Source organism: Bos indicus, chromosome 18 (genome assembly GCF_029378745.1).
Source record: "Bos indicus isolate NIAB-ARS_2022 breed Sahiwal x Tharparkar chromosome 18, NIAB-ARS_B.indTharparkar_mat_pri_1.0, whole genome shotgun sequence".
Taxonomy (NCBI): Eukaryota; Metazoa; Chordata; class Mammalia; order Artiodactyla; family Bovidae; genus Bos; species Bos indicus.
Window position 1 is genome coordinate 53748035 of NC_091777.1, and position 275539 is coordinate 54023573.

At 52.4% G+C, this 275539-nt stretch overlaps 16 protein-coding genes and 1 long non-coding RNA gene across 53 annotated transcripts; 5 read left to right on the plus strand and 12 right to left on the minus strand.

The window, feature by feature from the left end:
* Positions 1-1580: 1580 nt before the first annotated feature.
* Positions 1581-26474, minus strand: EML2 (EMAP like 2). 6 transcript variants are annotated; one of them, XM_070771276.1, is made up of 22 exons: positions 26217-26474; positions 23370-23588; positions 23154-23277; positions 22865-22969; positions 20740-20768; positions 20391-20520; positions 16234-16383; positions 15422-15491; positions 15196-15306; positions 13850-13945; positions 12825-12959; positions 11950-12049; positions 11029-11183; positions 10581-10706; positions 8056-8187; positions 5620-5687; positions 5262-5350; positions 4931-5028; positions 4311-4398; positions 3775-3870; positions 2297-2427; positions 1581-1995 (listed from the first exon to the last, which is right to left on the minus strand). In XM_070771276.1, exons 1-22 carry the CDS (start codon positions 26386-26388, stop codon positions 1870-1872), a joined length of 2550 nt encoding a protein of 849 aa, XP_070627377.1. In that variant the 5' UTR covers positions 26389-26474; the 3' UTR covers positions 1581-1869. The 6 variants fall into 6 exon arrangements, with proteins under 6 accessions (XP_070627377.1, XP_070627376.1, XP_070627375.1 ...); XM_070771275.1 differs by having other exon boundaries at positions 22865-22972; XM_070771274.1 differs by lacking the exon at positions 26217-26474 and adding an exon at positions 25940-25958 and having other exon boundaries at positions 20391-20523; positions 22865-22972.
* An 8245-nt stretch (positions 26475-34719) lies between these two features.
* GIPR (gastric inhibitory polypeptide receptor) lies at positions 34720-45674 on the plus strand. Of its 3 annotated transcripts, none has more exons than XM_070771286.1 (13): positions 34720-35864; positions 36302-36401; positions 36901-37008; positions 37682-37785; positions 38626-38729; positions 38917-39061; positions 40512-40671; positions 40883-40943; positions 41278-41347; positions 41482-41570; positions 41650-41788; positions 43723-43764; positions 43858-45674. In XM_070771286.1, exons 1-13 carry the CDS (start codon positions 35793-35795, stop codon positions 44062-44064), a joined length of 1401 nt encoding a protein of 466 aa, XP_070627387.1. In that variant the 5' UTR covers positions 34720-35792; the 3' UTR covers positions 44065-45674. The 3 variants fall into 3 exon arrangements, with proteins under 3 accessions (XP_070627387.1, XP_070627388.1, XP_019835853.2); XM_070771287.1 differs by having other exon boundaries at positions 41530-41570; XM_019980294.2 differs by having other exon boundaries at positions 43723-45674.
* Positions 45675-47882: 2208 nt separating this feature from the next.
* SNRPD2 (small nuclear ribonucleoprotein D2 polypeptide) lies at positions 47883-50800 on the minus strand. Of its 3 annotated transcripts, none has more exons than XM_070771289.1 (4): positions 50650-50800; positions 49096-49275; positions 48600-48694; positions 47883-48147 (listed from the first exon to the last, which is right to left on the minus strand). In XM_070771289.1, coding segments are annotated over exons 1-4 (306 nt in total). In that variant the 5' UTR covers positions 50652-50800; the 3' UTR covers positions 47883-48118. The 3 variants fall into 3 exon arrangements, with proteins under 3 accessions (XP_070627390.1, XP_019835698.1, XP_070627391.1); XM_070771290.1 differs by having other exon boundaries at positions 48052-48147; positions 48600-48720; XM_019980139.2 differs by lacking the exon at positions 48600-48694 and having other exon boundaries at positions 50650-50799.
* An 896-nt stretch (positions 50801-51696) lies between these two features.
* Positions 51697-57456, plus strand: QPCTL (glutaminyl-peptide cyclotransferase like). 2 transcript variants are annotated; one of them, XM_019980058.2, is made up of 7 exons: positions 51731-51952; positions 52424-52567; positions 53299-53580; positions 55214-55366; positions 55467-55566; positions 56134-56250; positions 56684-57456. In XM_019980058.2, the coding sequence occupies exons 1-7, from the start codon at positions 51743-51745 to the stop codon at positions 56827-56829; spliced, it is 1152 nt and encodes a 383-aa protein (XP_019835617.2). In that variant the 5' UTR covers positions 51731-51742; the 3' UTR covers positions 56830-57456. The 2 variants fall into 2 exon arrangements, with proteins under 2 accessions (XP_070627389.1, XP_019835617.2); XM_070771288.1 differs by lacking the exon at positions 56684-57456 and having other exon boundaries at positions 51697-51952; positions 56077-56201.
* An 833-nt stretch (positions 57457-58289) lies between these two features.
* On the minus strand, positions 58290-76482 carry FBXO46 (F-box protein 46). 8 transcript variants are annotated; one of them, XM_070771283.1, is made up of 3 exons: positions 76411-76482; positions 75575-75670; positions 58290-63889 (listed from the first exon to the last, which is right to left on the minus strand). In XM_070771283.1, exon 3 carries the CDS (start codon positions 63810-63812, stop codon positions 61995-61997), a length of 1818 nt encoding a protein of 605 aa, XP_070627384.1. In that variant the 5' UTR covers positions 63813-63889; positions 75575-75670; positions 76411-76482; the 3' UTR covers positions 58290-61994. The 8 variants fall into 8 exon arrangements, 5 of the variants coding, with proteins under 5 accessions (XP_070627384.1, XP_070627381.1, XP_070627382.1 ...); XM_070771280.1 differs by having other exon boundaries at positions 58290-63970; XM_070771281.1 differs by having other exon boundaries at positions 58290-63970; positions 75575-75755; positions 76411-76451.
* Positions 76483-77938: 1456 nt separating this feature from the next.
* On the plus strand, positions 77939-99842 carry MEIOSIN (meiosis initiator). Its single transcript, XM_019978282.2, has 13 exons — positions 77939-79821; positions 84932-85022; positions 89284-89395; positions 90631-90765; positions 91789-92034; positions 93684-93792; positions 94651-94751; positions 95458-95613; positions 96023-96096; positions 97025-97189; positions 97282-97523; positions 98369-98458; positions 99063-99842. Exons 1-13 carry the CDS (start codon positions 79751-79753, stop codon positions 99226-99228), a joined length of 1758 nt encoding a protein of 585 aa, XP_019833841.2. The 5' UTR covers positions 77939-79750; the 3' UTR covers positions 99229-99842.
* A 6-nt stretch (positions 99843-99848) lies between these two features.
* SIX5 (SIX homeobox 5) lies at positions 99849-103971 on the minus strand. Its single transcript, XM_019979246.2, has 3 exons — positions 103131-103971; positions 101373-102169; positions 99849-101114 (listed from the first exon to the last, which is right to left on the minus strand). The coding sequence occupies exons 1-3, from the start codon at positions 103931-103933 to the stop codon at positions 100498-100500; spliced, it is 2217 nt and encodes a 738-aa protein (XP_019834805.2). The 5' UTR covers positions 103934-103971; the 3' UTR covers positions 99849-100497.
* Positions 103739-104907, plus strand: LOC109572464 (uncharacterized). Its single transcript, XR_002182801.2, has 2 exons — positions 103739-103925; positions 104191-104907. It is a non-coding gene; the product is annotated as an uncharacterized lncRNA (long non-coding RNA).
* Positions 104823-114559, minus strand: DMPK (DM1 protein kinase). 11 transcript variants are annotated; one of them, XM_019979248.2, is made up of 15 exons: positions 114246-114559; positions 112018-112142; positions 111681-111764; positions 111496-111591; positions 111054-111202; positions 110833-110926; positions 110329-110535; positions 109999-110247; positions 109206-109291; positions 107778-107886; positions 106878-107035; positions 106680-106777; positions 106473-106519; positions 106065-106150; positions 104823-105727 (listed from the first exon to the last, which is right to left on the minus strand). In XM_019979248.2, the coding sequence occupies exons 1-15, from the start codon at positions 114403-114405 to the stop codon at positions 105568-105570; spliced, it is 1908 nt and encodes a 635-aa protein (XP_019834807.2). In that variant the 5' UTR covers positions 114406-114559; the 3' UTR covers positions 104823-105567. The 11 variants fall into 11 exon arrangements, with proteins under 11 accessions (XP_019834807.2, XP_019834811.2, XP_019834806.2 ...); XM_019979252.2 differs by having other exon boundaries at positions 112018-112109; positions 114246-114558; XM_019979247.2 differs by having other exon boundaries at positions 109984-110247; positions 114246-114558.
* A 1174-nt stretch (positions 114560-115733) lies between these two features.
* DMWD (DM1 locus, WD repeat containing) lies at positions 115734-122854 on the minus strand. Of its 2 annotated transcripts, XM_070771292.1 has the most exons (5): positions 122237-122854; positions 120806-120988; positions 117521-118789; positions 116659-116733; positions 115734-116297 (listed from the first exon to the last, which is right to left on the minus strand). In XM_070771292.1, the coding sequence occupies exons 1-5, from the start codon at positions 122675-122677 to the stop codon at positions 116250-116252; spliced, it is 2016 nt and encodes a 671-aa protein (XP_070627393.1). In that variant the 5' UTR covers positions 122678-122854; the 3' UTR covers positions 115734-116249. The 2 variants fall into 2 exon arrangements, with proteins under 2 accessions (XP_070627393.1, XP_070627394.1); XM_070771293.1 differs by lacking the exon at positions 116659-116733 and having other exon boundaries at positions 122237-122851.
* A 457-nt stretch (positions 122855-123311) lies between these two features.
* RSPH6A (radial spoke head 6 homolog A) lies at positions 123312-145152 on the minus strand. 3 transcript variants are annotated; one of them, XM_070771302.1, is made up of 6 exons: positions 144275-145152; positions 137130-137364; positions 131074-131838; positions 129484-129628; positions 128598-128715; positions 123315-124929 (listed from the first exon to the last, which is right to left on the minus strand). In XM_070771302.1, exons 1-6 carry the CDS (start codon positions 144919-144921, stop codon positions 124785-124787), a joined length of 2055 nt encoding a protein of 684 aa, XP_070627403.1. In that variant the 5' UTR covers positions 144922-145152; the 3' UTR covers positions 123315-124784. The 3 variants fall into 3 exon arrangements, with proteins under 3 accessions (XP_070627404.1, XP_070627403.1, XP_019834195.2); XM_019978636.2 differs by having other exon boundaries at positions 123321-125000; XM_070771303.1 differs by lacking the exon at positions 128598-128715 and having other exon boundaries at positions 123312-125000.
* Positions 145153-145247: 95 nt separating this feature from the next.
* On the minus strand, positions 145248-178512 carry SYMPK (symplekin scaffold protein). Of its 7 annotated transcripts, none has more exons than XM_019979494.2 (28): positions 178358-178512; positions 174603-174759; positions 174344-174464; positions 174154-174219; positions 172834-172887; positions 172666-172739; positions 170676-170802; positions 169820-170069; positions 168330-168500; positions 166900-167139; positions 165012-165166; positions 162537-162687; positions 161163-161367; positions 160173-160323; positions 159007-159242; positions 157868-157949; positions 157604-157717; positions 156248-156395; positions 155023-155183; positions 153432-153540; positions 153004-153104; positions 152299-152389; positions 151148-151249; positions 147561-147748; positions 146471-146647; positions 146171-146266; positions 145659-145985; positions 145248-145491 (listed from the first exon to the last, which is right to left on the minus strand). In XM_019979494.2, the coding sequence occupies exons 3-28, from the start codon at positions 174446-174448 to the stop codon at positions 145354-145356; spliced, it is 3819 nt and encodes a 1272-aa protein (XP_019835053.1). In that variant the 5' UTR covers positions 174449-174464; positions 174603-174759; positions 178358-178512; the 3' UTR covers positions 145248-145353. The 7 variants fall into 7 exon arrangements, with proteins under 7 accessions (XP_019835053.1, XP_019835050.1, XP_070627399.1 ...); XM_019979491.2 differs by having other exon boundaries at positions 174344-174467; XM_070771298.1 differs by having other exon boundaries at positions 174344-174467; positions 174603-174859; positions 178358-178509.
* A 773-nt stretch (positions 178513-179285) lies between these two features.
* FOXA3 (forkhead box A3) lies at positions 179286-185941 on the plus strand. Its single transcript, XM_019980194.2, has 2 exons — positions 179286-179476; positions 184249-185941. Exons 1-2 carry the CDS (start codon positions 179408-179410, stop codon positions 185233-185235), a joined length of 1056 nt encoding a protein of 351 aa, XP_019835753.2. The 5' UTR covers positions 179286-179407; the 3' UTR covers positions 185236-185941.
* Positions 185942-193391: 7450 nt separating this feature from the next.
* IRF2BP1 (interferon regulatory factor 2 binding protein 1) lies at positions 193392-195860 on the minus strand. The gene has a single exon (XM_019979816.2). The coding sequence runs from the start codon at positions 195534-195536 to the stop codon at positions 193782-193784; it is 1755 nt and encodes a 584-aa protein (XP_019835375.2). The 5' UTR covers positions 195537-195860; the 3' UTR covers positions 193392-193781.
* A 2689-nt stretch (positions 195861-198549) lies between these two features.
* On the minus strand, positions 198550-206679 carry MYPOP (Myb related transcription factor, partner of profilin). The gene is made up of 3 exons (XM_070771305.1): positions 206582-206679; positions 205273-205823; positions 198550-199866 (listed from the first exon to the last, which is right to left on the minus strand). The coding sequence occupies exons 2-3, from the start codon at positions 205769-205771 to the stop codon at positions 199157-199159; spliced, it is 1209 nt and encodes a 402-aa protein (XP_070627406.1). The 5' UTR covers positions 205772-205823; positions 206582-206679; the 3' UTR covers positions 198550-199156.
* A 7596-nt stretch (positions 206680-214275) lies between these two features.
* NANOS2 (nanos C2HC-type zinc finger 2) lies at positions 214276-214960 on the minus strand. The gene has a single exon (XM_070772452.1). The coding sequence runs from the start codon at positions 214792-214794 to the stop codon at positions 214378-214380; it is 417 nt and encodes a 138-aa protein (XP_070628553.1). The 5' UTR covers positions 214795-214960; the 3' UTR covers positions 214276-214377.
* Positions 214961-237084: 22124 nt separating this feature from the next.
* Positions 237085-263512, minus strand: NOVA2 (NOVA alternative splicing regulator 2). The gene is made up of 4 exons (XM_019980216.2): positions 263336-263512; positions 252679-252822; positions 247408-247574; positions 237085-238519 (listed from the first exon to the last, which is right to left on the minus strand). Exons 1-4 carry the CDS (start codon positions 263418-263420, stop codon positions 237437-237439), a joined length of 1479 nt encoding a protein of 492 aa, XP_019835775.2. The 5' UTR covers positions 263421-263512; the 3' UTR covers positions 237085-237436.
* Positions 263513-275539: the final 12027 nt, after the last annotated feature.

Sequence of the window (275539 nt, forward strand, 5' to 3'; positions counted from 1 at the left end):
AAGGCTTTTTATGTGTCAGGCCCTGTCCTAAGCTTTCTGTGGGTATTTAAGTCATTTTCACAGCACCCCTATGGGGCAGGTGCTAATATTAACTTCTATTTTATACACCAGGAGACTGAGGCCTTGAGAGGTTAAGAACCCGGCTCCAGGGGAGAAGCCAGATCCAAAAAGAGTTCATACTCTATGATTTAAAGCAAAAGTGGGCAAACTATCAGTACCACTGTGGACCAAATCTTATCTACTGCCCATCTTTGTATGGCCCATGAGCTAAGATGGTTTCACACTTCTAAATACAATGAGACTAAAACAATAGTATCTCATGACACAGCAAAAATGTTGCCAAACTCAAGTTTCGGTATCCATAAATAGCTTTATTTGAACACTGCCAAGCTCATTCATTCACGCGTCATCTGTGGTCACTTTCACACAGACAAGGTCAGAGTTACTTGGGACAGAGACTGAGTGGCTTCTAAAGTCTAAAATATTTACTAACTGGCTCTTTCTGGGAAGTTTGCTGACCTCTGATTTAAAGTTCAAAAATGGGTAAAACTGTTCTACGGTGTGAGAAGTAGGGTAGCGATTATTGAGGGGAGAGGGGAGCAATGACCAGGAAGGGACTCAAGGGGGCTTTCTGGGGGCTGGGGATGTTCTATGTCATCACCTGGGAGATGGCTGCACGGATGGGATCCGTTTATTTTTGTACATTTATGTTGAGTGTACTTTTCTGAATGTAATGTATCAACACACCAATAAAAGGTTAAAGTTCAAAATTTGCTCAAGATTACAATAAAAAATTGAGAAATCCCCAATGGGACAAACCCAATCACCACAGTCCAGCTAGACCCCTCCTGGACTACTCAGATCCATGACCTGGCAATTGCTTCTTACTGTTTCTGCTGGATGAAATTAGGTTTCTGTCTCTTGTAATGCAGAACGCTCACACCTCATCCACCAGATATCTATAGTGTCATCAGTCCACTTCTCTAAAAACTTTCCTTGCCTTATTTCAACCCTATGGTTCAAGTGAGGCTTCCATGTTTTTAATGATTCCATCTTCTGGCCACAATCATTGGTCCAGGACTGGTCAGCACCTAAGTGGAACTAACCAATCACAGTAGACCAACCAACAGTCCAAGTTGATTGATTTGCAGATGGCCCAATCATAGCCCTTCTCTGGGATTTCTGGGCTTGGGGTTCAAGCTGTTGGGTGCCATCCTTCTGTTGCGTGGAGACTGCTGTTCCCAGAGAAAAATGCTGACTTGCAGAAGATCAGAGAAGGTATGGAATACCTTGATTGCCCTCAAACCCTTGTTTCATGGGCCCTGAAAGCCAGAGGGGACAACTGCCTTTCCTTGTTTGGGTATGTTGGCCAACTGAGTACTCCTTTGGCCTAAGTTAGAGCTAGCTTGGTTTCTGTCAAGCTTAAAGACCAATTAAAAAAAAAAAAAAAAAAAAAAGACCAATTAAGACCCAATAATGGTCTCTCATCACAAACACTGTAATACATGCACACATACACATATACTTATAGACACACTCAATCTATGGATACTCCCATACACAGACCCTGACACTCCACCTCAGTGCACATGTTTTTATTTCTGGATGATATAAAATAATAAACTTAAAAAACACTCTGAACCAAACACTCTAATGGCTCCCCCAAATCAATGTGACCCCTCTTCCCACCCCGATAAATAGAGACTTCTGTCAGTCCACCCACCCACCCCCATAACCCCCTTTGCTATAGACATACTCTGGGTATATATTACTCTACTCGGCAATAGACATCTCCCGAAAATAGAATTGCACCCTCACCACCTGACTCTACCTGGGCCCCATGTTCCTGGGAACCCCACCCTCCTCAGTTCAGACCACCCGCCACTGCAGCACGCTGGTGTCCTTGCCCCCCGTGGTCAGGGCCATACTGTCATCCCACAAGAAGGCCACATTTGTCACATGGCTGCTGTGTCCACCATATTTGTGGCTGAGGGCCTGTGATAGGGAAAGAAGGAAAGAAAAGGAGGTCACCTGTCTTGTTCACTGCTGTATTCCCTGTGCCCAGGCATATAGTAGGTACTCAATGAATATTTCTTGAGTTAACAGGATAAAAGAACCAAAGATTTCATAATGCAGGTGCTCAGAGCTTTAGCACGACAGACTCAGAAATTTATCAAGTTTCAAGTTAAGAAAGGCCCTTGGGATCAAGTCACTGCCCTCTTTGTATAGATGGGAAACTGAGATCCGCAAAGGGTTGCTTGGTACCTCCACCCTGCCAGCCCCCACAGGGACTCACTCGAGGCTGACAGCAGGGGTAGCTGAACAGGTGGACTTTGCCAAAGTCATCAGCTGAAGCCAGCAACTTCCCATCATGGGAGCGGGCCACAGCATTGATGTCAGTACCATCCGCTCCCTCGGACCAGATCCCTGTGGACAAGATTGGGGGTGGGTGGTGATGGTAAGATGTCAGTTGGGGCCAGGAAACCCCAAGGCAAGCAGGCCCCAGCTGCAGCCTCCCTGCCTTCCTCTCATCTAGCCTGTCTCTAGCCAGGGATGAGAGTTGGAATAATCTTTTGGAAATATGTATCTGACCCTATCTTCCATCATTCAAAACCTTCTCATGGGGAATTCCCTGGTGATCCAGTGGTTAGGACTCCATGCTGTCACTGCCAAGGGCCTGAGTTCAAGCCCTGGTTGGGGAACAAAGATTCCATAAGCCACACAACGTGGCCAAAACAAAACAAAAACCCTTCTGTGGTCCAGGCTTCTCACCATGACCCCTGTGCTCTGCCAGGCCCCTTACACTGCTCCCCTCACCAGTGCTTCCCTTGAACTCTGAAATGATTTAGCCATCCTGCCTTCTTGCATTTCTCCAAATAGCAAGCTTTGTCACCTCTGCGCTTTTCCACATGGCTATTGGAGACGGCAATGGCAACCCACTCCAGTACTCTTGCCTGGAAAATCCCATGGACAGAGGAGCCTGGTAGGCTGCAGTCCATGGGGTCTCGAAGAGTCGGACACGACTGAGCAACTTCACTTTCACTTTTCACTTTCATGCACTGGAGAAGGAAATGTCAACCCACTCCAGTATTCTTGCCTGGAGAATCCCAGGGACGGTGGAGCCTGGTGCGCTGCCGTCTGTGGGGTCGCACAGAGTCGGACACGACTGAAGCGACTTAGTAGTAATAGTATTATTCCCTTTGCCTAGAGACTGCTTTCCTTCTTCACCACACTGGAATGTAACTCCTCATCCTGCAGGGCCCAGTTTGGATGTCTCTTCCTCCAGGAAGTCCTCCCTGACTCCCTCCTAGACTGGGGCCAGATGTCCTCTCTGGAGTTCCTTGCCTCCACCTGATCTATTCTGGGTTGTCTGGGGACAGGTTTGTCTTGTCCACTGGATTGTGAGACCCACGATGGCAAGGCCAGGGCTGTTGTGGTCACCACTGGGTCTCGGCACTGCCCAGCTGTGCAGACAGGTGCTCAGGGAGTATGTGTTGAGTACATTAATGCCTGAATGAACTCATGACTGGGACACAGGCCGTCCAAATCTCTCTGGGCCAGGCGCCATCCCTCATTTGTTCTCATTTCGTTACAGCTCCAAGGGACCTGAGCAGTCATCTCACCCTCCTCTTTCCTCTGACACAAACATGGCTGCTCACATGGGTAAAGGAATGAGTTTCCCAGCCTGGTAATAAGAGGCCGCAAAAACCACCAGTCAGGGATATTTCTCAGAACTCCTGTCCTCAGCAAGACTCTGTCCATTCAACAACTTACCAAACACCCCAAACCCTAAGACACAAGTAGCCGTGGCCCATTCCACGTTCCTCACAGTTTCGGCAGTAGTGATCTGCTTACAGGTAGATGAATCCCCTGGGGCAGAAAATGGAGGCGAGATGTTCAGAGCATAAAGAACTAGTGACAACACACCCATTTCACAGACAGTGGACACTGAGGTCCGAGACAGGAGGTTAAGGTCCCAGGGCTTATTCTAAGTCTTCAGACTGGCTGAGGGGACTAGATCCTGGATGGTGATGCTCTACCCCAAGGCCAGAGCAAGGGTATCTGCATAGAAACCTGTACCTAACCCATCCAACCAGGGAGGGGAGGAATTGGTTAAAAGCTGGGTCCACCAAGGAGGAAACCAGAAGTCAGGAGACCAGCCCAACAGATCAGCCCCTGAATACACCAGCCAGAGGTGAGGGACTTGAATGCCCTGGCTTTTCTGCCAGAACCTGGGGAAGGCTATGCAAATCACACATGCGCTGTAGAGAGGCTGAGGGAGGCGTGCCTTTGGGTTTCAGCGAACTCACAGTACAGAATCTCGTAGTCCCCAGAGTTGGTGACAAAGCAGCTGCTGTCCTGGGCCCAATCCAGGTGGGTGATAAAACTGGAATGGCCCTGCGGGGGAGGGAAGAGGTGGGGTTAGAGCTGGAGAGGGCAGGATCCGCCCAGGATGGGGGGAAGGCTAAATACAGAGGTAGGGTGAAAACACAAGGGGTCTAGAGGAAGGATACACAAGCCTTTGGAGTGTGGGGCCAGACTACCACGGGCAGGGGCAGACCGTGATGGGCAGGGCTAGACAAAGAGGGCTTCGAACACAGGAGAGTTTAGAACAAGTGGGCCGAGCTAGACACAGAGGGGGCGGGCTTTGAATGCAAGGAGCTGGGCTATAACACAGAGGGTGTGTTTAGAATGTGAGGGGCGGGGCTACACGAAGGGGCGGGCTTAGAATGTGAGGGGCGGGGCTACACAAAGGGCGGGCTTAAAACACAGGAGAGGGTAAATGCGTGTGTGCCCGGCTAAGACTCCTAGACGTAATCAGGGCAGTCAGTTGAGTGTTGAAGCTGTGCTCCCTTGAGGTAGAAAACTGGTTAATCCTGCACCCCCCGAACGGGGTGGCGGCGCGGGCTGGGGGCCACGGCCCACTCACCGAGCACTTGCCCAGGCGGCTGACCTTGCGGCCGCCTTGGTCCACCGTGTACACGTACACCAAGTTGTCGTGGGAGCCCACGGCCAGGTACGCCCCGTCTGGGGGAGGGGGAGGGGGCTATGAGGAAGCACCCAGGTTCTACCCCTCCTCTCTCAGATTCAGCCCCCCCACTATCCCAGACAACTCAGTAGTCCCGAGCTCCATCCCTACCACAGTCCTGGCCCCACCCCTAGGCCAGCGCCACACAGGCTCCAACCCTTCCTCCTGCCTGTAAATCAGCTTTTCTGTTCCCAGGCCCTGCCTCTCCAGCGTCCCCAGTCGCGTTCCTTACCCGGAGAGAAGCTGACCACTGAGATCTGTTCATTCCCATCGGTATGGATGGCCACCAGGTCATGGGTCTCCGTGTCCAGCAGCAGCCATCTTTAAGGAGAAGGCGTGGTGGGGGGAGGAGGGGTGAGCTGATCTGGTAGAGAGGGGTGGCAATCTGGGGCTTTGAGGGAGGGACCGCATTAAGATGTGGGAGAAAGCGGACTCTCAAAGAAGAATGATGGGAGATCAAGTCCTGGCAACCACTTGGGACCTAATTATCGTTCTCTGTAGGCTTTGGGGCAGTAGGGAAGGAGGGGGGGATCAAGGGATAGTTCCTGGGGGGAGCACAGAAGCCCACCCCAAATGCCCGTCAGTGTTACCTGCCAGTCACTGTGCCGATGGCCAGGACAGAGCCACTGGGGTGGAAGCCGGCAGAGCGGGCAGGATCCTGAGGAGGGAGAGAAGAACCGGGGCTGGAAGCTGGGGTCCCCATCCATCTGGCCCACCTTCCCGGCCTCGGAGCCTGCCTAAGGGCTCTCATTTCCCTCTGCTGCCCTCTGGTAACCCCCTGCCGCAGACACTCAGAAAACACTCTCCTGCCCTTTAACATGTTGGCTCGAACAGAAAACATTCCTCCTCACTGTGGACTCTGGATCCTTTATCACTCCTGTTCTAAATTCCCACACTTTTATTCACCCAAGATGATCTCCTTAGGGACTTTTCTAGACATGAGATTGCTGGGATCAAGACTGTCCACGTTTCTAAGACTTTTGATACATCGTGTCAATCTGCTTGCTATAAAATTTATCAGCGTATCACCAGGTGTGTCTGAGTGCCTGTTTCCCCGCATCTTTATCTAATCTCCAGCAAAAAAATATTTAATTGGGGTGTGGGTATGGGGGGGATTTGGTTGATTTACAGGCAACAGAAGAATCAGACCTGGGTTCAAACAGTGGCTCTGATACTTCCTAGTGATGTGACATCAAATAGGTTTCTCCACCTTGGCCTTGGTTGTCTCAAATGGAGAACATAAGCACACACACTTCCCAGGACTGTTATAGGCAAGGTGTAAAGCCCTGAGAATGGTAAGCAAGATGGCCCACAGGAAGCACTCAATAAAGGTCAGCTATGATCGTAATTACACTTGTTGATGGGCAAGTGATTTTACCTTTCTGGGCCTGTTTCCAAGTGAGGATCCATCATTCCTACTGCCTTGTGGAGGTTGGGGGCGGAAGCAGTTAAAAAGATGATGTTATCTGCCAGCCTGGATGGGAGCTAGGTTTGGGGGAGATTGGATACATGGATACGTATGGCTGAGTCCCTTCACTGTTCACCTGAATCTACCACAACATTGTTAACTGGCTATACCCCAATACAAAGTTAAACATTTTAAGTTAGGAAAAAAAAAAGATGATGTGGGTAAAGTGCTAAGGCAGTTTCAAGAATGGTAGGAAGACTGCCTGAATCAGAGTAACCTAAGGGAGCTTGTTACAATCGGCAGAATCTGGGACCAAACTCAGACTTCTTGAATCAGACTTCCTGTGCTTGGAGCTCACGATTCGATTCTGTGTTTCTGACATCGCAGGTGGTTCTGATGCCCTGGCTACAGAACTGCTGTGCTGAACATGGAACCTGGCATATAGTAGGCGTTCAGTTAGCAGCCAAGGTGAGGATTATTACATATGGCCCCAGTAATTTCTAGGACACACCATCCCTGACTCCCAGAAGTTGAAAGGCCATCAGGTGTTCCAGGATCACAGGTAACCCTGGATGCCTAGAACAAAACCTCAAAAGGTGGTGTGAAGACTATGACAACTGACTTTCTACTCTCCCATACTGCACAGGCAGGGGAGCTTAGAAACTACATTGCCCAGAAGCCCATGCGGCTAGGGTCAGCTGTGATGTGTCCAACAATCAGTTACACTACCGGGGGCTCTGGAAGACACAAAGTAGAGGCCCCACTCTGCCACTTCCGCTGATCAGTTAGGTTGTGAAAACATTTGCTGTGCAGGTGAGCAGTCACTAGCCTTGAAAGGCAAGGGCACCGAGGATCTGATTTGGTCAGTGCAAATATAGCCAGAATTGAGTCACTCTAGATCTAGCAAGACAGTGCAACAGAACTTTCTACAATGATGGAGATGTTCTGTATCTGCACTTGCCAATTTGGTAGCAACTAGCCACATGTTTTGGCTCAGCAGGTAAAGAATCTGCCTGCAATGCAGGAGACACAGGAGATGCAGGTTCGATCCCTAGGTCGAGAAGATACCCTGGAGAAGGAAATGGCAACCCACTCCAGTATTCTTGGCTGAAGAATTCCATGGACAGGGGAGTTGGACACGACTGAGCAACTGAGCCTGTACACACGCATGCAGTCACATATTTGGAATGTAGTTAGTGCAAAGGAGAAACTGAACCTTTCACTCTTAAATTTAAAGTTGATTTAAGTTTGAATAGCCACATGTACTAGACAGTGTAGCTCTAGAGCCAACACTTGAGTGACCACAGCATCCTGATTTCTGGATCACAGTTATGAGGACAGCATTTTCTTGAACCCAGTGGTTCCTGACTCCCCACCTTCCTGACTATGGAAGAGGCAGCAGCTCCTCAGGCACGTCAGGTCTGGGGTGTTGTTCTAGGCTTCCTTCCAGTCAAGAATTCACTCCCCCCAGCCCTCCCAAGCGAGTTTGTAAGCACCCAATTCCCTGCATTAAATCTCCTTCTGCTGAAAGACACTGGGTGTGGTTCCTGATTGATCCCTGACACATTGAGACAGGTGGTCCTGTTAGAACGGTATATCAAGTCCCCCAGCCCCTTACCTCGATGGTCCTACTCCACAGGGGCTGGTGGGACTCCACACTCCACAGGTGCACCAGCTTATCCTGCCCGCATGTCACGAACTGTGCCCGGCTAGGGTGCGTGGCCAGGCCCCACAGCTCTTCCATGTGGCCCTGGCAGGAAGGACAGATTACAGCATGGAGACCACCGATCCAGATCTTTCCTCCGCATCCCCCACCTCTGATGCCAGAAAGAAGTGCTGGACTAGCCTCAGCAACACACTCTCCCCACAGGTGACCCAGGGACGACGCTTTGCCCAGGGTATCTGAAGGAGGCAATGATTGGGCAGATCCCTGCCCCAGTGGGGGGGCTCCAGGCAAATGTGCCCCCTCCCCTCAGACCTCTGCTTTCCAGTTTGCACAATGAGAAGCAAGAGACGTGGTGCGTAGGAGCTAGATCTTAGGAGTCAGATGGTGCCCAGAAGGCTGCGAGAAACCATGGAGGGTACTCAGCCTGGTAAGTCTGACCACATCTCACTTATTGACTACGGCAGTCACCTGTGCAGGTGACTTCTCCTTGAAGGCTTGGTTTCATCTTCTGTAAAATGGGTCCAATCACTGTATGTGTCTCGTGGCATTCTGCTTACTCAAATTGTGGATGGAAAGTGCAAATACATGGAAGATATATGAGGCTGGTACAAAGTGCTCATCAAATGAAAGTGGCTGACTATTATTAGTAATAATAACATATCCTATTAATATATTATTAAAATAATTAACTATGATAATCAACAGAACTATAATTATTGATAGCAGCATAATGATTAATGCTAAATAATACAATTCTAGTAATACACTAATCATATATAACTTGGGAATTCCCTGGTGGTCCAGTGGTTAGGACTCTGCTTTCACTGCTCAAGGGCACAGGTTCAATCCCTGGTTGGGGAATTAAGATCCCACAAGTGGCCCAGTGTGGCCAAAAGAATAAAAAAATTAAAAATATGTATAATTAATATTGTAGAACAGTGATGCTATTATTAGGGGTCTACCCCACTCCAGTACTCTTGCCTGGAAAATCCCATGGACGGAGGAGCCTGGTGGGCTGCAGTCCATGGGGTTGCTAAGAGTCGGACACGACTGAACGACTTCACTCTCACTTTTCACTTTCATGCATTGGAGAAGGAAATGGCAACCCACTCCAGTGTTCTTGCCTGGAGAATCCCAGGGACAGGGGAGCCTGGTGGGCTGCCGTCTATGGGGTCGCACAGAGTCGGACACGACTGAAGTGACTTAGCGGCAGCAAGGTCCATTCTGGCCTTGGGACACCTAAGAAATCCCTCTAGCCCTTGTTTTTCTTCATCTTCTTCACACACATGTGTGTGTGTTCAGTCACTCAGTCATGTCCAGCTCTTTTTGACCCCATGGACTCTAGACTGCCAGGCTCCTCTGTCCATGGGATTTCCGAGGCAAGAATACTGGAGTGGGTTGTCATTTCCTTCTCCAGAGGATCTATCTTCCTGAACCAGGAATTGAACCCATGTCTCCTGTGATGCAGGCAGATTCTTTACTACTGGGCCACTGGGAAAGCCCCTAAGAGCCAGAAGGGGGAATCTAAACTCAGTTGCATGGATCTCAGCCACCTTGTAAGAGGGAAAATGCATGTTGGGAATGAAGGAAGGGGAAAACCACTGAATAAGGAACAATTTTTGTTTTTCTCTTTTTGGCCATGCCATGCAGCATGGGGGATCTTAGTTCCCAGACCAGGGATCGAACCTGTCCATGCCCTCTACAATGGAAGGTGAGAGTCTTAACCACTGGACCACTAGGGCAGTCCCAGCAAGGAGCAGTTTTGGCCAAGATTCTTTGAGCACTTACTCTGTGCCAGGCATCATTCAAAATGCTGTATATGAATGGACTCACGGAATCCTTATAAAACCCTGTGAGATCAGTTGTGTTACTCTCTCATTGCATAAAGGCACAGAGAAGTTACTCATTGGCCTCATATCACACAGCGAGTGAGCGACAGGGTTCTTTCACTCCCAGGCAGTCACTCCCCAGAATTCATATGCTAAGCCATCCTTCTAGACCACCACTTGGTAGGTGGGCTCTTTAAACTGGATGTGGGGTAGGGTTGTGGCCTACCAGGAGGGAGGTGTGGGCGTCTGAGCAGACTCCAGAGGACATTCCTAGAGCCCTGGAGCCCGAGACATGCAAGGTGTGTGGCAGGTGGGACAACCTGCCAGGGTACTTACAGAAACAGTACACCGCCCTGACCAGCAGGGGGCAGTATAGCTGGAGCAAGGTCCTGGGAAGCCCCTGCCGTGCAACCAGTTAACCCACTGCTGGGCCATGGGGTGTTCTGGGGCAGGAATTCTAGGGCAGGGGTGGGGTTATAGGTCACAAGCAGGTAAAAGGAAGGTAAGAGGTGTTAACTAGGCCAGAGGATAAGGAATGGGGCAGAGAGGTGAGGAGAAATGGGAGTAGTAAGAGAGAAGTGAATGGTGCAGAGGAGAGAAGAGAGGCGTGTAGAGACGGAGCGGGGCAGGTGCAGAAGAGATGCTCACCTGGACCAGCAGCGAGAAGCCGGTGTGGACAGAGCCCTGCAGGATGGAGTTGCGGGTGGTCCCCACGTACAGCGTGTCTCCCCGGCCCTCTGCCACGGTGCGCACGGGGCCGAAGTCCTCAGGGACCTGGGTGTGGGGGGAGGGGTGGGCAGATGAGTTTAGGACACATGTAGAGGTGGGGGGTGAGATGGCTGGATAGCACCAACGATTCAATGGACATGAACTTGGGTAACTCCAGGAGATAGTGACGGACAGAGAGGCCTGGCATGCTGCAGTCCATGGGGTCACAAAGAGTCGGACGCAACTTAGGGACTGAACAGCAACAACAGACGTGAGGGCAGGGTGGGGATGGGGGAGACAGGCTGGGAGAACAGGGTCTAGTGTTAGGAGCCCTGGGGGGGTGATGGGAGATCCCCTCACCCTTGTATGAGCCTCTCCCCCTCCTCACCTCCACCTCCTGCAGCTTGCTGTAGTCAGAACCCCAGAGGACAACCCGCCGATCGCGGCCCCCTCCGGACACCAGCGTCCCGTCCCGCAGGGCGCAGAGCCCAAACACGCCGCCATCGTGGGCACCCAGCACTGCCTGTGTGATTCGGTTCCCTCCTGCAGGGTGGCCAGGGGCAGGGGTCAGCATGCAGAAGCTGCCCCACACTGACCCCAGAAAACACCTCAAACTCTCACTCCCACATCCAGCCATTCACTCACCTCTTCTTCTACCTACCTTCCCATCTACCCAACCACCCTACCATCCATTAATAAGCCATCTGGAAAGATAGTGTATTCATTTACTCATTCTTCTATTCACTGAGTAGGACATCCCCTACATTCATTCACTGCCTTATTCATTCATTCCTTTGGAACAAACCATCTTTCCATCCATCTAACCTGGGTTAATCCATTCATTTACAGTTCAAACTTGATCACTACCATGGGGTTTGCAGAGGACCAGGGAAGGGAATACGTGAAGATTTCATGCAGGTGGGGATAGAGCTGAACCTTGATGGAGGCATTAGACTTGGTCAAGTAAGGATTTAACCTGTTGTATCATACCCAGGGCTTCCCAGGTGGTGCTAGAACCTTGCCTGCCAGTGCAGGAGACGTAGGATAAGTGGATTGGATCCCTGGGTTGGGAAGATTCCTTGGAGGAGGGCATGGCAACCCACTCTAGTATTCTTGCCTGGAGAATCCCATGGACAGAGGAGCCTGGCAGGCTACAGCCTATTGGGTCGCACAGAGTTGGACACGACTGAAGCGACTTAGCACGCACGCACGCACATCATACATTCCAGCAGGGTCTGAGGAAGGAAGGCACAGCCAAAGGGAGTCAGGGAGGACTGGGTTGGGGACCAAACGGTGGGGTAACACTGACCTTTGCCCCAGACATAGAGGTTCCCCCCAGAGTCTCCGGTGACCACATCGCCACCCTCCAAAAAGGTCACACACAGCAAGTACTTCGGTTTCTCGTATTTCTAAGGTGGGGGAGAAGGGGATGGTGTCAGAGGGTCACTGAAGCCGGGTGGCCTCCCCGAGCTCACCCACCAGCCAGGACCACGGTCCAGGGGATGTCCTCCCTGCTTCTAGGTGCGGCCCTGTGAGGAGCATCCTTGTCTCCAGTGCACACCCGCGGAGTGTCGTGTCGCCTAGAGTTTCTGACCCCACTGCCTCCCTTCTCCACCCCAGATTCCCTTCCTCCCTCCTCTCTCTCATCTTGACTTCTGTCCCAGTCTCTGTCCTCAGTTTCCCCTGCTGTCTTCCCCTCTCTGCCCCACCCCTCTCCCTCTCCTTCCCTCCCCCACAACCCCTGTCTGCCCCTAGGTCCCTTTCCCTGCCCTGCCCCACCTTCTTCTCAATATCTCCATTTCACCTCCATCTGAGTCTGGTATTCTCAGGGCCTCCTCTGTTGGGGTGGAAGACCCAACTCTCACCAAAGGTGGGCCTCTGGTTCCTGCTGTTTTTCTCTCTCTCCCGGTCACCAGGCTCCGACCTCTCTATTTATCCAGAGTATCAACAACCACAGCAACCCATTTACCCAGCATCCACTATCTGCTAGGAGCTGCTGTACTCGTCATCCCATTGAATCCTCACAACTTGAAAGAGTTGAGGAGGACCATCCCCTGGTATGAATAAGGGAACTGAGGCCCCAGCAGGGCAATATCTCAGCATCCCTACACATTCCAGCCTCTTCTGGGGTGTCCCTGCCAGCCTCCCTCAGGGCCAGCCAGTCCCGGGACCCCTGGCACTCACCTCAAAGAGGCCCTGCCGCTTGCTCAGGCTGCCCCCCTCCAGGTTCCAAAAGTAAATGTGGGATTTCCCACAGGTGATGAGCACGGTGGGATCCGTGGGGTGGAAGGTAGCCACGAGCACGGCCTCATTGGAGCACTTTAAGGGGTGGAGGAGATTCAGAATGAGGACCTCAAAGCCACCAGGACCACCACATCCATCTCAGGAAGGACTGCCCTGAATACAGCCATGTGGGTTGTGTACTGCACAACTGACTCTCCTATACAGGCAAGCTAAAGCACAGGAAGCAGGGCCAGTCAGTGAAGCTTTATTGCCTTCTTCACCAATCTAATGGCAGACACGTGGAGAGCCTTTACTTTGCACCAAGCTCCGTGCCAAGCCCTTTACATCCATCAACTCATTTAACCCCACAGCACCCTGTGAGGTAAAGCTCATTAGTACCTCCCATTACAGATGACAAAGTGAAGCTCAGAGAGGGGAAGTCACTTGCCTAAGGACACACAGCCAGACTCCGTCTGGAATCAAGTCACTGGGAGCCCAGCCTCTCAACTACTTCTCCTTCCCCAAACCATGGGCCCTCCATTCCAGGTCTCTTGCCCCCAGCCCAGAATGAGCATGTGACCTTGGGCAAGTAGCTCTCCCCTCTGCCCTCTGCCTCAGGTTCCTCATCTGTAAAACAGGCCACCAGCCAGAGATGCAAGTCAAGGTCTATCTTAGACATCGCAGGGCAACTGAAACAGCAGCCACCTTGTACTGATCCTCCTGTTTGGCCTGGTCTGCCCACCCCATATCCCAACATCAAAGCCAAATTTTCCCTACAGGGGAGATGCTACCATAACTCCCATTTTACAGATGAGGGAACTGAAGCACCGAGAAGGCAAGCCACTTGCCTGAAGTCACACTGCTAACAAATGGAAAAGCCAGGACTTGGAGGTGAGTCTGACTCTGGACTCATGAACACTGAGATCTGGCCACCAGAGAGGGACCCCAAGGAATGAGGATTGAAAAAAAAAAGGGGGTTACTTCACCTTGACATCCACCACCTTGGTCTCCTTGGCCCAGTCCCACACGGAGAGCACGTGATCGTTGGATTCATCTACCGCACACAGGAGGTTGCCCCCATTCTAGGAAGAGGAGAGAGGATGGGGAAGGGGCAGACAGCTCTGGGTCTACCCTCCCTCCCCGCCCCCAACACCAATACCTTGCCCACTGGTGCATTAGCCACTCAGGCCTGTTTAAAGATTTTCGAAGGCCCTGGCCCAAGGCATATGGAACACATTAAAATACACTCTCCATCCAGGGCCACACACATTTTAAAGGCTGTTTATAGTTTTCCTTTTGAAATGACTAGTCCCTAAGAAATTCATCTAATTTCCCCTCAGCTATAATTTCTCTGCAACCAGCACGCCCTCAGGAATTCTTACTAAGAACATCTAACCTGCCTCTTTATCTGTAATGACTTGTATGACTATGAAGTTAAACAACTATAAAGTTGGGACAATGTTGCTGTTTTATATCTTTAGTTAGGCATAGGTTAGTTTTGATTTTGCAGAGTTTTTCTTTCTCCCAGACGCTGGCAAAAAAATTGCTTTATTTCTCCAAAGGTCTCAGAAAACCTGTAGGTAGGTGGGAGGACCAGTTGTTTTTTATTTCCTGATTCGCTGCAGCCACTGCTTTGGTGAAATGCGATAAAAATGTAAAATATGATTTTAGGAAAAAACCACCAATCACGCACTTGGATGCTGTGGGAATGTCAAATTGCTCTACAAATCCCTAAAGCCTTACTCTTTGATTTCTGTGCTTACCGCCCCCATACATATCTGCCGACACCCATGTTCCGGATGGTACTAGGAGCAGGGCTGCGCTAGACACAGGGCTTTAAATGTCTACAGATAAGGATCCTTCCAGAATGAAAGGTGGTGTGAAAAACAATGCAAAAAGCATTACCTGATCTACAAAGGATCATTGAGAAGTCTGTCTGGGGGCAGACATGTTGTTTTACTGTTGTTAGTTGCTAAGCTGCGTCTGACTCTTGCGACCCCATAGACTGTAGCCTGCAGGCCCCTCGGCCCATGGGCTTTTGCAGGCAAGAATAGTGGGGCAGGTTGACCATCTCCCCCTCCAGGGGACCTTCCTGACTCAGGGATCAAACCCACGTCTACCCACATAGGCCAGCGAATTCTTTACAGTTGAGCCACCAGAGCAGGCCGGTGAGGCTGCAACTGTGGGCACCCAGCCTGGAAGGTCAGAAGGGCCGGGAGTTTGGCCGGGGGCGTGTCCAGCACCTGTGATGTCACGATGAAGGCGTGGCCTCCAACTCAAAGGGGAACAAGGGGCAGGAGAGGGCCCAGGGCCAGGCTTGCACAGGACTTACAGATTTGGAAAAGCCCACACAGCACACAGCTCTGTCAAACACCCCCAGGCCCAGCACGTGTAAGGTGGAGAGGGAAACCGAGTCCCAGATGCGCACGTGGGGCGGCAGCGGCTGCAGGAAGGAGAGAGGCCAGTTACCTGGGGGGCCTGACTCCCTCACCCCCACCCCCACCCCGCACCCACAACTCCATCCCAGCCTCCAGGTCCTGCCCCCTCCACTCTGTTACCTTCCCCTCCTTAGTGGTGCCCGCCACCTGTCCAGTGGCGATGGTGACCATATCAGGGTGGACAGCCAGGCTGAGGAGAGAAGCGCAGGTGGAGGGGACTCAGGGAGTGAGGCGGGGGGGCAGGGATGACAGCAGCCCAGAACCCCTCCAGCAGCAGCCACAGTTATGATGCCTGATTATTCATTCCACAGGTTGGCTCAATGAGTTATTTTTAATCCAACAGTCCCCAATGTTTTTGGCCCCAGAGACCAGTTTCGTGGAAGAAAATGATTCTTCAGATGGGGAAGAGGGAGATGGTTTGGGGATAATTCAAGCGCACTACAGGTGTTGTGCACTTTATTTCTATTATTATTACATCAGATCCATCTCAGATCATCAGGGATTAGATCCTGGAGGTTGGGGACCCCTGAGTTAGTCAATGAACATTGATTTAATTCTTCAGTAACAATTAGGGAACACTCTCTGGGTACCCTGGCTCAGAAGCAAGACTCAGACCTCTGGTCTCTAACTCAGGGGCCCACAGGGCTCAAGCGTGAACCACAAATGGCCAAGAGAACACACCCATTGAAAGGGTGGCTGCCACCACGGGATTCCAACACACTGTGTCTGGTGTGCCTGCTTGAAGTTTTCAAAAGAAGTGAAAAATCCAGGTATCGGAGTGAATTCACCGACATCTGAAGTACTGATAGTTAATCCACGATGTTTTTCCCCCTGAATTCTGCCTGAATTCAGGCCAAGTGAAGACCTGGCCCCCCGCCTCCCCCTTGATGCCCTGTGCGGGAGATATTTGGCATCCTCCGCCCTGGCCTCACCACTTGATGTCATCGTTGTGTCCCAGGTAATGCCGCTGCCTCTGCTCCTCCACACTGTACAGAACGGCCACGGAGGCCACGAAGTACACTATCTCCCCCGTGGGCAGCAGGTAAAGGTTGGCTCTGCAGTCTCGGCCACGGTAACCATAGCTAGAGATGCCCCGCGGCCGGTTAAGGAGTGTCTTCTGCATCGTAGCTGTTGGTTGACTCCCAGATGAAGGTCATGGGAGATAGGTTTTCCTGTTTCCACTCTTACTGTGTAGGAGGTTGAATAACAGCCCCCGCAAATATGTCTACTGTAGGACTTCCTTGGAAGTCCAGTGGTTAAGACTCTGACCTTCCGATGCAGGGGACGCGGGTTCAATCCCTGGTGAGGGAACTAACGTCCCACATGCCGCCCAGCCAAATAATGAAGGGAAAAAAAAGTGTCCACCAAAATATTACCACCTGGAAACTGAGAATGTGACCTTACTTGGAGAAGGAGTCTTTGCAGATGTAATTAAGGATCTCGAGATGAGATCATCCTGGATTATCTGGCTGGGCCGTCTAATTCCAGTAACAAATGTCCTTGTAAGAGCCAGAGAACAAAGAGACACTGACACTGGGTGGGATAAGGCAGTGTAAGACTGGAGTGATGGAAGAACCGAAAGGCTTGTTAGCAGCCACCAAAAGCTAGCAGCCAGGGAAGAAGTCCCCCAGAACCTCCAGAGGGACCATGGCCCTGCTGACACCTTGATTGGGGATTTCTGGTCTCCAGAATTGTGAGATTTTTCTGTTGTTTTAAGCCACTAAGTTTGTGGGCATTTGTTAAGAGCAGCCACAGGAAAGTAATCTGTCTACTCTTCTTCCCCAGAGGGATCCTGTTAAAACCTATTATCACTAAGTCACTTTACATGTGTCCCCTGCTCAGGCTCTCTACTCAGCTCCTTAGAGAGGCCTTCTCAGCCTCTCCCAAATAGTTCTGAGATATTTAAAACTGCAAACCGGAATTCCCTGACGGGTTAGTGGTTAGGAGTCAGCACTTTTGCTTCCGGGGCCCAGGTTCAATCCCTGTTTGGGGAACTAAGATCCTACAAGTCTCGTAGCATGACCAAAAAAACGCTGCAAACTCAAGACTTCTTGGCAAGTTAGTGGTTAAGACTTCCCCTTCCAATGCAGGGGGTTCAGGTTTGATCCCTGGTCAGGGAGCTAAGATCCCACATGCCTGAGGTCCAAATAACCAAAATATAAAACAAAAGTAATATTGTAACAAATTCAATAAAGACTTAAAAAAAAAAATGGTCCACGTCAAAAAAAAAACTTAAAAAATAAAGAAAACCTATGCACCTCAATGCCCCCATCCGCCTTCCCTATTAATTTTCCTGCAGTACATTCATCAGCATCCCACATGTTCCATTTGTGTTCTTGTTTTTGCCACATCCCACGGCAATTCCCCAACCAGGGATGTAACTTGAGCCCCTTGCATTAGAAGCACAGAGTCTTAACCAGTGGACCACCAGGGAAGTCCATCTGTTTGAATTATTCTGTCTCCCCAACTAGAGTGCCTGCTCCAGGAGGGCATGACCTCTGTCTTTTCTGTTTACTGATATACCCCCTGTGCCCAGATGAGGTCCTGGTACACAGTGGACATATGAGTTCAATATTTGTTGAAGGAGTGTGACCCCTCTTCTGTTCAGAACTTTCTGTAGCTCCCCTGTTCCCCTAAGAGAAAGTCCAAGCTCCTCTTGCTGGCCTCGTTTGCCCTCCCCTAGTCTCAGCTTCTGCCCTCTGACACTGGATTTCTCCAAAACACCACAATCATGACCATCACCCAGGTCTTGGCACTAACTGTTCCCTTTGCCTACTACACGCTACCTGCCACCTTTCTCAGCTGTCACATCCTCAGAGCAGGCCTCAGTCTCACTTCATCTGCTGGACTCATCCTACTCATCTGATCAATGTGGTAACTGCACCCAGTCCTTGATGAGACTGTCAACTGCACGGCAGCCAAAACTGGGCTGTTTTGTTCTCTTCTGTAACTCCTCCTCCAGGAAGCCTTCCCTGATGCCCAGGCTGGGTCGGCTGCCCTCTCTGGGTTCCCCCATCCCAGCCTTGCCCGCTCTAAGTTGTCATTTTCATGGATTCTGTCCCCACACTGGATTATAAGCCCAGGAATGCAGGTTGTACTAATTTGGGGACTGCTGGACTCCAGTCCTTAGTCCCAGAATGTTTGCGAAACATCTGAATGGATGTCAATATGCCTATCCCAACCCCATAGAAACTGCTTCACCCTGCAGCCATTTTAGGGCTGGGGAATGAGGCCCACATGGACTTTTGTTGTCTCAGCTGCTTTTCTCCTGATGCTCACTTATCAAGCCAAGCCTGGCATGACAGCATGGTATTCTTCAATTCCTGTGAATATTTCCAGCTGCCTTAAAGAGGTTCCGGGCTCCAACTATTCCTGCCTCTTCCAGAGAAAACAGCAAGGCCAAGAGAGGACAGGGAATGGATCCCCAGGATGCTAACCCCAAACCTCAGTTTGTGTTTTGGAAAAAGCTTAGGGCTCAGAGTCAGAGTTCTGGCCTCAGTTCTGCTCTGACTCCCTAGGACAGGGCTGGGACCCCTCTCGTGGCCTCAGTTTTCTCATCTGGAAAGTAAGGGTAATCATTCCCAATCTGCAGGCCTTAGAGGGCTCTTGTAGAACACTGGCTGTAAAAATATATTCTGAACCCTACAAAAGAGAAGGATCATATTATTCGATGTATTTATATTGAAACAACTGAACAGTGCCTGCTGCTGCTGCTAAGTCACTTCAGTCGTGTTCGACTGTGCGACCCCATAGATGGCAGCCCGCTAGGCTCCCCCGTCCCTGGGATTCTCCAGGCAAGAACATTGGAGTGGGTTGCCATTTCCTTCTCCAATGCGTGAAAGTGAAGTCGCGCAGTCGTGTCCAACTCTTCGCGACCCCATGGACTGCAGCCTACCAGGCTTCTCCGTCCATGGGATTTTCCAGGCAAGAGTACTAGAGTGGGGTGCCATTGCCTTCTCCGAACAGTGCCTGGCATACAATAAGCGCTCAATAGGGACTTCCCTGGCAGTCAAGTGGTTAAGACTCCACATGTCCAATGCAGGGAATGTGTGTTCAATCCCTGGTCAGGGAACGAAGATCCCACGTGCCATGTGGCATGGTCAGTACGTGCTCAACAGTGATTAGTCATTATTTTGATCAATCTCTGTTTATCTGGCACATATTATAAGCACATTGTTTCACAGTCTTATGAATCCGAGATCATGACACCCACTTTTCAGAGGAGGCTAATCAGGCACAGAATGGCAAGGTGATTCATCCAGGGTCACAAAGCCAGCCAGAGGCTGGGCTGGCATTTCACCCTATTTCTGCCAGGCTCCAAAGACAGAGTTCTTAACCAATGCCAACTTCTTTCATTTCTCACATTCACCAAACTCACTCTGGCCACAGAGCCCTTGGACCTGCCGTGCCTTCTGTTCTTCCTATGAAAGTGAAGTGAAACTGTTACTCACTTAGTTGTGTCTGACTCTGTGACCCCATGGACTACAGCCCACACGGCTCCTCTGTCCATGGAATTCTCCAGGCAAGAATACTTGAGTGGGTAACCATTCCTGGGGATCTTCCCGACCCAGGGATCAAACTCAGGTCTCCTGCGCTGCAGGCAGATTCTTTACCATCTGAGCCACCAGAGATGGCTGGCCCCTAAATGTTCAATTCTCAGCTCAAATGCCCCCTCCTCAGAGAAACCCAGTTACTCCTCTTACTTGAGCTTAGGTTACTGTATGACCAGCATTTATTACTTAGCTGAAATTATCTTATTTGTTGACTCACTGGCCTCAGTCTCCCCCACTTTAGAAGGGAGCTCAGGGAACCTAGCCTGTGTGTAGAAGAGAATCTGATAGATGGAGGGCACTCAGCAAATGTTTGCTGCTCTAATGAATCATAAAAGTCACGTGAGCTAATCTGCCTCCCTCTGCTCCCTGCAGACTCCAAGCTCTTCCTGATCCCTTAAGTCACAGATGCCTGAGAAGTCCCACTTTCGGTACAAAGACCCTCCCTCTAGCTGCAGTCCCACGGAAGGGCTTCCCTTCCGGACTGGGGAGGTGGGGGGTGGGGGGAGCGGGAGGAAGGGATTAAAGTAAAAGGATACACCCAGTCCAACTTGAATCGGTGCGAAGGCAGCTCAGAGCGTGTGTCCAGGCTGTAGGTGGGGACCAGCTCCTCCGGGATCAGCATGGGTACAGGGCGGCCCCTCAGGAACATTTTCACCGAGCCCTCCTCTGCTAGGATGCATATCCCCAGAGGTCAGGTGCTGACACCAGTCCGCAACCCCGTAACCTCTCCCCTTCTGACTTCACTTTTTATTTTTTTTTCACTTTTTAAATGTTTTTTAAGTAAAAAAGGGAAGGGGTGTGGGGTGGGGATGAGGTCAAAGAGGTTTCCTGACCTCCAGCACTGGCCTCTCACCCCAGCGAGGCCCTCCCATTCTCCCTACTTACCCATGCTGAAGATAACTTCTTTGGTTTTGCTGTCAGGAAAGGATAAAGAAGGAGGGGAAAAAAAGAAAGAAAAGAAAGCCCTAATTAGCAGGCAAGTCAGAAACTGGAAGAAACCACTTCCCCCACCCCACGGCTCTCCCGAGGTCTTTGGTAAGTAATGGGGCGGGGGGTGGGGGGGGGGGGTGGGGTTGGGGGCGAGTAAGGAGCTGAGCGCTGCCTCTCTGCAGGCCGTGTGCTTTGCTCGGTTGATCTTGCAGAGCCTAAGACACAGGCCCAGAGAGGCAGTGATCGCCGAAGATCACACAGCACGAAGTGGCAGGGACGCGATCCTGGAAGCGGGGAGTCACAAGGTACCCCTCCCTCCTAAGTCAGCACAGTTCTCCCAACGCTCTCCACCCCCAGTCCCACAGCGCCCCAAACTTCTAACTGAAAGGGAAGAGGTGAGGGTTTAAGGGAAGGGGCGTGTCTCTACACTCCTTTTTGCTGACGGAAAGAGGTGATGCCCGCGGGTCTGGGTCCCCGGAGAAAGGGGAGACCTGGGTCCTGCTAGTGCAATAAGGAGGGGGGTATGTGCAAAAGGGTCTCACCCAGGTCCAAAGCTACTCATGGCGGCGGCTGGCGGCGCTTCGGGGCCGGGGGTGGAGCCGGGCCCAGCTCCGCCGCTTCCGGCCCTGGGAGGCGCCCGCGCCGCCGCGCCCTGCCCCGCCCTCCACGGAAGACCCCGCAGCCGGAGGTTCGTGTTCCGGGGCTGTGAGGTCCTGACACCAGGCTCTTTTGTCGGGGGAGGGAGAGTGTTTTTTGAGAACACAGACTAGAGGACGTGTCTGCCTGAGTTCCAACCCAAGCTCTGCCAGTTCCCAGTGTTGTGAACAATTTGCCAAACCTCTGCCTCGGTTTCTTCACTTTTCACTTGGGGATAATAAACCTCTCAGGCGATTGTGAAGCTTCAGTTGGTTAATTCATGTAAAGTGCCTTGTGTAGTACCTGGCACATAGCTCTGTGTACGTGTTTGCTATTATTTCAGTGGGGTGAAATGTGTGGGGTTTTGACTCCGGTCCAGCCTTAGTCCACCCCACCCCCCAGCCTTGACCTCGCCCGCCGCATGGGACTCCACACGCAGGTTTTTTCACCGCCCAGACATTCAGTCTGGCCCGGCCTCTGGGAACTTGACCTCGCCCAACATTCTGATAGTCTCACCTCTCCTTCTGAACCTATCCCTGAATCGACAGCTCCCCATGGAAACTCCTATCGTCTTCAGGTCTGGTCAAGCAAGCAGACCAAGATAACATTCACCCTCAGTCCCTGCAGACCTACTGGGGTCTGTCCACGTCCACCTATGACCACAGTTCAATTCAGTCGCACAGTCGTTTCCGACTCTTTGCGACCCGTGGGCTGCAGCACGCCAGGCTTCCCTGTCCATCACAATTCCCGGAGCTTGCTCAAACTTATGTTCATTGAGTCAGTGATGCCATCTAACCATCTCATCTGTCGTCCCCTTCTCCTCCTATGACCACACCTAACCTTCAAATTCAAACCGCGCCCATTTCCACCTGGCAGCGCCCAGGCTCCCCTCCTCCCAGTTTCTTGCACCGGACACTACTGCACATGATCTCAGCCCATTGCCCTCACCCCAGGTTCTGATTCTGCCCAGTTTACCCTCTGGCCAAGCCCTCAAATTCCTTTCACGCCGGTTCCTCTGACTACCCCATTTCCTGCAGAAACTCCTCTTAGAGCCCTGACCTGGCTGCCTCCCCGAGACTAAATGCGGACTCTGCCTTTACCTTAATAGCCACGCCCACAATCCTGGATCCTCCCTAACTTCTACTCGGGCTCTTCCGAGAGACTCTGACCATCCACGCCTCCTACGCGCTAGTCCAGCCTCTAAAGCTTTGACCACGCCCCTCAATGTTGGCTCCGCCTTCTCGTGCCTTTCACTATTACCACTCTGTCTCAAGATTGGTCCCTCCGATCCTCCTGCACCGTTTCCGCTTTCTGAACTAGATGATCATGCTTTAGGTTACTACCTCGTGGCCTGGGGCATCACCCTAATCTCCCCATCGTTTTCCAAGCCTAACTGAGGTTTTGGTCCCACCCTTTGCGGTACGACCCCGCTTTGGACACTTACCCTTCCTTTTTGGCGCTGCAGTTGCTGCTAGAGGATGTGGTGCGGCTGCGGGGATCCTCGCGGCGCACCGAGGCGAGGCGCTCTGGTGACAAGTAGCGCCGGGCACTGCTAATAGAGAGCACACAGTTAGGGTCAGAACCTGCGAAGCCAGCAGGCGAGTGCCGGAGGCGGGCGAGAACTTTACAGGACCTTCCCCTGCTGATGTTCAGACACCCGAGTCCATCCCTTTTCATATAAACAGCCTCCGAGGTCTTGGAAGAGGCTGGGGATCCCGACTTCCGCGCCTCACCTGCGCCCAGAGGTCGCCTCCTTTTTGGGGGAGGATGGAGACGTGGCATAGCCGCCCACGCGCCGCGGAGGTCCCGAGCCATTGAGGGGCGTCCTGGTGGGAAGACCTTTCAGGAGCTGACACACTAGATAGATGGAGTTAGAGGACAGAAGAGGATGAGTTTGAAGTACAGGCCCCAGCCCCTACCACCTCACCCCTCTAGTCTAGTGAAGATACCGGAGGCAGTGGTGCCTAGGCGAGGAGGAGCCCGGCCCTTGGGGGTGCCCCGCGCGCGCAGCGCTGCGCCTTGCTCTTCGCATGCCCGCAGGCGACGCAGCGCGTCAGCCAGCGCCGCCTTTAAGACCGCCAGCTCATCTTCTTGCAGCTGAAGCCGCTGCTCCAGCGCCGACACGCGGTCGTCCACCTCCATCCCGCTCGTGCCCGACAAATTGTCATCTGGAAGGCAAGAGATCGCTGGCTGCGAGGGCCACCCAGGAGCTCCAACGCCCAAGGGGAAGTGTCCCTCCCACCTGCCCGGGGCTAAGTCCCGGGCCAGCCACGCCCCTTCATCTCCCGCGACCTGGGGCTGGAACGCCTGGATGTGGGCCAAGAAGAGGGGAAGGAAATCCCCACGGCTCTCAACCCTTGCCCGCACACTCCTCTCTGCCTCAGCGCCCTGGAGGCGTGACCTTAGGGAAGTCCCTTCCTCGCTAACCTTCTAAGAAAGAGTCTACAAATCAAGAGCCTCTCGACTCTGGTTTTAAGATTCTATGACTAAGATGCTAAATACCTATAAGTGATATCAACATCTTAAGGATGACATCAACTTTTTCCGAACGACACCAACATTCTAGAATTGATCCCCAATATCCTCTGACGAATACCGAGATTTTTTATCGCGGGTACTAACATTCCCTGTCTGTTTCTAAGACTTTCCAAGCCAAAAAGGTCTGTGCCTGGTCCCTCTCCGCTTTCTCTCGTCACCGAGGGGTTCGACCCCAGAGCCTGCTGCAAGGACAGACTTTCTGCGGCCCCTGGCGGCAAGTTTGGGAGTTGCAGGCAGCTCCTCGAAGACCCGAGATTCGCGCAAGGGATCTGACACCCAAACTAACTTCCCCGACCCAAGCGTCTCTCCTCTGATCCTCTTTTAAAATGTAGCTTCTTTACTCCCATGCCCCTGACTCGGCTCTCCCTCTCCTCTCTAGATGCAGCCAAATAATTCCTCCTGCATCTCCCGCGGTCCTCATTTTCCCAAAGTGGGAGGGGCAGAGTACCAAAGTGGTCCCCCCTCCCCCTTTCGTCCCAGACCACTCATACCCAGACTCATTGCTGGCAAGAACCAAGGAGGCCCTGGCTCCCAGTTCGGTGGAAGTCAAGGTGGTAGCCTTAACAGGAACGGGGCTTGGAAGTAGCACCTGCTATCCCCCTTCCATAGGATGCCCCGCCCGTCCGCTGGGCTCCGCAGTGCAGCCATCGGTCCCTCCCCTCCCTCCCCCACCCCTTGCGGCCCAATCGCTTGCCTGGCCTCGCCTGCCCTGCCCCCCACCCAGCGCCACTCTGGTCGGGTGCCTGGACCTGCATTGGAAGGTGGGGGTTAGGTTTGAGGGAGAGAGCTGTCAGGACTCGGAACTCATAAGAAAGGGAATCTCAGGGGCCTGTTGGCATTGCGTTTTGCAAAAGAGGAAACTAAAAACGGAGGATGGGGGAGAGTACAGAGATCACCGAAGGTCAAACAGCCAATAGAGGAGGTGTAGGAGGGCCTGATCACCTCCTTGTGCCAAGACCCCTCTTACTTACCATTAATAATACTACCCCCAAAAATGAGATTTGTCATAGAGAGCTTACACGTGCAAAACACTTAGCATCTCACCTGGCTCTGGTATGTGCTCAATAAATCCAGAATATAATTAAATGTTATTATGGTACCCACACTGGAGGAGGGCATGGCAACCCACTCCAGTATTCTTGCTGGGAAAATCCCATGGACAGAGGAGCGTGGTGGGCTATGGTCCACGGGGTCGCAAAGAGTTGGACATGACTGAAGTGACTGAGTACATGGTACCCAATGTCCCAGCAACTTTAGTAGCTCTAGTATTGTACCCATTTTAGGAGGCAAGGAGATAGATGGGGATTGAAGCCCAGAGAGATGAAGTTACTTGTACACAGACACACAACCTTTCAGCCCCGGAACAGGTATTTGACCCAGGCTTAGGCACCCTGTCAGCCTGCCTCTCAGAGGGGCTGAGAAGGACAAAAATGAGCATTCTGGTCCCTGACACTGGGGTGTATGCCCAGAGGTAAGCCTCCAAAAGGGAGTTCCTTCTCAGGGCCTCAGAGTGAAGTGGAGGAACTGTTACCTTGCCCCTGCAACCCCCATCCAGGGAGCCAGCTTATTCTGAGGCCTTGACCTGCCCACCCACCCCTCACCTACCATGACTCAAGTCCTCTGTCCCCTCCTGCCGGTTCATCCCCCACCTTCAGCTCTTTTGCCAAGAGGCCAGCCCCCATTTCCCACTTCTCCCCTCTGCCTCCAGCTCCCCTCATCTGGGTCTGACACCCACAGTGGCCTTTCTTTTTCATACCCATTTGTCTAGGGAGAAGGGATGAATCCTAATGGGCGGGAGGGGTGGGGCCTGAGGACTTGGGGGGTAGAGTGGAGGCAAAGTCCTCTGGTCATCCTGCCTGGTCCCACACCCAGCCCACAAGCCAACACCCAATTCCACTCTCCCTCAATCGGTCCCTCTGCTGAGGAGAAGGGAGAGGGTCCCGGAGGATTGAGAGGGGATGGAGAGAGCAGAGTTCCACACCTCCAGGCCTTCCCTCCTTCAACCCCAAGCTCCTAAAGGCTCTGCTCTCTTCTCTCGGTTCAGCCACCTGGGGAAAAAGGGGAGGGTCGAAGAAGGTAGGGGACTGGGATCAGGGCTTTGGGGATCAGGCACCTTGCTCTGGGGTCAGGGTCCTGCTAGGGGAGAAAGAAGAATCTTCAGCTAGGGGCGAGGATGGGGACTTGGAAGGAGGTTGGGGTAGAAGGAGATAGGTCCTGCCCTGGGCGGGGCCAGGGTCGGAACTGAGGAGGGGTCTCACCATTGCAATATTGAAGCAGCGAGGACGTGTCGTAGAGGCCGCAGAAGGCCGGGCCGCGCTCCGCCATCGCCCCGCCACATCCACCGCCGGCCCCCCCGGTCCCAGCTCGGGCCCGGTCTCCCCCCCCAGGCCCTGCCTCCCGTTGCCATAGCAACGCCCTTCGTTCCAGCATCCCCGGCTCGGCCCGCCCGGCATCAGGCGGCCGACGCCGGGCCTGGCACCGGGGTCATCCCCCAGGATGCCCAGAAAGGGGGAGGGAGTCGGGACACCCCCTGCCAGGCCCCCCAACACAATCCTCGGGCCGGGATTGGTTGAGCCGAGATCCCTCTCGGTACTGTCTGGTACCGCCCACAACAGGCGCATATTCTCTCTAGACCCCCTCCTCGCCTGTTCAGGACCAATGAGAGCCTGTCGCGCAGGCCCCCTCCACCAATAGGGATGCAAAAGGATTGGAAGGGGCAGGGCCTTCTCTGCTTTTCAGCCCGAAGCATAGCCCCCGGCTCTTAGAGAAAGGTAGGGTAGAAGAAGACACTCCCACATCCCCCAGATCTTCCTAATCTTTTCCTGGGTTTTCGAGAAGCCTCCTTGCAAGACCAAATCCTGGAGCCTCAAATCCGCCCAGATACCCACAAGCTCCGCCCTGGAACTCTTATTCTAGCTCATTTCTTCGAGCTCTTGTTTATTCTATCTACACCAGCCCTCAAGGCTCTTAGCTCCACCCACCCCCCCCCGAACCCCGTGGGGGGAGCTAAAGTTCTATTCCCGCCCCCAGAGCTTTTGGCACCGCCTCCTGAGCATCTAGACCCAGCCAACCGATAGGATTGGCTCCGCCCTTGAAGTTTAGAGCCCCCTCTACCCTAAGTCTGTTAGTCCCTCCCTCACCTTTCCTTCCACTTTCCTATTGGCCAGCCCCGGCCCTTAGCTCCTCCCCCACAGGCTTCACCTCCCACCTTATTATCCAGTCCAGGTTTTGACAAAGGCCTAGTTGTGATGCTTGGACGACTGGCGGTGTCAGTCGGAGCTGGCTCCGAAGTTGTGGGGAGAGAAAAGGGAAGAAAACCTGACAATGGATTTAAAGAATACTGAACCACTTTCTCCGAGTCCTTATTGAAAGTCAGCCCCTAGAAATGACCCAGACCATGCTATATATCTGGGGGCCAGATATATAGAGACATATGTATGTCAGCCAGCCAGTGCGTGCTCAGTCGTGTCAGATTCTCTGCGACCCCATGGACTGTAGTCCCCACCAATTTCCTCTGTCCATGGAATTTTCCAGGCAAGAATACTGGAATAGGTTGCCATTTCCTTCTCCAAGGGATCTTCATGACCCGGGGATCGAACCCGGGTCTCTTGTGCCTTCTGCATTGGCAGTCTGATTCTTTACCAACTGCCCCACCTGGGAAGTGACCGTAAATCAGAAGAGATTTGCTTCTGGACACAGCCAGGCCTTGAAGCTCAGGGCTTTAGAACCAAATTGACCTGGGTTTGAGTCCTGACTCCACCAGGGTCTGATTGTGACCCTGAGCCTCGGTTTCCACATCTGGAAACAGCAGGGAGGAGGGGAGTGAAGGTTAAATATCGAACCGACTTCTTTTATTCATTAAAAAATGTTTACTGAGTGCCTATCATGTGCCAAGCTCTAAGTGCCAGAGTTTCAGTGATAAGCAAGTCAGCCCCCAGAATTTGCTCTCATGGACCCTGCAGTTTCTGGAGGAGGTAAACCACAAGACACAAAACAAATAAAGAGTGTTAATAATAACTAACATTTACCGAGCACTTCCTATGTGCCAAGCACTCAGTTATCTTCACCACAAGCCCTAGTTTCATCACCATTTGATAGATGAAGAAACAGGCACAGAGCTTGTAAGATCATTTCAGGTCCTGGCATTAGAGAGATAAGACAGAGTGATATTGTCAAGGATGGGAGGCTGAGGCTAATTTAGAGAGTGTGGCCAGAGAAAGTCTTTCTGAGAAAGTGACATTTGAGCTGAGATGTGAACGACATGCAGGAAGCAATCACACAGGGGCAGGGGGAAGGGGGGTGACTTTCCAGGCAGCGGGAACATGAAGTACAAAGGTCCCGAGGTAGGCATGAGTTTGGCAACAAGAAGGCTGTTGATGATGGAACTGTGGAGAGCTTCCATGTGAAGAGGAGAGCAGGAGGTAGATGGCATCGGGAGATAATGGGAGCACCAAATCTTGTGGCAGATGTTGGCGGTTTGTCACTGTATCCTCCATGAGGCCCAGGGAGGCCACATTGGTAAATCACACAGGAGGACAGTGTCCGGCACCCAGTAGGCACAAGTAAAAGGCAGCAACCCCTGTTCGTGTGCCAGTGAACAACTACTATGTGAGGTCAATAGGGACTTACTTCCCTAAGACTCCACGCTCCAAATGCAGAGGGCCTGGGTTCGATCCCTGGTCAGGGGAGTAGGTCCCACATGCTGCAATTAAGACCCGACACAGCTAGATAAAAATAAATTTTAAAAGATCAATAATAAGTTCCAAGTGATGACTAAAATAGACGTGGGCCATTATCATTCTATGATCACAGCTAATTTTCTTACTGAAGAAACAAAGCAGGAACTCAGATTTCTTGCCTTCCCAACTCCCATTTCTCCCAGCCTCCACCTCCCTAAGCTCAGATTCTAGGAAAGGGGAAATCAGACTCCTACATACAGAATGATATGCAAGGGGTGAAATGTGCAATGTGCTAAAGGCTGTTACTGGAGTGTCCCCAGAGGACGGAGGGAGCCCAAGGGACTTCAAAGCCTGCAGTTGGGGAAGGGGAGGGGAGCCAGGGTGTGAATGAAGGAACCACAGGCAGAGGAGTTTAGGCTGCTGGGCTGTTAGGGGTGGGGTGGGGCGGTGAGGATGACATGCCAAGATGTCAGGATTTCCCTGGTGGTCCAATAGTTAAGACTCTGAACTTCCACTGCAGGGCACATGGGTTTGATCCTTGGTCGGGGAACTAAGATCCCATATGCCTTGCAGTTTAGGGGGAAAAAAAGCCTCTGCTGAAGGTCTGTTATGAGGATCAAGTGAGATACGTGCATGTAAAATGCCCAATATGGTACTTATTAATAAATATGGTACCTATTATTATTATTTGTTAATTAGTAGTAGTAGTTCTGTGGTGCTGGAGAAGACTCTTGAGAATCCCTTGGACAGCAAAGAGATCAAAGCAGTCAATATTAAAGGAAATCAACCCTGAATATTCATTGGAAGGACTGATGCAGAAGCTGAAGCTCCAATACTGTGGCCACCTGATGGGAAGATCTGATTCATTGGAAAAGACTTTGATGCTGGGAAAGATTGAAGGCAGGAGGAGAAGAGGGAGACCGAGGATGAGATGGTTGGATGGCATTACTGACGAATGAACATGAGTCTGAGCAAACTCTGGGTTATAGTGAAGGACAAAGAAGCCTGGCGTGCTGCAGTCCATGGGGCTGCAGAGTGGGCCACATCTGAGCGACTCGACAGCAGTAGGGGTAGCAGTACTTCTATTTCTGATTTGGGACTGTGTTTTTTTTTCCTCTCTCAGCGTCTTTTTTTTTCCCTCTGTCTTTCCAACTCTTTCTTTCTTCCTGTTTTTCTTTCTACCTCTCCTTCTGTTTGTTTGGGTCTATGCCTGGGCTGGGAGCTCCATGAGGGCAGGGCAAGAACTATCTTGGCCATTGGGGTCCCCAGCATTGTCAAGCCCAGGGCCTGATATATAATAAGTACCCAGTGAAGGAACCTCTTTATGCTGGTAAAGTAGTTAAGACTCTGAACTTCAGTTTTGACCCCTGGTCACGGAATAAAGATCCCACACGCTTCATACCATGGCCAAAAAAAGAAAAGAAAACAAAAAACAAGTACCCAATAAAGTAAACCGAACCCAGCTCTGTACCGAACCCAGCTCTGTGCCGAACCAGTGTTGGGAGATGCTGGGGACCCAGCAGTGACTGAGACAGCCCCAGCCCTACCTTCTCAGAGCTCACGATCCAGGAGAGGAAATCATTATGTGTTGAATGAATGAGCTAATTTTGAGGTGAGCTTGGAAGACTCGACCGAAATTGGGTGGAGATATTTAAGGCAGAGAAAACTGCTGGGACTGAGGTAAGAGGGGGTGGGAAAGAGTCTGAAGAGTTGGGAAGTGATGGAGAGAGGGCTGGAGAGCTCAGCAAAGGCCTGGAAGGCTGTGGAGAGGAACGTGAGCTTTCTTCTCTTGTGTGCACTGGGGAGCCATGGCAGGTTCTGAGCAGGGGAGGGACCACGGCAGGTTTGTGCTTTAGCAGGACCACTCTTACAGCCTGGCTGCCCTGGGGAGGTCAAGGCGGGAGGTGATGGATGGAAGGAAGAAGGACATGACTGGGGCAGGAGAACGGGGGGGTGGCGGGGGGCGGGGGCCAGAAGCGAACTGGATCAGAGTAGGGGCTGGGGGGAGAGGGAGGAAGAGCCAGATTCTAAAAACCAGGACGGGAAATTCCCTCCGCGCTTTCACTGCCGAGAGCCCAGGTTCAATCCCTGGTCGGAAAAACTAGATCCCAGAAGCCCCGTGCGGCCAGAATAAAATAAAAAATAAATAAATAACCAGGAGGAAAGTGCCTCGGTCAGCCTGCTTTCCGTGATGCCAGAAAATGGGCTTGACGGCTCACGCACCACCACCAGGGGGCAGCCGGGAATTCAGGTTTGAAACTCCCAGCGGCTTCTCCCCCAGGGCGGCGAAAACTTCACCTTGATACCGAGGTGTGGAGAGGTTGAAGTTGTCTTCCGGGCCCCAGCTGAGAGCCCCTCTGCTTTCCTGCTCCACCCCCCAACACACACACCGATCCTGGCCTCTTGGTTCCCTGGAGCCCCTACCCCACCAGCAAGAGATTATGTCAACACAGTCCGGCTGATTCTGTCCAGGACAATATTTGCCCTCAGGATCTGGGAAGGTTGCTATGGAGACTGGGGACGTGCTGCGGGGCGGGGGGCAAGGGGGGAGGGAAGAGAGGCAGGGTCAGGGGGAGCACCCTCCCTCCTGGAAGAGGGTGAGGGGAGCCAGGCGTCATCTCTGCCTCACCTCTACCTGATTGAGTCTTGGGGAGTTTATCCCATCCCCATTTATCTGCGTTCCAAGTCTTTTCCCCCGACCCTCTGCGCTCTCTCTGGACCATCTCTTCGTCTCTGTCCCTGATTATCTCTCTGGATACCTCTGCTCCCATCTCTCTGAGTCTCTCTCTCTGTCCTTTGCTTTCTCTCTTTGGGTCTCCACCTCTATGTCTCTCCACGTCTCTGTGTCTCTCTAGGTATTTATCCTGTCTCTATGTCTCCATCTCTCTTTGGGTCTTTGTCTCTCTCTCCGGTCCCGTGTTTTTGGTGTTGGTCTCTCTAGGCCCTCCTCTCTGGATCTGTGTCTCTGGGTTCCTATCTTTCTCTAGGTCATCTGTTAATCTTTCTCTCCGTGTACCCCCATCTCTGGAGCGCTGTCGGCTTGTGTCTCACCGGATCCTGTGTCACCCCTAGGTCCCTCTCTGAATCTCTGTCCCTCCTTCTCTCTAAGGGTCCCTATATTTTCAGCTGTGTCTTTCTCAGTCTCAGTCTCTGACATTCTGAATCTCTTTCTGTTTGTGTGTGTGTGTGCATGTGTGTGTCTCTCTCTGGGTTTCTGTCTTTGAGGCCTTGTCTCTCCGCAGTCCTGAATCTCAGGGGGCCATCTCAGCCTCCCATTTCTGGCCTCAGTCCCTATGGGGCCCCCCTTCTCCCCATCTCTCTCTGCCTCATTTCTCCTGCACCATCTGCCGGCACTCCAGGCCCCCGCCTGCTCCCCGCAGGCTCTTCTTAGCCAGGCAGCCCCATGGGGGGAGGCACAACCCACCCCAGATTCCTCCCCACCATGGCATCCTGAGGTGGGGGGGAACACTGCCTGGTCGTGGCTAGGGTGGAGGGAACAACAGCCTGGAGACCCGGGACCAGGGGACATGGAGAAAGGGAAACAGACAGAAAGACACCCTGAGAGGCGATGGGAAAAGAGGGATGAGAAAGAAGAAAGCTTCAAGATAGGCAAGAAGAAATTGAGCTGGAGAGTGGAGCGAGCAAGAGAAATGAGGAGGGGGCAGAAGGAAATCCGGAGGGAAGAGAAGAGAAAATACAGCCCAGCCAACAAGGAAGGAAGATGGAAAAACTGCACTCAGGCTTGGAGGAAAGGAGAAAGAAGAGATTCTTGGATCAAGGGGACTGAAGGGGGCATGGAGAGAGAAGAAGGGCAAGGGGAGAGGGCATGACCGCTTCTCTGCCTGCAGCTTCCAAAGCCCTGAGCATGGGGACTGGAGAGGGCCCGTGTGGCTACCCCTGAGGCCCTCTTACCTCCTCCCCAGGCCCTGGGAGAATGTAAAAGCCCCCAGGAGGGCTAAGATGAGCAGGGGGCCAGTTGGGGACCCAGACACCCCTCCTCCTGTCCTCCACACCCACCCCCGGACACAGTGCTCTATTCTGCCCAGAGGGATTCATGAGGGAGGGGCCAGCCTGCTCATCCCCAGGCTCCTGTCCTGGTTGTCTCTCCTCAGGGCCCATCTCTCAGGCTCTCCCTCCCTCCACCCACCTCATCTCCATCTCTCAGAGTCTCATCTCTCAGTTTGTATCTCTTCTTTCTCTCTCCCTTTCTTGGTCCGTTTTGTCTTCCCTGATTTTTTCTCTCTGTCTCTCTCTTTTTGTATATTTCTCTCTACTTCTCTGTCTCTCTTGATTCTTTCTCTCTATCTCTTTTTCCTGGTCTCCCTCATCTCTGCCTCTTCCTGTCTCTGTCTGTCTTGCTCTTTCTTGGTCCTTGATTTCTTTTCCTGTCTTTCTCATCACCTCAGTTCCTCTCCCCTGCTTCCCCCTCTCACACCCAGTCCCTCTCCTGCCCCTTTCCAGCCTCCCCCCACTTCCCATCCTCAGCAAGTGACCCCAGACCCTCTTGGGACCAAGGAGAGGCTCCCTCCCAACCCCAGCCTCTTCCCGAGGTGTCTGGCATTCTCAGACTCCTCTCCTCTCCACTCCATGAACCGAGCCTTTCCCAGGACCCAGAGGGCGCCAGGAATGTGGGGCAGAGAGCAGGAGGCCAGCTGGAGGTCAGGAAGCCAGGAGCCCCCCGTGTCACTCCCCCTCCCCGAGACTGTTTCTTTCCAGCCTCTAGTGCTGGATCTCACACCACTCCTTACTCTCTGCCCCTCCTGGCGCCTCTGGGCCTCAGTTTCTCCTCTGCAAAATGGGCAGACTCACCTCTGTCCCATTTATCTTCCAGCTCCCCAGGGAGTGTGTGCTCATGAATGTTACTAGTATTATTAATGTGCAGGAATTGGTGGTTTGCATTCAAGGGGGAAGTGAGTGCTGAGAGCCGGGATTCAGTTTCTAAGCCAAATATTTTCCATATTTTAGGGCAAAGGAAGAGACTGGAAGTGGAGACTCTGAGGAGGTGTGTGATTCAGTGGTGACTGTGACCGGGAGACCACACGAGGCTGTGGGTTCGTGCATGGTGGTAGGAGGATAGTGTGCAATCCTGTGCACAACTGTGCGACTGCGGGTGGCTGTATACGACTTGTGAGTGCAAGTGAGGCTGTGATGGCCCGTTGTATGTCTTAGCACTGGGCGTGACTGAGGATGACAATGTAACATCCAGAGCTCATGGGAGTGTGTGCCTTAGAGACACTTGAAGAACATGTGTTGTTGGAATGTGACTGTGGACTCTGTTGGTAATTATGTGAAGTGTGTGAGACGTTGTGTGAGCACATTAATGAGTGGAATTGTGTAACATTGTATATATAATTTTCAGACTGTCATTAAAGGATTGTATGACAATCACCTATAACTGTTTGCCTTTATGTCATCAACAGCCTCCGCTCTGTGCCCCAACTTGTGCTGAGTGACCCTGGGGACCCAGTGGTGACAGATGCCTTCCCTGTCCTCATGGGGGCACTCAGGCCAGTTGGGGGAGACAGTATTTGTGATGTGATTTAATGATGGTGTGAACGTATGCATGGTGGACACAGTATCATGGGAACTGTAGGAAGCTGTGATTGTGTTGCTGTGTGAGTGCAAGAGTCCATGCCCAGAGTGCGTGGCTGTGTGTCACTGTATCACAAATGACTGTCAACCTGTGGGGGAGAACCTTTGGCTCACAGGGTGTGATGCTGGACTGTGGGACTATGAATGAATATGAAGAACAGGTTCAGTGAGGTGCAGTATATAAGACTCTGTGCCTCCCGGCGGCTCAGTGTATGGGATCGTGTGTGACATTGTGTGCATGGCCTCGCGTGTGGTGGCTGGATGGGACAAGTGGGACAACGTGAGAGGCTGTGTGCGCTGGAAGAGGGGCTCCTCAGGATGCTGACTCTGTGACTGTGCTCCCCCACGCGACCCTGAGTGGCTGTGATACTCACAGATGACTGGCCCCCTGCGCCAGGTCTCGGCCCCAGCTCCCCGCTCCTGTTCCTTGGCCCGCCCTGGCCCCGCCCCCTACCCCTACCCCAGGCTGTCACCTCCCGCGGAGCCCAGGCGAGGCCGTGGAGGCGACAGCGTCAGAAGCAAGTGATTGAGAGGAGAGCTGGGAACAGGTGAGCGCTCCCCCATCTCAGCCACTCCCCTGCCCTGTGTCCCCTCACGTCTCTGGAGCCCTCTTGCTCCGTGCCTTTGTCTCAGCTTCTCTGTGCCCACGGTCTATGTCCTATCTATCTCTCAGTATCTCTGTCGCCACGTCGCAAATCCCTGTTTAGCCGCTAGTTCTATATCTCCGTCTCTGACCCCTATTCTCTGTGTCTCTCCATGTCTCTACCTTCTCTCTGTCTCCGAGCCCACATTTTTGTCTCTGTCTTCCTCTCCCTTTTGGTCTCTAGTCTCTTGCAGTGTGTCTCATTCTGTCTGTCTCTGTGTCTCTCAGTTTCTATGTTTGTCTCAAGCATTTCTGATTCGTGTGTTTCTGGAGCTCCAACCGACATCCTCCTGTTTCCTCCTTTCCCTGCATGGTGCCAGATGTGGTGTGTTGGGGGGTAGACTGATTTCCAAGCATCTGGGCCCCTCACCTTTCTAGTCCCTAAGGAGAACCATTGTCCCATTAACTCTGGGTTTTATCCGCAGCCGGAAATGTTTGATAAGGTCGGGTTCCTATTCGTGATTTGAAAACCCTTTGAGCTGGGAGAGTGGGAAGTCCAAGAGTCACTTCGAGCTACATGCCCTCCTCTCCAAGGTGGTCCCCAGGTTCCCTCGAGTCTCTAGGTCTAGACTGTGGGTGACCCTGGAGCTTCCCGTCCAGCGCAACTCTAAGGCAACCGCACCCTCTGCAAACACTCCCCTTCCATCACCGCTGCCCCAGCAACAGCCGGGGGCGGGCCGGGGAATCAGGTGTTGGAGATCGGTCTCCGCCCACTCCTCAAGACTCACCACCCCCACCCCCGGCCCCAAATCATCCCTCGTAGTTGTGGGGGGCGCTGTCTCCGGGGTACGTGATTCCCTGAGCAGAGGGCGCTGGGGCTGGGAGAGGAGGCAGAGGCTCCTGATTCTGCCTCGGACCCCCAGACCCGGCTGCCCTTGCTTGACCGGACCCTTCGTTCCCCATGCCCTGCTGCCCACACGATGCCCACCTGTCCACCCTGGTGGCTGCTGCTTCTGCTCTCGCTGTGGGAGCCGCTGCTCCGGAGCGCGGAGGTGAGAACCAGAGGAGCCAAGGATCTCAAGGCTTGGAGGGATGTTGGGGCCGGTTTTAAGTCGTATCCCACAGGGAAGATTGTTTCAAGGCTCCCCACCTGCCCAGATTCAAGTTTTGATGGTTGTTTCTAGTCCTTCTTCTTCCCCCACCCGCCACTCCCCTCAAATCCTCCTGATAATATCCAGCCACCTCCGTCTCCTCATTTTCCTGAAGGTTTTTAGTTCCCCACAGCAACTCCCCTGGTGGTTTCTAGGCACCCCTCAAGACTTAAAAGAGGTTTCTAAGCCACCCAAGACGCCTGAGCAAAACAGGACAGCCGCTTCAAGTTCCTTCAGGGTATCTCTGGCCCTCAGGGATCTTGCTGCCTGGGAGCTCGGGTCGAGGCGCGGGCCGAGGTGGGGGGGTGGGTGTGGTCCTTCCTTCTCTCTTTTTGTAGGCAGGCTCTGAGGGGCAGACAGCGGGAGAGCTGTACCAGCGCTGGGAGCGGTACCGCAGGGAGTGCCAGGAGACCCTGGAGGCCTCGGAGCCCCCAGCAGGTGTGACAGGGGTGGAGGACTGGGGGTAAGGAAAGGGTTGGGGCTGAGAGGGATGGGCTTGAGGCCGGCCTGGGACTGACATGCCGCCAAGGCCTGAAAGGGAAGTCTGAGTGTCTGGGGTAAAAGTGGGCCTCGTGGGAGAAACCAGAGATGAAGCTTGAAAGGGGAGGGGTCTTGGGAGGGGCTTACACTCGGTGGGTGGGACCTAAAGTGGACGGCGACGGGGGCGGGGTTTGGGGTGGAGTCTAGGAAGGGCCTTACTGACTGGGAAGCATCTGTAGCGGGAACTCGCTTGGTGGGAGGAGCCCAGAGTAAGGCTCGAAAGATGGGCGGGGCCTCGGGTCTGGTGGGAGGGGCTACGAAGGAGCAGGGACGCGACCACTCCAGGTGGGCGGGGCTTGGGCGGGGCTTGGGCGGGGCTTGTGTGTGCGGGGCAGAGACTCCTTGGGCTCGAGTTACAGCAGGTCTGTCCGAACTCTGGCCCCCACGCCCACCCCAGGCCTCGCCTGTAACGGGTCCTTCGATATGTACGTCTGCTGGGACTACACTGCACCCAACGCCACTGCCCGTGCTTCCTGCCCTTGGTATCTGCCCTGGCACGGTCACGGTGAGCTGCCGGGTGGACCCCAGGCCCACCTCTGACACAAAGATCTCCCTCCTAACCCTGGTCCCAGACTCCACTCCCCCGCAGCTCCCCTGGTCCTCTTGGGCTGGGTGTCTCCGTCTGTGTGTCCCTCCACATAACGTCCCTTATCTGTCTCTGTATCTTTCTGACGGCCACCAGGTTATTTTCTCTCCTTTTCATGAGTCTGTCTCTGCACATCTTGGTCTTCCTTGCCTAACTAGCAGTGTGACCTGGGGTTGTTGTTCAGCTGCTCAGTTGTGTCGACTCTTTGTGACCCCATGGACCGCAGCACCCCAGGCTCCCTTATCCTTCACTGTCTCCCAGAGTTTGCTCACACTCATGTCCCTGGAGTCAGTGATGCCATCCAATCATCTCAATCCTCTGTCGTCCCCTTCTCCTGCCTTCAATCTTTCCCAGCATCAGAGTTTTTTCCAGTGAAATTTCTTTATGCCTCAACTCCTCATTTGTGAATTGATGGTTATGATAGTACCAAATTCATAGGCTTGTTATGAATATTAAATTATTACATGTAAAATGCTATATTATGGTTTATCATCATCATCACTGGGTATCTCTCTCTGCCTTTGCCTCAGTTTGTCTTTCTGTCTCCATCTCTTTCTGTGCGCTTCTGATTCCCTCCCTTGTTTCCCCTCAGTGGCTAAAGGCTTTGTCCTCCGCCAATGTGGCAGTGATGGCCAATGGGGACCTTGGAGAGACCATTCTCAGTGTGAAAACCCAGAGAAAAATGGGGTTTTTCAGGTAAGAAGAGGAGAGATTTCAGGGTATGATTTCCAGGCAGCAGTAGAAAAGCAGCAGCCTCAGACAGAGCCTGAAACCCCTTGTACCATTCAGGACTCTGGGTTCCAAGTGATAGAAATTCAACTCCTTTCTTGAAGGAGAAAGAAAAAGATATTGGCTTTTGTGATTGAAAATTATAAGATTGCAGCTTCAGGTACAGCTGGATCTGGTGCTAAAATGATGTAGTTGGGAATCTCTCTCACCATATTGTACTTATGTTTTTCTCTATGATGGTGTCCTCTTTTTTTTTTCTGTGGGGTGGAAAAGGTGGCCCCCATCGGTACCAGGCTCACATTCCACCTGCAAGCAATGCTATAGGCAGACTGAGCTTTTTTCTCAATAGCTCCAACTTAATGTTCCAGGAATGACTGTCATTGGCCTGATTTGAGTAGCATACCTGCCCTTGAGTAGTCATTCTGTGTGTGTGTGTGTGTGTGTGTGGTGTTAGATAGCATGCTTTGATTCGTTGGTCACATGCCCAGCCCTGGGGTTGAGGGGTGGAATGCCCCACTCAAAAAAAGGTTGATAGATCCCCCCCAAAAAGTTGGGGTGCGAGTATGAACAAAGAGCAGCTCCTTTATGGCCTGAGGGCAGGAGTTGAGCTTTATTTCTTTTTAAAATTTATTCATTAATTTTTGGCTGCACCGGGTCTTCATTGCTTTGTGCAGGCTTTCCCTAGTTGCGGTGAGCGGGGTCTAGTCTTAGTTGCGGCATGCAGGCTTTTCGGTCCGGGCTCAGCAGTTGTGGCTTGCGGTATCTGAGCTCTATTTCTGTGTCCTCTCCCCCCACCTCCACCCCCAGGACCAAAGGCTGACCTTGGAACGGCTGCAGGTTGTGTACACCGTGGGCTACTCCCTGTCTCTTGCCACACTGCTGTTTGCCTTGCTCATCTTGAGTACCTTCAGGTGGGACCCCCCAACCTTGAACAGAAGCAGCAGAGACTGGGCTTCAGTTTTCCCAGAAAGATGGGGGTAGTCAGGCTCCACCGGCAACAAGTATCCAATGGTGGTTCTATGGGGAGGGCTGGGACATGGTTTAAGGGACTCTGTGTGGCCATGGACAGGCCCCCAGACTGCCTCCCAAATCTCCCAGGCGGCTGCGCTGCACTCGCAACTACATCCACATCAACCTGTTCACGTCTTTCATGCTGCGGGCAGCTGCCATCCTCACCCGGGACCGTCTGCTTCCTCCCCCTGGTCCCTACCCTGGGGATCAGGTCCTTACCCTGTGGAACCAGGTGAGCAACATCCTTCTCTTTCTCAAATTGAGATTCTGCCTCCTCTGGTAGGGCCAGAGGGTTCCCATTCCATTTACTACCTCCCTACCCTATCAACGGGCTTCCCTTGTGGGTCAGAACGTAAAGAATCAGCCCGCAATGCAGGAGACCTGGGTTCGATCCCTGGGTTGGGAAGATCCCCTGGAGAAAAGAAAGGCCACCCACTCCAGTATTCTGGCCTGGAGAATTCCATGGACTGTAGAGTCTACGGGGCTGCAAAGAGTCAGACATGACTGAGCAATTTTCACCTTATCAACCAGGCTTCCCTGGTGGTTCAATGGTGAAGAATCTGTCTACTAATGCAGGAGACATGGGTTCGATCCCTGGGTCGGGAATATCCCCTGGAGAAGAAAATGGCAACGCACTGCACTGCTCTTCCCTGGGAAATCCCATGGACAGACAGAAGGGACTGATGGGCTACAGTCCACGGGGTCACAAAAAACTCAGACACGACTTAGCAAGGAAACAACAAAAAGAACAATAATGTTATTGTTAATCTCTGTTAATCTCTCTAGATCCTTCTGACACAACTAGAGAGGGACCCTCCCTACTCAGCCTCCCTCATCATTGAACTCTCTCATCCCGTTATCTCCTCTACTGGAACTTTTCCATTCCCTTTCTCTCGGTATCTCACCCGTCATTGGAGTTTTGCACCAATAAGAGAGGCCCCTTCTAGAGGCGAGACAGAAGTTGGGAGGATGGGAGAAACTAACCGATGGGGGGATTTGGCAGATACCAATTTGTTCCAGGGAGACAAGGTGGGAGAGACTAGAGACTAGGGGCGGGTGGGGAGAGAACCTGTCTGGCAGCAAGTTGGGCCATACCAATTGTTGAAAGCGAAGGGGGTGGGAGAGTCCATGTGCTGGTGGGTGATGAGAAAAACCTTTTGAAAGGTGGAGTAGTTGAATTCTTAGGAGATGGCGTGGGAGAGTCCATATTCAGGGGAATCTGGGGGGAACTCATGAAATTCTCCAGGCCGGAATATTGGAGTGGGTAACCGATCCCTTCTCCAGCGGATCTTCCCGACCCAGGAATCGAACCAGGGCCTCCTGCATTGCAGGCGGATTCCTTAGAGCTGAGCTTCCAGGGAAGATAGATAGATAGTGAAGTCGCTCAGTCGTGTCCGACTCTTTGCGACCCCATGGACAGTAGCCAACCAGGCTCCTCCGTCCATGGGATTTTCCAGGCAAGAATACTGGAGTGGGTTGCCATTTCCTTCTCCAGGGAAGATACCAATCGTTAAAGAGGTTAGAGTGGGAGAGTTCACGTAGGGAAAGAGAACAGAATGAGTGAGGAGAGGATAGCTACTTCATCCTTTGGTGATACAGAATGGGAAGAGAATATTTGATGATAAGAGATGGGCTTGGAGGGGACCCTGACTGCCCCCTCCCCCTGTCTGGTCACCCCCTAGGCCCTAGTTGCCTGTCGCACGGCCCAGATCGTGACCCAGTACTGCGTGGGCGCCAACTACACGTGGCTGCTGGTGGAAGGCATCTACCTGCACAGTCTCCTCGTGCTTGTGGGAGGCTCCGAGAAGGGCCACTTCCGCTGCTACATGCTCCTCGGCTGGGGTGAGCCCCGACCCTGTCCCCTGCCCTGCCCAGCGCGCTTCCCCTCCCGCAAACTACCCAGCTGGTCTGCCTGAGGGGGTCTCCTCCTCTCTCTAGGATTCTCTGCCTCCCCTTCCCGGCGGGGGAATTCCGCGGGTCTTGGGCCTGGCAGGGCCCGTGCGCGCTCTGACAGCTGCGGCGGGGTGGGGGGCGGGGGTTGGGGTCTGCACAGGGGCCCCCACGCTTTTCGTCATTCCTTGGGTGATCGTCAGGTACCTGTTCGAGAACACGCAGTGAGTCGCGGGGTCTGGGGGGCGGGTCTGGGGAGGTGGGAGGGGGTTTGAGGGACGTGGGCGGTCCTTGGAGGGACGTGGGCGGGGTGAGACGGAATCGTGGGGAGGTTCTAATTGTCTCTAGGAGCCTGGGAGGGTGTCTAAAGGAACCAGTCGCTTAGGAAGATGGGTTCCAGGACTACTGCAAGGGGCGGGATGAGGGCTGGGCCTAAATAGTAGCAGGGACTTTAGGGGAATGTGGGTGTGGCCTTAAGGAAGGTGGGGAGGTTAAGTGCTCAATTCTGTGAGTCTTCAGGTATTCTGGTCTATCTCAGCTCTACGCCCCCTCCCCCAGGTGCTGGGAGCGGAACGATATCAAAGCCATTTGGTGGATCATACGAACCCCTATTCTCCTAACAATCTTGGTACGACCGGTCCCATCTCCTCCAGGCTGGTCTCAAGAATTTCCCATTCTGGGAAGCCAAGGTGGCGGGGAACTGGCTCAGTCTCTCTCTCTCCCCTACCACCCCCCACCCCCCCGACCCCCCACCCGCCACAGATTAATTTTCTCATCTTTGTCCGCATCCTTGGCATCCTCGTGTCAAAGCTGAGGACGCGACAGATGCGCTGCCCGGACTACCGACTGAGGTGGGGACGGAGGGGAGGGTGACTGGGGGCAAGGTGGGGGACTCAGGACCCCGGCATCACTGCCACCCTCTACCCGCAGGCTGGCTCGCTCCACGCTGACGCTGGTGCCCCTGCTGGGCGTCCACGAGGTGGTGTTTGCTCCCGTGACTGAAGAACAGGCCCGGGGTGCCCTGCGCTTGGCCAAGCTCGGCTTTGAAATCTTCCTCAGTTCTTTCCAGGTGCCTAAGCGAGGTGCAGGAGCTATGCCCTTTGAGTTCGGGCCCTCCTACTCAGAGAGGAACGAGGGTTAGAGACATCCTCTGGTGCAGCCCAGAATGGGCTGCGAAGATGGGATTTTTTTCATTCATTCTACACTTCTGTCCTGACTGGGGAAGCAGGGAGAAGGCAGGAGACCCGGCAGCCCCAGCAGTACTGCCTCCTGGTTAAGATCGAGGGCTTTGAGATCAGCCAGGGCTGGGACCAAATCTGGGTCCTCACTTCCCAGCTTTTTGACCTTCACCTCAGGGCCAGGGAAAAGGCGAAGCATATGAAGTCCCTAACATGCCAAATGGAAGGAGATGTCCACTGATATTTAAGGTCAACCCTGCCTGTGCTTGTCCTACCCTAGTCTCCATCCTGCTTTACCTTGTTGGGCCTCAGTTTTCCCATCTCTAAAGTGGGGACACTACTAGTTTCACTTTAAAAGGCTGTTCATTTATCAATTCAGCAAAAATTTATTGAACACTTACTATATACCAAGCACTTTTCCAGGCTTACTATGGGGATATGACCAACCCAATGGTCCCTATCCTTTAGTGGGAGAGACAGATGCTAAAGATGCTATATAAGTAAAATACACAGAATGTCAGATGGTGAGATGTGCCTTAAGGAGGGAGGGATGAGAAGGCAAGAAAATAGAGATGACAAAGAAGAATGGGATTATGGACAGGGGTCAGGGAAGACCTTGCTGAAAAGACACTAGAGCAGACACCCAAAGAAGATGAGGGAATGCGCTAGGAAGATATTTGGGGGAAATGTTCCAGGAAGAGAAATGCCAAGTGCAAGATCCCTGAGGTGAGAGAGAGTACTGATCATGATGGCACTATCATGGCCAGCATGCCTGAAGCAGGGGGTGGGTGGATAGGACAGAGGTGAGGTACCCAGGTAGATCCTTGGGCCTAGAGAGGACCCTTTGCTTTTCCTGAGTCATTTGGGAGCCACGGGAGCACAGGAACGTGATCAGAGTTGGATTTTAATGGGATTGTGGAAAGTGATAATAAGTAATATCTTACTGTATGCTTAGTCAGTCATGTCCGACTTTGCCAGGCTTCTCTGTCCTTGGAATTATCCAGGCAAGAATACTGGAGTGGGTTGCCATTCCCTTCTCCAGGGGATCTTCCCGACCCAGGGATTGAACCTGGGTCTCCTGCATTGCAGGCAGATTCTTTAACATCTGAGCCACTAGGGAAGCCCTTGTCTTGCATTAATGTATCAATTACTTTATTAATTATAAATACATTTTATATGTATTTAAATTTCTAAATTATAAATATAAAACTAATTTTTCAAAATTAATTTTTTGGATGTGCCTATTTAAGTTTATTATTATGGAATTTCTTGACTGTACAGTGGTTAGGACTCAGCACTTTCATTGTCTAGGGCCCAGGTTCCATCCCTGGTCTGGGAACTAAGATCCCGCAAGCCCTGCAGCACGGCCAAATAAATAAATCCAATATGTCATGTAGTAAGTTATGATAAGATTTAGAAAAAGGTTTAACTATGTGCCGTGCACTAGAGCTTCTTGTGTATTAATAATACCTTAAATCTCAGCACCACCACTGTATTATTGTTCCATTTTCCAGATGAAGAAACTGAGGCACAGAGGGGTTAAGCAGCTTGCCTAAGTGGGGAAGAAAGTGAGAAGCAGTGATCACATCCAAGCAGTCAGCCTCTGGGGTTACATGTTCTTAATCTCCAGCCCTTATGGCTCTGCAAATTGACGAGGACAAGGGGAGGGGGAAAGTCAGGAGCCAGGGAAAGGGTGACTGCAATAATCTGGGACCGATGTGGCGACGGGCGAGGTGGTTTGGGCCTGTAAAGGGTCAGAGCTCACTGAGGGGTGTTTATAACCCTGCCCCTGTTCCCAGTTTAACCCCCGCTCCCCCCACGGCAGGGCTTCCTGGTCAGCGTCCTCTACTGCTTCATCAACAAGGAGGTAGGGAGAGCCGCGGCCCGCCGCCCCCGCCCTCTGCCGGCCGCGCAGGGAATGGCACGCGCGCCGCCGCCTCTGAGCGCCGTCCGGTTTCAGGTGCAGTCGGAGATCCGCCGGGGTTGGCACCGCTGCCGCCTGCGCCACAGCCTCAGCGAGGAGCCGCGCCAGCGCCCCGAGCCCGTCTTCCGGACCCTGCCCTCTGGCTCCGGCCCGGGCCAGGTCGCCTCCGGCCGCGCTCTGTGCTCGAGGACCCTCCCAGGTCCTGGGGGTGAGGCCAACCACGTCTTAGAAAGTTACTGCTAGGCAGCGGGATTCTTGGGTCCATTCAGTTAGCATGTATTTATTGAGCGCCTGCTGTGTACCAGGTTTGGCTTGGAGGGCGCTGGGGAAATGGCGGGGGTTTGGGACTGGGGGCAGGGAAGGAAACAGAAAAGCCCCTGTTTTCCTAGAGATCACAACTGAGTGGGGGGAACAGGCGGTGAGGCCAAATTAAATTATACTATGTACACTGTGGGATGGCTTAGGAAGAAAGGTTAGAAGGGGACCTAGTGTGATCCAGGGCATCTCTGATGAAGCGACTTTGAAGTCATGCCCAAAAGAGGTGAAGGAGACAGCTTTGCAAAGAATTGGCAGACGAGGTTTTAAGGCAGAAGGAAGAATACCTGCGAAGACCCTGGGGCAAGGAGCTTGGCTGTGTCTGAGGAAGAGAGAGGTGACCTACGAGGCTGCAGCGGGATGAGTCACAGCCCACAGATGGGGAGAGAGAAGTAGGTGGGGACAGAAGAGTGGGCATTTTATTCCAAGTTCATGGAAGATTCTTTGGAGTGTCTCCTAATGGAATGGGCTAAGGTGTTAAACAGACCGCTCCATCTGCCCTGTCGGGGGATGGATTATTAGGGGCTATTGGAGCAGCTGGGAGCCCAGTCAGGAGTCTGAGAATGGTGGGAGGTGATGTTAGCAGGACCGGGGTGGCAGCCACATAGGGTGTGAAATGGTTGGATTCTAGAGCTAGTTTAAAGGTAGAACTGAGAGGATTTGCTGAAGAAGGAGAGACTCCAGGGATGATTTCTCAGTTTGGGATGGAGAGAGGAAAGAGGGAGGGAGATGGGGTTTGAGGTGGGGAGTACCAGGAGTGCTCTCTGGACTTGTTAAGCTGGAAATAAGGGTCTGGAGCTCATAGCAAATATTAGAGATAGAAATGTGAGTGGGCACTGGGGTCCAGAGAGGATTCTGAGTGTGGATAGAAACAAGCAATTTCACGGCAGGCACCAGAGCTGAAATCGACATCTGGAGGCCAGGCCCACTGCCACCTGGAGACATACCTACCCTTTTTGGTGGCCCCTGGGAACTATGAGATTTAGGGGGGAAGCCAGCAGCCTCAATGTGGCTGGGCCACGTATATATATACACACACACGCAAGACTCTCACTCCTAAATTGCTCCCCATCACAGACACACACTTAGATTCAGTTAGCACCTGGGTGTTGTTGATTCGCTTCCTTGGGGTCCCCAGCTCTCTGGACAGATATGGCTCACGGCCGCTGAATTCAATGTCCTTTGAAGCATGCGGCCCTCCTGGGCCCCTCTTGTGGGTTCTGGGAAGGTGGGGGCCTGAGAGCTGGGTCCTTGTAAATAAAGCATGAGAAAAACAGTTGCTTTCGGGGTGGGGAAATCTTGGCCAGGCCATAAGGGAGATGACAGTAGGGAGGGCAGGCTGTGTGGCCAGGTGCTGGTGGTGGCCCTGCACCCTCTGGAGAGCAGTGCTGCCTAACTTCAAGAGATTCGAGTCGCCAAGAGATCATGGACACCATGCCGCTACCATTCTCCATGCTTAAGCCCCAACTGGGAACGTTCCTGTGATCGCCTGCTATTTAAACTATTTGCAGTGTGTATGATTAAAATTGTGCGTGTGACGATCATGTTCTTTTTTTAAAAAAATTAATTTGTGACTGTGCTGGGTCTTCGTTGCTGCACACGGGCTTTCTTTAGTTGCGGCAACTGCGGGCTACTCTCTAGTTGCTGTATGTGGCGTCCTCACTGCGCTGGTTTCGCTTGCTGCGAAGCTTGGGCTCTAGGCACACAGGCTTCTCAGCAGCGGTGGACTTCAGTAGTTTCAGAATCTTCCCAGAGCAGGGATTGAACCCATGTTAGGTTCAGACACAATGCAAGTGTCCCCTGCGTTGACAGGCAGACTCTTAACCACTGGACCCATCAGGGAAGTCCACAGACCCAACATTTTCTGAAAGCTGCTTCTCTAGAAAGATGGTGGAGGAATACTAATGCTGCAGGAACCAGCCTGGCTCAAATCTTAGATTGGCTACTGTTTAGCTATGTGACTTGGGGGAAATGCCTCAGGTTCACTTCGGGAAAATAGAAATGATCACACTGACATCCCAGGATGGCCTCAAGTTCCTAAGAGGATCTCACCGGTGCATGGAACACACTTGGCCGGTTTGCCTAGTGCTTTTCCTGCAACCTGTTTTCACTTTCACACACTTGAATTGGAAGAGGGGATTAGAAACTATTTGGGCAGATGGCTGGATAGAGACGATGGATGACAGGCAGGGTCATCAGTTCTAGCCCTAGGCTAGAATCTTTGCTCTCAGCCTGGCAAAGCAGGAAAAGGACCTGCTACTTCCTGGGGAAGACAGGAGGGACGTGCGACCGGGACTCAAACCCAGGAGTGTGACCCCAGGGCTTGTGCTATCCCAGGCTCCAAACAATCATCAAATCCAGGGGGAAGATTTCTGCAGCAGCACCGTCCCCTCCCCGCCATGCTTTAAAGATTAGGATATCATGGCTCCATCCTGCCCCGCTCCCAGTCACAGGGTCTGGCTCCCTGGGTTTGAATTCGGCTTGTTTCCTGAGTGATCCTGGGCAAGTCGCTTACCCTCTCTGGGCCTCAGCTGTCTCATCGATAAAATGGGATGGCTCTGGTATCTATCCCTCAGATGGGTGTTTCAATTAGACATGAATATGCACCCTTATAACCTCACAGCCATCTCCCTGCATGTGTGAGGCCTTCTTCTACTGCAGGGTCCTCAGCCCTGTTGCTGATGGGCTCTTGGGATAACTCAGGCTGTGCCTTCCAGAGCTCAGCGTGTCAGACATCTCCTTGGATCCTGACCTCGTGCCTAGGAACTGCACCAGCCTGGCACCTGGCCCTCTCTGGAGAATACAGAGAGAGATGCAGAGACAGAACTCGGAGAGAGATGCGGGTGGGAGGAGCATAATGGATATGCTTCAGAGAAAGACTAAAGGGATTTCCCTTAATCTACCCACAATAAGCCAGGACCTCCTTTCCCACCTCCTGCTGCTGCTACTGCTAAGTCGCTTCAGTCATGTCTGACTCTATGCAACCCCAGAGACGACAGCCCACCAGGCTCCCCCGTCCTTGGGATTCTCCAGGCAAGAACACTGGAGTGGGTTGCTATTTTCTTCCCACCTCCACCTCTCTACAATTGTCAGAGAATTTCTCTCAGGGCTCATGAAGCTGTGATCTGAGGGCAGAGTTCAGGGGTTAAGCCACTGGCTCAGGAGCAACAGGGATTTGAATCACGGCATTACCACTTTTGGGCTGGATTCCCCTGGGGAGGCACCATCACCACTCTGCCTCAGCCCCTGCCCCTGGAATTGGAGGTGATGGATCACAGTGCCTGCTCAGAGGTGTAGAGACGTAGCAACAGACAGAGCCTAGGGCCTGGTGCTCTCACAGCTCAGCAGGTGTCAGCTACAAATGCTGTCAGTATTAATTGCTCTAACCTCTGCTCAGTGAGGGCAGGTTGGGGGCTTTTCTGGGCTCTGCTGTGTCCCCAGCATGGCAACACAGGGCTGGGCACAGACTGTTCAAACAAATGGGGGAAAAAAAAAAGAGTGAAAAAAAATTTTGAGAGAGAGTGACTTACTGAGAGGTGGGGAGGAGGAGGAGAAAGTGATGAGAAGGTAGAAAAAAGTTTAAAACACAAAAGACCGCAAGATGGGAAAATTAAGGCCTGGAAGGGGCAGAGACTGGGCCTCTTAACCTGTTCAGAGAGGCCTGAGCCCATGCTTGGCCCCACACCCTGCCACCCCTCCCTGGGGTCTGTTCCGCTCTCTAGGCCCTGGGAACAGGCAGAGGCCGCTAGAAAAAACGCACGGTTTTATTATTTCAAGTATAGAGGGCACGTCTTCGCAAAACCGGGGGGCAAGTTCTGACAGCAGGGAGGAGGCCCCTACTTGCCAGCGATGAGCGGGTTCCTCAGGACCACGATGACAGAGTCCCCGCGCAGGAACATCTTGGAGATGTAGCGGTCCTTGTTGACGGGCTTGGACTTCTTCTTGCCCTTGCCGCTCTTGGGGACCTCCGTCCACATTTCCTTCACGTTCTCCAGCACCATGTTGCAGTGCCTGGTGGGGACGAGGAGGCAGCAGGAGTGAGTGAGGGGTGCGTCCTGACCCTTCCTCTGGGCGGCACTGCCTCCAGGAAGGGGGACAGCCAGGGCTCCAAGGCTCAGGCAAAGGACTTCACCTTCTGTGCCTCAGTTTCCTCTTCTCTAAAATGGAGACATTCATGGTGCCTGCCTCCTAGGGCTGTTGTGAAAATTAAGTGAATCAACACAGTATTCTTGTTATGGGCATGTGTGATGACAGTGTGGAATGGCTCAGTCAACAAACTTTTGCGATGATTAGAGCAATGAAAAAAAAACAGATAAGAGCCCTGTCTTCATGAACTCTGCAGGCTAGTGAAGGGAGCAGAACACGAAGCAGGTAAACAGTGGTAGTCAGTGCTATGAAGAAAAATTAAAGCAAGGTAAAGGGATAGGGGGCTTCCCAGGTGGCTCTAGCGGTAAAGAACTTGCCTGCTAATGCAGGAGACGTAAGAGATGCGAGTTCGATCCCTGGGTCAGGAGGATCCCCTGGAGGACGGCATGGCAACCCATTCCAGTATTCTTGTCTGGAGAATCCCATAGACAGAGAAGCCTGGTGGGCCACAGTCCATAGGGTTGCACAGATTCAGACACAACTAAAGCGACTTAGCCCTCATGCACGCACATAAAGGGATAGATGGATATAGGGAACTTTGACTGAGTGAAAGAAAGAAAAGAAAAAAATTGGGAAAGCTCTGTATCTTGCTGTCTAGTAATCTATGGTGAGGAAAGCACTTCCCAAATGCTAACTAAAGGCTGCATATGTTTACTGAGCATTTATCATGTGTTAGGTACTTAGCCAAGTGCTTTTCATACACAGTATTACTGAAGCCTCATGACTCTTCTGGAGGATATTATTATGACGCATATTTCACAGGTAAGGAAACTGAGGCCCGGACAGCATACCTCCCCAGACCCTGGTGCTCACCTGTCAAAGGCCTTCACGCGGCCCAGGAGCTTCTTGTTGTTACGGCAGTTGATGAGCACTTGAGTGTTGTTTTTGACTGACTGCGTGAGCACGGAGAGTGGCCCCGTGTTAAACTCCTCCTCCTCCCGCTTCTGCAGCTCCTCTGGGGTCATCTCACTCTTGGGCTTGTTGAGGAGACTCCTGAGAAGACAAGTATGGAACCCAGAGGTGAGAAGGCCCACAGCCTGGGTGCTCATGGCCTCTCCCTCGGTGTCTCCCCGACACATATCCCTCTCCTCCTACTCAGTCCTCTCTCTGGTATCACCACTTGGATGCCTAATGGATATTTCCAATCCTCGCATGTCCTAGACTGAACTCCAGACCGCCCATAACCCCAACTTATACTATCCACAGCCTTCCTCATCTCTGTCAATGGTGACTCCATCCCTCTGGTTCTTTGAGCAAAAGCCCTGCTGTCAACTTGACTCTTCTCTCACATCCTACATTCAGTCTGTCAGAAAATCCAGTCATCTGCCACTAAAACCTATCAGAATCTGAATTTCTTACCTTGGCTTAAACCTCCATCATCTCTTTCCTAGAGGTCTCCTTGCCTTCACCCACGCTCCCCAACAGTTTGCCCTCCACAGAGCAGTCTCAGGGGTTGTGTCAAGAATCATCTCACTCTTCAGTACCTTCTCATGGCTCTCCTCTCAGTGTAAAAAGTAAAACCCAGGTTTTACCCTCACTCTGTTCCAGGCACAATGGCCTCTTCAGCGGTTCTTGAAGATATTAGGCAAACCTTCTTGGGCCCCTCTATTCACTTTTCCCTCTGCCTAGGTACCTCCCCAGGTATCTTTGTGGTTTGCTTTTTCACTTTCTTCAGGTTTTTGCTCAAGTGTTCCCTCCTTTATGTGTTCTGTCTCTCAAAAGTGACATTCCACACTGTTTTACCCTGCTCTGTTATTTCTTTATTCACAACCCTATTCCCTAACACATTCTAGAATTTACATATTTATTACCAGCACGTTTCCTGCCTGCCTCTTCCCATCCCGTAAGATGTAGAAGAGGATTTTTTTTCCTTGGGGAAAGTGGAGTAATTCAGTGATAATCTATGTGTCTAAAGCAGCCTAATACCCACTCAATAAATAACTGTTGAGTGAATATATAAGTAAAATCACCCCCATAACTCGTTATCCGTACAAATGGCGGATGTGATCGAAAAGCCAATTGTCTCCAGCTAAGCCTCTTACCTTAAGACCACTTTTCCTACAAGTCCGTACTCCTCATCTCCCAGGTTTTTAATTCGTAAAAACGCTTCCTCTTAAAATTCAGTTCAATAAGATTGCTTATTTGGGAAAGCCCACCCTGTTATCTGATAAAGCTGTCCCCTCTCCCGAGTCAGGATCCGTCAAAGGCCCCAATGAGTCCCTTCGCAACTAATCAGTAGAAAGATACGCCACTTTATCCCCAAATGTTTGCTTCCGCTCCCATTTCTGCCTACCCCCTCCAACCGGTAAGAAGCCAAATTTACACCCTCAACCCCACTGTCGCCACCCAAACCCAGCCCGGCCTCACATGATGATGGTGACCGCGTTTTCAAGTCACTACCGTCTCCTCCGTGGTGTGCCTCCGGAACAGAGAGCCAGAGGCGGGACTTCCTCTTCCTACGGCCCACTTCCGCGCGCGCCTGCGCAAACCTAGCCAGCGAGTGGGGCGTGGCCCGTTGCTATAGCGACCTCCGCCTTCGGCGGAGGCTACAGAATAGAAGCCTTACTTAGTAAGTAGCTCCAGGCCACCATTCAAGACAGTACTGGGCAGATATTCACGACCATGGAGAGGAAAAGAAGGCGGGACTGATTCAAACCATTTTGTTGTAGAACCGCATAGGTTGAAGGAGGGAAATACTGCTGCTAAGTCGCTTCAGTCGTATCCAACTCTGTGCGATCCCATAGACGGCAGCCCACCAGGCTCCGTTGTCCCTGGGATTCTCCAGGCGAGAATACTGGAGTGGGTTGCCATTTCCTTCTCCAGTGCATGAAAGTGAAAAGTGAAAGTGAAGTCGCTCGGTCGTGTCTGACTTTTCACGACCCCATGGACTGCAGCCCTCCAGGCTCCCCTGTCCACGGGATTTTCCAGGCAAGAGTACTGGAGTGGGTTGCCATTGCCTTCTCCGAGGGAAATACTAGCCATTTCCAAATGCCCTCCAGCTCTGCCTTTGGGGGCGCGGCCTTCGAGAAGCCAATCCGCTCCTCGCTTCAGGGATGGGCACCTCCCCCTTTCCTTCGGGAACTGTTGATTTACGTGTATATTGGATTTTCTGGACCACGGAGAGGGTCCATCCGGGAGCGGCGTGGATTTGCGCCCAGTAAGACTAATGTTTTCGGTGATCAAACGCTTCTCATTGGCTTCCCCTCCTGCGCTGGGGCGGCGCCTACTTCTTACGCTCTCCCTTTGGGGTTGTGCAACCCGGGGGAACCAACCCCCAAAGCTCCCTGAAGGAAAGGAGCCCAGTCCTCAGGCCGAAAGTCCCATTGGCTTTACTGCTCGCGGGAGGGCGGATGGTGCAGCCGCTCTTGTTGCTCATTGGTCCGGCTTATTTCATGGGGCGGGACTTGGCTGGGCCTTAACTCTATCCGCCGTCTCCGACCCGTTTCAGGGCCAAGCTGCCATGCCTTCCGGGGGCCGCGGGCGGCCCCGGCTCCAGGTCGGGGAACGCAGCCTTTTGGAGCGACCCTCACCGCCCAAGCGCCGCCTGATACCGCGGGCACAGCTGTTGCCCCAGCTGCTGCTGGCTCTGACGGTAGCCTCGGTGTTCTATACCATTTGGAGGATCTGGCATAGCCAGACTGAAGAGCTACCGCTGGGGCGGGAGCTGCGGGTGAGGACAGGCGGGGACACGGGCACTGCGGAACCCTTTACTCCTTGCCTCCCCTTCCCCAAGGTCTCACGGGAAGACCCTAGGTTGGGTTGACCTGGCTTTGTCTGTACCATATGGCCCTAGCTGCAGGTGCCGCCGTCTCCGTTCTTAGAGCGCATACCCCTTTCCAACGCAATGAGGCTTCGGGCTTGTTTTGTAATAGCGGTTACCCCGTAAGAGAGTCTGGAGTAGTAAGACTTGGAGTTCTGGGTTCTAATCCTAAAGTCAGATATTTGGAAGAGTCCCTTCTCGCTGGGCCTAGACTTCCCCCATCAGGATTGCCGTGGGCTGGGCAGGATGGGTTTGGAGGGACTTCTAGAAACCTCTGATGCTGGAGGCTGCGACTAGGAAGAGGAGGGCAGCCTCCAGGATATGGTTGGAACGAGGGTCGTTTTCATGCTCTGCTCTTCTCTTCCCTACCTGCTTCCTCAGGGCCCTTTGATCGGAAGCCTCCCCGAAGCTCGGGTGCGGAGGGTAGTGGGGCAACTGGACCCTCACCGTCTCTGGAACACTTTCCTGCGCCCTCTGCTGGTTGTACGGACTCCGGGCAGCCCGGGCAATCTCCAAGTGAGAAAGGTAAAAGGACCCCACCTCTAACTCCTGACCCCACAGCCCATCAATGAATAGGAAATAGGTATCCTGCCCAAGTGGCAGAGCTGGGGGTCTGCCTGGAGCTAATAGGAGCTCTATTCTGCTAACCACCAGACCACTGCCCTCTATACTGCGCCTCCCCCAATCTTATTATATGCATCAGCAACAGCCCTATGAGCCTAACGAGGTGGGTACCAATCTGATCTTCATTGTGTAGATGAGGAAACTGACACCCAGAATAGTTAGGCATTTTGCCCAAATCCCACAGCCAATAAATGGTATGCTTTCAACCCAAATGGTTTGGCTCCAGAGCTCTATATTGCTCCCCAGAAGGCATTGAGAGTCATTTGAACATTGCCTGACTTCAAATCCACCTCAGCCACTTGGTATGACCTTAAACTAATTTCATCTTCTCTGTGCCTCGGTTTCCTCATCTGCAAAATGGAACCATTGTCAGTCCCCATTCCATAGGGGTTCCTAGAACAAGGACTGGGCACAGAGTGAGTGCTATGGAAGGGTGAGCTGTGATTAGTTTGGGCTTCAAGAAATAGGGGCACTCCATGCCTGACACTTAGTAGGTACTCAGAAGTGTCTCAAGGGAATGATTCAACCAAAGTGGTATTGGTGAGCCAACCTGACTGCTCAGCATGGTTCACATGGCCCTTCTGACCTTCTCCCCAGTCCCACCCACCCTCCCTCTTCTCTATTGCCACTAGTTCCTGGAGGCTACGCTGCGGACACTTTCAGCAGGCTGGCATATAGAACTCGACTCCTTCACTGCCTCCACACCCGTGGGGCCATTGGACTTCAGCAATGTGGTGGCCACGCTGGACCCAGGGGCTGCCCGCCACCTTACCCTTGCCTGCCATTATGACTCCAAGCTCTTCCCATCTGACTCAGCCCCCTTTGTGGGGGCCACGGATTCGGCAGTGCCTTGCTCCCTGCTACTGGAGCTGGCCCAAGCCCTTGACCAGGAGCTGGGCAAAGCCAAGGAGAGGGTAAGGAGAGCAGGGGTTAGGGTAGGGGTGGGTGAATGAGGGATGTCTCTTCTTTGGTCCATACTGCCACTCTCCCTTCCCTGGTTTTATCTTCCTCCACTCCACACCAGAGTCCAGGGGGTCTTTCCATTTCCCGAATGTCAGAATCTGTCCCTTCTCTACCTAAAACCCTCCCATGGCTCCCATGTCATTCCATGAATAAGCCAGAGTCCTTCTCTTAGCCCATGAGGTGTGCCCTCTCATCTCTCTGGTCTCCTCTCCCACCCCTCATCCCTCACTCACTCCATGCTAGCCTCCCACCTCCTCTGTGGACCTCACTCTCAACCTCAGGGCATTTGCGCTTGCTGTTTGCTCTGCCTACAATGTGCTTTTCTCAGATACCTTCCTGACTGGCTCCCACCCTTCATTCAGGGGTCCGCTCTGATGTCAAAGAGAGCTCCTAAAGAGACCTTCCCAGCCACCATAAAATAGCTCCTTGTCGCTATCCCATGCCTCATGGGGCTTTAGGTTGATTTGTTTGTCTGTCTCCCAAGCTCGAATAAGCTTCAGATAGGTGGGCCCTTGGCTGTGTTTATTTCCTGTGTATTCCCTGAACACTGCCCAGAATACTGCCTGGCATAAAGTAGGATGTCAGTAATAATGTATGGAATGAATGGAAGCACCTCATGCCTCTATCCTGCTCACATCCCTTCCATGGCTGAAACCCCAGTGCCCTTGTAACAGAGCCCAAGCTCCCTGGCCCTTGCTGGGCCCTAGGGCCTCTTCTCAAACCTCTCTGGCCCCTTCTCTGTCCCCAGTCCTGGTCCATGCTGCTTCCTCACCAGGGAACACGCTTCCCTTTGCTCCATTTTGCCAGGCCAGGTCCTCCTCAGCTTCAGTGCAAACATCCCTTCCCAGCAGACCCAACATGTTCCCCAGGCCAGGTTATTCCCCACCCCCTTGGAGGATGTTTCGGGACCCTGTTATTCTTAGAAGCATTTGCCCGACTTCATTTCATTGTTTGTACAATTATTTATTTGTGGATCTGTCTCTTTTGCCAAATGAACTTGAGGAATAGCTCTTACAATCAGAGCTAATCCTTATTTAGTTACTATGCATTAGGCACTGTCCTAGGCTGCTTTATTATTCTTGTTGTTCAGAGGCTACGTTGTGTCCTACTCCTCCCAACCCCATGGACTGTAGCCGGCCAGGCTTCCTTGTCCATGGGGTTTTTCAGGCAAGAATACTAGAGTGGGTTGTCATTTCCTTCTCCAGGGGATCTTCCCAGCCCAGGGATTGAACCTGCGTTTCCCACGTCTCCTGCATTAGCAAGTGGATTCTTTAGCACTGAGCCACCAGGGAAACCCGTGCTGTCTTAGGACCCGGGTTCAAATCCTACCCTATGAGAAGTGGTATTAACTCTATTTCTACATAAGGAAGTCGATGCTTTGAGAACTTAGTAACTGACCCACTACTGCTTGGCTAGTGAGCAATCCAGCCAGGATTTAAATCCAGGCAGACTGTACTCTTGGCTATCAGGTTCTACAAGTGAGGAGACTGTTTGCCCTAGTCAGCTGTGCAAACAGGCAGGAAATGTGGGTGCGTTGAGGTGGCAGGCTAGCACTGAGCTGGCCCTGACCACTGGCCCCCACAGGCAGCGCCAATGACCTTGCAGCTGATCTTCCTGGATGGTGAAGAGGCACTGAAGCAGTGGGGACCCAAGGACTCGCTTTATGGCTCCCGGCACCTGGCCCAGCTCATGGAGTCTACACCCCACGGCCTGGGCTCCACCAGGATCCAGGCTATTGTAAGACTAGGGCCCTGCTGGGTGCCGGTGAGGTGGGAGGAGGGGGGCATGAGGTTGGCAGCATCCCGCAGGGCTGCTCAGTCCTGACTTCTCTCCCTAGGAGCTCTTTATGCTTCTTGATCTCCTGGGAGCCCCCAACCCGACCTTCTACAGTCACTTCCCTCGCACGGCCCGCTGGTTCCATCGGCTCAGGAGCATTGGTAAGGGTGAAGGTATAGGCAGACACCTGCCTGGGATGCTGGAGAGAGGACCAGGCACCTGGCCTCTGAGGGGCCATCCAGCTTTCCTTCCACCTCTCTAGCCTCTCCCTAAAGCACTGGGGCAGAAACACAAAAGATCCCATAGCAGTCAAATGAAGTGATTACAGACAGGGGTTCTAGGGTCAGAGAGCCCTGGGTTCAGATTCTGGCTTTCCTTCTTACCAGCTGTGTGAGCTTGGGCAAGTGGCCTCCTTTCCCTGAGCTTCAGTTTCCCACCTATAAAATGGGCATGATGCTAATAATGGGGGTGTCTGCTTCCTTAGACTCAATGCTAATAATGGGGGTGTCTGCTTCCTTAGACTCGAAGGGATTAAATGAGATCAGGAACATAGTCAGCCTGCAGTCGGGGGTATCTGACATTATCCCAGAATGATGAAGTAACATTCATCCTTATTGGCATGATCAGTGCTTTACCCCCAGGCCTCCCACCCTCCTCTGATCTGTGAGCAGGGGAACCTTTGACCCTGGAGGGGCTGACCTTCTGCTTCTAATCCCCACCACATCCAGAGAAGCGCCTGCACCGTCTGAACCTCCTGCAGTCTCATCCTTGGGAAGTGATGTACTTCCAGACCGGGGAGCCCCCCGGCTCCGTGGAAGACGACCACATCCCGTTCCTCCGCCGAGGTACCTGCTATGGGAACTGGGGGGCAGGGGGGCCACAGGTAGGACCTGGCCCCTTCCTAGATTTGGGGACTGGTGGCAAATTGCTTAACCTCTTTGTGTCTCAATTTCCTCATCTATAAAATGGGGATAATTAACAGCCCCCCCCATCTCAAGAGTTGCTGAGGGGACTGAACGTAAAGACCTTGACCAGTGCCCGGCACTAGCGAGTGTTCAGATCTTCTAGTCTTTTCATAAGCCATGAAGTTTTGAGCTTTTCTGATTTGTGTTATGAATGTATTGGATGTGTTTTTTTTTTAATCAACACGTACCCTCACACACTTAAAATAATTGTTCAGAGTTCTTCAAGTGGCACAATGTGGGGGGCGCGGGGAGGCAGACTTCCCCAGGCATGGGCCTGCCACACATGGGCCTGTGCTTCCTCTTTGCCCTGCAGGAGTTCCCGTGCTCCACCTCATCGCCACACCCTTCCCCTCTGTCTGGCACACGTCCGATGACTCCGAGGCCAACCTGCACCCACCCACGGTACACAACCTGAGCCGCATCCTGGCCGTGTTCCTGGCTGAGTACCTGGGGCTCTAGCCTGCCCAGGGAACACTGTGAGGGAGAAACGCCCAGCAGGAGACAGGCCAAGGCCCTTCTGGGATGTGCTGGCTTGCCCTTTCTAACCCCTTCGGCTCTGTTTGTGCTCCGACTGGAAGATGCTCTTTCTTGATCTCAAGCTGCCACTCTTCAAAGACATGGAAGAGAGAGAGAGATCACCATGGGGTGAGAGCCAAAGGAACGAGCCAGGCTCCTGTCCTGAGGAAACGCTCGGGTTGCACATCTATAGGGGACTGAGTGCCGTTTGCAGTTTTAATCAGCAGAACGTGGACTGGCATCCGGACCAGCAATACCCTCGACCAAATGAATTCTGTGGCTTCTGTTTTCATGGCAGTTCGTTCTCCAGAATGGCAGCCTTGCTACTGCACCGGTCCAAACCTAACTCCCACACGGACGTGGCATGTGGGGCCCACCGAGGCTCTGCTTGTAAGCAGGGACAGAGGAGGGAGAAGCCAATCCTTGGGAACTCCAGATTCTGCCACCTCCAATGGCTGATAGACCAGTGTTTCTGCAAAACATATTCTGCACAACTAGCGTACATAGGTGTTGCATGAAAAAGGGGACCAAAGCAGGGTGAGACAATATTAAATGAATTTCTTCATTTCATGGTGTGCGATTTTCATCCAGAGTAGGAATGCAATGTTTCCCCCAAGTATTTCACCACGGAAACCCTTTATTGGGAAGCACCTCACAGAATCTGGGTACCTCAGGAGATATGTTGGGAAACATTGGGTTTTGATAGTTCAAAAGTGCTTATGGTAGAAATGGGTCTGATCTAAAACTCACTATAAAATAGTTACACCAAACCATCCTTTCCCTTTTGGCTGTGAGCACAGGAACGAGAGATGTCATGTGTAACTGCAAACTCTAGTGATGGCCCAAGGAATTATTTCCCAGCCCTATCTAATTTTCAGATGCAAGTGGGGTGCTTTTTGAAAAATGAGGGGAATTCCGTGGCAGTCCAGTGGTTAGGCCTTGGCGTGTCACTGCTGGGGCCTGGGTTTGACCCCTGGTCAGGGAACTAAGGTCCCACAAGCTGCGCAGCAAAGCCAACAACAACAAAAAGCAGATTCAGAGGCTGGAACTCTATAAGCACCTGGGGAATCTTCACTTTGATCAGCACTTTGGGACATGTTGTCCTTAAGGATATAAGTTTGGTGCATTCTAGCTGCTTAGCAAACCTGCTCCAAAGAAAGCCTAGGAGAGTATTTAGGCAGGGAGTGTGGTGCTCAGCTCTGTGCCTGCTGACTTTGTGACTTTGATGGAGACTTGGTAGGCCGCAGGGAGGCCAGGCCAGGGTAGAGGGTTAGAGAGTGAAGGTGGGGACCTCCCTGGTTGTCCAGTGGTTGAGACTTAACCTTCCAATGCAGGGGGCGGTTTCAATCCCTAGTTGAAGATCCCACATGCTTCATGACCAACAAACCAAAACAGAAACAGTATTGTGAGAAATTCAATAAAGACTTTAAGAATGGTCCACATCAAAAAAACCTTAAAAGTGTGAAGGTGAACATTGGCTTTCCCAGACAACTCAAGGCTGACTCAAGAGGACCTGTGGGCTGAGGGACAATTTCAGTTCTCATTTTGCAAAAGAAGTGGCCGGGGCTGAGAATTACAAACTGTTTGTAGTTTACAGAGTTCAGATCCTCACCCACAGCTGTGCTCCTAAGCCCGTGTCCTACCTCTTTCTAAAAATCACCTGTGCTGATCCAACAGATGGTTGACCAAAAAAGTAGTTCCTCCTGAGGCTTTTATTTGGCTGCAAGTTACAATGAAGTTTAGAAGGGGGGACTAACAGCCTCTTAGAAGTGTAATTGCCAGAAGTCAGAAAGGAAATTGACAGATATCAACAACTAGGGTAGTAAGAGGGTCTCAAATCAGAGAGTTCCTGTTTGTTCATTTCATGATGCCAAGCACTTAAAACTACAATGTATCTCCTTATCATCACAGCCATCTCAGAGGTAGGTGAAACCATCACCTCAGCGTTAGAAGAAACTGTTCAGTTCTATCCTGGGCCTCCAGGCCTCCCTGTAAGTCTTCTTGCTGAGTGGACCACACCCAGGCACTGGGCAGGGCTTTCCACTTGAATCTGGGGTCAGTATCATGAGCCCATTTTACAGATGAGGCTGCCGATGCTTGACAAGGTAATGCTTTCCCCACCTCCCATCTGTCCCTGAAAGGCAGCCTCCCCCAGCTTCACACTATGAAGGGCCCAAGAGGGGTCTTTGATGGGCACAACCAGTGAGCACTCTAGTGTATCAGCCTTCTGAGGAACTGTCCAACATTCTCATTTTTCAGATTAAGAAACTGAGCTTCAGAGAAGTCAATTGCTGAAGAGCACAGCTGGACATGTTCATTGCATGTGTCTAGGTATTTGTTTCTATTTATCCTGCCTATGATTCATTGCGTGTACCCACCTTTTTATCAGTCTGGAATTTGCAATCATTGTGTCTTGACATACTATCATCGCACCATTTCATTTTCTCTTCTGATTCTAGGATGCCAGTTAAATGTGTTAGACTTCCTCTATCCTCCATAACCGTTTACATTTTTTTCTTTTTGGTCTCTGTGCCACTTTTTCAGACCTTGCTCTAGCTGAATAACTCTTTCATTGTGTCTAATTTGTTTAGCCTAGTCACTGGTTTTTTACTTTTGGCTACTATATACCTTTGTGGGTTTTTTCCTTTCATTTTGGCTAGGCCATTATTCAGGTCTGGGTTCCCTGCATGTATTTCCAAGCTCTTTTTTTTCTTCTAATCTTGACTGATGGTTCCACCACCTGCAGCCTTTGTGGGTCTGTTTTTGCTCTGTGGCCACTGCAGCTGCTTTATTTCCATGTGTGTTTGGTTATTTGACTCTTACTGCTCATTGGTGGGGATTCTAGGTGTCAGCTCCTCCCACCAGAGGATTTTTTTGTTTCTGCTAGACATCTCAGTACCCTGGATCACAACAGGTGATGCAAAACTGGGTTGCAAACCCAAGCCAAGGGCCAGCCTGTGACCACAGATTCTCAGGGTTCATTTCCTCCTCCCCCCTCTTTCCTTACCTTCTCTGCAGTGTTCTGGGTCAGTCTTACCTGAGCTTGTAGTTTGGTGGGATCCCAGCTCCTATTAGATTCTTCACCTTGGGCAGGCTTTGACTTCTGCTGGCCTGTCCCAATAAGGCTACAAATTGGAAACCCAGGGTTGTTAACATCGGCAAATGCCCTCAGAGCAAAAGTGGCTTTAGGACCCCTATGGACCTTTTCCTTAAATTTTTGGCTTAGTATATCCATAACTGTGTTTTGTTGGCTATTTGAGGCTTTTCAGATTTTATTTTCTGTTTTCAGCAGGAGAGTCCAAATAACCTGGCCCTCTCTTTACAGGAATCCAAAATTCCACAAAACCAAGCCAAGTTATAAATCCAGGTGTCTTTGATTCTAAAATCTAAGTATTAAATAACTACTCTGACATATCCTCATCTCTGGAAATTTTGATTCCTTGGTAAGAATGTCAGAGACTGTTAGCCACTGCTCAATATCCATTTTCCCCTCTTCTGTTAGTTAATAATTAGCTGAATATCTTAAAACTTTTATTACAGGGATCTTTATGAGTTTCCGGTTGGGCATAATGCATCTGGCTAAGCGTCTGCATTCCCGTCTCCCGTGCAGTCCTTCCACGTGGCTAAAGTTGCGATCCATGAGCTGTGCACAGAAGCAGGGTGTAGTATTTCTGAGAGGAAGGAGACTCCCTTCCCCACAAAACAGTAATGGGTGGAGTTTCAGCAGCCATCTTGCACCATGAGGCTGAGGGCCAAAGGCAAAGAATAATGGAACAGTGGGCTTGAAGGAGTCTGGGCTCCCAGTGACTTCAGGGCCACCATACCTGCCCAACACTGAGTTTCTAAAGGAATAAAAGCTACCCTGTTTGAGTTCCTATTAATACTCTTTTGAGATTTTTGAATCCAAACTGACACAGATGAAGAGTCAAAAGTCATCTCAGTCCAAGGGAATTGGCTAAGGATTCTTTCAGCTTTTTCCATCTCACCATGAACTGGCCCATGACTTCCTTCTCTTCCAAACAGCTTCCCTTAACAACACACAAACCAGTCTGGGCCCAGCCTTATAAATATTGATTTTATAGAAAGGACCAATTCAAAATTGGTCAGATGCCACACGTTAGAAGCTTTCCAGAACCACAAGGATGAAAAAACAAAACCAAATTAAAAAAAAAAAAAAAAAAAAAAACCCAAACAACAAACAAAAGTACTCCAGATCAAACTGCCTGAAAGTCAAGGTCTTGGTTCACTAAAGGATTCTTTAAAAAAATATGTGGCTGGGGGATGGAGAGACCTCTAACACCTGAACAAGTACCCAGAGTGGAAGGAAAAAAAACAGATATTGAAACCCTTAGTCCCTGCCCACCGGCCCCCCTATGCTGTCCAGAGTTAGGCAAAGGGTTTCACAGCTTTTTTTGTGGGGTGGGGTGGGGGTGGGATGGGGTCATGGCAATAGCTTAAATATTGGAAGATAAGTTTTACACTTCAACTTTTGTTTTCCTCTTGGGGACCTAGAGAGACTGATAGCTTGAGGTTACGGAGAAAACTGATTTTTATTGTTTTAATGGGGAAAATGTCTAGAAATGGCAGGTGGCCATGAAAAGTGTCAAAATGTGATCTGTGATCTGATGGCCCCCAACTCCTAAAGAGGAGGTGAGCCCTGGTGTAGCAGGTTAGGAAGGGTACAAACGCTGGGTGCTGCGGCCTCTTGGGGGAAAAGAATAACTCCAGAAAGAACTGGGGGAGGGAATGCAAGGGGGCCAGAATGGGGGAACCCTTAAGTAGTACCAAAATTAGCTGCCGTCTGCTCCCTGCTAGTGGGTCCCTGGGGTACGGAGAGTGGCAGGGAGGGCATCGGGGCTGAATGGAGAGGAAATTGAGATGCTGATTAAAAAAAACACCCAACTTGAGGATCTGAAGAGTAGAAAACCAGTAGGGGTCAATTGGAGTGCTTTCTTGGTCACCCCCATGAACCCCATCTTAGTTCTGGAGGGGGATCCATGCTGCCTGGGTTGGGGGTATGGGCTGGTGACCCAGTCCTGACCCTCGGCTCCCAGGGGGAGGGGGTGGGGGTGGGCGTGGTGGGCTCTTCCCCACCCCCTCCCCCGGCTTCACCTCCCCTCCTCGCGGCCAGCCCGGCCCCCACCAGCGCCCGGCCCGTTGCAGGGCAGCACCCAGTTGTTATCATGCAGACCCAGGCGGCAGCCGGGGGTCTCACGATCGGCTCGGCGGCAGCACATCCAGTAGGAACGTCCGTAAGGCAGGTCGTGGTGGTAGGGCTTGGGGTGCCAGCGGCAGAGCGACACGTCGCCCTTCTCGTATCTCTTGCGGCACTGCTTGCAAGGGTCATCGCGGTAGAGTGGGTCGCGGCTCCAGCGCGAGTCTGTGGCCCGCACGCCGAATGCCTCAATGATGCCCTTGAAGTGGTGGCAGGTGCACTTGAGAGCCGCCAGGGCCCGCGTGGGCAGGAAGCTGAAGATCTTGACCAGCACGTGCTCTGGGAGCACCAGCATGTACTGCCGCGGCTCCAACAACCGCTGGATCTTGAAACGGATCTCCAGGAAGTCGTGGGACACGTGCCGGTACAGGCGGCACAGGGAGGTGTCGGCCGTCCCCTCGGCATCGTCCGGGCCTGGCGCTGTGGCCGGTGAGTCGGCTGGCGGGGGCTCGGGGGGCCCGTCCTGCCCCCGGGACTGGAGGAAAAAGAGCTGGCCTGGTGGGGGTGGCTCCTCGGGGCTGACAGTCAGGCACACCGTCTCCTCTTTCACGTTTTTGGTGCTGTCTTTGCCAAAGAAGATGCACTCGTCCACCACTCCTGTGACCACCACATCCACGTGGAAGCCTGACGCTCCGCAGTCCCGGGCAGGGGGTGGCGGGGGTGCCGGGGGAGTGTCCTCGGGCCTGGCGGGGGCGGGGGTCTCACCCTCACTGGCTTCGTCTGCCCTAGCCAGCAGGAACTCCACGTTGCTGGGGAGGGCGTCCCGAGAGGGGCTGATGAGCTGGTACAGGTCGCAGGTGATCTTGTCCTTGGCCCGGGCTCCGGGACCTGGGCTGCCAGGGTAGGCGCAACCTGGCCGGCCCCCGCTCCCGTTGGGTAAGCTGCCATCCGGTGCTCGGGACTCTCTGCCGTTGGAGATCCGGAAGGCGATGCGCACCTCCCCGGGGCCTGGCCCAGGCCGCTCCTCCTTGCGGAGACCCTTGGCCGGAGGGTTGTCCCGCTGGGCCTCAAAGTGGGCCACTGCCTCGGCTACACGGCTGCAGTCCCCGCCGCCAGACCTTCGTTCGGATCCCAGCCCCTTGCCAGGCCCACCCTGCTCAGCCGACACGAAGACCACAGGCGCTGGGGTGCTGGGGCGCGGGTAGCTCTGCAGGGCCAGGGCGGCCCGCTGTTCCACCAGGGCCACCATCTCGGCCACAGAGAGCAGGTCCACATCCTCCCCGGCGGAGGTTGGGGCCCCCTCTGCGGCAGGGGGCCCGTCCTGTCCCCCTGGGTCGGGCGGAGCCTTCGTAGACTCAAGACAGCGCCTCCTCCGCTTGGCCTTGGAGCTGTCACTGCCCCAGTGCCCCTTGACCTTCATGGAGCTGGCCCGACTGCCCCCACCACACTGGTGGGCCACAAAGAAGGCTACCTTCTCCTTTGTATTCCCCGGCTTGATCACATACCATGTGTCCAGCAGGACTCGACCCTCGTCGCCAGCAGCCGCTGCGGAAAGGAGCGGGGCAGGCTGGGAGGCGGGAGCATCGGAGGCCAAGACCGGGGGCGTGTTCTCAGAGTGGGCAGGGCCATGTTCTGGCTCCGCCCCACCGCCCGGCTCGGAGCAGGCTGAGGGCTTGAGGGTGGCAGAAGGGGGGCGTGGCTGGTTCTGGGAGTAGGTGCCAAAGGGCCGAGGGCACCAGAGCTGGAAGGGCAGAAGGCCACCTCGGTCCATTCTGGGGATGGTGGCAGACAGGCGGGGGTTCACCACATCGCAGGGCCTGGATGGTGGTGGGGGGCTCCACAGGTCACCTGGAGACACGGAAGAGGGGGTGGGGGAGCTGGGGAACAGCCAGCCCTGTCAGCTCCTCTCTGACCTCAACTTCTTCGGACCTGAGGAGACAGACCAGGCTATACCACTCAGATCCTGTTCCCGCCCCGCCCTGACCCAGATGAGCAAATGGAGGGCTGCAGAGAGGTTGGGACCTGCTTCTGTAATACCCAGAGTGTGACAGGAGCTGGCAGTTTGCTCCAACCCTCCACTGCCTGACTGGTTTTACTCACGATCTACAGGCCTTCCGCTGCCAGAACTTTAAACAGAATTTAAAGTACCAACTGATGGAAAGCTCCTCCTTCTTCTATTTGCTCACCCAGTAACAAGTTCCTGAAAAGACAATTCCCAGCCCTGCCCACAGCTATGGGAGCCTGAACCCATGGAGGAAGGAACAAGGTGGGCTGGGCAGGGGAAGATTGGAGGCAGGAGGCAGAGAGGTCCTTAAGAGTGGAGCTCTTCACTCGGTTCCGGTTGTGAGGCTCTTTGGGGATCTATTATGGCTGTGGATCCTCACCCAGGAAAATGCACCACACTTGCCCCAAGACTGCAGGTAATTCCTTTAAGCAGAAACGTAGACCCCTGGCATGAGAAGGGCTTTCTAGTCTAGCTTCTTCAAGTTGCTCCCAACTTGCTGAATTTGAGGCTTAGAGTGGGGAAGGTTTATATATTGCAAAACCAGGCCCTCAAACTTGGCTTCCAGATTTCTCAATTTAGGGCTTGTAATAGTGACCATTTTATTTTGCAATGACTTTGTGTGCATGACCTAATCTGGAGGCAGTCTTGCTAATGAGCCTGACCCAACTATGTTCTACTGCAGAACTAACAGTCTCAAATCCTCAGTCTTTCCCTGGGCCATCTCCCTCCAGATATCTTGAAACCAAGACACTCTTCAAATGTCAAAACTTCCACATGCTTACAGACCAGTGAAAGTAGTTTGTTGACTCCTGGTTGTACTATTTTGAGCCACGGGCCAAATCCAGCCCATTGCCTGTCTCTGCAAATAAAATTTTATCGAAACATGTTCCTTTGTTCATGACTACTTTTATGCTACCACAGCAGAGTTGAGTAGAGGTGACAGAGAACATATGGCCTGCAAAGCCTAAAATACTCATTATCTGGCCCTTTATGGAAAAAGTTTGCTGACCTCTGCAGTATATATGGTTCCTCTAAATTCAGGCAATACCACAGACACCACTAAATCACCATTTATTTCATGGCCCTATAGCTTTAAGATCTAGACAGCCTGCAAGCACCTCCAAGCACTCACAGACACCAGTCTTAATCCTAAGAATCCTTGCCCCCCATAATTCCCAATCCCACCTACTACTCCTAACACAGCCCCTGCTGAAATCTCTTTCTTGCTTAAAACAAAAACAAAAACAAAAAAACAAAAAAACCACACAGCCCCTAAAACCTACAGATGGCTAAGTTTACCAACAACCAACACATCTAAAATGTCCAGGAACAGGGTTTCCTTGGTGGCTTGATGGTAAAGAATGTAGAATCTACCTGCCAATGCAGGAGACACGGGTTTGATTTCTGATCTGAGACGATCCCCCATGTCTCGGAACAAGGAAGCCTATGCACCACAACTTTGAGCCTGTGCTCCAGAGCCAGAGAGCCACAACTACTGAGTCCATGTGCCCTGGAGCCTGTGCACCGCAGCAAGAGTGGCCCCTGCTTGCTGCAACCGGAGAAGGGCCTGCACAGTGATGATGACCCAGCACAGCCAAAAGTAAATAAACAAAATTATAAATAAATAAAATGTCCAGGAATAGAAACTACCACAGCAAAAGCCACTCATTCTCTACAGATGCAAATATATCCTAACCCAAAACATCCAGACCCTCTCAAAATCTTCAACTTCCAAACCTAAAAATATCCCCTCCAGCTCAGAAAGCCTCAATCTCAATGTAGACCCACACAAATCCCATGCCTACCAAGAACTCCAACACACACAGCAATTTCCCAACCTCACAGATGACCCAAAAGACCAGTTTCCTGAAACTCTATTCTTAGCTCAAACTCTCTCTAAACCTCCTAATCCCACAAAAGGCCCCCCGACCGCAAAACTTAACTAAAACATCAATGCTCCCTCACACATAAAACTAATACCAAACCATTTATTTCTCAAAGTCAAAAGAACCTCCAAAATACTCCCAAAGAAACCTCACAAAATGTTAATATGCAGACATGAGCTTACTGGGTACTGTTTTAACAACTCCTGCTAATCCTCACTCCTCCCTAGGAAGCAGGGAGTGTTATTTGTCCGAGTCCAGATGAGGGGCAGAAAGGTTAAGTCCCTGTCCGGACCCAGACAGGGAGGAAGTCGGGAGAGCCGAAAGCGCATGCATTCTGGGTCCAGACATGGGACTCTCTGCTTCTAAGTCTCTCCGTGGCTCCCCAAATCCTCTATCCATCAAACACCCAAACCACATGGGCGATTCCCTACAATACATTCGAATCTTCCACAGTACACAGTACATGGGAACCCAAACTCAAATCCCAAGGCGCCACCTAAACTCAAGAGAATCCCAAAGTATCCCCATACCCACGAAAAATGTCCCCACTCCCTCCTATTACAGCTTCCCTGGAATTCACCAACCTCTAAGGCTACTCTCGAAACCTAGACACGCCCCCTCAAAGCGCCCCACCGGCGCGCCGCACCCACTGTGGGGAGAAGGCGGCACCCACGCATGCGCAAGAGAAGAGGGCCCCGCCCCCTCGCTCCTTCCCTCCAGCTGTCTTGCCTGCCCGGCACCCATCTGGTTTCCCTCCGCCCCTTTGTTGACAGACGTGCGCGTGATGGCCCCAGCCAATGAGCGGCGGCCATTCGGAGCCATGCCCATATAAGGCAGGCCTTGGCGAAGGGGCCCAACTTCGAAAGAGGGTGGAGTAGGCGAGAGGTGATGAACGGGGTGTGGAAACAGTCAAGTGCAAGAGAGTGTGGAACAATTCCTAATTTCCTGCTAAACGGAAGAACGAGGCCAGGACCCAAGCCATGACAATCAAGGAAAGGTTTATTACGACGTTTCCTCTAAACAGGAGCCCTGATTGACAGCTGAGATTTAAAGGGCCAAGCAGTTCAGGGATTGAGACTCCAGGTCCGGAGGAAAGGAAGGGCGCAGAAAGATCTGAAAAGTGCCTAGCTTTGGTAGGGAAACCTGGAGGGAGAGATTTCCCGCGGGGGAAACGGAGCAGCAGGATCACCTCACCCTGAAAAACAAATGGGCAGAACCCTCGTCGTCGGCATCAAGTCCAAGCCTCTGGGCCTGGCATTCGAGGCTCAGGCCGTGTGGCCAAAAGGACCTCTCAGGCCAGCCCTTCTAAACAGGCGCCGCAAATAGCACAAGAAAATAATATGAAATACTTTAATAATTTTTTTTTAATATTGGCTACCTGTTAAAATGAGACTATTTAGGATATAAATGAGTTAAAATGTTTAAAATTGACTTCATCTCTTTTGATTTAAATGTGGCTACTAGAAGATTTTAAATTACATGTAAGGTTCACCTTGTTTCTATTGAACAGCACTTTCAGTGCCAGGCTGGCTCAAGAGACACTCCACTGCAGGCATCTGTCCATTCCCACCACCCTGTCTTGCTACCAGCCATCCTGCACATCAGAGCCAGAAGGGTATTCTCGAAATATAAACCTGACCTTGTCCCTACCCTGCTCAGAACCTACCATGACTCCCCAGTGCCCCTGGGGAAAAGCCCAGATACTCTACAACTCTAGCCTCATCCTTCCCCACTTTCCCATGCCCCCAGTGGACCCAGGTAAGCACCAGCTCTGGCCTAACTATAGAATAGTTAGAATACTGAGGCCTTCTCTGATCCTCAGGAGTGGTTATCTCCATTGTATAGATGAAGAAACTGAGGCAGGTCAGGTTGCCTAACTAGCTCAAGGTCACACATAACTGGTGGGACTTAGAGCAGGGATGGGAACCCAGGGAATCTGATTTTAGATTGCTGTGCTCTATTTAATTATATATTCTCTGGGGTTTCAGCTCAGCCATCCTCTCCTCCAGGAAGCTAACCCCCTAAGGGTGGGTCAGACTCCACCTCTGGGGTCCGACACTGGCCTCCTTGCTGGATATTCCTCAGAGTCACCAGGCCCTTTCCTCCTATGTTACCTCTGATTGGCATGCTTTCCCCCCAGAAAAGAAAGAGCGAGCCCACATGGCTCTATCCCTTCTACCATTTGGGTCTTAGCTCAAATGTAACTTTCATGGGCCTGTATCTTTAACCAGGAGGCCTTCCCTGAGCTCCCTTTCTAGAAACCTTCCACCTGCCCAGAGAGGTCCTCTGGGTTCCCCAAACCTAGCTCTGTCCATTGTCACTATCAAGGGATGGATCATCTGCTCCACTGAATAGTGAACCCATGGGAGGAAAGGTCAGAGTTATCATGGTCATCATGGTGACCCCAGCAACGCTGCCCAGCACAGCCGGAATGGATCAAAGTTCCCTGCCCTAAGGCTCCATGTCTCAAAAGCCTGGAGGCCTGGCAGTGTAAACTCTCTTTTACACCCAAATATTCTATTTGTGTCAGAGGTTACTAGGGCAGAATTCTCTAACTTCCCAAACACTGGGCTCCGAACAAGGCCATACCCTAAGGCAATGCTCCGTGAAGATCCTCTTATTGAAAAACATCTGGAGCCAAACAGACTGAAAATCAAAAGATGGAAAAAGACTGACCAGGCAAATAAGAACCAAGAGTCAAGTAGAGAGGCTTCCCTGGTGGCTCAGTGGTAAAGAATCGGCTTGCCAATTCAGGAGACACGGGTTCGATCCCTGATCTGGGAAGACCCCACATGCTGTGGAGCAACTAAGCCCGCGTGGGCCACAAGTATAGAGCCTGTGCTCTAGAGCCGGGAAGCCGGCACTACTGAGCCCATGTGCCTTACAGGGCTGCGCTCTGCAACAAGAGAAGCCACTGCAATGAGAAGCCCGTGCACCACAACCAGAGAGTAGCTCCCGCTTGCTGAAATTAGGGAAAAGCCCATGCAGCAACAAAGACCCAGCACAGCCAAAGAAAAAAAGTCAAGTAGAGAAGTGACAGTGCTGATTTAAAAAAAACAGTTAACAACGGACAAAAGAAAAAAGGGATGATTAGGGACAAAGAATGTGACAAAACAGACTGACCCATCATACACAAAAGTTTGCAACATACATGCTCCTAATACTATGGCCTCAAAACAGACAAGGCACAAAGCAACAAAATGCCAGCTTGACAAGTCCACCACTGTAGTGGGAAACCTTAATGTATCTCTTCATAAGACAGTGGTTGAAAAGAGAAAAATCAGTAAGGACCTGAACCACACAATCAGCACTCTTGCTGGAATACCCCCAATTAGAGAATCCAGCTTTATGTCCCTCATCTGACATTCTGAGGTCCTCCTGTGTGCTGGCCCTGGGTTGGGTGCTGGAGATACAGAGATGACACTGAGATCACCAGAAAGAGCTCATGGGAAAGGGGGCAGGCATCCAAAGAAACAGTCATGGCCAAATGAATGTATTACAGAGGAAATGATGATCACAACAGCAGTTAACACTGGAGCCCTCAGGGTGAGCCAGGCTTTGTTCTGAGTGCTTTATAAATATTAACTCATTTAATTCTCACATCATTTTACTACTTTTAAATCTCATTTCAGATGTTAGAAAGTGGGGGCATGGAATGGCTAAGTAATTGCTGTCGGACACAGCTTTGTGGCCAAGCTTTGAATCAGAGTCTGGCTGACTCCAGAGTGCAAGCAGCTCCTTCATGGAGTATACGGAGCGATTTTCCTGGATCATCTTGTTCTGTCTGCAAAGCCTTTGCACTCTCTGTTCCTTCTGCCTGGAATACTCTTCCCCAGGTATCCAGAGGGCTCACCCCGCTCCTCAGATCACCTTCATGAGACCTTTCTTTTTAAATTTATTTTATTGAAGTAGTGTCAACTGGGGCTCCCCAGGTGGTGCTAGTGGTAAAGGACCCGCCTGCCAATGCAGGAGACGTAGGAGATTCTGGAGACTCCAGTTCAATCCCTGGGTCGGGAAGATCCCCTGCAGGAGGGCATGGCATCCCACTCCAGTATTCTTGCCTGGAGAATCTCATGGACAGAGGAGCCTGGCAGGGTATAGTCCATAGGGTCGCCAAGAGTAGGACATGACTGAAGTGACTTAGCACGCATAGTTGATATACAATGTCATGTTAATTTCTACTATACAACAAGGTGATCCAGTGATATATATATGTATATATACATTCTTTTCCATAATAGTTTATCATAGGATATTGAATATAGTTCCCTGTGCTATACAGTAGGATCCTGTTGTTCCTGAGAACATCTTGATTGAAAACTGCAGTCCCCGCCACAGATAGACATACACACTCTCCCTGATTTATTTTTCTCTTTAGCATGCATTACTATCTACTATACTATAAACTTTATTATTGTCAGCTCCCCTCACTAAAATGAAGACTCCCCCAGACTGGTATTTTTTGCCTAGTTTTTTCTTCCCCACCTCTGCATCCCCAGCTTTTAGAATAGCACCAAGTGGTTGGCTACTATGAGTGTGGTCCTCAGAGCAGCAGCTGCAGCTGGAAGTGTATTAGAAATGTAATCTTGGGCTCTCCCCTACACCTGCTGAATCAGAAAGTACATGTCAACAAGATCTCTGGGGGATCACACGATTAAGTTGGAGAATCTACGCCCAGGCACATTGCAGGTGTACAGCACTTATTGGTTGGAACAAACCCCTAACACTGCCTTACTGTCCGCCTTCTGCACAGATGCTCCTGGGGGCCTCTTGTGAAACATGAGCTGGTCCAGCCAAGTCCAGTGGTGGCAATCCTGCTCCCAGGACCAAGGCAGGAGGCCACCTCCTCCAGGAGCCGTGGTGGTGCCCTCCTGAGACCTCCTCTGGCCACATCTGTCATCTGTCCCGGCTGAGTGACAATGACCTGGCTTCGGGCCTCTCTCTCTCCCCTCCATCCTCTGGGTTTCTGGAAGGCTGGATTCTCTCCCCAAAGGCACAGCTGCTCCAGCCTCCGCACTCGGCTCCCTGGCCTGGTTTAGTTCTTCTGGCTCCATCCTTCTCATGGTAGCCAGAAAGATCTTCCTAAACACCAATCAGACCACAGAACTCCCCTGTTTAAAAATCCTTCCGTGAGAGGTGCAAGTTGGCAAAACAAAATGAAAGAACCAACAGGACAGGCACAGGAACCCTTTCTCGGGAAGCTGCCAAAGGATTTGCTTCACAGAAGTAAAGGAGAAAACCAAGAAAAAGGAACCTATGAGATCAAGGAGATAAGATCTAGCTCAGAAGAAAGACAAAAGGAAGGACTCCACAGATGACGATAAAGGGAGCTCCGGGGACAGCTGTGTAGCAGGTTAAGGGAGAACCTGCTTCCATAAATGCACAGAGAAAGGAAAAAGGCTGCTAATTAACAAGCTAAGCCTTGGACTTAAGAAGCTGGAAACAGGAATCCCTGGCAGTCCAGTGGTTAGGACTCTGTGCTTTCACTGCCAAGGACTTGGGTTCAATCTCCGGTCAGGGAACGAAGATCTTGCAAGTTGGAGAGGTCAGGGTCATGCCAGGACAGGGCTGGGCACAGAGTGGTGCCCAGGGAGCGTACCTGCCCATTACTACAACAGGCATGGGTGGCAGGACCCTCATGGCACTGCTCCTGGTCTTATTCCTTCAATTCTCCACTCTCTCCACCCTGTCACCCCCGCTACAACTGTGTCCACAATCCTGATCCATCCATGCCCCTTTATTGGTTTTTTTGGACTCTGGGTCTGCTGGTCTCTCTTCTCCTCTTAAGCTTTTCTTTCTAATAGCTGGTCAGAATCATACAAATCCTCAGCATCTAGAGATCCAGGCCACAGACAGAATCCAGGCAGGGCTTCAGAGTACCCCAGCTTTCTCACTTTTAGGGCTGTGACTACAGGCAGGGTCCTTATCCCTCTATGCCTCAGTTTCCCCCATCGTAAAATACAGATAGTAACAGTACCCACCCATGGGTTGGCTGCTGATTCATTGAGATCAAATCAGTAGAGCGCTCAATGCCAGTGAGGCACCAAGGACAGCTTCAATATGAAGGGACCAGGATTATTAAGAAAAGGTGAGACATGGACTTCCCCGGCGGCTAGTAGTTAAAGACTTCTCCTTACAGTGCAGGGGGTGAGGATTATATCCCTGATTGGGGAGCTAAGATTCCATATGCCTGGGGGCCAAAAAATCAAAACATAAAGCAGAAACAATACTGTAATAAAATCAATAAAGTCTTTAAAAATGGTTCACATAAAAACAAGGTTTTAAAAAAATAAAAGGAAAGTAAGAAAAGGTAAGACAGGGAATTCCCTGGTGGTCCAGTGGTTAGGACTCTGAGCTTCCACTGCAGAAGGCAGGGGTTTGATCCCTGGTCGGGGAACTAAGATCCCATCAGCATGGCAAAAAAAAAATAGGGACCACTCAAGAGTCTGACAACCACTTGATGGTTATACTTGATAAACCACTTCCCTGTTTATTTTACATTCTGAAATTAAACCGGTCCTATTCCCCCCCAATAATCAAAACATGGCCATTACTTTGTTACTGTCTGGTACTGGGTCTCACCTAGTAATTAAACAGCATTTGCAGAGCAGTTACTATGTGTCAGACACTGTTCTGGGCATCAGGGACATGCGGGACACAGGAGACAGAAATCCTTGTCCTCATGGATTGGAGACAGGGTAAATCTCACAGTGCTACAGGAAAACAAATATAGTAAGTGAAAGGACTCAAGAGTGTAAGGTGGGGATTATAATGTTAACCGAGGGGTCAGGAGCAGGTGACAAGCCAAGTCTTTTAGAAAACCTGGGGACTTCCCTGGTAGTCCAGTGGTTAAAAATCCCCCCTCTTACGCAGGGGGACTCAGGTTCGATCTTTGGTCAGGAAACTAAGATCCTACATGTCACAGGGCAACTAAGCCCGAGTGCCTCAAACACTGAGCCTGTGTGCTCTGGAGCCCATGTGCCACCACTAAGACCTGACACCACCAAATACATACATAAATATCAAAAAAAAGAAAAGAAAACTTGTGCTTTTAGGAATAATGCAGCTTTACCAGAGTTGCTAGCAATAGTAAAGAAAAAAAAACCTATATATATATACATATATAATATATCATTCTGCATGAGTAAGCAGTTCATGTGGTCACAAAGAGTCAAACACGACTAAACGATTGAATAACAACAAAGCTTCAGATAAACCCAGGTTGGAAACACATTTAAGATTTGAGGAAAAGGCAAAGTAACTTGGAAAGCAAACACATTTTTTAAGACAAACAAATAAAGGAAGGAGGCAGGGGAAGCACTGCATCACCAGGGGGCGCCCAGATGTGACAATTGGGTACAAGGAGGAGAGGCTGGCAACTTTTCCCTAAACCAACGGGGTTCCAGATCATTCATTGCGACCTGGAAACAAAATGTTAAAAATCCAAGAAAGCTGGGAAAGATTGAAGGCAGGAGGAGAAAGGGATGACAGAGGATGAGATGGTTGGATGGCATCACCGACTTGATGGGCATGAGTTTGAGCAAGCTCCGGGAGTTGGTGATGGACAGGGAAGCCTGGGGTGCTGCAGTCCGTGGGGTCGCAAAGAGCCGGACACCAATGAGCAGTGACTGAACTGAACTGAACTGAAGGACAAACAGGCAAAACTGGCATGAGGGGCTGAAAATGAATCAGGAGAAGAGTAACCCACACCAGAAAAAGGAGCACAGACGCCACCAGAGATGCAAAACTGCCCCAGTGTTGTGACAGCCACAAGCGCCCCAAGGGGAGGGTGGCAACCTGTACCTGGGACAGGTGCCGGCAAATAGTAGGTGCTCTGTCAACACGGTGGATGATTCAAGGGATGAACCTCCATTTTCCAGAAGAGGAAACTGAGGTCCTGGGGGGTTAAATGCCTTGCCCAAAGTCACAGAGCAGGGGGGTGATGGAACCAGGATTCAAATCTTGGTGTTATGGTTCTGGAGCACATGCTCAATAAATTTTTCTGGAAAGAATAAAATTAATAAAAATGCATCACACTTACAAAGAACTTAATATGCACTAGGCATATGATACATGAGATCTCATGAACTGCTGACAAGAGTTTCATGGTTGGAATGTGGCCCATTTTACATATGAGAAAACGGAGGCCCAGAGTAGGCAAGCAACTTGGCCAAGGACACACAGCAGCAGAGGTGGGGATGGGAACGTGGGCCTACGGGACGGGACGCTGATGCTTTTAACCATAAGCTTTCCTATTAGAGCCAATTTAGGGGATAAACTCCGGAAGCCTGTAACAAATGAACCAAACTGTTTTAAAATTACTTACAAGTTGCGAGGTCCCAATGACTAAAAAGTCGGGAGAGAAAAAAAACACAGTTGTTAGAAATATCTCCTATTCACTGAAATACCTGGAGTTGGGCCAGGCTGGGCATTGGTGAGTGAATTATTTATATTTGGCTGGGGCTAGGAATGGGAATGGGAACAGATTGAGTTTCTGAGCACCCCCTCAGGGAGTCAGGCCTGGGCTTAGGTGCCAGGGACAGAGGGTGGGGAACTAGAAGAGTCAGGACACAGGAGCAACCTGGGAGAGAAAGGAAAAGGCAGTCTGGCTGGTGTCTCCCTCACCAGTCTTTCTCTACCGCCCTCTCTCAGGTCTGCGTTTCCCGTTCAAAAAAATGACAACTCACATGCATCAAGCACTTATTCAAGCACTTTCTATGCTTACCTCCCTGAAATCTCTAACCTTCCTAGGGTTACTGACCCCATTTTATGATTGAGGAGAGGCCGAAAGACTTGCCCAAGGGCACAGAGAAGGTAAGTGGCAGAACTGAAGACTGGTTCAGACTTCCCTGGTGGTCTGCTTGTTAAGACTCTGGTCTTCTGATGCAAGGGCACAGGTTCGATCCCTGCTCCAGGAAGATCCCACACGTGGTGGAACAACTAAGCCTGTGTGCCACAACTACTGAAGGTGGTGCACCTTACAGCCCATGCTCTGCAACGAGAGAAGCCACTGCAATGAGAAGCCCAGGCACTGCAACTAGAAAGGAGCCTTTGCTCACCGAAACTAGAGAAAGCCCGTGGGCAGCAATGAAGACCCAGCACAGTCAGAAGTAAATAAATAAACAAATCTTAAAAAAAAAAACAACAACAAAAAAAACCTGAAGATGGCTTCAGTTCTCACTCTGCCCTACTCATGACATTGAACCTCAGTACAGGAGCACAGATGCTAAGTCAGGATGCCTAGGTTGGAATCCCACGTCTACCATTTAATGCTGGATGACCTTGGGAAAGTTGCTGAACCTCTCTGTGCCTCTGGTTCCTTACTGTAGAACAGAGCTAATAACAGCACCTACAACTTTGGGGTGTCGTCAGAATTAAAGGAGTTAGCACATACAAATAGCTAAGAACAAGGCCAGGCACTTCCTAAAAAATAAGTGTTAACTGGAATTGGAATGGCTGTGGGGAAACCCTCTCCCTGCCCCCGCATGTTTCTGACCTGGGATGTGCCCAGATCAGTGCCACGTTTTGAGAAAACACCCCTGGGGCTCCACTGAAAAGGAGGGAATCCATTAGCACCTGTGACCAAGTCACATTCCTGGGGTGGGGAACTTCCCACCAACTGCTCTGAGACTAAGGACTTACCCTGAGCCAGGAGGACGATCTTATGAAGACTCCTCTCTTCTCAGTGGCATGTTGTTCCCACAATAGATAAGGGCACTGAGTTTCAGAGACAGGACACTTGCCCAGATCATAAAGGAGTGAAGAAAAGATCTGAATGCCGGACTGCCCATACACATAAACCACCACACTTTTCTAAATCCCACTGGAGAAATAAGAGTGCAGGAGTCGTCTCTATGGCCTCTTCTGGCCATATTACCCTATGTGGCTGTCCGGTTTATCGGGAGTTTCTGGCTGGACTAAGCAAACTATCGCTACAGGCAGGCCCCTAATCTCTTGCTCCCCACCGTACCCACAGTCCTGGATCCTAACCTAAACACCACTCTACCACTGATTTCTTTCTTTCACCATCTCAGCTTGCCCTCCTGCCCACAATCCGATCCAGAGGCTCCAACCCACCGCTTTCAGAACTGGCCTCTCCCTCGGAGCCTCCAGACCCTCTCATTCATCTAGCACTGACTCCCATGCCTTTCCACATCCTCCCGGCTAAAACCCTCGAAATTGCCCCCTTCTGGGCCTCTGCCTGGACGCCAACTCCCTTCTCCAACTCGGGACTCCTTTCCCCAACTCTGAGCTTCCTTACAATCAATCCCAAAGCTCGAGTCTCTCCCCACCTTCAAGACCCATCCCCAGCCCCCATTCTACAATTCCCTCCGGCTCCCGTCTCCCAATCCCCTCCCCCAAGCGATCTCCCCCTCATCCAGCCCCTTCTTTAGCCCCTGCCTCTTCCCTCTCGCTACCGGGTCCCGAATTCCCGCACGGGTTCTCAAGCGCCCCCGGCCCCGGTTCGAGGTTCTCACCATCACCCCGCGCTGCAGCTCCCTCGGCTACGCGGGTTTCCCCCACTCGCTCCTCTCTAGCCTCCCCTTCCGGGTTCCCGCCCCGAAGCCCGCTGGGAATTGGAGTCCGGGAGGCCCAGGACTACATCTCCCAATAGGCAGCACGGTTAGGCGCGGAGGCGGGGAAGGTAGCAAACTGGGCGGGCTGAGGAAAAGACTGACTCCAACTCCCAGGAGGCAGAGAGGGCGCCTGACAGCGCAGGCGCACAGAGCGCCCCCTCCCGGCGCGCTGGGAGATGCAGTCCAGCCTCCTCCATTTTGGCCCGGGGCCCTTGGAAAAGAAATTGAGAAAATTGTAAAGGGGCGTTTGTGAGGGGTGGAAAGAGCAAGTTTACCGATTCCCTTAAACTGATTAACATAATAATTAACAGTGCCTCGTATTTTCTCAAACACTTTCCCATCTATTTTTACCGCTGGTTTTCTTACCACTAATTTACAAATAAGGAAGTTAGCCTTAAACCTTAGGAGGGAGGAAAGCTCCATATACTAGAAATTTGTACATATTATAGTTATAATAGAGGATTCAAGAAGACAAGCACCTTTGTGTATCTTGTTCAAACACCCAGAACAGTGTAAATAAGTGTTGAGTAAATATTTATTGCATGCTAATTATATGCCTATTGAATTTGCCTACAATGCAGGAGACTCCTGTTCGATTCCTGGGTCAGGAAAATTCCCTGGAGAAGGGATAGTCTACCCACTCCAGTATTCTTGGGCTTCCCTGGCGGCTCAGACAGTAAGGAATCTGCCTGCAATGCAGGAGACCTGGGTCATTCCAGGGTTGGGAAGATCCCTTGGAGAAGGGCATGGCAACCCATTCCAGTGTTCTTGCCTGGAGAATCCCCATGGACAGAGGAGCCTGGCAGGTTACAGTCCATGGGATTGCAGAGTCGGAGACAACTGAGCAACTAAGCACAGATATGTGCCAGACACTCTGCAGAGAATCCAGGCATTATCCCAAATTTATAAAAGCTAAGGCAGAACTAGATTGAGAATTTTCTCCATGGCAACACAGCCAGAAAGTGATTTAAACTGAAATGTGCTGGACACCAGGGCCTCTACTCTCCTTTAGGTTGCTAGATTGCCTCCCTTTAAGCAGTATTTTCCTGTCCATCCTTCTCATAGGTTGTGAGAGTGAACCTTCTAAAATGCATAGTTCGCTATACTAAGAAACATAACTTCATGAGAGGAACTGCTATTAAGGCCTGATTCCTGTGGCCCTCTTCTTTGAATCTTTTCGCAATTTATCTCTCTTTAACGCAGCCTCTACCTCACTAGATTCTCACAGTTTGTGAGCCTTCCCAACTGCACTAGGAAGACTGTGGCTAAATCCTCAACTTCTAGCATGGGGCTTGGCACACATAAGTCCACATTAACCCTGTGCTAAAAGGAAAAGTTGGAAACCGGACACCAGAGGGCGGGAAGGAAGATTAGTCCGATCTCCCTTGCTTCCTTATAGTTGGCAGTTGAGGAAACCCCGCCTCCTCGCTCGGCTCCTTTGGCCTCGGACCTCTGAAATGGACTAGGGGCGTGGCCAGGAGGGGCGGTGTCTGCCGAAAAGGCGGGAAATGGGAGAGCCCTGATTGGTCGGCCTTTTGGCGCGCACGGGCAAAGACTGACAGGAGGCGCGAAGCCAGGCTCGCGCTGTGTTGGAAGACTGGGACCTTCCCCAGGCGCGCGTGCGCACGGCCATTTGTACCCTGCCGTTTCCTCTCCAGTCTCGTGCCTAGCACACCTTGGCAGGAACTGGTGGGGGCGTAGCCTAGCCTCAAGCGCTCACTTTTGCTCTTCTCTTCAGGCCTCAAGCAGAAACCTCACGCCAAAGGGGACTGCGCCCACCTCACGCTTGGGCTCGGAACGTGGTGGCCAAGGCTAGCGTGAGGCTCCCGCACGCGACCAGCCTCCGGGGGCCAGCGCGAGACACTGTTCAATCGGGCTTCCAAGTTTGGGGCTGGCGCAAAACCAGAAGGGGGGTCTCTTGAGGCGGATGCTGGAGGCCAAGGGGAATAGTTCGGGGGCTTGCCGGTCAGCCCAGAGCCTGGGGTCCACTCAGGAACGGCACTTCCTGGCCGTGGCCACTCTGGGAGTTTCGGGGGGAAGGAGGGCGGGTGTGCCTTGGGTGCCCAGGCTGTATGCGAGGTGGGACCTGGGCAGCAGAGCCAGAGTTTGGATTTGAGGCAGGGCCTAGGTTTCCGGGTCCAGGCTCAAGTTTGACGTATGAAGTCTCTGAATAATGCTGGGGACTTGGGGGTCACCGGTTAGGACCTGTAGTCTTGGGATTTGTGTCTGGATAGAACTAGTTTTGGGAAATCTGAAATTTTGGGGTTTTGTCACTGAAAACTTTCCTGTTGGAATCAGAGATACTAATGTGGGAATCTATAAGCCTAGAGTATAATTTGGGGGCCTGAGGTCTAATTTTGGAGAATTGAAGTCTCAATATAGATTTAGGGTTTAGAATCTTAATATAGAGTATGAGGTGTGAGATTTAGGGTTTGGAGTCCCATTTTGGAACTTTGAGAACTGTTAAGGCCTGGAGTCCCCCACATTGAGTATGGGGCTGCAGTTTTAGCGTTTGGGTTTTAGATAGAATTCACATGTGAGATCTCAGTTTAGGCTTGGGGGCACAGTTTGGGGGTTTGAAGTGACAGTTTGAGGGTCTAGAGGTCTTCGTTTTCAGATCTGAGGTAAATTTGGGGGGGTTGAGGTTTGCTTTTGGGAGCTTGGGTTTCTTTGTTTAGGGTTTGGGTTCTTAGTATTAAGGTTTCTGGTCTGTGTTCTTAATATTAGTATCGGGCTTATATTTGGAGATCAGAAGTTGACAGTTTAGGGGTCTAGAATACCTTAGTATTAGAGTTTAAGGCTTTTAGGTTTGGGAAAGTCTCCTTTTTAGGCTCTAGGTCCTCATTTTAGATGTTTAAAATCATATGGTTGCTGTCTTAATATCATAGTTTAAATATCTTAAGCCACAGTTTTCAGGTCTGCTCTCCACTGCAGAGTCTGACATCTCATTATTAAGATTAAAGCTCTGAATCAAAGTTTGGAAATCTGCTGCTTTTAGTTTTAGGTCTGGATCATTATTTACAAGCCCAAATTTGCAATTTGAGATTCATGGACTTCAGTTTAGACTTTGGACATTTTCATTTGTTCTATTGGCCTATGTTTATGGGGACTCAGGAATTTTGGGGATCTCTTGAGTGCTCAAAGGAGCACCATAGGGGGAAATGAGGCTGCCTATCATACTGTGCATTCTTCTTGGAATCCCAGAGGTCACTAATAATTCTTTATTTTCCCCTCTTTGCAGATGTGGGATTCCAGCAAATGTGTGTGTTCTCCTGAACAGCCCAGAACCAATTCCCTGAGTCCCAGTGACAGGTAAGGGCTCCCCCTGGCCCACCTCCCTTGAAGCTCCAGCCACTCTGGTAGAATGATAATAACAATAGTGTTTACTGAGCATTTACTAGTTTGCCAGGCATTTTGCTAAGCTTTTTGTTTGTATACCCGTTAATCCTGACAACAACTCCAGGAGGAAGTAGGTGCAAATATTACTGCCATTTCAAGATGAGAGAACTGAGGTAGTTGGCAAAGATCATCTGTAAGCCCTTGCAGGTTTTGACATTCTGATTTTTTTTAATGCCCTTCCTTCCTTTCTTTTATTTATGTATTTATTTTGCCATCAAGCCCCTACCAAGTGTCAGGAATCTAATAGAGAGGTTTTCCCAGCAGATGAGGGTTGGATCAGATGTCTCCCTTCCTCCAACATCTGGATAAAGAAGAGAGCCAAAGTTCATCTTATCCCTTATTTTCTTCCCCAGTGACTTTTCATCTACCTGTCTCTTCATTTATTAACTCCAAAAATCAGCATCCGCTTTATTTAGGTTCTCTACTTAGGAACTGTGCTCAGAAGGAGCACATGAAGACAATGAAGAATTTCTCTCCTGCTTGCCTATTCTTCCTGGAATTCCAGAGGTCACCAACAGTGCATTCTCTTTCCTCCCTTTTTAGACGTGGAGTCATTGTATTAATAAAGACCCAATTGCAATTAACAGAAACTTAGCTAAAACTGGCTAAGGCATAAATGGGGATTTACTGGATCCTTTAAACAAAAAATTCTGGGGCATCAGGCGAGGCTGGTTCCAAGTGAGGGGTTAAATGATATGGCCAGAAATCTGCCTGTCTTGGCTCTGTCTGGGTTGGCTCTCCATTTGTGAGGGCAAGATGGCTCCTAAGCCCCTCCAGGTCCATGTTCTGCCAACCTGACAAGCCTGGCAGAGATTTTCTCCCCAGGATCCATTGACTCCGATTGGTCAAGCCTGTGTTACTACCCAAATCCTCAACCAATCCCTTGACTTCTTGATTAGACTTTGCTTCAGTGCTCCCTAATGGAAGGGAGAAGTCAAGTAATTGGTTCAGAATTTGGGTAGTAACCCAGACTTAGCTAATCAGAGTCAATGGATCCTGGAAAGAGAATCTATGCCAGACTTGTCAGGTTGGCAGGATGTGTACCTGGAGTGACTGAAAGGTCTCTTGCCCTCACAAATGGTGAGCCAACCCAGACAACATCAGAGCCAAGAGTGGAAGGGGAGGTTGGGTTCAGACTCTGTGAACGACATGGACTGAGAGTGGGGGAGGGATCGTAAACCAAAGGAAAGTATTACCAGAAAATGGGGATTGGATGTTGGTCAACCAAAAATGACAGTTTTATCAACCATAGTCATCCAATACAATACCTCCACCCTACTCTCCAACATCCCTTATACCTAAATCGTTCCAACAAATGACTGTCTACCTTCTATCTTGAACAAACCTTTCATGAGCACGCCCTTGGTGCTAAACACCTGGACAAGATCACACTTTCCAGCCAGCTCCGTTTTATAAATAAATTATAAACAGGTTTGGAGAGATGAAAGCACTTGTCCAAAGTCACACAGCAAGTGGCAGAGCTGGCATTTCAACCAGATCTATTTGCTTCAAAAGCTGAAGTTTATAACCAACTGTTATACTGCTTCTTGGGACTGCCCCTTGCTTTCCCTCATTTTGGGGTGGCTCTTAAATTCTTGCACATGTTAAGCAAATTAGGGTCTGGGTCTTGGATTTCACATAGCTGATATGAGAAATTTGGACTGGCTTTTTTAAAGATTTTTTTGATGTGGATCACTTTTAAAGTCTTTATTGAATTTGTTACAATATTGTTTCTGTTTTACCTTTGGTTTTTTGGCCACAAGACATGTGGGATCTTAGCTCCCTGACTAGGGATTGAACCCGCATCTCCTGCACTGGAAGTTAAAGTCTTTACCACCAGGGAAGTCCCTTGGACTGGCTCTTGATTAAAGCTCCTTCCAGCTCCTGTAAAATAAAGGAATAGTGAGTGTTTAGGCTGATTAGCTCAGGGAAAAGGAAACCCAAGAATTAGAGTGATTTGCCACTTCAAAGACTGAAAGGCAATCATAAGACAGAATAGCATTCTTTAATTCAACAATTTTTTGTTGAGCACCTACTAAGAGCCAGGTATTATTCCAGGAGCTAGGAATATAGCCAAGGCCATATATGACTTTTGTGGGCCGTAGGCAATTTTGCTTTCTTGAGCTCATTCCTTCATTAAAAACACATTAAAAACTGTCATTTATGACAGCATTGGTATAAAGATGAATGTAATCCAAGTTGAATTATATTAATTTTTTTCTCTTCTGATTTCAAAAGAAAACACTTTATGAGCCCCTAAAATTATCACCAGCCTTAGGCACTGTGCTTACCTGTGCCTAATGGAGAAGTCAGTCCAGGATATAGCAATAAATAAAAGGGACAAAAATCCCTGCTCTTGTGTTTATATTTATAAGGGAGAAAGAAGGAAATGAAAGAAGAAAGGAAAAAAGAGAGAAAGAAAGATTTTGGATGCCAAAAAATGATGTGGGGATGTGACAAAGAATGTGCCTGTTTATCAGGTAGTCAGGAAAGGCCTTTCCAGGGTTGTTACATTTAAGCTAAAGGCTGAATGGCAAGAAATCAGCCATGTGAAACATCAGGGCAAAGGAACATTCCAGGTGGTGGGAATGGGAAAGGCCCTCAAGGCAGAAATAAACTTGGCAGTTGAGAGAAACAGAAAAAGAAAAAAGCTCCAGCCACACAGAAAAAGACCTGTGTGGCTGGAGCTGACCTGTTCCCCACAGAATCAGAGGGCAGAGCTGGGATTAGTGAGTGAAAATCATAGAGACTGTGAGGAAGACTTGTCTGAAACCAGAACCATCCAGCAAGGAAAGAAGCCCCTTTGGGAGGGAGTGCCCGATTCCCAGAGGCCCCTGTGAGCACAGCCCTGGGTCACACTTATTCGGGACTGTTGCCCAGGAGAGACCAAAATTTTGCAATTCCTAGTTACCTTTTTCCTCCCTCCAAATAAAAAATATATATTTATATGTGTTATTCATATATAAATATAGACATTTATATGTATTATTCATATAAATACAGACATTTATATGTATTATTTATATATTTATATATAATTTGGCTGTGCCGGGTCTTAGTTGCAGCGTGCGGGATCTTTGATCTTTGTTGCAGCACCCAGGATCTTTTTAACTGGGGCATGTGGAATCTGGGTTCCCTGACAAGGGATGGAAACGGAGCCCTCTGCATTGGAAGCTTGGAATCTTAGCCACTAGACCACGAGGAAAATCTTATCCTCAGCAAATTATATAGCTGGTTCTGCTCCTAGTTGCCATTTTATGTTGTTTGTGGAACAATTAGATAAATGGATCCCTGGATGTACTGTGGGCTCTAGAAAGAGTTATTGTTTTATAGACTTTTATCCGTGTCACCAACCACACTTCCTGGCACACAGTAAGGGCTCAATAAGCAATTGCTGAATGAATGAGTGAGAATGATTCTTTCAACTTCAGAGTTTGGTTGGGGAGATAAGAGTGCCTCCCACACTGGTCCCTCATGTCCTTGAGGACAGTGAATCGATTTGTCTCCCTTTCCACAGTGTCCAGCATAGGACCTGGCAAAGAGGAGGGATCGAGGGACTTCCCTGGCAGTCCAGTGGTTAAGACTCTTCGCTCCCAATGCAGGGGTAAGGGTTTGATCCCTGGTCAGGGAACTAAGATCCTGCATGCCACACAGCACAGCCAAAAATAAAAGAGTGGGTATCAGTTCGTGAGTCTGAGTAGGAATCAGAGATACAAGTGTAATCAATGGAGTATGTTTGGCTTGATCCTGCTTTCAGTCAGGGAGAAAGACAGGGGAAGCTTCCTGGGGTGGATGGCAATTGAACCAGGCCCTGAAGGAAGATGAGATAAGGATTGGTGGAGACGAGGTGTTCCGGCTTTCCCAAATGAGTAGCAGGAGCAGTGCCAGAAGTGTGTAATTTGGGAGAGAGACGCCAACATCTTTGTGTCTCCATCTGTCAGGAGAAAGAGGTACAGGTGTGTGTACATGGATATATTATGAATTATGGATTCAGGGATTATATCCTGAAAGTTCTGCATCTGCTCAGGAGTTAACTTCTTTCACGCCCTTATTTATCTGTTCATTTAGCAAATAGGCAGTGAGTTCCCACAATGTGCCAGACCCTGTTCTAGGTGCCCCCAACTCAGCTCTCAGCCTAGTGCAGGGATCAGAGAAATGCATGAGCTCATGGTCAGGGGCCCCTTAGCAGAGGTATCTCACCTGTCCTGTGGAGTTGGGGGCTGTTGATGGGAGAGAATGGAAGGAAGTAAGAGATGAGACCAGAATGATCAGGTGGGCCAAGCTGTGGGGGGAGGGGTGGGCATTATAAGCCATGTCAAGGGTTTGATTTTTAATAAAATCAAGGACTTGATTCTTAATAATGGGATGGCATTGAGAGGTTTGAAGTACTTCTTAGGTAACTAAGGTATTCAGTCCTACGGATAACCCTCTGCGCCTGAAAGAATATCCTCATTCATTTTGCACAGATGAGAAAACCATAGACATTTTTGTGTTTCAGAAAGATCACTCCAGGGACTTCCCTGGTGGTCCAGTAGCTAAAATTCTGTGCACCCAATGCCAGGGGCCCGGGTTCCATCCTTGGTTAGGGAACTAGATCCCAAGTGCCTCAATGAGAGATTAAAGATCCCACGTGCTGCCACTAAGACCCGGTGTTGTGAAATAAATATTACAAAGAAGAAGAAAGAATGATCACCCTGACGTATAAAGAGTATGGTTTGGAGGAGGCCAGATGGGAGGCTGGGAGAACTATGAGGATGTCAACACATGGACTAGGGTAGGGGTGAGGAGATGGAGAGAAGGGATTGGAGGAGGAATGGGCAAAATTTGGTGACTGGGAGTTCCCTGGGGGTCCACTGGCTAAGACTGTATGCTTCTACTGCAAGAGGCAAGGGTTCAGTCCCTGGTTGGGGAGCTAAGCTTCTCTGAGATGGGGAACACTGAGACAGGTGGATTGAGGGGTGGTGTCAGATACCAAATTCCATTTTGGATGTCCTAACCAAAACCGGCTCTTGTCCCGAAACAGGAAGCAGAGGAAAAACCACACCAGCAAACTGCAAGAGCTGGCAATGATGCTGCCAGTGACCCTGAAGACTGGTACCAAGAAGCTCACCAAGGTAAAGGGGCTGAAGGAGACGAGGTGAATTTGGGAGGCAGCTCTGAACATATCAGCAATTGGGCTGACCTCCCTTGTCCTGGGAAACCTAGACCGACACACAGACCCAGTGACAGCACTGAGATTGCAAGGGTCCTGCTCTGAGTGGGAATTTCTGGGAGTCTGTGATCCCATGACCAGAAGTCTGAGGAATTCTTTCCTGCAGAGGAGGCAGGGGAAGGGACCTCCCTGGTGGTCCAGTGGTTGAGACACTGCATTCCCAATGCAGGGGGCACAGGTTTGATCCCTGGTTAGGGAAGATCCCACATGCCACGTGGCATGGTGACAAAAAAAAAAAAAGGAGGCAGGAGGAATTGACAGAGGAAAAAAATAGGCAAGGCACCAGGTCAAGGTCATCTCCCTGGGAGTCAAGACAGTCTGGATCTGAGCCCTCCAGCTCCACACCTGCAGAACTCTGGGCAGCTCACTCAGATTATCAGCCTTTCACGTCTCAGATTTCTCAGCTATAAATCAAGGAAAAATAACTGCTCCTACTCAGAGATATTGTGAGACCAAAACAACATGATAGCCATTACAGGGCCTGAATAAATGTCGGTTCCCTTTCTGACAGCCTTCTTTTGTGACTTCATTGGGATGATTTCCGAATTTGGTTCTTCTCAGAGGTTCCAGGAGAGCATCTGTTTCCTCCCCCTTTGCCAATTTCTGCACATGTGCCAGCTCAGTCACTTCAGTCGTATCCGACTCTTTACAACCCCATGGACTGTAACCCGCCAGGTTCCTCTGTCCATGGGATTCTCCAGGCAAGAATATGGGAGTGGGTTGCCATGCCCTCCTCCAGGGGATCTTCCTGACCCAGGGATCGAACCCAAGTCTCCTGAGTCTCTTGCATTGCAGGCAAGTTCTTTACCCCTGAGACACTGGGGAAGCCTTGCCAGTTTCTAGAGGCCACTTATGGTCCTTGGTTCATGACCTTTTCAAAGCCAGAAGCATAACAGCTTCTGGTCTCTCCTCTATCTCTGCTTTGGTCAACAGTTTACCCTCTCTGCCTTTGGCCCTCCTGCCTCCCGCTTATAAGGATGCTTGTGATTGCATTGGGCACACTCAGATAAGCTAGAATCAAGAATCATCTCCCTATCTCAAGATCCTTAATCACGTCTGCAAAGGCTCCTTTGTCATATAAGGCAACACATGCACAGGTTCCGGGGACCAGGCCATGGACACCTTTTGGGGAGGCATTATACAGGCCACCACAGTGCTCAAAAATAGCTGAGAAATTTTGCCCTCTTGCCCACTGGAGAATTTGGTGTGCATGGGCTCTTATAGCTCTTGGCAGGGAGGGTGGAGATGGCTGAGACACAGTCCCTGCGCTGGAGGAATGACAGTCAAGTCAGGGTACAGGCAGCAGCATTTCATCATGAGCAGAGGACCACATTCCCTTGGTAGAATCCTCCCCAGGTCTCAGCCCACTGTCCCCCCTCTTCTTGTGGCTGCACTGTGCAGCTTTCCAGATCTTAGTTCTCTATCCAGGGACTGAACCTGGGCCCTCAGCAGTGAAAGCACAAAGTCCTAACCACGGGACTGCCAGGGAATTCCCTCAGCTGTCTTAAGGATCCCACTCCTTTCCCATTTTCATCCTCCCTTAAATTAAGTCCTGGGCCTCCTGCTCTACATAAGGCCTTCATCCCAGTCAGTCCTCAGTCTTAATCATCAACTAAGCATTTATTAGTCAACGAATGTATCAGGCTCTATGCTGGGCACTTTCACACACTCAAATTTATTTCGTCCTAATGATACTTCTCTGAGCCTGAATGAATATCCTTGTGCCCATTGCACAGATGAGAAAACTGAGGCTCTAAGGAGATAAAATGACCTGCTCCCAGTGCACAGCCAGTAAGTGGCAGGTTGGAGCCAGGTCTAAGCTAATAGTCTTTGGGCTGTGTTACATTGTGTGGTGTGCGTGCTCGGTTGCTAAGCAGTGTCTGATTCTTTTCGATCCCATGTACTATAGGCTGCCAAGCTCCTCTGTCCCTGGGATTTCCTTCAGGCAAGAATACTGGAGTGGGTTGCCATTTCCTTCTCCAGGGAATCTTCCTGATCCAGGGATTGAACCCGCATTGGCAGGTGGATTCTTTACCACTGAGCCACCTGGGAAGCCAAGCATCAATAGCCATTAATCCTTAAGTAAATTATAACTCCCTCTGCGTATCAGGTTCCCTGGTGGCTCAGATGGTAAAGAATCCACCTGCAGTGCAAGAGACCTGTGTTCAATCCCTCGGTCAGGAAGATTCCCTAGAGAAGGAAATGGCTACCCACTCCAATATTCTTGCCTGGAGAAATCCATGGGCAAAGGAGCCTGGTGGGCTACAATCCATGGACTTGAAAAGAGTCAGACACTACTGAGTGACTGTTTTTTTCCCATGAATCAGATTAAATATGTTTAGTGACTATCTGTATTATATTTTATGGAAAAGTTTCACGTATGTCCCTCTTGAGACCATGCTTCCTCTTTTTAAATTAATTTTTATTGGAGTATAGTTGATTTACAGTGTTATGTTGGTTTCTGCTGTGTAGCAAAGTGAATCAGTCATACATATACATATATCCACTCTTTTTTAGATTCTTTTCCCATATAGGTCATTACAGAGTATTAAGCAGAGTTCCTGGTGCTAAGTTCCCTTGTTAGTTATCTATTTTATATATAGCAGTGTGTATATGTCAGTCCCAGTCTCTCAATTAATTCCCCACTCCCGAGACCATGTTTCCTGATTTGGGGTTTGGAACATTACTGCTGACAGTTTTGTTGTTATTCTACGGATCTATTTCAATCCAAAAAAAAAAATAGTTATAGGTATTCTTTCCTCACCTCCTTACCAGGCTAACTCTTTACACTCTTCGGTTTATTTTTTTTAATTTCAATATTTTTAATTTTTTGGCCACACCGCATGGCATATAGCATCTTAATTCCCCAACCAGGGATTGAACTTGAGCCCCCTGCAATGGAAGCACAAAGTGTTAACCACTGGACCGCCAGGGAAGTCCCCACTATTCAGTTTCAATGCTGCCACTTCAGACAGACCTTTTTGGATACCCAAGTCTAATTGTATCATGCTCTTTTATTCCTAATGCTTATCACACAGTCAATAATTTTATATGAATTATGAGTTTATTAAGGTCTGTTGCCCTCCCTGTATTGTAAGTTCTGTGAAGGCAAAAAAAAGTTTGTGTAGCTCACCCTTTTTGTGGCTTAGTGGCTGGTATCTTTTTTAGCTTAGTATCTCCAGTGTCAAATCAGCTTCGACTTAGTGGCTGGATGGGGGATGCCTGCTGGTGCTATGGGGGAAGAGTCATTCCTTCAGTGATAACTGGCTTCGTCACCTCTCCGTTCTATGTGCTTAGGATCCAGAAATCCATCAGCTACATTCTCGTACTCTCAACGGGTTCAAGGTCAATGGGAGAGAATGACATATCAACGGATAATTATAAAACAGTGTGGCAAGTGCCTTGGTGGAAACAGGCCCAGGGTGTCACAGGAGTGCTGAGGAGGGACATCTGAGCAGCCTAGGTGCGGGGTCAGGAGGTCAGGAAAGCTTCTGGATGGCGGGGAACGCTGTGCTGAGGCTCAAAGAAAGAAGCCAGGGAGGAGAGGGGGACTGTGCACATGCCTAAGGGCCAGGGACAAGAAGCCCAGCAGCTGCTGATGCTGAGTCGCTTCAGTCGTGTCCAACTCTGTGTGACCCCATAGACGGCAGCCCACCAGGCTCCCCCATCCCTGGGATTCTCCAGGCAAGACCACTGGAGTGGGTTGCCATTTCCTTCTCCAATGCATGAAAGTGAAAAGTGGAAATGAAGTCGCGCGGTCGTGTACGACTCTTCGCAACCCCATGGACTGCAGCCTACCAGGCTCCTCTGTCCTTGGGATTTTCCAAGCAAGAGTACTGGAGTGGGGTGCCATTGCCTTCTCCAGTATGTGCCCCCAAAACCGCACTGGGAGGCAGGCAGGCCTAGCTTCACACCCCTGCTCGGCCACGCCCTCTCTGTAACCCAGCGATCCCTTCAGCGCTCTGGGCTTGTCTTCAGAGCTGTAACCGTTGGCTCCCTGGGCCACGGTGAGGACTGAAGAGCACAACAGGAACCTCTCTGCCCATGGTGGGTGGATTGCTGGGGTGGGGCCGCAGGGGTCCTGGAGCCTGACTGTCCCTGGTCCCCAGCAGCCTCATGTGATCTTGAGTGCCTGCTCAACCCTGTCTTTCTTTTGGGAGCAGAAGGAGGTTCTCTTGCACATCCTGCAGTACATTCACTACCTACAGAGCAGCATCAATGTGACCAAGGCCTTGCTCCAACTCCACGCCAACCATGGGCATGGCGAACTCGAGGGTAAGTAAGCTCAGCCGATGTTCCCAGTGCCTGCTATGTCCAGGCTGTAGGGGACACTGAAGTGACCTAAATGGTTCCCATCCTCCTGGATCTCATAGCCTGGCGTGGGTCCAAGATGCTGTGACCCCAGAGGAGTGCGTCTTGGGAAGCCTGTCAGGGGAGGGCCCTTGGAGCAGGCCTTCAAGGACAGCGGGGACCATGCCAGGCAAACAAGAAACAATGTGAGCAGGAGCCCGCAGGCACAAGAAGACACAAATGGAAGGCGTGGGGACAGGCAGGTCATCAGGTGTGACTGGAGGGGCTGTGCAGCACCCAGATGACGTGCACAGACTCCAGAGCCAGGTCCTGACTCAGACACATCCGTCTCATGACCTAAACTGCTCTGTGCCTCAGTTCCCTCATCTGCAAAATGGACCAGTAAGAGTACTTCCTTTATGTTTGTTGTGAGAATTAAATGAGTTAATACACTCAAGGAGTGTTGTCACACAGTGCCCGGAACATGCCAGTCGTCCCACATTGTGTGCGCTGGGTGGTGTTGTTACTGGTGTGAGAAATACCCTGGCAAGAAGGGTAGGAGATGAGGCAGAGATGAGATTCTGAAGGGCCTCGAGAGCCTGGCTCGGGAGGGAGATAGAGAGGATGAAAACGACTGAAGGACTGTAAGCCAGAGGAAAACCACAGTCAGAGTGGCTGTTTAGGAAGAGGTCCCTGACATCTAGTGTGGGGGTCATTAAGTAAGAAACTGGAGTCAGGGAGACCAGCGGGGACACTTCTAGGAGGGACCTGGGCAGGAGACCGCAAGCAGATGCAGCACCATGGCTGAGAGTGTGGGCTGAAGAGGGTCAATTTGGGAGATGTTCACAAGGAAGAATTGTGAGGCCTCGGGAAGAGGCTGCGGGCCACCCACCATCTTGAGGAGGTAGGAAGAGGAATTGGTTTGGGAGGGGAAGACGGGTAAGCATTTGGGAAGCACTGAGTCAGTCTTCTGTCTGGGCCAAGGCCCAGAATGGACCTGCAGATACCTGAGTTTTCACCTGTACTTCTGCCACCTGGCTGTGGAACTTCAGACAAGTCCCATCTCCTCCCAGGACCTCAGTTTCCACTTTTACAAAGTTTATCTGGGGACTGCAGCAGCCTCCCTCCCCACCGTCCAGTGGGAAGCATTGTCCACAGGCAGGACTCAGGCTGGACGAGGGTGAAGCCATCTGACCTGCCTCCTTCTCCATCCTCTGCAGGGTTGGATTGGAACCCTGCTGCAGGCCCCCCAAAGCAGAGACTCTCCACCCCATCCAGCTCCCCACACTCTCAGAAGTCCCGTCTTTGGGGAGCATGCCAGAAACCTCGGAAGAAAAAGCCTACCCGAGCGTCAGGTACAAGCCTGCAGTAAAACAGGAAGCAGGAGTCCCACAGGAATTCTGGCTCCTTCTCCAGGCTCGTCACCACTCCAGGGAGGGCGAGTCAGCAGTCCTGAGCCTGGACCAGGCTCTAGATTCAGATATGCCTCGGTTCAACTCCTGGTGCCCTCCTCTTCCTAGCTCTGAGGCCTGGGGTCGGGGTGGGGGGTGTCACTCTCATCCTCTGAGCCTCCGTTTCCTGGTCTGGATATTGGAGTGCCTGCCACAGGGTGGGCCTCAGGATTAGGAGCCCACATGCACACCTCTCAGCAGTGCTTAAGTGGCGGGGCATGTGGCCAGTGCCCAGCAAATGGAATCACTGTCAGCATTTATCATCCCTCTGTCCTGTCATCCATCCCTGGGCTGGGGCAGCAGGGCGCATGGGTGATGGAAGGACCCCTGTGTGGGAGGCGAGGGTCCCAAGTCCCACCTCAGCCATGCTACTGACTCACTACCTGTCTCTTCCCCTTTTTGAGCCCCATTTTCCATGTCTTTAAAAAGGGAGTTGGGGGACTTCCCTGGTGTTCCAGAGGTTAAGATTCCACTTTCAATTCAGAGGGAACTGGTTCAATCCCTGGTTGAGGAACTAATATCCTGCATGCCACATGACCTAGCTTTAAAAAAAAGTGGAGGGGGAGTCGGACCTAATCAATGATTTCCAGCACTGGCTGCACATCTGAATCACTGGGATGCTTTCCCTGCCTGTGCCTCACACCCAGAACGCTGGGCTTCAGTGATCTGGGTGGAACCTGGGCATCAGTATTTTTCAGAGTTCTCAAAGTGATTCTAACATGGGCAAAGGAAGGGGGTATCCGACTAGATCTTTAATTGAGGATCTGGGCTTACCTGAGAAGGACTGAGTGACCCAGCCAGGCAAAGCTTTGAAGCAGGTCACTGGGGCCAGAACAGAATGTCTCCACCCCAACCCCAACCACCTTCTGGAGACAGTCCCCCCTGCCCCCACCAGCCCTGTCTGATGCCATCTCTCTCCTCTCCCAGAACGCCAGACCCGGGCCCAGAACCCTCGTCGTTGTCTGGCCTTGGAGAAGCCTGAGAAGCTGGAAACCCCATCTCCAGACCAGAAAGGAGGAAATGTGGTGGGGACCACCACCCCTCCAAGATGCTGGGACTCCTGCAGTCTCCCCAGGGCTGAGGCATCCTCATCTCAAGGTGACAGGAAGGGAGGAAGATGCCAGCTGACATTGCTGGATGTGGCTGAGAACAGCATCCACTGTGACATCTCAAGTTGGTCTCTTTCCTCTCCACTAACTTGGCCAGTCATTTACACACCACTGATCAGGCGCCTCCCAGCGTCCTGGACACAGTCCTAGGAGCCGGGGATTGGACCATGGACAAGAGAGGTGCCGTCTCTTGGCCTCTTTCCCAGTTTGCTCTTCCCTTTAGTCTCGGCTGTGGGTGTAAGGCAGGGGACAGAATCAGTTCGGCCCTCACGCGAGGGCTGCAGTTCACAGAACTGGGGGCAAGAGCCAGGCCTCCTCCTGAGCCTCCCTTCCTTGAAGCAGCCAGCCAAATGCTCCTGTGAGCCAGCTTCAAAGGTGTGACACCCCCAGAAGACACAGGCAGGACTGGAAGGCGAGGCCTCGGGGCATCCTCTTCCTCTGCCCATTCATTCAGCCCTTCCTCCCAGAGCCTATCCTCTGGGCCAGGCCACGGGCATGGTGCTAGTGACACTCCGGTGATCCCATACGCTCACTTCCTGGGGTCACCCATGAGTGGTGGGTGTTCCAGATCGTCTGTTAATCTTGTGACCTTGGGCAAGTTTCTTTAGAGCTCAGTGCCTCCATTTACTGAACTATAAATGGGCATTGGACTTCTGGTGGCTCAGACAGTAAAGCGTCTGCCTACAATGCGGGAGACCCGGTTTCAATCCCTGGGTGGGGAAGATCCCCTGGAGAAGGAAATGGCAACCCACTCCAGTATTCTTGCCTGGAAAATCCCATGGACAGAGGAGCCTGGTAGGCTACAGTCTGTGGGGTCGCAGAGTCGGATACGACTGAGCGACTTCACTTTCACTTTCAAATGGCTATTATAATAACCATATCCTTTGGCAAAGGGGTGCTGAGTAGTATGTAAAATGATTAAAACTGTGCTGGCATGGTAAGTACTATACACTTGTTTGCTACCATCATCTTCATCATCATTATTGCACTTAAATATTTTATCTTCTTTAGAGCTTCTAATCGGAGAAGGCAATGGCACCCCACTCCAGTACTCTTGCCTGGAAAATCCTATGGATGGAGGAGTCTGGTGGGCTGCAGTCCATGGGTCGCTAAGAGTCGGACGCGACTGAGCGACTTCACTTTCACTTTTCCCTTTCATGCATTGGAGAAGGAAATGGCGACCCACTCCAGTATTCTTGCCTGGAGAATCCCAGGGACGGGGGAGCCTGGTGGGCTGCCGTCTATGGGGTCGCACAGAGTTGGACACGACTGAAGTGACTTAGCAGCAGCAGCAGCAGCAGAGCTTCTAATAGAGATGTAGGATTCCAGAAACCTGGGAGTGATTCAGGGTACCCTGTGGCTCAGATGGTAAAGAATCTACCTGCAATGCAGGAGAGTTTGATCCCTAGATTGGGAAGATCCTCTGGAGGAGGGAATGGCAACCCACTCCAGTATTCCTGCCTGGAGAATTCCATAGACAGAGAAGCCTTGTGGGCTACAGTCCATGGGGTCACAAAGAGTTGGACACGACTGAGCTACTAACACCTTCACTTTCAAACCACATTCGGAGTCCCCGCCCCTAGCCTGAGGTTTTGGCTGGAGTGGGAGGAGGCAGAAGGCTGTGGGAGACCCCAGCACCTCTCCATCTGTGTCCCTGTGAGCCCTGGCATCTGGCCCAGTCACAGGACTGACCATCCCAACTTGCCCCCGTAGGCTGCTGTGTCAAAGATGATACTCAGGATTTGGGGTCTTATCCTGCTTTTGAGGCCCAGCAAGGGGTCGAGATGATCCATTTTCTCAACAAGACCCAGCCCGGTCCCAGGTAAGGGAAGCCCAGGGGATATGAGTTGGGGAGCTGACATGTTCCAGGGGAATGGCTAAGACCTGGGGAGAAATGGGGTCAATTTCCACCCTCTGCTGGTATCCGGGGTGACCACCTCTGAGGGCCTAGCTTTGCACCAGGCATTGGGAGCCCAAGGGAAAGCCCTGCTTCCTGTGTGCTGACCAGGGCTGCAGCCCCTCCCTGGCCTCCTGTCCTATCCTTCTAGCCTGTCAACACCAGTCACCCGTGTGGCTTTTTTAACAGAGTCCTTGATCATGTCGGGTTTTGGCTTTAGGCTGCTCCCTCTTATTGGGTAGAGCCCAGATATCTTAATTTGCATTTGAGACCCTCTCTTGCCCCAACTTATCTTGCCAGGCCCTCCCCCGTGACTCTTAATCCTTATCACTAAATATTCACCATTTTGGAAGGAGCCCCACCTGTGTCCCCCCGGGGCTTCTCATCCTTGGTTCCCTCTTCGTGGAAGCCTGTTCCCCTCGTCTACCTGGAAGGAACTACCCATCCTTCTACCTATCCTTCTAGCTCAGCATGGTTCTCTGTCTTGCCCTGCCCGCCTTCTCTCTTCCTCCTCAAACCCCCCTCACAGATCTGCACCCTGTGTCATCAGCTCTGATGACAGCTGGCCTCTCCTCACAAGCCCTGAAGCTCCCTAAGGGCAGGCACCTCAGCTGACTAAGGTTTCTGCCCCCAGCACCCCCCCAGCGGCGGACACAGAGCCATCCGCGTCTTAACTCCACAGTGGGCAACACTGGGACACCCAGAGGGGAAGGGCTCGCTCTGTGTGCCACAGCATTTCCAGCCAGGGCTCCAGGTCTGCCTTGTGAATTCCACCTCTTGCAGGCAGAAGCTGGTGTTCTATGATTCTGGCGAGGAGGTGGGCAAGGAGTCCCCAAATGCTGACCCTTGGATTCCCGCCTGGACTGCAGAGGGCAGCCCCCAAGGTGACTGAAGCTCTGTCTCTCCCCCTTGTAGGCGGGTGTGGGGCCTTCTTGGTACCTTCTTTCTGAGGATGGCCAGGGAAGCGGGAGAGGGACGGGTGTCCACTAGGCATGGACACAGTGCACTCGCTGTCCCCAGCCATCGGTTGCCACGGCGGACGTTGCTAATCAATCCTAACTTTCTCTTGATCCCAGAAACTGCTTCCGAATCTTTCTTAACGCAGAGCTCCAGCTAGCTCATATCAGTCTATTGGATCTAGCACAACATCATATACATACATATATATGTATATATATGCCATCCCTAACATAATTCTGGGCTTCCCTGGTGGCTCAGTGGGAAAGAACATGCCTGCCAAGCAGGAGAGGTGGGTTTGATCCCTGTGTTGGGAAGATTCCCCTTGAGAAGGAAATGGGCAACCTGTTCCAGTATTCTTGCCTGGAAAATCCCATGGACAGAGGAGCCTGGCAGGCTACAGTCCATGGGGTCGCAAAGAGCCGGACACGACTTAGGGACTAAACCACCACCACCACCACCACCATGAATCCAGGCACCTCGCCTCTTAACTTCCTCTTCTAAGCACTCACATTGAGGAACTGACAGAGTCACCTTTCCCCAGTATGGGGCACCATCTCCTCAAAGCCAGCCGCTGTATTCTGGGAGAGGGCAACACCTGACACACCCTCAAGCCTGACATTTCCTTTTCAGAGAGCCCACTGGCCTTGGGGCCTTCCCAGATTACCAACGGGATAGAGACAGACCCCCTGCAGGAGATCCTAGGGCTCAGCCCCTCCCTCTTCAGCTCCCCAGGGAAACTGCTGTCCGAACAGATCTTGGAGGACGGCAATGAATACCTGACCCAAGGTGAGCACCCAGGGCTGGACCTGAGGTTTGGTTCACTGAGAAGGAAAAAACCCACAGTGATGCCCACTAAGTATGTAGCCTTTTGCTGGGCAGTACTGGATACCCAGGGGTGAATCCTCCCAGGACAAATCCCATCCCATCCCTGGAGCCCACAGCCTGGTGAGGAGTTGTTCCAGGCTAGCCTGGTGTGGGGAAGGAAGGCTCCAGGACCATATAGTAGGGACCTACTCTGGAGGTCCCCCACAGGAGCTGGACTGTGAGCTGGACTTGGACTTGGGCAGAAGATCCCAAAGCTCAAAGCCAGCGAAGGGCACTCCAGCTATGGGGATGGCAGGACAGCAGCCCGGTGCCCCAGGAGAGGCGTTTCTGTCCCAGCCACCCTTCTGGTCTCCCTCTATGTCCCCGACAGCTCTCTTTGAGGAAATACTGTTAGATTCTGCACCCTCACCTTCTGCCTGCATCCTCAAGGAACCACAGAAGAAGGTAGGTGTCTGCCCACACACCTGTCCACACACCCGTCCGTCCTTCTTCCCACCCGCCGATTCACTCATCCGTCCTCTTGACCCTTCTGTCACCCCTACCCCTCAACTCAGCTGTCTGTCCATCATGCTTCTCCTGGTCCTTCCAGAGACTCACCCTTCTATCTTTGCCCTAACCTATCTGCTGGCCACCAGACGCCCTGCTCTGTGCTGGGCCCTTGGAGTAAACCACCTGTAAAGAATAAAAGCTAAAAGCTGCCAGGTGCCCAGAAAAACCCCACATAATCTTAGGGCTGCTCTGTGAGGCAGGCTCTCTTGCGCCCCATTTAACCAGTGAGGAAACTGAAAACAGCAGGTGACCTCTGGGATCCTTGGTTCAAAAGAGCCTCCCTCTCAGGCCCCAGAGCTGACCTCCACAGCACCGTTTGCTCCAGCAGTTCAGCCTCCAACTGACAAGAGGTGCAGCCTGGCTCTAGTCCCCAAATGATTCTCCCTCCATGTGTGGGAAGGTGGCCCTGCCTCAACGAGTAGCTGATTTCACAGTAGAAACAAAGATAGACACCCTTAGTGGAGCTCTTATAAACACTGGCCTGGCCTGGCAGGGGATGTGTGGTGGCACCATCGTGGATGAAACTGACGCTTAGAGGAGTTAAAACTTGCCTAGGGTGTGCCAGCTCCCTCACAGGGGAATTGAGAGGGAGTGCCCTGGAATAGGAGGCAGAAGCCCCCAGTCCACCTCTTCCCTGACCCGCTGTGGGAACTGGGGAACCTTTGCTTGAACTTGTGAGGTGGTGTCCAGATGAGGCTGTTTTGAACCTGAGCTGTTTCCGATGCTCATGTGACATCCCAGGAAAGCCACGGGTGGGGGCCATGAAGGGACACCACTGCCCACCTCTGTCCCTCTCCTCCCATCTTTCTCCTTCATGCCCCAGGACACGCCCCCTGAGATCCCCAAAGACCCCCCTGACTCCCACGACCTGGGCCAGTCCTCGGTCTCACTGGACCACTGCTACCTCTCGCTGAGTGAAAACAGCAAGGTGCCGTCCAGCCCCGGCTCGGAGGACATGGACACAGACTTGGTGTGGAGGCAGCAGGAGGTGAGGGAGGCGGACAGCCATTGGCCGGGTCAGTCCAGGTCTCCTGCCGGCCCTCACCTTCGGCCCCCTCACCTCTCTATGCTCCCCACCAGGACACTCAGGCTGACCTCGAGGGCCTGCAGTCCTCCAGTGACGACGGGGACTACACGTGGACCCCTACCCGGCGGGTCTCGCCCGTGCCCATGGCCGGGAGGAAGGCCAGGAAGGGCCGGGCCAGCCGGCGTCCCCCCAAGTCCAAGGAGAGCAAAAAAGCCCCTGGCACCCCCCAGATGAAGAAGAAGTGTGTCAACGGCTTCATCATGTTCTGCAGGATGAACCGGAAGCAGTACATCCGGTGAGTGGGCATCCTCTTCGACCCTGAAAGGGGCCCTGCCTCACTGTCCATCCACTCCCAGGGCTAGGCCGCCCTCTGCTGCTGATACGCTCCCCCACCACGCTTGCACCCGCCTCCCTTGGCCCCGTGCGTTGTAGGCAGTGAAACCCGCCTCAGACTTAAGAAAAAAAGGAAATTAATTGGCTAATATTAACTTATATAATTGATATAGCTGATTAATATAATTAATTAATTACTATAATCTGAAAAAAGAGGCTCCACCTTCAGCCGTGGCTGGTCCTAAGACTCCTGTGATGCTCTTGGATCTTCACCCCCTTCTGGACTCTGTGTTCCTCTTGGCTTCAAGCTCCATCCCTGTTGGGCCGGGTCGGGAGCGGGCTCACCCCTACAGCTTCAGGCTCATGTCCTGTCTCCTACCCCAGCAACCCAACGGGAAGACAGCTCTTCATTTCTAAGGTTTCAAGCAGAAGTTCTTGGAGCTGAACTTGATGGGATCTGTCAAGCGCCCAACCCTGAACAATCATTGCCAGCCTGAAGCTGGGAGTGGGGGAGGCCCCTCGAGCCTCAGTGGGGAAGAGCTGGTGCTCCTATCTGAGCCGCAGACACAGACCCTAGAACATCGGGTGGCCCCTCTCCAGCCACCCTTTAGTCCAGCTCCCTCCTCTGTCACCTCCGTTCCAGGAGGCACGAAAGGGAAGCCTTTCTGGGCAACATGGGAAGATCTGAGTTCTCAGATGAGAAAGTCAAGGCTCTGGGAGGGCCAGGGCCCCTTGTATGGTTGGCCCTTTGCCCAAGCCAGGCAGGGCTGCAGGCACCTCCTTACCTCCTCCCCGCTCCTGCCACAGAGCCTGCCCTGGGACCGCATCCACGGCCGCCACCAAGGAGCTGGCCCAACTCTGGCGGGTGATGACCCTGCAGGAGCGAAAACCATACTGGTGAGAAGCCCCTGCCCAGAGGCATGGGTGGTGGACGCTAGGGCCCTCCCTGCTCCTCTGAAAATCATTAAGAGCCTTGAGCTTCATGATGTTGGAAACAGGGTGGGAGTCTCCTCAGATGGGAGATCTGGGTGTCTCCAAAGTTTATGGAAGAGTTGGGGGAACAAAAGCAGAGGGGTGCTCCACGCCTGCCTGGAACTTAGAAGGGCAAATAGCTGAATTCTCGATTTGGAGCCTCTTGGCCCTGAACTTCCTTTGTGCTCTCTGCTTTAGGGAGTTTCTCAGAGCAGGAAACTGTCTTAACGCCCTGTCGCTTGGCCTCCTCCTCTCCCCGTCTCGACACCCCCTCCCTCCTGAAACCCCTCTTCTCCACCAACTTCAAATTGCTGCCACCTGCCCAGTCCTCAGTTGCACCCCTCTCCGGAAAAACAAGCGTGTGCGCAGATCTTAACAGGTCTTCAAGGAGCTAGCGCTTTCCTGGTGGAGCCGAATAAAGCCCTGGCCATCCCCAGCCCAGGCCCTGGTCACTACCGAGCTCAGAGCACCGGGGGTGGGGCAGAGGTGAGACGGAGGAAACCCACCCATCCTGCCACCTCTCCCCCAGCACCAAGGCGCGCAGGTTCAGCCGCCAGCACAACCGGATCGTGAAGCAGGACAGCTCCAGCAGTGAGGACGAGGACTGGGAGACCCCCAAACCCTTCTACCAGCTGCTGGCTGAGAAGGCCCGAGGCTTCCCAGACCCAGTCTCTCCGGAGTCTCAGCAAGGGTGAGGGTGCGCATCCTCCCTTGGGCCCTGCTGTTGTTGAAACCAGGAGCCGGTGATGGTTTCCTGGGCCTCACCCCCGCTAGTGCAGGCCCCCCAGGTTAGCAGGTGGCGTTATTTATTGATCCCGATGCTTTGTGTTTGCCTTGTATGGGGCAGTCTGAACTTCTGCCCCAAGGTTGGCAAGCCTCTCACAGCCCCCTTCTACTCTGGGCAGGGGAATCAGAGAAGCTACAGAGAGGGTGGAAGGAGCCCCCCTCCCACCCAAATGAAATGCAGGGAGGCGAAGGTTCCCTCTGCCTGTCCACTGCCCAGCCCAGAATCCAATGCTTTCCACCCTGTTCAATCTCACCTCACTTTCCTCCTCTTACCCTATTCTATTTATAGATTATTTATTGTTTTCAATGAAATAAAACTTTGTTACCAGCAAGAGACAAGGCCAGCTGCCCTGGGCCCTCTTCCTCAGCTCTATTCTCCGCAGACACCTCCCCAAACAGCTCCTCCAATCTGACCTTCAGGCCTGTCCCCGCTCAGGGAGCATGGATCACAAAGCCAGAAACTCAAGGTGTGCTCTCTGTACTTTAGCTTTTCTTTGGGCAAGTTGTTGGAAGGTAACCCACACCCCCGGAGGTTCTAGTTGTCTGTTTATTTTAATGGAAATGAAGGCATAACATGTCCTAGAAAAATAAAGATTTAGGATACAAACTAGACACAGGGGTCAGGGTTGCCCCGGTGGTCGGGGATCTTTGGTCTGGGGCTGGACAAGGTACCGGGGACTCTAGTCCAGGAGGTGCTAACTGAGGACCCCGGCCCACACCCCCTACACCTGTGGGCAGGAAGGGCCCAGCTGGGAGGGTCCATGAGTCTCTGGGCACAGGACTGCCCGTCCTCCACCCTGGATTCCAAGCAGTTCTGAGAACGCTGAACATCAGTGGAGCTATTAATAGTGTTTCAGGGAGTGATAGGGAGAGGGCTGGGGGTAGGGGGCAGGGGAAATTCAGCCGTTCGGCAGGGCTTTCAGCTCACAGCTAGTACCAGGTCAAGGGGGGGCAGAGCCCCCGAGTCAGGATCCCCAAATCTCCCCATATAGACCAAGGAGAGGGCTGTAACAGAGGCAGCATCCTGTCCGAGGAGTGGACCTCCAGGGCACAGAGAGGTTGAGTGCCCGGCCTGGGAGGGTGTAGTGTGTGTGGGTAGACAGCAGCCGCTGTGAGGGTCCCTCCTCCCCGCCTGGATTTTGAGCACCATTGTCAGGGGAGGCCTGGGGGCCAGCGGGTCACAGTTCCAAGGGCTCTTCCACAGGCACTGACTGTAGCTGCGTCAGGACCTTGGTCTCAGCTTCCAGCCCCTCGTCCACCTCGCCCCCCGCGGTGGCCCCCAGGAGCAGCCCCTCGGGGTCAGGGTCTGGCAGCCTCAGCACGGTGTGGGGGGCCTGTGTTCCCAGCCCCTTCTCTTCCTCTAGCAGCCCCTCGGTGCCGGCGCTCAGTTCCAGCCCAGCTGGCCAGATGGGCACGGCTGCGGGCGACAGCAGCAGCCCCTCGGGCGGGGGTGCCGGGAAACTGGGCAGGAGGCCAGAGGAGTCTGGGGAGAAGGGCAGGCTAGGCGCGGAGGCAGTGGGGGTAGGGGGCGGCTGGGGTTGCTGCTGTGCAGGAAGTGCGCCTAAGGCGTGGGCCTCCGGAAGAGCGGGGCTGGTGGCCACCGGGAGGGCTCCTTCAGGCACCGAGATGGCTGTGTCCGGCTTCAGGGGCAGGGCCAGGCTAGGGGCGGGTGGCAGGACCTGGGAGACCAGCATGCTGGTGGGGAAAGTGGCGGTGAGGATGATCTTGCCCTGCTGCACGGCCACACCTGTCACAATGGGACTGCCAGACACAGGGTTGGCCAGCAGGAAGTTTCCTGTGGGGAGAGGGGGGAGCCAAGGCGCCCAAGTGAGGATGAAGCCTATGGAGGGCATGCACAGGGATTAACCAGAGGCAGAAGGAGCCCCTTCAGGGTCAGGGTGAGGCCAAGTCTTTCTGGCCTGAGCCTCAGGAGCGTCTGGGACCCGCCAGGGAAGAGCTCCCTTCCCCCCACTGCAGTCCCAGGAGGCGCACCAGCAGCACCCTCCTCCCCAAAACAAGTGCACCCCCCCACCCAGCCACCAGAAGGGGTTACCTGGGGTAGTGGCCGAAGGCAGCTGCAGCGCAGTCACGCCCACGCTGGAGTTGATCAGGTGCACGTTGGCAGGGCCCGAGGCACCAGCCACCTTCACTGGGCTGCCTGGCCCAGCTGCCAACAGCTGCAGCGGCCCCACAGCCTGGGGCAGGGTCACCACCTGTGAGGTGGGCACCACCTGGGGCAGATTCAACAGCGGGGAGGTGGGGCCCAGGCCAGCAGGGTAGCCAGGGGGTGGGGAAAGTGGCACCACTTGGGGAGCAGCCATGGAAGTCACTGGTCCTGGGGGCAGTGGAAATGTGGCTGCCGTAGAGGGGCCAGGCACCACTTGGGGCAGAGGCGTAGGGACCTCCTCTCCAGAGGGCCCTGAAGCAGTCACCTGAGCCCCCTTGGTCTCCGGGGCTTCAGGCTGAGCCTCCTCCAGTCGAACCTCCCCGGTCTGAGGGTCCAGGACCAGGGAGGTCTTGCCCTCGCTGGCCCCTTGGGGGCTAGGCTGTGGAGCAGGGGCACCCCCAGTGAGCAGCAGGGGGCCCAGGCCGGAGGCCTCGCCCAGGGCCAGGCTGTTGATGATGACGGGGCTCCCATTGAGGAGCACTGCTGGAGAGCTGCCGGCCGCCAGGAAGCTCCCATTCACCAGGATGGAGGAGGAGGCAGGGCACGGTGCGGGAGGGGAGGCCCCGGCCAGGAATATGGAGCCTGGCGCTGGGCCCTCGGCAGCCGCCGGAGCCGCCCCCCTCTCCAGGTCCTCAGGACTGCGGCTGGACTCGTCCTCAGTAGTGGGGTTTCCATCAGACTCGCTGGCCAGAGAGAGGATTGTGAGTGGTGGACTCATGCTGTGTTTCCCCTCGGGCCAGCCCCATTCCTGCCTGGAGCCAGCGGCAAAGTGCTCCGAGGAAGCACAAGCCACCCACTGCCTCCCCATGTTCCCCAGCCCAACATTTTGTGAGCAATTTCAGAGAGTTAATGAAACCTCCTCTCTCAGACCCCAGGGAGGAGTCCCTGCAAGCCTGGTCCTGATACCACTGCCCAAAGGTTCAAGCTGAACGCTGAGGGTGAGAGGGGACCCTCCTCTCCCAACTCCTCGGCTTTAGGATCCGGGAGGCTGAGCAACCGGGTTGCCCGAAGTCTCCAGAGTCCGCCTGAAAACAGCCGAGTGGCTTTGGAGACACTAAGGAGGGATTCGCCAGCTCAGTTCCCGGTGCCCAACCCCCCCTTTCCCTTCCCCCCGGGCGTCGGAGAAGGAGCAAGAGGCCGGCGCGCAGGGTGGGAGGGGAAGGGCTTGGGTTACAGGGAAACCGGAGCTGGGGAAGGTTCACGTTTCACAACAAAGACAGACGACGGACCACGCTGTTTGGGCCCTGGGGGGTGGGGCGGGAGAGACGAAGAGACAGCCGCGGTCAGGGAGGGACTGGCCGCGAAGGGGCCTGAAGAAGCCCCTACGCCCGGGAGCGAGGACAAAGGCCACTCCTTTCCCGCAGCCCCTTTTTCTCACTGCCGCCCCCAAGTCTAGCCGCGGGCGCGGATGGGATCTGGGACGGAGCCTTGAGTGGAGTAGAGGGAGGCGGTCTCCCCAGCCTCTGCGAGAGGAGCAGCGGTGTCAGGGTGGAGGGCTGGGCGAGTGCCTAGTTAATCCACGCGGATTCCTCGCGCTCGGCGGGCGCCTGAGGGTGTGAGCGGGGGGGTGTCCGAGGACAACGGGTCTGGGAGAGGGGGTACGTTCCCGGGAAAGCCGGACTAGCGCCGCCCCGGGCCCCTCACCTCTTGCAGGGCGCGCCGCCGCTGCCCCCGGTCCGGTCGCGCTGTCGTCGGTTCTTGAACCAGTTGCTGACTTGCGTGAGCGAGAGGCCGGTGAGCGTGGCCAGGCGGCGCTTCTCGTCCGGCGTGGGGTAGCGGTTGCCGCGATAGCAGGCCTTCAGCGCGGCGCGGGAGCGCTCCTTGAAGCAGTAGACGGTCTCCTCGCCGTCCCAGATGGTCTTGGGCAGCGGGAATTTCTTGCGCAGACGGTACTTGTCCACCGCGCCCAGCGCGCGGCCGCGGGCCCGCTCGGCCTCGTGGTAGCGCGCGCGCAGGTAGAGGTCCTGAAGGAAGGCGTGGTGGGCGGCGGGGAAGGGGCGGCTCTCGAGCAGCCGGTAGAGCTCGGCGTACTCGCCTCGCTGGAAGGCAACCAGGGCCCGAGCGCGCAGCACAGGATCGCTGCCACGTAGGCGCTCGGCCGGGGGCAGTGCGCCCAGGAAGCGGCTCAAGCGGCCGGCGTGACCCGCCTGTAGCAGCGCCTCGCACACGCACGCCACCTGCTCCGGCGAGAAGCGGAGCCCCGTGGGCGGCTCGGCAGTGGCCTCGGGGGGCGACCCGGGGACGCCTGGGGATCCGGGGCCCTCCACTTTCACCGCCGTTTCGCCCGCCCCGGCCCCGGCCGCCGCCGCCGCCTCACCCTCGGCCGCCTGCAAAGTCTGCAGGAGCTGGCGCGCTTCCTCCTCCTCTTCTTCGGTCGCCGCCGCCGCTACCACTGCCTCCCCCCCGGCCGCCGGCCTCGCGCTCGGCTCCGCAGGCAAGGTAGCCATGTTTTGCAACTTTGGGAAGTTCCTCCCTCCTTCTCCTCCCTCGGGCTTTCCCCAGCCCCCTCCCCCGCCCGTCTCCCCTCCCCACCCCACCCCCCACTTCGTGCTTCCCGATCTTCTCCCGCGGACCCGCGTCTCCCCTCCTCAACACCGATGCCAGGCCCAGCTCTCTACTAGGGTCTCTGTCCCAGTGTCTGTGTGTGTGCCCGTCCCCCTCCCTGTCTGTCCGTGATTCTCCCTTTGTTTTCCCTCCGCCTCAGGCCGCGCTTTTTGCCTCCCCCCGCGTGTGCCTCTGGCTCAGGGCCTCAGTTTCCCCATCGGGACAACGGAGAAGGTAACGGGCCGTCCGGGAGGGTTAAGGGCGCGAAGCCACCTCTGCCCCGAGACTAAGCTTCTGCACGCCGCCGTCTCCAGGGTCCTCCGAAGGCCCCCCTCACTCCCCATCTCGGCCCACGCTCCGCCCCTCGGAATTCCCGGCTCCGCAGGGGGGCGGGTCTGGTTGGGAGAAAGGGCGGGGGAAACGGGCTGGAAAGTTTGCAGCAACTTTTCTCGAGCCCAAGTCTCTGGAACGGATGAGCGTGGCCCGCGCAGGCGCAGTGGTAGGAGGATGGCTGCGCTAGCTGCCAGTCCAGCCCGCCTCTTCAACGCTGTCGAACGGCACAGCTGGGCCACAGCTGGACAATGGGCGGTGCCTCCGAGGGGCCTGCTCGTCTTCTCCTATTGGCCGGCTTCCTAGGCCACGCCCCCAGCCCTACCCCCCACCCGATTCGTCCGCTTCGCCTCCCGCTAGCTTCCTGCCAGGCCATTGGCCGCCTCCGCTCGCCTTCCGATTGGCCCGCTGAGCAGCGTCTTGCCCTCGACTCAAGCTGCGGACCCCAAGGAATTTCAGAAGTTTGGGCAGACGGAAGGGACTTTTATTCGCGAGGATCGGGGGTGGGGGTCCTAGGTGGGGAAAGACAATAAATATCGAGGAATGTCGGGGTCTCAGTGCATCCAAAACGTGGATTAGGGTGCTGGGGTCCTGGAGCCTGTCAGCGGGTCAGAGGAAAGGTCAATAAATACCCAAACTGCCGAGGCGGATGGAGCCGGCGGGCTCCGAGAGCAGCGCATGTGAGAAGGAGGGCGCGAGAATCCCGGAAAAAGCGGGGCTGTCAAAAACAACGATTCCCAAGAAAGCAGGCGGAGCTCGCGCTAGACTTTCGCTGCGGAAAGAGAGCCTTCCTGAGGGGGCGGGGCCTCATGCACAAGGAAGATTTGTGGTTTGCGAGCCAATGTGGGTGGGGGTGCCTGGAGGGTGAGAAACAGATGGGCCCTGGCCCTGCTGCCTTCTGTAGGTCGCAGCTTGCCCATCCACGTCGGGGGCCTCAGCTAGGCAGGCGGAAGAGGTCCGCGATCCCCCCAGCAGCAGCAGCAGCAGCAGCAGCAGCAGCATTCCCCGCTACAAGCCTCCCTGGAGCCGCAGCCCCAGCTCCTCCCTCCCCGGCCGCCAGGGGGCGGGCCCGGATCACGGGGCTGAATCTGGAGCGGAGACCCACGCTCAGAGTGTTGTGAACTGGGAGGAGATGGGAGGGGCTTCTGGGCCCTGCCTTGGTCACCCAACCCTCCAGCAGAGCCCGAGTGTAGAACAGGCTCGGGTTCTAGGGTTCAGGCGGAGAAGGCGGCTCCCGGGCGGGGTCAGACTGCGGTGAGATGGCCGGCGCAGGCCACCAACCCAATGCAGCCCAGGGCGGCGGCAACAGCCAGAGCAGCGGCGAACAGGAGCAAGGAACGCGCCTCCGATAGGTCAGGCCTAGGGACCTGCAGGGAGAGGGCGAGGGTCAGCACCCAGCGACGCGAGCCTCTGATTGGCTCCCGGGACTTGCCCCGCCTACGCCTAAGAGGGTCCACAACCCCCGGCACCCGCCCCGCCCCCCTCACAGGGCGGGTAGCTCTGGTTGGCCGGCTCGCAAACCTAAGTCTTGTCCGAACTCATTATTGGCTGCTTCCTAGAGACCTGTGTTGATTGGCTGCCCGAGACCCCTCCCCTCCCCACCAATGGCCGAGCCCCGCAGAGGCGCTGCTAAGCAGAGGCGACTTCGGGTACGTGGAGCTGGGCGGGGGCGCGCGGCGGGCGGGCGTGAGCAGCCGGACGTACCCTGGCAGGGAGCAGCAGGTGGCGGCGGTGCATGGGGCCTGGCCCCACCAGCGGGCATTGGCCCAGAGCCACGGCCGGGGGGCCATCTAGCTGGAGAGAGAAGGGACAGGTGACCCGATCTGAGCCCAGCTCGGCCCGGCCGCCCTCGGCGGTGGGAGAGAGACAGCGAGGGGAGTCGAGGTCAGAGAGGTTATCTAGGGAGACCCCAAATGGGATATCCCGAATGGGGATATGGTGAGAAGCCTAAACGAGGGAGATCTGGTCGATGTGGGGTGAATAGAGAATATCTACTGGCTGCAACCACAAAGAGAGGGGAGCCCTAAATCTGGATGGGGGTACGGGGTGACAGAGACAGGGGCAGCAGACAGGGGCAGCAGGCTTGACGCAGGGGAAAAAGAGGGGTCTTACATGGGAAGGTGGATCCGTAGCCCGGGGACTGGGGACCCCCGTGACAGCTGGAAGGAGAAGAGAGAGGCGTAGGGCGCGTGGAGGGACGACGAGGGCGGTGGCGCGGCGTGCCCCAGCCTGGCCCCTCGCCCTCCCCCAGGTGTGTACACCTGCCGAGGGCCCACCTCCCCCGGGCACCTCAGGGAAGGGGGCGGGTGAGGGACTCGCCTGCGGCTCCCCCGGCCTGAAGCAACTCCATCCTCTCCTGCAGCTGCCGGACGTGCGCCTCCAGGTCGCGGTTCCGAGCCTGGGCCTCGCGGAGTTGACTGCGGGGAGGTGAGGACCGTGAGCCCTTGAGGCTCTGGCTTGAGAGGCTGCTAAAGGTGGTGACTGCCCCCGGGCCCCGACCCCGACCCCGACCCCGACCTGGCGAAGTTCTGGTTGGCCTTATGGATGGCCGCTAGCTCCTGGCTCAGGCTCTGCCGGGTCAGCACCTCCTCCTCCAGGGCCTCCTGGAGCTCCCGCAGCGTCACCTCCGGCTCTGCCACCGCCTCCGGAATGGTCTCCGGAACTGCCGCTTCAGCCTGGGTATGGAAACGAGGCTTAGGGTGGCCTGAGGCCTGGGGAGCATTCAAGGCTTGAGCATAGATTGCAGGACTGGGGTCCTCCCTTGACCTCTATTCCTGCACCCCCTAGATCCTTCTGGAATCTCCACAGCTCCACAGTGATCCAGACTCCCTTCTTTGGAGGGGTAATGCCAGCCCAGTCCTACTCATCTCCAGCCTTTACTCTGGTCTCCTCCCATCCACACCAAAACCAAAGGTCTGTTCCTACAACACTGCCCAACTTGACCAGGTCCCTCCTCTGCTCAGATTGTCTCCAGCCCCAGAGCCCTCAGGAGGAGGCACACCACACTGAAAGGCCCTGTCTGGTGTGCCTGGGCTGGCCTCAGCCACCCCACTCCTCATTCTTCACTGTCCTTTCTCCTGGAACAGTGCAGCCTTGCTACACTCCTTTCACATTTAAGAGCAAAATCAGCTGGTTCCCACCTCAGAGCCCTTACTCTTAAGGTTCTCTTTGCTTTTCCTCCTTCTCCGGGGCTTCCCCTCCCTTGAGAGTCCCCCTCCATGCATTAGAAATTAGAACTCAGTGACCTGTTCTAATTTCTTTGTGAGGGTCACGTCTGACCAAAGTAGCCTTGTCTCCACTTGGTCTTCCACCCCTTTCTATTGAGGAAGTTCCCAGGAGGTCCAGCATTCCACGGCACACGGTATCCCCAAAGGCCTTCCCTTCTCATCCCTCACTGACTCTCCTCCAGGGACTCACCGTTTCCTCTAGTGGGGGCACTGTGGGTTCCAGGCTGGGCTCTTGCAATGGCTCAGGCAATGGCTCAGCCTCCAGTTCCATGGGCGTGGAGCCTAGGATCTCATCATCCCTGAGGAGAGGAGGTGGCCAAGGGGTGGGAGGGTGAACTGGCCTCACCCCAGAGGCTGCTTATCCCCTGGGTTTAGAGGCAGGACAACCTAGCCTATGCCCTGGGGCAGCCAGACCTGAAGTCTCTGTGGTTTAAGGAGGGGGAGAGGCAGAGTGAAGGGGACAAATTGCCAGGCTGGGGGTTGGGGGTGGGGCAGGGACAGGTCCTCCTCTTGTTAGGAAAAGGCCAGCCCCTGGCATGGCCTCAGGCCCCTGGAAGCCGAGCTTCCCTTCTTTGGGAACCTGGAGTCAAGACACCCATGTTCTAAGATCTTCCTTTCCCCTCCGTCTCCATGTCCCTTTCTCAGGCCCCTCTCCTTAGGGACTAAGGAAGTGAGGGGCACACTGCCCAGCTCTGGCAACCTCCAAAGAGGTGGTCTTCAGATTGGGTGTGGGATCCCAAGACTGACAGTAGAGAGCAGCCTACCCCCTCAGACCCAGGTGCTGGGAGGAAGACAGACCCTCCCAAGGAATATGAAATTGCAATAAAAGTGATGTTCCCTCCAACTCAGCAGTCCCTCTTACGGAACTGGTCCTCAAGGACCCAATGACCCTGGACGAGGATAAAGACCTTTGCCAAGACCAATTCGTGGCTGTTCATTCAGCTTAGGTCAGGACAGAAAGGCTGGTTGACTAAGTCCTGCCGGTCCAGTGGGGAGAGCACTCCCCAGCAGGTCAGGATTGTGTGGTAGTTTGTTCGTGATAAGAAATGGCATTTGCAGTACATTGTCCAATAACAGAACGTGTTAGAATACAGCATGTTCCCACAGTTGTTAAGGAGGTGTGTGTGTGTGAGCCAGGGACCGCTGCTGCTGGCGGGCTTTGTCTGATATAATTGTGATAGGCAAATGTATTATTTGCAGAATCAATGTTTTAAAAAGGCTTTGTGGTTATGTAATTCAATGAGTCTGTGTTCTTTTAAGACTGACTTAACAATTCTAAACTCCTTATTTTCTAAGACTGTGAGGTCCCATGACTGTACACTAGACATGGAAAAGTGGAAAGTGAGAAGATTCTGCAAGGCCAAGTCTGTGACTCTGAGGTTTTACAACTGAATCTAAATTTCAAAGTTCTCATGGTCTGAGAATTTAAGGTCTTGCAACTCTGGGCTCCTAAAAGTCTTTACTTCCCAAGACGATAAGGTTCCAAGATTGACCCTGCAAGTCTCCTGGGCGCCATCAAGGCAGGATGTGATAACCTGGAGCAGCCCCCAGGGCCTCTTGGAGGGACTTTCCCCCTCCCCCATCCACTCCTCTCAGGCTGCAAAGGGGCCATGCTTACCTGAGGGCCATGCAGGAGTAGGAGTAGCCCACGAAAGGCAGGTGGACGCCCAGCGGCATGCCTTCCTGCATGTCTGACAGCGTCTCCTAGGCAAGAGAAACACAGATGTGAGGTGAGCAGCAGCTGTCAGGACTGGCCCCTCACCCATTCCCAGTGTTGGCTGAAGTGCCCACCACTCCCCACCCCAGCCCGGGGTCTATCCAAAGTGGACTCCACGTAATTTTACTACATCCTGCTGCTTCCTTCAGGGCACTTGCCACAGTAAAGGTATATCTTCTCCTAACTGTAAGTAGAGGAGGGTGGGGACCAGGGCTGATTTGGTCCATAAGTGTCCCCAGTAGTGTCCAGTACAAGGGCAGTCAGACAGAGCAAGCCTGGGAGAGCTTGTACCAACAGCTGAGGGAGAGAAGGCCTAAGGAAGGGAGGGGGGTTCCTCTATGGTGCTTTCTCACCTCTCATCCTTCCAGGTCACGTAGCCCCCTCCTCCAGGAAGCCCTCCAGGACCTTTCATGCTGCATCAGGAGGTGCGCCCCCTGCACCTCCCCGCCCGTCTCAGACCTGATCTCTCTGGGGCGTCACTGTCAGGGACAAGTCTGGGTCTCCCACTGGACTGTGAGTCTAGGTCACTGCTGGCTTCCCAGTACTCGGCCCCCACAGAGCAGGGGTTCTGGGGAAGCACTTATTTCAGGACCCCAGGAGGAGGGTACTCTCCTAACCTCAGTGTTATGGCGGAGGTATGAGGGGTACCTTCTGCAGAGCTGGGGTCGCAGGTACCTACCCCGCCCCCGCTCACCATGGCAGTGAGCCCGTCCTCCACCATATCGAAGTTGCACGTGTCCGTGGCACCCTCGAAATCTGGCGTGAAAGGGGGAACGCTGTCTCGGAGGCTGTCCCATTCAAGACCAAAGAAGAAAGGATGCTTCCGGAAATCCCCTGCTCCGTTCCGGCCCAGGCGCACCTCCGGGGGACACAGCAGCTGCTGGATGAGGTCTCGAGCCTCCTCGGGGACGCCTGTGTCGGCCAGCGGGAGAGAGAGGTGCTCCTGCTCGGAAGGGGCAGGGAAGAGGGGCTGTTACCTGGGAGCCTTTGCGGAGAGGTCACAGGCTCCCCGGGCGGTGCTCACCCTGTAGTGCACAATCTTGCCGTAGGTCTCGGCGGTGGAGTCGGCGTAGAAGGGCGTCTGCCCGTAGAACATTTCATAGGCGAACACGCCCAGCGCCCACCAGTCACACTCGGGCCCGTAGCTGCCAGTCCCCGGCCCGCCGCCCACCGCCTGCAGGATCTCGGGAGACAAGTAGTCCGGGGTGCCCACAGCCACCAGCGACCGCACCTGAGCCAACAGGACCATAGCTGAGCTTGGCCCCGCTCCTCCAATCTCTGACTCCGCCTCCTCCTAACCTCGACCCTGCAGCTTAGTCCCTCCTTCTGCCTGTTCTAACACCGAGCCCCCACAAGCAGGCTTAGTCCTGGTCTCCTCTTTCCCCTCCATATCTGGTCCTGCCCTCACACTGGCTCGGCCTGCACGCCTCAGGCCCGCCCCACACCCTGCCCCTCCGGTTCCGTCCTCCACCCCGACCCCACCCCTTATTGGTCGCTGGAGCTGCCCCAGGACCGACACACGGCTCACCGTTCCATCCGCCCGCAACTTGAGGCAGGAGCCGAAGTCGGCCAAGCGGATGTGGCCGCAGCGGTCCAGCAGGATGTTGTCCGGCTTGATGTCCCTGTGCGGAGGGAAGAAGGAAGGGGAGGGGGATACGCGAGCTTCTCTCTCGTCGTCTCACCAGGCCCCACCCTCTGAAGGATCACAGCTCTCCGATTCCCGCGCCCCTGGGCCCCGGCAACGCCCACCTGTGCACGTAGCCCAGCCGGTGCACCGAGTCTATGGCCATGACAATCTCGGCCAGGTAGAAGCGCGCCATCTCGGCCGGTATCCGCTCCCCAAACTTGCTCAGCAGCGTTAGCAGGTCCCCGCCCACGTAGTACTCCATGACAAGGTACTGGGAGGGGGCGTGTTATGGGGGTCGGTACCCCGACTGGGCACCGATCTCTGACATCCCAGGACAAAGACTCCCAGAGACGCCCCATCCCTGGGCAGAGACCCCGCAGGCGCAGCCACCAGAGATTTCCCAGGCCAAAACAGACACCCTCCACCACCCTCAATCCTCGTTCCTCCAGGATGTCACTAGACAGAAATTCACTCCCCACCAAGAGAGTCAGGGAGAAAGATAACCCAAAGACCTTTCCCGATGTCCAGAATATGGAACCCACAGTCGCCCAGCCCGGGGCTCACCAGGTAGTTCTCGTCCTGGAAGGCGAAGTGCAGCTGCGTGATCCAGCGCTGGTCCCCGTTCACCAATACGTCCCTCTCTTCGCGGAAGCAAGACACCTGCGGGACACCCGGAGCTGAAGCGGGCGGGGAAGGGGGCGACGCAAGGGGGGATCCTCAGTACCCTGCCCACCCAGCCCGGCCCTCACCTCGCCTCTCTTCAGCATGTCCCACTTATTCATGATCTTCATAGCATACACCTGGCCCGTCTGCTTCATCTTCACCACCGCCACCTGAAGGCCCAAACAGGGTAACGGGGCGGAGGTGGACAGGAGACACCCGGCTCGCGGGGGTAGGACTCCGCCCGTAACCCGGCCCAGGAGTGGCCCCGCCCCCACAAGCCACGCCCGTTGGCCTCAAGCCTCGCCTTAGGCTCTAAACTCAGTCATTCATCACTTTCTCAGGCCTGTCTCCTACGTCCCCCTCCCACTGTAGGAAAAGGCAGGTTCCAGCCCCACTGAGCTGCCTTGGCTGCTCCAGGCTCACCTCGCTGAACGCCCCGCGTCCGATCACCTTCAAAATCTCGAAGTCATCTCTCTGCAGCCGGACCTCCTTAAGCCTCGCCGCGATGGGCTCCACTGGAGGCGTGGAGGGAACCAGAATCACAGGGACTGACATTGGAGACGAGGCAGTCCCACCCTCCGTCCCCTGTCCTTGCCTCTCCCCTGAGGGCTCTCTGCCTCCTTCTTCACATAAACGTTTTGTGAGGTTTGGGGGGCCCTAAACTGCCCTCCTATGAAGAGAGGTGTGATGTCTGTGAACCCCTTTCTGGGACAGACATTAGGCCAGAGGGCTCTCCGGGGTGCAGGATGAACGGGTTGAGGTAACAAGTCTGCTGAAAGCAGTCTGTGATAACCAGAGAGAGAAGAAACAGGCCCAGTTCACAGAGCTCCTGGGGCTTCAGTCCCTACTCCCGGTGACCTGGCCCACCCCCAGCGCACTCTCTCATTCAGTCTGTCTTGCGTTATGGCCCAGAGCCTGCAATTTAATCCAGCACCTTAGGCTCAGATACAGGTGGCTTGTGGCCCACACTTTGGGAAATCCCAAGTTTAGGGTTGGGGCCAGGAGAAGGAACAGGAGAAGGAGATGAAGCCAGCGTGGATCTACAGCCTGGGCACCAGAGCTGCAGACGCAGTCAAATGCGTTCTCTCTGTGTTCTCAACTCCAGGAGGAGGTTTTACTATCACTCCTTATCTACAGATAGGGAACCAAGACCCAAGACAGGTGAAGTCCTCTGCCCAAGGTTCTAGAGCCAGCAATGTGGTAGAGGGCAGTTTGGGAGAGAGAGGGCAGAGGGTGGAGGCAGGAGACTCAGGGGCAGGGGGACAGGGAGGCCTGGAAGAGGCTGGGAGCCTCCGAGGCAGGAGAGAGAGGGAGATGGGTACAGCTAAGGATGAGGGAAGATACTGTGGGTTACGGAGAGGGTTTGGGGTTTGGGGTTCGGGGAGAGTGGGCCGGCCGGGAGGCAGCAGCCAGGGCCCAGGATGGGGGAGGGAGGAGAGAGCCAAGACATTGAGCCCTTTTAAGGCAGCGGGAACCCAGGCCCCCTCCCCCGCCCCGGCAGCCTGGCAGGGGAGGGGCCGCAGGATGCTGCCCGGGCCACAAAAGGAGCGCTCCTTACAGGAGTTCTGATTCCTGTCCCCGCCTCAGGTCTCAGTTTATCCTGCAGCAAGAAGGGGGCTGAGAGAGTTACTAAGGGCTGGGGGGATGTGGGGAGAAGGTTCTCCCAGAGGCCAAGTACTTGGCCTCCACCTTCCCGTCTGCAAAATGAGAAGGAGAGAAGCAGGGCCTGGGTCAGAAAGAGATGGACACGAGAGGGAGCAGAAGGCAGAGAGAGAGGACACAGGGACAGGGACAGGGACACACAGGGTCCCAGGACCAGGAGCAGGCTACTGAGGGCCAGAATGGCAGATGTGAGAGAGACAGAAACCTGAGTGCACCAGAGCCCTGGCCAGGAAAGGCTGAAGGCAGACGAAGCAGGAGGCTGAGGCTAAACCATCTTCCCTGTGGACCTGTCTCCAGGGGAACACTCAGCCAGAAGGGACTTGAGTGGGGGGGGGGGGGCATGCAGCACGGAACCTGCAGAGAAAGTGGGCCCTCCCAGAAGAACCCTGGTTGTTCCTCCTCCAACCAGGGGGTGCTGGGTGATGCCTGTCTACAGAGCTGGTTCTCCCTGGGGCCTGAGTCATCGCGCCCTCCCAGGGCCTGGGCACCTGTTGGGGCAGCTGGAGAGGCTGGCGCCGAACACCTGCCCGTCGGCCGCGCCCCTGGCAGCTGCCCTGTTCTGTCTCTCCCACTCCCCCTGCACTCTGGCAGGGTGGAGGGCCATGGAGCCCATTTTGGTGGTGGTGGGGAGTTCCCTAGGAGACAGGGCTCCCCAGCAGGTCCCTAGGCCTAGACTCGGGGAGGGGGTACAGGGGGGCCACAAGAGGCAGCGCCCAGCCCAGCTGACCATGGCGCCCAAGTCTTGGTTCTGAGTCATGGCTACCCTGGCCTCTGCTGACCCCGCTCTGCCCTGCCCAGTGGGGCACAGGGGGAGGCACACGTCGCCCCAAGTTCTGGGCTCCTGAATGGGAAGCTCGCCCTATGTCCATCCTGCCCCCAGCAACCAGCCCAGACCCACCTCCTCCCTCTGCCCTGCCCCCATCCCCAAACCTGGGCCGGGGGGAGGGGGTGGAGGGTGGAGAAGCCCCTGCAGAAAGGTGGGCACTCACCCCACTCCAAGAAGTCGGCCACATACTTGTCCTGGGCCAAGTCGGAGGCGCCCAGCTCCTGGTGGACGCCCAGGAGAAGGTCGAGCAGGGGCTCCAGCCCCAGGAAGCCGGGGTCCAGGACCAGCTGCTGGAGCCGCCTCAGCCGCACCTCGGCTGACATGTCGGGCAGGCAGCACCATGGCCCCCTCCCCGGGCCCAGGGCTCAGGGTCCTCCCGTCACGGGGCCTGAAGGGCCCTGTGAGGGCCCCGGCCGCATGTCTGCCTGTCCCTGGCTGTCCCCTGGGCCTCTCTGGCCACTTCTCTCCGCTGGCTGCTCCCTTTCTCCCCACCCCTCGGGCCGGCCCCCTCCAGCCTCCTGGCCTTAACCCCTCACAAGCCAGGGCCCCCCCACTCCCACCTCCCCGGGCCCCTCAGAAAGCTTCAGCATGAGGTGGGGGGCAGTGGAGAATCTCAACCCTCAAACTCTCCCCCTCCCCCACTGAAAAGGCCCGGCACAGGTGTGACCGATGGCAGAGATGAGCCCTCCCATTCCCCGGAGGGGACCAATTGAGGTTCAGAGTGATCTGGTAACACCCCTCCCAAGCTCTGGAGCTGGGAGGGGAGAAAAAGGGGTGAGGCCTGGGAAGGGGGGGCTGGAGGCCAGGGCAGCTTTGCGGGTGACTCAGCCAAGGATTCAGACTTTGGGACGGTTTAAATTTAGCCCTCAGGCCCTCTGTTTTACACTGCCCCCTTTTTTTTTTTTTTTGGGCAGGAGGTGGGGAAGGGGCGGTGAGAGAATTGGGAATGGAGGCCCTCAGCAGCCAGGACCAGGGGTGACCCACTGGCCAAAGCTAGGGGAGCCAAAGGAGCCCCCAAAATAGCTCCCTGGACCCTGGCTGCACAGCCACATTCCTGCCCAGGCTAGGATTAGAAACAGAAACATTTCGGGGGGTGAAGGGCGGAGCGGGAAGACACTACTCCCTGTGGCTTCAGAGAGCCGCCAGGAGGGATTTTCGTTGTTCTTTCCAGGGTGGACAGTCCTCCCAGAGGAAACCGTGGTCTCTGGTCGGCCCTGGATGCCAGGGCCCCCCTGGCCGAGTGAGCAGGCCAAGGCTTGTGCTGGCAGCAGGTCACTCAGGGGACCTCGGGGGCTCTCTGGGGACCCATCACTTATGATTTGGACACTTTGAAAAGGCAACTTTAAAAACGCCCACTGAAGACCTTGAAGGGGTACTGGCGGCTCCCTTCCCTCTGAGAGTTTGGGGGTGGGGACAGTGTGAGGGATCCTCCCCATCTGAAGGGCCCTGCCCCCGGCCGGCCAGCAACTGACCCACCAGCTTTGTGCCCCTGGCACCGCCCTCCTCCAGTCTTATTTTTCCTGCCATCGAAAGGGGGTTTGGGGGGAGACTGGGCCTAGCTCTTGCTCTGCATAAAGTGGACTGATTCTAGGACTGCACTGAACACACACACACTCCCTCCACACCTCCGCGGAAGGGAACAGAGACGTGGTGAAAACAGGGAACTTTAGTATAAATAAGAGGTCCCAGGGGACAGGGAGGGCCCCCCCCCCCCCCCAAGGGGCTTCCATAATTTAACACTCTTCAAAAGCACAAGGAACGGCAAGGGCAGGGCTGGGGCCAGGGGAGGGGTGGGCCGCCCCCTGCCCTGCGCACAGGACGGAGGGGCACACTGCAGAGCTGGGGCTCTTGTAGGGGGCGGTTTCTCCCCCAGGAGTGACCAGTCACATGCTGGGGACAGGGAGGCTAACACTGATGTCTCGGAGGAAGGGGTCATTGTATTTGGCAGTGGGTGGGGACGAGGTGGAGGCCACACAGGCCACTACATCCCCCCAGTGTCTGGGCCAGTCTGAGGGACCATCTACCCCCAAATCTGTGCAGGGCGAGGGACCGGAGCAGTCCATCTGTCATGGTTAGTCTTGTTAATACGTCGATCCGGGAGTTCAGCGGGAAGGGTTACACTAGGAGGCTGGGGGTGTGGTGTGTGGGGACCCCGACATCCATGGCTTCACACCACTGTGCCGCTTGGGGAGTTGCCTGGCTGGGAGGAGATGCCCTGGGGAAGAGGAGAGGGGAGACAGGCAAGGGTTAGAGACCACCTGGGGTTCTCACCAGTCCCGCGGGGAGGGAGCCAGCCCGGCGTCTGCCAGGCTGCTGCTACCCTGGCCTTGCCCTTGAACCCACCCCCAACACCCCCAGAGAGGCCGCTGCTCTGGGCTCAGGAACTTAAATCTCAGCTAGCTTCCCAGTCCCAGCAAGCGGCACTTTTATACAATAATTAAAGTCCTCGTTTGAGCCTGAGCAGAGACGATGGGGAAGGGGTAGGGGAGAGGGAGGAGAGGGGGGGAACTGGGGTCCCCTTCTGACTGGGGGGGGACCTGAGATTCTGGTGGGGAAGGACTTAGGGACAGTCCTACCTCTACCACTGACTTGCTGGGTGACCTGGGCCAACTTCCTTCCCCTGTCTGGGCCTCGGTCTCCTCATCTGTGAACTAGGGAGATAGAGGGGTCTCTTTCAGGGCTCACCAGCTTCCCCAGATCCCGATGCCCCTGCCTCAGAGACTATGCTTTAAGTTCTAGGGATTCAGGAACCTACGACTCTAAGACTCTTCCAGGGAACCAAGGCACAGCCCTCCCATCTGGCCTCCTAGCCCCCAAGCCCGAAGCCCAAGGAGACTCCTGACACCCCAGCTCCCAAGTCACACAGCACCAGGCCCCCACTTCACTCACTGGGGCCTCTCTGAGCCCCAGAGCCAACCCAGGAGGTGGGCACATCCATGTCCCTGTCCTCAGAGGTGAGAAAGGTTAGAAAGAGGCAGTGCCTTGAACTAGGTCACACAGGGAGCCAAAGTGCAAGCTGGAAGCCCAAGCCTGGATCCCACAGCCCATGCCTCCGGCAGTGGGCTTGCATCCCAGGAGTCTGACACCCAGGCTGCTAAGCTGGGGCCCACAGGCTTAGTCTTGCCCATAGAGCTGGACCTGCAGCGTTAGAAACATCTCACCATTCCGGTAAGACCTGGCCATGAGGAGCCCACTGACTGCCCTTCAGACAGCCGGCCCCCGTCTCCACCACTCCCAGAGGCTTCTCCTACCTGACCTGCTGCTGGTGTTGCCTGGCAAGCGTTCTAGAAGCCACTCTAAGACCTGGGGAGCCTTTTTCTGGGACAAGATTTCCATGGCTTCCCCATACCCCAGGGGCTGGAAGCTGTGCGCTAACGAAGCCCTCTGCCAAGGCCCACCTCCGCCTGGGTCCCGGTGGGCGGGCAAGGGGAGACTCACCGCCTTGCCCGGCCGGGCCCAGGTGCAGATGAGGCCCTCCTGGCAGGCGGTGATGATGCAGTCCTCCAGGAAGAGGAGGACCGTGAGCCGCTCCTGGGCGATCTTCTTGCATACCAGTGGCTCCAGCAGCGGTACCTCGTGGATGCGCGGGCAAAGCGCGGTGCCCAGCACCTTGGCGGGGTCCAGCCGGCTTCGGGGGGCGGCACCGCTGGGCTTGTCCCCGCCGCCCCCGCCCCCGCTGCCACCCCGGCTGATGTTGCCCAGACTGTGGTAGCGCTTGTGCTCTTTCTCGGCCCCCCGGTCCCGCCGCTCCTGCAGCGTGAGCGTGGCAAAGCGGCCGATGCTGAAGGGCGTGCCAGGCTCTGCTGCCGTGCCCGGGCCACCCGCCTTGCCGCTGCCCGCGGGGTGCGGAAGGCTGTTGGAGCGGGACAGTGAACGGGGCAGGGGCCCGGGGCCAGGCTCGCCGCCCCGCGAGCCGCTGGCGGTAGGCGGCGTGGTGCCAGGCGTGCCTGGGAGGGTGCGCGTGCGGGCCAGGGGAGGGTGTGGGTAGAGCACGTCTTCGGTGAGGTCCCACAGGCAGAACTGCGTGTCCTGGCCGGCTGAGCCGAAGCGGTACGTGATGGAGCCGGCCTTGGGCAGCGGGGAGAGGGGGGCGCCCCCGCCCGAGCCTGTGCTCCCCGCCTCCGGCTCCTCCTCCTCCTCGCCACTCCGCTCCTCGTCAGCGCCCGCGGCCGCTGCCTCCTCCGCCCTCGTGGTGTAGGGGTCGAAGGCCACGGCGTTGACCCAGGACTTGTGGCCGTGGCCCCGGGCCACCACGCGGCCCTCGGTGAAGGACCACACGGTGACCAGGTCGTCTTCGCCCCCCGTCACGACGTAGCGCCCATCGGGGCTCCAGCACACACAGAGCAGGCCCCCAAAGTAGCTCTTCATGAGCCCCCGCAGGAGCATGGAATCGAAGTGGAAGACGCGCAGGCAGCCATCCTGGCTGACGCAGGCCAGGTGCCGGCCGTCGGGCGAGAAGGCGAACTCGTTGAGGGGCCCCTCGCCCACCGCCCACTTGGCCAGCGGGTTGCGGGGCGCCTTGCTCTTGGCGGCGTAGACGGCGAAGCCCTCGCCCTGCTTCAGCAGGCTATACTGGGGCGGCGCCGAGGCGCACGGGTGGCCGACGTTGTACAGGTACAGGTGGCCGCTGGCGTGGGACGCCAGGAACAGGCTCTCTGACTCGGGCAGCCACTTCAGATATGTCACCTTGGTCTTGTCAATGAGCCGCTACCAGGGGAGAGAGCACCGTTGGGAGAAGGCCACCCTCCCCTGGCCCACCTCCCCCCCAGCCTGGTTCCTCACATAAAGTCATCATCCCCAGCCTGGATCTCCCGGGAGAGGAGGGGCTGAGGGAAAAGGACAGACAACAGGTCACGGGAAGGCAGGGGGAGAAGGGCTGCGTGAAGGGCACTCCGTAGAGTCTCAACGTCCCTTTTTCGGCAGGAGGGCAGTCCTGCGTTCCAGAGCAATGTCTTCTGTCTAACCCCCTCCACCATCTTTACCGTGTCGTGCTTAAGGCAAGAAATTGATTCACAGACTATCAGCTCCCCTGAGGAAGGGACCTTTGCTTATTTGGTTCATTGTTCTGGCCCCACAGCACAGAGCTGTGCAGATAGGAGTCCTGGAAAGTAGTTCCTGGACTCATGAACGACAACCTCCGTCCTGTCAGCTAAGCATCTTTGCTCCTTTTTGTCCTCAGCACTCTCTTCCACACCTGCAAGAAATCCTGTGGGCTGGAGCTTCAAAATTCGCCCAGAAACGGACCTGTCCTCACCTCCCCACGTTGAATCCAACCACCCTGGTCTCAGCCGTCATCAGGCTTCTGATGGCCTAACCCACCTCCCGGCCACCACCGCCCAGGTCTCTTCTCTACACCATTGCCAGAGAGATGCGATTAAAACCTAAGCCAGCAGCCTAGCACTCTCTCCCACTCTGAACACACAGGGCAGCCTCTATCAGGCAGGGCTCCGGAGAGAACCAAGCCTTGAAGCCCTTAGGCATCCAGTGTCTGTAACAAATTAACTTCTTTCCCAGGTATCTAAGTGGATTCCCTTTCTGCATTCTCTGGAGAATTTAGAAATCAATCAAATCGTTTCTGCGTTCTATGGCTCAGGTGGCAAGCGTCCATGACCTTCCAGACCCTACATCTCCACTCCCTTCCGTGCCGGGTTTCTGAGAACTCCTCTATTACCCTCCCCCTCAACGCTGCTCTGGCCACCCAGCCTTTCTGCTCTCCTGCTTTGGGCACCTGTGCTAGCTGTTCCCTCTATGCAGAACATCCTTCTCCCTAGTAACTTCTCCTGCCTCCTTCAGGTCCTTTATTTCCCTGTCACTTTCTAGCGAGACCTTTCCTAACCTCGCCAAGCACTCCCCATTCGCCTCCCCTGCTGGATTTTCGCCCACAACTTGCTGACACACAGCATACTTAGGTATTTGATAACTGTCTCTGCGAGCGAGATGAAAGCTCCACAAAGAGACGGCCCTCTGTTTTGTTCACTGACATATAATACTCCTAGTGCTTACAGCAAAGTCTGGCAACGAATGCGAATGCTCAGCTAATATTTTGTGAATGGATGAGCTAGTCCATTTTTAATCCCTTCCCTTTTCGACTCACTTTTCTCTGCCATTCATGCTTTCTGTGCATTTGGGACACCCTCTCTGAACACAGGAGAAAGAGGACAAGAGTAATTCTGGACACAGATAAGCTCTTCCACTGGCATTTCCCTTTATGCCACGACTGAGCAATCTCCACATGTGATTTTACAACAGTCCTGTGAGGTAGGGACAGGAATCCCATTTTGCAGTGGAGGAAAACTGAGGCTCAGGAACAGGCACCTTCCCAAAGCCACACAGTGAGTAGATGATGTAGTCCAGAATGTGAAGAGCAAGGGCTCTGGCTTCAAACAAATCCCAACCAGTGACCAGCCTCAGTTTTCTAATCTGCAAAATGGGTCTCACAATCCTAACCCATTGGTTGATGAAAATGCCAGGAGTGATGTGTTCAGCATAGAGCTAACATAGCACAGGGCCTGGGCACCAGAGGTGCACCCGTCGTCGTTGGCTGTCATCAGAGTAACTGCTGTCACCCCCCTCGACGTATCTGTCAGTCCATCCCCAGTCTCTACCTCACCCTGCCCCCACTCAGGCTGACACTGCTCCCCAGGCAGCTGTAGTCTCATGGCAAACAGCGTGCGGGTGGGTGGGATGGGGAAGGAGTTCTGAGCCATGGGGACCCATAATCACCTCCTCATTGAATAGTTTGCTGGTGTCCTTCTTGATGAGATCCAGGTACTGGACTTGACCGGCTGAGAAGCCCACCAGCAGGGAGATGGTCTCCGTGGCAGCAGTGAACTGGTTGAAGTCATGGCAGGTGGGCTGAGTGCCCTTATAGATCCGCTTGTCAATTGGCTTGTTGAGGTCAATGGACTTGAGTGGTGGGAGAAAACGAGTTAATGGCTTCTACCACTGAGAGGAAGGAAGAGGGTGTTGAGGTTGGGGGGAAAACCACAAAGAGGAAGCAGGGCTAAAGCCCTGAGGGAAGTGGGTAGGTGGATGGGTAAATGAGGAGGGAAGGGGCAACCACAGACAGGAAGGACGACCCAAAACACAAACAGAGGAGAACACCAGGCAGGAAGGTTCCCCCGCTGCCACCACATAAGACCACTAAGTGCCTCCTTCCCCAGGTTGGACGCCCCTCCCAGCCCAACTTCAGGGACTCTTGCCTAGAGTATCAGTGCAAGGTCCCCACAGTCCCTGAGCTTCTATACCTTTCTTGTCCTCCCCCATAATTTCAGCAACTCCCCTAGGTCTTAGCACCACAATATTCCAAGACCACCAAAACTCAGGATCACCCAATCCCTAGAACGCTAAAGCCCAATGTCCCAGGAGTCTCTTCACTCTGGAGTTCCTAAATCTCAGAATTCCCATCACACAGTTCAGGAACCCATTAAATCTCACAGTCCCCCCAAATTTTAGGTGCCTTCATCACCTCTGAGCTCTCAGGATCCCCAACACTTCCAGCGGCCACCACTTACTCCAAGGGTCTCACGTCCTCTGGGATGGACATCACTTTAGAGACACCTGTCATATCTGAGGATATCACCTCTGTATCTCCCATCAGCTCCGAGATTCTCCTTTCCTCCAGCACTGTCATTAATCTCCAGAACCCCAATTTTCTCTAGAATCCCATTCACCTTCATGATCCCTATTACCTCTAAGCCCCCGTCATTCTAGAATCCTCCTTACCTCTGGGCTCCCTAAGTCCCCCGGACACCCCCAGAATGCAATATCCCTGGGTATCACTTACGAGCCTGCAATTCCCAACACCTGCAAAATGCCTGCCAGCCAGAACCCTGGAGGACCCCACAACCATCTCGGATTCTCCATCATCTCCACAATAGTCACCATCCCAGAAGCCCCACGCATAACCTGGGGATCTGACGTGATCTCAAGGCCTCCCACCACCTCCAGGATGGCCAGCACTCAGGGGGCCTCCCATCACCTTTTAGAACCCTGCATCACCTACAAGAACCCTTTCCCCTAGGACGTCCATCACATCCAGGAGGCTTGTCTCCAGGCCCTCTGTCATTCAGGTACCCTCCTGTCACTTGTGAATCACCTCAGGGGTCCCCATCCTCAGCCTGCACCCAGGGCCCCAAGATGCAGGCCGCTCACCCGTTGGCTCCCACGGCGACAGCAGCCCGGGTAGAAATAGAGTTCGCGGCCCAAGTTGAAGCAGACGCGGTCTCCCCCGGCGCCCAGTCCCGCGGGCGTGGCAGGCGGCTCCCCGGCCCCGGCGCTGTCGGGCTCCCCGAGACGCACGAGGCTTAGGCGCACCGCAGGCAGCGCGGGCCCGGGCCCGGGGCCTGCAGGCGGAGGGGACGGAGCGGGGCCCGCGGCGCCTGGGCCCGAGGCAGAGGCAGGGCCGGGCGGGGGCTGCGGCGGCTGGGGCGGCGCCGGGGTCTGGGCGGAAGCCGGACCCGATCTGCGGGCGGCGCCGTCGCCGGGGAGCAGCTTGTAGAAGCCCTCGCGGGTGCGGAACTGCGACTTGATTTCCGCGCAATCCCCCATGGCGGCGCCGGGGCCCGAGCCGCCCTCCGCTCCGCCCGCCGCCATCTTGGGCGCCCCCCCACCCCAACCCCGGACCCCGCTGCTGCCCGACCGCCGCCCGCCGCCGGGCCCCCTGCCGGAAGCCGGGGTCCGCACCGGAAGAGGTGGGGTCGTCGCCCGGGCAACGCCTTTTCGATTGGCAACACGGTAGGGAGGCGGGACGAGCTCCAGCCGTCGCTCCGGTAACGGTTCGGGGTCTGAAGGCGGGGCTACAAGGTGGGCGCGGCCTTCGTGCCTGCGACCGTCTAATGGTTGGCTGTGGGGGCGGGGCCCTCAGGGAAAGGGGCGTGGCCATTAAAAGAGCCCTAGTCCCTAGCAACGGCGCCCTGGGAACCGTTTTCCTAGCAACGGGAGTACCCTCAAGAGGAGGCCTCGTCCACAACTTGTCTTTCCCATGACGTCACAGAAATGACTTCAGGTGACCCTAATGTCTCCTGAAGACTCCCAACATACACCCTCCAGTATTTTCCACTTACATCTTAAAGTCCCCGACTAGCCACAGCATCTCCAACCCTTCCCACCCTTGATGATCCTGCAAATCTCATTGATTTCCAACGTCTCCATAAAACTCCAGTGACTTCATCTGACCCAATACTGATTAATTGATTAACAGCAAAAAGACCCTGATGCTGGGAAAGGTTGAATGTAGGAGGAGAAGGGGACGACAGAGGATGAGATGGCTGGATGGCATCACCAACTCAATGGACGTGAGTTTGAGTAAGCTCCGGGAGTTGGTGATGGACAAGGGAGGCCTGGAGTGCTGCAGTCCATGGGGTTGCAAAGAGTCGGACATGACTGAGTGATTGAACTGAATTGAACAGCTCCACATTTTCCACCAAACTCCTATATGTTTCCACAACCTCACTCACTCCTCCAACACCCACCAAAATTTGATTGATCCCTGCAATACTCTAGGTGTCCCAGTAATCCACTGGTAATCCAAAATTTCTTCCTGATCCCAACAGCTCCCTAATAGTCAGTGTCCCTCCCTTCCTGCTCCCATCACAGATCTTAAATGAAACTGACAATCTTACTTCAAACCCCACTCCTCTCCTGTGTCATTTTAGAGGCAGCACTGCCATTCCTTCCAGTCACCAGGCTGCAGATTTCGGTGTTTCCCTAGACTTCTGCCATTTCTCTTCACTCCCTGATTACAATCCCCAAGTCTTTTGCATTCTGTCACCTGAATTCCTCTATTCCAGTCCATTCCTCTTTGCAGCCTCGGTCGAAACTCCTCTCCTGCTTGGACTCTCCCTGTATCAGCCTTGTCTCTGCTCTCCCAGACCCATGTCTCCCCTATCTACACTCCACTTGGGATCTAGAGAGGTCTTTTTAAAGCATAAATACGATCAGGCCCGGCCCACCGCTGTTCAAAGCCCATCCATGGCCTCCCTAGGGCTCTCAGGACAGAGTTCAACCCTGGGTAATCTGTTCCTGCAAACTTTCCAGCCTTATCTGTTGCCACTGACTCCTCACACCATGTCTCAAAAATGAGGTTTGAGCATCTACCCCAACACATCACACTCGCTCTTGATCTTGGATCTTTTCACACCCTGTTCCCTCTGCTTGGAATGCCTTCCTACTCTGTTCTTGGCCGTTTATGAGCCAGAGCTCAGCAGCTCTGTCAGTGCTCTGGGCTCCCCCTTCTGGGTTGTCATTCCCTGAGGAAGGCATCTGTCTCTCCTGTAGAGTATCCAGCCCTGGGAGAATAAATCTTGGGTCACTTGGTCGCTGCTGTGTCCCCAGCACAGGGCTGGCCTGACCAGGGGCGGCACTTCAAGAGTTGTTTGATGGCCAGATGAATGAATAAATGAACAGATGGGAGAGACTATGCCAGGCAATGTCTGGGTTCACAGCAAAGTGCTATAGTCCTGACTCTGAGGTCCTGTCAACAGACGTGGTGAACAAATGATTGAGTGACTCACCCAAATGCCTTGGGGAAATTTTATTTAGAGCAGCTGTCTTCCTCTTCTACCCCTGTCCTTTAGGGTCAGAAAGCAAACCTACTATGAAAAAAAAAAAAAATCAACCTATAAGTCTGTATAAGGGAAAACCTGCTGGCTACCTGCTTGAGGAGGGGGCTAGGGGGCCTCAGTCATCCTGGTCCTCATCCTCATCTTCCTCTTCGTCTTCTTCCTCTTCCTCCGCAGCCGCCAGGGCCTGCTCCTGGGCAGCCTTCAGGGCCTGCTCCTCCTCCACCGTGGGGTCGCTCATCTCTATAGTGTCCGGGCCGCTGGGGTACTCGTGCTGAATGGGGGCTGGCAGGGATGGGTTGAAGTTCTCAGGACTGTACTTGTGACCCCAGCCGATGTAGATGTTCTCAAATTTCCTGGAGGGGTGGAGAGGTGCTGGCAAGTCCTCCCTCAAAGACCCCAGCCTGGACTTTTGTTAAAGGTGGGACCCAATTTAGGCACAGCATGCTGCAGAGTTGTGGGCAGTAGAGTGCAATGTGCCCACCAGGTTTCCCTGTTCGACTGTTCTTTCACTATTTCCTGGGCATCTTCCTAACTGCCAGATTGTGTCCAGAGCTGCAATGTCTAACAGCACACATAGCTGGTGAGCACCTGAAACGGGGCTGGCCAGACGGAGGAACTGAATTTTGAATTTTATTTAATTTTCAGATTTCACTTGTGGTTTCTTCTTTGACCTGTTGATTGTTCAGGATTATGCTGTTTAATTCCTACATACTTATGAATTTCCCAAATTTCCTTTTTTAAGAGATATTTTGTTGTTGTTGTGGACTAATTTTTTTTTTTAATCTTGATTTAATTTGTTACAATATTGCTCCTATTTTATGTTTTGGTTTTTTTGTCTTCAAGGCCTGTGGGATCTTAGCCTCCCGAAGGGATCAAACCTGCACCCCCTCTATTGGAAGCTCAGTGTCTTAACCACTGTGCCACCTCAGATTTGCTTCTTTAATTGATTTCTAATTTTATTCCAGTGTGGTAAGAGAAGATATTTTATATGATTAATCTTTCTAAATTTATCATTTGGTCTATCCTGGGGAATGTTCCATATGCACTTGAAAAGAATGTGTGTTCTGCTGTTGTTGGATGGTGTGGATTTTATTTAATTTTAATTAATCTAAATTATAAAACCAATACTTCATTTATTGGAAGACATCCAAATATGTCTGGGACAACCTGGGCACGTAAATCTACTTTTTCAACTGTAAATGTTGTGAAATCTGGATACAGGTCAAGTATTTCTGATGAAAATTTAGTACCTAAGGGACTTCCCTGGCAATCCAGTGGTTAAGACTCTGCATTTCCAATGCAGTGGGGTGTGGGTTTGATCTCTGGTTGGGGAACTAAGATCCCACTGGTCGCAAGGTGTGGAAAAAAAAATGCAGCACTCGAATTGAGATCTACTAAAGGTGTAACCTTCACTCCAGATTTTGAAGACAGTATGAACAAAATACAAAGTAGCTCATTAACAATTTTTACATTATTGATTTCATGTTGTAATAAGAATATTTAGGATATTTGGAGTTGAATACATTATTAAATGAATTTTGCCTGTCTATTTTTATTTCTTGAATGTGGCTACTAGAAAATTTTAAATGACATATGTGGCTCATATTTTATATACATTGGCCAGCACTGGTCTAACTGTGGGAGCCTAGCAGTGAACAAATTAGACAAGAATTAGAATTGCTGGCAGAAACCAAAGCAATATTGTAAAGCGATTATCCTTCAATTAAAAACAAATCAATGTTAAAAAAAGCAAAAGAATTAGAATTGCTGCCATGGTGCCTACATTCTAGAGGGAGGAGACTAATAATAAACAAGGATGTAATTGGTTGGGTCAATGGCACCCCACTCCGGTACTCTTGCCTGGAAAATCCTATGGATGGAGGAGCCTGCTGGCTGCAGTCCATGGGGTTGCGAAGAGTCGGACACGACTGAGCGACTTCCCTTTCACTTTTCCCTTTCATGCATTGGAGAAGGAAATGGCAACCCACTCCAGTGTCCTTGCCTGGAGAATCCCAGGGACGGGGGAGCCTGGTGGGCTGCCGTCTATGGGGTCGCACAGAGTCGGACACAACTGAAGCGACTTAGCAGCAGCAGCAGCAGCCCCACCAACTCACCTCTCCCCAGATTTTTAATGGGTGAAACAAAGAGGAGTAAGTGGGAGAAAGGGGAAGAGACTGAGAGACAGGGAGAGAGCCAGAGAGTTTGCCCTGGGGAGCAGTTTGGATTTGACCTTATTTTCACAGCCTTGCTGTCCCCTCGAGAATCCTTTTCCTCCAGATCGCTTTGTCGGAGGCTTCAAAAATCACTGCTTCCTTGGAAACCCTTGACCTCTGCCAGCCCTGGTTCCTGGGGTCCAGGAACCAGCACCTCACTCAGGAGGCTGCACTTGCTAGGAAGGCAGAGTCTTGGGCTCCAACCCAGACCTAGGGGACCAGAAACTGCGCTTTAACCAGAGCCCCTGGTGAGTCCTAGCCCCTCGAAGTTTAGGAAGCTCCAGTCTAGAATGTCCTCCTGGGGAGCCCCCTGGAGGTCCAGTGGATAGGACACAGTGCTTTCACTGCCAGGACCTGGTTCAGTCCCTAGTCAGGGAACTAAGATCCTGCAAGTCTCTCGGCCAAAATAAATGAATAAGTCTGATTTGAATTGTTAAAAAAAAAAAAGAAGAAGAAGAAGGGGAATGTCCCCTAGTTACTTTTCTCTTTCCCTCAAAGGTTTCAGATCAAGGTTGCTTTTCCCAGGAATCCTTCCTTGATCCCTAGACATGACAGTTGCGAGCTGTCATCTGTCCCTCCACTTTCCCTAGTGGTACTTCTCTCCATTTGGAACTAGATATTTGACTGGGGTGGGGATGGGGGTGAGGGAGGGTGAGGCTCCATGTGCCGTTGGCAGCTATGCCTCCTCTGCCTGCTCCCAGATTCATATCTGCTTTTTCAACAAAGTGCTTGGGGCCCAGCATACAGCTGGCAAACAGTGACATTCCAGAGTCTTTTATAAAGAACAAAGTGGGGATAGACGGATGCCTGATTGGGTGGTGGATGGGAGGGTGGATGATGGGTGGTTGGGGACTCGGGGGTGGAGGATGGGTGGGTGAGACCAAGTTTGGATCTTTTGCTTTCAGAGGAATGTTGGCAAATCAGGGTGTGGCCAGAGGGGCATTGGTAAAAGCGAGTATGTCTCTTCCACGCTTCTGGAGGCGAAAAAGAAATTGCGAAGAATGTGGATAAATTATAAAGATTACATCAAATCCCACCTTTCCTTGTGAATCCCAGTAGCGGATCCCGTGCAGGTTCATCATTGAGACGGAAAAGGAAAAGCTATGAAAAGTCGTCGTGCCATCTGGTGGACAGCGCTGGTAAGTGCATGCCCGGGGAGCAGAAAAGCTGGAGAGAGGCGGAGGGACCGCCTGGAGTGTGTAACTGAGGTGAGAGGATATGGAAGTGATTTTGGCTTGCAGATCTTTTGGAAATGACCGGTGAGGGAATCCTGGTGGGGAAGATTTCTGCCCATAGAGAGAAGACCCTCCAGGAGACTTAGGGAAGCAGTTAGCTTCCCCAGAGATGAGACTCTGTCCCTCTAATGGCCACCCCAAAGGGGACATCTGAGTGCTCTCTGGCTCCATGCCTCATACAGCACGGAACCCTGGGCCAGGGGGGTCAGATATCCAGGTTTGAATCCTGCAGGTGCTGTGTGACCCTGAGTCAATTCCTTTCCCATTCTGATCCTCCATTCTGTCATCCCAGAGGCTCACACCCTCTTGGTTTGGGATTTCTTGGTCTGGGATTTTAATCCTCGTGGGACTCCTGGATTCTGAGTGAAGACATTAGCCCCTAGGGGCTTCCTTAAGGGAGCCTATCCGATCTTTGCCCACCCTAGTGGGTTGCCCCAGCACGTCAGACTCTGAGGAAGTTGTAGGAGCGCCCTCTGCTGGGGAAAACTAGAAGAAGACCTACTTGCCACTGGCGTAGGCATAGGCCCCTGGCCAGAGATTGGAGCGCACGACAGCCACGGAATACTGCGGGCTGAGAGTGCAGGACAGGCGGGCGGTCCACGGTGCCATGTGCATGATTTCTGTAGGGGAGCAGAGAGCACCAGGGAGGTCAGAGACTGGCTTGCAGCCCCCTGCCCCGCTGCAATGCACAGCCCCCGAGAAGGGAAGGCGGCGAGAAGGATGGGAGGGAGCAAAGAGGGAGGAAGCGGAAGGGCATGAAGGGAACTGTGGGAACCAACAGCTCTGGCTTCCGTGTTTGAACCCTGGCTCTGACCACTCTTTCTGTGTGGCCCGAGGAAGCCACTCCACCTCTCTGAGCCTCAGTGATCACACCCAGGCAATGGAGACACTTATCTCACCTCCTGTGCGGAGTGGCATGAGTCCCGAGGGCCCCTGACAGGGGTGCCGCTGTGATTCCCCTTCTACGTTGGCCATCAGTTTGAACCAGGGCTCAGAGGACGGCCTACAGGCTCCAGACTCATGGAAATCTGCGTTCACATCCTCACTCTGCTCACCCACTCTCAGCCTCTCCTCCTTCCTCCCATCAGTTACCTGAGGTCCCAACCTCAGGAAATTCCTGTCCAGTCTTCCAATATCCAGCTCAAGTCCTGCCTCCTCTGGGGAGGCCGCCCTAGCTCTCGCTCCCTTTTTCCAAGCCCACATGGGACTCAAAAGATCATGTGTCACCATCTGGGCCGTTGCATGGGCCAGATACGGCTCACAAGATGGACATGCTCTTATAACCCCATGGGCTGCCCATTTTATAGATGAGAATGTAACAGAGGCTCAGAGAACTGCTTCCCCTCCCTTTCTCCCAGCCTCCACTGGCCTGTGTGTGGGGCTGTTACCTGCGTCTTCTGAGAGGGGGGTCAGCAGCGGGGGCCCGACCTCCTGCTCCACTTCCTCTACTCCTTCATCTGCCTTCTCTTCCTCCTCCCCCAACTCCTCCTCCTCTTCTGTCTTCTGCAAAGGGTTCACCCAAGTGCAGCGGCCCTGCAGGTGGGGAGGAGGAGGTCAGCTGGTAGCCCCAGGGAACAGCCCAGGCTCTGTTCCCTGGGAAGTGGTGAAGGGCCAGGCAGGATGCTGGGGCCCAGTCCTATTCCCAGGGACCCAGGTGTGGGTAAAGGTCAGGGTGAGTTGCACAGGCAGGAGGGCGGGGGAGAATGGGCCGAGAGAGCTGCTGCGGTGAGACGGGAACCCCTCCTCTCTCAGCCTCTGTGGGCTCCGTTTAGGGAGCCATCCATCCATTCATTTATTGTATATTTAAGGAGCACTTACTATATACATGCAGTGCTCCTGGTGCTGGAGTTACGTCCTTGAGAAAAAGAGACCCCCACATCTCTGCCCTTGTGGAGTTGACATTCAACAGCCCATATGGCACTCTGTTTGCTCATCTGTGAAATGGGGGTGTCATGGATGCCTCTCTCATTGGATTATTGTTGGGTTGAAGGAAGTACTGAAGAGTTAGTAAACGTCTGTTGAATGAATGAGTGAACCTAAGTGCAGACCATATAGCAGAACTCAGTTTCAGCAACTGAATGGGAATGGCCATTATAGCAATCTCAAAAGCGGTTATTCGGAGTCCATAATCAATGTTTATCGAATAAATGAATGAATAAGAAAGTTCCTAGCACACAAGGGATGCGTCCTTGAATGGACAAATAAATGTATGTAAAGTTTAGACAAACTAGGCATTCAGTAAATGCAGGTCCACCACCTCTTACCCACACTTTCAAAATTTGGAAAGCTTTGAAAACCAAGTTTTTTTCATGAGTCATTTGGCTGCAATCCTGACTGACAGATGAGAGGCTTTTCAGTGTTGCTGCAGAAAGTGACACCTTTAAAAATGGGCTGCAGCCCCAGTGCCTCCTTGACATGTTATGTAATATATGGTATGTGCACTGTGTCATCTTTTTATTTTTGTGTATTTTTAAAGTACTCTTATTTTTATAAGTACTTTTTTTGCCATACCACTTGTCTTGTCAGATCTTAGTTCCCTGACCAGGGATCAAACCCTGGCCCCCAGAAGCCTGGAGTCAGCAAGAATACTGGAGTGGGTTGCCATTTCCTCCTCCAGAGGATCTTCCCCACGCAGGGATCAAACCCAGGTTTCCTGCATTGCAGGCAGATTCTTCACCGCTGAGTGACCGGGGAAAGCCCCTCCTAACCACTGGACCACCAGGGAATTCCAATATCACCATTTTTAAATCTGAAAAATTCAGGATTCCAAGAGGCATCTGGTCCCAAAGGTTTCTGACTGGGGACTGTCAACCAATATCTGTTGAATGAATGGATGGATGGATGCATGGAGGACTATTATGGAGCACAGATGCCTCGCTGCCAGCAGGTGCTTGGCATAGCTAGTTCCGGGGTCACACCTGGTCCTACACCCCACCCCACCCCCGCCCCGGCCTGGGCGGCTGGAGCCCCGCCCTCACCTGCGGCAGGATGTGCTGCGTGTGGTGCACCCAGTTGGCCATGGAATCCACCAGCTCGAGGACCGGGATGCCCTCAAAATCGGGGTTCTCCTCGTAGGAGTCGCGCCCGGCTCCACCTTCCTCCTCTTCGTCGCCCTCCTCCTCGCCAAACTGGTAGAAGCCGAGGGGACTGATGTGCGTGGCGGCCGAGATGCGGGCGATCTGGGCCCGCAGGTAGTTGGCCTCGTTGCCCGGGAAGGGCGGGTAGCTGATGACTGGCGCGTCCAGGTAACCCGTGAAGAACTTCCTGATCTTGCGGGCCTGCACGATCTGGATCGGTGTGACGTGGGGCAGCCGCATCCACGGCCTGCCCGGCTCGTTGCACACGAAATACAGGTACCTGTTGGTGCCGGTTCGGCTGTCTTCCTTGGGGATGACGGGCGGCGGCTTCCACGTGGGCTTGGGGATGACATCCGTGGCCTTATCCTCGTCCTCGTCGCCCTCCTCCTCTCCGTGCGCCTCCATCCCCTCGCCGCCCTCCGTCATCTCCTCCACCTCCTCCTCCTCCGCCTCCTCTTCGCCCTCCCGGAATTCCACCTCGGCCACCAGGTAGCTGCGACTGAGCCCCAGGATCTTGCCCCAGAAGCGGCAGGTGTGGATGGGCTGCTGCTCCACCAGCTGCTTCAGGGCCATGAAGACGCGGAAACTCTCATCGGAGCTCAGGCCCACGCCGGCCTGCTCGAAGTAGAAGGCCTTCTCCATTATGTTTGGCACCGCGGTCTCAGCCTGCAGCGGGGTAGGGGGCGGATGGCAGAGGGAACCAGGTTGAAGCCCTGCTCCCCATGCTGACTCTCCTAGAGTCCAGAGACTTAAACTACTAGGTAATCCAGTTGCTCAAGCAACCATTTCTGGCCACTGATGGAGGGGTATGTGTGCCAAGGAACTATGATGCTTACTTAAATTGTACCTGCGTGAGTACTCAGTTGCTCAGTTGTGTCTGACTCTTTTGAAACCCCCATGGACTGTAGCCCGCCAGGCTCCTCTGTCCATGGGATTCTCCAAGCAAAATACTGGAGTGGGGTTGACATTTCCTCCTCCAGGTGATCTCTCCAAGCCAGGGATCCAACCTGCATTTCCTGCACTGGCAGGCAGATTCTTTACCACTGAGCCACCTGGGAAGCCCTTAAATTGTATAGTTGATGTAAAAGATTTGGGGACAAATGTATTGCATTTTTTTTCTTAAAGTTGTATAGTGCATTTCCATTTTCTTTAAAGCTCCATTTGTGAGCTCAGTGTTATTAATAAAAGGAACAAGTACTGCATTTGCTTTCTGTGAACACTAGACTGGTTCCTTATTCACAAATATCAGAAGTCCCTCTCCACAGGGGGATTATACATTCCCACCCCCACCCCTGTGCATTAGGAGCGGTCATGTCACTTGCTCTGACCACTTGAAATGGGAGTGAAAGGGACACAGGTCACACCCAGGCAGGAGCAATAAGAACCCGTGTGGGGTTTGTTATGCCTTGTTTTTCCTGCTCTGCAACTGTGGGAGCCTGAGTCACGGCGGCATCTCCATCACCGTTCATCTCAAATGGCTGATGAGCCGAGCCTCCTAGCCCAGCCTGGATGGGTAGGAAGTGTGAGCGAGAAATAAACTGTGTGACGTTAAGCCGCTGTTTGTTATCTCAGCTTGACATGGCACACCCTGACTAATACTCTATAGGAGGAACACCATGATTTTGAAAGTGATTCTGGCAGTTTCCTGCAATCTAAAACACAGGGCAAAAGCTTCTTTGCCTAATCGACATTTACACCAGCAGCTCGGTGGGACAGAGTCAAAACTGAATCCCCAGACTCACTGTGCTGCCGGCAGGGAAGCTAAGTGAATGAGCAAAGGAAACCCTCTTTGGAGTGTGTGCCTGGCCCATGAGCCAGTGGCCATCACCCTCTTTCTGGGAATGTCTTCCACCCACTTGGCAATGGAGTGGCCTCACCAACCATGATCAGATTATGTCACCCTGCCCTCTGGTCACTGTTGATTGGAGCAAGTGAGGACAAAATGGCAGTTCAGGCTCTCCTTTCTGTCCCTCTGCAATTTGTAACTGGGTGGAGAGAAACTACAGCTGGTGCCCTCCAGCTTAGAAATGACTTCTGTGGGTTGGCTGGGTTTGAACCCGGGTTGGTCTGGCTCCAGAGGCCATAGTCTTAGCCCCTACTCTGTAACTCTTCTATTAACTGTGGAAGCTTCCTCTTTCTTTCTCCCAGTTTCCAGAAAGATCCTATCTATGACCTGAAGGAAAAGATTTCCTACTGGCAACTGGATGGAATTTAAAAAATTAGGAGCAGAGGGGAATCTCTGAATGCCAGCTTGGCCTAGGGTCCAGCTACATTCCTGCCCTTGGGTTTGTTGGGTTCAGTCCACCAAATCAGGACCATTCTCAACCCCCTTCTCCATTGCTTGCTTTCTCCAGACTGGAGAAGTGGAGAAGTTCCACAGTCACTTTCCCAGCCTCCCTTGCAGCCAGGGATGGTCATGTGACCCCATCTGGCCAATAAGATGCAAGCAGATATTTTCTGAGGGGCTCCTGATTGACTGACTGATTTACTGGACCATGCTGCCCAGCTTGTGGGATATTAGTTTCCCAACCAGAGATTGAACCAGCACCCTCAGCAGTGAAAGGGCCAAGTCCTAACCGCTAGACTGCTGGGGAATTCCCTTGCTTTCTGGATTTTTAAAAAAAGGGAGTCAGTGGGTGGGGGGGAGTTTATTGGTGGCCTAGTGCTTAGGACTCAACACTTTCACTGTTGTGGCCTGGGTTCAGTCCCTGGGCAGGGAATGAATATCCCACAAGCCGCATGGCTCAACAGAAAAAAAAAAGGTGGGGGGCATACTGAGAAGAGCTCCCCACTCCCCTTTCAGGGCACTGGTGTGGAAATATGATGTCTGAGGCTGTAGTAGTCATTGTTCAAACATAAAGTGATAAACTCAAGGTACCAAGCGTCAACATGATGATAACCCAACAGAAGGGAGGGAAGCGCTGGGCCTCTCCATGATCTCATGGAAATGCTGCCCCAACTGTACCCACTCTCAGCCCAGTGAAGCAATGAAATGTTCTGCTGCACTGCTTGGACCAAGTCCCTGCAGCCCAAAGTGAGCTTTACTGACTGCCTTGGTCAGAGATAGGGTTTACGCCCAAATTCTTATGATCCTGAAAGGTGCTTTCTTGGTTTGGATGGAGTAAGGGCAAGGGATGAGGGGGAGAGAGGGGGAGAAGATAGCCCTCAGTATCCCTTCTCTGGGGAGCCACCTTGCCAGCCACAGACTGCTTGCACCTGACTGTTGTGTGTGAGAAAAACTATCTTGTCTAAGCCACTCGTCTTCATTTCTGTGACATCTATTTCCTGTCTTAAAGTGAGCTCTGTTGACAAACAAGTACAAGAATAATACTAAAGTTTCTTTAAAACTATAAACGTGAGACTAGTGAGGAACTTTTCAAAACAGAGGTGCCGTGATGGGGAGCCAGATCTGCTATGCAGCGATTGTAAACAACAAGCAGGAGAGTCCCAGAACAGAAAACCATCTACAGAGCAAGGCGCAAAGCAGGGACTCCAGAAACAGACTGGAGTCCACACGGGTGTAAGCGAAGGGTAGGGGTGGCATTTTCAAAGCGGGGAAAGGACAGTTTTCCCATAAATGCTGTTGGGGATCATAAAAGAAACAGAAATTCTTTCCATTTGAAAGAAATAGAAAATGAGAGGAATGAGAGCCCCTCATACAGAAAAAATAAATACAAAGTGCTGAGTAACAAATTCGATTTTCTTCCTAGAATCATGCACAGGCCACAGATACCCGCACTAATTTTGCCCTTTTACAAACCTCATATTAAAAACTCCAGCTCCAAAAGCAATCATCAAAAATACAGCGACCAAAGAAACCCCGCCTCCAAGTTCTAAGGGGTGGGGCCTCTAGTGACTTGGCTTCGAAGAGGGCAGAGCCTCCCTCAGGATTATACTTCAGGGGGCGGAGCCGAGGGTGGAGCCTCCAAAGGCACAGCGTTCTAAGGAGGCGGGGCCATCAGGGACTGGCGATAGATGGGGTGCGACCTGGAGGAGTCGGGGAGGAAGAGTGCAGTTCTAAGGCGATGCGGCCTCCTTAGAGACTTCGAGACTGCTGATCTAACATTTAAAACCGTATTTTCAGGTAAAAACTGTTCGTGTCTAAGACTTGGATTCCCACCTGCGCTCTGCTCACCCAAGGGCTCATTCATTCCTTGGTCAGATGGTCGTTCCCGGTTCTCTCAGCATCTCACCCCATTGTGGCCAGAACCCTAGAATTTCAGAAGCATGAGACGTGAGCACAGACCAACAGCATCTGCAGAGATGGCCGAGATGATAGCCCAGGCTTTGGAGGACACAGCCCTGCTGAGAGAGTCAGTTCCTAGGCAGGTTGATAAGGAGTCTAGGGGTCCCCAAGGAGAGAGGGGTCTGGAATTCTCAAGGAGGAAGAAAGGACAAACTTTTTTTCTTTCTCCACATTCCTTAGGATTATATAACAATAATGTATCCTGCCTAAGGACAGTCTTTGGATTCAACCTTCTGTTATCTTAAAATGTTAATTATGGGAGTAGACCTGGTCTTTACATGGATGTATCTTGCCTGAGGACAGTGTTATCTTAAAATGTAAATTATGGGAGTAGGACTGATGAGGTCTTTACAACCTCCAGATATTCTTTGGATTATATAACTTCATTGTTAATACTAGCAAGCAGGTACCCTTTCTGCCCCCTTCTGATGCCTATGTCAGAAGCTTTTTCTATCTCCTTTATACTTTAATAAAACTTTATTACACAAAAGCTCTGAGCAATCAAGCCTCGTCTCTGGCCCCGGATTGAATTCTTCTCCTCCGGGGGCCAAGAATCCCGGTGTATTCGCGTGATTCAACAACAATCTTTCACTGCCTTCTTCGTCCTGGCTTTTCTAGTTTTGAGCCCTCTAAGTCCTCCCTCCATGAATAGGAATAATAAATGGCACTTGCCTTAAGGTTGCTTCAGGCATGAAATGAGCCTACACTCCTAAGCCTAGGAGATGTCACAATTATCGTAAACAGAGAATTCTCAACAAATGTTTCTTTATATTTCTTTCTTTTTGGCTGCACCACAGGGCTTGTGGGATCTTAGTTCCCTGACCAGGAAAGGAACTTGTGCCCCCTGCATTGGAAGAGTGAGGTCTTAACCACTGGACCACAAGGGAAAGTGAAAGTGAAGTCGCTCAGTCGTGTCCGACTCTTTGCGACCCCATGGATGTAGTCTATCAGGCTTCTCCATCCATGGGATTTTCCAGGCAAGAGTGCCAGAGAGGATTGCCATTTCCTTCTCCAAGGGAAATCCACAAGGGAAGTCCCCCCAAAATGTTTCTTAAACCAGTGAAAGAACATTTCAGCCAAATTTTAAGCCATCGTCCAATGCTATATCCAATGCAGGAGACACCATCCAATGCAGGAGACGCAGGTTCAGTCCAGGGGTTGGGAAGAGCCCCTGGAGAAGGAAATGGCAACCCACTCCAGTACTCTTGCTGGGAAAATACCATGGACAGAGGGGCCCGGCGGGCTACAGTCCATAGGGTGACAAAGAGTCAGACACGACTGAGCAACTGAACACAATGCTGGAAAGAAAATCATGGAATTAAATATTCCGAGGATAGTAGAATGTTCATGAGTCGTGGGTGGAAGACTTGTTAGCAGGTCTCAATTTGCAAAAGAGGAAACTGAGTCTAGGGGATAGAAGACACCTTCAGTGTTGAAAAACTCCAGAAGGTAGCAGGTTTCACAGAAAATATCCACAAAGCAGTTATTTTGCAGAAAGGAGGAAAGGATGGCAGGAGAAACCAGCCTCTACCTCCATGTGGCACTGGAGTCAGGTTTCTACAACTTTCCCTCTGCTTCAAACCTTCTGGTGGTGCCCCAGTGGCCTCGGGAGAAAGCCTAAACCCCTTAGCCTGGAGTTCAAGGCCCTCAGTGGCTGGTCCCACCACTCCGGCTCTTTCTGCCACTCACGCCTCCCCACTGGCTCGCTCACCGTCTCCTCCTCCATCTCCTGCTCTCCCTCGCCACTGCTGCTCCGGCCGAACAATGCCTTCTGCCTCTCGGCCATCTCGTAAGTGGGCTGCATCTCCGGGTCGTCCCGAAGCGTATCCAACTTGGGGTGGAACCATTCCCACTGAGTGGTGCGGTTCAGCGACTCCAGGAGGAACAAGGGGTCCTCCGGCCTCTGGTTCAGGATCTTGGTCAGCAGGTTCGCCAGGTGCTCATACCTGCCTCAGGGAGAGGGGAGTAGGAGGTGGGGGACACTGATCACTCAGCTTGCTGAGCTCGCTGTTGTGTATGTGGCCCTGTCCCTGGCACTAGGGACACCATAGATAACAGAAAAGGTCCCTGCCCTGATGGACCTGACAGTCTGGCGATAGAGACAGATATTAACCAAATGGGCAAAATATACAAAAGTGTGTAATTATAGGGAGGTAAACAAAGCAGGGAATGGGGACTGGGAATGCTAGGGATAGGAAATGGTTTGCAGTTTTAAATAGGGAGGCCAGGGGGAGCCTCACTAAGGTGACCTTTAAGCTGAGATCTGAATGATCTTATTCACTGAGGGGGCGTACTGTGCAAATATTAGAAGGAAGAGTGTTGCAGTTGCAGGGAACAGCATACGCATAGGTCCTGAGACATTTCATGAGTCTAACATAATCTTGATATCAGAACTCAGGGAAAGTAGGAGAAAGGGAAAGTCCATGCCAGTCTCATTTAGAACTACATATGCTGAAATCCTAAGCGAGTGGTACCTGGCATTCTTAAAAGGATGTTGTTGTTGCTGTTTAGTTGCTCAGTCCTGTCCGAATCTTTGCAACCCTATGGAAAGCCTGTAGGGCGCCAGGCTCCTCTGTCTCCATGGGATTATCTAGTCAAGAATACTGTGGGATTATTCAAACAGTTCCGGAAGTCCTAGCTACAGCAATCAGAGAAGAAAAAGAAATAAAAATAATCCACGTTGGAAAAGAAGAAGTAAAGATCTCCCTGTTTGCAGATGACATGATACTGTACATAGAAAACCCCAAAGATAGTATCAGAAAATTACTAGAGCTAATCAGTGAATTTAGCAAAGTTGCAGGATACAAAATCAATACACAGAAATCACTTGCATTCCTATATACTAACAATGAAAAATCAGAAAGAGAAATTAAGCAATCAATCCCATTCACCACTGCAACAAAAAGAATTAAATATCTAGGAATAAATTTGCCTAAGGAGACAAAAGAACTGAACACAGAAAATTATAAGACACTAATAAAGAAAGGCAATGCCAAAGATTGCTCAAACTACTGCACAATTGCACTCATCTCACACGCTAGTAAAGTAATGCTCAAAATTCTCCAAGCCAGGCTTCAACAATACGTGAACTGTGAACTTCCAGATGTTCAAGCTGGTTTTAGAAAAGGCAGAGGAACCAGAGATCAAATTGCCAACATCCGCTGGATCACTGAAAAAACAAGAGTGTTCCAGAAAAAACATCGATTTCTGCTTTATTGACTATGCCAAAGCCTTTGACTGTGTGGATCACAATAAACTGTGGAAAATTCTGAAAGAGATGGGAATACCAGACCACCTGACCTGCCTCTTGAGAAACCTGTATGCAGGTCAGGAAGCAACAGTTAGAACTGGACATGGAACAACAGACTGGTTCCAAATAGGAGAAGAAGTACCTCAAGGCTGTATATTGTCACCCTGCTTATTTAATTTCTATGCAGAGTACATCATGAGAAATGCTGGGCTGGAAGAAGCACAAGCTGGAATCAAGATTGCCAGGAGAAATATCAATAACCTCAGATATGCAGATGACACCACCCTTATGGCAGAAAGTGAAGAGGGACTAAAAAGCCTCTTGATGAAAGTGAAAGAGGAGAGTGAAAAAGTTGGCTTAAAGCTCAACATTCAGAAAACTAAGATCATGGCATCTGGTCCCATCACTTCATGGGAAATAGATGGAGAAACAGTAGAAACAGTGACAGACTATTTTTTTGGGCTCCAAAAACACTGCAGATGGTGACTGCAGGCATGAAATTAAGACACTTACTCCTTGAAAGAAAAGTTATGACCAACCTAGACAGCATATTCAAAAGCAGAGACATTACTTTGTCAACAAAGGTCCGTCTAGTCAAGGCTATGGTTTTGCCAGTGGTCATGTATGGATGTGAGAGTTGGACTATAAAGAAAGCTGAGCGCTGAAGAATTGATGCTTTTGAACTGAGGTGTTGGAGAAGACTCTTGAGAGTCCCTTGGACTGCAAGGAGATCCAACCAGTCCATCCTAAAGGAAATCAGTCCTGAATATTCATTGGAAGGACTGATGTTGAAGCTGAAACTCCAATACTTTGGCTACCTGATGCAAAGAACTGACTCACTGGAAAAGACCCTGATGCTGGGAAAGATTGAGGTGGGAGGAGAAGGGGATAACAGAGGATGAGGTGGTTGGATGGCTTCACCGACACAATGGACATGAGTTTGAGTAAACCCTGGGAGTTGGTGATGGACAGGAGGCTTGGCATGCTGCAGCCCATGGGGTCACAAAGAGTCAGACATGACTGAGCGACTGAACTGAACTGAATGAAAGAAATCAAAAGGTGACATAAACAGAGGGGGAGATATTCCATGTTCCTGGGTAGGAAGAATCAATATTGTGAAAATGACTGTACTACCAAATGCAGTCTACAGATTCAATGCAATCCATGTCAAATTACCAAAGGCATTTTTCATAGAACTAGAACAAAAAATTTCACAATTCATATGGAAACACAAAGATCCCAAATAGCCAAAGCAGTCCTGAAAAAGAAGAATGGAGCTGGAGGAATCAACCTTCCTGACTTCAGATTATACTACAAAGCTACAGTCATCAAGACAGTATGGTACTGGCACAAAAACAGAACATAGACCAATCAAACAAGACAGAAAGTGCAGAAATAAACCCACGCACCGATGGGTACCTTATTTTTGACAAAGGAGGCAAGCACATACAATGGGGCAAAGACAGCCTCTTCAATAAATGGTGCTGGGAAAACTGGACAGCTGAATGTAAATGAATGAAATTAGAACACTTCCTAACACCATACACAAAGATAAACTCACAATGGATTCAAGACCTAAATGTACGACCAGAAACTATTAAACTCTTAGAGGAAAACATAGGCAGAACACTCGATGACATAAATCAAAGCAAGATCCTCTAGGACCCACCTCCTAGAGTAATGGAAATAAAAACAAAAGTAAACAGATGGGACCTGATTAAACTTAAAAATTTTTGCACAGCAAAGGAAACTATAAGCAAGGTGAAAAGACAACCCTCAGAATGGGAGAAAATAATAGCAAATGAAACAACTGACAAAGGATTAATTTCCAAAATATACAAGCGGTTCATACAACTCAATGCCAGAAAAAGAAACAGCCCAATTAAAAAGTGGGGGAAAGACTTAGACATTTCTCCAAAGAAGACATACAGATGGCTAACAAACACATGAAAATATGCTCAGTATTGCTCATTATTAGAGAAATGCAAATCAAAACTACAATGAGATATCATCTCATACTGGTCAGAATGGCCATCATCAAAAAGCCTACAAACAAATGCTGGAGCAGATGTGGAGAAAAGGGAACGCTCTTGCACTGTTGGTGGGAATGTAAATTGATATAGCCACTAAGATGGTATGGAGATTCCTTAAAAAAAACTAGGGATAAAACCCCATATGACCCAGCAATCCCACTTCTAGGCATATACCCTTAGAAAACTAAAATTAAAAAAGACACATGTATCCCATTGTTCATTGCTGCACTATTTACAATAGCTAGAACATGGAAGCAACCTAGCTTTCTATTGACAGATGAATGGATAAAGAAATTGTGGTACATATACATAATGGAATATTACTCAGCCATTAAAAATGAATGCATTTGAGTCCGTTCTGATGAGGTGGATGAACCTAGAATCTATTATACAGAGTGAAGTGAGTCAGAAAGAAAAAGTTAAATATCATATTCTAATGTGTATATACAGAATCTAGAAAAATGGTACTGAAGAATTTATTCATAGGACAGCAGTGGAGAAGCAGACACAGAGAAGAGGCTTATGGACATGGGGAGAGGGGAGGAGCAGGTGAGATGTATGGAAAAAGTAACATGGAAACTTACATTACCACATGTGAAATAGATAGCCAATGGGAATTTGCTATATGGCTCAGAAAACTCAAACAGGGGCTCTGTATCAATCTAGAGGGGTGGGATGGGGTGGGAGATGGGAGGGAGCTTCAAAAGGGAAGGGATATATGTACACCTATGGCTGATTCATGTTCAGGTTTGACAGAAAACAACAAAATTCTGTAAAGCAATTATCCTTCAATAAAAAATAAATTAAAAAAGAATACTGTGGGTTGCCATTTCCTTCTCCAGGGGATCTTCCCAACCCAGGGATGCAACCTGCATCTCCTACATTGGCAGGCAGATTCTTTACTATTGAGCCACCATGGAAGCCCCTAAAGGGTGGCACACCATGATTAAATAGGGCTAACAAGAATGCTAGACTGGACCTATATTAGAAAAATACAGAAAAAAATTAATTAATCACATTAACATGTTAAAAGAGATTATGGGAGATCACCTCAATAGGTGCAGAGAAACTAACATTCAGTATCCACTCATGATGTTTAAAAACCTAGGATACTAGGAATAGAATAATATTCTATAATCTCATAAAGAGGAGACATGCGTAAGCTGCAGCCCACACCAAATGTAATGGTGAAAGACTGAATAATTCTATGAGATTGGAAAGGTAGAAGCCTTCTTTTACCATTTCTATAAAATGCACTGGAGATCCCAGCCAATGAAATATGACATGAAAAAGAAAATGTAAAATTTTAGAAAGGAAGAAGCAAAACTACCATGGTTTGCAGATGACGTGATTGAGAATGGAGTGTAAAGACCTTGAGCTGAGGGTGTGCCTGGCATGTTGGAGGAATATTGAGGTCATTGTGGCTGGAGCAGAGTGAGGAAGACGGGTTGAGATAGGAAAAGGAGGCTGGAGAGTTAACAGTACCAGCATGACTTCCATTCACCTGAGTCAGGCACTATGCTGGGCCCTTGAAAGCAATGTTGAATTCTCACCACAGACACCTGAGAGAAAATTATGATCCTCACTTTCCGGATGAGGAAACTGAAGCTTAGAAAAGTTGAGGTCATGAGGTCACCCAGGGGTAGCACAGCCAGGATTGAAAACCAAGTTGGCTTAATTTCTGAGCCACTTGGTGGCTCAGACGGTAAAGAGTCTGTCTGCAATGCAGGAGACCCAAGTTCAATCCCTGGGTTGGGAAGATCCCCTGGAGAAGGAAATGGCAACCCACTCCAGTATTCTTGCCTGGAAAATCCCATGGACAGAGGAGCCTGGAGGGTGGCTACAGTTCATTGAGTCACAAACAGTCAGACATGACTGAGCAACTCCACTTTCACTTTCACTTTGCCTAATTTCAAATCATGTATGTCTAAGCCTCTTCAGTGTGCAACCATTTGGCAGCAGTGCTGGGTATGGTTGAGAGCCTTCATTGACTTGGGAAGGGCAAGAAGGAGAGAGAGCTTTTCAACAGGGGACTTGAGGGAACTCACTGGAGCTCACTCTAACCTACTGGTTAGAATTCAGGCTTTCATTGCTATGGCCCAGGCTCAATCCCCAGTCAGGGGACTGATATTCTGCAAGCCATGCGGCATGACCAAAAAGAAAGAAAGAGAAAAGACCCATTAAGGGACCTTGAAACTCCCAAGGGCTGGGTGCTGTTGGGGCAGAGCTGTGGGTTATTTATTTATTTTGAGGTTAATTTTGACTAGATTCTAGGATCTGAGGTAGGAGCTGACTAGAGATGACATTTGGAGAGGGAGGAGGGGTTGAATTACATAAGACCTTGAAGGCTGTTCTGAGAAGTAGGAACCTTCTTCTGAAGGCACTGGTGAGCCATGGCAGGCTCTGAGCGTGGGAGGAATGGGGGTCAGCTTTGTGCTTGAGCAAGACCTGCTACTCCTCCCAACTCTTTTCTCATTCTCCTGCTTCCTCCCTTGGTTCCAGTTACACCAGCCTCCTTGCTGTTCCTCAAACACAGCAAGCTCCCAAGCCTTTAAGCTCACTGTGGCCTCAGTTCAGTTCAGTTCAGTTCAGTTGCTCAGTCGTGTCCGACTCTTTGCGACCCCATGAATCGCAGCACGCCAGGCCTCCCTGTCCATCACCAACTCCCGGAGTTTACTCTGTGTCCTATGTCTGGACAATTCTTCCTCCAGTTTACCCACATGGTGCTCTCTCTCTCACCTCTTTCAGGTTCCTGATCAAATGTAACTTCCTCAGAGAGGCCTTCCCTGACCTCGTATGATTTAACATCCACTCCCATCCCCTTACTCTGCTCTATCGCTCACCTTAGCTGTTATCACCTTATACTTATTGTCCATTCCCCCACTAGAGTGTAAGCTTCATGAGGCTGTGATGGGGGCCTATGACTGCATCTACATGGCCTTGGCAAATGCCTTTCTCAGGCAGGAAATGTTAGTGGATAACAGGGCCTCAGGAGCCAAATCACTTGTGCTGAAATCCTGGATCTACCATAGCTAAGCTGTGTTATTTTGCACGTGGGACCTAATTCCTCTGTGTCTGTTTCCCTCCCTGGGTTAGGCAGTAACTAACTAAGTACTGGCTTAGACAGTAAAGAATTCGCCTGCGATGCGGGAGACCTGGGTTCAATCCCTGGATTGGGAAGATCCCCTGGAGAAGGGAATAGCTAGCTACTCCAATATTCTTGCCTAGAGAATTCCATAGACAGAGGAGCCTGGCAGGCTACAATCCATGGGGTCGTAAAGCCTCCAACTGGACTGAGCGACTTTCACTTTTCTTTCAAAATTGGAACAGTTGTGCTAAGCTCAGCCATGAGAACCAGCTGTTAACCTGTGAATTGCTGGCACAGTCTGGTTAAGTAAATGCTAGCTAGTGTTGCTATTTATTCCCTAACTCTCAGTCTGAGTTAGATGCCCCCAGAGTGGTCGCTGGTTCTCAGTGAAGAGCAATCTCGTCTAGACGAGGAGGTGGGGCCTTGGCTGAGGTCTCTCCCTGCCTGGGTCCCTCCCTCGCCCCACTTCCAGGGCCCTCTCTCACAGGCTGAGGTCGCTGTTGACGCTGGTCTGCAGCAGGTAGGCCTTGGCGTTCTGCACGGCCAGCTCGCGAGGTTCTGGCTCGGGCAACTCCATATTGAAGGACATGAAACCCAGCTCAGAGGGCGAGAACTGAAGAGTGGGGTCATCCCTCATGTAGGGCCCATGCTGGGTACCCTGGCTGAATGGCAGGTCTTCTCTCTGGTACATGGTGAACTGGCCCGGGAGGTCTGCCGGCGACCCCTGGTAGGCAGACTCCAGTTGCTGGAATAGGTTGCCTTCACCCTGCTGTAGCTGGGGCAGCATTAGGCTGGCGTTGTGGCTGGCCTGGAGCCTGCCCTCGCTCAGGTAAGCTTGGGGCTGCACCTCTGCGGAAAAGCCTGGGTTCACATAAGGGTCCTCGGCCTGGAAAACCAGGTTCTCGTTTGGGGTCAGGCTGGCCCTCTGTGGCCAGCCACGGAGGTTGCTCTGATTCGACAGCACCTCCTGACTGCCGCGCAGGATCTGGGGGTCAAGCGGTATCTGCTGCAGCTCCTCGGGGACCAGGGGCCTGGTGCGTTCCCGACTGCGCCGCCGCTCGGAGACCTGTGAGTTTCTACTGCTGGAGGTCGGCTGAGAAGGGGGCTCGGGGTCAGGTGGAGGGTCCCCCATAGTTCAAAGGGATCGCAGACTTCCAGGAAGAAGGCTTGCAGATAGGCAGGCCAGATCAGTCGCCCGTTTTGTGTGCACCCAGCAGCCGCTGGGCTAGCTGCGCCGGTTGCTAGGGACGGAGGGGGAGGGCCGTTACCAGGACAGGGCACGCGGGGATGCGCGACCAAGAAGCGGCTTTTCGCGCAGGCGCAGCCCCATGCCAGAGGGGCTTGCAGTCTTCCCCGGCGGGTTGGAGGGCCTCCTGGGCACGCCCACCAGCCTCTGCACAATCCCACAGCTGACACGGAGGCAGGCATCAGAGATGACACGCATACCCCACACCGGCGATCTTTTTTACTTTTTTAATTTTTAAAGGCAAAGTACCGTCGGCCAAGCCCCTCCCCGGCCTCCCTGAGCTCCCAGTCCCACTCCCCGGCCCCCCAACAAGCTCCGTCAGCTATTCCCCTTGGTCTCCGGTTCGCCCACTTCCTCAGTGGCGGGGCTGGGAGTCTGCACTGTGTCTTCTCCAGCAGCTGTGAGGGGCTGGGGGCTCCGCTCCTCCTTTGAAAGCAATCCACCTGCTGCAGTTTCCTGGTGACAGAAGCGGGGGCAGGTCAAAGACAGCGTGGTCGCACCTCCAGTACTTCTTCAGGCCCTACCCTTCCCGCCCCCTCCCCGCCTTGGACACTAGGCACACACACTTAACCCCGGCCCCTGGTTTCTCTCGTCCTCTGTTGCTCTGGGGCGGTCATCCCTACCTTAGGTAGGGGTCCCTCAAGACTAGAGTCCAGCAGTGCGGCCTCAGTCAGCCCCGAGTCATCGTCCATGCTGATGAAGATGGCCGGGGTCTCACACTCAGGCCCCTCCTCCCGGAAATCAATGGCTTCCTCTGGCTGGGGGGGGCCTGGCCGCGCCGAGGAAGAGGACGAGGACGAGGAGGGGCCTCCCAGTCCCCCAGGCTTCAGCTTCTGTTCTTCCTCCAGTTGCCGCTTTAAGGCCTTCTCCTGGGCCAGCCGCAGGCCGATGAGATCTTGAGGGGGTCGGGGGGCCGGAGGTGGTGCCAGGGCCAGAGGCTCTAAGTCATCCTGGAGGTGCGGGGTGACACACAAAGCCTCAGGGACGGCTGGGACCCAAGACCCAGGCTGCTCTCAAGGGGATGGTGGGGGAAAAGATGGAAACCACCCTGAGGCAGACAGCAAAGAGGGCTGGTATGGGTAGGAGGAGGGGCGCAGGGCACTTCTGGCTTGGGGAGGGGGCTGCAGACCCTCACCTCTTCCAGGGGCCCGGCAGGTGCTTCCTTAGTCTCTGGCTCCTGCTTGCCGCTGGCCTCCAGGATGGCCATGATGGAGTTGGGGATGTGCGCTTGCTAGGGGAAAAGCAGATGGGGGCGCTGTGGAGAGCTCCGATCCGGAGACAACCCCCTCCCCCAAGTCCCACTCAGACCCTAGGTGTCCTTGACTCTCCAGACCCCAGGACCTTCGTGACACTGCCAGGGTGCCCCTGCCCGCACCCCCGCCTCAGTCCCCCAGGGCTGGACCCATGGGGCCACCCACCCCACACCCGGGGGTACCTGGTGGGGGGTGAAGGAACGGACGTGGGCCAGCAGGGGCTCCCGGAGCTCTGGGCACTTGTCAAAGACGGCCCCCAGCTGCTGGGGTGGGAGCTGCAGGATGACTTGGAAGCTCTGAGGCTTGGTGCGCTGACAGCACTTGATGAAGCCCTCCCACACCTTGGGATACTTCCACACCTGGACCAGGCAGGGAGGGAGCAGTCGTGAGGGGGCCTGCAGGCAGCCAGCCGCACCAGAAGTTGGGACAAAGACCTTAGCAAGAAGGCCATGCCTCGCTGCATTCTCACCGCCACCTCTAGAGGGCGACGTTAGCCCTGCTAAAGCTAGGAGGCCCAGGGAGGTGCGGGACTCGTCCAGGGTCACACAGGTACCAAGGGCAGAACCAACCCCCAGATCTGCCTGCATCTGCACTTAACCTCTAAGCCAGATGTTGCAAAGTGGCAACCTGTGGTCTGAATCCAGTCTGAAGGCTTGTGGATAGAGGGTTTTTTTTGTTGAAGTTTCATAAAACATTTCTAGCTTCTCTTGAAAACTGGTGCCATCTTTCAGCTCAAGATGCCTCTTGTCTGACTGAGTGCCAAATGATGGGGGGCAAGGGGCAGCTCTGGTGGCTCAAATGGTAAAGAATCTGCCTGCAGTGTGGGAGACCCAGGTTTGATCCCTGGGTCAGGAAGATCCCTTGGAAAAGGGAATGGCTACCCGCTCCAGTATTCTTGCCTGGGAAATCCCATGGACAGAGGAGCCTGGTGGGCTACAGTCTAAGCAGCTGCAAAGAGCTGCACACAACTAAGTGACGAACACTCTGACGGGGCAGCCACACCTCCTGGACGTGCACCTCTCGAAGTCTGCTCCTACCACCCAGCAGCCTCACTCACCACCCTGCCGCCCTGCTGCTGTCCGACACAGTGACCCCGAGAGGGCTGTATTGTCTCAGCAGTCTGCCAGTCATAGAGCAGGTCTCTGCACGAGGGCTCCCTTGGGACACTGGCCAAACCGGCTGGAAAAGCCTGCAGTTCTGCCTCAAGTCTGTTGGCAGCACATCCTGCGGCAGTCCCCTGCCTGGGAGACCAGGGTGGTCAGGGCGGGTTACCTGCTTCATGATGAGCCGGGACAGGATGTTCATGACGAAGCCCCCCAGGCGGGGGTACATAGTCAAGGACTGGATGACGGTCCTCATGAGCAGCATGGGCAGGGGGCTCTGCTCCATCAGTTGCTGCATCACCACGGCCAGCACCTCCGACGTGTACACGTTCCGCTCCGCAAAGCACAGGTTGGTGGCTGTGAGGAGGCGGAGAGGGGACCTGTCCCCTTTGCCCAGCAGCCCCTGGGAAGTGGGAGCCCCACATCCCTTAGAAAGCCTCAGCCCTGTGATCTGCCTGCATGAGGTGAGATCCAGCCCCAACTCCCTGAAGCTCCAGGCAAGACAGATTCCCTCCCACCCAGAAGTGGACACTGTGGTCTGATCCTTGGAAAGCCTGGGAGCTGGGGTAAGGGAGAGGACACGTCCATCTCCTGGAAGCCCCACTGGGCCGTGGGAAGACATTGGTCCTTTCTCTTGGAGAACAACGTCCAGAAAGGGTGAGGGGAGAAAGATATGTTGCCTACCCCTGGGGACCCATTGTGGCTGGACTGGGATGGCGTGGCACCTCCACCTCTACTGGAAGGAAGCAGCTGTGACTTCCATAAGCAGTCCCTCAGGGGACACACGTCCCCTCAGGGGACATGCTGCTCATGGTCTCCACGAGCAGACTGGTCAAGAGACTGCCTGCTCTGAACCCAGTGCACGAGGCTCGTGCTGGTGCTCGGGCGCTACCAGGCCTGGGGGGATATGGAGGTCATAGTTCACAGAGTCATGAAGGAGGGGCAAGAGGAGGAAGTCTGGGCGTAAGATGAGCACCAGGAAGGGCCTGAGGGGGGCTGGTGCAGCAAAAGCACCCACAAGGACAGGCCCCTCAGGAGCACGCTGTGGGACTCCAAATCAGTGAGATCAGTGGTGCTCGGATCCACTGTTAGTGGGGAGACTCCGGGAATTGCCTCTGAACCCCTTCTGCCCCAAACACCACTTGCCAGGTGAGTCTGTCAACCAGGAAGTCTTTATTGAGCTAGAAGAGAGGCCCCCCAATCCTTGAGAGGCTAATGGAGAACAGAGGTAGATGCCTATAAAGAATGGGGGCTGGGGAGCTCCTGTAAGGAAGAGAGGGAGGCTGGAGGCATTGCAGGCAGACAGGCAGGGAGGAGGCTGGAGGCGGGGTAGGGAGGGCACCTAGGCTGCAGGGAGCGCAGAAGGTGAACACAGTGCAAGAGGACCCGCCCGAAACAGAGGCTGTTCCTCCTCCTCCCATCTAGGTAGCTGTTGGCTTCTGCCTGCTCTGCCAGAAAGCCTCCAAAATCAGCCTTCTTCCCTCTCCTCTCCTTCAGCTCCACCCCAGCCTCCTCCTGGGCCTCCCACCCACCCTCTAATCCACCCTCCATACAGCAGCCTGAGAGGGTCTTTCAAAAGCTCACCCTGACCCTGTACCTGCCACAGGCCCTCAAGAGAGCAAGTCTGAACTTGAACTCGGGTCTATAAGAGACCAGCTGTGGGCAGGGCCTACACCATTTACAGCCCGACTCCATCCCCCACCACCATCCTCAACCAGATCCAGCTGGGTCTGCTCTGCAGTTCCAGAACCAGGCCTTGCTAGCAGGGATCATCTCTCCTGCTTCCTCACCCCTGTTCATCCTGCGGTCTCAGCTCAGGTGTCCCCTCCTCCAGGAAGCCTTTCCTAACATCCCACCCAAGGGAGAGTCGGGGGCCCCTTTGGGCCCCCTGCCCCAATCCTGCTCACTCTGGACTGTTACTGGAGGGATGGACTGTGAGCCCGGGGAGGGCAGGGACAGGACAGTCCCCATCCCTGCCATGTCCTCAGCAGGGCCCAGCACAGGGCTGAGCAGAGGTGTGTAGTGAGTCTTAATCACTGGGCCAGTCCACTGGACAGGTCTGGCAAAAACTCATCAGAGAGGGTGGTTTAAGGGAAGTGAATGCCAGTGATGACTGCTTATACTGACAGACAGTGGGGAGTCCAATGGGGCACAAAACAGGACCTGGAGCTAACAGGCAGGCAGGGTTACTGGTGCAATGGAGAAAAGCACGAGTGGAGCGGAGAAGCGTGCTCTGGGATGAACAGCCAGTAGGGAGACCGGCTGAAGGGCTGCTGAGAGCGCAGCAATACAGAGGCTCCGCGTGGGCGTGGGTTTAGGGAGAAACCACTCGGGGCGTCGCCAACATCTCCAGGGCCTGGCTGCTGGCTGCGCGGGTGACCTGTGGTCAAGCCCTTTCCCCCTGGGCCCCAGCTCCCTTGTGTGAGATCAAGGACCAAACCCAGGTCTGTGAACGGGCATCACTGGAGCGGTGGGCGGGGCCCGACGGTTACAGCCTGACCTCCTTTCTTGACCAGACCCCTGCCCCCAAACCACCAGATCCAGCCAGGGGCCGCTCTACAGTTCCAGAACCAGGCCATGCTAGCACGATCTGAGTTCCCTCAAATGGTACACAAGGTCACGTGTGGGTACGGTCCTTGGGAATGGGCTCATAACTTCCAGAGGTCACCTAAGGAGCCAGGGCGTGTAAGACGACCACTCCTGAGCCTCAGCTTTGAGACACTCCACCGGGTCCACTAGAGGCCTGAGTTCCCTCTCAGTTGTAGTGTGTGTTTAGTATTTTCAGAAGCTCCTCTCTTGACCTAAAGGTTTCTGAGAGAATCTGCTGAGGAAGACTAGGAAATACGTCACTGAAGCTACTTCAGGCAGGACAAGACACTAGCAAGGAGGGAAAACCCCCTCCCTGCTTTTAAAGGAGAGAGGAGGAAGCAAGGCCAGCTGTCTTCTGAGAAGAGCAGGGAACAGGAAGGGCTCCTGCCTCCGTGGGAAAGCATGGTTTCTGGACCAGCAGCCATGGAGGACGTGGAGGGGAGCATGGAGGGAGGGGAGGGGAGCGGAGGGAGGGAAGGGCGCGCCGAGGGAGGGAGGGGAGCGTCCCCCTGGGACCCAGGAGGCCATCTGCAGGCAGAACCGGTTTCGGACTCGGGTCTCCCAACTTCCGATTCTGTTTTGTCCACTACACCACTTAGCTTCTGGGTGGCCCTGAGCAAGTTACTTAACCTCTCTGGAACCTCCACTCCGACTACAAAACGGAAGTCAGCATACTTACCAGGAACAGAGTGGTGTGGCTGGGCGGGTGGGCCTCTGAGGCACTTGGGAAAGCACAGCCCAGACTAAGTGCTAGGTGAACAGACAGGCTGTCATTAGGGAACTGCTCACTGTGGGGGGCCGGCCAGGTTGTCACCTACTGCCTCGGGCCGCTCTCCAGGCTCAGCTCTCCCGTTGGTCACTCCTCAGGCCCCTGGGGGCTGGGGAGGAGGGCTCCCCACCCTTCCTGAGGAACGCTCTGTGCTGGTGTACAGGGGGTGCATCAGTTCCTTAGATGGGGCAGGGGAGGAAGGAAGGAGAGGAGGAGAGGAGGAGGGATGGAAAGGAGCGAGGCTGGCGTCCGGAGCTCTGAGACGGGGCTGCGGTGGGCACAGTCTCCGACTTGGCTGATTCCACAGGGGGCCGACTCCAGTCCAAGGTTCTTCCCCGGGTCCGCAATGGCCAGGCCACTGAAGAGGGGGTCGGGGCGGGGCGGGGGGTGTGCCTCACCTTTGATGATGGACTTCATGTCACACTTTGCCGAGTCAATGTTGTGTAAGGCGATGAGCAGCTCTCCAGGGTTCAGGGGGGACAGGGCTGAGTTCCCTTCACCTGCAGCATGGGGAATGGGGGGAGGAGGAGGAGACAGTATGGAGGCCTGAGAGACAGGTCCAAGCCCCCCTAGACTGGGGGAGCGGCAGAGGAAGACAAGGCGCCCTCTGGGATTAGGGGTAGAGAGGGCTGGAGTGGCGGGAGGAGAGACTGAGAGCACCAGGAGGCGCCCCAGTGAGGCCGCGGCTGGTGACCATTCCAACCAGAGGCCTTCAGGCCTGCACTGGGCCCCCAGCACCTCGCCTGTGACTCAACCACTCTCCCATCCCGGCCCAGGCTGTGCACCTACAAGGGCAGGGAGCGGACGAGCTCATTCCAGGTCCCCAGCACAGCAGAAAGGCGCAGGGGCGCCTGCTAGACGGGACAAGAGGGGGCCAGGCAACAGACTTGCACACAGCGCTCGGGCTAAACGCCACGGGCACGAGGCTGGGGGAGACGGCACTCTTCTGGTGGGGTGTCGAGGGTCCCAGACACTTGCGCGCGTGTTTTGAGTCGCCAAGTCACGTGTGGAAGAGAGAGCTTCCACCTTTCCTAGCTCCAGCCCCTGGGGTGAGGGCTGAGGAATCTACCCTATGCCATCTGGTAGTCTGTCTAGGTTGAAAGTTTTCTTTCTTTTGGACCAGGGCGAGTCCAAACTCGAACAAAAGGCCCCTCACCCACAGCCAGAGGGGTTCAGGCAAGACCTGAGGTAGGGCAGGGATGGGCCCCGTGTTTGAGGTCCTGGAAGGGAAAATGCTTATAGAGAGTCAGCCCTCAGTCCCACAGTTTTGTCCCCAATGTGGATGAAACCATCACCCAAGTATCATGGGAGGGTGGCCCAGGAGCTTTGGGACAGATGTCGAGATGTCACCAAGCCTGAATGGCAGCCTCAGAGAGCAAGATGAACACCCCCCACCAAAAGGTGGTGGCATCCCTCCCCCAGCTCTCACCTCTGGGACCTCTTCCTCCTTCCTGCACCTGAGGTGGGGTCTCCTGGGGGAGCTGCTGGGGAGGGAAACGAGGGCCAGGGTTGAGCTGGCCCCTGGTGGGGAGGCGAGCACATCACCTACCGTGCTGGGTGCCCAGCAGGCGATTGAAGACCTCTTTCACCACGATGGGGTTAAGCTTGATGAGCTTTGGCAGGGCCTGGATCACTTCCTTCTACAAGGGCAAGGCAGAGGAGGGCAGGTCAGATGCACCCCCTGCCCACTCCAGAGAAGCCTGCCCACTGCTCACCCTGGGGCGGTGAGGGGCAAGCTCTGGCCTCACCTAGCCCCCCAGTGCCTTCCCTCTCTCCTCTCTTTGGTCCCTCAAGGTTTAGCTTTCCCAGCTCACTGGTCTAACCCAGCCCCAGCCTCATCACCCCCAGGTGAGCCCCTGGGCCGGCTTGATGGCTCCTCCTACAAGAGAAGATGGAGGTTCACGCGAGGTCCCATAGCCTGGGAGGAACAAGACCGGGGCAGGGGAAGCACACGCTCAAGGGGAGGTGTCCCCTGCCCTGCTTCTGTGGCTCCACTCTGTTCTCAGGAGGATCGTGAGCACAGGGTGGGGCGGGAGGGGAGGAGGGCGAGTGGTGGTGGATAACTGGGATATTCACTCACAACAGGAAGAAGCTGAGGCTCAGAGAGGGGCGGGGCTTGCCAAATTGAGACTGACCCAGACAAGACCCAGACTGTGCTCACAGCATCTGATGAGGGTGCCCGGGAGCCTCCCTCCTCCCCGCCCTGCCAGGCGTGTCCCCGTGGGTGGGGGCATCCAGGCGTGCAGCTCCGTACCTTCTCCAGCCCATTGAGCACTGGGATGAGGAAGCGGACGTCTGGCAGTCGCTTGTGGTAGAGATCCCTGACCCGCTTCACCAGCTCTGGGGACGGGGGCACTGCAGGCGGAGGAATAAGCAGGAGGCTCAGGGGCTTGGGGTGGTGGGGTGGACATTGAGGAGGAGAAACGAATGGTGGTGGGTGTGTGGCAGGGGCGGAGAGGGACTGCTGCACTTCAGAGCAGAAATCCCTGGCCCTCGGTTTCTCAAATGCATTTTAGCAGTGCACCCTTGCGCACGGAGAAATTGAGGCCCAAGGATGGGGAGAGACTCACAAGAGGGCCAAGCGTCTAGGGACCCAATGGCTCTGATCCCCAGGTCCTGAGAAGGCAAATGGGGAGGGCCTGGACAGGAGAGAAGGAAGAAAGATGGGGTCCCGGGAGGCACCTTTGTCAGTGAGGCTGTGCAGACAACGGGTGACCAGTGTCTCCGCCCCCTTTGGACAGTTCTCCACCAGCAGGAGCAGCTCTGGTGAGTTCATGCCCATCCCCCGGATCTACAGGCGAGAGATGAGAGAGGAGATGTTGGGCGGTGTGAGGGGATGGGGGCCCAGGGGCAGAGCTGGGGAGGCATCAGAGACCAGGCAGCTGGCGGGACACTGGGACTCTGGAGGAGGAACTGGCAAGAGAGGGCGGATCTCAAATATTCTCATCGTTAGAAGAAAAGCAATAATTCTTTGAGGTAATGGATGTTAATTAAACTTATGATCATAATCATTTCACAATATATACATGTATCAAATCACTATCTTGTAGACCTTAAGCTAAGATAATGTTGTGATCAGTGGTATCTCAATAAAGCAGAGAGAAAAGAATGGGTGTTAGGCTTCAGAGAAGTGGGGGAAATCTGGGGAAGGTGGGCAGGGCTGCCAGAAGTGTCCAGGTCTCTTCTACCCGACCTCATACACACACAGGCTCCTGCAGCGCCTTCCTGCACTCTTATCATGCTGCCCTCCCACCAGGCAGGCCAGGCCTGGCCTCTGGGACTCAACCTGACCTTTGATGCCCAAGCTATTCTTCAATTCCTTGGTGAAGACTTTTTTTGCTTTTGCAGGCACAAGTGACCCCTGCCCACCTCCCTGTGACCACCCAGGTGCCAGCTTTGCTGCTGGCTCAGATCAGGGCTCGACCTGTTGCTGCGTCTGCAGCCTCCCCCTAACCCCTCCACGGGCACCGAACACAGGGAGCGGAGGAGGGCCAGGCATCAAGGGCTCGTCCCTTCCTCTGCCCAACTGCAAGTGGAGCTGACAGTCGTTGCCCTCAAGGAGCTCACAGTCCCTTGGGCTCACCGTGACAATGGGGAGAAGAATCTGCTTCCTCCTCACAACCAGATCACTACCCCCACGTTACAGGTAAGGACCCCACTGACTCTGGGAGGCAGGTATGTGGGAATTAACCTGCCACATTTTCTCCTTTGGTTTATGGTGGGATTCTCAGTAATAAAATGTCAGGAACAGAGATAGAGAAGAGCAGTTTCAAATCTGGCGACAGAAGGGAAGAACAGACATTCTGAATTTCACAGGCCAGCCTGTAACTGCGTTGCTTCTCTTGTGTGTGACCCTGTGGCTCCAGAGAGGAGCAGGAGGGACTCGGGCCACGACAAGTAAAGATTCCTGTCAGCAAGGCAGGGGAGGGACGGCTCATACATGACAACAGGGATACAGGTATTCACAGGCAAGAGGTCACAGAATCAATCACTCCAACAAGCTTGCTGGTCTGAATTATTTGCTTGGTTTTAACTGAAGGGTGAGAAGGGGAGAGATGGAATGTGAACTGAGGTCTGTCCGACTGGAAGCTCTTAACTACAGGGCTACCCTGTTGTCTTCTCAGGAGTGGATGGAAGTGGGGGGTCGGGGGGTGATGACCCATAGCCTCAGCACTCAGCAGGGGAAGGACATGGGGGGGGGCAGGGGCGGGGCTGGAGTTGGTATTCGGCTCCGCCCACCAGTGGGCGGAGCCTGACGGGCCAGGGGCCTCACCGGCTGCTCGATGACCCTCAGCACTGTCCTCTTGATGTCAGCGATGGCCTCCGTGTACACGGCCGCCAGCTCGTGGATCAGCTTGTGGTTCTGAGGTAGGAGAGCCAGGTAGAGGTACAGGCACTGCTTCACCGTCTCCTCGGTCCAGGGTGCGGCCACCTCTAAGAGGGCAGGGGTGCAGGGGGTGAAGATCAGATGGGCCCCACTCCCCCTCGCCCCTGCCCAGCACCTGGCTCTTCTTGGGGAGCAGTAGGCACAGAAGGGACTGGGAGCTGGGCCTGGGAAGCAAACTGTCCCAGGGAAGGAAGCCAGTCCTTTGGGAAATGAGGTGCAACCAGACCTGCTCCCCTTCTAGAAGTCTCTGCCCTACATTCCCATCTGGTCTCCTCTGACCACCAACCCAGACGGATCTTCCCAAGAGCACATCTGGCCCTGCCCCTCCCCTCCTCAGCGCTCTCACCACCATCCGGGACCCTCAGGGGACGCCTGGCCTTGCTCTCCCTGACAGCTCCTGTTCAGGGCTGCCCTGCCTCTGGGGGTGTGTGCTGGGCTCACAGCCTCCTTCTGACGGTCCCTTGGGGCCCCCACTTTGGAGCCTGTGCACGTGCTACTCTGTTGCCTGGAACCCAGCGCCCAACTCTTTTTTATTTTTAACCTCACTGTGTGGCAGGATCTTAGTTCCCCAACTAGGGATCGAACCTGTGATCCCTGCATTGGCAGCATGCAGTCGTAACTACTAGACCACTAGGGAAGCCCTCCAGTTCCTCTTTCTGCACCACCTCAGGGTCACAGAGCCAGCACACCTCCTGGGAAGCTGGCCCGGCACCCAAGCTGCACTGGGGCTCCTGTGCTCCTAGAAGCCCCTTGCTTTCTGCCACAGCCAGAACCTTCCAGGTTAATGGGCCCTTCCCTGGGGGCCTGGGTCTCCCGGTCTGCAATGCCGGAGGACCCGGAGCTCTGCTAAGGGAATGGTCTGCAAAGAACCTGCCTGGCCCTTCCTGGAGTCCCATCACTGGCTCATTCTCCTGGTCCTCGGCTTCCAGCCCAGCTGCGCCCTCTTTCAGGACACTCTCCCTGACCCCTCAGGCTGGGCCAGGCACCCGTTCTGGGTTCCCACAGGCTCCTGCTTTCGCCACCTGAGCGCGTTCCAGCTCTTGCTGTCTGGCTGTCTCCCCCAGCGGGCCATCCCCCAGCTCACTGCACCTCTGGAGAACCTGCGCCAAACCTGTGTCCTTGTCAGCTCCAAACAGCACCGACGGCGGGTTGGGGTGGACCAAGAGCTGCAGGTAGTTGAGGGCAAACTTCTCCACGTACTCTCGCAGCTGCTCCTTTTCGTACATGCGCTTGATGAACAGCAAGGCCTGGGAACGCACCTGAGGAGTGGGGTCGGGGGAGGACGGCCGCTCTGAGCTTGGCGGCATTGGTGTGAAACAAGCCGAGGTCTGAGAGAGGCCCGGCGGGGCTGAGTTGCCGTGCCCAAGGCTGGTTACCAGCTTGGGAGAGAGGCTTCTGGCCCAACCCAAGGCCCTGTACCACCCCACCGTCTACCTGCCCCATCCCGTCTCTTATCGTTCATTCTTGTCTTGCTTGCTACACTCCAACTGGAAGCAGCTTTCCTTAGTCGCTCGAAAAAGTGAAGTCGCTCAGTTGTGTCCGACTCTTTGCGACCTCATGGGCTACAGCCTACCAGGCTCCTCCGTCCATGGGATCTTCCAAGCAAGAGTACTGGAGTGGGTTGCCATTTCCTTCTCCAGGGGATCTTGTCGACCCAGGGATCAAACTCAGGTCTCCCTCATTGCAGGCAGACACTTTACTGTCTGAGCCACCAAGGAAGCCCTCACTTTTTTTTAAAGTGACCACATTCTCCCCAGCTCTAAGACTTGGTACAAAAGGTTCCCACTGCTGGCATGCCTGTCACTGGCTAGATCCTGTTTCACTCAGACATCCCCTGCTGGGGGCCTTGTGAACAGGGCCCGGTCTTGGGCACCGCTTTGTCCCCAACAGCACCACGGAGCCAAGCCAGCAGGGAGGGCTTGCTGAGCGAATGGCCATGAGATGTCAGGAAGGAGCTGGCGGCAGGCAGGAACAGGGACGGACCGAGAGCCTCTCAATCACACGCTGACCCTCTGTGCAGGGCACACTCGTCCACTCAGTGCAGGTCTTGGCTCACACCACTCCTCCTCCAGAAGTCTTCCTTAGACCGCTTCCCTTCCCTGGCTGCACACCCAACTCTACTCCAGGCACTGAACACGCTGTGTGGTCACAACGGCTCCCCTTCTGGTCAGTGCCCCCCCCAGGTCCCAGCACAGCACCAGGCCTTAAGAGGCGGTGCACCAACATGGGCGGAGCAAGAGCGAAATGGACTGCCATTCCTGGGCGGGGGGAGCGGGGGCGGGGTTGTCTATGTACATTCTAAGCAGCCTCGTGCCATCAAAAGTGGAAAAGCCACCACCACCAAGTTGTCACAAGAAGGGCAGCTGGCCCAGAAACCTTCAGGGCCATGTGGAAAAGACGGGGCTGGTTACTCGGGACAGAGGATGGGCTGAGTGTAGCCCAGTACAGAGCAGGGGTGAGGGGTCACCTTGTCCTTCTCGTGGGAGCTGAGGTCTAGCAGGACATGCAGGTACTGGAACTGGCGGGATGGGCGCTTGAAGATCAGGTCTCGGAGAGTGGACATGCCCAGGTAGGTGCGACTCTGCGGCAAGAAGGAAGGGAGCCAGAGCTCAGGGCACCGCAGTGTGTCTCTGGGGTGTCTCCCTTGTCTCAGTCAGATCACGTCCCTCACAGAACCCCCGACCCCACCCCAGGCTGCAGCGAGCATGGCCCCAGCCGCGCCCATCCTCACCTCGTCCTCGCAATACTTGCGGATCACCTCCAGGGCGCTCTCGGTGATCAGCGGCGCCTCCAGCACAACCTTGGTGAAGATCCTGCCGGGGTGGGGGGGACGGGGTACAGCTGCAAAGGAGAGGCCCCTGGGCTTCCCCCTCCTGCTGACTGTAGCTCAGAGCTGGCAGGACCCCTCACAGAGCACTCGCTCAACCCCCTGCGGACAGAGCTACAGAGCTCTGGAAGCAACAGAGTAGGGTTCAAATGCTGCCTGGGGATGGACTGGCGACATGGGCAGAGACTGCCTCTCTGAAACTCAGTTTTGTCCAATGGGGATTCCTAGCTTGTTCAAAACAGCAATGGGAGGGAATGATGGAGGGGAGTTGGGAAGGGTGTTGTATTTCAGACACGGTGACCATCAAAGGCTGCTTTGAGATGCTTTAGTCAATGCTGGTAGATAAGAAAGAGCTGGCCATGCAAGGAGTAGGTGGAGAGGACCCCAGGTAGAGAACAGAGAAGTGCCAAGCTTGGCATGTGTGAGAACACAGGACTGAAGGCTGGCGCGGCTGAAGTCGGGGCAGGGGGTGGGGGGTGGGCAGGGAAAAGCAGAGAGGCCAAAAAGAGGCTCGAGAGGGTTGGTGGCGACTAGATTATACAAGACCTCACAAGACCTATTAAGGACGTCACTTTTTTTTTAGGACGTCACATTTTATCTTGAGGACAGTAGAAGGTTTTAGTGGGGAAATAAGAGGCTTTACGTTATCAAACGTCACCTGTGCTGCTGGAGAGTGGATGCGCTAGAGGTCAAGAGCAAGGGGGAAGCTACAGAGCCAATTCAGGCAAGAGATGGGGATGGCAAGAAGCTGACCCCCAGAACAGGCCTCTGAAGCAGGCACTGTCATCACACATCACGGGAGAAAACGGAGGCCCAGAGGTGAGTGACGCAGCTCGGTCAGAGGGCAAGCAGCAGAGCCGGGGACAAAGTGACACTGCAGAGACCTGTTCTGTGCGTGGGGAGGGCGGGGAGAGGCGGCGGCTCGGGGCGGGCGCGTGGAGGACCCACTCGGTGCTGAGAAGAGCTGCTCAGAGCCCAGAAAGCAAAGGCAGGACACGGACAGGGGACCCCTGAGGATGGCGGGTGCAGGGCTGCCCCCTCACCCGTCCTTCTGGTCCGGCTTCTCCTGCAGGCCGGAGAGCAGGCGGATGAGGCAGTCCTCATACTTGTCCAGGGCGCCCTTGACGCCAGCTGCGAGGTAGGCGTTGTACTCCTGGTAGAGCCAGGCGAAGGCCAGGTCCAGGCGGGCCCGGACGTCCTCCAGGATGAAGGACAGGACCTCGGCCTTCAGGCCCGAGTCGAACTGCGTCACCAGGCTGGCCAGGATCTTTATGCGCACCTGAAATGGGAGTGAGGATCTGTGTCGGCGTGGGGGGCGGGCAACGCCGGGCACCCCTCACTGTGTCCTGCTTCTGCTCCCACCCAGCCTCAGGGAGCCAGCGCAGACCCGGTATTAAGTGAGGAAGGAAAGCCTAAGAACCGTATTTTCAGGAGGTCTCCTTTATATGAAGAAAAAAACTGCAAAGGGAGAAAACAATAACAATAAAACTAGGAGTAATAGCTAGAATTTCTAGGAGTAATATCTAAATCATAGATTCATAAAATTACAAATAGCTACACTGTATCTAAAGTGTATCTAAAATATAAATATCTAAATTTTTAGGAGTATTATCTTGAGTTTACAGAAAATGATCCTGAAGGACTCTCCAAGTGTGTTTGTTGGTTGCTTCTGTTAGGGGGATGGCTCGCAGATGGGGGCCAAAGAAGACTTATGGTCCCTTTATGGCCTGGAAATAATTTGAACAGAAAGCATATGTTCATATACTATTTGGTTAACTAAAACTAAACTTCAAAAATTGGGGAAACAGCCACTTGACTGAGGCTGCAATCCCAGCAAACAGCAGAATCAGAATTAAAGCAGGTGTGGGTGTGTGTGTGTCTGCGGCGAAAGAACAAGAATGCTGTGAACCGCAGCAAGAGCAAGCACCCTGAGAGCCCACGTGCAGGCGGCTCTTCCTTGCAGCCACCGTGCTGGGGGACAGAGCACGCGTGTCCACATGTCTTCTTCCATGTTGCCTGTGAGGAGCTGCTGCTATCATATCTGCCTTATGGGAGGTCAGAGTGAGGCTGGGAGAAGCGGCCGGTGAGCGGCAGTGCTGGGGTCTGGAGCCAGGGAGGGTTAACCCAGAGGTCCGTCTCTCCGCTGGGACGTGCGGCAGGCTCTTGGAGAGAGGGGCTGGGAGGAGGCGCTGGGAGGACGGGGGCACACCTGGGCGGCCCCGCTGCAGGCCACGGCCTTCTCGGCCCGCAGGATCCGCTTCACAGCGCCCAGCTTCATGGCCTCAACCTGCGCGTCCGTCAGGGGCTTCAGCACGTCACTTAGGCGGAAGATTTTCTTGCGCCCGCCAGCACCCGCCAGCCTATGTGCGAGAGTAGGGACAGGGACTTGGTGACTCCGAACATCCTTTCTGGAACCCGGGCCCCACCCCAGGCCATACAGACAGAGACAACCCCACACTGTCCCTCCAACTCCCCCGTGACCCCGAGGCACTGCAGGGCAATGAGAAGGCAGAGGATGCTGTTCTGGTTTGGTACATGGTATCTGAGGGGAGGCTGCTATAAGGAGCAGGCAACGGATAACAACGTGAGACCTGAATGAAGTGAGGGAATCAGACCCACAAGTGTCTGGGGATGAGCTCTCTAGGCAGAGGGAACAGGGAGTGCAAAGGCCTCCAAGTGGGGACATGCTTGGCCGACCAAGAGGTTGGTGTGACAGGAGGAGGGAGCAAGGCGAACAGAGAGCCTGGAGGGGCAGCAGGTCAGGGCCTGCTGGCGAGCCTGGGTTGGGGACAGGGCAGGGAGAGGCTGGATTCTGTGGTCTGTAAGACAGGTGATGATGGGGACAATGATGGGAACAACCAGGAGCACTTCCTACGTGCTAGAAACCACGCTAAGTGCTTTTTACCTCATCATCACTGTCCACCCAAGAGCCATCTGATTTAATCCTCTAACCAGCACTGTGAACTCATTTAATTCTCTCTTATCCTCAAAGACAGAGAGATACGATCAGCCCCATTTTAGATATAAGACAGTAGTTTTATATACAAGAAAACAGCAGATAAGGTTCAGTGGTTACGGCACTGACTCTGGAATCTGAGATCCTGGCCCAGACCGATCTCTGTTTATCTGCCTTCATCTGTCACATACACACCAAAACCAGGCCCCAGTTTCCTGCACCAGCACCTGTCAGGGGACTCACCGGGGCTGCGTGACAGGGATAATGGGCTCCGGCCTCCTCTTGGCCTGGGGCGCCTCCTCCTCCAGGGAGGACATGGAGCTCAGGGAGCCCACTACCGAGATGGCCTGGCCCTGGGCTGGCAGGCGCCGCTTGATCAGAACGCTCTCTGGCTTCACCACCTTCTCCTCCTTGGGCTCCTCCTTGCACTGCTTGGTCTGCTCCACGCCTGAGGGGAAGGCAGCAAACGGGCTCTTGGTGTGTCAGAACCACCTGCTCCCACCCAAGGACCTCCTGTGGGCCAGGTTCCACTCTAAGCCTTGCATACCCGAAATTCATTTCAATCTGTAAAGCGTGGGTTGGATCCCTGGTTGGGGAATGAGGATCCTGCAAACTCTGTGGCATGGCCAAAAAAGCAAAAAATTAGGGGAAAAAAAAAAAAAATTCTGCAAAATGCTTTTCTGGAGCAGGAATATTTTTCATCCCTACTTTGCAATAAAACGATTGAGGTTCAAACAAGAAACGTCATTGTCTTTTGGTTGGAGTGATACCCGGTATCGCCACTTTAGAAAGCTGATGAGCAGTTTCAAACAGCACTGAACATGCCCCAAATCAAGACCCAACAATTCCACTGCTTCGTATAAACTCAACACAAATGAGGGCACAGCAGCTTTACTCATAACAGCCAAAAACTGTATAAAGAGCCCACAGGTCTGTCAACAGAGGAGTGTGGATAAACAAATGGGGGCCTGTTCACATAAAGGAAGGCTAATGAGCAATAAAAAATAAATGCTTGGTTTACACAGCAGCATGGATGAACTTCAAAAACATGCTGAGTTTATAGTAAGCCAGAGGCTATGATCCCACTGATATGAAGTTCAAAACTAAAACAACTCACCTATGAAGACAAGAGTGGGGACAGGGGATGCACTGAGTTTCTACTGGAAAGGAGCAAGAAGGAACTTTCCAGAATGCTGGTGACAGTCCTTCTCCACCTGGGTAGTGCTTACACTGGCGTGTTCACTTTGTGAAAATCCACTACGCTCTACACTTTGAGCCATGAGTTTCACTGTACATAATTTATACCTCAGCAGCACTTTGAGAATGGGAACCCACACGAGGCTTGGAGAGGTTAAGTAACTTGATCAAAGACACAGTTACTAAGTGGCTGAGGTAGTCTGGGTCCTCTCAGACCTCAAACCCAGGTCTGCTGGACTTCAAAGCCCAGGGCCTGAAAATATTGAGCACTCACTCTATCTATGGGACCTGTGACTACTGACACCTAAGATTTCACATGGTTTTCCATTTGCACTTTGACAAAGAGGCGCTCTCCCAGTAAGGAGAGCCCAGTGGCCACAGTGCCAACCCTGGCCCTGGTCAGCTCCCTGCGGCACTCACCTGGCCCCAGTCCTGCGGCCGTCATCTGCGTGGCCATGAGCCGAGCCAGGTGCTTGATCTGGGCTTCGGTGCCTGCTGACTCCACTGGGGTGTAGATCGCTTGGAAGGAGGCGGGCATGGCCTCGGGCAGGTACACCATGCTGATGAGGACCTGCAAGATGCCAGGAACCTTCCTTACTTACTGACCCAATGGACACTGGTTCCACACACTGCTGGCAGAATGGCAGTGATGCAGACAGGCCTGGGCCGCCTCTCATGGAGCACAGATTCTTGTGCAAGTGAGAGAGAAAACGAGTACTGATGCAGTGTGGGTGGCATATGAGAGAGGGAAAGGGGGCGTCACCCCAGGAAGGCCAAGGACCGCTCTGGCTCCTCCGGGCGGTGGCATGTAGGCTGGGAACTGAGAGGTAGGCCGGAAGCAGACTGACAGAGAATGAGGCCTTGCAGCAGAGAGGGGGCAGGTGGGTGGGGAAATTCTAGGTGTGGGAACAGCATGGGAGAAGGCTAAGAGGCACCAGAGCTGGTACTCTGCCCAGAGAGTGGAAGGAGGTTCAGCGACAGAGTGTAATATGAGATAGAAATTGATTTAAAACACACACACACAAAATCAGTACCCTAACAGAACAACATATCCACGTCTGTCAGGAATCGGTAACAAAAGAGAACTTCAACCCCCTACAGGCTTGGAAGTTTGAATGCATGCTCTTAAATAATGACAAGAGAAAGATAATGAAATAAAACATGGAAGATACAGCTACAATGGTACTTAAATGGAAAATCGGACCCTCAAATGCTTACATTGGAAGAAAAGTGGAAGTGACAGTCACTCAGTCGTGGCTGACTCTTTTGTTCCAGGCCAGAATACTGGAGTGGGTGACCTTTCCCTTCTCCAGGGGATCTTCCCCACCCAGGAATCGAACTGGGGTCTCCTGCATTGCAGGCGGATTCTTTACCAACTGAGCTATCAGAGACTGAACACTAATAAGCCAAGCGTTTACCTTTGGGGAAAAACATTGAAAGAAAGTAACATGAAAGAAAGAAAGCCAGCAGAAACAAAAAAGAAAAAAAGACAGCAGAAATAAAACAAAAGATTACGAAAGATGATCAAAAACTTAAGAGCCAGCTCTTTGAAATGGCTTAAAACAAGCAAATCTATGGCAAGAATATACAAAATAAAGAGGAAGGACACAGTATCAGGGACAAAAAAATGGCACGTTACTACAGAGACAGCAGGTATTACGAGAGCAAAAGAATCCTGTGAACAACTACATGCTAATAATTTGAAAAAGACAATTTCCTGAAGTGTGACGGGGATAGATAAGATACAACAAGTTGATGGAAGCCAAATCAGACAGGGCCTAAGGCAAGCTGAATTTAAGTTTTATCTGGAAGGAAGCAGAGAGCCCTGGCAGGGATCTGAGCAGGGGAGCTTTATGACTTGTACTTGACAAAGATGCCTCTGGCTGCCGCAGGGAGGGTAGAAGGCAGAGCCAGAAGAAGTGGTCCTCTGTGGGAAGAGGGCGGGGCCTGGACAGGGCAGGGGTCAGTCACAGGGCTGGGGAAGAGGGGAAGGGCTGGGGGGAGGCGGAGGCAAAGAGTTGAACTTCCAAGTTTCTGGTGTGGGGACGAGAGGCATGTGTGCCAAGAACACAGGAGAGGCCATGGGCCTATACTGGAGTGGGAGGAGAAATTTCACAAGTTGAATTTTGACATGTTAAGTCTCCTTTCACTCAAGGAGAGAAAGATGCAGGTGGCCAGACACCCAGGCCTGGAGCTCACCAAAGAGATGTGAGCTGGAGAGTAAACTCCTCGCTGCCCCAACTGCCCAGCAACTAACCCCCTTGGAGCCTCTAGGGAGACAGGAGGGAAAGCTGATGGTGACTGCCGTCGAGCATGGGAAGAGATATTCTCCAGGAGGGTCCAACAAAAAGGTCTCAGTGCTACTACAGCCTGAAGACTGATGTGAGGACCACCACCCTCCCACCTCCTCGCCCCTCCCCCATTCCAACTGCCTCATCAACTCAAACCAATGGTTCTGTTACTTTGGAGCAGGACATCTTTGAAAATCTAAAAATAACACTGGTCATCCCACCCCACCAATGCCAATCCCACACCACATAATGAACAAGTCATGGGGCTGATGCTCCAGTTAATAGACCTAATAGGCCCTCCCTGCAAAGGAAAGGAGAGAGAGTGGGTGGGTCTTAGATTGAGACTTAGAAAACCTGAAGGGGAACTATGACTGGGGGGTGGGCGGTATGACAAGTGACCTCTTGAAGGAATAAAGATCATCTAAGAAGAGGTCCATCCAAGGTGAGGAAGGCCCCGTGGACCACACCCTCCCAACCCTGAAAAGAGAAGTGTTTCAGGTCTGATGTTACGTGCAAAAGGTGGGCAGCATGGAGCGGAAAGGCAGGGAAAGACTGGAGACCCTTCCTCCCTGCCTTGTGGGAGAAGGCCCCTACGCGTCCTTACCAGATTGGCCACGTTGTCGGGTGTCAGCAGAGGCTGGAGGAATTCGGCTGTGATGTCTGTGTCTGACTGGCCTGAGATCTGGGCTGAGGCCTTCGAGGTTCCCGAGGGGCCTGGCTCCAAGTCCTTGTCCTCATCGTCTTCCCCCAGGTTGGGCTCTGGGATGGAGGAGACAACAAGATTCTGGCTCTCTGGAGGGAGCACCAGTCCCTTCTCTCCTCTCAGGTACCCCTGGCGGTCCCTGCCCCGAAGCAGCTTCAGCAAACAGGAGCAGTGTGGCCACGTGACCCTGGGGAACTACCCACCTCTCTCTAGGCCTCAGTTCTCTTCACCTGAGAAATGGAAACACCAGCCTGGCTGATCACACTAAGCTCCAAGAAGACGAAAAGGTTAACTAATAAGCTCACAGAGCTTTATTGTTTAAAAACACCTATCTTTGAAATAGTCTTCAGCCTCACAGGGAATCAAGAAAATGTAAAACATCCTAATAAGACAACAAATTTGCCTATATGATGGACAAAAAAAAAAAAGTAGTGACAGTTGTTGTGGGGGTGTGAACTGCGGAAGTGTAAACTGGCATGGCCTTCGGGAAGGGCAGTTTGATAGCAGGTCACAATTTTAAACGTGTATACCTCTTCAACACAGCAGTTCCACTTATAGGATCGACCCTAAAAACTTACAGATACAGCCAAAGTAAAATGTACAGCAAATTCACAGCAACACTGACGGTACAGAGATACAGCATACAACTTCTATCAAGAACAGGCTGGGTGAATACAAGTACAGAGGTTCTAGCTCAAGGGAAAAAACTAATTTAGTATGAACCTTAGAGAAAAAGCTTTGTGTGCAAAGATGTTCCCTGAAGCTGTAGTTATAAAAGTGGAAAAGCTGGAATGTTCAATAGAATGATGATTTAAGTAGATTAAGGCAAAAATATGACATGTTACACAATTTTGTCAAGTCTGGAACACATGTAACAAAGAGCTGATACCCTGCATTAACCAAGGGCATCTCCAGTTCAATTACAAAAGGCTGAACAGCCCAATAGAACGGGTACTTCACATAAATGCAAACAGCTAATACACGTAAAACAATGCACAGCCTAACTCCACAACAGGCAAGAAAGCAAATTTAAACCAAGGCTACCATTCATACCCAGGGTTTACCCAGTGGGGTATCTGGCACTCACACACTGCTGGGGTGGCATACACTGATGTGAGTTTTTTTGGAAAAATGCTATCAGAAATTTACAGAATTCCCTGGAGATCCAGTGGTTAGGACTTCCTGCTTCCACTGCAGGGATTGTGGGTTCAATCCCTGGTCAGGGAGCTAAGATTCCACATGCCACAAGGAGCGGCCAAAATAAAGAAAAAAAAAATTAGGTGGATAGGTGGAGAAAAACAGATCTCTACCTCAATCTTCATACCCAATAAGTTATTTTTCAAAATGAAAAAAACAAAAATAAAATTCCATCCTTTCTTTTTTTTTTTTGCGGGGTGGGGGAGCATCATGGGATCTGTGTATTGCAGCACGGCCGCCCCCCACCCCCCAGCAAATTACTTCACAGGAAAGGAGAACTCTACGCATCAAAGGCATTTCTGAAAGAAAACCTAAGTGTTAATACTTTGGTTTTGTTACTTTTGGGGAGAGGGATGAAAGGGAGACTATTTTCATTTTACTCCTTTCTGTATAACTTAAGTAATTACTTTTGCGTATGTTATATTCTTTAATAATTTTACTTTGACATCACTTATTATATGTCATCATATTTATACAATATAATCTATCATGTAAATTAAGCTTACAGTTTCCTGTAAATAATTAGACATTTTGGACATGGTCAGTCCTTGCCACCACCTCCTGCCAGGCCTGACCCAGCTCCTCAGCTCACCCAGCTTCATCTTCTTGAGTGTGGAATCCGAGTCGTCTCGGGGCCGCTTGCGGGCATCCTTGCCACTGGGCATGTTTCGGGCGATCTCCACCTGAGGCGTGCCCAGGTCCACCAGGAGGGTGGTGATCTGAGCCTGGAACTCCAAGGACGCTGGGTGCTTTAGCACATTCAACAGGTGCAACTTGAGATTCTTACGCACGCTGCTCACCTGAGATTTGGCCAGCGTTGGGGGCAGATTGGCTGCGAGAAAAGTAGCAAGAGCTTTATGCTGTGGACAGAGCTCATGGGGCCCTGCCCACCTGACTTCCTAAGCCCCACCTTGGGCAGTGGTGGCGGGCATCTCCTAGCAGAGCTCCTTCACTCTCAGATCTACTGTATGGCCTTCCCCCTGTACAAGCTGATATTCCCTTGAGAGGTCTCCCTCAGTATTAGTCAACCTTAAAACAGAAAACCCAGCCTCCTTTTATTAAACATTAAGTCTCATCTCCCTCTACCTGTGGTCTGGAAATTCCAACACACTTGTCCTGTGGAAAGCAATAATCACCTGCAGAATGTTTCAACTGAGCTGCCACAGCAGTGCATTGTTGGTCCCTCACACCAGAGTGACCTTCAAACGTCTTATCACCTTGAGAGGTGAGTCTCCCCTGTTCCACAGCAAAAGAGGATGCCTGCAACTGGGTCTGCCCAGCATCCTTTCCCACTTCCTCAGCCAACAACACTCCCATTTTCCTTTGAGGGAACCATCCCAGCTCCATTCTCAGTCCAAGGGGGCAAGAGTCTCAGAGCAAGTAAGAACACTGCAATCCTTTGGCCATTGTGATTGGTTGGGAGATAGGCTCACAATGTCTTCTTGGCCAATCAGAAACAATGAGCCCTTGGACCTCTGTTGGAATGGCTGGGAAGGAGTCATTCTCTTTCCCATGGGGTTGCCAAGTAGATGGGATGGAAGTCTGGAACAACTGGGGGCCATCTTTGCTACCCTAAGGAAGAGACACATAAGAGCCAGGAGAGGGAGAGGGACTCCTGATCTTCACACACTCATGCCTCTGCTCCACACCTTTCAGTTTCATACATGCACAGAAGTAGAGAGACCAGGGTAATGAATCACCATGTAGCCATCAACATTTCGCTGATCTTGGCACGTCTATCCTCCCTGCTTTTTTAGGGGAGACAGGGGAAGAGCTGGAGTATTGTAAAGTACTTAGACACCAGGTCACTTCACCCACACATACCTCAATGTTAAAGCAGCTCTGAACCACGTGTCTGTCATGTGCAATCACTGAAAGATATGTGTCTCATCTAGAGAAGCCTTCCTTATGGCCATAACCTACTAGACTGATGATGCTGAAAGCTTTCGGGGCCTGCTGTTTAGCCCACATAAGAGGAGATTGGTCTGTGGACAGGGGAAGTGGGGGAGGGCACCAACCTACCGTGGAGGGTTTCGTAGGCCTGAATCACCTCTGACATGAACATGGGCCTCTGGCGGGCAATATTGGCCAGGGAGCCCAGGGCTGTGGTCAGGTTGATGGAGGAGATAGCGGGGTGCACCATGAACTTGAGCAGCTGCTCCAAGGCTGCCTTGCCTTCTTCCCACAGCACATCTAACGAGGGAGAGAAAAGGACCAGTTAGTAGGCGGCTTTCTCCCTGGCCTCCAGAGAGAGCAGTCTTTGGGACCAAAAGGAGAAAGATCCTCGTACATGGATGGCTGTGACTGGCTAAAAAAACTCAGGAGATTTAGTGCGTGACGAGTCTGACTATAATACTATTAATAAAAATCTAGAGATGACGCTCAAAGCATGGGCTTGCAATCCTGACCAAGTAGAAATAATTTAAAATATCCAACTATAAGGAATCTGTCTGAACTACACTAACGTAAAACTTTGAATATGTACACACGTGACAACACACAGACAGAGGACTCAAAATTCTCTGAACCACCAGCGTCCTTGATCCATTCACCAAAAGTGAACTCTGAAACTGTGGCAAATATCTTTCCTGACATTTCTTGTGCAAAAACCTACTGGATGCGACATTATACAAAACAGTGAATAAAATACAGAATGTAATGTAGCCATTCTAATGGAATATTTTGTAACATCTGAACATGATATTGTTTGGGAAAGATGCAACTTAATTTTTGTTGAGTTCAAAACGTGGTCAAACAATATAGAAGAACAGCTAACATCTGTGGAATGCTTACAATGCCAGCCATATAAACTCACCAAAAGCTCATACTAACACCCTAAAGTAGATGCCATAGTAATGACTCCGGATTTACCAATGAAGAAACAGGCTCAGAGAGAATAGGTCGGGTGCTCAATGGCAGAGCAGAGATTCAAACACAAGTCATTACACTTTCATGCCTCTCAGCTGGAAGTATTAAGCATGGCCCTGTTTTCTATAAACAAACCCAACAAACACAAAACTATGAACATACACATATAAATACCTATCTTTGCATAGAAAAGACCTGAGAGGAAACAATACTCTTGGCAGTATTCATCTCTGAGAAGCAGGACTGGGGAAGGACGGAATTTCCTTTCCTACTCCTCCATATTTATTGCTTGACACTAAAACGGGCATGTACTACTTTTATAATTTGCAATCAGAAAAGCTGCAGAACTAGCTGGTATTTACTACTGGGTGCTCACATTCCCATGGAACAGCACTACCAACCTGGAAGGGCACTACTGCCATTTCATTTTACAGAAGGAAGATAAGGTTCAGAAAGAAGTAATTTGCCCAGGCTCACGTGAGGAAGAGGTAACACTGAGATTTGAATGTGGCATCAGGGCTCTTAAGCACTGTATCAAACTGATTCCAGAAATGAAAAACTATGAAGAAAGGGGGAAAGGGGGAAGGAGGAGAAGGGAGCCGGTGCAGTGGCAGACCAATGGCACCAGCTGAAGGGGCACTCACTGTACTGGATGTAGGGGTGGTCACGAGGGATGCGGTCCAGGCTGATGTCGTGCTCCTGGCGTCGGGGCACCTCCGAGTCAGCCATGCGGGGCGAAAGGGTGACGATGAGGCCCTCCACGAACTTGATGGCATGGGTACGGATGCCGTCATTGTCAGAGTCCAGCAGCAGGATGATGTCCCCAGCCATGGCCGACACCATATCCCAGCAGGCCTCCTGGAGCTCACTGATCACCCGTGACTTCACCATCCACTGTGTGTGGGCCGGGGAGGGGTGGACAGACAGGCGAATGGGGACAAGACGCCAATCACTGACTCCACCACAGCTCAGAGATCCATCAACGATGATACATACGTTCACTGGGGACACGTTCACCGAGTTACAACTCCGTCCCTGGCCCTGGGCTAGGTGATGCGGGGGACAGGACCCAGGGTGACCAAGCCAGGCCTGGCCCTGCCCTCATAAGGTTCAGAGGTAGTGACAAGGCTGAGTGTTGAAGGCTCAGATCTTAAAGAAGCCAAAGGAACAACAATGCCGACCTCACAAGGTGGTGGCAGAGAGCAAACGATTTCTTCCTTTCGATAATGTTAATGTACATCACACCACAGTGTGGACCCAGATGGCCCATTTGATCACAAGACCTGGTTCTTGGGGAACGTCTGCTGAACGCATAAATGGATGGATGGATGCAGGGAAAGAGGGGTTAATGGCAACTCCTGGGCTGTTAGAATTTAGAGCCCCTCGTTGTCTGTTCCTAAAGATCAACAGCACATCTTGACCTTGAAAGATGTGATCTGACGCTGGTTTTGAACTCTAAGAGACGAATGAGACCTATCAGGCTGGGAAGGGAGCTCCTACCTGCAGGGCCACCTTGTAGAGCTGGGTCATGGTGAGGATGGCCTTCTTCACCACATTCACATTCTCGTCTCTCAAGAGCATGTTGAGGTTCGCGATCAGTTTCAGCAGCAGCTCAATGTCTCGCTTGCTGGGGATGGAAGAAGAAAGGCAAGGTCAAGGTGGCCTTTGCGCAGGTGATGGGAGCCTGCAGCCTCCAAGGAAAGGGAAATCAGGGCCGATGTGTCAAAAGACTGGAATGCAGGTGGGCACCTGTCGTGTTTGCCAGCATCTGGTACCTTTGGACATAGGTGCGCTCGAACACGGTCTAGGTGGGTCCTACGACGCCCACTCTCTCGTACTGTTAGGGCCTCACAGTTCACCTAAGAGGCAGCAGTGCCAGACCACTGGTGTGAATCTGAACAAGCACCTTTGTCTCATTTTGAATAGCTCCTACCTGGAGGCTTGTTGTGAAAACTGCAACAATACATGTAAAGCTCTTAGAAGGGTATAAGAAAACATTCAACAAATATTAGTCATTAATATTTTAAAGCACTCTGCCTTACGTAATCATGAGTCTTATTTACTAATTTTTTTTACCTAAGATGGAGGGCTCTGAAAGTAGGGGATTCTTCACCATCTAAGTACTAGCAGAGTCTCATTTTTTTTTGAAGGAAAGAATGAAAAGGCCTTCAATAAATATTTGTTCAGTGAATGAATAAATTCAAGGCTACACCTAGAGCTCAGAATGTGAATTTTCACATCATGTTACAATCTCAAGTTAAATATTAAGCTAATCCGTTGAAAAATATGAAACTCAACTATCAGCTACATGAAGGCAGAAACAATATCTGTTTTTATCCAGTTCTATTTCTACAGCCTGACACAAATGCCTGGCACACAGCAGTCATGTGATACATATCTGGAATAAAAAGTGTTTTGGCAAACTCAGAAAATGTACCATTGATTGTCCCAGTGATCTATGAAAATTCTGAATCACTATGTTACTTATCTGAAATTAATATATTATAAATCAACTATACCTCAAAAAAATATCACTCTTCTTTTTTGCTTGTTTGGAAAAACAGTTAAAATTTTAAAATCAAAAGTGCTATATATGCTGCTGCTGCTGCTAAGTCACTTCAGTCGTGTCCGACTCTGTGCGACCCCACAGACGGCAGCCCACCAGGCTCCCCCGTCCCTGGGATTCTCCAAGCAAGAATACTGGAGTGGGTTGCCATTGCCTTCTCCATATGCTTCTCTGTATATGCTAACATGTTAAAAAAAGACAAAACTAACATTTATCAGTGTGGAGAGGGAATGGGGGAGGGGCAAGATGGGGTAGGGGGATTAAGAGGTACAAGCTACTACATAAAAAATGGATAAACTTCAAGGATATATTGTACAGCTCAGAGAATATAGTCAATATTTTATAATAGTTGAGTGGAATATAATCTATAAAAAATTTGAGTCACTATGTTGTATATCTGAAACTAATATATTATTATAAATCAAGTATACCTCAATTGGAAAAAAAAACTCTACCAGTAAAAGATGGGAGACTGAGAATCTGGGCAATGGTGTTATGGACATGGGTTAAAATCCCAGCACTGCCATATACTGGCTGTGTGACCTTAAGAAACTCACTTCACCTCTCTGATTCACAGTTTTCTCTTCAGTTAAATGGGCCAAACAAATAATCCCATGTATGAGGATCGAATAAAAAAGTATTTGGTACAGCAAGGGAAGTGGTTGAAAAATGGTCAGATGTTGTTTACAGCTTGAAGGCAGAGTCGACAGTCCTTACTGATGATGTAGATGTGAAGTGTGGAAGAAGTAGAGGAATAGTGGACGATCCAAGATTTGGACCTTATTAAATATTTGCTGGGGAATCAGAGGGGGAGAATGGGTGTGGGCAGCAGAGGGCAAGACTCTCAGGGCAGGGCCAGGCCAGGAGCCCGAGAGGCTGACTCCAGTAGGGGTGCCCCCACGGATGCCATGCAACACCCCGTACCAAGCCTCCTCGATGAAGCCGATGACAAATTTGCGCACTTCGATAGACTTGTCTGCCTGGAAAGCGATGATCTCCTGCCAGGGTCAAGAAGAAGGTGGGTCAGAGTTGTACCAGGATCACCTCCCTTATCCCCACACCCATACCCTTTCTCTCCTGTTGGCCACTCACATCCAGGAAGTTGTCCAGTAGTGTGGGATCTTTGTTGATGATCAGTTCCTGCACCTGGAAGCAGATCGGGAAAGAGGAGGAGGACAGCCTTATGAAACCAGGGGCTGGTCAGTACAGACAGGCGTGCGAAGGAGAAACCAGCATGGGGGAGCAGCAGATACGTTCAGTTCAGATTCAGCTCAACTCCCAGCATGGCCTAGGGAAGCGGCTTCCCCTGAGTCTCAGTCTACTCTTCTGTAAAATGGGAACCAGAAACAACAGCTTGTAGGGCTACTGTGAGGCTTCAATAAGAAGATGCTACAAGGCGCAGGTCCTGGTGGACCAGTGAGTATGTGAGAGATGCCATGGGACTCCTACCTTCCTGAGGCGCATCCAGCAATTCTCTCCACGCTCCTTCTGTTTCTACTCCCCATTCAACTGCCATAATTCAGCAAGCATTTTATCCCAGTGAGAGCCCACTTCCTGAGGCCCTTGTGTAATACCTGCCAGGCTCTTTGGAATAAGCCCTTCCCAAAGACACTCTCACAGAAGCTCAGTGCCTACGAGCCAAGGCACTATTGGTGAACAGCCCTGACAACCACCCCATGAGGGAGGCCCTGTCAGAACCCCACTCACTGCTGAGGTGGCGTTGGCTACCCAAGGCCATGTGCAGAACAAGCAGAACTGGGGTCCCCTGAACTCCATCTGCCTCCTGTTCTGAACCACACTCAGTACTCCCTAAATCCCCATCCTCTTTTGCTTCTGTACCAGCTATTGTGCCCTCTGCTCAAGACACTCTCCCTCTCTCCCTTGGCCTGGTTCTCTCCTTCTCCTCCAGGTCTCAGCTCAGACATCCCTCTTCTAGGAAGTCCTCCTTAACTGCCCGCCATTAGGCTGGGTCAGAAGTCTCCTCTGGGTTCCACATCCCCCTAGGCGCCTCCATCTCAGCCCTGCCCACTCTGGGTCCCCACTGTTGGGTCACCTGTACGTCTTCCCCACTGGACAGGACTCTGGCGGAGAAGAAACTTGAGGATCAAGAGCATAGCATTTGGAGTCTGAATCCAGCATTCAGGTCCTAATTCTGTCAGGTCCTAGCAGAGTGACCTTGGGCTAATTTAAGCTCTGAGACTCTACTTCTTTCTCTGTAAAACAGAGAAGAAATTACCCTGCCTCAGAGAGCTTTTGTGAGAATTAAACGATGGTGTGGCCGAGCAGCGCTGCGTGCCGTATCCCAAGCGCTTAGACGTGGATGCTAGTGTTAGTACCAGTGCCCTCTTTTCCGAGGCTCCCATCCCAGCTCCTCTCATCCTGCTTAGCCCGGCGTCACCCTCTTCCCCTCACCTGTTTGAGCACTGTGATCTTTGAGTCGTTGGTGATCAGTGCTGCCTGGTTCAAGAGATCTACCACCTGGAAGGAGGGTGAAAGGCAGGTCAGGCCAGCTCCTACAGCACTCCTGAGATCTTCCAGCTAGGGGTGGGTCACCCTGGAGAGGGCCCAGGCCTCCCCACTCCACACCTCTCTCTGTACTCACTCTCTCTGATGTGGTCATGCCATCGATGCCTGGCCCCTCCTCTTGAGTGAAGAACTGTGATGCCACGCTCCGGCGTGTGACGCTGTCCCCACTGCTGGCTGCCATGGCTGTGGCCCGGTACCTGCTGGAGAGGAGGATGGAGCAAGCTCGGCCATTACTCCACTATCTCTGAAGGGCTCTGTATTCGTGGGGTTGTAATCTGGGGGAGACTGATGTCTCCTGGCTAAGAGGCTGTACCCCGTGGAGAACCAAGCCTCACCTCCAGTACTTTACAGAGAGCAGGCTGACCACAAACACCTGCTGGAGGACTGAACAGATGCACGCAGAGCAGCCGCCTCTCTCTGGTCTCAGTGCCCCTCGTCTCTCCAGTTGGGTCCTCCACACAGTAGGTAAGTACTCAGTACATCAGAGAAGGCCTAATCAAATAAATTATACTTCTGCCATTTTCTGGAATATTATGACATTGTGTTTCAAAAGAAGTGGGGGATATTTCTGGACATCTCTCCCAAAGGCACACTGGCAAAAATCAAGAAATAAGAAGGATATCAATTACAGCACTATTCCTAGTAGCAGAAGACTGCTGTCAACCCGAGTCTTCTCAAATAGGGAAACGGGCTGCAGAACTGTGATACATCCACAAAATAAAATACTTCGCAACTGTAAAAAGGAATGAGGCAAATCTCTCTGTGTGCTGATAAACAGTGGGCTCCAGCACATATTAAATTAAAAACAAGCAAAGTGAAGGCAATGTTTACTGTATGTTCCCTTTTCACAAAAGAAAGGAAAAATATATGTATTTGTTAAAAACATCAAAAACGAATGGAAGGAAAAACCAAAAAGTAGGAAAGGGAGCAAACAGGAAAAAAAAGGATGGGTCTCAAAGAATTATCATCATGAAAAGATGACAGTGACAGTCTGCTGCCTCACAGAGGAAGGTATACGATTCAACTGAGTTTTGTCAAGTTTGTGTGTGTGTGTACACAGAATGACCTGAGGCAAGAAACAGCTGGGGCTCAGCTGTCTCTTCTGTAAAGCAGGGATGGCAACAGTGGTGATCTCCCAGAACTATTCTGAGGATTAGATGAGTTAACAGACATAGTAAACATAAGTATAGCTATTTTCACGTGCGGGGAAAGAGATCTGAAGGCTATTGCCTAAACTGTTAATAATTTGAGGAGGTGAAAAAGATGCATCTTTTGAAAGAATCATAATATACCGTACATAGCAGTTTATACTCAACAGGTATCTGCTGAATGAATGACTGTCCAACAGCCTCCTTCCTAGCCTCCCTGCTGCCTGTCACCCCCATATCTTGCTTAGAGTCAAAGCCAAGTAAGTCCTCACCAAGGCCGGGCAGACCTTACATGATCCGGCTCTGCTGTCTCTGCTCTTTCTCTTGGCTCTTTCTGCTCCAGTCACTCTGGCCTCGTCGTCATCGCACCAACATACCCCTTCCTCTAAGCCTCTGTGCTTCTCTTCCTGCTACCTGGATTACCGCTCCCTTCAGATACTGCCACAGCTCTCTTCCTCCTCATCTCCTTCAGGTCTCAACTCAGATATCCCAGCAGCGAGGTCTCCTCTGACCATCTGATTTCAAATTTCCATTTACTCTCCCTCACCATCTGTGTCGCTTTGTTTTTCTCCATGGCGTGGATCATTATAAACACACTACATAGTTATAAGCTCCACGAGGGAAGAGGTGTGTGTGTTCACTTTATCCCCAGCATGGAACAGCGCTTGGCACCAAGTGAAGAAGGAGAAGAAGTGAAGTCACTCAGTCGTGTCCAACTCTTTGCAACCCCATGGACCAGGTTCCTCCATCCATGGGATTTTCCAGGCAAGAATACTGGAGTGGGTTGCCATTTCCTTCTTCAGAGATCTTCCCGACCCAGGGATTGAACCCAGGTCTCCAGCATTGTAGGCAGACACTTTACCGTCTGAGCCACCAGGGAAGTCATCTAGTAAGTATTCAGTAAAAATCTGCTGAGTGTGACTTCCCTGGTGGTCCACAGTTAAGACTCTGAACTTCCAATGCAGGGGACACAGGTTTGATCCCTGGTAGGAAAATAAGACCGTACATGCCACGCAGTGTGACCAAAAGATTAAAAAAAAAAATCTTTTGAGTAAATGTCAAAGGGCTTCAACAATCACTGGGCTTAGTATCCCTCAGTATGCCCTTTGGCTCTGGGAATGCTTGAAAAATAACAGCTAAATATTTATTGAACATTTAGTATGTCCTGGGCACAATTCTCACACAGTAACTTATTTAAACCTCACAACACCCTGTAGCCCATCAAGCGCCTCTGTCCAGGGGATTTCCCAGGCAAGAATCCTAGAGTGGGTTGCCATTTCCTCATCCAGGGGATCTTCCCAACCCAGGGATTAAAGCCGAGTTTCTTGCACTGCAGGCAGACTCTTTGCCACCAAGCCCCAACGGAAGCCCCAGTTCTCATGTTACAGATGTGGATGTTTGAAGTCCAAGGATGTAAAACCACTTGATCAAAGGCTCACAACGATTAAGATGCAGACCCAGCAGCCTGGCTGCAGAACCTAGCCTTCTCAGTCCCACGCGGGACTGCCTCTCTAAAAAGAACTGCTTCCCCTGCCCCCCAGCTCTGTTCATGCAAATTAAAGGTCATGGCCACCCAACAATTCAGTATACTGCTGTTTCCCAGAACACAATGAACGCTTTCATGATGAACTTTTCTTCTCTTTTCATGATGAGAATACACTGAGTCACCCAAACTTTTTACTTGGTGTCCTTCCTCTTCCACATTTTTTTTTTTAAATGTATATCCGTATGTCCTTTGGGCTTCCGTTGTGGCTCAGCTGGTAAAGAGTCCACCTGCAACGCGGGAGACCTGGGTTCGATCCCTGGGTTAGGAAGATCCCCTGGAGAAGGGAAAGGCTACCCACTCCAGTATTCTGGTCTGGAGAATTCCATGGACTGTCGCAAAGAGTCGGACACAACTAAGCGACTTTCACTTTCAAGTATTTCCTTTACTTTTGTCAAAAGGAAGCATACGATAAACAGTTTTCCATTCTGCTTTTCCCTTATATATGCTGCAGTCCATTCTTTGTCTCTGGTTCCTTTTTAACCCCCTTCCCTCATTCCTTTTTACAATTCCATGATATTTTATTTTCTGAAGGCTATCTGGTTTTTTCCTGCCAGTCTCCCTACTAAAGAACATCTGGGGGTGTCTTGCAGTCTTTTGCTATCACCAATAATCATCGTTTCCCCTTCCGTCTCGCTGTGCTCCTTATAGAGTCCTGCCGCCCCACTCCCACCTGGAGTACGACGACTTCCCTTACATTCACAGAGTGGCCCCCTGAGAATCTTTCATTGATTCAACGAACCTTAACTGGAGTTTTCAGCGCGATTCCGCAGTGCTGGGAACACAGCGGAGACCGACACACACCCAGTCCCTACCCACCATGTGGCTCATGGCCACAGACAGGACTAACAAGCCACACAAATAAAGGTTCAATAACAAGTGAGACCCCCCCCCCGCCCAGTGGCATGAAGGAAAGGAACAGCGACCTATGAGATCCTCCAACAGGCGGATTTCGGGACGGAGGGCGGGAAAAGAGGGCTTCGCAGAGGAAGTGACGTTGGTGCCAAGATCCGAAAGATGAATGGGAGTCAGCCAGGCGGAATGAGTAAAAGGATGTTGCAGACAGAGGGGACGGCATGTGCAAAAAGCCTGAGGCGGGAAAGCGTATGGCGAGTTTGAGGAAATCGAAAGGCCAGTGCAGCTGCGCGAAAAGAGGGACAGCAAATTGGCAGAGCTGAGGCCGGGGAGCGCGGACGCGCCTTGGCGGCCACGTTGGAACTTTGCCCTGAGGGTACTGAGGAGCCACGGAAGGGTCCAAAAGCTGGGAAGAAAGTGGGGTCCCGAGCGTCACTGCTCCCTTCTCCTCTCAGTGTCCTCACTGGCCCCGACAGCGCCCCTACCCTTTCAGAGTCCTTCCTCCCTTCGTCCCTGGCTCCCACGCTGCTCGCCCCCCGCTCACCGCGGCTCCGGCTTCCGTCCCCCTCGCGCCCCCTCAGCAGCGCCTCTTCAGAGACGCCGCCGCCATCTTCCGCTCGCCGCCGTGACACTACGCAATCACTGCATTCGGCGGGTCGCTGGGAAATGGAGTCCACTCTGTACCAGCGCCTCCGCCCCTGCCGCGCGAGCGGCCTTCCGCCCTCTCCTTCTGCGAAGCCCGGGCAGCCCTTCATTTCCGTCTTTCGGGCGCCATGCTCTTGGGAAATGTAGTCCTGTGACAGGGGGGCGGGACGGAAGGGGGGCTGGAGGCTTCTGGGAAATGGAGTTCACGAAGACTCTGGTTCCCTGGACGGCTGATGTTAGATTGAACAGAGTCGGATAGGCGAAGCTCCTAGGTCTTGCAGGTTATCTCCAGTCTCAGCGGGATATGAGCAGAGGCCCCGATCCCCTCCACCTTTTGTCCTGGCCATTTACACAATCTGGAGCACTTCCAGTTATCAGACGCTCAGTCTTCCAGTCCGTCCAAAGGGAAATGTGGTTTCGAGGGTCTCCTACCGGTCCTTATAGTAATAGTAACACAACGGGACCTCTGGAGACCACTCGGCTCTGAGCCCCCTTTCCACTCCAACAAGTCTTGCTGGCTGTTCGCCTGCTCCAGTTGAGATGATGAAAACCCTAAGTAGAAGGGACCTAGAGTTCTGCCCTCGAGGCTTTTAGAATGAGCAATTGTTTCCCAGTTATAGCTCCCTCACTCTTCAGCCGTCCCCAGCTCTCTCGTCCCCGGGCTGCGGATCCCGGCGCCTGAGGTCTCTCTCCTCGCAATCCCGCAGGGGGCGCCCCAATCCGGGCGCACCGCCCTTGGGGAGGCGGGAGGGGAGCCTAGGGCGGGCGAGGGCGGGGGTGTCCCGGCTATAAAGCGTGGCCGCCTCCCGCGGCGCCCGGGACGACTGGGACCCTGGGCGGTCGGACGGACGGGCGCGGGTCGGAACTCGGGCAGTGCCGGCCGAGAGATCCGAAACTCTCGGTTCTCCCCGGGCCGGAGAGGGGGTGGGTGGGGGCGCAGGCCCGGGGGATGCTGGGCTCGGTGAAGATGGAGGCCCACGACCTGGCCGAGTGGAGCTACTACCCGGAGGCGGGCGAGGTGTGTCCTCGGGGATGGCGGAGCGGGAATTGGCGGGGGAGGGGGGGGCGGGCAGGAATCAGGGTGCGGGGTTAAATGGGGGTAAGGACCTGGGTGTGGACTCAAACGGTGGCCCCAAATAGACCTGGGAGCGGGGAAACTGGACACACGGAGACCAGGTGTAAGGAGTCAGAGACGGGGGACAATGCATGGGAGCGCGGTTTAGGCAGACTTGTCGGAGTGAGGGCTTAAATGGGAGTAAGGAAGATTCTGCCAAGGGTCAAGTCATAGCTCATACGTGAGGGCTGAGTGTCAGGGACTCAAAGTAAAAGGAATTAAAATGAATAAACCAAAGATAGGAATCAGAGCTGAGGGATTAGGCAACGGAGTTCAAAATTAGGGGGAAATATAGTGAATGAGAGATGGGAGAGGGAGGTCACCATTAAGAGAAGTCTGAGCTGAGAGCTCAGGGTTAGAATTTAGTGTTAAAGATGGGGGTCTGGGGTAGATGTAAGAATTGGGGTTCTGGGATAAGGATTGGGGTTGAGTTCTATTTTAAAGTTAGAAATAGGGGTAGGTGCTCAAGGATAAGAGATGAAGGTGGTCAGAGATGAAGCTTGGTTTGGGGAGTGTGAAATAACAGGTGATTTAAGAGCTGGGGCTCAGATAGATAAGGAGCCAGATGCAGTCAGAGTCGGGATCCTGAGAGCAGGGGGTAGGGGCAACAGCATTGGCAGCAGAGGGGGTCAGTCTCCACCTAGCAGGTCCCTACTATTGACCCTCACCCCTCCCAGCTGAACTTCACGGGTCTAAGTGTTATTAGAGAAACCCTCAGCAGGGATTCTCCTTGTTGGAGTCTGGAGAGTTTCAGATTTCGCCCACCCCCGACCCACCCCACCTTCCACTGATCTCCACAAACTGCTAATGTACTCACCAGTCCCATCTCGGACAGGACAAGACTTCCCTGGAATAGGGGGCAGAGAACAATAATTCGCTTGCCCTAGCTGATGGAGAGTCCTCCCCCAGGTCTAACTTGCATTCCTCTTGCTGCAAGGACTCCGTCTTAGCCTGCTTGCTCTCTAGTCAACATTATGAAGTGGAGGCGGGACAGGGTCCTAGCCAGAAGGTTATGGGGATCTGGATACTTGGGTTTCTAACCTGTATGGGGACTGTGGGCCTGAGGTGGGATGTGGGACTGCAAGGATTAAGTTCTCCAAAGACACTAAGATCTGGGGTTTTCATGGGCCCCAGCGTGCCTGAGTTCTGGGTCTGGGGTTTGAGCTGTAGGGTGGGACTCCTGGATACCCAGGCCTGCGAGGCTTGGCAAGGTGCCCAGGAGGGGCCAGTCCTGGGGCTGTGGAGGTGTGAGGTGCACGTGGGGTGGGGCAGGGAAGGGGTTGGGAGTGTTGAGAGGTGGAGGCAATGTCGGTTCTAGGGTGGGGAAGGCAGAGACCAGGTTGGTGGTGGAGGCTCCCAGGTGGTAGGAGAATCTCAGCTGAACGAACGCCTTGCATAGTTCAGATCCTGGGGGTGTGCTCTAAGGATACCAACTACAAATCAGTGTTTTGGAGGTATATCTTAAAAAGTAAATTGTGGGGCTCTAGGCGGAAGGAGTCATTATTTGGGGCACAGCCTGAAGCTTAGGGGACAAGGTGTGTGGAAATTGTCTCTGAAATTGAGGGACAGTCTAGAGATAGTCAGCATTTGGGGGCATATTTTGGAAGAGATGACATGTAGGGGGCTGGAAATGGACGTACTGTGTGAGGGTCTCCTCAACCTTCCCATCAACAAAACCACCTCCTCCACCTGGGTCAGAACAATGAGAGGAGAAACTTCTGCACTCACTCAGCAACTGAGCACTGGGGGGAACCCCACACTGCTTCTTGCCCACCGCACCCTTCTGCTGGGGTGATGGCACCCCCCTCCACCAGGCTGACTCTTTGTCTGGAGGGAAATTGGAAAGTTATAGTCCTCAGGCATCACCCCCAGACCCCCAGTTCTCACAAATCAGCTGGTCCAACTGCTCCCCCTCCCCCCATTTTCTAGATGGAGAACCTAAAGCCTCTCGGAGTGTAGGGGCCACCTGAGGTCCTAGGCTGGGACCAGGATCAGAAACTAGCTTCTGGCTTCACACCGCCTCCCTGCGCTCCCTGTCACACCCTCCTCCAGAGACAATAAGGAAATGAAAGGGGAGAAATTCCAGCCTCCTGGGGTGGGGGTGCAGGTCCCCTCAGGGCTTCCCCCCCAGTCTCAGCCCCGCCCTCGCAGGGGAGATCCGGTTCAGACCCGGACACTGGGGGTTCATCCCAGCCCCGAGGCGTGTGAAAGCTGACGGTGGATTAGGGCAGCTGGAGGCTTGAGGTCAGACCTCAAGGAGGACTTCCGTGTGGGTGGGGAGCCAGAAAAGAAGGGCTCTGGGGTCCCAGTCTGTCTTCCTCTGTGATACAAGAGTCTGACTGAGCTGGAGAAGCGTCAGGGGTCATAGAGGGATTCAGGAACTCTCTGTGGATCCCCCTGAGTTCCAACACCTCCCCTCTCTCTGAAGGACCCTCTTCCCTTACTTTTGGGGACGGACCAGAGCCAGCCAACCACAGGGGAGACCAGTGCATGGGGGAGGGGAATAGCTGTGGCTCCAATTTCAATGTGAGACTTCTAGAGAGATGGTGGTGCCCAGGGAAGGGGCAGAGAGATGCAAAGATGTACTGAAGGAGGAAGAAAGAGAGGGGTGGATGGGAAAGGAGAGGGGTAATCAGAGACAGAGTTCCAAGGACTGGAGAAAGAGGTGTGAGAGAGATGGGCAGGGGCAGAGGAAGAGAGAGATGGGAGCTGTGAGTGTCTTTTTGTGCGAAAAGAAAGGCAGGGAGGGAGAGAAAGAGATGGAGGAGAGAGAGACAGATAAAGGGAGAGAGTGTGGGGGCAGGGGGAGAGACAGAGGAGGGAGGGAAGAGAGGGAAGGAGTGTAGAGGTACCGAGACAGGGAAGGAGATGAACAGACACATATAATGCCAACAGGGAGAGTCAAAGAGACATAAGAAGAAAGAGCTAAAAAAAAAAGAAAGAGCTACTTGGATAGACACGTGAAAAAAGACAAGGGAGAGTTTCTCTACTGGAATGCAGACCTGGGGTTGGTTACCACCTCTCTGGCTCCCTGAGTGATCCTGGCAGTTCCTTCTTCTCTCTGGGCCTTGGTCTGTGCAGACACTTAAGTGACAGGGTGGGTGAGATGGGACACACTGACTCAGTGGTGGTTCCCATCAGAGCTAGAGCAGCACCCCCAGTGCCATGAGACCCACCCCACCCCCTGGGACAGGAAGCAGGACAGACAGATGGAATATTGCCAGAGAATGAATGGAAGGCTGGATGAAATGCTCACAGAATGAGAAGTCCCCATCCACCAAGCTTTGTACTTTCCTTACTTATCTTGTTCACTTCCTGCTAGACTGACAGCTCCCTGAGAGCAGGCGTTTCCGAGTCTTGGTCACTGCTTTTATAGCTGGATCCAGAACACCCGTGTGGAGCCAGACTGCCTGGATCCAGGATCCCAGTTCTCCTCCTTCCTTGCTGTGCGACTCCTGGACAATCTCTCTGGGGCCTCAGCTTGCTCAGCTGAAAAATGGGTGTCATGATAGCACTTCCCCCATAGTGTGGTCACAAGGATGAGAGCAGAACTTTCCTGGGAAGTGCCTGGAGTAGTGCCTGGCACACAGTAGGTGGTCAGTTGAATATTTGAGAGATGAGATAGTTACTTACAAAGACATAGCAACGTCTACCTTATTTCACTGAGCTAAGATGCGCATTTTCCCCCCATTTGAACCTTTCTGAAAATGGAATGGGTTTTACAGTCAGTGGTGTCTGGAGATTATAACTGACAATGTTTTTTTCCATTCTTATTGACACTTAAAATACTACTGAAGCTTAGATTTGATGACATTTAATAAACAGATGACGTATATTAGGTGGAAATATGTGATTTCTGATTTTCAGGTGCTTTGACTTATAAAGCTATAATTTTATAACCTAAAAGATGGATAGAAAGTACACACGTAGATTCCATTATTAGATAAATCAGCAGTTATCAATTTTTTTTCTTTTTGGTCTCAGGACCTCGTCACACTCTTAAAATTATTGAGGACCCCAAACAGTTTTTATTGATCAGGGTTATATTGGTTGTTACCACATTCAAAGTGAAAACTGAGACATTTTAAAAATAGGCATTCATTCATTTACAAATAGCAACAATGTGTTAGTGTAAGCAGTGTGTATTTTTATTAAAATAACTGTATTTCAGAACACTGAAGGAGAGGAGGGGCACAGTGACATTTTTGCCTGTCTCTTTAGTGTCTGGTTCAGTAGAAGCCAGCTCGATTTTCCTAGCTGCTCCTACCTTTGGTCTGTTGCAATATTCCATGTCATGTGGACGCTGGAAAACTCCACTGTACGCTCGTGAGAGTAACCAAGTGAAAAAGGTTAGTCATATCTTAGCATTATATGAAAATGGTTTGACCTCGCTGGTCCCCCCAAAAGAGTCTCAGACAACTCCCCAGGGTGTCCTGGACCACACTTTGAGAACCACTTAAAGCCTGTGCACTCCAGGACATGAGATGTGGGAGATGGGGAGAGGGGTGCGTGAAGAGGGGGCAGAGAGAGACTTGAAGAGACAGCCATTTACAGAGGCAGGTAAAGATGGAAGAGCAAGAGGCACAGATAGAGGGACCCAGAATGGGTCCAGCCACGCTTTACTTACTAACAGAGTAGAGACTCACCACTTGCCATCTCTCCTTCTCTCCCTGTAGGTCTATTCTCCAGTGACCCCAGTACCCACCATGGCCCCCCTCAACTCCTACATGACCCTGAACCCGCTGAGCTCTCCCTACCCCCCAGGGGGGCTGCCTGCCTCTCCGCTGCCCACTGGACCCCTGGCGCCCCCAGCCCCCACAGCGCCCCTGGGGCCCACCTTCCCAGGGCTGGGTGCCAGCACTGGTGGAGGCAGCAGCTCAGGGTACGGGGGCCCGGGCCCGGGGCTGGTCCACGGGAAGGAGATGCCGAAAGGGTACCGGCGGCCCCTGGCCCACGCCAAGCCGCCCTACTCCTACATCTCGCTCATCACCATGGCCATCCAGCAGGCGCCGGGCAAGATGCTTACCCTGAGCGAGATCTACCAGTGGATCATGGACCTCTTCCCGTACTATCGCGAGAACCAGCAGCGCTGGCAGAACTCCATCCGCCACTCGCTGTCTTTCAACGACTGCTTCGTCAAGGTGGCGCGCTCCCCGGACAAGCCGGGCAAGGGTTCCTACTGGGCTCTGCACCCCAGCTCAGGTAACATGTTTGAGAACGGCTGCTACCTACGCCGCCAGAAGCGCTTCAAGCTGGAGGAGAAGGTGAAGAAAGGGGGCGGCGGGAGCTCGGCCTCCAGGAACAGTGCGGGGTCGGCCTCCACGGCCACCGCCCCTGCCGCCACTGTGGCCTCCACGCCGCAGCCGCAGCCCCCGCCCCCTGAGCCGGAGGCCCAGGGTGGGGACGAGGTGGGGGCTCTGGACTGTGGCTCACCCGCTGCTCCCTCCACACCCTACTTCACTGGCCTGGAGCTCCCAGGGGAGCTAAAGCTGGATGCGCCCTACAACTTCAATCACCCTTTCTCCATCAACAACCTGATGTCGGAACAGTCGCCAGCACCCCCCAAACTGGACGTGGGATTTGGGGGCTACGGGGCAGAGGGTGGGGAGCCTGGGGTCTACTACCAGGGCCTCTATTCCCGCTCTCTGCTTAACGCATCCTAGCAGGGGTGGGGTGGGAGCGTGCTGGGTGGGATATGGCTGTACCTCATATCATCGGGCTCTTGGGGCCTGACCTTCCCCGGAGACACCTTGCTCACCCAGTCTGTCAACATCTTGGTTGGTCTACTGCTCACCGTGGTGACTGCCATCACTGTGGGCATCGTGTTGATCCACTGAGTACTATGATAGCTGCCACTGACATCATGGTGGGCCCACTGAGTACTGTGAAGACTGCCATACTGATTGATGTGATGAGGTTGACCTGTTGGGTCTTCAGATGGCCACCCTCTGGGATGACTTCTTGGTTGGCCCCTTGGGTGCTGTGATGCCCAGCCTCTTGGCTGAGCCTCTGGATGTGATGGTGGCACCATTTTGGTTATGTCTTTGGCCCATTGGTGCTACGATGGCCACCATATTGACGGTCTGCCATCACCCGTGTACCGCTGTGCAACATAATGGCCACCACAGCCCCGGTGTTGGCCATGTCATCCCTGTCTCTGGTGTGAGCTGAGTGAGGGGTAGAGATGAGGATACTCCTTGTTTGTTGTTGTTGTTGTTGTTTTTTCCTGGAGCCCATTCTCCCTCTGATCCAGGAGAAACCAGAAAGGACTGGTTAGGGTGTGGTGGATTTCTACTAAAGTCTGGTTCTTGCCGGGGAAGGGGGATACTGGCTGTGTTTGACCATTAAAGGCACCATTTCTGCCTCTTATTGAATGTATCTTTTCCTTAGCCAGTGGGCCCTTCGAGGCTGAAACAACTGAATTGCTGTGTCCTGTCCCCTCTCCTTCCTGCCCCCAAGAGCCGTTTGCCTCTGGGGGAAGGGCTGGGGGAGGCATCGACCTGACCTTTGGCTCTTTGCTGTCCCTGACCCCAAGGACAGTTTGCTCACAGATAGCAGCCCCCGCAGCCATGGGGCCGGGGCAGCAGGCGGAGGTGGCTCTGAAGTGACCAAGGCCATCTCCCCACCCCCACTCTCTCGACACATGCCTCTAGCACTGAGGTTTAGAGAGCCCTGGGACCGCTCAATTTTTGGTTAAGCTGGAGGGGAGGAGGAGGAGGAGGAGGAGGAGGGACAAACGAGGTGCCAACTGAAGGAGACTGTGTGTGTGTGTGTGTGTGTGTGTGTGTGTGTGCATGCGCGTGCGCACGTTTGTGCGCCTGTGCCTCTGTGGATCATAGGATATCGCTACAGCCATTGAGGTCCCCGTGGTCTGCTGTGGGTGTTATCTATGGCTTGTATCCCTTAATTGTGTTAGTTTCTATGTCCATCCTCTGTGTGCTTACTGTAGATGTCTCAGGATACCAGACTGCTGTGCGTCTGTCTTGTTTTTTTTGTGTGTGGTTCTCTGACACACCTATCCCTGGGACCCTCTGGATCTCACACTGTTGGATGTGTGTGTCTGTACGTCCCTTTGTCTACTTGCCTGCTGCCTCAAAGAGTCTGCCTGTGCCTACATCGGTGGTGTGGGTCATTGTGTGTTTCATGTGTATTTCTGTGAGTCAGCATCTGTCTGTATGTCTTCTAAAAAGTTATGTCTCTGTAACTTATGCCTGGCTTTGCTACCTCCCTGTCACTGCTGTGGCTGTGTGTGAGTGTATATTGGCTGGCTCTAGTGTGTCTCTGTCTCTTTCACATGCAGGTGTGGGGAAAAGGAGCTGACTCTTCCTTTGGGCGCTAGGGGCCTCTGGGGGCCTCTGGGTTTGGGGTCTAGGGGCTTCTATTCGTCCAGGTCTCTGCCTAGGCTCTGAGTCTGGTATCTGTGGCTCCAATGTCCCTGAGGGCATGGCTCTCTGAGAAACATAGGTGTGTTTTTCACGGCCCTTATTTCACAGGGTGGAAACTGAGGCCCAGAATGGGAAAGGCCGGGGCCGAGGTCATGCCGCCAGGCTGGCTGGAGCAGGTGTTTTTTCCTTAGTTTGTATTTGCCTTTCATGGCTGTTGGCTCTATAGCCACTCATTCATTTAGTCAGTCCATTCAAAGACCAAAAGCTGTTTCTTTACGTGTGTGTGTGTGTGTATGAGAAAGTGACAGACAGACGGAGGACAGAAGGGAGAGGGATGTTTCTCCCACTTCCCGTGTGTCCATCTGTCTGTCCCCTAGTGTCATCTGTGTCCCTACTTGTCTCTGTGTCTTAATCTCTGTCCTTTGGTTTGTGGGCAGCTCGCACATCCTCTGTGCATCTGTCTCTCGAATGTTCTGCCTTGCTCTCTCTCTCTCTCATCCTCTCCATTCCTCTGAGTCTGTCCCTCCCTCCCTCTCTGAATGCTCCCTCCTTCCCTGGGGGCTCTAAGTCTTCCCTTCTTGGGGTCTGCCTCCCCCCACTCCCTTGGTTCTCCGGCCTCTCTCCTCCTCCTTTGGCCTCCCTCTCCCGGCTCCCTGAGTTTCCGCCTCTACCTGCCACCTCGCGGGCCAGGCCCTCTATTTCTGTCACCGTGCCCGCCCCACCGGCTGCGTGTCACCCCCCGCCCCCTGCCGCGCTGGCTCCCCGTCAGCCGTCCCACCAGCCTCGCTGTCCTGGGCAGGCTGGGGAATTCCTCCCGGTTCCTGGAAAAAACAACTGGTGCCGAGAGAAAGGCCCTCAGTCTCCCCGGGTGCCCGCCCCCCTCCCTCGGGCCTGGGGGTCTCTCCCGGAGTCGGCCGGCCCGAGGCAGGAAGCCCTGCGGTTTCTGGCTTCTCCCAGGCGGCCTCCGGATCTGGCCCCCGCCCCCCGGCCAACAGCCCAAATATTATTCCGCAGGAGGAGTCGGTGGCGGCCGGAGGAGGCCCAGGCTGAAAGAGGCTTTCAGGGCGGCCAGGCCTGGGGCTTCCTGTCCCCAGGCTCAGGCCTCAGGCCGCCCCAGTGGGGACCTCAGGTGGCCGGAGGGGCGGGTGTTGTTGTAGGGTCCTGGGGGGGAGGGTGGGGCCATCCGTCAGGGTGTCTGGTGGCCACTGGCTCGGCCGGCGTGGGCAGGTGTGACCCCCACCCCAGGGACAGCCGGCGGGCGGCCAGCATGGAAAAGTACCACGGTCACACATGGGACGCACGGACAGACATGAAGACGCTGGGGGTCAGGGACGGAGGGACAGCACGGGGACGCGGAGAAGCCTGGGCTGGGACAGACGGACCTGGGCACAGCTTGTGGCTTTGGGTGACGTGGTCCAAGGGAGGAGCCCGTGGGTGGGGAAACAGAGGGCAAGGCAGGGTCCCTGCTGTGAGCAGAGAGCCACCTGCCTCAGAAAATGTGAGACGATGATGGCGAAGAAGAGAAACGAAGAAGAAGATAACAACAGTTACTCAGGCGCACCACGTGTCTGGCATCGTGGAAGCACCTGACAGTTAGTGGAGCCAGTCCTTCCCACCACCCATTTTATTACTGGGAAAACTGAGGCATGAAGAAGTAACTTGTCCAAGGTCACACAGGTGGTGAGTGGGGAGCTAGAACTTGAACCCGGGCCCAGAGATGGGGCCCTAAATCAGGGCGCTGTTCTAGAGGGGTAAGAGCAGCACAGCGGGGCCCTGGGGTCCCAAGCCCTCCCCCATGCTCAGCCCCGCTCACACCCCGCAACCAGAGGCCGAGGGGGCACCCCAGAAGCCAGCAGTCCGGGAGTCGATGTCAGCGTGTACCTTGGTGTCAGCGTGTCACTGTCATGGCGTCTGCAGGCCTCCGTGTTACTCCGTGATCTGTGTGGTCAGTGTGTGAGCGAGTGCTGCGTGCGCCCGTGTGTCTCGGCGTCAGGGGCTTGTTGCTGGGTTTCCGTGGGTGTTTGTGTCGCGGTGTCTGCATGTGTGTCCCTGTGCTGCCTTCGTCTGCAGTGTGTCTGCCTGTGTTCTCAGTCTCTGTGTTTTGTCGCCGCGTCTCTGAGCTCACTGTGTTTGCCCACTGCTGTGTCCTGGTGCCTGTCACCATGTCTATTACAGCGTGTCTCTGTCACTGGCTTCTGTGGGTCTGTTTATGTCTCGGACGCTCTGGGTCTGCCTATATCTGTCCCTGTGTGTCACTGTGTCTGTCCCCCTATGTGTCACCATCTACCCAGGTGTCCCGTGGGTTTTACTCACCACCCAGGCCACAGGTGGGCGTGTCAGGCCCACTGGTGCCCAGAGCTGCAGCCCAGCCCATCCCACCCTCGCCCTGCCATGGGCCAGGCTGGGCGCCTGTTTGCAATGCCTGCCCCAGGTAAACACCAAGATCCGGAACGCAAGGGCCACCTCCCTCACCTCCGCTCCCTGCCCCTTAGCCTGCCCTGGACTGGGCTGGCCCAGAGCCCCACAGGCGGTGCCCCTAAACTGGAGATGTGCCCTGACCCTTCCCCCACCCACGGTCCCCCACCTTCCCAAGCCCCCAGCCTTGGCCTTTGCCTGCTTGCTTCTCTTTGTCAACCCCTGGCTGTCTGCTGGCCTCTCTGCTTCTTTCTGTCCCTACTTCCTCTCACCTGCATTTCTCTGTGGTTCATTCTCTGGAATGACCCTTGTCTTCATTCTGTCCCATCTACCTTGGACTTTTTCTGTCTTTTCTCAGGGAAATCTGATCTCTCTCCTTTCCTGATCTGTCTCTGATTGAGCCCACCGACTCTCTCTGGCACCTGGTTTTTAACTCGGGGCCACGATCTGCCAGTCTCTTCCTGTTTCTCTCGAACCTTGTAAGTCCCTCTCGAACCTTGTAAGTCCCTCTCACCCGGAACCGCTCAGTCTTGGTCACTGTCTCTGACGCCCCAGACCCCACAGGAGCAAACCTCTGCTCTACCAGGGTCCTTAGGGGGGGACTGTGTGGCCCCTAGCCTCCCACCCCAGCTCACTGGTAGATATATATATATATATATAAAGGTATATGTACATATTATTTATATCTGTACCCAGGGGCAGGAGGGGCAGACACTGGAGCCTTTGTGTAGCCACTGCCCGCTGCCTGCCTGCCTGCCACTCCTCTCTCTTCGTCCCTGCGCCCGCCCGCCCTTACTCCCCCCGCACAGAAAGGTTCCTGTGGGGCCTGCCAGCTTCCTCTGCCTGAGGTGTGAGTGGGCACGCCACAGGGCAAGGCGGGCAGGGGGGACTGGGGGATTTTTCCAGCTCCTGGGAAGGTTTCCGGGTGGGGAGGCCTCTGGAAGGAATGGGACTTCTCAGCTGGGCTGCCGTCTGTCTGTCTGTGTCTGTCTGTCTGCTGTCCCTGGGCGTCCTGGGTCCTTAACCTGGCTTCTCCCTGGGAGTTTGTCCATCCAGCTAATGTCATTCTGACTCTTTTCTCTGTCAATCTGCCTCTTATTCCCTCCTGCACACACTGTCACTGGGCGTCTATACTAGGCCCTCTGTTGAGCCCTGGACACAGAGCTGAACAGGATGCTGTCCATCTCAGCTGATTCCTTGCTTTTTCGTTTCATCTCTTCTCTCAGGGCTTGAAACCCTCTACTTGTTCCCATTAAAAGAAAATCCAAAGTCCTTCCTGCGGATCACAGGACCCTCCATGTGCCCTTATGATCCTGCTGACCTCAGTTGTATGTCTCTCCCTGTTGCCAGAGCTGCACTGACTGCCTGGCTACTTCTGGAGCGAACCATGCAGGTGCCCACCTCAGGGCCTCTGCACAAGCTATTCTCCCAGAGTGTTCCTGGCTTGCTCCCTCACCTCCTTTAGTTTTTAGTGTCATCTTAGAAAGCCCTGCCTCCCTTTTTAAAATACCAATCTCTGGCGCTTCCCTGGAGGTCCAGTGGTTAGGACTCTGCACCTCCATTACAGGGGGCGTGAGTTCGATCCCTGGTCGGGAGCTGAGATCCACATTTTATGGGTCAGTATCTCCCACCTGAACGTCAGCTGCATGAGAACAGAGATGGCATTCTGTTCCCCGCTGTATCCCCAGCACCTACAGCAGAGCTGGTCACACAGTGGGTGCTGAATAAACATTTCTTGAAGGAAAGAAATCCATTAATCTATCCATCCTTTAAACAGCCAGTGCTGGGCAAGACTGGGGATTCGGTGGGACTGAGACAGCCTTGATTCTGCCTTTATGGGACTTGCAGTGCAGTTCTATTAAGATGTAGAATGCTCAGGGCTGGGATAGGGGAGCAGGAACCCAGAAATAGCACCTAACACAGACTGAGGGTCAAGGAGGGCTTCCTGGAGGACGTGTCAGCAGAGTTAAGACCTGGAAGGTGAGGACTGAGCCAGGTCTTAATATAGGGACCAAGTGACTGACAGACCCAGCCCTGCCCTTCTTATGTATTAACTCTTTAGTTCAAACCTGTACCTTTCCCTGACTTCACAGCCTGCCCCCTCCCTCTCTCCTCTTTATCATCCTCTTTTTGACTCTCTCTTCTCTCTCCTTTCTCTATTGTTGGCATTTCCTCAGTGTATCTCAGCCTCTCTTAACCAGTTGGGATATTTCTCTTTTTTGAATATTTGTCTCTGTTTCTACATCTCCCTCATCTCTGAGGGTCTTTCATTGATCTCTCCTTTTTTCTCTCTGGGTTTCTATCTTCTCTCAATGAGTCAGTCTCTACAGCTCCTTCATCACCTCTGTGGCCTCCATCTTTCCCTCAGTCTCTCTCTGTGTCCCTGTCTCTCTTTCATGAAGCCTCTTCATCCACTCACTGATCCCCAAATCACTCCAGAGCCTCTTGGCTCGGGCCCCACCCTGGCCCTGAATGAAGAGGGGCTGATCCAGCCCCCCACACCCACGCAGTTCAGGCTGTCTGCTCTGTTAATAGTTAACCCAACCTCTATCTAGAATACACACTGGCCAGGCTGGGGGTGACTCCCCTGCCCCCCACCCACCCACCAGCTGTTCTTAAAGGACCAGGTGTCCTCCACAGGTCTTTAGCCTCCTGGGGCATAGTGCCCTGGCGTCTGAAGTCCTCTTAACTCAGGATGGGGGCAGGGGGAGCTACTCAATACTTGGGTCTGCAGAGCTGGGTCAGGGGAGGCCACAAGATTGCCCAGGAGGAGTGCTCAGGCTTGGAGCTCCATCCAGCGTCTCCCTTGCCCCACACTTATCGCCTTGGTGTATTTAATCAGGGGTGGTTTTCCCAGCCCTGCCCAGAGCCCAGGCTGGCAGTGCCAGGGGTGACAGAACACCTGAGACCTGGTGGCTGGGGGCAGGGAGGGGACCCCCCAGACCAAGAACTGAGGGTGCTCCAGCTACGGAGGACCAGGCCCTAGGGTCCCTAATATTTGGGAGCTGGGACTTGCGGGTGGGACACCTGGGTAACCAACATGGGTCTGGACGTTAAGGCCTTCCAGAGTTGGGTGATACAACAGCTGGGTTCCTGACACCTGGGGCAACCTAGGGCCGCACAGCCGTCTGACAGTCACTCCCCATCTCTCTGGCCACCTGCTGGCCTTTGCACCCCGCTTTCCCCCTTCCCGGAATCTCCACGTCAGGGTCGCGCGAGGGGCGGGGGGTGGGGTGGGGAAGGCCGCTGGGGTGGGGGCTGGGCTCTTGGGGCCGCCCCCTCCCCTTAACCCCTGCTTTGCCGCAGCTCGCTCAGGCCCCGCCCCCTGACGCCAGCGAGCAGGAAGTCCTGGTTAATAATCAGCCGGCCGGGACAGGTGCGGGACAAGGCCGCACACATCAGAGGTGACCGCGGGGGGAGTGCCTTCCACCCGGCCAGTCACGGTGTCTCAGGGAGGCCGCCCTTGAGGCTGATCTGAGATGGGCGCGCAGTTCAGGGCACCAGCAGGCGAGCAGCAGTCACCGTCTTCCCAGGGACCCTGTTTAGTGCACTTCAGGAGGTAAATGTCCTCGCGCAGTTCCCCCTAGCAATCTGGCCTAATTTTCTCCCTACCCAGCAAGAACTCACAGCTGGTCGGTCCCTTCTGGGAAGCCTCTTTCCACCCCGCCTCGGGGGCACTGTGTCCTCTACCTTCCGGGGATGGGCCAGACGGGAAACCTAATTCCCGAGCTTGGCTGTGGCTACCATGCAAGAGCCATCCCCTTCCCCCGCCCCGCTCCCCGCGTAAGCCTTAGTTCTGGCATCTGGAAAACGGGCTGATGACTAGAAGGCTCGGCCAGCCTTTGTGAAAACAGCCGGTGAGCCCACCTGAGTGAAGGGCGCCACCTGGAGGCTACAACGCGACGTCCTCTCCCTTGCAGGTTCAGTTTAGTCCCAAAGGGGGCGCAGCATCGCACACAACTAAGGGACCAAGAAGGAAAAAACCCATCTTTCGGTTTATTGAAGGAGGAAAAGGGGGTAAGATGGGGGGGGGGGGGGGGGGGGGGGGGGGGCAATAAAATGCTTTTGCTTCATTTATAAAGAGCGAGATTTCAGGAGGCCCCTTCTCAAGGAGGAGGGGCCCACCTCTCCCTCAACTACAAGCAGCAGCAAAGCCAAGCCAAGGAGGGGAGAGGGAAACCAGAGGGGTCAGGGGACCCCAAACACCCCCTCGGACAGAAGCTTTCTCCCCCCACCCTCAATGCATCTACCCCAGGGGACCCATCTGGGATAAGGAAGTGGGTATGTACACAGGTGAGGGAGGCACAGGCCTGGGTAGGGGAGGGAATAATTTATCCGCAGCAGCGGTGGGTGGCAAGGGGTGGAGGGGGGCGGGGGTGGATGGGCAGTAGACTGGTGGCAGTGGTGGCCTAGGGGTCCCGTTCTTTCTTAACCTTGATGTCTCCAGCAAGGATGGTGGCGATCTCTCCCTGCATGAAGGCCCAGGGGACAGAGGAGCCCACTAGCGGGCACTTGTCTCCGCTGGGGCAGTAAACCTCTCCAGCAGGGCCCTGAGCCTTGATGAATTCGCGGGAGCAGGGAAAACAAAACTTATGTCCGGGCACTGAGGGGCACTGGACGAAGTGGGTGTCTTCCAGACGTTCCCGGCAGAGAGTGCAGCACAGGGGGGCCCCAGGGGTCGCCCCGGCGCCACTACCACCCCCGCTAACAGCTTCCGCCCCTGCTGTGGGGCTCACTTCTGCCTCACCGTTGCGGGCCACTAGACGATGCTGGGCTGGAGGCGGGGCCGTGGAGGAGGCGGCGGGGCTGGCACCCCCGGCGCGCACAGGGCCCCCACTCCCGGCAGGGTCCTTGGGGGAGTGGCCCAGGGCCTCGGCCACGTTCTTCAGGGCAGCAATGGGGGAGGGCACACCAGGGGTATCAGCGGAGAATGGGCCACCGGGTGCCACCCAGTGCCGCTGCTGCTGCTCCTCTGTGGTCATCTTCCCAGCTGCCTCGCCCTCAGGCTCAGGGGAGGCCTTGCGACGGCGTGGAGTGGGAGCCAGATTCCGGGATGGGGCTCGTGGGGGAGGGCCGCAGAGGGCTGCAGGGGCCGGCTCTGGATACTGCTGGGGCAGGGCCTCCGCGGGAGCTGGCTCGCGGAAGCTGCGGACCCCATCCGTTAGCAGCTCCCCCAGCTGGCGCCATTCCCCAGAGCCGTGCCGGCGTTCATATTCGAGGTACTTGAAGCCTGATGAGGCCAGCGCCTTGCCCGGCTCGCGCAGAGCATCATGAAACATCTGGCGAGCGACGGCCAGGACTCCCGCGTACACGTTGCCAGAACCACAGGGGTATTCGGTGAAGAGCTTCAGCTCGAACTCGTAGCCTGGCGGGCGGGCAGTAGCATCGAAGGCGAACACACGTCCCACCAGCCCATGATCCTTCTTGAAACGGACATTGAAAGGGGCGCAGGCGGACAGCGCCAGCAGTTGTTCCCGGACGGCTTTGGGGCGCCCGTGCCATTCCTCTGCCCGGCCCCTCATGGCCTCGTTCAGTTCTGCAAGACAGTCCGCATTCCTCTGTTGCTTCTCCTTCTCGAAATCGGAGCCGAAAGCTGGACGGGCAGGACTCAAGCCGGGTGCCAGCGTCAGGCCTCGGCTTCCCAGGCCAGACACTGCAGCTGCTAGCAGCCCGGGGGGCACCAAGCCGGGCATGGAGCCAAGCAGGGCCCTTCGCGCCCCCTCCGCCACAGCCTCTTCACGGCCCAGCCCATTGGCCAGGCGGGACCCCAGGGTGTACTCCAGGGCGGGCGAGGGCAGGGGGAGGCGGCCCGACGATGTGGCCCTGTCATAGCGGTCCTGGCCGGAGACAGCGCCGCCTGTCCCCGACGGCTGGGGCTGGGCCTGTGGAGGCGGCAACTGAGGGCCCTGTGCGGCGGCGGCAGCCAGGTCCTTAGTGGCCGGGTGCTTGAGGGCCGGGGGCCCAGGCGAACGGCCCTCGGGGAGCACGTGGCTGCGCTTGAGCTGGCGGGCGGCATCAATGAGCAGCTCGATGCGATCCGCACCCTCGAAGTTCACGCATCCGCGGCACACGGCTTCACTGAAGTCCCACACCATGGCCCACGGCATCTTGGGCAGGTCGCACAGGTAGCACCACTGGCGGCGGGACGCCTGCACGGACGCCATAGCCCCCGCACGCGCCCGTTCGGGCTCTCGCCTTCCACCCGCCGCCGCCGCCGTTCGATCCGCGCCGCCGCCGTTTGATTCGCGTCCCCGGGACCGCGCGAGCCACGGCCAGGCCTTTCGCTCGGCCTCCCCGCGGATCCAGGCCCGGCCCCCCTTCCCCGCCCCCTGGGCCCTAAGCCTTTTTCCTCACTCCCGCCTCCTCGAAAAGACTGGCAGAGGCACGTCGGCGCCCCCGCCGGGTCCAGGCTCCGGGCCGCGGCGCACAGCTCGGGCCCCGCGATGGGCCGCGGGCGCCGCCGCCTCGGGCTCCCGCCTCTCCCGCCGCCGCCGCCGCCGCCTCTTTCTGCCCCAGAGGCCGCTTCGCAGGGAAAGTTACATAACGCACCGGCAAAGCCTTCTGGGAAACGTAGTCCCGCCGGGGCCTGTTCTTAAAGGGGACCGCAGGCTGCAGGAGGGTTGGGGCTCGCCACCTCTCCGTGGCGCAACCGTGATTACTCCTCGCCGCGGGGCAGGGAGTTTGGTCGCTCCAAGCAGCTGGAGACAAAGGTTGGGGGCGGGGATGTGATACGAGTAGTGAGAGCCACTGGGGATTCAGAAATTTCGGGAAGTGGACAGGCATCCGGTTTCTTACTCCGACTTGCTGTGCAACTTCAGGCAAGTCTTGCCTTCTCTGAGATTCAGTTCCCCGCCCTTCAAAAGGTGGGCCGGCTACCGGTTACTGAAGGCAGTAGCTCTTGGGACGGGGGCGGAGGGGCCTTAACTGGAAGGTCAGGGTAGGGGGGGACAGAAAGCTGGCGACTCAAGTGTTGGGTAGGGCTGTCCACTTGGCACTTCGTCTTGCCCATATCTTGGATATCAGACTCTTAAGTGGGACAAGCGAAAGCCGGAGAGGAGAGGACTGAAGGTCTCCGCGTCAGTTGCTTTATCTGCCAAAGGGAGTGGTCGAACGCCCCTAACTGTTCCAGTTCCGCCGGCGCGCTCTGGTCTCCAAAGGGTTACACTGTCAGTTTCTGCGCACCCCGCCGAACTTCACTACAATTCCCGAAATGCTCCGCGGGGTGGACAAACCGACGCACTTCCGCCGCCTGAGAGGTTGATCGAGGCCTTCACGATTCCCGCTGTCTGTCCACAACCCACCCCCCCACCTCAATTTCTGGGGTTTCTGAGCGCCGGGTTGAGAGGAGCTCTCGACCTCTACGGCTCACTAATTTGGAAGGAGAAAATGAGGCCAGATAGCAAGAGTTGGATGTGGGGCATAGTTTCTGGGGAGCGCGAGAACCAGACCTCGTTTTTCCAACCTTGAGTGCTTACTACCTGATAGGCAAAAGCAGGCTTTTGGGACCCTCGTGCTTCCCGGCGAAGGAACGCTGCAGGGCATGCTTGGAGAAGGGGCGTGTGGAGGAGAGACAGGTTTCCAGATTCTAACCTACATCAGCCTCTTTTCTCTAGGCCTGGGTCTGTTGTTGTTCAGTCGCTAAGCCTTGTTTGATTCTTTGGCTACCTCATGGATTGTAGGCCGCCAGGCTACTCGAAGTAGGCACGAAGACTGGAGTGGGTTGCCATTTCCTTCTCTAGGGAACCTTCCTGACCCAGACAGGCATCGAACCTACATCTCCTTCATTGGCAGGCAGATTTCTTTACCACTGAGCCATCAGGGAAGCCACCGGGTCTCTGTTGTGCTCCAAGTATCTTAATGACTTGCCCCGGTTGCATTCATTAGCAGTTTTCAAACTAATCAGGGAGTGCCTGCTTCCCCTCCCCTTCATCCCGTTGCAGCCACAGCAGGTCTGTTTCTGTTACCCAAACTTCAGTCTCAGCTGCACAATTTTGTTTACCACTGTTATCATTAACATTTTTCTTGAAGTAAACTCCTATGAAAAAAGGCTATTTACTTCTGCCTTATCCTAAGCAGTATGTGCATAATTACAGGTTTTAAGTACTAGGTTCATTTTTACAAAATAGAACTACATGCATATAGAGCCATTAAAAAGGCCATCTATGTATCATGTAAAATCATCTTTGGGTTATTCTTTACTAAATATTAAAGAGAGTAGGATTCAAGAGTTCCAGCCAGACCGGTGAACTGCATTGGGCCCTGACAAATTTAGGGCAAGCCTCTAAACCTTCTCAGGAGAAAATGGAGACTCCTACTTTTCATTGGGTACCTTCAGGTTAAAATGCACATTCATATTAATGCTGAACATGGAGCCTGGCATAAGTTGTTTTTAAGCTTCTTGTTACTTCAAAGACAACCTGTGATGGGCAATGCTGAGGACACTGAGTCAGATAGCTCAGGCCTTGCCCTGACAAGGCTCACCTGGAGGCAGACATTCAATTTAAATGTACTCAAATGATTATTTAACTCCCTTTCTTTTATAACTGCTGGGGGAAGAAAGGAGGTGTCAGGAAAGGCTTTCCTTGAGGGGGTAATATTTGAGCTGTGACCTGAAGGATGAATAGGATGTAGTTGTAGCCGGTAAAGACAGCTAAATCTTTATGCCCACATTACAGATGAGGACAATAAAGGCCTGTAGTTACACAGCTGGCTGGGCAGCAGCAGGGCTTGAACCAGGTCTGAGTCCAGGGTGATGGCTATTACCTACTTAGCTACCAGGTTCTGCAGCCAGTCTGGGAGTAGAAAAGAGAACCAGCTCCTCGACTTCATTAAACTATAGGGGAAGCAGGCTTTAAATAGATAAAGGTATGTGTTCATTTAGGGACCACAGGATGCTGAGGGAAAATCTAAGCAGCAGACCCATCCTAGCCCAGAAAAAGGAATCCAAGATGTCCTCCTAGAGGTCACATTTAGCAGGGGGTGTCTGAAGGATGAAAAAATAGGGTAAGATTTCAACACAGGACTTGATGACTTTAAGGAAAAAAAAAAAAAGTCCAGAAAACTACCAGCCTCCAGCTTCAAGGGGGTGTCACCTGCCCACAGAAAGATGGGGCTGGTATTCTGCTGCTTGTATAGGTGGTGCAATTCCAGGCCTGTCTCAGGCAGAGCCCCAAGTAATTGTATTAAAAAATAAGTTTATTGATATCTAGTCACCACTGCGGAGAACAGAGCGGGTTAAGCTCTGGAGGTCAGAGACCTGCAGTGGGAGGCAGAAGGCTCAACCTCCATCTCCCCAGTGAGAACTCCACCCCCTCCTCCCTAGGGTATAAACTGCAGTCTCCTCTTCATCCTGATTTGTCTTGCAGCCCCCACCCCCTCCAAAGTCTGGGTTGGGGAGGTGGGTCAGTTCTCTTCAAGTCAAGGCCAGGAGTTGTTAGGGGCGGGGGCGGGGGTGTGGGGTAGTGCAGGTTTCCCTCCGCAACCCACCATATTATTATGTTATATAATAAATAACATAAAATCCATGGCTTAGAAGTCGGGGTTGGGGGAAGCAGCCAGGCAGACAGCGCTGTACTGGAGAAAGGGCTGGGGGGCCCATCCAGGAGGCCTCCCTGCCCTAGAATCAGGCACTAACTAGTACAGGGGTGGGGTGCTCGTGCCCCTGCAGCAGGGAGCCGGGGTGCAGCTGGGAAGGGAAGGTGCATTGCCCTCCTCCACAGGGCTAAGGTTGGGGAGGAGGTGCAGGCAAAAGGTGCGTAGACAAGCTCGAACCCCATGGCAGATTTCAGGGAGATTTCCATCGCCCCCGCCTCTTCCGTGTAGGGAAACTTTTCCTCCTTTTGTGTGGGGGGGAGTCATGGGGTGGGAGAGGGGCAGGGGGCGGCCGGGGGGCCCCCTCCTCGCTCCTTGGGGCAATGATCACCCCCCTGGCTGCCACCACCGCCCCATCCACCACGGCCGCCACCACAGACACCGGCTCTGGGGTGACCTCCACCTTAGGGGAGGGTGGGGGCAAGATGGGCCTGGGGGGTGGGGGCGGGGGCGGGGGCAGAGGTGGGGGCAGTGGGTCAGCGGGGGTTCCTGGCAGAAGGGGCAGCAGGGCACTGAGGGCCTCGCTCAGTTTGGCCAGTCCCTGGCGCAGGGTGCCCGCCAGCTCCCGGATGGCATTGGCAGTCTCCTGCTGAGCCCGCAGGAAGTCCAGGGAGGGGTCTGGGGCCGAGGGCGGAGGCAGCGGAGGGGGTGGGGGGCTGGGGGGCGAGAGTGCCACTTGGGCTTGCTGCGGTGGCTGGGGGGGTGGGGGTGGTGGCGGCGGTGGTGGAGGGGCTGGGGGCGGTGGAGACAAGGCCAGGCGGGGCAACTGGACGGTCTGCAGGGCTGGAGGGGGCGAGGACTCACGCTCCTTGGGTGGCTGGCAGCCCCCTTCCTGGGGATTGCAGGAGGCTCTGGCCCAAGGCTCTGGGCTGCTGGAGCCCCCTTTGCTGTGGGCTGGTGTGTCTGTGGAGAGAGAGATGTAGGTAAGATGGGCGGGACCTGTAACGCTGTCATGATTTCCCCTTTCCACCTCCCACCCAGCCTGGCCCCAAAGTCAGCTTTTGAAAACCTAAGTTGGATCATGCCTTGGAGCAGAAGCCCCATGACCCAGGGGGGAGAAACAATATATTTAACAATAACCTGGTGGCCGATACCAGCCTTAATGACTCAACAGGAGACCTCCAAGACTCAGTTTCCATTAAGGCTGGCATCGGCCACCAGGTTATTGTTAAATACAGTGTTTCTCCCCCCTGGGTCATTCAGAGTAAGAACCAACATTCTAGAAGGCTCTGAGCTATCCAGACAGAACCATCTCTGGCCACATCCCTGATCCTGGGGAGAAGGGAGTGGGTAGGAGGGCCTGGAAGAAAGGAGAGGTGGCTGGAGCAGGAGAGGGGGACTTCTGGAGGAATAGGGGGTCTCTCCAACCAGGATGGCAGGATGGCAGTCTTAACTCTGGCCTGTGCCAGGTCAGCTGCAAGCCTGCGGGGCTTCCTCCACCTCTTCCCACCTGGGATGTCATTCACGCTCGTGGACATAAGAGTCTGCATGCACAGGCTCCCAGATTTCCCGAACCTCTCTCTCCAGCTGTGTACTCGCATATCCCCTCCAATAATCTCATCCAATAATGTCTCCAACTCACTTGCCGGATCTGAGCTCCTGGTTCTCCCCTATACCTGCTCCTCCCTCAGCCACCCCCATCTCAGATGATGGCAGCTCCATCCTTCTAGCTGCTTGGGACAAAGTCAAAAGGTCACTCTTTCTCTTTCCCAAGACACCACTCGTGTACAAATAACCATTTGTTCAACATCTGTCTAGCTCCATGATGCCCATCCTGGTCCAACTGCCATCATCTCCCGACCTGGGACTATTCACTGGGCTCCCAGCCCCACCTCCACCCCTGAAGAGTCTGTTCTCTACCAGAAGCCCTCAAGGGTCCAACTAAAATACAGGACAGTTATGCTACAGGAAAGTAGCTACTCACAAAGGACCTCATTATCATTCATTGACATGGAATGTCCAAAATGGACAATCTTATAGACACAGAAAGTGGATTAGTGGTTGCCCAGGGCTGGGCAGAGATGGAGGGACATAGCGGGGTTGATGGCTAAGAGGTATAGGGTTCCTTTTTGGAGTGATGAAAGTTTCTAAAATGGACTGTAGGGATGGTTGTGCAAGTCTGTGAATATACTAAAAGCCCCTGAATTGTACACTTATTAAATCAGTGGGTTTATGGTCTGAAAATTCTCCCTCAATAAAGGTACAAGTGAGATCTGTCTTTTGTCTGCTCAAAACCCTCCTGTGGCTATTTTTCACAGTAAAAGCAAAGTTCTTAGGTCCCCACAATCTGCCTCCGTTGCCTCCCTAACCTCACGTCTCACTCCTTCTCTCTCTCGTTCATTTGGTTCCAGCCACATTGACCTCCGTGTAGGTCCTCATACACTTTTTGTTTGTTTGTTTAAATTTTGGCCACACTGGGTGGCATGTGGGATCTTAGTATCCCAACTAGGGATCAAACCCGTGCTCCCTGCAGTGGAAGTGTGGAGTCCCAACTGCTGGACCGCCAGCTAAGTCCCAGATCCTTATACACTGTAGACCCACTCCTGCCCCAGGGCCTTTGCACTTGCTTCTCAGTCAGCCTGGAAAAGATCTTTCCCCAGTCACCTGCCAGGCTCCCTCCCTCACCTCCTTAGGCTTCTGCTCAAACTTGGTCTTCTTGGGAAGAACATCACAACCCTCTGTCTGAAGCAGCTCTGTCCTTTTCTCTCTCCTAACCCTCCCTGATTTGTTTTATAGCACTTATCTCCACCTGGCATGGGATCGCTCTGTGTTTGTGGTCTGTCTCCTCCTCCTTATGTCAGCTCCATCAGGCAGGGCTTTGTTTTGTTCACTGCTGTTTACCCAGCGCCTAGAACAATGTCCAGCACAAAATTTTGTCTTTAATGAGAAAAGTACCGGGGCTTCCTAGGAGTCAGTACTGACTGGGCACCAGGCCCCAAGTCCTGGTAGCAACCCTCCCACAGCTCCCAGCACCCAAGGGGGACAGTCCAAGACTTGCTCTAGGGCTATAAGGTCTCAGCTTTTGCCCCTTTCTATTCCTCTTCTTTGCCTCAACCCCAGTGTACATACTGTTCCCTCCACCAGGATCACCACCCCCTCCATCCTCTTAGGTCAGGCAGCCTGGACAGGTGGGAGAGGCTGGCAGAGCACCAATAACCAGAGCTAAAGGTGGTTGGACATCTTCCTGGCCAGCCCTGAGTAAAGTGGCTAAGTTCTCCTCTTATGTTATTTCACTGAGTCCTTCCAGCCAGTCACTGGGGTAGGTGCTATCATTATTAGCCCATTTTACAGATGAGCTGACTTGAGGCCCAGAGAGGTGTCACAGAGCTGGGAAAAGAGGGCTTTGAACCTAGGTAGGTTTCAGAGCCTATGCTTTTAACCATTCCTTGGGCCGGCGCTACGGGATCCATGATGGCAAGTCTTCTTCATAAAGCACATGGGAATTGCAGCCACTTGGAAATAATATATGACTTTTTTAGTCTAGTAAAGGAAGAGCTTCCTAGACTTTTCTAGTCTAGAAAGATCCCCTGGAGGAGGGCATGGCAACCCACTCACTATTCTTGGCTGGAGAAGCCCATGGACAGAGGAGCCTGGCAGGTTACAGTCCATAGGGTCACACAGAGTCAGACACGACTGAAGTGACTGAGCACAAGCACAAAAATAACAGAAAGGGGCCCAGCCTTCACGCTCACAGGGGTTATGGGAGGACCACTAGGAGAGTTAAAAATCAGAGTTATTTGCAACCTTTGGGCCTCAGTTTCCCCACCTGTAAATGGATGCCTGTGAACACAGGACCAAGTAATCCTATAACAGAACATCTCCCCAAGGGTGGTTACAGATGTTAAGTGAATCACCATGGGTACATGGCGTAGGCCAGTGCCTGGCACAGTTAAGGTCTCAATGTTGTTACTGTTACTGCTCTTCCATTCAAATATTAGGTCACAAGATAAACGATCCTTATCTGACCTTCCAGTGTCAGAAAAGATTCCTCAGGCTGCCCCAGGCCCTGCTCCTGTCCTTTAGTCAGAGCAGTTCCTCTTTTCAGAGTTTCACACAGTGGGTAATCTCTGTGTGAGATTCTAATCAAGGATACTTTAGGCACATACCTGCCTCAGGGCCTTTGCACCTGCTGTTCCCTCCAGCTGGAGTACTCTTCCTCCAGATAGCCACTTGGTCCAGTCTCTATTCAGGTCTCTGCTCAAATTTCACCTCCAGAGAAGCCCTTCCTGACTCCTGTCTACAGCAGCCACCCCCCTCCCATTACTCACTATCCTCCTAACATGCTTTGTTTTGCCTCTTTTACCACTTCTTCGTGTAATCTGAGGGTTTGCTTTGAGGGTTACTTGTCTGTGGTTTGTCTACCATAGCTAGAATGTCAGTTTCATATGGAAAGGAAAATTGTCCTTTTCTCCCTAGTGTTCGCAGCACCTACCATGGTGCCTGTTGAATGAATGAATGAATGGAGGGGTTGCACAGCTTTTGACGTAATAAGTTTGCCATCTTTGTGCTGGTTCAATGGGGCCATTTCACAGAAACACTGACGTTTGCTTCATACTGAGGACGAGGGTCCCAAGTGATGGTGTCTTTCTCCTGCTTAAGACACTGTCTGCCTCCCAGATGCCGTCAAGATAAAATCCAAAGTCCTGACCTTTATGTACAAACCATGTGTGATCCAGTTCCTGCACACTCATTAACTCTCAGTCAATTGTCATTTTGTGTGTTGTTGTTGTGGGCTTCCCAGGTGGCTCAGCAGTAAAGAATCTGCCTGCAATGCAGGAGCCATGGGTTTGATCCCTGGGTCAGGAAGATTCCCTGGAGAAGGAAATGGCAACCCACTCCAGTGTTCTTGCCTGGGAAATCTCATGGACAGAGGAGCCTGGCAGGCTGTAGTCCATGGAGTTGCCAAAGAGTTGGACTTGAATTAGCAACAAACAAAAAAAAAACAATATGCATAAACAACATGCGTGTGTGTACACACACACATGGTATATATTATATCAGGCCGTCTAGTCCAGTGCATAAGTTAAGTTCACGGACTTAACTTGAGTTGGACACAACCTGTATTCAAGTTCTTACTGCTTACTTGCTGTGTGATCTTGGGTGAGTGAATGCACCTCTTGAAATTATAATACATGATCCTGAGATGCCTTGTTGGATCACACGTCCCCTCTTTCTCTAAACCCTTCAGTGGCTCCCCACAGTACTTAACATAAAACTGAACTCCTTATTTCAGCTTAAAAGAACTGCATGGTTTGACCTTTGCTGACCTCTCTGGCCTCATCTCAAAAATATGTTCTTTCTTCCTTCCTCTCCTCTCAGAAGGCAACATCTCTGTTTCCTAAAGTGGCCAAACTCTCTTGCCTCCAAACTATTGTACATGCTCTTCCTTCTTCTGGAACACTTTTCCAGCTCTTCTTCATTCTCACTCTGTATCGAAAGTCTGATGCCTCCTACTCCGGGAAGCCCTCCCTGACTGCCCAGGCTGGATCAGGTGCCCGCATTAGAACTCCCACCACCCAGCCCTGCCTGCTCTGAGTCATCACGGTCTATGCATGGATCTGTCTCCCCCACTGAACTGTGAGTCCAGAAGGGCAGACCCGAGGATGTCTCAGTCACACCTCTGTCCCCAACCCTTGGGGGCAGTTGCCTGGGGAATAGCTGTAGAAGAAATAATTATCCAGAGTCAAGGCTGCATGGGAAGTTTTGTACTCCACTCTCCTGGGTTCCTCTACTCTGGGCATGACCTTGGGAAAATTAGCAAACCTCCCTGAGTTTTTGATTTACAAAATGGTAAAACAGTTCCTACTTAACAGTGTTGGTAATTGTATCAGGAACTAACAAGGAGGCAATGTGCTAAGCAATTTACACATATTAGCCCATTTAATTTGCCCAGCAGCCCTGTGTGGTGGGGACAATCTTTTATTCCCATTTCACAGATGCAGAAACTGATGAGCAGTAACTTATCCCAAATGACACGGCTGAGTGGCAAAGTAGTAAGTGGAGCCCAAACTGCCTGCCTCCGGAGTCACTCCCTACACTACAATTATAGTGAAAATCGTGGGCGAGCTGATGATCCCAGCTGTGGATTTCTGGAGCCAGATCTCCTAGGTCTGGGTTCCATTCTTGTCTCTGACAGTCGCTACACCTTTCTGAACCTCAGTCTCTACAGGTGTAAAATGGGGATTATAGCAGCATGCCCTTTACATGGTTGTAGTGAGGATCTGAAGCGCCATAGAAAGGGCTCGGAACAGTGCCAGACACAAAGTAGAATTTGGTTGCTTTTGCTAAAGTGATGCTGAAGGAACTCACCCGCGCGTCGATCCTCCCTGCGATCCTCAGACAGCACATAGCGTTGGGCGCAGGCACTCGGGGCTGGCGGCTGTGAGGAGGCAGCCGCGGGGGGCTGTTCGGCCCCAGCACTAGCTCCTGATCCCGCCACACCCGGTCCCAGGATGGCAAAAATGGTCTCCTCCTCAGCGGAGAAAGCGTCCTCGGCGGCAGGCCCGGCGCCCTGCGTGGAGTGCGGCACGCGGGCCAGCTTCTCTTTGGTGCGGCGCTTGAAGTCGTTCCAGCGCTTCTGCACCTCCTGGCCGGTGCGCTTCCAGCTGGTGATGCCGTTGATCTTGGCGGCGATGCCGTCCCACACTCGCCGCCGCTCGGCCACGCTCACCCGACGGCTCTGAGCGCCGTAGAGCTGCGGGTAGTGGGCGCGCACCTCGCGGATCAGGATCTGGTTCTCTTCGAACGAGAAGCGCGGCTTGCGCAGCCGGGTGGTCTCTTCCGCTTCGCCCGCCGCCGCCGAGGCCATGGCGCCCCCCGACGCCGCCGTCCGGCCGCCTGGCGCATGGGGGGCGCCGGCGCTGCGGGCACAGGGCGCATGGGGCTGGCAAGGGGTTCAGCGGCCCCGCGCCTCCCGCCCCACCCCGGCCGCCCCGACACCGGCTCCCGGGTCCCTGGGGACAGGGTTGGGGGCGGAGGGCAGACGGAGGAGACGGGCCGCGGGGGGCCGTCAGAGTGCCTAAGAATAGATGACACCGACTGAGCGCTCGTCTCGTGCCAGGCGCGGCGCAAAGTGCCAGGCCAGGGAGTTGATGAAAATGGGGGGAGGGTCTGGAGGAGTGGAGGGAAATGAGGAAGAGCGGAAGAAGAGGGGGTGTCTGCGGCAGTTAGAGGAGAACTGGGGACATAGAAGAGTGGGAAATGCAAGGAGAATGGGAGTGTCTCGGGGGTCGATGAAACACGAGAGTGATGGGGATTAGGAGATCCTCAAAAGGAGATGCAGCAAGAAGGGGGAGAACTGGATCAGTGGAGCGCTCTGGGGGTTCGGGGGCAATCGGACGTCTGCAAGACCAGTAATAGAAGTGGTCCTTAGAAGGGCAGTTCAGAAATAATGGTGAGTTGGGGGCTCCTAAAACAGTGGAGGAGCCGGGAATATAAACTCTTAGGGATTAGGGTCTGCGGGGATTGTGGGGGCTCTGGGGATTGCCACGAATCAAGGGGAGCCCTGAGGGTTATGGGGGTGCGGGATTGGCTCGCGGGGCAACGGGGGCTAGGGGAGACTCCAGGAAGAATGAGGGTCACGGAGGGTGGGGACCGAGTCGAGCCGCGGATCACTCACCGGCGCCGCCGCAGCCCCCGCCTGCCCGTCGGTCAAGGCTCGGGCTTCTGCGGCCTCTTCCCTCCCCCTGCCGGCTCTCTCCCTCCCCTTCTGGGCCCCGCCCCCGGCCGCCCCGCGAGCCAAGGCGCAGGCGCACCTAGCGCCGGTCGGTCCCCCAACGCCCTTACCGCTTGGGTTTCTCTCCCCCCGCCCTAGCGCAAGCGCAGAATTGCCCTCCACCGGCCTCCGTCAGCGGGCTGCAGTTGCGCAGGCGCAAGGTTAGCGCGGCGCTCCTTTCCCTAGCTCCCTGATACCACCAGAGCGCACGCGCAAAACTCTCGTACGCATGCGTGCCTCTCTCCCCGCTCGCCTTGGTACCCAGACTCTGTCTCCTGCGCAGGCGTAGCAATCCTTGGAGGATCAGGGAGGGACCGTGGAGAGCGATGGGACTGCACAGCTTCTCAGCGTTTCGGACAATCTTCCAGCCCACTCAACCCTCTGACTTTGTCTGTGTGTCTCTTAGAGAAAGGGGAGGGAGATGGTGCTGGTAGCGCTTCGTTTCCATGACAACTGCGTGGGTGGGGTGGGGAGCGTCAGAAAACTAGGTTTGCAGCCTCATATACCCGTCCGTGCGCGGGGCTGCTAAAAATCTGCAAACCATCTATTACCCGTAGGGGCGGGGCACCCAGGGGATATTCCGCCGCAGGCGGGTGCAGTAACTATAGTAACTCATCTACCTTCAAGCCCTGCCTGGGGGGACCCTGTCCACTTACGTCACGACTGACACGCGGGGAGGGAGATCAGAGTGAGAGCTTCTTGGCTGGTAAGGGGTGATCCCGGCACAGACATGACTTTAAGTACATGCGTGGAGGCAGAAATGAAGCTAGAACACGGGTTCTAGCTGGGAGGCAGGATGCTGGAGTTAAGTCCACGCCGAGAAATTTGTAGCTTACATCCTGCTGGAGTCCTCAAGGTCATTCAACAAACAGTGCTTCATTGATCATTCAAACAAATGTTTATTGAGCGCCTGCACAATTCTAGGTGCAGTGAATACAAATGACAAATTTTATACCTTCATGGAGTTCACTTTTTACTGGAGAGAGTGAGACAATTAGCAAAATAAAATATATAAGTGAAAAAGTGGTAAGTACTATGAAATAAATAGAAGTGGGCAAAGGGGTTGGGCAGTGTGGTGTGCATGTGTGTGTCTGTCTGTAATTTTAAAATAAGGTAGTTGGGGGAGGCCTCTCTGAGAAGGTGACATTTGAGTAGATACATGAAGGAGGTGAGGGGACAAGTGCAGTCAGAGGTAAGACTATAGCAGGAGGCTAGTGGACTGGAGAGGAGAGAGCCAGCAGGTAGGGTAGGGTGAGGAGACAGAGGTTTTCAGGGCCTTGTGGGTCACTGTAACGACTTTGGGTTTTACAGGAGGTGAGAGCCATGAGCAGAGGAAGGACATGATCTGACTGGTGTTAATAGTAGAAACTGACTTTAGGGAGCATGAGTGGAAGCTGAGGCCCCATGAAGAGGTAGTGGCTCAGGTGAGAGGTAGTAGTGGCTCCAACCAAGGCAGTAGCTGCTAGGGTGAGCAGAAGTGGAATTGGGTAGAGGAAGTGAAAGAGGAGTTGAGGATGACTCTAGTGTCTTTGGCCTGAGTAACGGAAGGATGGAGCTACCAGAAGCAAAGACTGGCAAAGGGCTACAAGAGGATTAAGAGTTTAAGTGTGCCCAAGTTGAATATCAGGTTGGCAGTTGAATATTTGAGTCTGGACTTCAGGGGAGAGGTTCAGTCTTGAGACAGGAATTTAGGAGTTGTCAGTGAATAATGACATTTAAGACTGGGAGAGGTTGGCGAAGGAACAAGTGTAGATAGAAAAGAAGTCCATGGCCTTAAGGCTGGGCACTCAGATGTAGAGGGCTGGGATCAGCCAAGAAGACTGAGGAAGAGCAGTCAGGGAGTGAAAGGAGATCCAGGGTGGTCTGCTGTCCTGGAGGCCGAGTGAGAAGTGCAAATAGAGGGTTTTATGGTTCAGTCGCTAAGTCTTGTCCAATTCTTTGCAACCTGATGGGGCTGTAGCCCACCACGCTCCTGTGTCCATGGAATTTCCTAGGCAAGAATACTGGAGTGGGTTGCCATTTCCTTCTCCAGGGTATCTTCCTGACCCAGGGATCGAACCTGTGTCTCCTGCACTGGCAGGCAGGCAGATTCTTTACCACTGAGCCACCTAGGAAGTCCAAGCAAGGAGGGAAGGGTTAACGAGGCCAAATGCTGCCTAGAAGCCAAGTTCAATGAAGTCTGAGAACCGATCGCTGGGGCTGGTGACACAGAATTCATCAGTAATCCTGGAAAGGGCAATTTTGGAGGTGTGGTGGGGGCAGGAGCTTAATTGGGTGAGTTCAAAGAGAGGTTATAGAGAGAGCCAGTGTAGATGATCCTTTCTAGAGAGGAAATGGAGTGGTATCTGGAAGGAGGCTCAGGATCTCAAGAGGTTTATTTAAGATGGGAGATGTCGAGGTATGTTTGTGTGCCTATGGGGTGATCCAGAGAAGGGGAGATTGATGCTCTGGAGGAGAGAATCACAGCCTCATGTCCTTGAGTGTGCACGATGGGTGGGACTCCGGCCACAAGTAGGGGTTGGTCTAAGGGGCCTGGGCTGTGCGGCCACAATAAACGGGGAGGGGCTATATGGGCATGGAGACAGGCAGGTGTTGATGTAGTGTCAACAGTGTTGGGAACATGTTCTCTCCTGGTTCCTTCTGTTGTCTCAGTAGCGTGGGAAGGAAGGTCAGGGGTGAAAAGGAGGTGCTGAAGTTCTCGGAGAGAGAGGAGAAAGCATGAAATAGTGAATGGTCTGGGAAATGGAGACAAATAGAACCAGTTACTTGAGGTCATTGGATATAAAAGTGTTGAGTCCCCATGACTGTGTGTTCTTCTCTGTTCATATTTTTTTCTGAGGGGGTACAGGCGCAGAGTGGGGTGGCAAGCTGACTTTCACCAGGGCTGGGTTTAGATGAGGTCCCACCATGTGCCCCATGAAGGATCCATGAATCAGAGGCAGCCCATGCAAGGACCTTATGAGCAACATTAAGGAGCTTGAATGAGTCAGGATGGGCAGGGTGTGATGTGTGCGTTGGAAAGAACCCCGCCGTGGTGTGGAAGGTGGGTGGGAGAGGATGAGATTATTGGCCAGAGTAAAGGGAGAAGTCGGTGGGGGGAGGGCAAAGAGGGGGTGGGAGAGCCTGGGCCAGGGCAGGGACGGTGGGAAATGAATTGGGAGACATTTGAGAGGCAGGATATGCAGAGTGTGCTGACTGTCAGGTTGGGGACAGTCAGGTCTCCAGCTCAGGTGACACCCAGGTCTCCAGCTCAGGTCCCAGTTGGGCGGATGAGGTCAGTTAGGACCTGGTGAGTATAAGGTGATCTGTGGGTTTGAACTGTGTCCCCAGCTTCCCCCACCCCGAAAAAAAAAATTGAGGTCCTATATGCATAGTACATCATGAGAAACGCTGGCCTGGAAGAAACACAAGCTGGAATCAAGATTGCCAGGAGAAATATCAATAACCTCAGATATGCAGATGACACCACCCTTATGGCAGAAAGTGAAGGAACTAAAAAGCCTCTTGATGAAGGTGAAAGTGGAGAGTGAAAAAGTTGGCTTAAAGCTCAACATTCAGAAAACGAAGATCATGGCATCCGGTCCCATCACTTCATGGGAAATAGATGGGGAAACAGTGGAAACAGTGTCAGACTTTATTTTTCTGGGCTCCAAAATGACTGCAGATGGTGCCTGCAGCCATGAAATGAAAAGACGCTTACTCCTTGGAAGGAAAGTTATGACCAACCTAGATAGCATATTCAAAAGCAGAGACATTACTTTGCCAACAAAGGTTCGTCTAGTCAAGGCTATGGTTTTTCCATTGGTCATGTATGGATGTGAGAGTTGGACTGTGAAGAAGGCTGAGCGCCGAAGAATTGATGCTTTTGAACTGTGGTGTTGGAGAAGACTCTTGAGAGTCCCTTGGACTGCAAGGAGATCCAACCAGTCCATTCTGAAGGAGATCAGCCCTGGGATTTCTTTGGAAGGAATGATGCTAAAGCTGAAACTCCAGTACTTTGGCCACCTCATGCGAAGAGTTGACTCATTGGAAAAGACTCTGATGCTGGGAGGGATTGGGGGCAGGAGGAGAAGGGGACGACAGAGGATGAGATAGCTGGATGGCATCACTGACTCAATGGACATGAGTCTGAGTGAACTCCAGGAGTTGGTGATGGACAGGGAGGCCTGGCGTGCTGCGATTCATGGGGTCGCAGAGTCGAACACAACTGAGCTACTGATCTGATCTGATCTGATCTGAACCCCTTCTTCAGAATGTGACCTTATTTGGAAAAGGGGTCCCTGCAGATGTAATTACTTAAGGTGAGGTCATACTGGATTAGGGTGGGTCCTTAAGCCAACATGACATTGTCCTTAGAAGAAGAGAGAGACACACAGAGGGAAGAAGACAGCTCTGTGAAGAGAGAGGCAGAGATGGGAGTGAAGCTGTCAGAAACAAGGAAGGCCTGGGGCTACCAGAAGCTGGAAGAGGCAAGGATCCTGCCCTAGAGCCTTGGAAGAGAATGCAACACTGCCAACAGCTTGATTTCAGATTCCTAGCCTCCAGAACTGTGAGAGAATGCATTTCCAGTGTTTCAAGCCCCCCAGTTTATGGTCCTTTGTTATGGCAGCCCTTGGAAGTGAATACACTGCGCATCCACAGCAGGCACCCAGGATGCTGGGGCTCCATGAGTGTGTGGGCTGAGCGGCGAGTTGGGTCTCAATCTGGTCTGGAGCTTGTGCAGAGGCTGCTGGTAGGGAGCCATCAGCAGAGCAGTATGGAGCTCTTCAACAGTGAGGTGCTGGGGGAGGTTAAGGTCAGGGGACATTATTCCTCTGGCTCCTTGTGTCCTCAGCTCTTGTCAGAGCTCCCCTGCCACTTAATTATCTGCTGAATAAATGAAAATTCATAAAGAAACAAAACCAAACTTTGGTCACTAATTGTCTGTCTCCATCCTCTCCTCGGAGCCCCAGATCAGGTCTCCTGGACGCTTTCATCTTGGATGTCCCCAGGCACTTTGTATCTATCCTCCATCCCAGACTGACCTGAACATCTTCCTCCTCTCACTTCTCTGCTCTAAAGTGTGGCCCTCCACCTGTCATCATTGCTCTGAGTACTATCACCCCCTTGTTGCTTTCCATAACTCTTGCCCACCCTTTGCCAGAGTGCCCCACTTCCTCCAAGGCTCAACCTGCCCGTGCAGGCACACTACAGCTCTGGGGTTAGGGCATCCCTTCTGGCTGTTGTTTGAGGGATTTGGGGATCTCTGTTGTTGGCAGATCTGCATTTTTTGAAAGGACCTGTGAGCAGAGGTCTCTAGTTTTTTCTATGTAACTAGAGTATGTGAGCGGAGAAGGCAATGGCACCCCACTCCAGTACTCTTGCCTGGAAAATCCCATGGGTGGAGGAGCCTGGTAGGCTGCAGTCCATGGGGTCGCTAAGAGTCGGACACGACTGAGTGACTTCACTTACACTTTTCACTTTCATGCATTGGAGAAGGAAATGGCAACCCACTCCAGTGTTCTTGCCTGGAGAATCCCAGGGACGGGGGAGCCTGGTGGGCTGCTGTCTATGGGGTCGCACAGAGTTGGACACGACTGAAGTGACTTAGCAGCTTAGCAGCAGAGTATGTGAGAGCGGAGCCCAAGATGAATTTCAGAATGCAAATGCACAATGAAGGTCAGATTCTCACCAAAGTCTGCAAGATTCTGAACTCTTTGCCTACCCTTTATGCCTCTCTGATCTTACTCGGCTGGGCTCCTGCTGCTTCTGCAAAGATTCAGTTCGACCTTAGGGCCTTTGAACTCACTGTCACCGATGCATGGAATGCCTTTCTGGTTTCCTCAATTTATCTGGACTCTGCTGAAGTGTCACTTCCACAGAAAGACCTCCCCTGACCACCTTCCATACAAAACAGCCCCTCCTTCACTCTCCACCCCTTTGCCCTGTCTCTTATCCTTCACTGTGCTTATCACCCACTTGATATTATGTTGGCTAAAATGTTCATTCCGGTTTTCCGAAGATCTTTAGAACCCGGACGAACTTTTGATTGTCACCTCACCCCCTTCTCCACTAGAATGTCACCTCCATGAGGGCAGGAGCCTTGTCTGCTTTGCTCATTGCTGTAACCAGCAATGTCCAAAACAGCGCCTGGCACAAAGTAGGGGCTCAATAAATAGGTGTGGAATTATGGGAAGAAAAAAAGCGCTTGTGGGAAGAAAAAAAGCGCTGGTATCATATGCAACGTTTTGTGGTTATGTGTATTCCCCCAGAGCAGGGAGCAGTCCTTTTGGTCACCTCTCCGATGGGCTCTGGGAGCCGAGTTTGAAACCACCACAAAATAGGTCCTGGATGATCTGGGTTCTAGCAGGGGTGGGAGGGGACCCTGGACAGAGCCCAGAAAAAAAAAAAAAAAAAAGACGAAGAAAGGGATTCTAGGGTCGAGGTAGAGGCTGGGATTTAGGGAACAGTCCACAGGTGACCTGTGTCGGAAGATGTATGGGGAGGCACGTTCGTGGGAGGGACCCGGGTCTCCTTCCTGCCCCGCCTCCTGCTTCCCACGTTTTAGGACAAACTCGGGTCTCCCCACCCTCCCCCTACCCCCAGCCTCGGAGGAAACAGACGTAGCGATTTCAAAGACAACCAGAAACGCGTTTTATTTATTCACTAAAGCTCAACACCCGGGCCCAGCCCTGAGCTAAAAACCAAACAACTTAAAAATCTGACTGGGGCTTTTCTTTGCCCCTAAAATAAAATCTAGGCGGTTGCCATTCCCCTCCGGGTATTAAAACCCCTTTTCTTTGGGAGCTTCGTTTACTAAACTGTTGGAGGTTGAAAAAAACACGGGAGGACAGAAAGGGCCATTTTACAAACTGTGGGCATTTGTGGGGGCGGGTGGGAGGTGGCGGAGAGATGCCCTCTCGCTACAGAAAAGACCCATCGGTGATTTGCCATCACCGTGGGGGCAGGAGCGCAGTAAAACGGAATGAACGATGGGAAGAACAACGAGGGGGTGGGGGGGGGGGAGTTCAAGGGTACTGGCTCACCCCAAGGTTTTCCAGCCCCAGACAAGCTTGCGAAGACGTGGTGCCGCTCTGACGTGACCCCTCCTTCCCCCAGCTCTTGATGGATACGATGCTGAGGGCGGGACCCATCCGGTGCCATCCACGATGAAACGGTGGGTCTGCCGGTGGCCCCAAGGAGGCGGAGAAGGCTGATTTAAGTCAGAATCCCATGTTGAAGTTCTTGTGCTGGAAGGTCCACGCCAGCCTGTTTACTCTCTTCAGATTCTCAGGGGTGTCCCTGGGAGAGCACAGCGGAGTCCTGCAAACCCAACGGTCCAAGAATTCCCCAAGGAATAGGACCCTGAGGGCTGAGAAGTCAAAGAGGCAGGGCAAGTGTCCCAGAAGAACTAAAGATCCATGGACTGTGGCCCAGGAGGAGCCACAGGGCTGTGTGGTCCAAGGCGTAGGAGATCCCGCTGCACCGGAGAATCCACAGACACTCGCAGACAAGAGTCCGGAGAGCTGAGAGTTCTAAGGGGCCGCGGAGTTGGCCTGGCTTCCCACTGCCTCCGTTGTTCCAGGATCCAGCAGGGATCAAGTACTGAGAGTCAGACATTCCAAAGGGCCGGACGAGTCCAGAGATGGGGAGAGTCCAGGGGCTTGGGAGGGCTGAACCAGGGAGGGTTGGGGCTGCAGCGGGTGGGTACCTGACGGTCTTCAGCGCTTGACCTTGCGGCCGGCTGAGTTGCGCCCACTGCGGCGGTAGAGAGACTGCTGCCCTCCGTTGAGTGGGCAGTACTTGAGTGTGTGGGCCTGGTCCCCGGTGGCCCCGCACAGGGGACATACATAATGCCGCAGAATGGGACACACCACCACGCCCTCCGGGGTCTTCAGCTGGTGTGAGGAGTACACGTGGCGAGACTCTCCATTGTGTTTGCAAAAGTTGCACAGGGTGGCCAGGCCCCCGCCGGCCCCGCGTCCGCCCTGCCCCTGATCCTGCTCCACATGGGGCCCGGGTCTCGGCTCCCCAGTCCCTTGGGTCTCCAACCCTTGCCCCCGACTCTGGATCAGTGCCAGCACCACTTGGCTCAGGTTGAAGTAGTCCTTCCACATGTCAAAGGGTGGCAGCTGCATGGCACCCGGGGGAGTGTTGGTGGTGGGTGGCTGGAGAGAAGTGGGCTGGGGGCCCGCAGACAGGAGCAGCTGATGGTTTTCAGGAGCAGAGAGGAACTGCACCCCCTTTTATATTCCCAAAGACCCTTCTAAGCAAAGGTGGAGCTTAGGATTTAAAGGGCCCACTCCTCACCTTTGATTCCTTCTGACTTTAATTCCCCATGGAGATGTGGAAGGGGGTCTTTCCTGTTGTCTCTGGTGCTTGCTCGGCCTGCAAGGTGCTCTGTGACCTCTGGAAAGACCCGTCTCCCTGGGCCTCAGTTTTTCTGTCCTTTCAACAAAACTTCATGTCTGCAAACGCCCCCACCCCCATCCTTCCTTGTTCCAGGGCTGGGGGCCTGCTCCCTCCATACACCCCAGAGCCATTCCTAATCATAACAACATAACCCCTTACGAGGAGCCAGACACTGTGCTGCACAGTTACATTCACAATCTGATCTCATTTTCACAGCAATGCCAGGCGGGTAACACACTTATGATCCCATTTTATTGACAAGTCACTAAAGCTCAGAGAGGAAAACTCAGTGGCCCAGATAACAGGTATGTGACAGAGCTGGAACTTTAACTCAAGGCCATGTGACTCCAAAGCTAAATGCTCTTCCTACCTATTTGGGGTTAAAATTTCATTTTTTATCACATCTGGAACTAGGAGCTACTTACTCACCAAATATCTACTAAGTGCACACTAGAGTGTTCAATGTTTTACAAAAATGATCTCTTTGAACCTTGTAACCACTCAAGGAGGTGGATACCATCATTTCTATTTTATAGAGAAGGACATGAGGCTCAGAAAGGTTATGGAGAGTACTCAAGGCCACACAGCAGGAATATTGCAGAGTAGGGATTTGCACCCAGGTCTGCCCCCAGAGAATGACACTGGGAGTTGATCTGAGAAGCAGCAGAGAACCTTGGTATGGCACAGTCTCCCTTAGAATGCCCACCTTTCCCCCTTGGGCTGGTATATTGTCCCAGATCCTTCCTGACCTTCATGTCTCCGGCCCATGTCACTTCCAGGAGTATTTCCTCCATCTGTGGTTCCCAGTTGGTCCCCTTGATCACTCAACACATAAATCATTGAGGCCCCTTATACTGGGCTCTAAAAACTCAGCAGCGACCACAGCTACTTTGTGCCTGTGTCATGAACAAGCAGTCCAATAGGGGAACAGCCAGCAAATGAGAATCAATAGACCATAAAGAGTCAACTATTAATAGATAGCCTGGACTGGGAGAGGGGGCCTGGAAGCTGAGACCACACGGAACAATCTTCCAGGAAAAGGAACACAAGCTCTGAAGGCATGAAGTTTGGGGACAGCAAGGGGGAAGGGGTGGCTAGAATGGAGTGAGGGTCCCAGATGAGGCCAGCTCAGTGTGCAGGGGCCGCTATCAGACTGTGATCTCCCCTAGGAGATGTTTTGGAATTGACGGGGGTGTTTGGGAGTTTGATACAGTGATTGGAGGTGTGATTAGATGTAAGACCCAGGGACCAGGAATGCTGAATGTCTCAACCATCCGTTCAACAAGGTCTGTCTCAGACTCCATTTAACTTTCCTCTGTCCCACTGGCTCAGGGGTAAAGAACCTGCCTGCCAATGCAGGAGACGAGGGTTTGATCCTGGGGTCAGGAAGATCCCCTGGAGAAGGAAATGGCAACCCATTCCAGTATTCTTGCCTGGGGAATCCCATGGACACAGAGGAGCCTGGTGGGCTGCAGTCCATGGGGTCACAAAGAGTTGGACATAACTGAGTAACTAAAGAACAATTACATTCCACTGGACACCCATATGTGTAGGAAAACCCATTTATGATGAACTGAGTCTAGAGCTCAGCTATTTACATTTTTACATATATATTTTATATATATATATATATATATATTCAGCTATATATTTTACATATAAACACTAAGTGCTTCTGGAATATTTTAAGGTACACTGACCTTTCCTGGAATGCAACGTCTGTGTCCATCATGGCCTGCCTGTTCTTGATTTGCTGAGAAACTGACCCAGAGTTGTTCACTCTTTCTAGAAGCCACATCACCCCACGTGCTGTTAACTGTGGTGACTGTCCAAACAACACGCAGATCATTCCTGTCTCATTCGTGGTGAGTCTACACAGAGATGCTATCTGCCTGAAGAGCTGCTTTTTAGAGTGGCCATGCCTGAGCATCTCTAGACCAAAATAGACAATTATTTGATTATAAATTGTTCCCTTTTTATTAATAGCCTGGTGGGCTACAGTCCACGGGGTCGCAAAGTCAGACATGACTGAGCGACTTCACTTACTCACTTAGGACTATTTTGGAAAATATTAATTTTGGTATTAATTTAGATATTAATTTTGGAAAATAAAATTTATGTTGGTGGGCTATATTATCTATGAGTTTAATTTCAGAATACCAAAGGGACATCTTAAAATGTTAGATATAGTGGATGTCAGATCTCACCTAGTTAAGAACCTGTGGGACTTCCCTGAAGGCACGGTGATTGGGAATCTGCCTGCCAATGCAGGGACACAGGTTCGATACCTGGTCCGGGAAGATTCCACATGCTGCAGAGCAACTAAGCCCTTGTGCCACAACTACTGAAGCCTACACCCTCTAGGGCCGGCGAGCCACAGCTAATGTGTCTCTGAGCCACAACTACTGAAGCCCATGTGTCTAGAGCCTGTGCTCTGCAACAAGAGAAGCCACGACATGAGACGCCTGTGCGCCGCAACTAGAGAGTAGCCCCCACTCTTGGCAACTAGAGAAAGCTTGTGTGCAGCAATGAAGACCCAGTGCAGGCAAAAAATAAATAGAGTAGTGTGTACATGTAAAAAAATTACAAAAATAATGAACCTGTTATAAGGACTGAGACCATCCCATTGGTCTTTGCCTGCAGAGCAATAGGGAACCTCTGAAGGGTACAGGCAGGGGAAGGACATATGAGAAATACGTTTTAAGATGTTCCTCTGGTTGTTGTCAGTTGAATAAAGGCAGTGGGGTTGTTCTCATTAGCTCGTATCATATCGGTCTAGTCAGAGAGCCAAGTCCGAACAAAGTCTGCTGAGGACTTCCTTTTGGCAGACATTATATCTTACCTTTAGAAAGAGCTTATGACTCCCCTCGGTGGTCCAGTGGGTAAGAATCTGCCTCCCCAGGGCACAGACTGCGACTGTTTGTAAATAGCACAGTTTGGCTGTGGGGTATGGATATTCAGTGTTGTTGCTGCTGTTTACTTGCTTAAGTTCTGTCCAACTCTTTTGTGACCCCTTGGCTGTTGCCCACCAGGCTCCTCTGTCCACGAGGTTTCCCAGGCAAGAATACTGGAGTGGGTTGCCATTTCCTTCTCCAGGAGGTCTTCTAGACAGGGATCGAACCTGTGTCTCTTGCATTGGCAGGTGGATTCTTTACCACTGAGCCATATGGTAAGTCCTATTCAATGTTAGCCATGATAATTAAGACACAATTAAAGTAATAATCTCTCTCTTTTTTTGAGGAGGGCATGCCACACAGGGCATGTAGAATCTTCGTTCCCTGACCAGGGATTGAACCTGCAACCCCTGCATTTGAAGTGCAGAGACTTAACCACTGGACCTCCAGGGACGTCCCTGAGCTAATAATCTCAAGGGCACTTATTTACTGAGCATCTTCTTAGGCCCTGGACCATGCTCAGGACTCTACCTGGGTGCTTTCCTTGCTTCCTCCCCAAATCCTGTGAAGTAGGGTCTAGCAATGGCCCCATTTTACAGATAAGCAAAGAGAGGCTCGGACAGGCTCAGGGCTTGTCCAAGGCTGGTGAGTGGTAGGCTGGAACACAAACCCAGGGCTCGAAAAGCAAATTGAGCAAGAGGGACTTGCCAGGCCCAGGGTCAGAATAAGGTAGGAAACTAGAAGGGATGGGGCCATTGGAATGACAATGAACTGTCAATCATTGATGGACTACCCCAAGGCAGAAGAGCCCCGGCTCTGCCTTGTGGAAGAACGAGGAGGCTCCTGGAGGAAGGAACCATCACAGGTGTAGGGGTCCTCTACAATAAGCGTTCTCCATAAAGTTACAGCCGAGATCTCCAGCTCTAGAGGCGTAAGTTCCCTGTGTCCATCAGGGCCGGACCCAGGGACCCAGTCACTCTGGTCGCTGCAGCTGTGGCATCTGGAGGAAGTCTGAGAATCAGTAAGGATTCTTATTGATTATAACCTTGGGGCAGCAGTTTTGTGACTCCCCCAACAACCTCACCTATTGTTTGGAAACTCTTCATATTCTGTTTTTTGTTTTTTTTTTTGGCTGCCCCAGGTGGGCAAGCAGGATCTTCGTTCCTCAACCAGAGATCGAACTCTTGCCTGCTGCTGTGGAAGCACAGAGTTCTAACGACTGGACAGCCAGGGAATTCCCAGTATTTTTTCTTTATTATTTATCTTTGCCCAGATTGTTTTCTTCTAGGACTTTGTTACTGGGGCTATGACTATCCTTCCTCCACCCCCACCCCACCCCACCCCCATCCCTTCTCCAACCCCTACCCCCGACCCTGCCATGTTTTATGGGATAAGTAACTGAAGGACATGGCTCTTCAGACAAGTCGCTTTGGGTGAGGTTGCTGTTGTGTATTGAGAGAAAGTCAAAGATGATACTGATGAGAAATTCATCAGCCTGGTGTTTACTTGATCTAACCTCCACCCCCACAGCTCCACCTCACCACTCTCAACAGACCAGACTCCACAGCTGCCCTGTTTACTTGTGAGTTTCCATCTCAGGCTCATGTCTGCCAGAAACAGCTCATGGAGTGGGTGGAGGGAGGTTCCAGAGAGGGGTGGGCAGGAACAAGGGTAAGTCAGGAGAAGAGAAACCCTGAGAAAGAGGGGGAGAGACACAGAGGGGCAGCAAAGAATCTCAAAGGGACAGAAGGACACACCTGTGCAGAGACCAAGATGGGGGAGATGAAGACCTGAGTGAGATGCCCAGAGACCAAGGAGGTCACGGCCATCGTCCTCATGGTCTCCACTTACTGGGTGATGGCCTGTGCAGTTCAGGAAACCCTCAACACAACCCTGTCAAGTGGTGTTGTAGTATTCCCATTTTACAGAGCAGGAAACTGAGGCCCAGGGAAGTGACATCTCTCATCAATGTTATCCAGTTAGCCTGGACTTGAATCCAGGTGTGCAGAAAAAGGCACATATTCACCCTCACAGGGATTGAGAGGGACAGAGGTTCCAGGAGAGAGAGATGGAAATAAGAGGCAGGAAAGGAAAATAAAGTGGTTGGGTGTGTGGCCCCTGTGGCTAGAGGGCTTGAGTTAAATCTTGGCATGGCTGCTTCCAGATGTGTGGCTTTTAGCAAGTGATGTCACCCCTCTGGATTTCCGTTTCCTGCATTTCACAAAAAGGAAGAGCATTGAAGACCCCCTACTCTGAGGCTGTTTTGTGGAGGATGGCCGACAACACAGGTGAAGTTATTAGAACAGGTACACAGTTTTAGCCATCATTTCAAATTTTATTCCCTTGCTAAAGATTTGTAGAAGAGTTCTGGGCAGAGCAGAAGAGATTGTGCAGGCACTGAGAGATGGAGGAATATTTGCTCATTCATTCAATGAATATTTACTCACTACCTAACTCATGTCTGGCCCTGTTCCAGGTGCCAAAGATAAAGCAACAAACAAGAAATACAAAAATCGTTGCCTTTAGGGAGCTGGAATGTTCTAGAGAAAATGAATAAGATAGACAAGTGAAATATATCTCAGGTAAGGCTGTGTGCTATAGAAAAAAAAAAAAAATAGAGGGGTAGGGACACAGAGAGTGGTCAATGGGGACTTCCCCGGTGGTCCAGTGGTTAAGACTGCACACTTCCACTGCTGGGGGTGTGGGTTCCACCCTTGGTCAGGGAACTAAGACCTCGAATGCCACATTGTGCAGCCAAAAATGAAATAAATAAGTAATAAAAATTACGTTTAAAAGTATACATGTTTAAAATGTCCTAATCATCCCAACTTTCCAATAATGTCTTATAGCAATGTTTGATTTTTTCCTTTATATCCAGGATCCAATTTAGAATTCATTTAGTTGTATCTCTTCAGTCTCTTTTAATTGACAACAATTCCCCTTTTTTTCTTTCATGATTTTTTTTTTTAAGACAGCTAAGTAGTTGGTAGAATGTCGTTTAATTTGGGTTTGTCTGATAACTTCCTCATAATTATATATAGGCATTTGGAGCAATCATAGTACATAGTGCTAGCCTGTCCTTCTGTGCTAGGAGGGCTGTCACATGGGGGGGGACACAGGACATCAGGGTGTCTGTCACTGGTGATGTCCTAGATCTCACCTCTGTGTACACTCCCTCTCCCCTTTGTCATTACCAAATATAATAATTGATGGGATAACCCTAGGAGGCTATGTGAAGATCCTGTTTAGGATACATTTTAACATTTTTTAAAAGTGCCTACCATCAGATGGGAGACAGAAATTCTCATTCTCACCAAGCAAACCTTTTAGCTGGGTGTGAAGTGGGAGGAGGAAGACAATAGACCAGCAAATAAGCGAATAGTTACGATGTCAAAGGTGACCCCTGGTGAAGGCAGGGCGTGTGTCTTGTTTACTGCTGAATCTGCGCCTAAAACAGCATCTGGCACATGCACTCAGTAAAGACATATTGAAATGAACGAACGAATGAATAGCATTAAGTGCTATGAAGCTTTGTAAAACAGACTGTTTGTTAAAGAGGGGTGGGGTGAGGCAGAGTTTGAGGTAGAATGTTAGGAGTGTCAACCTCCCTGTACTTTATAAATGTTATATATATATAGCCAGTGCTGGGTCTTCCTTGCTGTGAGCGGGCTTTCTCTAGTTGCTGCGAATGAGAGCTACTTTCTACTTGCGATCCGTGGGCTCAGTTGCGGCTCATGGGCTCCAGAGTGCAAGCTCAGTTGTGACACAGGGGCTTAGTTTCCCCATGGCATGTGGAATCTTCCTGGACCAGGGATCGAACTCATTTCCCCTGTATTGGCAGGCAGATTCTTAACCACTGGACCCCCAGGGAAGTCCCAACATCTCTGTGCTTTTGAGTAGGAAAGAAGGGGGAAAGCAAATATAAAAGGTTCTTGAGACTAGACAACATTTGATATATTTGATGAGCAGAGAGAGTGCTGGGGGAGGGAATGGGGGCTCAGGGGAGCAAGTGAGGCTGAGTCCAGGTCCCCTCTAGATCAGGCTGGTGGGCTGGTCTGTGTAGTGTGACTCTGCAGACCACGTGGCTAGTGAGGACTTGAAGTGCGAACCTCTGAGGTGGGGGTGGGAGTTGTAAGCAGAGAGTGATGTCATCTGAGGTCCCTTTCACCCTTGCTTAGACAGGTCATGTCTTTGTCTTTACCTCTGTGCTTCTCTCACCATTGGGGAATCTTATAAAAACTGTATGGAAACATATGCAATTTTGTGTGTGATTTCAGGGGGTTCACATCTGAAATGCTCAGGTGCAGACTGGTTGGGTCTGTGCCGCGCCCCTCACACAGGTCACCGGAGGCACGGCTAGTTATACTAACTCACATCTACAGAGGATTTAGTGTGTGCCGTGCTTTGCTCTGTGTGCTTTAGGAGCACGAACTCGGTGTTCACAACAACCCAGGGAGGAACGTCTTGGGAAGGTGCTTGGTGATCCTCGTTCTCCAGACAGGAAAATGAGAACCAGAGAGGAAAACTGCCTTTCCCACCATCACGCAGGTAGTCAGAGACAAACCTGCAGTCTGTGGTTTTAGCCATTGAGCCAGGAATCCCTCCAAGTTAATCTCGGTGATCCAGGACTCCGCGGGAGTATTCGAGTCTTAGTAAATCAAAGCGTTGACTGGCTTCACCTCCAACCTCATGTCTCACCAGCTGGGCGGCTTTGGGGAAGTTAACTTAGCCTCTCTGTGCCACCTTTTCTGTAAAATGGAGATAATCATAGTTTCTACTTCACAGGGCCTTGGAATTATTCAAGGAGATGGTGCTTGTCAGGTGTCAGGCATAGGGCTCAGCTTGTGGTGGGGGTTCCTCAATGTGGGCGGCCTATTCGATTCAGTGTGTCATTATGCAGTGTGTTCTGGGTGCTTCATCGTGTGCCAGTTGGATGTTACTATGTTCATCATCCTGTGCATTCCTGAGAGGTTGGAACCGCCACCTCGATACTTTCCGGATCTTCCACTCCCCGGACTAGTTACAAAGTGGGTTGCCATTGCCTTCTCCGAGTTACAAGATTAACCCTCTGCAACCTCTCTCCCATTCCAGCACGAGCCTGGCAAGGCCCGGAACCACGCCCCCTCCTCAACCCCCCAATCCCAGGGCTAAAGAAGTCAGCTACCTCCCCTGTCCTGAAGTCCTGCCCTCCTTAGTCACGCCCACAACCATTTGGCCACGCCCCTCATCGCTCCTCCAATCCCAGACATAAACTCGTTAAGTCACGCCTCCCTGTCAATTCCAGGTCTGGGTCCGCCCAAATCCGCCCAAGGAACGCCTAACCGGTACCTCTCCCAGTCTATCACCATCTCCTGTCCTCTTGCGTTCTACATCCCCACCGTCTCTCCAGGTCCCTCATTGCCCTAGACCTTGAGTAGTCACTATTTTGGATGGATGTGGGTCCTGGAGACTGTATTTGCCCTTGGAAAGGCGTTGCTGTGGGGGGTTGGCGAGGTACACCATTTCCTAGAGCCACATGAATCTCGGGGTCTTGGAGTGGTGTACGCAGAAGTAGTGAAGGTCACGCGCCCCCCAGACCTCTGTCCACCTCCACCCCCTTGTCCGTAAGTGACCTTTCAAAAATATCTCAGGAATCGACCTTCTGGTGGGCAGAGAAGAGCTACAGGCACGTGGGGATGTGGGGATAACCCTCACCAAAGGACAGGTGTCTGCTATATTCATCCTCAGAGTTCTACCGTATCCCTGGGATCCATAGCAAGAGAGGAAAAGATTATGATTGTTTTGTTTTTAACGAGGTGTGGTCAGAATTGGGTAGGCTCCTTCCCATTGCCTCTAAGATATAGAACAAAAAAAAGGAAAAAACAAAAAAAGAAAATGACAATTCATCTATTAAACTCGACAAGTGAATTACATATAGACATTCCTCAGAACCACTCAGAGTGTGTGTGTGTGTGTGTGTGTGTGTGTGTGTAGGGTGGGGTGGGGGCAGTCAGACCTCAATAAAAAAAGAGGAAAAGTGAGGGCGAGGAAGGAGTTTCTGGGCTCCACCTCTAACCACTCCACCCTGGATTTCTCTGTTTTTGGTTTTTTCTCTCTGGGTCTCTATCCTCCACCTTTCTGGGTATCTGTGGGCTCCCCCATCTCCCTCTCCCTCTGACTCTCCATCCCCTCCCTCCATCTTTGTTCTCATCCCTCTCTGGATCTCAGTCTCCTCCTGTCTCTGATTCACTTCTCACCCCTACTCAGTCTCTGTCCCCTTCTCTCTAGGTCTCTGTCCACTCTCCTGGGGTCTCTATGCTTCCCTGTTAGTCTGTCTCTGTCCCATCCCTCTGTTTCCCCTTGTCTCGGTCCTCCCTGCATCTTTGTTCCCTTGTCTCTCTTAAGTCTCTATCCCTTAGTTTCTCTGAGTTCTCCCCCAATTCTCTCTGATTTCTGATCACTTCTGTCTGTATCTGGGTTTCTCTTTAACCCCAGTTCAGTCCTAATCTTAGCATAATCCTAGCCTTAACTGTGGTTTTCGCTATAACCAGAGTCTTACCCCTAACCCTCATCTTTACCCTTATTGTACACACTTAAATCCTAATCTTAACCATGATCATAACCCATACACCAGGGCTAGTTGTCGTCTTTACCTGAGTATTAACCCTGTTTTCAACCCCAACCAAACTCCACCAATATTGATTGCTGCTGCTGCTGCTAAGTCGCTTCAGTCGTGTGACCCCATAGACGGCAGCCCACCAGGCTCCCCTGTCTCTGTGATTCTCCAGGCAAGAACACTGGAGTGGGTTGCCATTTCCTTCTCCAATGCATGAAAGTGAAAAGTGAAAGTGAAGTCGCTCAGTCGTGTCCGACTCTTAGTGACCCCATGGACTGCAGCCCACGAGGCTCCTCCGTCTATGGCATTTTCCAGGCAAGAGTACTGGAGTGGGGTGCCATTGCCTTCTCCGATATTGATTGCTACTGATCCTTAACCTTAGGCTTTAGCCTGACACTTATTATTATTCCTAACCCTAACTGGAACTCCAGTCCTAAGCACTTTATGTGACTTCGAGTCCTCCCTGACTTCTTTTTCTTTCACTTCCCAAATCCAGTCTACCAGTAAATGCTGTCAGTGCTACTTTCAAATTCTATCAATATCCAGTTGGGCTTCCACGGTGGCTCAGTGATAAAGAATCCGCATGCAATAGAGGAGATGTGGATTCAATCCCTGCGTTGGGAAGATCCCCTGCAGTAGGAAATGGCAACCCACTCCAGTATTCTTGCCTGGAAAATTCCATGGACAGAGGAGCCTGGTGGGTTATAGTCCATCGTTTTGCAAAGTATTGGACATGACTGAGTGACTGAGCATGTATGAATGTGCTCTCCAACTATTCCTCTCCATCTCCAGAGCGGGCATTTGATCCAGCCACATGGACTATAGCAGTCACCTTCTCACTGGGCTTCTCCTGTTTATTTTACTCTCTTACTCCCCATTCCCTGCAGAATGTTTCCCACATGATGGTCTGAGTGATCCTGTTAAAACCTGAGTCAACTCACATCCCTCTGGTCAGAACCCTCCCATGGCTTCCTTCTCACTAGGAGTCAAAGTCTTGCATTGACCCACAAGACCCTAAATAACATGGCCCCCTTTGTCTCCTTTCTGACCCTATGTCCTTCCACCCTCCCCTTGCTCACTCTGTCCCAGCCACTCTTGCCTCCCTGCTATTCCACACCTTCTCTAAGCACATCCTACCCCAGGACCTTTGCATTTGCTGTTCCCGCTGCCTGGAATGCTCTTTTCCAGATAGCCACAGACCTGCTCCCACCTCTCCTTCAGGTCTTTGATCACATGTTGCATTTTCCATAAAGCCTTTCTATTCACCTTTTTGAAAACCACAGTGTCCCTCCCTTCCAGCACTTTCTATTTCCCTTCTCTGCCTCATTTTTCTTTATGACATGTGTTATCATCTCGTGTACTGTATAATTTGGTTATTTATCCTTCTTATTGTCAATTTCCCCCAGTAAAGTGTAAGATCCTCAGGATAGGGAAATTTGTTGTGTCTTCTATTGCCCAATGTCTGGCGCATAGTAGGTACTTATTAAATGTTTCTGGAATGACCGTGTGCCTCCTGAGAAGGATGTAGCTCCATTTCCCTGCAGTTCTAAGATCATTGGGTAAGGGAAGAAGAACAGTGAAAAGGTAGAAGGTGGAGGCCGCCACAGTTTCCAGGAAGCAGGTTGAGTTGTTAGTTACATCTGACCCACTGAAGACTGGGCTGTGTTCCATACCCCTGCAGCCAACCCAGCTGGGAATTGATCAGCTCAGGCTGGGAATTCACCAAACTCTTTCAGTTCACGTTGCCCACCTGTTGGGGCTGGATTTTCCCACCTGCAGGGAGAGCAGCTGAGAAATTCCATAACTCGGGCCCTCTTTCTAGCTTGTCTGTTGAACTGGGGAGGGAAGGGCACCCATATCTTCCCTCCCTATAGTTCTGAGCCTCCACTTCAACGTAAATGGGGTGTGGGTCAAGAAAGAAACTCCCTTAAACTGGAGCTGGAATGGGGGAAAGAGGTGAAGGGGAGGCGGGGAAACCAGCAATGAAGAAAGAGAACAGAGAACGGGCTGAAATAAAGTCAGACAGTGTAAAAGAAGCAACAAACACCCAAACACAAAAACCAGATAAGAGACAGAAAGACTGTTAGAAACACATGCACATAGGAACAGAGACAGTCAGAGAGAGTGGGTGCAACAATGGGGACTCGGTGGACCCCCTCAACATCTTTTCCACTTAGTTTTAGCTATTTCATTCTGCTGTAAATAATCTGCCTGCAATGTAGGAGACTTGGGTTCGATCCCGGTCTTGGGAAGTTCCCCTGGAGAAGGCAATGGCTACCCATACTAGTATTCTTCACTCCCCCCCCCCCCCCCCCCCCCCCCACTCACTTCAGTATTCTTGCCTCAAGAATTCCATGGACGTAGGAGCCTGGCGGGCCACAGTCCATGGGGTCGTAAAGAGTCGGACACAATTGAGCGACTAACATACATAACGTACATACCGCGCTTTCTCGGGATTGCAAAGACTGGCAAGCTAAAAACTACATTTCCCAGAATGCCATGTGGTTGGGCGTTCCGGACGGAGGTTTAGGTTTCACCAATCAGATGCCTTCGCGGGAAGCTTGAATTTCCAACCAAGGTAAGTGGGGTGAAAGGCAGCCACGAGGCCCAGGCCTTGCCAGTGTATGTCTGGGAGAGCTGGTGTGGTTGTGGGGCCATTGGCCGGCTTCCTGATCGCGGAGAGGAGAGCAGTTCCTGCCTGGAAGCTGTTTCTTCTGCCAGGTCCTGCCTGGGTCCCTTGTGTGTGCTTAGTTGCTCGGTCGTGCCCGACTCTGCGACCGCACGGATTGTAGCCTGCCAGGCTCCTCTGTCCATGGGGGTTCTCCAGGCAAGAATATTGGAGTGGGTTACCATGCCCTCCTCCAGGGGATCTTTCCAACCCAGGGATCGAACACAGGTCTCCTGAATTGCAGGCGAATTCATCATCTGAGCCACCTAATAATCCTCTTTCTGCTTAATTTTTTGGCTGTCACTGAGCAATAGCAGGTACAGAGACAAGGTAGAAAGAGAGCCAGACACAGGCAGAAACAGGAAAAGTGATCAGAGAGGCACGCTGAGACCTCGTCTTCTAGCAGAGCCTAGGAGAGAGACAGACCTTTCAGGGATATGATGGGATGAAATGAAAAGGAAAAAAGAAAGAGCGATGGAAAGGAGGAAGATGTGCTGAGTGAGACAGACATCCAGAGAAATACTGAAGGTAAGCTGAGGCAGAGAGGAGCATAAGCAGAGACAAGGACAGGGGAGCAGAAAGTGACACAGAGACCTTCCCTGAATGCTGGAGTGGGAGTGTTGGTAGAGAGGACCCGTTAGCAACTAAACGCGGGAAGGCATGGCAGTTGGAGGCAGGAGGATGGAGAGGATGCTGGAGAGGGAGGTCTCTGACTTGTCGGAATCCCCAAGGCCCTTCCCACCTCCCAAGTTTCCCAGAAGAATGATGGAGCATTCTTTTTACAGAAGGTCTCTTTTCCCAAAGCCTAGACCCAGCAAACTTCAACAGCCCTGCCCGAGGAAGGAGTTGTGACCCTAGATGCAGTCCTCACGTCTGTCAGTTGTCCCTCTGGTCTTACCCTGAAAGACCAATCCCCTGCTGACTTGGGAAAGGGTGACAATGGCGACGTAACCACTTTTGATGTCTGAGGCAGATTCCTGAGGGTAGTGGAAAGCTGAAGAACTAAGAGGAGTGGAGGCATCAGAGGGAGGCTTGAAGAGAGGGAGGCTTTGGGAAAAAGAGGGGGCCTTAGATACAGAGAGTTAAGGATAGTGAGACACAGAGATGGAGACCCAGGGGCATAGAGAGGCAGCGAGCCAGGCATGCTGGATTTAGGATTCCAGACGGTGGACTTGGATGACCCAGCTCCTCTGACTACCTCTGCTTTTATTGTGGTTACTCAGATCTCTCTCTGTTCTCCTCCCTCTAGGGTTGCCAGATAAAAATACAGGATGCTCAGTGACACTTAATATATTTTAAAAACCCTTCTGATTTAATTAACTTGGCCACACTGCAATGTGGAATCTTCCCTGACCAAAGATCAAACCTATGCCTCCTGTAGTGGAAGTGCACAGGACCACCCTTGAACTAATATTTTAAGAACTAATATTTTAGTAGATGGATGGCCCCAATGTGGCATGGGATATACTTATACTTAAGAAACTTAAGTTTTTTTTAATTTGAAGTTTAAATCTCACTGGACATACAAGATTTTTATTTGCTACATCTGGCAACTCTGTCTCCATCTCTGTTTCTGCCTTGTTTCCGCTTCCGGTTTGCGCTTGGTTTCCCTCTCTGCCCGTCCACCTCTGCCACTGTTCACTCTCAATGACCTTGTAATGGCCTCTCAGAGCCACCCGATACCTCTCCCCCACATCCCCACCCAGGCCCCCTCCTCCCTCCATCCTCCCACCCCAGCCCTGTCTCTAGGGCCATCTCTCTCCTCCAGGCAACTCCTCCATCTTCTTTCTTCGTCTCTCTTCTCATCGAGGTTCCTCCCCTCAATTCTACCCCTCCCCTACCAGAGGAGAAGATCTAGAACCTTTGGGGAAGTTAGGAATGCCCCCTTACTCACCTTCATCCTGATTTCATCTCCTTTCTTTTCCATCTCCTGGACCAGAGAGGCCATGAGAGTTTTTCCAAGTCACACAGCAGAACTGAGACCAAACTCCACCTCCCCAGCCCCCAAGCCCCTCAACCCTTCCAAGTTTCCAGGTTCCTGGTGGAAAATTCCTTTACTTTTCCTGAAAATGGGCCTGGCTTGGTGATATTTCTGAATATCAGATAATCCTGAAAGGTCAGAGGCCAGGACCAGAAGTGCCTGTGGCACAAGGGACCAGAGACTTTTGAGCATCTATACTATGTGCTAAGAGTTGGGGATATGATGCTCAGCCTGTACACACAAGAGCTGTGACTTATCACAGTCATTGCCATGTCCCCAGGACTGAGAACATAGTAGGTGCTCAATAAATGTCTGTTGAATGAATGAATGAGTGAATGAATGAAAAAACACACCCCCAAGCAGTTGAAGATGCCTCTCCATGTCTGCCTTGCTCCTCATCCCCATGGATATCTCTTACTTTGTCCTAGCCTCACTCTCCTTTTTCCTCCCATCCTGTCTCTTGGTTTCTGCCCTCCTCTAGAATCATTTTTATTGTTATTTTTCAGCTGGAAGGGATAATCCAGTGAATATGATGTGCTAAGTACCATGTATCAGGTACTATGAAGTGATTTGCTTTTGGAGTCTTTCTGGAATATTCCAGAAGGTAAGTACAGTTTGATTAGGTGTTTTCCAGATGTGGAGATGGAGACCCAGAGAGAGGAAGTGAGGTGCCCTGATTGATCACACCACAATTACAGCATGTGTGTGCTCAGTCATGTCCAACTCTCTGCGGCCCCATGGACTGTAGCCCGCCAGGCTCCTCTGTCCATGGGATTCTTCATGCAAGAATACTGGAGTGGGTTGCCATTTACTACTCCAAGGGATCTTCCTGACTCAGGTGGAACCCAGGTCTCTAGCATCTTCTGCATTGGCAGGTGGACTCTTTATCACTGCGCCACCTGGGAAGCCCCTAAACCCATCTTTTTTGTCTCTCCGCCCCAAACTTCATCTTTCCTCTTGCCCAGCACATCATCACCTGCCAAGAGGCATCTCTGACACCTCCAAGGTGTAAGGATGTTAGCATTAAACATTTACAACACGGGTTGCAAACAAAAATGCATCCAGGGGCCAGGCGTGGGACACAAATGAGCAGTAAGGGGGCTGAGACTACCTGCCCCACATGTGCGGGTGACTGCCTCACCGCCCATCATGACCAGGTGACAATCAACACTCAGACCACATCTGATTTCTCAAGGGGGGCCCATCTGCAGGAGAAGTCTCCCAAGGTTTAAATGCTGGCACCAAATTCACAGGAAATCCTCTTCAGGCTGAATGAGGTGATGTGTGCACCAGACCTGCCTGCAGGCCGACGGTTTGCAACTCCTGAATTGTTCTCAGTCCCATGTGCCGGGCTCTGGGCTAAGGAAGAATTCCAGATCCCAGTAGGAAGTCTGCTCCAGGAAGGGAGAGCTATTTTAGAGTCTCTTCTGCTAATTGCTTTATCTTCAGCACCTAGAACAGTGCCTTTCTCACAGTAGATGCTCAGTAATTTTTTTTTTAGTGAATTCTAGCATAAACTACTAGAAATAATATTTTTAAGAAATGTTAAACGGAGGTTCAGCACCTCAAAGTCCCAAGGTGACATAGCAGCACTGGGATCTAAACTCACCTGACTCCAAAACCTTAACCCTGGGCTCTCCTGACTCTACTTGGGGTTGTGCCTTTGCTATGCTGTGTGTGTGTGTGTGTGTGTGTGTGTGTGTGTGTGTATGTGTGTGTGTGTGTGTGTGTGTGTGTGTGTGTGTGTTGGTGGTGGTGGTGGTAGTGGTGGTGTTAATCCTGATTGGACACTGAGGTCCTGGGAGCTAAACCTGTATCACTGGCTCCCTTCAGACACACTTGCTCTAGGGGCTCACCCAGTCCAGAGAGAACAATCTGTCCCTCCCCTCCCCACTCTGGGGCCCATCCTCAGGGGTCCCCCCACCCGCCTCCCTTAGATGCCCAGAGCCCTGGGGGAAAGGGGGAAAGAATTCAGGATGAGGGTGGAGGTGGGGGGAGGAGGGAGAGGGAAGGGGATGGGTTAAGAAGGAGTGTGTGATGTCAAGCAAAAAAGACAACATTAGACACAGATGCTGAGATGGCGTTTATCGCGGCAAAAAAAGGTGAAGTCGCCGAGGGAGCAGGGGTGGGGGAAGGGGGTGTGGTGGGGGCCGGGGTGGGGCCATGGAAGCTAATACATGGTGCACTAGGTCACACGACGGACACTGGGGGGTGGGTGGGGAGGTGGGGGGTGGGCATGGCCCAGGCATGGCAATGGGGGGAGGAGAGAGGGAGGGCAGTGGGCTCCAGCCAGGAGCTTCTGAAGGTGGGTGGTGGGTGGTGGGGTGGGCGGCGTCTCTGGTCGCAGAGGATGGAAGGAATCAGTTAGAAGGGGTTGAATGGAGGCACTGGAGGCGTGGCCACATGGCAGATGGTCTGGGCCCAAGAAGCGGAATGTGGGAATTGGGCAGCAGGCAGGGGACCAACCCTGGGCTTCAGGCTTTGAATCTAAGGATTGGGGTTATCCCAGGAGCCTTAGAGGTCCTCCAATTCCCCCCACTTTCCAAGACAGGGAACAAGCCTGGGAGAAGCTAGCTTGAGGTCCTAACAAGGATTTAGCAATCAGCTCTCCAAAGAAAGTCCTATCCCCATCCCCAGTCTTCTCCTCCCCTATCTGTCCCAGAGAAAGGGGAAAGAGATTCTAACTCCTCTGACTCCACCAGTATTTCATGCAGGCTCCTTACTGAACTTGGAGGATGAGCCCACTTCATAGATGGGGAAAACTGAGTCATCCTTTCCACACCTCTCCCACCTCCCTGCCAGGGGATCTGTGCACCCCATCCCTTTAGGAGTTAATACTGATATATTGAAATCCTCAGCACTGGGGGCAGGTGAGGGGACACATCTTGGGATTCTCCCAAATCAAACTGGGATGTGGGCCATGCCTCCAGTGGCCTGAGATGCCAACACAAAGGAAAAAAAAATGACTCCCCACGTCCCCTGGCTCAAACCAGTACAAAAGTGACTATTTACAATGAAGGGGTGGGGAGTGGAGGGGGCCACAGAAAGCGGTGGGGCCAGAGTAAGCTCTCCATTCGGAGGCAGCCGCGCCCCGACCCTGCCTTTGAAAGGGACGAAGCCAAACAGCATAGTATTTATAAAGGGTCTCTATCCCCAGGCTGGGGAGGACCCTAGGGGTGAGGGATGGGGGTGGGGCATGGGATGGGGTGCGGGTGGGGTGGCAAGGGCAGTGGGAGGAGATGGAGGAAAGGTAGCCATTGCCCCTCGCCTCCCCCCTATCCCCCCGCCGGACACACAGTTTTCCGTGGGATGAACACAGAAAGGGTTAATCAAAAAGAGTTCGATGAGCGAGTCTGACGGTCGAGTGGGGCGGGCTGGAGCAATGAAGCCGCAGGTCCCGGTGGCCGGTGGTGATGGAGTCACTTAGAAGATGAGAGGTTGGTGGTTTTGGGGGTGGGGGAGGGGAGGAGAAGGGGGAAGGGAGGGGGATAAGGAGGTTCCCCCCCGCAGTTATCTCTGGGAGAAAAGAGTGTCCTGGACTGGCTGAGAAGGGGTTAAAAACCAGCCGCCTTCACCACCCCCACCCCCCACCGAGACTGTCCCCAACTCCCTCCCTGCCACCCAGCAATCCCCCACACAAGGGGCAGAGGGCACTGACACCATACACACACCTGCAGCGGCACCGCGGAGAGAACACCCCCGCCCCCCGCCCCCCACCTCCACTACGGCGTCCAGGCGGCTGACTGCAGTGGAGCGGAATCGCGATAGCAGGGCTGGCTGTCGCGACTCCACGAGGGCCAAGACCAGCCTCCCCGGCCATGCAGCGCCCCAACTCGGGCATCGCGCTCCGGTTCTCCCCCCCGTAACATCCAGTTCAGGCTTTCGAGACAACCAGCTTTTGGGGTTCCTGACGGCAGGGCGGCAGGTGCGTGGCCAGCAGCGAAAGCCTGCCTGACTGTGGTGATCGGTGTTCACCCAAATCAGCAGCCTGGACGCCCCAAATGCCAAACTCATCGCCACTCTTAGTTAACATCTTTTTCCACCGCTCAGTCTATCACAGCCTCTATTCCTGGTACTCAAAGAGCAATACTCAGCGCGGGGGAATCCTCTCACTTTCCAAACGGCAGGCCACCAATCAGAAACAAAATCAGGAGGGAGAGGGATGGAGGAACAGGCAGTAGAAAGAGAACAAGGGGATATTGAGTGATTTCAGGTTAGGAAGGGGGAAAAGAAATACCACTCTGAGAAAAGTGGTACCGTATTCTTCCCGAGTATAGGTCCCCCACTGTCTATTAAGTCAACTCTTAGCAAACTCCATTTGGGCTACTCATAATTCCCACCTACAAGGCATTAGGGCAGATAAAGATGGCATGATCTTTGCCTTCTGATCCCTTAATAATTATTGCAGTGAAGCCTCCTTGCCCATGCAGAGATGGCCGGGACAGGGTGAAAGAAGGTAGCTGGGGCAGGTTGGCTCAGAGCCCCCTGGGATGGGGGATGAAGGAGGTGAATTTGGCACATTGAACCCCTTCTTGTCATAAGTGCTTTGAGGTCCTTCTCTCAAATCCAGTTGGCACCATCCCTCAGGCCAGCAGAAGAGGGGTTGAGCTTGTCTCCCCCTCCCCAATTTCTACGGATTTGTCTGAAGGAGGTGAGTGGGGTTCTCCCCGGCTGGTGGAAATTGGGGGATCCAAAAGATTAGGAGTTAAATGAAGGGAAGTTTTTTTTTTTTTTTTTTTCCTCTCTTTTGTTTTTTCTTACAAAAGATTCTAAGAAAACTTGGGGGTGGGAGGGGTGAAGAAGGGAGACCCAGTTGAGCTAAGTGTCCACAGACTTTTTTTCAATGCCTCTTAGGGGCCTCCTCAAAGAGAGATGGTCCCATTTCCTCCCCTCTATCTGAGGTTCCCTCCCCCCAGAGCGGCTCAGTTCCAAGGAAGTTTGGCACTTTTTTTTAATTAATGGGAAACAGAGGAAAGGAGAGGGTTGAGAGTTGAGGAAAAAGACAGACATAGACAAAGATAGAGACAAGACAGGTAACAATGGGAACCACGGGGAGAGAAAGTGAAAGACTTAGGGAACCAGAGCAGGAGGAAAATGCTGGGTGGGATGGGTGTTGGGGGCTGGAGGGCAAATAGGGAAGAACAAGGAAACAATTCAATGCAGCAAACACTTACTAAGCACCGGTTGGGTGCTGAAGAGCAGGGTGCAGGGAGGCCACTCAGAGTCTCTCAGATCTGATTGGCTAACAGGGAAGGTGGGGGAGGGGAAAGGTGATGGGTTTTTCAATGATTCCCCATCGTTGACCCCACATCTGCGTCCCCTCTAGACAAACTGCAGCACAAAAGATTGAGGTCAGATTGCAGAAGGGACTTTCCAGGGATGGGGAAGACAGTGGAGTGGTAAAATGGAGAAAGATGTGTGGCTCTCCACTCACCAACACAGTGAGTGAACTAGCTGACTGAGCTAGCAAACTACCTTTCAGATAGCCCTGGCTGGCGGGGTAGGGGGTCCCCGAACAATGTGAACAGGGAGGGGGCTGTCACACAGATACCCCAAGGGAACACTTTTCAGGAGGCCCAGCCTCCAGAGATGTGTCTGTGTGAGAGGAGTACTGGATCCCACTGACTGGGACCCAGAAATAGGTCTACAGAAAGCATCTAACAAACTAGAAGGGCAGCTGAGGATGCAAATGATATGCAAATGAGTGCTTTCAAATCCCACCTCCCCACTCCCAGACCTTACTTCACCTCTTCCTGGCTCCTTCCCCTGCTTATGGGGGCCTGGGGAGTTGTAGGGGGGGATATTCCAGCTCGATACTGCAGTCTCCACATGTGGGTGGAGATGCTGTGAAATACTGTAAGGTCTTTTGAGAGGTGGAGGGAAGCAGTGGCCCGTAGGACCACCTCCACCTCCTACCCCAAGAGCCCCCAACTGCAGAAGATATGTACAAGGTTACATCAAGAATTGTTTTGGCACTCAAATCTCCATCCGGGTTTAGTCTGGAGATTAGGGGTGACGGCAGCAGCGATGGGAGGTGAAGGATGAGGAAATGGGGCCTGCCCCCTACCCTGGAGATGAAGAGGGCATGGAAAAAGTCACCCTAGTGCCCAAGCTACAGCCTCCCATCAGGGCTGTGGTGGGAAATTCAGTGCAAGGTACCTTGAAGGCTATTGCTTTCTAGGGATTTTCACATTTTGATTTGGGGGTGGCTCTCTAGCAAGGGGCAGGGGCCTTCCAGGCTTTAGGGGTAGGAATTGTCTCTGGCTTTTCTCCTCTCCTGTTTTGGGAGACAGACGAGGAGGCCGGATTCCCCCAAAGCCATGGAGAAGAGAAGGGTCTGGAAGACCTGTGAGGGGGACAATTGGGGGAGAGGGTGGGCAGGGGGTGCCCCTCCCCCAGAGATGCTGATGATGGAACCAGGGCACCAGGGTCCCTGCTTTGGGCTGGAGGAAGTGGAGGTGGTCTCCATGAGGGAGGGGGAGATGGATGGGGTAGAGATGGGTCTCAGCTCTCCTAAGTCCATAGGGTTGTCAGGCCCTGAAATCTCAGCCTGCCAACAAGGCCTTAGAGCTGACCACAGCCGCAGTGCCCAGGGAGCCACTCTCAAACCAACTCTCAGGGCTGCCTGGCTTGGCAGACTTCATCAGAACATTCTAGATCCTCAGAGCCTATGGTGAGAGCACCAAAACATTCCGATCCATCAGAGACCACCAAAGTACTCCAGTTTGCCGGAAACCACGAGTCAATCTAATGCATTAGACCACACAAAGCATTCCAGCTCAAGGGACCCTACCATGGCTCATTGCATTCTCCTGGGCCACCGTGGCCTGACAGAGCCACCATACATTTGGCTCACCAGACTTAATGAAACAAAGCCACGCAGACACAAGCATGCACACAAAAGGCGGGGGTGGGAAAGAGGGTCTTTAACAGTTTTCACCAGCTCCATCTCCCACCCCTCCCTGCCAGGTGAGTTCTGACTTGGTGTGTTTGGATGGAGGTGACCCCGAAAATAGTGGGTCTTTTTCCTTATAGTCCTCCAGATTAGATCCAAGTCCCACACCTTATTCTTCTTCTAGGAAGACCCTCAGGCCAAAACCCACCACGGAGGGGTGTGGGTAGAGGAGGATCAGTGACTGGCCATGGCCTGATACAGGAAGTACATGCTTCATCCCGATGATGTCACAGGAAGTAACCTAGAGACACCACAGTAAGTGCATGCCCCTATGACATCTTGGAAGTAACCTTCAAGGAAGGCTCATTGAGACATCACAGGAAGTACCTGTCTCTCCTATCATCACAGGAAGTAACCTCTGGGGAACTACTTCCTGGGACATCATACAAAGTGCCAGAAGCACCCCAGGAAAGTACTTGACTCAGTGACATCACAACAAAGACCTCATACCCATTATTCTAGGAAAAGCCATAGGAGATGCCACAGGAAGTTGTTCCAGCCTCTTGCCAGTGCCAGTCTTGCCCACGAGACTGGCCCAATCCCAGAGCCGGCCTTATTCCCAGCAGCACCGCACCCCTCCCCCACCCCCCCATACAACCTGACAACAAAAGAGTTGAAAAGTCCCACCTAGGAGGGGCAGCTCCAGCAGGGAGGGAGAGTAGCTGAGAAAATCTAGAACTCTGGGGTCCTTGCTCCAAATACCCCATTTCAACTCACACTCCTCTGCTACCTCTGCTTCCATCATGTCCCTCAGATCCGGAGCTGAAAGCAGGAGAGGCAGGTGTTGTTTTGGGGAGGCCCCTCATTCTAGGTGACCCAGAGGCTCCTCCCCTCCTCCCATATGGAAACAAAAAGTTTATAAAGGGGGGAGGGGAAATCCTTATCAAAGGAGGGGAAAAAAAGGAGGGAAAGAAAAGAGAAAATAACGCTTTGTTTTCTATTAAAATCAACAAAATGCAATATATACAGATATCACACAGACCTGGGCCCTGGGAGAGGAGGGTCAGGCCCAGTCAAGCATAGGGAGGAAGGAAAGAAGGGGTCAGTTCAGGGCTGGGGAGGGAGCTTCTTGGCCTCATCCCCAGCCATCACTCAATCCTGCCTATGACTACCAGAAAAGGGGTGGGGGGGAGTGCAGTCAGGCCTACCCCAGCCCCATCCCAAGAGGAGCAGGACTATACCGAGCTGAGGTCAGGAGATGGGGAGGGGGAGGAGGAGAAGGAAGAGGAGGAGGAGGAGGGGCAGGGAGCCAGGTGGGAGCACACACCGCAGGCCTCATCCCACTTTCTGGGGGTTTGAGGCCCTCACTCCCTGCTCGTAGGTGACCCGCTGGCTGATGAGGTATTGAGCGGCTTGCGTGGCCGCGGGGCTGCCCGTGATGGTGACCCGCCGGTTCCGCGTGCCTGGCAGGAACTCGCCCTTCTTGGAGATCTGGATGCGGGCGCCTGTCAGCTCCTGGTACTCCACCAACGTCTTGCCCCCCTTGCCCAGGATGGCTCCCACCAGGTTCTCAGGCACCGCAATCTCCACCAGCTCCTTGGCACTCTCGGCGGCTAACTTCTCCGCCGTCAGGAAGCCCCCAGCCGCCCCCGCTGCGGCCGCAGCGGCCACCAGCGGGCCGCCCCCTCCACCGGCCCCACCGCCCGCCCCGGCCCCGAGGTAGCCGTTGGCGGCCGCGGCCAAAGCGAAGGACCCCAGGGCTCCCGGCGGCGGCGGTGGAGGCGGAGCAGCCCCTCCGGCTGGCCCGGCCCCTGCTTCACCGGCGTAGGACGCCAGGAGGTTGGCGGCCGCGGCGGCGGCAGGGTTGGCACCGGCGGCCACGGCGGCCAGGACCCCGGAGGCTGCGGCCGAGTTGAGCCCCAGGCCGAGGGAGTTGGTGTTGTAGCCGTAACTGGCCAGCGTGTTGAGTGCCGTGCTGATGGCCAGCAGGTCGGTGCCCGAGAAGGCAGGCAGAGCGGCCGGAAAGGCCCCCACGCCCGCCAACCCCGCCGGGCCAAGCAGGCCCGAGGCGGCGGCGGCCGAGGCGGCGGCGGCGGCAGGCAGCACGTCGGCGGGGCTGGCGTACGGCGAGCCGGTGGGGTTGGAGTTGGCCACTGGCCCAGCCACGTTGGCGTAGCTGATATTCAGGCAGCTGCTGCTCTGGGGATCTTCCTGTACCTTCTGCACTATGGCGCTCACGGCCTTGTGCACCTGCTCAGGTTCGCCGCTGACCGTCACCACGCGCTCCTGCAGGTTGATGCCCTCCGGCTTCTGGGACAGCTGCACCCAAGCCCCCGACTGTTCCATCACGGCCTTCACGGTCGCGCCCCCCTTGCCGATGATCAGACCCGCCGTGCTGTTGGGGACGATCAGCTTGGCCTGCGTGGGGAGCCAGAGGGAGGGTCTTTAGGGGCGGGGTCATCGAAGACTGAATGGCAATATTCGTCTAAGACTGGCCGTCTCAAGGTACTTCCCACCCCTGGCTCTCAAGTGTCCAAAATCAGACCCAGCAAGCCCCCTGGATATGCACCAGTATGGTCCTACGGGTTAGGAAAAAAAATTTTTTTAATTCAAATTTATTTTTTTGGCCACACAGCATACAGGATCTTAGCTCCTCCATCAGGAATCGGACTTGTGTCCCCTCCAGTGGAAGCATGGATTCTTAACCCTAGACCACCAGGGAAGTCCTTGGTTAGAAATATTGACTTTCTTGGTGGTCCATGGTTAGGACTCTGCACTTCCACTGCAGGGGGTACAGGTTTGATTAGTGATGGAGGAACTAAGATCCTGCACACTGTGGAGCACAGCTAAAAGAAAATAAGTAAAAATAATAGTGCAGAAATACTGAAATATTTCCATATTTATTAGTTAAAAGAAAAAAGGAGCTAGTACTCCAACTCCCCTCGGTAGCCTCTCAGCCACCCTGTCCTTGGGACCCCTGGGTCCTCCTTACATCCAGCACCTAAAAGTTTAATGGCTGACCAAGTGGGAACCCACCAGGACCCCGCCCCAAGCTTGCATTGGTGCCCATGTCCTTCTATATCATTAAGTACTCTGACTCCCAGCCTCAGAAAGGGCATCATTAGTTTCACTTTACAGATGAGCCACCTGAGGCCTAAGAGGTGAAGGGACTTGCCCCAAGGTTACCCGGAAGGAACTGAAGTGCAGCCTCATGGATTACTGTTCCATTGTGCTTTCCACCCCATGATGTGGTCACCTGGATTAACCTTTCTGTTGTTATGGATTGAATTGTTGCTCCCATTGATCCTAATTCACCTCTTGAAGTCCTAACCCCTAGTACCTCAGAATATGACTGGATTTGGAGATGGGGTCTTTAAACAGGCCTTGAAGGTTAAGAGAGGTCATTAGGATGGACCCTAATCCAATATGGTTGGTGTCCTTATAAGAAGAGACTAGGACACAGACACACAAAGGGGGAGGGCCATGTGAAGACAGGAGGAGTTCTCTGGTGGCCTAGTGGTTAGAATTCCTGGCTTTCACTGCCAAGGCCCTCTGGGCTTTCATTGCCATGGCCCAGGTTCAATCCATGGCTGGGGAACTGAGATCCTGCAAGCCATGAGGTATGGCAAAAAAAAAAAAAAAGGGAGAGAGAGAGAATAAAAAGCCATTCACAAGTCAAAGACAGAGGCCTCAGAAGAAACCAACACTGCCAACACCTACAGCTCAGAATTCTAGCCCCCAGAATCGTGAGAGAATGAATTCTGTTGTTTAAGCCACCTACTTCGTGGAACCTTGTTATTACAGCCTTAGCAATCTTATACAGTTGTCTTATCTGTGAAATGAAGGTAACAAAGCTTACATCAGAGAAGATGGAGAAAACTGGTCATGTTATATGATGGTCCCCCTTCTCAGCTGTAGAGCAGCCCATCCTTTGCAGCTACAAATAGGATCAATCTTAACACTAGTGGGTATATTTCGAAACCAAATGTCTCCTTTCACATCTCCCAGAGCATTTCTACAGTGCTTCTCCTTTCCAGTGCTTCTCACATCCCCCCAGACCTGTGGGTTCAATCCTTGGAAGCTCTCATCTCTGCCTCTTTGTTTTAACCCCTAAACCTGACCCCAGTGGTGTCTGGGAAATTGTGGGAGTGGTTTTGGTTGCCCAAACAACTGGGGGCAGATGCGGGCATTCAGTGGGCAGGCCCAAAGATGTTTGCACACAGTAATGTGAGAGTCAGTTCCTCGAAATGAAGAACTGTCACAGGTTCTATATGACTTTTGAATGTCCCCCTGGACATTCATGTTGGTGAAAAGCCTGTTTATAAATCTCCCAACCCAGAACTGAACTTCATGCTACATGTTAAGTACCAAGTAGTTTTTTCTTTTCCACAGTTTTAAGATCTATTGAAATTTTCAGGAATGTAACTACAGTATCAGTAAGTCAAGATAAGGCTGTATTTTGTTTTGTTCTGAATTTACCAAGAGTCATTCATCATTTTAGAAAACTATGACATCATGCAAACTATTATATATAGAACGGATAAACAACAAGTTCCTACTGAATAGCACAGGGAACTATATTCAATACTCTGTGATAAACCATAATGGAAAATAATATGAAAAAGAAGGTATATATATATGAATAACTGAATCATTCTGCCACAGAGCATAAATTAACATAACAATGTAAATCAACTATACTTCAATTTAAAAAAAAAAAACAAACCATGACATTGGTAGTAACGCCATCTGTATCATTTAAATCTCCGTTACTACGCTCTGGATCACCGTGTTTCTTGCTGTGTCACTCAGGCCATGTTAGGTGTGAGCAGCTATTTCGTTATTTCTTCTACTGTGGCCCTGCCTGAGCATTTACATATTAAAATTCATCTTGTTAAGTGTTAGCTGCTCAGTAATATCTGAGTCTCTGCAACCCCATGGACTGTAGCCCACCAGGCGCCTCTGTCCATGGAATTCTCCAGGCAAGAATATTGGAGTTGCCATTCCCTTCTCCAGGGATCTTCCCCACCCAGGGATCAAACCCAGGTCTCCTGCATTGCAGGTGGATTTTTTACTGTCTGAGCCACCATATTAAAACTCATTTTATAACAAATCACCTTCCTTTCATTTCTCCTTTAGGAAAAAATATTTAGGGATATAGGAAATGTACATCTGTACAATGGAAAATAACAGTCAATTTAAACCAGTTGAAGGACTGATGCTTGCTACAACATGGATGAGCCTAGAAAATGTTATGCTGTGTGAACAAAACCAGGCACAGAAGACCATATATTGTATAATTCCACTTATATGAATGTTCAGAACAGGCAAATCTATAGAGACAAAGGAGATTAGTGGTGGCTTAGGGCTGGGGTGGGGAAGAGCTAGGAGGATTGAGGGGTGGTGGCTAAAGGGATCAAGATTTCCTTTTGAGGAAATGAAACTTCTAAAATTGATTGCGGTGATGGATGCCCGACTCTGAATACAATAAAGCCACTGAATTGCATACTTTAAATGGGTCCAACGTATTTTTGTGGATTATATCTCAATACAAGTGTTAAAGATCTTAGAGATATAGATATGCTTTCTCTTTATATAAATAGGCTCATTGTATATATAATTTCAGAGAGTAAAGTGGGCATGGTAAAATATTGGGTTGGCCAATAAGTTCGTTCCAGGTTTTCCATAAAATGCAATGGAAAAACCCAAACGAACTTTTTGGCCAACCTAATATATCCAGGAGAAAGCGGACATTGGGTCCTTCAAACAATCAAACAGGGCTGAGAACTGATGCTCTACATACTGTGCTCCCTGTTGATCTCTCTGACTTCAGTCTTTCCTCCCTCTCGCTAACTTCGTTGCAGACACACCAGACTCCCTGCAGTCCCTCCAACTGGCCCAGCTGTGCCCAGACTCAGGGCCTTTGCACCGCTGTTCCCTTACCTGGAGTGCTTTTCCTCGGAAAAGAGGGCTTCCCACTCTCTTCATTCATTGCACAGATGCACCCCCCCCAGAAAGCCCTTCCCTGCCCACCCAGATTATCAAAGCTCATTCATGTGTGTTTATTTTACGTCTCCATCATGGATACCTTCAGATTCGTAACTGCTAATTTCACATCTCTCGTATGATGTTGAGTGGATCCCTCAAAAGTCCAAAACGAAACTCACCTTCCTCCTCAACTGTGTTTCTGCCACAGTCTTCTTCATTTCAGCACGCGGAAAATGCGTGCTACCACTACTTGGTCCCAACCTTTTGGAGTCCTCCCTTTCCTCCTTCCTCCCTTTCCTTTTGGAGTCCTCCCTTTCCCTCCCTTTCAACATCCAATCAGCAATTTTGTTGGCTCTGCCTTCAAAAATATATCCTAGATTATGCTAGATTAAAAGCGATTAAGGAGGTATAACAGCCAAATGCAGCGCATGAACATTGACTGAATCTTTAATAAAAATACTGTATACATGTAAAAGACATTTTCGACAATCTGAACGCGGACTTTTTATTTAGCAATATTATGAATCCAGTGTTAATTTTTGTAAGTGTGATAAAAGTAATATAATAATATAGGAGACTATCTTTGTTCTGGGGAGCTAGACACTGAAGTATTTAGGGGTGAAGAGTCATAAGATCTACAACTTATTTTCAAATAGATCAACAACAGGGACTTCCCTGGTGGTCCAGTGGTTAAGACTGCATGCTTCCAATACAGGGGGCACAGGTTTGATCCCTGGTTGGGGAACTAAGATCCTGCATGCCTCTCAGTTCAGCCAAAAAAAAAAAAGTCAAATTGATCAACAACAAAAAGAACCCCAAAGTCAATGTGTATGTCTGTGTGTCTGTGTGTAGAGATAAAGCAAATGTTAATAATTGGTGAGTCTAAGTGCAGTGTATAGGGAGTTCGTCATACTGTTCTTTAAACATTTTCCAAATATAAAGAGAAAAAAGGTACCCATACTTCTTTTCCTTTTTCTCCATCTTGTCTTCATAGTACTTTTCCCTCTCTGACATCCTATACATTTTATTTATTTGCTTCTTTTCTGATTTCCCAGGGGAGAATTTAAGGTCCACAAGGGTAGAAATTTTTGTCTTTATTGCTTACTGCTGGGTTCTCAGTGCCTAAACAAATGCCTGGCACATACTTAACCAAGGGTGGGTGAATGTACACATGCAATGATTGTTATCCCCAGGGGCAGACCTGTATTTAAATCCCACATCTGTGGCACAGCCACCTAGGAAAACAGTCTTGCAGTTCTTCAAAAAGTTAAACGTAGGTTTTATCATATGACCCAGAAATTCCACCCTACGTATTTACCCAAGAGGACTGAAAAAAATTTCCACACATTTGTTCATTAGCAGCATAATTCTTAATAGCTAAAAAGTAGAAACATCCTACATTTCTATCAATTGATGAATAAATAAACAAAATGTGGTACATCCATACAATGAAGTACTATTTGGCCACAGAAAGGAATGAAGTTTTGATACACACCGCAGTAAGGATTTGAGCTTCCCAGGTGGCCCTAGTGGTAAAGAACCTGCCATCAATGCAGGAGATATAGGAGTTGTGGGTTTGATCCCTGGTCAGAAAGATCCCCTGGAGGAGGGAATGGCAACTCACTCTAGTATTCTTGCCTGAAGAATCCCCATGAACAGAGGAGCCTGGCGGGCTACAGTCCATAGGATCACAAAGAGTAGGACACGACTGAAGCGACTTAGCATGCATGCACGCACAGTATGGATGAATCTTAATGACATTATGTTAGGGGAAGGAAAGCACGACTCAGCATGCCACATTATATATCATTATGTATCTTTCAATTTACATAAGCTATTCAGAATAGGCAAATCTATAGGCACTAAAAGCAGATCACTGGTGAAAGGGGCTGGGGCAGAGGCATTGGGGAATAGAAAATGACTATTAATGGGTATGGGGCTTTTTTGGGGGTGGTGAAAATGTTTTGAAATTAGACAGTGTTGATCAACACATGACTTTGTGATTATACTGAAACCACTGAATTAAACACTTTGAAATGGTGAACTCTACAGTATGTGGAGTATCTCTCAATACAGATTTTAAAGAAATCACTGGAAAAAGAGAAGTCTGACAAGTCAAGGGGATAGAACAGAAGAATGTGCAAAACCAGGCCTAAGAGTAAAGAGGGATTTAGTATGTGATACAGCATTGCAGAGCAACAGGAGAAGGATCAAAACTTTCCATCCAAGAAACTGTGCCCACCAAGGAATGGTGAAAGCAAAAGCCTTCACCTCTCTGTGCCTCCGTTTCCTCACTGTTGACATTGACATTACCACAGCTGCTCTATTCAGGTCTTGCAGATATTCAATGACTAAGGTTATTCCATGGTGGTTGGCACAGGGAAGCCCTCAGAAAACAGTAGCTGTCCTCACAATAGGCCCAGATTGCAAGACCACAGCACCTTAGATCTGCAGATGCAGTTCTATAGAATCCTGAATGTTAGAACAGTAGAATGTTAGAATAATATATTCCTCGAATCTTGGAATCACAGAGCCATAGAATTGTAAGCGTCTCAGAGCCAGAAGGACCTCAGAGACCATCTGCCTCAGATGTTTGCAAGTCTGGAGATTTAAAAACAACAGTAACAATAACAGCAGCAGCAGCAGCCACTAACAACTGTATAAAGTAGGTACTATTATTAGCACATTTTATAGATTGGGTGGCTCAGATGGTAAAGAATCTGCCCACAATGCAGAAGACCCAGGTTTGATCCCTGGGTCGGGAAGATCTCCTGGAGAAGGAAATGACAACCCACTCCAGGATTCTTGCTTGGGAAATCCCATGGACAGAGGAGCCTGGTGGGTTACGGTCCATGGGGTCACAAAAAGTCAGATACAGCTGAGTGACTAACACATAGATTGGGAAAGGGAGGCACAGAGAAGTTAAATAACTTGCTTAAGGTCACACAGATAGTGACTAGTAAAGCCAGGATCTGACCTCAGGCCAGAGTTCAAGTTCAGATTCCCAGGACTTCTCCCCAGAAATTTGGATTCAGTGGTCCCAGGCTGGGACTCAGGCATCTGTGTGTTAACCTAGATGATTCAGATACCAGCCAGGGCTGAGAACCACCCGTCTAACCCAGAGGTGGCAAACTGGTGGTGCTCAGGCCACAGCCAGCCCACAGCCACATAGTGTTTTAAAAACTGAGCCAACCTTGAAAAATCAGTTGATTTCAGATATGTTTGACTTCATTTGAAAAATGTAGAAGATGTTATAGGAAAACTCGAACAAACTTTTGGGTCAACCCAATAATGCTCCATCCTCATTCCCAAAGGGTAAGAATCAAGTGGAGCTGAGCAGAAACTACCCACTTTAGGGATACCATGATACCTCTATGATAAGGGTACATCCTCAGTCCTTTATGTTCCCTTTCTGAATTCCAGAAGCATTTCAATTTATAATCCCCAGTTTGACCCCGCTTCCCCACTGTAAAGAAAGGGAAGCTGAGCATACATAATGGAATAAGACACAGGGCAACACAGCAAGTCCAAGGCAAAAAGGGAACAGACTTGCCTCCTGACTCAAAAATCTCATAGTAACAACAATAGCAAACATTTCAAACATTAATAAACACTAGCCACTACCCTTAAATAGGTACCATTATGAATCTCATTTTACATGGAGAAATCAAGTCACTTGCTCAAGGTCCTGCAGGTAGGAACTATCAGAATAGAATTCAACTCAACATCTGACTCCAGAGTCTGAACCTTTAGCCATTATCTCTTTCATTCTTTGAAGCCCCTGAGTAACAAGGCAGAGAAAAAAATCCTGGTTCTATAACTGTTAGACTCCACTATTTCAGAGTTCCTGTGGCTTAGGGAGTGGAGTAAGACGCTCAGGGTCAGGTGCTGACCCCATTTTCCCTGCAACATGTACAAACTTTTGATGAACCCTGAGCCCCTAGTGGCCACGACGAAGCCGGAGAGAAGAGGCAGTACCTTTGCTTCCTTGCAAACTGTGGGGAAGCTGTGGCCTGCTGGTGGGAAGGGATTTAGGAAAGGGCCGGCTGGGAGCGAGGGGCGGAGTTGCTTCAGCACCAAGGACAGCAGCCGCGCTCCAAGCCTCAAACTCGCAGGTTTTGGGGGGATCACTCTGATCCGCAGTATTCTACCAGGGTTTGCTGCCCACCGTTTCCCCACGAACTCGTAGAAACTCAGACCCGTGGTCTCTCCCATCTCAGGGTAATAGGATTTCCCAGGAATCCCAGATTCCTTTTACCGAGGCTCTCTCTCTTATCTTTGCTTCCAGGCAGACGTCTGTTCAGGAACCCTCACAAGTGGCCTGTCCGCCTGCTCAGGGCTTCTGCCCTTTTGCATTGTGTGCACACGTATACGGGAGTGGAGAGAGGGAGAGCAAATGGGGAGTTTACCGCCGCCAACCCCGAGCTCTGCTTCTGCTCGGCTCCCTACCCAGTCAGGGCCATGTTGCCAGGGGCTTTACAGGAAGCCCAGCTGCCCGGTGTGCACAGTCCCGCGAGGCCCAGGAAGCAATTGATCCACTCTTGCCACATCCCTACACCACGGCTTCTGATAATGCAGGCAACCGAAAGGCTCTGCCCTCCTTCCATCCCTTCTCAAGAGGGCTGTGTAGGAGAAAGACCCGCCTCCTCGCTTCCTAAGGAAGCACCATTTTCCCAAAATGGTGGCTAAACTCCTATCCAGTAGCTATGAACAGAGCAGGTACTAGTGCTGTGTTGCCTATGGGTGGGGTGGTTACTTCCGGTGAGAACAGGAAGTGGGAAGCAGGTGGTTTTGAGAGACAATGGGATGAGGTGGAAGAGAGAAGGGGATCTGGTGAATCCTAGGAGGGAGGGATAAATAAGGGGCTCTCGGTCAGATTCTCCCAGACCTTCATTCTCCCTCTGAATCAAATCACTCCAATAAGAGGTCTGGCGTCCTTAGGCTCTCTTTATGAACCACTACTGTGTATTTGATTGACAAATGTTTTTTAGCTATTATGCCATTGAAGCAGGCTTCCCAGGTGGCTCAGTGGTAAAGAATCGGCCTGCCAAATAGGAGATGCAGGTTCAATCTCTGGATCGGGAAGATCCCTGGAGAAGAAATGGCAACTCACTTTGATATTCTTGCCTGGGAAATCTCCTGGACAGAGGAACCTGATGGGCTACAGTCCATGGGGTTGCAAAGAATCGGACAGGACTTAACAGCCAGAACACCACCACCATGCCATTGAACCCTCATCACAATCCGGTTACATGGAAGAAGTGCTTTCTCTCAAATCCCACCGGCTTTACGAAAACCCAGCCTCTATCCCTGCTAACCTGCTTGGCTCTGTCAGGATTCATTGTGGTTTGGGGTTGAAGGATATTGACCACCTCAGGCTTGGTCATTGCTTGTGGGATTTCTCGGACCTTCTCGGCAATAAAGCTGTGCACAGCATTCAAGGCCTCTGCTGTGCCCTGTACCAGGCAAACTCTCTCTGTGGTTCCTGTTGAGCAAGGAAGAGAGGGGTCACACTCATCAGAAGGAGAGTGAGTGGAATTCCTGTTTTATTATCTTCACTTCCTCTCCCTCCCTTAAAACAAACCCAGGGAATGGAAGAATGATGCTTAAGTGCTTTGCTATGCCCACAACAGCCCTGGGCAAGGGAGACAGGGCTCAGCTGCCTCTTCCCAGTCCTTGCTGGCTCTCGGTTGCTTTGGCAACCATTCACTCACTGCCCCCCCCCCCCCCCGCCACCTTCTAGAAGCCGAGAGCTCAGGCCTGCAACGGTTGCCACAGTAACTGGAACCCCCTTATCGGTGTGGCTGGCCGGGTCCTCAGCCCACCCCCAGGGGGATGAGGGACGAGGCCCCGTTGCCTTGGCAACCCCTGAAAGCCTGCAGCGACGGCCTCTGGGCTTTTGGAGAGGATGGGGAAGGGCTGGGGGATGGGGGAGACAGCAGAGAGGCCTGAGTGCCTGCCTGGACCCACCAGATGGAGGGCTGAGGGGTGGGGGAGGGCAAGGGTGGGGAGAGGGGAGAGCAGAGTGGGTCAAAGACAACTCATGGAAGAGTGGAGATGGGGATGCAGAAAGGACGGCAGGGTGCCTCTGCTGGCGATTCTCCAGATATTTGTGGCGGTTCTGACCTGGGCATCCTTGGGGTGTGTGTGTGTGTGTGTGTGTACTGGGATGGGTAGCAGAGAGAAGAGGTGCTAATTCTAGGTGATGTTGGGATATATACGTATGAGAGAGAGACTCTGGGTGACACTGACCAATGCAAATACATCTGTGAGGCTGTTTGGGTGAGTGGTGTGTGTGTGTGTGTGTGCCTGTATTTTCTTGGGCAGGACTGGCTCAAATATCTGTGTATGTGTGTAAAAGAAAGAGCAGGAGAGACCAGGATACAAACAGACTGCATGACATAGTGATTTCAGTAAAGACGTTTGTGTGGGGGGAAAGACTTTGGATGTCGCTGTGATGTTCAAGGTTATGTACACTATTTATAAGACTGAGCTGGGTGTGCACGAGGGTTTGAGAGTAAGAAACAAAGAATCCAAGGAAGTGGCATTGACGTTGTACGATAAATGCATAGCACTTGGAGATTGTATGACAGTGCGCCTGTGTGTGTGCGTGTCTGTGTGTGTGTGTGTTTACGTAAGGGAAAAAGATATCCAGACACCTCTGGGTGTTCAAAAGACTACCTGGACAAATGGTGTGTGGACTGCATATATACGTGCAAAGGCGCATGTACAAGTAACAGGCAAGACACTGTGAATGATGAGGGTGAACATGAGGAAGAGAAAGAAACCGACAGGCAGACCCAGATGTCAGTATGTAAGAATTGATATTTGGAGAATTCATGTATTTGTGTGTATGTGTGAGGGTCTGAATTACAGCCAGACAAAGAAGACTCCACCAGGACTGGCTGGGGTGAAGCTGTGAGTGCCTGGATGATACAGGCAAGCTAGGTGTGGTGTGTGTGTCTCCCTGGGAAGGACTCCGTTTGCGGGACCAGTTAGCTCCCTGGATCTAAATTGGGTCCTGAGTGCACCAGGCTCCATGTGCCTGCATGTCTGGGACACTTGGGGGTGAGTGTCCAGTGTCCTGTGGGTATACCAATGCAGCACGCTGGTGTTACACCCCGATCCCTCGCTTGCCGTCGCTCAGCCTGGTATGCCAGTCTCACCATGTGTCTGGGTGTCCCCGTCCTGGGTCACTGGTGTAGCTGACATCCTCCATGTCCTCTGGGCCTCTGTTCCTCACTCTTACTCCCCTCCACCCCAGAACAATGGCTTGGTCTGAGCCAAGCGTGAGTCAGCGCATAGGCTGCCTCCGTCTGGGTGTAAATAGGAAAGGGTGTGGGTCAGGGTGGGAACTTGGGGGGTGGGGTGGCCCCAGGGAGAGCCTGGCTGAAGTGGCCCTGCTCTCCATCTCTGTGAGGCTTCCTTCCAGGGAGTCTGTGATCTCACACCCCCTTGTAATTCTTAACCAGGATCCACAGGGGCTTTGGGGGACTCAGTTAAACCGTGAAAGAATATCTAATAATAACAGCTGGTGCTTACATAACACCAATTGCCGGGCATCATTCTAAGCACTTTATATGTATATATATATACATTTGTTCACTTTAATATATGAGGCAGGTGATATTATTATTCTTGATTTATTGCTAAGGACATTAAGGCACCTGGGTTTTGTCCAAATTCATTCAGCCAGTAGTGAAAAATCAGGGTTTTGAACCCATGGGTCTGGCTTCAAGTCTGGGCTTTTAAACATTTAGCCACCCGGTGCTAAACTTGGTGTGGGTGGAGTCTGTGCATGTGTATGTGTTGGGGGGAGGCATACAATGATTGCAATTTTGCTTTTGTATTTTTGATGGTAAAAAAGAATACATAAGATGTTAAACTCGGCCACAAAGATGTGATAAATCAATACATTACAAAAAAAAAGTGTCTGTATCTGTTTTTCTTCTGGGGTTAGGGTCCAGGGCTCCAGGCAGTTGTTTAAAATCTGAAGGAATTTTAGAATCAGGAGAGGTCTGGGTAAGCGACACAGAAGACTGCGCGGCTTGGGGCAGGTACCTGCTTCCTTCAGGGTCTAAGTTTCTTCATGTATGACTCGGAAGACTTGAATCTGGAGCTTGGGGGTTCCTGTACCAAGGAGGGGGCACCCTTCGTGTGTTCTGCCCCCCGTTTTGGGTTAAGGGCCACACAGATTTTTGTTTCATGGAGTAGATACATAAGTGCAGACATACGTGTGTGTGTGCGTGTGTGTGTGTGTGAGCTAACTAGGCCCAGAGGACCCTTTCAATTTCTCCATTGTCATTTCTCACCTGCCACACTGAACAACTAACCCCCACCCCACAGCCTTTGAACATGCTCTTTCATCTCCCCTCATCACACTTTACTGCTCTTTACCTAGCCCACTCTTTTATTATTCTGGCTTCCTCCTCCAGGAAGCCCTTCCTGATCATCTCAGTCTGGGTCAGGTGCTCTGTCTGGGCTCTCTCCATTCTTTGGGCTTCCCCCGTCCCAGCCCTGACCACCCTAAGTCATGATTGGTATTCAGTTTATCTTCCCTACTGGGATGTGAGATCCATGAGGGTTAAGCTGGGGTGTCTCAGTCACTGCTGTGTCCCCATCTCTGTCTGGCATGGGGCTGACCTGGAGAAGATGCTCAGAGAATATGAATGAATGGAGGGTATCAACCAGAAGCAGAGAAACACATGCGAGAGCAGTAGCATCTCCATTTCCTATGTTCCTCTGGGTCCTGGGAAGTCCCAGGGATAGGACTGGGATGTAGGGCTATTCCTGCATCTCTGAGCCAGGAGCCAGCACATGCTGTATGACCTGGAAGTTCCCAATGGGGGTGGGGGTGGGGAGCAGGACTGGCTGCACATCCAGGGGCTGGGGAGAGATGCTTAGCTCACGGTGCTTGTTTGAACAGTATCTGGCCCAGGAGCGAGTCAATGACTGGCCCATCCTTTGGGGTTCTCAGCTTCCTGGCCAGTGGGGCGTGTCACTGTGTTGGGAGGGGATGACGTATGTTATGTCACAGAATGAGATCCAGGGGCAAGGAACCAAGTGTCCTTGGATGGGTGTCCTAAGCAGAGGTCTCATCCGTACCTTGTGGGCTAGAAGGGTGAGGGGAAAACTGGGCCAGGGTGGAAGAGAAAAGGGGGTTGTGCCAGGTTCCCTGGACTGTTCTCTAAACCTCTTGCCAAAGCTGCTTAGTGAGATGGGAGGCAGAGGGCGGGGTGGAGAGAGGAGACAGAGAGACAGGGAGAGAGAATATGAAATTGTCCTGACCCTGGGCTTCAGCTCTGGTGTTTGACCTAAAAAATCCAAGGGGATTAAGGATGAACTAGAACCAGCGCTGGACCAAAGACGCAATTCAGGGGACCTTCCCTGGATTCCTAGATGTTGAAGCTCAGGCATTGGTCTTGGGAGAGAATTATGAAGGGGGTGAGAGATATTGAGGGGGATTAGCGAGAGGGGAGGGGCCTGGACAATTTATGATTGGAGGAATTGAGATAGAGCTGGAGAAGAGGCAGAAAATGGGCTGATTGTGGAGAGAGAGGAAAAAAGAAACGAGGAAGCTGAGACTTAGGAGAAAAAGAGGACTGTAAGGGGAGAGATGGGCAAGCAGGTGTGAAAGAAATGAGGAGCAACCCCCTGCAGAGAATGAACCCATTGAGGGGTGCAACTAAATACTGGTTGAATGGGTGACTGGAAACACATAGTTGGAGAAAAAAAAGTGAGACTAAGAGGTAGAGGAAAAGGAAAATATGGGGAGAGAGATGGGATGACAGAAAGGGAAGGGAAGAGGAGGTGACAGAAAGGGAGAAGCAGAGACGGACAGACCGGCTGGGCGGCTAAGAGAACAGAGATGGGGGACCTCCAAAGGGAACCAGAGAGGCAGAGGAGAAAGAGGGCATGGGGAGACAGAGAGAAGCCGATGGGAGTGGAGACTCAGGGAACAAGAGATGAGAAAGTCAGAAACAATGGGAAAGGGACTGCCCTGGTGGCCCAGTGGTCAAGACCCCGCGCTTCCAATGCAGGAGGCGCGGCTTCCACCCGTGGTTGGGGAACTAAGATCCCACATGCCGTGTGGCTCAGCCAACGGGCAAGAAAGAAAGATGACAGAGACAGAATGAGAGACATGGAAAGAACCACACAGATGGAGAACCAGTGTGACTCAGATCGGGTGAGATGGGGTGACAGAGAAATCCAAAGGGAAAGACTGAGGGTCTGTGTAACACGGATGGCTGAACTCCCAAGCCTTGAGGGACACCCCAACACCTGCCTCCTTGGCCACCCCCCCCAGCTCCTCCAACAGACCCAACGGGGCAGGTGTGTGGGAATGGGTACATCTGCCACATCATGCAAATGAGCTCATGAATATGCAGCAGTCCATTGTCTTGCCCTGCCCCCACCCCCATCTGCTCAGGCCTGGCCCCTGGGGCCCAGGGCTGCTCAGTCCCCTTAGGGGGAGGAGGAGAGGCCCCCTACCACTCTCACTGCCCCTAGGGGAGCCTTCCCCACTCCTGGAGGGCCCAGATGGGAGGGATGGGAGGCTGGAGCAAGCGTGCCCCAGGGTTGGGGCTCACCCGGATAGAAGTCTTTGGACTTGGAGAGCTTGATGGTGGCTCCCGTCTCCTTCTGCAGCTGCACGATGGTCTGCCCACCCTTGCCGATGATAGAGCCCGCAGCGTAGCTGGGGATCAGCACCTTCAGGAAGTATTCACCTTCCTCTGCAGGGGCACACAGCAGGGAGGGGAGTCAGGAGAGAGGGGTCTTCACCTTTGGATAGTACCTCCTAGGAGGCACTGGCATGGGCTGGGCTGGAAAACCCACTGTGATCACAGTAACATACAGGAGCAAGGACTCAAGAGAACAGCAATAGGGAAACAATACACGTAATGATCCTCATTCACTCATTCATTCAGTCATTCCACCAAGAATTCCTGAGCACCTGCTCTGTGCTTGGCACTATTCTAGAGAAACAGCCATGAAGAAAACAGACAAAGATCCCTGATTTCGCAAATAAGGTCAAAAGAGTTTTAGTGATTCAGCCAAGAGCACACATTCTTCTAGAGCAGGGGAGACAAGACAGTGCATTTCATGTTGTCGGATGGCGGTAAGTACCGAGGAAACAAAAAGAGGCAAGAAAGAGGATGGGGTGCTGGACTGTCAGATCCGGTGGCTAGGAAAGCCCATCCCAAGGATACAGCATTCTTTGTTGAACAGACACTTCCATAGTACCTAATACATACTAGACTCTGTTCCGAGTAATTTACAAATATCATTTTCACACTGATGCTAAGAGGGAGGTACTTAAAAAAAAAACCAAAAACGTTCCAGAGACGAGGAAACAAAGGTGAAGGGATTTCTCCCACTCACACAGCTAGTAGATGGTGTCACGTGTGTGCTCAGTCGCTTCAGTTGTGTCCGACTCTTTGCGACCCCGTGGACTGTAGCCTGCCAGGCTCCTCTGTCCATGGGATTCTCCAGGCAAGAATACTGGAGTGGGTTGCCATGCCCTCCTCCAGGGGATCTTCCCAACCCAGGGATCGAACTCACATCTCTTGCATCTCCTGCACTGGCAGGTGGATTCATTACCATTAGCAACATCTGGGTACCCATCAGGTACCGCCTGGGTAGTGCCACCTGGGAAGTGGTAGAGCTGAGATTTGAGTCCCACCTGGCTCCAGAGTCCCTGCTCTGAACCATTAAAATACACTGTTTCCCGTCTGTGGAGGAGGGAACAGACCAGAACCACGTGGCCATGTGGAGGAAGGGCAAGTGCAAAGGCCCTGGGGTGATGGTGTGCCTGGGCTGTGAGGGTGAGATGTCTAGTGTGGCTGGGGCTGAGTGAGACAGGACGGGGAGGAAATGAGGGCTGAGAGAGGTGGGGATGGTGGTGGGGTGTTCAAGCTTGTGGACCAAGGTGGTTTTTCTTCCAGGTGAGACGGGAGCTTCGGGAAGGCTCTGAGCAGAGGAGTTCAGTTGTGTCCGACTCTTTCGTGACTCCGTGGACCATAGCCCATCAGGCTCCTCTGTCCATGGGATTTTCTAGGCAAGAGTACTGGAGTGGGTTGCCATTTTCTTCTCCAGGCAATCTTCCCAACCCAGGGATCAAACCCGCGTCTCCTGCAAGTCTCCTGCATTGCAGGCAGATTCTTTACCGCTGAGCCACCAGGGAAGCCCCATGTGTGATGTCTTAGGTTTTAAAAAGATCCCCCTGAGGCCCATGAAGGGAGCAGACTGTGACAAGCACAGGTGGAAGACCCCAGTAAAGAAGCAACTGCAATAGTCCAGGCAGGAAGTGACGGTGGTCTGACTGGTAGAAGCAATGAGGCGGGAGGGGAGCAGAAGGCTGGACTCTGGAGAGGCTCTGACACTCATTACTGACCTGGTGCTGTGTTGAGAGCTTTGCCAGCTTGATCTCACCCATTCCTCACAACCTCCCAGTGAGGGAGGGAAAATGTGCTCCATTTTATTTATTTTTTTAATTTTTCCATTGCAACATGTGCTTAGTTGCTCAGTCGTGTCTGACTCTTTGCAACCCCATGAAGCCCGCCAGGCTCCTCGGTCCATGGGGAATCTCCAGGCAAGAATACTGGAGTGGGTTGCCATACCCTCCTCCAGGGAATCTTTCCAACCCAGGGATCAAACCCAGGTCTACCACAGTGCAGACAGATTCTTTACTGTCTGAGCCACCAGGGAAGCCCAAGAACACTGGAGTGGGTAGCCTATCCCTTCTCTAGGAGATCTTCCCAACCCAGGAATCTGAATCGGACTGGGGTCTCCTGCATTGCAGGTGGATTCTTTACCAGCTGAGCTACCGGGGAAGCTCCCTCATTGCAACATAGTTTATATATATGTTTTTGTTTAGTCACTAAGTGGAGTCGGACTCTTTGTGACCCCATGGACTGAAGCCTGCCAGGCTCCTCTGTCCATGGCATATCCCAGGCAAGAATACTGGAGTGTGTTGCCATTTCCTTCTCTATTATTTTTTTTATTATTATGTTTTACTTATTTTTTATTTTTATGTTTTGATATGGGCCATTTTTTAAGGTCTTCATAGAATTTGTTACAATACTGTTTCCACTTTAAGTTTGTTTTTTCCCTGGTTTAGCTCCCCAACCAGGAATTGAACCCACACCCCCTCCATTAGAAGGCTAATTCTTAACCACTGGACCGCCAGGGAAGTCCCCTCCATTTTTACATAAGGGGAAACGGAGACACAGAGGGGCACAAAGAAGTTAAGGTACCAGCCCAAGGGCACCAAGACAGTTGCTGGGTTGAGATTCAAATGCAATTCTGATTCATTCTTGGTCCACCCATGCTTAACACTTTTCCCTGCTGGCAGCTGAAGACCAGTATGCACCAGGACAGTCTCCAAGACCCTGAGGTGGGAGGCGGCACCAAGAGTCCTTAATAAGGCTTTGGTCATTCTTTGTTATAAACCAATTTTCTTGGTCATGTGCAAAGCGCTTTGTTAATGCAGTCTCAAGGCAACTGCCTAACCTCTGCAATCTTCTAATCAAACTGTTGCCCCCGTGTCCTCCCAGGGAAAAAGTCAGGAACCTTCTAAGTCTGATTTGTGATTTGGCCCCGCCCTGTTTTCCAGCTTCACATTCTTATCTTTATCCTGGCACACTAGATCCACCTTCCTTTTTGCTCCTCAAACTTCCCTTCTCCCTCCCATCTCAGGGCCTTTGCACATTCTCTTTGCCTAGAACTCCGCTCCCCCAGGTGGCTCAGTGGTAAAGAATCCACCTGCCAGTGCAGGAGGCACAGGAGACACGGGTTCGTCCCTGGGTTGGGAAGATTCCCTGGAGGAGGAAATGGCAACCCGCTACAGTATTCTTGTCTGAAGAATTCCATGGACAGAGGAGACTGGTGGGCTACAGTCTGCAGGGTCACAAAGAATGCCCCTCCCCCAGAGAATTCCTTTTGTGCTTCAAGTCTCCCCTCAAATGTCCCATCTTGGAACTTTCCCTGGAACCCTAGGGAGGGGATGGATCTCTGTTTCAAGGCTTCAGAAGGATGTACCATGGTCCAGTGTGGGCCACGTCACTGAAGCTCTTCCTCATGTCCAGGAACTCACAAAGCACCCAGCCCATAGTAGGCATATAATAAACCTTGGGAAGGGCTTCCCTGTTGGCACGAGTGGTAAAGAATCTGCTGCCAATGCAGGAGATGCAAGCGACACAGGTTCAATCTCTGGGTCAGGAAAACCCCCTGGAAGAAAAAACGACACCCCACTACAGTATTCTTGCCTGGAAAACTTCATGGGTAGAGGAGCTTGGTGCGCTATAGTCCACAGGGCTGCAAACAGTGAGATGCGACTGAGCTCACACAAATCCTGGGAAAGAGAAGGGACAAGCCAGGCCATTTGGTTTCCGAAGCTTAAGGTCTCGGAACATCATCCCCCAGTGGCTTTCAACTTTTTCTTTTAAGCGACGGAAATGTAGTTTCAACATTTCCAGTGAAACTCCAACATCCAGAGCAGATAAAAGAGAAACTGCTCTGTTAGAAGCATGGGGCAGGGTCCTGGGGGCTGGGAGCCCTGCCCATCTCCACTTGGTCCCTTAAGATTGAAAGTTCTGGGTTCCCCGCAATTCCCTGGTGGTCCACTGGTTAGGACTCTCTATTTCCACGGAAGGGGGCACAGGTTTGATCCTTGGTCTGGGAAATAAGAACTCGTGCATTGTTGCACGGCATGACCAAAAAAAAAAAAGGAGAAAGAAAATTCTGGGTTCCCTGCCGTGTGAACACGGAGCCATGGGGGCGAGGGGCTAGATGTGGCTTTTCAGGCAAGGGAAGGAGGTCCAGAATTAAGGGGTTTCCTTTAGCCCAAGGCAATCCTCTTAAATGTGCCTAATCAGATCATTAAGCCTATTAGGTAATTAGCCCCCCAGGGTGCCTCTCCATCCATCTTCCTAAGCACCCCCCCAACAAATGACTTCCTTCCCTGAGCTCACAGAGGTGGCCCCTTGCCTGCCCTGCCCCTCAACCTGACACAGAGATGGGGCCGGTTCTCCATCTTTGGCAGGTTTAGAAGCACGGGGAGGGTTTCTCACAAGAACTCCATCCTCTTTCCTTCTTTGATTTCATTCCCCATCTTTTCTCCAGCCAGGGCCACTTCCTCACCTTCCCTCTTGAAGACTGTTCCACAGAAAACTGGGGACCCCCTCACTCCCCTCGCTCACACTTCCTCAGGTTTCATCTGAGAAGCCCTGAATGAAATGACAGAAACAGCCCTCAACTGAGCGCCGACTTCTGTCACTGACGGGTGGTGTGGCCTTGGGTGAGTCACCTCACTTCTTTGGGCCTCTGTTTTTTTCATCTCTAAAATGGGGACAGGATAGCGCTGTCTTCTGGGGTTAACTGTCATTCATTCAATGCTCATTCGTGGAGTACTTAGGATGGTCTCAGGCACGTAGACCACTTTAGAAATGTCAGGTGTCATCATCATCATAATCATCATTTTTACTATTACCTATTTCATGAACACAGGCAAAGCTCTTATCACAGCATCTGGCACACTAAGTGCTCTATCAATGTAGAAATGCGCCTCGAAGGTTTGGGGTTTTGTAGGAAATAGGAGGATGAGGGGATGCCACTTCCTTCATCACCTCTCCTCAGGCTTCTCCCTGCTTTTTGGAGGAGGAACGTGTTCTCATTGATAAGAAACTAGGCTCTGCTTCCACTCGCCTTCCAGCATCTACCTCTCTTCCTGAATTGTTACATCCCTCTGTACTATTATTTCCTTGCTCTTTCTCTCCCTCCCTTCCTTTCTCCCTCCCTCCCTCCAACAAATCCTTCCTGAGCATCCACTACGTGCCAGGCCTTGTTTTAGATCCTGGGGACATAGCAGAGAACAAGACAGACAGTCCATGCCTTTTAAGTCCCTTCCCTCTTAAAATGTAAATGCATCTATTTAAAGAGGACATTGAAAAAAATTATTGCTAATAGAGTTTGAAGGACTGGTTATATTTTTTTCCTCCCAAAGCACATTCATCTAAACCCAAAATGATTCCCCTGAAAAAGTCTGTCCACAGAATCCCTGCTTAAACCACCTTGTGGGTGCCTGGTGGTCCCTATATCAGACTAGTGGAAGTTTGGAGGCCCTTCTCAGAGATCAGGGTCCTACAGAGAGTGACCAGCCGAGACCTCCCACCTGTAGAAGCTCAGAATTCTAAGGTCCTGGAGTCCCCATGGCAGCCCACAGTCTGCTCTAGTGCTCTTCAGATTCTTCTTCATTTCCCATCGTGGGACGCTCACCTCCTCCAGGAAGGAGCCAGGCTTCTATCTACCAGCCTGCCTCGAAGCAAAGGGCAGACACGAGACATCAGCTGAACCCAGAAGCCCCTGGATCTCACATATCCCACCCTGTTTGAACCACCAAGGTTCTGCCTGTGAAAAAGTTCTTTCTACTGAAGCAAAATGCCAGAACTTTCCACCCACCCACCGTTCCCCAACCCCCTTAAGCTTTTCCCTTGGGGTCCAGATAGTTGCTGCCTCTACACAGGACGGCGACTAAAGATGCCAATTTCAGCTCTCCTGGTTCCCCTCTACTGCAGTTTCAATATTTCCACCTTGGGATCGGGCTGTCTTTTCTTCTTCTAGTCATTCTGGGTTTCTGGTCTCCTCCACTCCCATGTACCTGATCCTCAGAAAAGCTTATAAAGGCTTCCAACAAGGAACCAATACTCCTCTACCTCCATAAATAATGTTGACTTACCCAAGACATTTGGGGTGCTATGTATGGGGAGAGTGGCCCTCTTTTTCTGTATTTTTTTGGCTGTGTTGTATGGCTTGTAGGATCTTAGTCCCCTGACCAGGGATTGAACCCACGCCCTTGGCAGTGAAAGCACAGATTCCTAACCACTGGACCACCAGGGAATTCCCAAGAGTGGCACTTTTTACTCAGCATTGACACGGAAAGATGGTATGGATGCAGGACAGGGCTGTTCACTACACAGGTAGGACAGAAGTGAATGCAGCAGAGGTGGGGTTTTTGGTGACTGTATGTTTGGGGGGAACCAAAGTAGGGGTGTTGTACTTATGGTACCTGCTCTTGTGTGGGGGTAGGGGTGGAAGCATCAATGTGTTCTGTGAGGTCTGAGGAGGCTGGGGTGGGATGCTGATATTGTCACTGGGAGTGTGTGAGGAAAAGCTGGTGGTGGAAAAGATGCTGGGGTGTGGTCGGTACCACTGAGGAGGGGCGGGACATTGGTGGGTGATGTCTTTCTGTGAATGATGGTGCTGCCCGTCCTTGCGAGAGATATAATACAACCAAGACATGCTTCTGAAGGGATGAGATGCTGAGAGGTGCGATGCTGTCTTTGAGCTGTGACACTCTCTCCGACAGATAGATGGACAGGGCGTGATTTCCTTTGGGCAAATCACCAGTGGATGGTGAATCAGGAACGTGACATTCTCCAGAGCAGTAATAATAATAACGATGGCTATTGTTTATTGAGAGCTTACTCAGTCTGCCAGACCTGATACTGTGTATCAAGCATCTTGCTGAATTCACACAACGGCACTGAACCCACATACACAATCTCACTGAACCCACACGACAGCCTGGAGTGGTAGAGGTGGATATTACAGTTCCCATTTTCCAAATGAGGAGACTGAGGCTCGGAGCAGTGAAAGAATGTGCCCAAGGGTCACACACCAAGCACACGGCAGTGACGAGAGGAACCCTGGAGGCTCTCACTCTAGGGCTAGTAACCTTGGTGATAACTGTGTTAAAGATCGAGGATCTCAGGAGCAAGGCCTGGCTGGTGTCAGCTATGACTGGGGTGTGAGGTCTGTGTGCGTGTGTATGGGGGAGTTGATGTTTCTGTAAATGTAGGGGTGACAGGGATGGGAATACAGTCAGGTGTATAGGGGGCAGTCCAGTGGCACCTTAAGAATTATCATCTGTGGGACTTCTCTAGTGGCCCAGTGGTTAGGATTCCGTGCTTTCACTGGCAGGGTCTGAGTTCGATCCCTGGTTAGGGAACCAAGATCCCACATGCCTCATGGTATGGCCAAAAAAAAAAAAAGAGTTATCGTCTGTACTCAAGGGGGACATTCTTTGTTACTGTGCCACCAGACCAGGACTATGTTTCTCTGGTGAATTCCCAACTGGAGCCTCCACTCAGCCTCCTCGTTCACGCCTGCCTGTCCGTAGTGCCCAGAAGCCGCTTTTAACAGCCACCATCTCCTCTACAAGCCCCTAAGCTGGCCCCATGGGCAGGAGTTCAGTCTGCTGGGACTTACTACAAAAATTTCTTACCCCCGACCCTCAGTTTCCTCGACGGAAAATGGGGTTCACTATAGTGTCTACTCATCCAATGGACCCAGCCTCCCGAGTTCAAATCCCGGCTCTGCCTCTTATTCACTAACTAACCTTGGGCAAGTTAATTAACCTCTCTGTGCCTCAATGTGTCACCTATAAGATGGGTAACATAACAGAATTGTAAGGATTATTAAATGATTGAGTGCCAAGTGTTTTCCATAATACTTCTGATGTACTGTGGCGCCATAAATGTCATTGTTACAATTTACTATTATTATTATCATCAGATCATAGAGTTTTGGGAGAATTAAATGAAATACTGCATGTAAGGTATTAAGCAATAAAATTGGTAGCTACTATCATCATTCTGATTATTTTTATTTCCCCATTTGGCAGATGGTGACACTGAAGCTCAGAAAAGGAGTGAGGTTGACCCAGCATCCCACAGACATGAAAGAATTATTGGAAGGAGCCCTCAATTTTGAGATGAAAAGTCCTGGACGCTTGCCCAGCTCTGCCCCTGAGCATTTCTGTAAACGGAGGACCGTCCTTTCGTATCTCCTGGCCTCAGTTTCCCCTGGGCCAACAGACGGGAGGTGGACCAGTCGGGAGGACAGGGTCTCTAAGGCTTCATCTGTTTCCCCCCTGCTGGAGGAGGGCTGAGCACATGGGAACCGGGCAGCCCAGGGTTGGAGAGATCCCAGTTCCCCCACTTATGAGCTGTGTGACTTCAGGCAAGTGGCTTCATTTTGCTGAGCCTCAGTTTTCCTCATCTGAAAAAGCAGCTCAAATCATCTCCCCTGAGGATTGAATTGGGAGATTACTCCATGTTTCAGAGCCTGAGTCGTAGTAGGTGCCAAACGCTAGGACTTTACTGTCCTTGGCAGCATCACTGTTAAATGGTGCCGTTTTGCTCTGACTGCTCAGATTTTGAACATCTCAGCCCCTTTAAGAGAAGACAGGGATGAGATCTCTTCCCTCCCCCCAGCAGGGGCAGGGCTGGACCACCGGACTGGGCTCAGGACTGACCGCCTGGGTCCCCAGACCCTCTCCAGGACTGGGAATGGCAGTGAGGCAGGAAGGAGGCGAGGAAGTGGCCGGGACACATTCATGCGTGTGCTGGGGGTGGGGGAGCAGGAAGAAGGACAGGAAACTCCCTCCCACCCCTCCCCCAACTTCCCTTTCCTTCAATTTCTGCTGGACACCCTCAAAGGCAGCCAGGGGTTCCCCGATTCCTATCTCACCTGGACAGGGGTGGCAGGGGGCTGGGATGGGAAGAAGAGATTCAGCTCCCCGTCATCCAAGGAGAGGAGGTGGGAGGTCCCCACCGCACCCACTAGAAGAGTTTCGCTCTGCCCCAGGCCACCCCTTTCCCATCCGGAGGAAGAGGCCAGAGGAAGCGTTAAGATTTTGGCCAAGGTGACCGCTGGGAGGGGCATGTCTGCTCTGGGGTCTCCCTCCTTCCGGGGAGTTAATAGGCTGGGCTCTCTGAGTCCCCTGACAAACCCTACCCCACGGGCAGACATACACCTAGAGTTTCCAGCTCGGCTTTTATTCTCTGGTCCACATACCTCTTCACACACACACTGTGAGGGTCCCTCTTGTCTTCTAAACACACCCTTTATGTGTTGTCAAACATTCAGCCATCACGCACATACATACACACACTCTCTCCCTTGTCATACGTACAGAGAATCATCCCCACACCAACCATTTCACACACAACCCCTTGTTACACATATATACACACTCAGGTGTCACACACAGACCTTCCCTTTTCACACCCCTTAGGTGTCACATGCACACATTCCTGCTCCCTGTCACATGGGCCCCATCCTTCCCTCTCCTTGTTACACACCCTCCTGAATTTCACCCAGCCTCTCCCCCGCCATACACCCACCTTCCCTGTTGCACACACCCCCTCTGATGTCACCGTTGCACACCTCCATGTGTCACACCCAGCCACAGCCTCTCTGGAGTCACACCCACACTCTTTTCTTGTCATATACCCTCACCAGCTTCTCCTGGTCCCACCCCACCCGGGACACGCCTGTGTCACACACACTGAACTGCCTTCTTCTCATCCACAAGGCCTCTCATGGCTCATACCCAGAGCCGGCCCATTCGGCAGGCAGCCCACACACACCCCCTTGCATGTCACACAGACCCTCTCTCTCATGTGTCACACTCTTCCACAGTCCCCTCTGGGGTGACATGCACACACTTGTCACACATACCCTTCCGAGGGTCTCAAACATGAAGCCCAGCCCCTTTCATTTCTTACACACACACACACACACACACACACACACCCTTCTTCCTGTCATATCCATGATCCCTAATGTCACACATCCAGGCCTTACAGGGCTAACACGTATACACATGAACACACACACACACCTGTCCCAACCACACATTCTCTCACTGAGCTTTCCACACCCACCCTTTCCCCCATGTCACCCAACACACCCACCCAGCTTGTCCCCAGCACAATCCCGCCCGTGGCCCACACATGCCTCCCTCGGGCGCAACCCTGGCTCAGGACATCCCCAGGGAGGCTCCGGGTCCACAGGCCTCCTCAGCTCCTTCCCCTCCCCCCGCCAGGACACGCCAGCTTGGGAACACCCCTGCCCCGAAACGGTCACATCACACACCCCTCAAGGACACAGAGACACCCGCTCGGAGGGACCCACGCCCCCCATCCTTTGCGCGCCCCCAAGGACACTTACCACCCCCTCCCCCTCAGCCCCTCTCATCGCAGACAAAGCTCCCGGCCCCGGGCCCGCGGCGAGAGGGGGAAGGGGGCCGGTTCCCTCCCCAACTCCCCTCTCCTTTCCAGTCTAGGGAGGGGCGCCCTTCCCCTCCCCTGAGCCCTTGCACCTGCCGTTTGCGGGGGAGGGCGGTGGAGAAAGGCGAGGCCCCCGCCCGTTCCCCCGCGCCGAACCGCGGCCCCTTCTCACCTCCCGTGTTGCTGCGCTTGGTGCAGACCACCTCGGGGGGCGTTTCGAGGGGCCTCTTGCGGGAATCCGGGGCCTCGGGCTCCATGGGGGGGGCCTGGGGCGGCGGCTGCTGCTGCTGCGGCGGCTGCGGCGGCGACGGCGGCGGCTGCTGGGGAGGCTGGGGCTGCGGCGGCGGCGGCGGCGGGGGCGGCGGCGGCTGCGGGGCCGCGGAGGCCGTGAAGAGGCCGTGCACCGCGCCGGCGGCCATCATCCTCATGGTGGGGGGGGGGCGGGGGGACGGGGGAGGGGGAGGGGAGGGGATGTGGGAGGGGGAGGGGGCGGCGGCGGCGGGATGGGGGAGGGGGAACCCCGGAGAGGGGAGGAGGGAGGGAGCTGGTTCTGGGGGGCTGACAGAGCCCGGAGAGCGGATGTGAGCGGGACAGGAGGGAAAAGGGGGTCTCGGAGAGGACCCAGAGAGAACTGAGGGGTGGGGTCTGTCGCAAGATCACAGAGGCCGGGGACTGGCCACGCCACTGGAGGGGACGGGACCCCCTTCTTTGCTCCCCGGGCAGAGGGCCGAGCCCCCCAGACCCTGCCCGGGGCGGGGGGCCGGAGGAACGGGGCCGGAGGTAGGAGGCGGAGGCGGCCGCTAGTGGGGACCCGGGGGGCGGCGAGCGCGGGCGGCAGCAGCGGCTGGGCTGGCGGTGGTTGCTGGCCCGAGCATCTTCTTCCCGGAGACTCCCACAGCGGCCTGGCCCCTCCCACCAGCGCAAGGTCACGCCCATGCAGGTCAGGGCCACGCCCTTCGGCGCCCCATTGGTCTGCCCTTGAAGCCTGGACCACGCCCCCTGGGCTGACCACGCCCCTCCCCTCAGGCACTAGAGGGACCAGGCTACAGTAAGGACCCTAAGCTCCTTCGCACGTTCCCCACCCCTCGCCGTAATGAGCGTTTATTGAGCACTTACCGTGTGCCAGGTCCGGTTCTCAGTAAGCACGTCACAAACATTTAACCTTACAGCAACCCACTCTGTGAGGTATTCCTGTTATCTCCATTTTACTGATGAGGAAACTGAGCCTCAGTCACCGGACATCACTTGGTCGCGATAAGAAAGCCTGCTTCACATATCTCCCACCCCTGACAGCAGGAAATTGTTCCTCAAATCTTTCTTCTCTCACTTGAAGAATCAACAAAGTTAACTGCAAGGGCTCAGGGAATTGACTCAATGGACACCTGACTCAAAACATGGAGCGCTGATCCTAGTACCCAGCTGACAGTTCAGTCGGTAGCACTTAACAAACCTTCCAAATGCCAGGCACTGTCCCGAACACTGGGATACAACAGGGAACGAAACAGTTTTGGCCCTTAAAGAGTAAGTATTACTATACATGGCATTAAGAAAACCTGATTTTCAGATGACAAGATGGAGGCCCAGGAACTTGGAGTGTGTCTTGTCCGAGGGCACACAGGTAGATAGAGGGAAAACTGGGATTAAAGCACAGGACAAGCTTAATTTCAGAGCCCAAAGTCACTATAAGTAGAGGGCCCTTCCTGAGAATGGATCATTGCTAATATTCGATTTTGTCTGATACATGAAGATTTTCTTCTTCCTGAATTTCTGGTCTCCAAGGATTTTTTTTTTCTTCCTAGGTCAGCCAGAGGTAAGATTTGGCTCAGAGGGGGCTTGAATGGGGGTAACTGTGGCAGCTGGGGGCCTCCTCCTTCTGCTCCGTCCCACTCCTGTCCCTCCTCTTCCACGCTCTCAGGTCCCCAGGATGAGATGGGGAAGGTAGCAGATGGCCTGGGGTGGATGGGGTGGCTGCCCATCTGTCCCCTCCCCCTGCATTGTCCCCAGAGCCAAGGGGGATGGGAGGGGGTCGTGGTCCACTGCAGTCTGGATCCTCCCCTTCCATCTTCTTGGAGGGAGCTGAGGAGCTGGTTGCCATGGAGACAGGGAAGAGGCAGGGGGATGTAGGGAGATACTGGGGTCAGGCAGAGATCCACACTTTCGACCATTCAGGCCACATATACTCACATCACACAGGTATATATACCCAAACATCCATGGAGTCAGATGTGAAGGTCCCCCCAACACAGAGTCACACGGGGCCCCTCTGCAGATACACAGGTGCACACTCAATAGTTTGACACAGGCACACTCTGATATATGAAGACTCACAGGAAATAGGCATACACTAACACACGGACACACAGATGCCCATAATACATAATGTGCATTCACTCATGTGGACCCAAAGCCACACCACAGGCTCTCATGCACAAAAAGATACATATCTGATATCTGAGTGTGTCCCTGGTGCCCCTGTTCAGAGCCAAAACAACTCCACACTTGGCCACACACACACTGAGAAGTTACAAGTATATGATCAAAACCACAAGACATACACAGCCTATGTTACATAAGGCATACATGCTAGGGACATGTGATGTACAGACTGACAGGCTCACTTATGTCTTCTACACTAATTGGGGAATCACACACATTTAGATACGTAGCCCATGTAGACTAAAGCACAAAATGCACGGGACTTCACAGGCTACTCAGCGACACTTGTAACACACACGAGTTCTGTGTGCAGCTCAGCCCCCACCCTCAAGTCATGCCTGCAGTCCCAGCTCCACACCGCACCCCCCCACAAGCTCTCCCGTTTGGACACATACAACAGCACGGTCGGTCACGCACTCACACTCACACACAAACACAAACCTCCTCCTAGATATTTTTAAACCCAGGCTAGTTCTGCTGCTATGGCAACCGCCCCAAACCCATCGCCATAGCAACCTAACGTCAGCTTTCCAAGCACCAAATCCTGGGGGATTGCAGGGCCCCAGTCAGAGGCTGATGGAGGGGGTTGTTGCACCCTCTGCCATCATCTGTGCCACCCCAGTAACCTCACCTTAGACCCTTTAGGGAAGCACTCACCCTAGGCTGTAGAAGGAGGGCTATAAGACCCCTGGACAGAGCTGCAGGTGAGGGCAGGTCTCAACTAGCTTTGTCCTCCTGCCCCATCAGAACTTTATGGAAGGGCTCATGGGACAAAGGTCAACCTGGGCTGGACACACACAAGCCTAGCTTTGAAACCTAGCTCTGCCATTTACCTGCTGTGTGGCTTGGGCATGTCCTTACCCTCTCTGAGTCAGTTTTTCTTAATTTGGAAAATGTTCTTGCTGCTGATGCTCACATCCTGAAGGACTATTCTGACTTAGTGGTTAGAAGCTCAGGCAAATTTGCATCCACATTCTGACTCTCCCACTTCCTAGCTGTGCTAACTCAGGCAAGAACCTCCTCTTCTCTGTGACAAAGTTGGGGGGCAAATAGCAGTCAAATTTCACAGGGCAATTGGGAAATTCCCAATCAAGGAGTGTGGCCACTGATCTAAGAACTTTGCACAAATCCCAATGTATTTAAGTCTTAAGCATGGCTTCATGGGTAGGTATTATTATCATTCCTATTTTGCAAAAAAGGAAATTGAGGCTCAGCGAGCTTGCCTGGGATCACACAGCTACAAAGTTTTGAAGCAGGTTATTTGAAGCCAGGCAGTCAAAGATGCTTCCTTAGCCATTTATCTCTCTTGACTCAAAAAGAGTGGATTCTTGGAAATGCTTTCTAGCCTCAGTTTTCTAACCTGAAAAATGGGGGTTCAAACAGTACGGCTGGATGGGGTGTTGAAGAATTTGATGGGCTCTGGAGATAAGTTGTTCTTCGGTTTGGTGGGGAAGAGACTGGGAGGGGCAGGGTAAGAGGGCAAGTGGGCAGGCTCAAGAGGGAGGTTGGCTGGGACCTGAGCCCTGCTCTCCTTCTTCCCAGCCTGGGGACCTCAGACTTGAGCGTTCTCCAGTATGAGCCTCAGTCTCGCCATCGGTCAACTGCGAGTCTTAACAGTGCTCCCAGTGTGGCTCAGAGTCCAAGACGAAAGCAGGTAAAATCACTTGGCGTGGGTCCCAGCAAAGAGAGAAATCTAAGCTGATATTAACATTATCCATCCAGTCTGTGCATGGGATTTACGAGAGGCAGTCTGTGTAGTGCAGGGTTTGGCAAAATATTTTGACCCACAGTAAGAAACACATTTCCATCATGATTCCAATGCATGAAACACTGAGACAAAAGTTTCTTGAAATCATACTTCTCCTGTACCTTCATCCATACTATGTCTATACTATGGTGCCCAGACTCTGATCCATTTTAGACTATTGAAAAATGCTGGTTGATTCTACGGTCTGCTCACAGTATGAAAGACCCTGGTGGGGAGGTTTCAAGGTGGAAATCCTGGCGTCATTGGAGGATTTTAAGCAGCGGAGTAACATGGGAATTAAAAGGCTAGTGGAGGGGAAGGGGCCAGCCTGGGGTCTGTTTGAGCCCAACAGACCCTAGACAGGAGGGGCTTTTTGCCTGAATGCCAGTAGGGGCAGGGGAGGTGGAGGGGTGTGATCTCTTTGCAGGGACACATGCCAAGTGATTTTACCTGTTTTGATCTTGGACTCTCGGCCACACCGGGAGCACTGTCAGGGTACATAGAATAGTTAATGTGGTGGATTGAACACAGTGTATTGTGGTTATGAGCATCAAACCGAAAGGCAAATCTTCACTCAGTCCATCCAACAAAGAAATTTTTGAGCACTTACTACATGTTGGACATTGTTCTAGGCACTGGAGGTGGGGCAGTGAACAAAACAGACACCAATTCCTGACCTCACAAGCTCATGTTTCAGGGAGGTAGAGGATAAAAAGCAAAAGAAGTAACATACAGTCTGTTGGATGATGGTAAGTGCCACGGAGAAAAATAACACCAAGGAGAGATGAGGGATTGGGGTGCAGGGAATGGGAGGGAGGCTGAAGTTTTGTTTTGTTTTTTTTCTTTTGAATGAGCCAAGCAGCTTATGGGATCTTAGTTCTCTGACCAGGGATTGAACCCGGGCCCTTGTCAGTGAAAGGGCAGAGCCCTAACCCTGAGACTGCCAGGGAATTCTCTACAATTTTAAATTGAGTGAGTGACAAGGAAGACCTCGCCAAGGAGGTGACCTTGGAGCAGAAGAGGAAGAAGGTGAGACAGCGAGCCATGTGGGTCTCTGGAGGAAGACAGGGTGCAAAGGCCCTGAGGCTGGAGTGCACCTGGCTTGTTGGAGGAAAAAGGAGGCTCCCAGGGAAGCTAGAGAAGAGTTGGGGAGGGGAGAGCAGGAGGGGTCAAGGCCGAGAGGAGTTAGAAAGGGAACACTGTGTCTGCTTTGAGGACCATTGTAAAGACTTGGCTTTGACTTCGAGTTAGATGGGCACAGTGGGAGGATTTGGAGGAAGGATTTGAGTCAACCTACAGTTTTTTTTTTTTTTTAATTTAATACTAGCAATGACTTTCTTTTTCTAAAAATTTATTTATTTGGCTGTGCTGGGTCTTAGTTGCAGCATGTGAACTCAATTGCAGCTTGTGGGATCTACTTCCCTGACTAGGGATCAAACCTGGGCCCCTTGCATTGGGAAGCACAAGTCTTAGCCACTGAACACCCAGGGAGGTCCCTGAGTTAGGTTTTATCACAAGCTCTTTCTGGCTGTACATGAAGGACACTATGTGGGGGGCTGGGGAAGAAGTAAGGAGCCCAGGGAGGAGACGATGGTGACCATCCAGGTGAGAGGTGCTGATGGCTGGACCGGGGCGGTAGATAGCGCAGCTGGGGAGATAACGCTGGAGTCCCTGTTCACCCGTGTGACTTTCGACTGATCATTACATCTCTCCAGAACCTCTGTTTCCCGGTTTTCGGATGGGAGTGATAATAAAGCACCTACCTCTCAGGGCTCCTGTCTGGTCTCCGTGTGATAGAGTGTGGACAGCCGTTAGCACAGCACCACAAACGTGGCCTGCCATTGTCACCGACATTATCTGCAAGGTTCCTGGACCAGGGAGGATCTGTGTCCTGTCCAGTGGAGCAAGGATGGGCTTTGGGAGGTGGGATGAAGAGAGGAAGTCTGATCTTGTGGGATTTGTGTTTACCTGAGTCAGAGAACCTTAGAGCAAAAATTCTTGTGCTGAGAGAGACTTGAAGGTCTTTTATTCCTCATAGCTGTGTGTGTGTGTGTGTGTGTGTGTGTGTGTGTGTGTGTGTGTGTGTGTAGGATGAGGAAGTGAAGATCCAGAGAACAGCTTTATCTTGCTGGGAGCCCACGGTTAGCTGGAGGCTGAGCCAGGGCTAGAGTCCATCCCCACCTGTGTTCCCCATCCTGGGTGCCTCTCTGGTGATCACGCCTTCTGACCACATCTCTCCCTCCCCCTCTGCCCCAGCCTCAACATCTTCCTGGGACTTCCTACTGCCTGTGGGATAAATTCCAAACTCTCCCAGTCTCTCGGGCCAAAACCTTGCATTCGCCCTTGGCGTCCCCTCTTTCCCTCACACCCACATCCAATCTGTCAGCAAACCTTGGCTGTGGCACCTTTAGATTTCAAATCTGACCTCCGTCTCGCTGCCTCTATCAACACGACCAAGGTCCACACCCCCCCGTCTGGGTTCTCAACGGGAGCCCCTGTCCTGAGCTCCTCACTTCTGCCCATCCTCGCCTCTCCTTTTGACAGCAGCTGGAGCCAACCTTTAAAAAGGCAAGTCAGGGACTTCCCTGGGGGTCCGGTGGTTTCCACTTTAGGAGGTGCATGCAGGTTGGATCCCTGGTCTGGGAACTAAGATGCCATGTGCTAAGCACCCAAAATTAAAGGCAAATCAGATCACACACTGTGTTGTATGCAAGAGAAATAAAACTGGGGTCTCTGTAAGAACACTGAGGAGTAATATAGAATTCTTGCCTTAAGCTTGGTGGAGGGAGGTGAAGCTTTTGTGCCATCTCTCACATGCTGTGGATAGGGAAACCGAGAAATGAAGTCACTTGCTGCAGAGCTAGGAATTGAACCCTGGCAGCCTGGCTGCTGAAGTCACCCGCACCCCCCCAACTACCGCTTCACTCTACTCTACTACTTCTCTCCCTCTCGAGTCCTTCTCTTCTCAGTCAAATTTTCTAGGTACACGCCCACCCCCTCCATCATCTCTCCCCTCCCTGGGAACATCTACGATTCTCAGGCTTAAAACCACAAGTGCAAAGACTGAAGCTGATTTCTGCACAATCATCTTTGGTGGGATTTAATTTTAGTCATTTCCCTTCCTTGGTCTTCCTCCTCCTGTAAGCACCCACTCTAGTGTGCTTAATTTTTGGCCTCCAATCTTTCTTCTACTCTTTTACAAAGATCCCTGTGTATCCTTAAGGTCAGTTTTGTTGTCTGTGTTTTAAATTTGCAAAATATCACTTAGTGACGAACCTCATTATCTTTCTTTTCTGAGCGCTCTAATGTGGCTGTGCTTATTTCCAGCTCCTGTGGAGTGAGTCTTTTTTTTTATTATTATTATTAAAAAAAAATTTTTTTTGGCTGTGCAGCATGTGGGATCTCAGGTCCCTCACCAGGGATGGAACCCACATCCCCTGCACTGGAAGCGTGGAATCTTAACCACTGCACCACCAGAGAAGTCCCAGGAATGAGTCTTACAGACTCTGAAGGGGCTGTCCGTGTTCAAGTCCCAGCCCAGGAGCCCACTAGCTGAATGACCTGGGGCAAGTTATGAACCTCTCTGTGCTTGTAAAATGAGGGTTGTTAAATCGTGGTAGGCTTCCTTGGTGGCTCAGACAGGAAAGAATCCATCTGCAATATGGGAGACCTGGGTTTGATCCCTGGGTTGGGAAAATCCCCTGGAGGAGGGCATGGCAATCCACTCCGGTATTCTTGCCTGGAGAATCCCCATGGACAGAGGAGCCTGGCAGGCTATAGTCCATGGTGTTGCAAAGAGTCAGACATGACTGAGTGACTATGCACAAATCATGGTACCTTTCTCACTAGATTGTTGCAAGCTGACATCTTAAAGCATTACTAGGAATGGCATCAATGTCAACTTCTACCTCTTTTTATGGGCTGTCCCAGGATATATTTTATATTCTACTTTAAAAAATTATTTTATTGAATTATAAATGATTTACACTCCACTGCTTGAGATTTCCTTGGTGGCTCAGATAGTGGAGAATCTGCCTGCAATGTGGGAGACCCAGCTTTGATCCCTGAGTTGGGAAGATCCCCTGGAGAAGGAAATGGCAACCTGCTCCAGTATTCTTGCCTGGGAAATCCCACGGACGGAGGAGCTTGGCAGGCTATAGTCCAAGGGGTCGGAAAGAGTCAGACTCGACTGAGTGACTAACACTCTTGAGACTTAATGATGGGACATGAAATTCCTTCCAACTCTTTGCTACCTAAAGTCCACTCAAGGCTCATACTCATACCCACCTCATTTGGACGTTAGGGAAATCAGATTGTCTGGCATTCTCAGATTCAATTTCTCAAAGTATTGCCAGATTATTCTCTAGAAAGGATACACCTATTAATACTTCAGTGCCCAATGACCTATTCTTCCACATACTTCTCCAGAGCTTGGTGTTCTTAGACTGTCTTATTTTCAATCTAATGGATTTGAAAGTATGGCTTTATGTACTTTCTTATGTAGATCAGTTAAGCCTCTCTGGGTTGCTTTAGTTTTCATCTCTACCTAGAATAACTACAAACTCACCTCTGTGCGTGTGCATGTGTGTGTCTCTGAGTATTAACACTTTAAGGTTTCAGCCACTGTCACAACCACAAGGCAGCATAATAGTACCTCCTGCGACTTCCCTGGTGGTCCACGGGCCAAGACTCCGAGCTTCCAATGCAGGATGTGCAGGTTTGATCCCTGGTGAGGGAACTGGAATCCCACATACCACACGCCATGGCCCCAAAGAAGAAGAATAGTACCTCCTTTTTAGTATCATTAAGAGGATTCAGGGTGATGATAACAGCCACTCTTTATTATGTGTTAACTACATAGCAGGAGAAGGCAATGGCAGCCCACTCCAGTACTCTTGCCTGGAAAATCCCATGGGCAGAGGAGCCTGGTGGGCTGCAGTCCATGGGGTCGCCAAGAGTCGGACACGACTTCACTTTCACTTTTTACTTTCATGCATTGGAGAAGGAAATGGCAACCCATTCCAGTGTTCTTGCCTGGAGAATCCCAGGGACAGGGGAGCCTGGTGGGCTGCTGTCTATGGGGTCGCACAGAGTCGGACACGACTGAAGCGATTTAGCAGCAGCAGCAGCAGCAACTACATAGCACTGTGCTCAGGATTTTACCTGTAGTAACTCATGCATTCCTCACAAAAACACTACAAGACACATACTCCTGGTATCACTCTCATTTTACAGATGAGAAAACTGACACACAGAGAAATTGACTCAAAGGAGTAGAGCTGAATTCAAACCCAGGCAGACACACTCATTCACCACCTCATTGCCTCTGAATGAGTTGATGCAGGAAAGACACCTAGGGCTTAATGAAGGCTCTGAATTATCACAGCTGTAATCATCACACAGGACAATCCAGAGGGGGTTGAGGGATGTTTGCTAATTGCCTTGGCAAATTGGATAATGGATTCAGCTTTTGGGACATTTTACAAGTATAGTAATAATAGCATCTCACATAAAAAAATCATGTTAGAGTGTGTGAAACTTGAAAGAGACTCACAGGGACCTCTGTTCCCCAATTGTAAAGGGATAAAGTTTGACAAAATCCTGATCCCTGTTCTTTTCACAGCCCCTCAGTTTTCCAAAATCAAAGCACTTACAACGATCACAGACGCCTTCCTTCCCAGCACTCACCAGGTACCAGCTCCTGTCCCCAGCTTTTATGTGAATGAGATCGGCAGGCAATTCTCACCTAACTCTGGTTCTCATCTGCCGTGTATTTGCACCTGCTGAACATGCCTGGACAAAAACACACACTTCATTGAATCTGGATTTACCGTAATTTCCTCCGGGAAGCCCTGCTTATATCCATTCACTCTCCCACAATCCTGGAAGCATATTTCATATATTCTCCTCCTTCCTTCAACCTCAACATCTCTTCCCTGGCATCACTCTCACCCTTGACCCCGTTCTTGTTTTAAATCCATCAGAAAAGAATTTCTGCATATTCCTAGCAACTACCAGCTAGGAAGCTGGTGTCACAGCTACCAGCACCAGGGACCCTGTTCTCTCCCTTCCCTCTTGCTAAAGCTGGGAAACCCTCCTTGCCAAGAACACTTCCCATCCCCTCTTGCTACTGCTGCTGCTGCTAAGTCACGTCAGATGTGTCCAACTCTGTGCGACCCCACAGACAGCAGCCCACCAGGCTCCCCCGTCCCTGGGATTCTCCAGGCAAGAACACTGGAGTGGGTTGCCATTTCCTTCTCCAGTGCATGAAAGTGAAAAGTCAAAGTGAAGTTGCTCATTTGTGTCCAGACTCTTAGCGACTCCATGGACTGTAGCCTACCAGGCTCCTCCATCCATGGGATTTCCCAGGCAAGAGTAATGGAGTGGGTTGCCATTGCTTTCTCCACCTCTTGCTACTCAGGGCTGTAAATCAAGCAATTCTTTCCTCTCCTGCATCATCAATTCTCCCTTCTCTTCCAGATCATCTCATTGGCATAAAAACACTCTCTAACACAGACAAGCTTTTTAAACCCCATTCAGCTATAGCTCCAGTGTTCTGCTGCCTTTTACAACAAAAAAACCCTCCAAAAAAGTCATCTGTACCAATGTCTCCAATTCCTTTTCTCCAATCCTTGAATCATTCCAGTTAGGGTCTGGCTCCACCAGTTGGCCAGATCAACTCTTGAGGTTACCAGGAACCTCTCTCTGTGATTCAACCCAATAGTTAAGTGACATGCCTGCATATTACTTGAGCCTTCTTGTGGACAGTCACACCCTCTTCCTAGGTTGATTTTCTTCCCTTGACTTCTAAGACACCCCACTCTCATGAATTCTCTCCTAGCTCAGCGGCTGCTCCTTTTCAGACGTCTCTGTTGTTTCTTCCTCATCTTTGGGGTCTTTAAACATTGGAGGGTCTTGGGGGCTCAGTCCTTGGTTCTGTTCTTTTTTTTTCTTTCCACTTACTCCTTTGGGGATGGCTTCCCAAATTCATTCATCCATCCATCTATCTATTGATTATCTATTTATCAACTGTTGCTCTTTCATCTATCTATATTTCTATCTCATATTTATCCTATTTATCTAGCTATTGATCATTCATCTATCAACTATCCACCTATACTATCTATTGATCATCTTATCAACTATCTATCTGTATCTATCCTGCTTATCTATTTTATTTTATCTATCTATCTATTTAGGTTAGACCTCATCCTTGAATTCAGACTCATCAGTTCAGCTACCCTCTCAACACTTTAACTTGGAAATCTATTAGGTACCTCAACACATCTAAAGCCAAACTCCCGATCCCCGTTCGCCCCCCTGTCTCCCCCACCTGTTATTCATCTAAACTCAATAAATGGGAACTTCATCTTGGCAGCTTCTCTGCTCAAAAACCTTGCAATCATTTCTGACTCCTCTTTATCTCTCTCCCAACACCCAATCCATCAGCAAATTCTGTCAGCTCTACCTTTAGAATAGATGCAGATTCTAACCACATCTTTCCACCTCCACTGCTACCACCCTCGGAAAAGCCACCTCTCATGTGAATGATTTTTTTGTAATCTTTTGCTTAAAAATTGTTAAAAATTGTTTTATTGAGATGAAAGCCACATACCATTAAATTAACCACTTAAAAAGGCACAGACAAGAGGCTTTTCATACATTCACAGTGTGGTGAAAGCATCATCTCTATTTAGTTCCAAAGCATTTTCATCATCCCCCAAAGAGACCTCACACCCATGAAAGTGACTCCCCATTCCCACCCCCACGCCCCAGCTCCAGTCCCTGCCTCCACTAGTCTGCTTTCTGTCTCTATGGATATGCCTGTTCTGGATGTTTCCTGTGAATGGAATCATGCAATATGGGACCCTTTGTGTCTGACTTCTTTTACTCAGCACAATGTTTTCAGGGTTCATCCATGATTGCAGCACAGATCCGTACCCCATTCCTTTACACTGCTGAATCATATTCCACCGTATGGACAGACCTCATTTTATTTATCTTTTCATCTATTGATACACATTTGGATTGTTGCCACCTTTTGGCTATCATGAATGATACTGCTATGAAGATTCTTGTAAAGTATCTGAACACAAGTTTTCAATTCTCTTGGGTATATATACCTAGAAGTGGAATCATTGGGTTGCCTGAGAATTCTATGTTTAACTTTATGTAGAACCACCAACATGTTTT

Excerpts from the sequence above, each read along its gene's own strand:
- EML2 (XM_070771275.1), bottom strand. The coding sequence starts at position 26,388 with ATGCTGGAACGAAGGGCGTTGCTATGGCAACGGGAGGCAGGGCCTGGG. Across the intron at positions 12,050-12,824 it reads AGCGGCAGGGCCTCTTTGAG|AAATACGAGAAACCGAAGTA; the intron begins GTGAGTGCCAGG and ends CCCCCACCTTAG. Across the intron at positions 4,399-4,930 it reads GCCGCCTGGGCAAGTGCTCG|GGCCATTCCAGTTTTATCAC; the intron begins GTGAGTGGGCCG and ends CCTCCCCCGCAG.
- GIPR (XM_019980294.2), top strand. The coding sequence starts at position 35,793 with ATGCCCACCTGTCCACCCTGGTGGCTGCTGCTTCTGCTCTCGCTGTGG. Across the intron at positions 40,672-40,882 it reads CTACATGCTCCTCGGCTGGG|GGGCCCCCACGCTTTTCGTC; the intron begins GTGAGCCCCGAC and ends GGGTCTGCACAG. Across the intron at positions 40,944-41,277 it reads TACCTGTTCGAGAACACGCA|GTGCTGGGAGCGGAACGATA; the intron begins GTGAGTCGCGGG and ends CCCCTCCCCCAG.
- SNRPD2 (XM_019980139.2), bottom strand. Across the intron at positions 48,148-49,095 it reads CGCGTGAAGGCCTTTGACAG|GCACTGCAACATGGTGCTGG; the intron begins GTGAGCACCAGG and ends CGTCCCCACCAG.
- QPCTL (XM_019980058.2), top strand. The coding sequence starts at position 51,743 with ATGCCTTCCGGGGGCCGCGGGCGGCCCCGGCTCCAGGTCGGGGAACGC. Across the intron at positions 53,581-55,213 it reads TGGGCAAAGCCAAGGAGAGG|GCAGCGCCAATGACCTTGCA; the intron begins GTAAGGAGAGCA and ends TGGCCCCCACAG. Across the intron at positions 55,367-55,466 it reads CCACCAGGATCCAGGCTATT|GAGCTCTTTATGCTTCTTGA; the intron begins GTAAGACTAGGG and ends TTCTCTCCCTAG.
- FBXO46 (XM_070771282.1), bottom strand. The coding sequence starts at position 63,812 with ATGGACCGAGGTGGCCTTCTGCCCTTCCAGCTCTGGTGCCCTCGGCCC.
- MEIOSIN (XM_019978282.2), top strand. The coding sequence starts at position 79,751 with ATGTGGGATTCCAGCAAATGTGTGTGTTCTCCTGAACAGCCCAGAACC. Across the intron at positions 95,614-96,022 it reads CAATGAATACCTGACCCAAG|CTCTCTTTGAGGAAATACTG; the intron begins GTGAGCACCCAG and ends TGTCCCCGACAG. Across the intron at positions 96,097-97,024 it reads TCAAGGAACCACAGAAGAAG|GACACGCCCCCTGAGATCCC; the intron begins GTAGGTGTCTGC and ends TTCATGCCCCAG.
- SIX5 (XM_019979246.2), bottom strand. The coding sequence starts at position 103,933 with ATGGCTACCTTGCCTGCGGAGCCGAGCGCGAGGCCGGCGGCCGGGGGG. Across the intron at positions 102,170-103,130 it reads GGCGGCGCGCCCTGCAAGAG|CGAGTCTGATGGAAACCCCA; the intron begins GTGAGGGGCCCG and ends CTCTCTGGCCAG. Across the intron at positions 101,115-101,372 it reads GCCTTCGGCCACTACCCCAG|GAAACTTCCTGCTGGCCAAC; the intron begins GTAACCCCTTCT and ends CTCTCCCCACAG.
- DMPK (XM_019979247.2), bottom strand. The coding sequence starts at position 114,405 with ATGTCAGCCGAGGTGCGGCTGAGGCGGCTCCAGCAGCTGGTCCTGGAC. Across the intron at positions 111,765-112,017 it reads GACGCGGGGCGTTCAGCGAG|GTGGCGGTGGTGAAGATGAA; the intron begins GTGAGCCTGGAG and ends TTGGGCCTTCAG. Across the intron at positions 105,728-106,064 it reads ACCTGCTGCTCCCTGCCAGG|GTCCCTAGGCCTGACCTATC; the intron begins GTACGTCCGGCT and ends CTCTCCCTGCAG.
- DMWD (XM_070771292.1), bottom strand. The coding sequence starts at position 122,677 with ATGGCGGCGGGCGGAGCGGAGGGCGGCTCGGGCCCCGGCGCCGCCATG. Across the intron at positions 120,989-122,236 it reads GTCGCCGTGGGAGCCAACGG|TCCATTGACCTCAACAAGCC; the intron begins GTGAGCGGCCTG and ends CCACCACTCAAG. Across the intron at positions 116,298-116,658 it reads CCAGCAAGTCAGTGGTAGAG|GGCATCTCCTCCCAGCCAGG; the intron begins GTAGGACTGTCC and ends CCTCTTCCCCAG.
- RSPH6A (XM_019978636.2), bottom strand. The coding sequence starts at position 144,921 with ATGGGGGACCCTCCACCTGACCCCGAGCCCCCTTCTCAGCCGACCTCC. Across the intron at positions 137,365-144,274 it reads GTCAACAGCGACCTCAGCCT|GTATGAGCACCTGGCGAACC; the intron begins GTGAGAGAGGGC and ends TCCCTGAGGCAG. Across the intron at positions 129,629-131,073 it reads CGCAGCACATCCTGCCGCAG|GGCCGCTGCACTTGGGTGAA; the intron begins GTGAGGGCGGGG and ends CCCCACCTGCAG.
- SYMPK (XM_019979494.2), bottom strand. The coding sequence starts at position 174,448 with ATGGCAGCCAGCAGTGGGGACAGCGTCACACGCCGGAGCGTGGCATCA. Across the intron at positions 156,396-157,603 it reads GCTCCCACGAGAAGGACAAG|GTGCGTTCCCAGGCCTTGCT; the intron begins GTGACCCCTCAC and ends CCCACTCCTCAG. Across the intron at positions 145,986-146,170 it reads CTGCCGGGCCCCTGGAAGAG|GATGACTTAGAGCCTCTGGC; the intron begins GTGAGGGTCTGC and ends CCGCACCTCCAG.
- FOXA3 (XM_019980194.2), top strand. The coding sequence starts at position 179,408 with ATGCTGGGCTCGGTGAAGATGGAGGCCCACGACCTGGCCGAGTGGAGC. Across the intron at positions 179,477-184,248 it reads ACTACCCGGAGGCGGGCGAG|GTCTATTCTCCAGTGACCCC; the intron begins GTGTGTCCTCGG and ends CTCTCCCTGTAG.
- IRF2BP1 (XM_019979816.2), bottom strand. The coding sequence starts at position 195,536 with ATGGCGTCCGTGCAGGCGTCCCGCCGCCAGTGGTGCTACCTGTGCGAC.
- MYPOP (XM_070771305.1), bottom strand. The coding sequence starts at position 205,771 with ATGGCCTCGGCGGCGGCGGGCGAAGCGGAAGAGACCACCCGGCTGCGC. Across the intron at positions 199,867-205,272 it reads CAGGGAGGATCGACGCGCGG|ACACACCAGCCCACAGCAAA; the intron begins GTGAGTTCCTTC and ends CTCTCTCCACAG.
- NANOS2 (XM_070772452.1), bottom strand. The coding sequence starts at position 214,794 with ATGCAGCTGCCACCCTTTGACATGTGGAAGGACTACTTCAACCTGAGC.
- NOVA2 (XM_019980216.2), bottom strand. The coding sequence starts at position 263,420 with ATGGAGCCCGAGGCCCCGGATTCCCGCAAGAGGCCCCTCGAAACGCCC. Across the intron at positions 247,575-252,678 it reads GTCCAAAGACTTCTATCCGG|GAACCACAGAGAGAGTTTGC; the intron begins GTGAGCCCCAAC and ends CTTGCTCAACAG. Across the intron at positions 238,520-247,407 it reads ATCCTGACAGAGCCAAGCAG|GCCAAGCTGATCGTCCCCAA; the intron begins GTTAGCAGGGAT and ends CTCCCCACGCAG.